The sequence below is a fragment of the Anser cygnoides genome, chromosome 3 (genome assembly GCF_040182565.1).
Source record: "Anser cygnoides isolate HZ-2024a breed goose chromosome 3, Taihu_goose_T2T_genome, whole genome shotgun sequence".
Lineage (NCBI taxonomy): Eukaryota > Metazoa > Chordata > Aves > Anseriformes > Anatidae > Anser > Anser cygnoides.
The window spans coordinates 95975046-96211861 of NC_089875.1; the positions used below are offsets into that span (position 1 = coordinate 95975046).

The window sequence follows — 236816 nt, forward strand, 5'->3', positions numbered from 1 at the left end:
CACGTATGCGCACCATGGCCTTCAGCTGCTTCTAGGGCAGACGCAGCCCCCAGCATCTCCTCACGGTGCTCACAGTCACTCCACTGCCACCTCCCTTTGTACTTTGGCCCTGTCTAAGTTCAGATCCGTGAGGTAGAAAAGGGATAAAAAAAAAGTTATTATGCACGCAAAACATCAACACTTAACACGGAAGATTTGGCAGGCATCTGCATTACATCTCTGCTCATTATACGTCTAGTTTTCCTTCACCCTGGCAACTCCAAGACTGGAATCTTTGTTGTCTGATTTCCGCACTAAGCTTCCATTTCTACAGCAACCAGTGCTCACATACTAATCAAATGCCATTATTCATCAAATACCGCAGAGAGTAACTGTTCTGGGTTGTCAAAAGCAAGTGTTGAGCAATGCCCCATGAAAGATTACTTCACTTAAAGGCCTTCAACATTGTGGAACAGCCAAATAAGTCCACATGGGATGGTTTTCCTGTCTCATAAATAAATAAATAAATAAATAAATAATAATAATAATCAAAAAAAGGAACGTGAGGTCAGGTATTTCTCCAGAATGACTGCTATACCAATCAGAATATGTAACCCAAATGAGGAAGGAGATGGGAATCAAATCCCCCCTACCTCTTTCAGATCAGGAAATTCCCTTCAAAACCCGTTCCCTCAGAGATACGAAGTCCAATTCATAAATAAGGTGTGGCATTGCTTGTGAACGTGGACAGAGAACCCCCAGTGCTTAGCTGACTAACGAAAACCTGTTTACTACACCTGGACACCCTTGTTCATCACAGCTGTAGCAACTCATTTTTCAAGTGCTCCAGAGTTCGGGACTTTGACAGCAAATGGGCAAAGCGGAGAGCAGGGCTGGAAAGTAACTCACTGTCTGAGAAGCTATTTTCTCTTCAGCAGAGCGCACCAATATGTCTTCAGAAGGGAGAAATTCTTCCTCAGCCTCTCCTTCAGCACAGCAGTGTCCAGTGGGAGGAAGCAGCAGAAGAAGCCCCCTGCCCCAGGCATTGCACTGGGAGTAGGGCTTAGCCCCCCTCCACCGGCATCGCTGCTCCCACCAAATGACAGCTCCTGAAATGTGCGCACTACGCTTACAACTCATGGAAAGAACAAAATTACGAACCCTTAGGACCTGGAAAAGTGGGGGAGGAAATTATTAAAAAGTGGTAGGTTTTTTTTCATTTATTAATGTCTTCCAAAGTCTGAAGTAAAGATAACCTATAATTTTTTTTGCAGTTGCTCCAGCCTGCTCACATTCTCTCTTCCAATGTACTCTTAAATTTCTTTGAAATTACAATTTCCGAAACAGCATTTAAAGGCCACACTAGGTTCAGAACTTTTTTTTTTTTTTTAATCATGAGACAGAATAATCTGTGCACCACAACAGATAAGGTGAGAAGGAGCCAAAACCCACTGAGGTTGAAAAATAACTGAAAGCTCCAGCAGGATTCTGTCCAGAGTTTGTCTTGTACTCTCACCATCCTGAATGCTGCTGGCAGCAACATAGTGCAATTTCTCTTTCTTCATAGCATGAGTCACACAAATTGACAAATGCTGCCTCATTTGAAATCCAGGTGTTTAGTCCCTGACTCTAATAACACTCTGCAGACTGATGACTGATTAATTGACAGGCATTTTTGGGATACCTAGTGATGAATATCAACAGCTGAGTGAAATGTCAGCAAGTGAGTAAAATATATTGCAAGGCTTACGTGGATTATGAGAGGTTGTATTATCAAACAAGAGAAGGAAGCCAAGGGATAAGCGAGCGGAGAATCAGAGCAACCAGCAGGCTAGTGATAATTAAGTCCAAGGAGATAATTTTATAAACACAGATTTAACGGCTTTACTCAGATTCTCACCTTTTCTTGTATAACCAGCATAGGTTTATTCAGAGACCACGGTAGCAATCAGCTCGAGTAAAAGTGATAATGAGAATAGGAAAGGGGCTGCACATTGGAATAGTTAGGTTGAAGAAAAGCAAAATTACAATTTCCCTGCTGCCTGCTAATGACTTAATGACCCCAAATGAGATCCATGGGGGGCTCAAAAAGGAAGCTGCCTTTTGAAATTCAGGCAGGAGTTTCGTAACTATTATGCTAATTTCCAGACACCAATGCGGCCAATTTATATATAAACAACAATTTCATCTGTCATTTAGGGCTCATGTTGCAATCCTTTTCAGTAAAATATTATCAGCAAGTAAGTAATAATGTGCCTTGAGCTAGAAGTGTGACCTTGCTGCCATCCAGAAAACAAGCCATGTTAATCGCCCAGCTGCAATGCCACAAAAATAAACACATCGGTTTATGAGCAATTGCCTGTTCTTATGTACCTGTTACTGGGTATGTCATAGACACCATCTTACATTTTTTATGAAAATGGCAAAAAAAAAAACCACCTCTGCTTAACAAAATTGTTCATATCACTGAATTTTGCCTTGATGAGCTGAAAAAACTGGTCATGGATTTGGGAGGGGATCAGAAAAAAAACACAATGGTAAGATAATTACTGTGGACATCCAGTGTTAAGCCACCATTTCTTGAGATACCTGAATTGCCAGCAGTTCCGCAGCCACTATAGTGCACAATCAGTATTGCACCCCGCACCTATAAATGAAATGACCGGCTTCTGCTTTGCACCCTCTAGACCCTTAAGGAGTCCATGGAGTGATTTTAAGTCATACAAGATCACAAGAACAAGTTCTCATATTCTACATTTGGTTGGGTGAAGGAGTTCTTTGTTTGTTTAGTTATCCAAAATTGCTAGACATTGACATTTTCTAGATGAGGTTTTAAACAGGGTGAGGAGAGCAGTAACCACCAAAATCCGAAGGGCTGACCTGCGGTCTCGTAAAATCACCACAAGCACTGCTGCCCTCAAGGGCTCTCAATCTCTTTGCCACACGCACAAATCCAGCACCTGAGGAGTTTCTGTAGCAGATAGATAGCTTCCTGAAATATTTCCCCAAAACTTTTAATTTCAACACATGCAAATTTCCCAACACCAAAGCCTTTCCCATTACCTGTAATAAACACCTGCGTACAGATTGCAGCAAGCACTTCAATCCTTAGGTTTTTTAAGCTTAGAATTAATAACTCAACTGGAAAATTGAAAAAAGCCTCAGTGTAGTGAGAGACTACAACCAAACAGGATGGTCATGTGAGAATGAATTAATTTTATTTTTAAACACTTGAAAGTCTGATTTCAAATCTAAGCAATTGTTTTGTTATAACAACACTTAAATACCTATAATTACACATTGGTTTCTATTCTTCAGGCCATTTTATATGCGCGTGTAAGGCAAATGCTCAGATATAAATCCCAGGCAGTGATTATTTTTAATAGTGCTATTATTTTCTCATCATAATCACTGGGGTACAATTCCTGTTAAACTATTCAGCATTCCTTAGGAAAGTTAAGTAAAAATCAATCTGATTTACTTTAAGGTAAGGGCTTCCCAGCTCTGCTCCCTCCCCCTTCTCTGCTCAAATAAATATAAATGGGTATTAGCTATGGGGAAAATCAATGAAATTATATTAAACTTGTAATTCAGCCAAGTGTCTGCAAATTCCACTAATTATTTATATTTTGAGTTCTGTGTTGACGCTGCTGTTATAGAAAAGCTCTAGAGCCCATCTCTTTAATGTAAGCAATATTTGAGGCTTTTACACCTCCTTTTCATTAAAGTTGAAACATCCTGTGCCCTAGTTACATGGTTTAAATAGTTTGATAATTTTTTACTGGAAATCTTGAAAAAAAGGTTTGGTCTTCTGAAATGCATTTCATGACGTAGTAAATTTCAGTAGGTGCTGGTAGCTTAGTGTACGTGCTGGATAAAAAGATTTGGGTGTTTGAGCCTTTTAAAATCATGAGTGACCACGTGTCCTTACTGCAGGACTTCTCCGAAGAGCTCTTGGCTGAGGTTAGAGAGAAGCAGGTCTCTCCAGCCCCTGTACACCTGGTAAAAAATAAAATTAAAATTAAAAAAATAATAATAAATATTCATTCTCCTTATTTCAGCAATTAGCCTGTGAAAGCAATTAGCCTGTTGTTGGTAAGCCCTGGCAGGGGTGAGGAAAGCCTTCCCATTGACTTCAGGGCAGTGAATTTCAGGCGGTGATATGAAAAACGCCGGTTCCAACACCTCAAAATCAATTTGAATCCACAGGTCTGAGTTCACCCTCCCACGGTTGCTAAACACCCTGTGACATTTATTGGAAGAGTGCGGGTAACGATCTCGCTTCTTCTTGGCAGATTACATTCTGCCTCCATGAGCTACCTGTAAAATTTCAAATGGATTGTACATTATTCATTTCCCATTTCAAAATGTCCATTATTAGTGAAAATGACATTTCTGTAGCAAGAGCAGCGATTTCAATGCAATCTGCAAATCAACTAGTAAGGATTTCTGCAAAGCAGTTAGGGGAATTTCTAGCCTAAAAACACTATATAATGCGAGATTTCATCTTGACTGATAGACCTGTCAGGATTTCCACCCAAAAACACAGCTGCTTTTCCCTCATTTCCACCCAACCCTTTTATGAGTTATATCTGAAAGTTTTATTCTTGTATTTATTATTGGCACTCTGGCTATTTTCCCAATTTTAAACCATTTTAATCCTCCTGTTGTCCCACTCAGCAGAACAGATGCCAAGCAGGGCTGGAAGGAAAAGGACAAATCGATGCTGCGTCTACAGTGCTCAGGAGCCACAGATGAGAAACGCAAACCCAATTAAACCTTTACCTCTGAAATGTACCAAGTGCTTGCTGGGTAGATGAGAGCAAAACTGTCCAAAGCTGAGTTTGGGTACATCACGTTTGGGTCTCAACATTTCCTAACAAGATAGACAAAATGGAAGACCACAAGTCACAAGGTCTGCCAAAAGGCCCCACGGTGGCATCTTAGGAAGCTGTATGGCTCTCTCTTTTTCTGAGCTTTTCTTTCTTTTTTCCCCTCTTCTTTCCTTCTAAGTGCAGTGAATTCATAGTTGTGTTCCAGTTTCTTTTCAACTATGCACCAGAGACACCATAAATAACAACCTTGCTGCCATCTCATTAAGACTCAGAAATTTTCCAGCCATTAAAGAACTGAATTCATTTCACATTTTCAGGTCATGCTGTCTTGCTAGCAGCTCCCTCTGAGAGCTTCCCTGACATCCCAAGCTTACTGCAAATAAAATCAAGACTTTAATTCATCCTCTGTCTTCCCCCTTCCATTCTTTGTTAGAAATGTCACACTGCTGCATTTTTGGCCCCGTACATCTCCAGGGTCAGCTCCAGTCCCCCTTCCCTCTTGTACAGCCTGTGCTACTCAAATCTGCTATGATCTATCATTCTTCTTTTCCTCCTTGGAGGTAGTTATGTCCCGTTTTGATTATTGCACTTTTCCTTCTGTGGCCATTTCCTCACTATTATTTTTCCTAGCCCATAAAAAACAGTCTCCATTTCTGCCTCCAAATCCCCTCCAACCTAGCTGGTAGGTTAGGGTAATTAGTTAGTTAAACTGGGCTTAGTTTAAGTAATTGAATCTTGCATATATATAACGAAATGTCTTATGAACGGCCAGTGTCCTAGCCCTTGTTTTGACCTGCGGCGTCTTATGAAACAAATTCATAAAGTATTTAACCAGCACCCAGAGCCTTTGTGTTGGAAGCAGAAACAAACACAGCTGAGCTGGACAAAGCCACCCAGCTGGGCTCCTCCTCCCCAGGCTCCAGGCACAGTCACCGGCTGCAAGCACGGATAAACAGAGCAGTCAGAATAATTAGATACCCACAGCACTGCAAATAACTTAAATAGGGGTTTTCACACTCTGGAGGAGCGGGATGGAGTTGGCGGTGGCAGGCTTTTCGCAGTGGCATCTGAACTGATGATTAGAGCACACAGCAGAGCAGAAGAGTGAGTGCGAGGTCAGAGCAGCCTGCATCGGCAGCACGGGGGGTGTGAAAGCAACACCAAACAGCGGGTGGAAGTCCAGCAAGCCCCAGAGCAGCACGAACTTCGGAACATTACCGAACTAGCAGCTGGGATTGCCCCAGACATCCAGAGCTTGTAGCGTCAAGACGGTAGAGCAGGCCACCTAGAGTATAGTGGACAGTGCCAACAGCAGCAACCAGGCTGTGCCTGCTATGCCAGCAGGAGCCTGCTGCACTTCTCAAGAAAGGAAAGTGAATGTATTGCACTCACTCTTGTCCCAAAGTTTCCAGCGTGTCCCCACGCAGAGGGTTCTCTGCCCGCTGCTGGCACTTGGATGCTCGCAGCTCCACTGGTCAGATCCCATTCCCTCATCTCACAGGAATGTATTTTCCTTTCCCTTTGAACATCCCTGCAATCAATTCTCCTTATTAATACTAATTTCAAGCTCTTCTTAAAATTTGGCACTTCAGATGAAAACAGGTATATGCAAAAAAAAATGTTACAAAATTAGCAACTCTCCAAACACAACCAAAGCCTCGAGCCTTTCATCCTTACCCTTGGCTCCAGCAAGCCGAGGCCTTCATCGTTCACTTACTTATGCAGAAAATATACCAAGTAATTCAAGTCTGGGAGGGAAGAAGAGTGAAATGCTCTTCTTCCAGCTTGTGCTGGAAGCCTTGCGCTGCCCACACACTGCACCCCTCGGGCAGCCCTGCCTGGCTCCCAGGTCATGCTCATCAAGAAGATTGCTGCATATTTTCTCCAAATATCAGGGAGCAATGAAGAGATTAATGGGGCAGGAAAAGCCAGCATCAAAAGCGAAAGCTGTTACTGCAGCATTATGAAGTTTTGGGCAGCAAAAGGTCCATCTGCATCCTTCCCTACAAACTTTCTGGGGAGAGCACGCCATTTGTGAGATGTGGCTGCAAATCCTAAATACAGACCCAGCCTCACCAAAACTTGACCTTATCTGGCTTTGCAATCAGGTCAAAATTCTGGAAATATTTGGCCTTTGGGTCACACCTGGCATTCAAATTCTGGCAGCTTCTGGCAAGAAGGCAGGATGACATTTTTCTCATCGTACTTCAATGGTTCTGCTACATCACCTCCCAGCTCACCAAGGTAAACCCTATTCCAGTGGCCTCTGAAGGGCTGTAAACCTTCTTTAACTCAGCAGGATTACCTCCCTGGTTCCCATTTACCATTCTGTATTATGCAAGCTTAATGCTGTACCTTCTTCCATGGCCTGAAGGTGCAGCTCTGCTGATCTTCTTTATTCTCTTTGCCATTCGTGATATATCTCTCTGTAATGAGGTAGGCGAAACTGTTTTCCCCCTCCAGACTCCCCACTGCTTAAATATTGAATAAATCAAATAAAAGTCATGTTTAGTGACTGCTTTTACGTATATTTGTGCCTGAGAGAAGCCATTTTGTGGCACATCAATGAGAAATATGCATGTCAGAAGGTAGAAGTCAGTCAGTCGTGACAAAGCATTTCTTTCTGAACTTCTATTCAGCCATTACCTGGGGCTCGCCACACTATCTGAAAGCTGCCAGTGGTGGTGTGACCTCCTGAGCAATCCCTATCACTACAGCTCCTCACCCCATCGTTTAAGAAAAAAGCAAAAGGCTGGGATAGCTCCCAAGTGTGCACCTCTCATAACAACTAAAATTCGAGGGATAGGGCAAAAGACGGAGATGTCAACATATTTTATACGTTAATCTGCTTCAGAGAGCAAATAAAATGCATTCTGGAAAATAGAAAATTGACTTCCAAATCAGGAGAGATTGCAAGAATATATTCATACTCTGGAAAGGAACAGAAAGCGTGTTGCTCTGTATGCAGGAGCAGCCCCAGTGAAAGGCAAGGAAGCTCCTGAGCCTGGATGCTCTTCAGCAGGCAAAGAAAACTCTCAAAGGCTGGGTTTAAGAATAATGGAAAGTGCCTTCCCTCCAGTGTAGGCTTCAGGTGTTACTGAAGGGAGTAAGGTCAAAAAAATACTTTGTCTTTTTAAGTTCCTTGTTTGGTATCTTTTTAGGCTCTTTGATATTGTGTCCTCGGAACTGAATGCTCAAAAAGCAGCTACAGGAAACTCTGAATTCTTGTTTTTCTCCAGCCTTTTGTCAGGAACAAAAGCGTTTGCTTATCGAACTACCTGTGGAGAAACACAAAGCAATATTTCAATCACTCACTGCAAATCAGAAACACGAGGTAAAAGTCATACAACTGGGATCCGCTCAAAGGATCATAAACTTCCTTCTGTGACTCCATTACTCTGACAAGCGCCTGTTCCTCAAAATACTATTAAAAAAAATACATTTCTCCTTTACAGCAATCCTAGAATGGCAAAAAGAAATTAATAAAGTAACTGGAGTACAGTTTTGAACCATTTTTCAGTGCTTATGAAATACATTGAACATATTCAACTCACAGCTTCGTAAAATAAAAACTTATTTTTATTAACAGGAGACAGCACAAGCTTCTCACTTTGCTCCATGCATATGTCTTTAACCTTGACATATTAGGAGGACCATATCTAAAGGAAGGAAGATAATGAATAGCTCAGCTATTATGTCAAAAAGGAATCAAGTATCCTGTTGTTCCTTTTGGATATCCAAGTAGCCAAAGATTATTTGTCATAAACAATCGGGTTGTATTTAAACTGGTAAGCTAACAGGGGAAGTTTTCTTACTCCTTAGTCAACCAAATCTGCCAAGCAAAAGATATTTTTGTTGCTTTGTTTGACTGTATAATAATTTGCATATTAAAAATGTAAATAGTTACTTCTGATTATAAAATAATAATTAAAATATGAAATAGGCCAGTTTTATGGCATCAGTTCAAAATCATTTGCTGCAGTACATAAGCCAGTGCATGAAATTTGCTGAAGCTGGAGTTTCACTGGCTGTAAACTCACAAGACTGGAATACAAAATGCAGCCTTCCAAATTCAAACATATTTATGAAGCTTAAATACCTGTTTTTAGAGACTACAGGATCTGTGATGCTCAGAACAAGAGAAGGCTGGTACAAAGTATAGACAATCTAATTCCTTGGTCGATCAGTAATTATAAGAACAGTTTATATTTGGGGCATTTCATCTCATCTTCAAGATCTCTCGTAAAGGACTATGATGATAAAACATGGGGCTTACTTTAGCTCTTGCAACACTGAAATCAATCAAGTATCTGTATGCAGGCCAAAGGGACAATAAATCGTGTTTGTCACACCCACAACCAATTTTCTGAAAACAATAGACGTAACAATTTACAGACCCTTGGATGCTCTATATTTATCCTTTGCTAGATGTGAAGACAGAATCCACTTTCCCCCCACCACCTTTTTATTTATAAGCATCTTTTTTAATAGACCACACTTTTTTTTAGCAGTAGATTTCTTGCTACATGTGAAGCTTCAGCCGAGGCAGATGATGTTTGAAGCAGAGCGCTCTGGGCTCCATGGAGTGGCCTCGATTATACTTCATACAAATGAAGTTATATTAATCTCAGCATTCATCATGAAGTATGACAAAGTTTAAAATGCCTCAGATTTGTTATGAAAAATGGTATTGTGAAAAATCCTTCCTATTACATCTGTTTAATTTACTATCTCCTGCATGCGTTTTCTAGTTACAAGGCATGCTTGTTTTCTTTATTGGTAAATATTAGAACAATATGAGAGATTAAATTAGAAAAAATGTGTGCTGTTGCAAACTCTTAGTTAGAGAATTACTTGTTTCTGCTGCATTGCCTCAATAACTCACTGATCTATATACCCTGATAAATATTCAGGCACGTCAGTCGCAAATACAGACCCTTACCAGGCAAATGTGTTTGAGGCATCTCAGCTTCTGGAGCCAACAAAACACAAGAGTAGTTTCTGCACATCATGCCCAGCCACCTTTGGATGCCCCCAGCTGAAATTATGGGGTTCCCAATTACAGGTGAGCTAATTGGCAGCAGGTACAACGCGAGATGTGAACCCCCGCCTCTGGACATGCAGCGAGACTCATTGGCTCCTGGATGAGCCTCAGGAGCACCAAGACACCGCCTGGAGTAGAAAAGAACCACATATTAAACCGGCACAGGAAGAAGGAATATCAGAGGCATGGAATAACGACCACATGCAGAAATGCAGGACGGTTCTTCAGTTTATAAAGCAATACCTGAGGAAGGATACAGTTGGGACCCGTGATATTGTGAAGGTGAAAAGAACAATTAGCTGCTGCTTCTCATCATATAACATAATGATATGATCAGGCACAAAGCTTAAAATAACAAAAAAGAATGTGTTTTGTTTTCTCACATGATACCTAATCACACCATGGGAACTATTGTTACTGAAGTGTCTGAAGGTCAAAAATATGAACGACTTCAAAAACTGTTGTAGCAATTAATGGAAGACAGGTCCAGAGATAGCAATCTTTGGCTATCTATGGCATCTGCTAAACCCTATGAACCTGGGTCCCAGGATTTAGCCCAGGAATGGTCGCTGGGAGGCAGGTAGGACTGCCTGGAGCAGGATTGCTGCCCTCTCTTCCTTTTCCTAAGCACCCAGCCAGGTGCAGCTGCCAGGGATGAGATGCTACAGGACTCGCACACAATGGCAAAGCTTAGCTTCATCGGATAGAAAGCACTCATCTCAATTCAAAATGCCCAGGGAGTTCAAAGCAGCAGCAGTAACAATGAAAATTTAAGATTTGTCCATCAGAATAAAAAAAATACTCTGAATAGGCAATAAGTACACATCAAGCTTGTTGTTGCCATTTTATGCTATGAGGCTTACAGCTAGGATTGAGAGGTTTCATGCACCTCCAGTATTTCTTGCATGAAACACGGAGCCTCTTTCAAGGAAGTCTTTCAAAACAGGAGTCATGACTATTTGGTGTGCATAAAATTTACATATTTTTCTTTGGATTGAAACAACCAAAGAAATACAGGCTCTAGATGCTCTTGCTTGGTCATAAATGCAACCCAAGCACACCAAAACCCAACACATTAAAACAATCTTGACAAATAATTAGGAACTGAAAACCTGAGAGCTGACATACCTGAAATGACAAATTAGAAATGTCATCTCTCTATGCACGTTCGCCTAGTGTCACTCAAAGCCAATGTATTTTTACCCACATCAAATTAGAATTGCCAGCTACTGTGGATTTTTCCTTGGACAAGGTACAGCTGAAAGCTCTGCAAACAGAAACCTGACTCTAAAGCATTTATTAGGGAGCAATCCATAAATCATCTGCCTGCGTGATTAATGTTGGACATAGGAGCAGGGTTGTTGTTTGTCACAAGGCTCACCTGGCAGAAGTGTGTCTTCAGAAACCAAAATATAAAGACTAATTCCAAAAAGGGCAACATTGTGAACGAAGGTCTTTTCAGACACCAAAGCATCCTTTTCACATGTGTATGCAGGCTCAGGAGGTAGAGTATGATCCTTGGGGGGGAAAAAATAAAAATAAAAATAAAAGAAGCCTTTCATCTCCTTCTACCTTTTGGTTCATCTGCAATAAGCCCTTTGCTGGCTGAGCCTCCTTCTCAGTTGACCATCTTCAACTCCTCCTTTCCCCTGGCAGATCTCACCAAATCTGCATTGTTTTTTGAGATGTGTATGTTTTCATACAGCTTTCAGGCAGTGATTTTTGAATTGCTATAACTCACGGGCCTCTGCTTTCAACATAATGGATGACCAGAGCAGCAACAGAGACAACAATTATTCTTCTCTAGCCATTGCTAGTTGAAATCAAGTCTATGAAGCAATGCTGTGCACGACAGACCCAAGATGGTGGATGAATTTTCATTTCTATGCACCAGTGAAACCGTAAAATGGCTGTCCTCAAGGTTGTTATCACCAGCTGGAAAGGTGCAAACAGTTTGCAGTACAGCCTGTACAGCTGCCTAAAATTCAGGAATGCCCAGCTAGTTCTGGTTTTGAGGAACAGGTAGCAATTGGTGTCTTTCTGTCTTTTGCCTGATTGATGTGACACTGCAGTGATAACAAATGAAGAGCTGGAACACGAGGGCCCCTGTTCAAACAAGAGCTTCTGCATTGTCAAAGATGCTGCAAAGTTTGTGGGCAGCAAGAGAAGTGAAGGGAGTTCGGTGCCTCCAGTAAGGGAGGCACAGACGTCAGCTCAGGGTTATTTAGCATTTAATTTGATTTCATCTGTTTTCCTGCTTTGTATTCATTGATTTCAAATCCTTCCTCAGTACCCATTTCTGTCACAATAGCTATGGTAAATTGCCAGCTTTTATTGGGTAGGCAAGTGGCCAGCTGAGACTATGGACATAATTAACGTGTCCATTTTAACAATTCACCTCAAACCTTCAATTTATACAATGCATCTATGTAAAAACATCTTCTAGTCACAGTCCTTTCCATTTTTTTTCTCTTCTGCCCCTCATATCTGTTACATTCACTCATCACAACATCGCATAATTTAAAACTGTAAGCTTTGAGGAAAAAAAAAAGGTCTTTCTGTATTCTGCAATGAGACCATGACCAATGAGACACCGTCACAATTGCGCCTCTGGAAATTAATATTCATGGTAATAACACTATATTATTCCAACCATTTCCTTATCATTTCCAAGTATATTTTTCCTTATTATTTTTTAAGCAGAGCGATGGAAGCTGCTTCGATTTGTGTTCAAATGCCAACTTTCAAATGCCAAGCACTGCACCTCTTTGCACTGTGCGCTCCTTACAGCATGCGCTTTTCTATAGAGAAAAGCATGGTGTAGAAGCAGCAGATTAAATGAATCCAGGCAGTTTTTTCCTTCAAGGAAAGATCCTTTGTTTTTGTCATGCTCCAGCCTGTCGGTGCTCTGAAGCCACAGCGAAGCAATTCCCAGCCCTCAGCACCTCAGTATGGCGCTGGAGATTGGAAATGGAAATGCTGCTCTTTGGGAATAACGAGTCTTTCAGGCAGTATCTGTTGACCAAAACACTGCAGCTCTGGTAAGCAGTCATCATTTAAGCAGCCTTTGACTTCCCGCAGACTGATGAAGGAAGCAGATGGGCCTTCATACTTTCCTGGGGCATATTTTCCCTCTTCCAGATTCCCTGAACGCAAAACGCACAAAACTAGACAGGGACAGCATGAAGTAGGAGAGTTTCCATTAAGCCAGACCTATTCTGAAGAGCAAACCTGACATCAAAAACCCATCTGGGGACCTTTTCCGACCGAAACCCCCCTCAGAGAGCATGCACAAATGGAAAGGCTTGCTGCCTGCCAAAGGAAAAAAGCTCTCGGGGCCACATCGCATATCCATTAGTAGCTGTGAGCAGTAACAGCAGCCTGTAATCATTTGGGGTTTTGAAGACTAAACAACCAGGTTGAACGTCACGATCCTTTTGATAGCGTGATTCTGTGAGTTCACAGAAATGAAAACCTGTACACGAAATGTATTTATTTTGAGATATCTGTATGCTAGCAAGTTATAAACAAAGCCCCTAAGAAGTCATCCAGGAGGACTGCTGTTTTCCTAGGGCTGCGACAGCTCTTTTTGATGCATGCAGCTACCAGCCAATGTGCCTCTTAGCTCACTGCTCTACAACTGGTTCTTCCACACATAAAATTAGTATGTTGATGCTTCTAGCCCTTCCCTATTCCAAAGCCATCCCGTGATCCAAAGGCCAGGCCGGGCACCTGTCAATGCTAACGAGTGCTCCAAATCACAAGCAAGAGCTGAAGCGATTACCAGCAGAAACCCTACACACCCCTCTCTCTTTGCCCATGGGAAGTTAAGGCTTTACCAGTCACAGATGTCCAAGAGACTACAGCACATGTATTAGACATTAGTCCTCCACCTGGCAGAACAAACAGGCGCAGGGTAACCCATGGCTTCAGTCATTTTCCCTCCGCAGACACAATCCTGCCAGGCAGCTCGTTTATGCTGGAGGTTCTGCCCAGTGAAGCACGGCAATGTATGCTCACAAGCTAAAAACCATTTCCAGAGAGGAGATTTAGGTTAAGTATCATCCACATATTTGTATGCAAGACTCTCACCACAGTGAACCATGAAGACGTTAACACCACGATACGTGGAAAAGATTTGCTGAATGTATTTACTCATTTGGGGAGCAAAGAGCCAACATCTCACGCATGAAACAATCAGTCTGCAACAGCTGAAAATTAAAACTACAGATACAAGATTCTTCAAAAATACTCGGGAATAGCATGCAGCGGTGATGTTTTTAATTAAAATATGTAGACAGCTGGAATTGGAAGAAATGACAACATCCTTCAACTTACTGGTAGGAAGAAGCGATAAAATATTTCTAGTATATTCCTACTGCTTATGTTTTTATTTGTGTGAAGTAAATTAAGTCCCACAGAAGTCTCCTTGCATAGCTATATATTGAGCATGTGGCTTCCTGTAGTATCTCCGCATTTCCTAAGCGGCTGTCAAGGCAAGCCCACCTGCCCGACCTGGCTGCACAGGGCTCAGCGGAGAAGGATGACGAAGAACAGGCTCTTCAGTCGGCTGCTCAGAATCACAGCTTTAGGACATCAGTTAACACCAACTGCAATATAAACCTGGCTTGGCAAAGTAGAAAGACATCAGTTTAATAACTTTTGTTAAAAATCATCTTTACTGAAACTTGGAATGCATTTAGATATTTTTTCCAGGTTTATGGACTACTTCAGGTCTTAGCAATTAGTCTCTAGTTACAATGGCTGAAGGTGACAACTGAATGAGTAATGTTAGATACAGGAGTACTACTTTTCTTTTTTCTGTTTTTTTTTAAGATACTGTTCTTGCAGGCTACAGAAATATCCCTCGGGTTAATTTTTGTTATAGAAAAGGAATCTTGGAGCCATTATCCGTAAGGAAAATAGTGACTTGGACAGGTGTAGAACTACTAATACATGGGGAAAATAATTAGCTTCTTGGGAACAACCTTCATCACTGGCAACAGGCTCCAAATGGCTTTAAGAAATTCTATGAAACTGTCATTAAGAAATGCAGCGTTCATTAAAGTAATTTATACGTGCTTAAAGGCACTTTTACTAAGGTTTTTGTGTGTGCTTTTTTTTTTTAAATCTTAAAGCATTACCTAGAAATACTGGACCACTGCAGCTAAGGGGTGCGAATAAAATTTTTGAAACAGCACTAAATTCTAATAAAGGAATAAAGCATCTCTGGAGTTTGCTACATGTTCAAAGATGAGAGCGACTACTACCCTTTGAAAACCTGGATGTGAACCAAGAGTACTGGCTGCTGGGTTTACTGCAAAGATTTGAGCAGCAATCCTTGAGAACAGATTTAGCATGCTTTAAATTCTGCACAACAGGGAATTTAATAAGTATTGAACCTAGCACGGAATAAGACAATCACATGGCAAGTACATTGCCTGCAAAAATATCGAAGGTCCATTACCACTACCGCTATTGTTTTTTCAGTCATGAAAACTGTTTATCAGAAGCACGTTAACAGACCCAGTTATAGCTGGCATACATCTATATGATATAGAGAGGGATGATTTTGCCCTCTTGGAGCTCTGTTTAAATCTCACAAGTAAGTGTCGCACGGGTGAAGTGCTTTAGAAAAAAATCAGCTACCTGTAGGAAGCGAGTGGCTCTTCTCTGCTCAGCAAGCTGGCTTCACACTTGCTAGGAGCCCAGGAAGGACCCTAGAGAAATGTCCCATCAAGTCTCCTTGATAACCAGTTTGGATACACCAGCTCCATGCTTCAGGTTAGATTTGGCCTTCAGTTTGGAAGCAATTAAAGCAGCTGAGCATTGTACTATCTGCATGCCTGATGAGGACAGCAAGTTTGGTTTGTTTGGGTTTTTTTTGCTCCAAAATTTTATCTGCATATGCTCAGAAACAAATTGGAGATCAAAAGCAAAACCCTGCATCTAGAACTGGCATAAGCATGTTGTCATGGGCTGCCTGGGTGGAAACTTCTGCAGAAAGTAGATCTAATTTTACTTCGACGCTTTTTTAATGTACATGCACTCATCATTTCACTTGGGGGAGGATGTTAGATAGGCAAAGAAAGGAGTTAATTTCATATGGTCTGTGAACAATTTTGAAGGTCTTCAAATTTTTATTGTGTGAGGGGTTTTTTCTAACTGGTGCTTGGGGAACAAATGAATGAAATGGCATTTTTTAATCCACAGTCACAAAATACTAAGGTTTCAAGGGGGAGGGTGCCTTATATCTCTCATAAAATTCAGTTTAAGCAATAGCATGGAAATGCATAGAAAGTCCACAAAAATAAGTGATTTAATTTAAAAGGACATTTAAATGTATTTTCCAATGAATTCCATTTGAAATGTTTACAGTACAGAAGTCTAATTTTCTTCACCTGAATGTTAAAAAGGTGAGAAATATTTTCTCAAGGATCGCTTCTAAACATGAGTAGAAACAAGCAGAGAGAGGAGTACCATACAACCTCATAGATGCTTACATTGAACAAATTAATATATATGTGCAATACCAACACATTCAACCGTATTACTGTATTATATTATTATTAAACTCGTATTACAAATCCTACAACTGATTTGAAACAGACTTAATACAATTTCCTTTTCCTATTTGTATGTTGATTCAGGTATTTATACGTGTTCTTCTTGATATGTTATAATAATGATGAAATTTTAAGAAGCAAGGTCATAGGTAAGTAAATTGAAATCAAAAGTTCCCTTAACTGTCAAAAAACGTACTTCTGTTAATACCAGATCCTGAAAAACATGGTTTTATAATTACCACTTGGGACATCATAATCAATTACAAAGAAAAATGTAATCAGCTGTAGGTAAACTATTCTACCCAACAGCGCCTCCTGACAAAACAGAGACAGCGTAAGCATCCTCTAACCTCCATTCCGAGACACAGTGACAAGGCTCCTCTTCCCTTCAAAACCCTACAGCAACAGCAAATACAACCATCCCTTACCTACAGGACACAAAGAACTCTTCGTATTTCTATTTACATTCTAATGGCAGAGATCAAAGTAGAACTCAGACCATTCGGCAGGTTTTGTGATATTTTTCCCCAGCCAAACATTTCTCCAAAAACTACAGTTGGGCAAAGCACTGGAACCCCGATGGCCCAAAGACCGAGTGGCTGCATGAAGCTTTCTCCTTCTATTTAGGTTTCCTCTGTACTCTACCCAAGTGCACTAGAGCGGCTGTCTCTGAACCAAGAGTGCTCTACAGCTGTCAGAATTTGATTCTTTTTAAACATAAAAATAAAACCGAGTGTCATGGACTTCAAAGGCCAGAAGGACCAGTTTGATCATCCCCTTTGAAGAGTATAAGACAGACCAGTGCATTTCATAAAGTTGACTCGTTCAAGGTTGAGCAAAGATATTCTTCTGAACTGATCTAACTTGATTTTTACTGGTTCACTTTTTAAGTGCTGCCATTAAGCATGGCACAGACTTGTCTTCCCTTTGTGTAACACCTCCCACAATACAATTCCGATCCCGAATAGAATGTGATGTTCTCTTGAAACATAAATAATTACTAAGGTTATGCTATATCTGACTCTGCTGTATTCATGTCCTTTTCATTATCCCATTTTCATCTTAATTTAGGTGTATAATTATATGACAGAACAGCTTCAGTTTGTCCAAGTCCTTTTGTTTCAGCTAGGAACAGCATCTTGCGATACTTTCATTGTGGCATCCACTTCTGCTTCAAGAGATGTTGAGAGTTCATACACCTTTCTGCTGGCTGCAGCCCAAACACCAAGTCCTGCTCTCCCTCTACAGGTGACAGAGCTCTCAGTAGCACCTTCCTATCTCCAGCTATTGACCTACTTTTCATCTACCCTAAAACCTCTTCTAAAGACTTCTAGTGCTTCCTCTCTGTTGTCAAGTTACAGCTTAAGTATCTATTCCTGTTCATTTCCCAGCTATAATTCACTCGACGTTATTCTAGCCATTTTTGTACCTGTTTCCCAATCAATTTACCTACATAGATGCTTCAGGTTCCTTGGATGATCAGATTGCACCCACCGTTCGTAACCTTTGTCCGATTCGAACGCCCCAGATCCTTCAACATTTAAGGGATTTAAACAAATCTTAGCAAATGAGCACACTAAGGGACAAGCTATGTTCGTTTTGAAGCATCCTCCTCTAAATGTAATTGTTGTATATTTAAGATAACGTAAAAAAAATAAGTACTTTTTACATGAAGATCATGTCTGTGCAGACATGCATCGCTCAGCAGCAGACACAGCTGTGTGCATCCTCTCAGAAATGCAATCAAATATCCTCGCTGCACCTCCTTTACTGACCCAAAATACACAAGTGTCCTGTCCAGAACACTTTCCAACTGCAGAGGTGTGTGTCTCCCATTTTCTTAAAGTTACAAAATACACTGGAAGTTGAAAGAACCACTTAGAAGGAGAGCTGAGACGCTGATGCTTGTAAATAGATCCATCTGTAATACTTCGGAAATAAATTATTTCCGATTTGTAAAAGAGTAGGGTTCATTTCTTTTGTATTTTGGTTGGTGGTGTTTGTTGTTTATTTTGTTTTTGACTACTGCATAACCGTATCAGTCAATGGCTTTCAGAATCCTTATCTTCTGTCTAAATGCAATTTTTAAATAGCGTTACAACAACGCAGGATGAGTTTTTCAAATGACTGATTTGCATATTCTTACTGATTTTGCCTTTCCAGTCTCAAAGAGCTCTGTAATCAAGGAACAAGTGATTCTTATTCAAATTACAAGGCAGTAAGAGTTTAAAGCTCTAGGAGACAAATAACTCTTCAGTGTCCAGCTGCTAAGAAGGAAGATTCTCATTTTGGGTTTTTACAAAGGATCGAATTCAAAATATTCTGCTTTCAAAGTCAAGATGGTCAAAATGTGTGAAATATGAAAATAAATCACCTTCAACTGCCTTCATATAGAGAAAAAACATTAATTACAAACTTTTGCTAGTTACCTGTAACTGTATGTACTCATTTGTATGTTTTGCTATTATGTATTTTTCCTTAGAATCCACCTGACAGGTAATAAAAGGGAAGAAAATACAGTTCAAATAAAAGGGAAGAAAGTACAGTTCAAAGCAATTTCTAGTACCTCCAGAGACGTAAACTGGCGATAATGATGTAAACCAGTGGAGAACAAAGGCTTCGTCAAATCCTGCTGTTTGCTGCAATTCAGATGAAGATTTTTCATTCAACCGAGGATTTGTGAGGTTATATGCTCTTCCCTGTAACAACAGACCTATTTTTAAATTCTATGTTTGAATTCCTAAAAATAATGTTTTTCTGCTAATGTTACAATCAATACAGATAGGTGAGCAAGAAGCCCACGCCCACCATAACAGATTTCAAAGCACACGTAGAGCTCACAAATGAAGCGCTAAGAGTTTTATCACAGAGAAGGTGACAAATGTCATCATTAGCAGGGTTAGGGCAGAACAGAAATGTTTCTACTCAATCATAAATTACAATTTGTGGGCCTTGGCTGGGACAGGATGCCCGCATCCAGTACACCTCGACCTGCTTGATCAGCTCTTTCACCAGGAGCATAAGGAGCACAAAGTCACTTGGGAGGGCTGAAACAGTTTCAGTTCTATTAAAAGGTTCCACGATCCTTTCATTAAGGATCCTGTTCATTAAGGCACTTCCAATTTCAATATTCAGTAATTCAAAGAGGATAGTTAGCACTCACGAGCACACTTCAAAACCTTAAGGTCCGGTTTCTTAACCATCTAATGCAACCAGTGGAGTCCAACACTTCCACACGGAGATTAACTGGAGATTAACATCCACAGGTGTCTGTAACTCCCTGCTGCTCGGGCCCAGAACAACAACTGCCCTTCAGCACCCGGCACGCAGAGCCTTTTCTCAGGATAGGTTTCTGTAACTCCTTTGGATACCATGTATTAAAAGGAGTAAGGCTTTTTGGTAATTTACACAAAGCAGACACTAAATAAAGGAACAATTCAAGGAACCTTGAATCCTGGTTGTGAATGGTCTTCTAACAACAAAAGATGTATTTTCTTTTTAATGCCTTGTGTTGCACCAGCCCTGTGCAAGTTATGTGCCCTCAAAGGAACACATTGCATATGAGAAGCAAAGAGATTGACAGCTAGTACAACATTTAAACAGTAATCAAATAATCATTAGTCCAGCCACACCATTAATAGTCTAAATCAGTCAAATATTGCAGAGAAAATAAAGCCTCTAGCATAAGACAACTACACAGGTTACATACGTATTTCTTTGTACCTCTCCCTTTAAGTGGTGCATGCACCTTGCCATTGCCCCTTGGGGTCCTAAGGTCAGCAGCATCCTCCTGCACGCAGCAAATGGTCAGGGTCCCAAGTTGTTCGTCATGAATAGGAGGATGCTGATGGTGGGCGTTGGTACCTCTCCTCTTCAGCCTTCACTTGGGGGTAACGTTACACATTTCCAAAAATGCTCTTCAGACTTCTTCATTGGTCTAGCAATTCCACATTATATCCAAATACATTCTATATAGTGTAGTTTACTCATGTTGGAGACTTCTATTTTATTTTCTTATCTCTAAAACCTGCTTTGCACCAATCTTTAGGTTGTATTTCTTCAAGTATCAGCACTTGGCTCACCACTGGTGAGTTGTTTATATGCAGCACTTGAGGTCATAGATCAAATCATTCTACAAGCAATAGCTACTTATTACTAGCCATTAGCTGTAGAAACATACCCAAACTGTTACAAACATAGGCAGTACAGTTGTACTGTACAAAGTACAAAGTACTGTACAGACAATTGTACACAGCAAGACTGCCATTAGGCAGTTGCTGTTAAGAGTTAAAACAAAGCTCCAAGTAGGCCAAGACAGGTCTAGAGAAAACAAGCCCGGGAAATCTTGCTACTGAGGGTTTGCAGAGTTTCTAGAAAGCCTGTGGCCTGTCACTAGCAACAACACTGTATTTATTTGCTTACAGGGCCTTACTGGTAGCTAGGTCACTCTCCAGAAAAGGGAGGAAGTCTTTGGCTTCTTCAAGATTAACCAGCTGGTGGTGTCACTTTTTTGGATTACCTTCTTCATACAATTGTCTAAACTCTACTTGGTTCTATTTCAAGTACCAAAACAGGCTCTCAAAATTTAGTGACGAGGTACACAAATAAGGAAGTTGATTTCCCTCAGCTCCTCACGTAGAAAACAGAGACTGGCTCATGCCCTTCAGAGGGCAATTTGAATCACAAGAACTCCTACTGAACTACCACACAAAGACAGCTAAAAAGGACATACCACAACTTTGTATTTTACAATTTATTTATTAACAAGAATCATATAAAAGTGACCAGAAAATGGGTAATAATTAAACATTTTGAACAAAATCAAAAAATACAAGTCAGGCAAAAATCACTTAAGAATTGGGAATGCATTTTCATTTCCCATCCTTCGACACACTTTATACAACAGTATCCTAAACCGGCAATTGTAAGTATCGGATACGATTACAGCCTCAGTAACTTTCTTTTCATCAGCCCATTCAAAGCACTAAATGCCTGCGTCTTCTAGGTAGTGAAGTGCATATTCCTTAGTATAAGGACACATTCAGCTAAAGAAGAAAGACAGAAAGGAAGAAAAAAAAAAAAAACATAGCTGCTTAATCTTCAGTGAAGTATGCCTCCAGTCCCTCCAGTTCTGCATCAGCTGTTGTATTTGAAGAGCTGGGAGTAGAAGTTGAAGTCATGCTTTCCTGACTATTGCTTTTTTGTTGAGAGTTGCCTAAATGACTTTGTTCCTTCTTCAGCTCTCTACCGCCAGTTAATAACTTTTGACTCTCTGCAAAATACTGATTAGGATGATTCAAAGAAAATCCAATGTCGTCAAGCTGCACAAAATGAAAGGAAACGTTATTGTATTTCAGAAAAAAACATTTTTTCATATTTGAGAACAAATTAATTAGCAACTTAATAAGTTTCTATATTGTTGAATAAAAATGCATACATTTGTCAATACTAGTCCAAGAAATATTAGGATAACATAGATTTATTTTCATCACAAAACTTCTTCCCTCGCATGGGGAATAAAATTACTGCTTTGAAATAATCAGACAGTATTTTAGACTGTCTTTCCTGTACTAAAAAAAAAAAAAACAAACCCAAAAAACAATACAGGTAAAACAGTATACCTTTACAAATTTAGGACAACCGAACCCTATACCTAAATCCTTATCTTCCTACCCTAATAAATGGACTTCAGTAAGTCTAGAATGCAAACAGCAGTAGAGAATATAAACAGAACTTGTTACAACTGAACAATATAAATGTAGAGCTTGAGCATCAATGTGAAACTCTCAATAGAAAACAGTAGCTTCGCCTCTTCCCCTTTTTTCCCCGGCAGCCACAAAACCAATATTTATAAGGAAGCAGATTAAGTTTGTTCTTGTATATTAGAGCAGTTGTTGGAGAGGAGCCCATGCAGGAGCAGGGGGTCTGGGGGCAGCTGCCGCCCACATGTGGGGGACCCGTGCTGGAGCAGTTTGCTCCTGGGGGATGGACCCCGTGGTACGGAGCCGTGTGGGAGCAGTTGTTGAAGAGCTGCTGCCTGTGGGCAGCCCCTGCAGGCTCAGTTCGGGAAGGACGGCATCCCGTGGGAGGGACCCCACGGGGAGCAGGGTCAGGGAGCGACCGTGAAGGAGCGGCGGAGACGAAGCGTCAGGGACTGACCGCAGCCCCCATTGCCCCTTCCCCTGAGCCGCTCGGGGGGAGGAGTTGGAAGGGGGTGGATGGGTGGAAGGTGTTTTTAGTTTCTCACTGCTCTACCTTGTTAGTGATAGGTAATAAATTACATTTATCTCCCTACACTGAGTCTGTTTTGCCTGTGATGATAATTGTTGAGTGATCTCCCTGTCCTTATCTCAATCCATGAGATTTTCATTCTATTTTCTCCCCCTGCTCTGTTGCAGACGGGGAGTGAGAGCGTGGTGTGGTGGTGCTGAGCTACCACCACAGTAGTTACCAGTGTCAAACCAATGCAGTCCTTCCAGTGACCAAAGACTCAGGAATTTTGTAAAAATTCCCAAACGTGGGATACAACAAACCAGGAATCTAAAAGGCACAGACTAGGAATCTTCTGCTGCCACAATCTTCCCATTTTCCCAGACAGGTTCCCGTTTTCCCAGAAAGGAGTCAGTTGCAACTTAATGAGCGACTTTGCACGTGCGCACTCACACACATCGCATGAGGATACATACTGGTGGCTGATTTAACATGCAAAACCATCAGCTTAAATTTCAGCCACTTGTGAAAAATCATAAAGCGGAGAATCAGTGTGCGTCCTAAATGGGATCCTGATTAAATGTATTACTGCAGCCTATCTTAGCGCCATCAGAAAATGGCTGCATGTACAACAAAATCTAATTCAGGCATGAAAAAAAGATATTAGCAACTGTACTAAGTGACCTTGCTTGAAAAACCCTAAAAATAAGTGGCAGGCCTAGCACACTAATTTGGAACTCAAAATAAAAGGCACATAGCAAAAAAAGAAACCTAAAACCACTACTGAATTTCATTTCAATCTTATCTGGATGAGTTTCATCCAGCCAGCTTTCATCCATGTCCCAATTTCCATTATCTGGGAACTAAATTACTTCTTTACACCAAAAAGGCTTATTTTTTAAGCCATACAGTGAAAAGCTGGTTTTCTTAGGAAAAGCTCTTAATTATCTTTTTTTCCTTAAAATCTCAGTTTTCTTCAGACCAATTTAAGACTCATTTTGTAGCTCTAATTCTGTTCTATGGCACTTTCCCCAACAAATTAGAACGAGCTGCAGAAGCAGCTCGTTGTATAAATAAAACCCACAGCCACGTGTCCAGAGGTGACTGATGGCATTTGTCTAAAAGCTACTTACAGACTGTTAGTTAAAATTGTCGTATGATCCCATGTACCATTTCTCCTTTTCAAACCTAAATGCTGCTAAAATAAAGCTCTAGTGGATGACGTTTAGACAATGCTATTTTAATTAAAAGAATTCTGCCCAACACCTTTTTTTTTTTCTTGAGTTGGAAAAGAGAAAGTTTTGTTCGTAATCATCATTATCCTTTGTGATAGTGATAAATAATTCTGTTCTGTGAAATTTTCAGTAGGTTTCGGTGAATATTTCTCCAAACAAAAATATTCTGCTCTGACTGGAACTACACAATAAATCTGGACCACAAAAACGCAGGTGAAGCAGACAGAAATTTCCTTGATTTTTTTTACATTACGCTGTTCATGTTACTTCATGCAAGTTTTACAGTGTTTTAGTGCTTTACACCAAAAAAATCACAGCAAGTTGAAAAACCTTCATCGTTAACTTAGTAAATTTCTGGTAACTTAGAGCTACCAGAAGCAGAGAAAGTAGATTTCTCTATCAGTTTATCCATTCACACCTGTAAATCCATCTGGAAGCCACTATGCCCAAAGAAAAATGTATTTTCTGGGCAGTCAGAAATTTAAGCTTGGGGAGTCTGTCGATCCAAGTGAAAAGACCTGTCACTTCAGACAGAACTCTTTATTCCATCCAGTAGCTGATGCTATCACAAGACTGTTCTTGGATTCAACACATTTTGCACATGCTGACCTTCATACAAATTCCGGTTTTACAGTTCTGCTATAGCAAATGTTGTTTTGAAAGAAATTGAAGCAATCGTTTTATAGCTATTGTATCTTTGTTTTCTTAACCAAGAACTTTTAAAACAAAAGCTGACATTACAGAAAAAACGTGGAGCAATCACGGTGTTATCAAGCAACCCAAGCAACCAAATCCTTTTTTTTTTTTTAAATTAAAAAAAAAGTCCAACATTCTTGTGATTTGATCACAAACTAAGAAAAATGTCTTTGACTTAATTCCTCCCCCCTCTTTTTTTTAATAAACTATTCAGCAGTGATTCCTTAGCACCAGAAAGCTTGCTAAGTGTGCCAGATTTCATTTGCTCTTTAAAAATACACAAAGATTGCAAAACATCAGTACTCAGGAATAAAATGCTGAGAGAGGAATGTTAATATATAAATAATCAGCTGTACAGCAAGTAACTGGCACAGCAACACTCATGCAAATGACATTAACAGTAGTTCATTTGGAATACAACTTAGTAACAGAGACACTAACCAGTTAGGTTTTCTTTTTCATAATAGCCAGTCTTCGATCAGTACAACTGTGATCTATTTACAATCAAATCTTGAAGCACTAATTATTTCTACAGGCAAGCCGACACAAGAACATTAATTTAACCTACTGGTAGTTCACAGCTGACTCATATCATCAATCTCTTTTACTTGACTATATGTATGTTGCCCAGATCAAAATTGTTCATTCTGGAAATATTTTCCTCTATTTTGAATTGTTATCCAATTCTATCAACTAAATTAAAATAAAATCTCTCTGTTATTGTAACCGTGCAAGGCATTCCTCATTACTGTGACTATTTACTTTGGGTTACATTTGCACTCCTTTCATTTGCAGGGTGTCTCATTTCCTCTTTACTTAAGCTGCCTTCTGCCCACTCTTCAAAACAAAATAAAAACTTAACCAATCTAAAAAGAATAATCAACATGAAATAGCTTACTATGAACTCACGTACAAATACTAGAACTTCAAACAGTTATGATGCTTTCCATAAGACTTCAAATCCGAATTTGACTAAAAAGACAAGATAGTTCAGTATCTTGGTAGTTTGAATACTTACTCTAGTTTCATGTATAACAAACATATATTGTTTCTTATTAAAATATGATAATTTGAAAATATCTAGCCATTTGGTCATACTTCTATCATATCTTTTCTATCATATTTCTACACAGGCCATTCATTCATAACTCTTATCAAGTCAAAATGGCTTTTCTTCTCACATGGAAAACTGCTTGTCTTGATCAAATTATACTGTTATCATTTAAAAAATAACTTTCCCAAAAAGCAGTGTGCCTTAATATCCCAGAACTTGAAATACACGTTAAAGCCAATCATGCACCATACGCAGTGCTTCCCTTTTCCACACTTTCTGAAAGACTTAGCGAATTTCACGTAGGTACATTTCTTTAACACATTAGTTCCTGCATGAAGACAATGCACTGGACCGCAAAAAATGATGGTCACTTTTGTTTTGTGGTTGTGAGACAGTGAAAAAAAAAAAGGTTTAGGTGAGGTGTAGCACTAAAGTTAATAAGCCCAGTTTACACTGAATCTTCAGATAAGCAGCATTTAGGTATCCTGTAAACCGGGAATACTGAGGTGCAAAGCATCCCCCCCCGATTCTCCCCACATAGTCGTAAACATCCCATTCTAGTTCAGCTGGACTTACTAGGACAGACTTAGTGTCGAGCACTACACTACTGAAGCCAAAAGCAAAGCTGCTGCCAGCATGAAAATAAAATGCAATATAGATTTGATAAATGATGACGGAGAAGAAATGCAGAGAGTTCTTAGGTAGACGTAGTGTAAACTCAGCGAACTCAGAAAAATATCATCATCTTAAGCAAGTCTCTGCTACAAAGCCATTCATGGTAGATCAGAAAGTCTAATCTACATAAGCACTACAAACTCTCAAGAATTATAGGTAACAAGAACTGCTTTGCATAAAATATATCAAAAACTTCCTTGATAAAATTTTGGACAGATTACAAAATTGAAGCTGAGAATTCTCCAGGTGAGCCAGTCCATTTTTTCTGGAAAAGTTTTACTAAAGATTTTTCAGCTATTTGACAAAACAATAATAATCAACATTATACTGCTTGATTTTTCAGGAATTTCTTCCACTGAAAAGCTCTGCTCTTCGCATACAGGAAAGCAAAGGTTATATTGCTTGATTAGCTATCATCAATTACAGAGACTTTTTTTTTTTTTTATCCTCCCCTTGAAAATAAAATTACTAAAACATGTAGTTGCAGGACAGAAAAATTATTCTTAGCACACTGTTGATGAGTTTAGCAGCTAAATTCTCAAAAAAAAAAAGCACCCTCATAACCATGTGACATTCAAACTGTAGAAAGTGACTTTCTGTGTTTTGTGCTTTTGCTGCTGGAACAACGATGACAGGAACTAACAGAGGGAACACCAACAGCGTCTGTCTATGTTCTGCCTCTGTCAGTTTTGCAGCCACTGTGCTGCTTTCTGTTAAGTAAACTTCATAAAAATAACCAGACTTCAGTAAAATTACTTAGTGGACTATAGAAAAAATTACCAGGATAAAAAATCAAAGACCTATCGCCTCAAACCATTCAAGCCACCTAAGAAGCAAACAATAGAAGGGGACCGGAACGCGCCATATTGTTCCACATAAAATTGTTCCATTTACTTTTGTGGACAGCATTCCCAATATCTCCGTTTATAAGCTTTTACATGTCAGAGGATCTTCACAGGGGGATTTAGAAAGCAGTAAGTTACTCCACATGTACTAAACGTGATTTTGTAGAAATGAATAAGGGTTACTATAGTAACCAGATGAACAAAAAAACTTGACAAAATCTTTTTCACTAGTTTGATTACTAGGTCTGAAAACGATGACACGCAGTCTTTGGGACAGCAGGACTTCTGGAAAGCTCTTCATCCAGAGATTCTAGTTCCTTCTTCCCCAAAAACAAAACATGATAAAAACTACAGTTCTTGTTAAAAAATAACTCATATTAAAAGGAAATGTGCTTGTGGCTTGAAACCTGTCCATAGAATGCACTTATTCCCTGGAGGCTACATTTACATCTAACCTATGCAGAAATTCTCAGGGAAGTTGAATGCGTGAAAAAGAACAATCATAATGCTTCCTATTGTTTCTTGGAAGATTTTGATAACCTTCAGGACAGAGCTGTTGTTAGGTGACAGTTTCATTTCTACATGAAATGAATGAAAACAGAACAAGTAAGATGAATCTCTAGCTGAAGTATGAAACAGCAGCAAAGCAGGAAGATGATTTTCTTAGCGCAAGCTGCGAAAACACATATTCATATTACCCAGGACTGAAAGAAAATAAAGCTTTGTGGGAATTTACCATAGGACAACGGAAAGACAGCTTTACTAAAACACAACACACATTCAGCACCATGTTGATTTATTCTTTGGTGAATATTGACCTTGGGTTCATAGTCATCTTGGGAAAATTATTATTTCTACTGACTTAGCCGTACATAGGGTATATATTATCTAAATTTCAAATAATACATAATTTTGAATTTCCTTTCAGATTATTACAGCCATTTTATCATCTTCTTTGACGATAAGACAAAGCGTTCCTCTCAAATTACAGCTGCCAAACTGGCAATACTGAATATGGCTTCAGAGTATACTTTTGCTATACATTCACCCTAATGACTGCTGGGAATTTGAGGAAACAAGCAGTTCCATCTAAATCAAATGTGAAAACCAATAAGAACAAAAGAAGTCAACGGCAAACGTCTCTGGGTGGGTCATCTAATCCTCAACCAGATTTTGAACAAGACCATGTTCTGATATTTGAAAGGGATGTTTCCATTTTTTCAGCTGTGGAGAGGACAAATTTATAAGAAAGACTGCACCCTCTTGTTTTTTCTTGACAACAAGGAACCTCGAGCCAATGAGAAAACTATTTTTTGAATCAAGAAATCATGCAGGAGGTATGCTACTGCCATTCTCTACCTTACAATTTTGTGGATCTTGCTTTAATATTTTATAGAAGCTTATGATTAAGCAAGTGGGAAAGGTCTGTGAATGTTCAGTTTGATTTAAAAAATCATCACACGTGACCAAAGACATGAAAAAATGTCAAACGAAAATAAACAATATTAACTCTGTAAGTGCTGGAAGATTAGAGTTTCAGTTACATTTCTTAGATCTATTCTGTTTATTTTTAAGGTGTATCTCAAAATATCAAACATACATTATGGGTTAAAAATAACAGTGTTTAAAAAGAGGATATTGAAAAAGTTAAAGGGCTTAAAATAGACAAAATTTTACATTATTGACCACTTTTAGGAAGAAATCGTAACTTTTTACTGTATCTAACATTCAGGATAGTAAATAACATCAATATATAAATGTAGGAAATTACAAAAGAATATGAGAAATTATTGAAATGAAAGCTAACAAGGCAAGACAGCTGATGGATGTGAAAGCTGCAAATAGCCTCTGGATTTCATGCACGATTTCCATGGCCTTCCTCGAGACAAAAACGGTGATTATAGTATAACAAAAATTAGTAGCTACTTACATCGTGTGTCAATTCGAAGTACTTCTGACAGGCCAACTGGTAATGCATGCCCTTCACCAAATCCAGGATCTAAACAGAGGAAGAAAAAAATTTAAAGGCTTCAGAGGTAGCACAGACATACAACCAGAGAATTCTGCATCTTGTTGATATTACCATGACAAGGTAAATATCACTTTTCTCAGCAGACATGTATAATACCTTGCAGAATTCTGCAGCACATGACATCTTTGACTCGTGTATTCTATTAATAAGTGACAGCATTTAGACACGCTACAGTTCTTTAAAAACACTCTGGCCACATTAAAAACAAGATAAAACCCCAGGAAGATATATCTGGTCCCTAAAACTTAATTTTAATACCCTTAACTTCAAAAATGAGTTGTATATATATTTTGGTAATACAATTGTGACAGTTATTGCCGAACTATCATATTGCAACATCTCTTCCATAATTGCAGACATAAATCTAGTAATTCAAGTGGTTGAAGCATGAAGCAATCAAGTACACTATTTGTATTTTTATTTTCCACATTACCAGTTTGTACAGATGCAGAATAAAACACTACTGTGCTCCCATCAAGAAAATTTAATGCAAACCCTTTAGACAAGTGTCTGCGAGACAGGAATGCTTCTACCTTCAATCAGATTTGTCCTTTTTGAAATGTAGTTATTTCTAGCCAAGCTCAGCAGAATACGTGAGTGAATAGCCTGTTTTCAACACCTATTAGGAAAATCATGCTATCTTTTGTAAATACAATTTGCTTCCCAATTCTACCGCATGTAATCTCTTCTGTGCTGTATAAAGTTCCATTCTTATCAGCAGAACGCAATGCCGCCTGAATTTTTTATTTATTTATTTAAGTTTCATCACCTCCTCCCTCCTTCATATAATCAAAATGTATGCGCTCTCTGCTTATCAAACAGAGAAGATTGCTGGAATTAAGAGATAACCTCACTGGAAGGAAAAATAGTTTTCAAGAAATGTTAATTTCAAGGCCCTTTCCCAGGTTTGACCTTTGTGTCAAACACAGCAATACACTCCGGCTTAAATCCTTGCTGCATTTGTTATTGGATGCCGCCTTGTATTTACTGACAGATATATAAATAAATTACATTTGCTGAATGGATAAAAATGGCAACACACTGCCAAGAAAGTACTTAACCACATTGTTTCTCTGTTACAGTTCAACTGATTACATTTCTATGCCTCTTGCCACTTCCTGTTAAATCTTCTGTAAAAGATCAAGACCAAGGCCAGCCAGGCAATGAAGTCTGAAATTTGGCACTCTCTCTCAATACACACACACATCTACGCATACATATATATATATATATATATATATATATATATATATAAAAACACACTTTCTTTATCCCCCCCTTTGAAAGTGACTGAAAAAATTACCGTCACATTAAGCAAAGGGTTGAAGAAAGTTCGTCTATTCGAAACACTTCAATTACATTTTGCCTTACATCTTCCTCTGCCTGTTCCTTACCATAAAATCTGTACCGTGCAAAAGAGCTCTCTATTTTCAAGTAAATGCTAACAACATTGTATGTATTCATGGTTTTTTTTTTTAAAAAAAAAAGTTGAATCCCAAATCTTGACATTTATGTGTATTTCAACTGGACAGAATTGTTACAGCAGTTTTCATTATACCAAAAAGCCATTATGCCCCACTATATTTTCCTCATGATTCAGAGTCACGATCAGAAGACCTACGGGTGCACTGGCTAGCTGAAAGAAACATTTGCACTGAGTTATTTCATAGCATTCAGATTTTTCTCAACTAACCCTTCCGGCGGGAATAAGTCAACTAATTCAATCTAGCTCATGAACCCTTAAGGTCTCCTAAGAATTATTCATTTAACCAAGATTACACCTCAATGTAAGTAAACAGTTCAAAACCTCAGGTGGAAATGCATTTTAAGACTCAGAACCGAGTGAGCAAACAGAAGCTTTCTGAAGTATCAGCAACTTCTGAGTATAAAAACCTCAAAGTTTAAAGGCATCGAGGTTCTCTTCTAATTTAAGAGAACTTTTAAGAAAAGTTGATCAGTTAAAAGGCTAGTAGTCATACCGCAGCTTAACTTTTCGATTCCAGACCACACAGTCATAGCTGCTTTTTGCATCAATGCTACCATTATCCAACTCTCCTGAAAAGCAGAAAAGACAAGAATTATCAAAGCTGGCTTTTGATTTACTAACTCGGTGATTCACAGGATGTGAGATCAAGCTGCTGTTGTCGTCTCTGACGGTTCAGTGCAAAAATGGTAACTTCAAGTGACAGACACCAGAAGAGGGATCACTGACACGGTACGGATGACGAGAGAATAAAGCGGCACTTACAAATAAATTCCACTTTTGTAGGAGAGATTATCCAGGACAAACTATTCTTAAACCAGGCCCATTTGAGGCCTGACCCATCCTCAGGAAAATCTTGACCCATCTTTAGAGTGGAGAAGAGTACTCCATCGAATCGATACTGCTGACACGTAACGTTACCAGAGCTGGCCTTGAGGAACCTAAAATTCTTAAGGAACAATTTTGTAATTGTGCAGCGGCTCCATCTTCACTGCCCACCTTCACCACACTTTCACCAAGGACCTGCTGTCCCACTCCCTCAAGACTGCTCAGACCTCCCAGAGGCTGCTATTCTGTAACCACACTTTTTTTTTTTTTGCTGCACTACTATGAAGACACACATAGCTTGGAGAACAGCTGTTAAGAGGAACCCCTACCAGCATTCTCCGCCGAAAATGGTAATCACATCTTCATAGCTCTTCTTTTCCCACCACTGACGGTGCTCCATAGATCAGCATGGCAGCCAGAACAGAGCAGGGACTTTCATCTAATTTCTCAAATCAATGTATGTGGTTGCACCACTAGGCATACTTACATTGAAGCTAGATTGAACGTATTACATTCCTACTCCTTTCCCCTCTCCATCACATCACCTCCTCAGCTTTGGCTGTTTAGCCAAATTTCAGCCAAATTTGACAGGTAGAAGTGACAAAGCTAGACAATTCTTACGTGGTGATTAAAAATTTGGTTGGGTAGAAAAGCCAGACAAACATTTGTGACTCATTCGGGGAAAAGCAGTTGTAATTCAGCTCCCATCCATTCTGAGAGGCACACAGAAGGCAGCCAAAGCATAAATCTGATAACTGGCACATAACTTTAAATCAGCCACATCACATAGAAACAGATTAACTTGAGGAATAAGGATTACAATAAACATACCCAAAGAAGAACAGCTTTAGTAGATCAACTGGGTGTTCTGAGACGAAATAAAGAGTTAATAATGGTAACAGCAGAACCAGCTAGGAAACAGTGCTCTGCAGGAGAGGAACGAGCAATGCTCTATTTAAATAAAACAGAATTATCATTCATAATAAATATTATCATTCCTACTACAGTTGTGCTCATAATGAAAGCAAACTTGCAGCTGCTTTTCGCTGGTGTTACCCAGAAACAGACCTCCACTCAAAACTACCTTAATTACCAGCAGCAATCTTTTGCCTCCACATATATTCAGACATTTACACTAAATTGCTTTATTTTGCAAGTAACTGTACATAGTCAAGGACTCCTTTTGTTAGTTCTTATGTGCCTTTTCTTTCCCTGCCATCTGCAACTTGCTTTTGTGATGGTGCTTTACTGACTACTAATGAGGTTAAGATGATGTTTGGCAGCTGCATGCAGCCACCTGCTTTATGGACCTTCAGCTTTTACAGCTAAGACACTGCATAGCTGGGTAGTTTGAGCTCTGCAATTATCCATTGTTAATTTCACTTATTCAAAGTTAGTTCATTTTATCTGAAAACGGCTGAATTACCTTATATCTTCCAAACCCGAAATCTTTCTGCTGTAGATTCAGTTAAGCGTGACTCATTTCTAACCTTCATTTTATTTCAAAGGTGACTGAAGATATGACAGGGGGCAACTGCTGGAACACATCTGAACACATTCACATTTTCTTCTGTTTCAGGTCAGTTTGTGACCACCTGAGCATAAGTCCTGCCCCAAGACTCCACACTGCACTTCACGGGAAAATCTTTTCTCCATTTTTTAATACTTCCTTTATATTTTAAACTGATCACCAGCAATTTTTGAAGGTTTTCTTTGTATAATGTAGCACAAATTTTCTCACGTTTAAGTTCTGCTTTCCCTCTAGGACTCCCTCACAGGCTGGAGGACCATTGCTACATCCTTGCCACAGCTCCTGTTCCTCTTACACTCTTTCACTTGTCCTTTTGTAGTCAGAATACTTGATCTCATGGCACTCAGCATCGCATATGGTAATACTCAGGGCACCGTAACAGCTCAGCTTCTCCCCTGCAACTTGCATCCCAACCATGAAGTAACAAAACCTAATCCAGTATGCTTTGCAAAGGTAAAAATAAGAGGCAGTCATGACCTTGATGGAGGTATTTTATGAACATCTCTTAAAAAAATACCTGTAGTTTTCCCCCCTCCGTTTTTAATGTATAGACTTTCCAGCCTTAAGTTCTTGTTTTATGTATGACAGTGGGGAACTCATTAAACACTTAAAAATAAACGAATGTCTGAATGAGAAGAAAATGTCAATATGTGACTATAGTTGCTGCAGCAACCCCTGGGCAGCTTATTTAATGAAGACAGACATTAATTTAAACCGAGTTAATCATCTTAAAAGGAAACCTCTCTAATGCTAGTTGTGTTTGTTTGCTTGCTTGCTTTTTCAAAGTTTTACACAGCCTACTGCTGAAAGATAATGGTGTGAACATCAGGTGCATTAGCCCTTCTTGCATTTGAGTATTTCACTTCTCCGATTTCAAAAAGTTTGGAAATAGCACGTTGTAAAACGTACACTTTTAATCAGAAATTTGGGGCTATGTTTCCCCATACATTTTCATTTAACTTGACAAATCCTGTATGAGTTTACAGCCACTTATTTTAAAAGCCAGTGCTGCCCGTTTTTAGATTTGATAGATAACCCACGTTCCCGTGTAGCAAGGAAATGCTCAGTCAAAGCCTGGACTGTTATCAAGTGTGAAAGCAAGCATCTGAAATACTTCAAAATCAAAACACCTTACAAAATAAAATTTTTACTTCATGTACATTTTAAGTTTACAAAACAGCAGTTTCAAGAACAATGACCTAAGACAACTTGCTTCGTATATATTGTTGAGAATACAGGAAAACATGAAAACACATCCTAAACAGTGCGTTTAAACCTTTGATTTCTTCTGTGCTATTCCTTTTTCCTCCTTTCTCTTCTAAATAAAAATGTCACGAGCAGTTTAATACTCCATAAATTGAAGCTGCTGAAGTGTAAAGACAGATCCTAATTCTGCCCCCTCATTCCTGCCATCTCCATTTTAATGACAGGCTGAAAGCGAATCTCAGTCCTCTTCCCTTTTCTCAGGTTCACCTACAGCTGGATAATTTTTTCATCTATTTTACCATTTAGTCGTAAGTCCAGCATGAGGGAAGGAATGGAAACTCAAGAAGCACAGACAAACAGAGGGTAAAACTGCCTTCCATAGCAGCAGGACCAATTTAGGCTAATAAGCACGTGGTACTGAAGTCTAAGATTTGACTAATGAATTTAAATACTTTAAATTGAACTCGCTGAAACTAATGACATTCTTCTCCAACAGTGGGAGAAAGTATGCTTTTTACTCTAATTTTATTATTATTTGCCCTAAACAGCACGTAATTCTATTATTCTAAAAGACAAATTTGATTGTGTGCTAGCGGAAGGTGCCCAGAGAGGCTGCGGAGTCTGCCTGGAGATCTTCAGAAGCCACCTGGACATGGTCCTGGGCACCCTGCTCTGGGTGGCCCTGCTTGGGCAGGGGTTGGAGCAGATGCCTCCGGAGATCCTGACCACCTCAACCATTCTGTGATTCAGTAATGGACACTCTCAATATCAACTGACCATACGTTTTTATTACATTATTCTGGTGGTTAGGATATCAAATCCAAGTTCTTAAAAGTGTATTTTCTAGCCCAACCTTTATTGGTTTCCAGTATAATAAAACATCTGTCTTAAGTACTTAAAACCATGTTCTACATAGAATAAAATCTGTGCATATACTCTGACTATACTGTATTCTTAAAGACTTTTGTTATCAAACAGATTAGCTATGCTCCTCACTGTGTTTCTGTATCTTTCTTGCACTCAAAACAAAACATTCAAAACAAAAAGTTTTCTTTTTGTATGCTGCTTCACCCACACAAGCCAGTTCATCGGTCCATCAGTTCAACAGTTACTTTTTCAGTTACCAGCCCTTCAACCAGATTTTAGAACAACCCACTCTTATTTAATTGCATACACCCTTTTTAACAACAATCTCACCCTCACCTGACAATAGCCATACATACCTTCTCATTCCTAACATTTGTTTCAACTTATCAGGAAAAAAAATGAAGACTGGGAAAACTAAGTCTGAAATACTGTCACTCCGATTTTTAGAATAGCTTTAATCCATGTCATGTTAAGATGTCATGAAACACTTAAGACATCAAATTATATCATCTTAATACTCTCCATTGATGGTGTCAGTAATACTAACACCACAACACCAACAAACATATACTAAAAAAGTCAAAAGAAGTTGATCAAGACACATTATACCTGAATGATAAGAATAGGTGAGAGTATTAATACTGGAAAACAAGACTTGCTTAGTATTGCCTAGATAGACTTGTATTTGTATCTGTTCAGCTTATATGCCAAAGTAGCCCTAGTGAAATCAATAAGCATATTCATGCTTGAAAACTAAAGACAACAAGACACATAGTTTAACTGAGGAATCATAAGCAAAGTACAGTATTAAAATACCGGGTCTATAGAGTAAATCAGAGAAAGTATAAACTCAGATGAAATGGGGGAGACGCACTCCTAACACACAACTATTATTTTCAAAATACTGGAAAGGTTGAATACTGTCTCCTACCAATAAATGGTCCCCATCAATACAAAATACATGGAAATTTACAGCATTTGTAGTTACACAAATCTACACCAGAGTGCCACAAAGATTTATTTTCACTAACGAAATTTCCTTGACATAATCTTATTCTCAAGACACTTGACTGTCCACCTGGAAAGATTTAATCGTTTTAAAACATTTGCAAATTTTGATATAGTAAAGACAATAACCATCTGAGCAATTTTGGAAAGCAAACAAGCAGTCTTAACTCACCATTTGAGAGATGTGAATGATGTACAATTTCTAGATTGAAGGTCTAATGCTTTTTTAAAATTTCTTGGCAAGCAATATGTAAGGGTACTCTATTTTAGGACTTGAATTTTAACTAGTTAATTTACTGGGGAAGAATTCTGCCACAAAAAAAAAAATCTCACAATATCTATGCTCTAAGTAAAAATGTGAATTTTTGAAAAGAGTTAAATTAATAAATATTAAGTCCCATATGGTATCATCATCAATTAAATATTTATCATAGCCACAAGTCAAAAAAAAAGACAAGAATTAAAATTGCAATTGCTAAGAGAGATTTTAAGGAACTTTAATGCACCAAATTTCACTGTGATAGCAAAACCAGTCTCACGTGAGATTTGTCTGTATTAAGAATATCAATGGTTCTTGTGGTTTTGTTCCTGTTTTTATATATCTCCACAATAAATAATAGTTTAATAACTATTAGTAATTCTTACTTGAACAGTATCCTCAAAACTCACAGAAACACTACCAGCACTAACTGCGGTTAGGGCAAAATTCTTCAGCTGCAAAGGAAAACACTTTTACAGCTAGGAATGATCTAAAACTTTTCTAATATTAAATCGTCAGAAGGGGGAGTGTGGTTTGCCCAGCCATGGCTTAGCTAATTTATTTCTCTCCCTTTTAAGACTCCCCTATCCCCCAAAACATCAAACTTGTCAGAAAACATTGTCCAAAGTTCAATGACTCATTTAGAATCTTTCATTTAATCCAATTATGGAAAAAAGCGGCTTTTTAAATTAAGAGAATAATTCTACTAGAAAGAATATTCTTTATTCTAAAGTTATCTATCTTGTGTTCATTTACATTAGCATTTTTTCTTAAAAAAAAAAAAGTAGTAATTGGAGCAAAAGCAATAATGAGTCTAGGTCTCCTGTTTCTCCCTACTGCAGAACCACAAGTTTTTATTACCTTTTGCTATTGTGATAGCAGTGAATTGGGAAAAAAAACTGGGCAATTTCTTCAAAAACCGATATTTTAAAACGAGTCTAAATCAAAGCCTATCACTACTATTTTTCTATTTGAGATATGTCAGCAACATATTATAGTGCATTTAGTAGAGCACCAAAACAGATGCATTTATCTTGCATATGCTTTAATCTTCATATTCTTCAAATTGATTAGCTTTTCTCAGAAGCGCTTTTATAAAGATTTTACCTGATTAGCAGTATACCAAAAGACAGAAATGAAATGTAGTCCAAAATATAATGCAAATACTATGCAATCACACATTAGATTGTCAGCTAACCGTATTACTTCTCCAAGAAGCAATTTTTAAACAAACAAAAAATCTAATTTCACAAATAAAGAAATAGCTTATCCTGAGGAAAATGTGAACTAAATACAAGTCAAATAATTTGGTTCTTGGAATAAACATCAGGATTAATTCTTTCTGCTTCAGGGTATATAATAACTAGGCAAGACCTGTGAGTCAATTCCTCTATTACCAGAAAGATCATTTCAGCAGAGACAATCTCAGAAAACAGCCTCAGAAAATCCAGCCTGAGATAGCTGGCTGGACTGAGGTACTTCACATCAAGCAGATTTACATGTTCAAATGTCTTCATCACTTTTCTCACTACTGGCTCTACTACAAGATGACTGCAACGGAAGCAACGCTCAGACTGACCACCGACTCATGTCAGGTCTGGCAGTATTTACTTTGCACCACAATCCCAAAGCCCAGCTTTCCTGTTTCACACCTTGTCCATGCACACGGAGCCCTTTGGAAAAGCGCTGTGAGGATGGCTTATGTTCCCACCACAGGTCAGTCAAATGCTTTCTTTGTATGAAAAGACTCAGGAATTTCCTGTCTCATGAACCTCAAAGGGAAAAGAGTACTCCTTATCTCAAAAGTATGAAAGACAGCCCTAGAAAGAGAAGACTGAGAACAGCACTCTATATGAGTACTCTAAAAACACCAGATTAAAATCCCAGAACTAAAACTGAGTTGGAGCACAGGTGATTTGGAAAGAACCCATAAAAACAGAAGGCATAAACCAAACACAGGATGGGAAACGCATCCAAACCAATCGGTTGCTGCTTGCAATTATTGCTGAAAAAATAAAACCCACCTGCAGCCATCTCTGATCAACTCGGGATCAACTAAAACAGCAGCCTGACTCATGATTCAAGGACCTCTTCAGATAAGCTGTGAAAGTTCCAGGAGAACTGGGGAAAAAAACTCACTGATGTGGCTGTTGACATACTACAAATCCACATCTGATGGTCTGAAGCACTGTTAACTCACTTTGTGGAAGATAAACCACCACCATTCAGGAGTCTACATCCCCTCGTTGAACACAGCATATTCAGGAATAAATCACAGTTCTTTGTGCTGACAGACAGCACAAAGATTATTGAAGAGAAACACTTAAAACATCAAAAGAGCATTGGATGTAACAACCCCTGGGACTCTAATCAGCAAAAAAAATCCTCAAGATTAGCTTGTCACCAGGACCTTGACGAATATTTAAAAATGTTTGAACAAATGGAAAGGAAGCACCCCAAACAACAACAGTTCTGATCCAGATCACTGTGCATGAACTGGAGATACTAAGGGTTCAACAGACAGCTATGAAAAAATATGAGTCCCCCAACTAAGAACTGCAAGCCTCCATGTGCTGCTGACAAAGATGTCAGCTAAGTCTCCATCAAATTCAAACTTGAATATCTATATTCATACTTGCACAAATTAAAGCTAAGACAGCAGCTCTATTTCATTTTGGGGACAAAGTAGCCACCGATGGAAAATTCTTTGTGCATGGCCTGGGCTGCCACAGCTTCTGTGGCACCTCCTCTTGAGGGAAACTGATACTCAAGGCAAGCCTGATGAGTTTCCAATCAACCTGAGTTTCACAATGAGAAGTTAATCTTAGCAGGGAACAGAAACTCTCGAACTGTCAACCCCTTAAAGCAAGCTTCTGAGTTCGGGAGAGAAGCATCTACTACTGCTCATCTGAAGTACGGAGCGCGATATACTCCTCTCACAAACACCTTTCACCCAGAAGAGGGAGTGCCCCGGAGCATCGAGTTCAGGGAGAACTACAGGACTGTATGTAACAAAATGCTCGGTGGGCACGTGAACAGAACTCTAGGTGGTAAGCTCAGAAGACCTCGTGCCCTTACACACAGAAATGCTTCCTGAGACCTAGCATGGAGATGCCTTTTGAAAATCTCATCTGTTTCCATGACAATGGCTGCATAACAGATTCACACATTGTCAGATAAACATAAGAAACATTTTACAGCACAAACCATCCACCCACGAGGTCTCCTGGGTATAAACAGACACATTCTTGAAAAGGAGCACGTCTTATGGTGATAGCATATAAGGAATCTAGCTCTGGAAACATTTTGTTTAGGTGAAAAATGTATTAACTAAAAAAAAAAAAAAGGTTAATCTCACAGTAGCTTGAACCAACTCTTATTTACTCAAATGTTCTCCCAGCTTACATCTTGACGGTGATACTGAGGGAGTATCACTTGCTGCAGTGGTGATAGTTACTACCTTGCTTTTCAGGTTCGTAGTGATACATCCTTCCATCTACTCCTCAGAGGAGGCTGTAAACAGAAAACCTTTTCTGCATAGGATAACGAGCCCATAGCTGTAGATCCTACTAGCCCTTGTGATAATCCAATTAATTCTCCTCACACACAACACAGTGAAGAATGATTCCTTGACCTCCACAGGGATCCGATAAGCCACTGCATTGCTAACCCCTTCTAGAAATGGTAGAAAGGTGACTTATTAGTTGAACCTATAAAACTCTGAATATGGAAAGAAGGAACTACTTTTGACATTGAGAACATGAAGTACAGGTACGTCTTTTGGGAAACAAAGAAAATCTTCATACTAGACTTGTTTGGGGAAGTGGGGGTCTGCAGGACCTTGGTAATGGAGCGGGTGAATATTATATTTACATTACCCACTTCACCCAAGCAATGAGGCCTTTTGGGCTGAATTCTCATTGATACACTGACTTGCTCTCAATCAACTTTGTCAACACATCCTATTTCTGGGGAAGTCTGTTATGGGATGATCCCATTCCCAAAAACTCTCCAGGAGGTCACTGAATTGGATCTTGGATCACCCATTAGTTGCTGAGAAAGACAATTGTATTAATTTGTCTGCTAAGTAACTAGAGAGTCCTAATAATGAATAGCTGACAGATGGGTCCTACATCCATGTAAAAACAGTAACAGACTTGTATGAAAGTGCAGACACTTTCTAACAAAACAGGTATCGTGTTCTTCCACGTGTGGAGGCAAAAATTAGCTGTAAAACTGTAAAACTGATGGGTGGCATCCAAAACTGAACTTCCAAACTGTCAAGCACAAACCTGCTAGCTAGCTACAACTGGTATGAGCTGGTTGTAAATCTTGATAACATTTAGACTAAACAGAAGTGACATGTTCCAATTTTCCAGGTAATAAAGAGACATAACACAGAACCATCAGTTAGGAAGCTGATTGCATATTTTGCTGGCAGACTATTCAGGTGAAGAAAAATAGGGACTTGGGAACGCAGAAAAAAGAGGGTGAAGATCCTGGGAAGTTGGGGATTATTCTGGAGATCAAAGATGCACGGTGATAAATGCCAAAGAATTCCCTGGGATCACAGCTTGTAGTGCCTGAGACTCTTAAATGCAAGCAGCTACAAAACCGGTATTGATATGACTTTCTGCCCGATCTTCCCAGACCAGCAGTGATTTCCCTGACCTGAGTAAACACAACAGCAGAGTGGGGAGCAAGAGAGGGCTCATGTGAGATAATCAAGCACGGGTATAATTCTGATCTCCTTGACTGTAAAAAGCTTTCGGATCCACTACAGGTTATTTACTGTGTCTCAACTGTGGCACCAGCACACACATCAGCTGATGAGTCAACTACTGCGCATGCTTTCATTAAATGGATGCGAGAGACTTGCATACACTGCAGGCATCTGAGTCCTGGAACACTGATGTCAAACTCTGGCTCCTCTCGAGTTTGCTCTCCTCTGTACGAGGCCACTTTAGTGTCATCTCAGTCCAGAATAATGCATTTAGTACTACCATAAACCATGCAGAGAGAACTGAAAAAGCACTGCAATACATGCATTGATCTGGTTTTGACATCACTGAAGGGAATTTTTCACTTTGTGACAACCTGCTTGTCTAGAACACACAAAGCAACAGAAAAGAATAAATGAAGACACATTTGAAGACAGCAAAGAACTCTGAAACAAAGCAAGGAACAAGTGTAAGAAGCCATGAGCCCCAGGAAAGACACTCTGTTTATTAAAATACATAGCTGAAAGGTCAAGCTTTGAATCATTCATTAAAAACATAAATCTGTTGAGTTTTAAGAAAGCTCTCGCTGATCTGAGCTAGCAGAATGTCTAACAGACTCAAAGGGTACATGCAGTTTGAGTGAATGTCAATCTTGAGGCTGATACACTGGAAAAGCAACTATATCAGAAGTTTCAAAGGATCGACAAACCGTTCACCCCTCCTAACCATTCACTGCACTAAAGGAAAACACATTTCTGACACCACTGGAAGGTCAGCAATTATCACCAGCATTGGAAAAGACACTATAAAGTTGCAGTCTGGACTGAAGGACTCTGAGTTGTTATTGGTCATGTGTAATGGGGAGTGGCAATTATAAGATAGGTAAAAGCTCTTGGAGACAGATGTGAAGCAATCCTCATCTTCCTCCTGAATATCTCAAACTGACTGATGTAAAATATCAATTTCTGAAAACCCAGACAGAGCCAGCTTTATAACTGGACTTTGTTTTGTTTTTATTACTAAGAGTGGCCACTGCAGAGCCCTGTACTCTCAATGCACTTAAACTCACCCCACAGAGTTCCTAGACTGCACTGTGTCCTTTTCCAGCCACTGATAGAGATGGTTTCTCTTACTCAGTTTTGATAAGAAAATTTAAGATTTGTAATGAGTCCCAATCCTACTTTACAAACAAACAAACAAAAAATCCACAAATGAGCTAAGGAACCATGTTAAACAAAGATCCTACCTCATTGTGCAAAAGCACTGAAGAAATAGCCTCAACTGAATCCTACCCACGCACAGCAAGGCAGCTAAAACAGGAAATCCATACCAATCTTTCCAATGATTAGCAGGATAAAAATCTCAGAGCAGCATGACTTTTGATGCATATAAAAAAGAAAAAAGCCAAAGGAAGGTATCTCTAGTGCCTGTCAGATATATGAAAGACAGTTAATATGGTCCAGGAGAGAAAGAAAGGAAAAAAAAAATTCCAAGAAAAAAAGTCTGGGGATTTCTAGAATTTGTGAAGAATGACTTCCAACGAACAATAAAATCTTTTAAACTATTCTCTTTTAATCTACCTCCTAATTACTTCTTCCAAGGGAAATTACTTTAAATGAAACTTATGAAACTTTCACATTTTTTTCTAACTAGTGCAACACTCTGTTGGTGCCTGACCAGCAATGGTGATACTCCACATGAACAAAAGATATTTTTCTACAGACTTAATGTAGACTTCACCCAGTTAATATACCTGACTTTTTCCTGAACTGTCTCAGCTGAGCTCTAACCTGTATGTCTCCCTCCAATGAAGACAACAGCGCTCTTTTATATCCTTAACCTCCTGCAAGAACAATGAATGGGAGGTCAATGTCCTTCAGTATGCACGTGAAAAAGTTCCATTTTCTGCATTGCCCTTTCTATAGATGACAGGTTATCAATTTACTGTTACCTTTTAAAAAGCTGCTAAAATCTGTTAAATTTCACTAGGCATCTCATGAGCTGTTGTTGTCTAGGGGAAGTCAGCACAATGGACATATTTTTTTTCTTTTTTTATAAGTTTATTACCGGAAACAGTGACTAACATCCACTATAGTAATAAACAAACTCATAATATTAAGAAAAAGGTCATGACAACAGTCAACACATCAATGGGAGCACTGAAGCAAGAAAGACAAGATTCTGGCTTAAGCCTTCTCTAAGAAGAGATATTTTACAAACATACCAACAAATTGCATGCAGCATTTCTACACCAATATAAAGTACAATTGAAAAACAGGGCCTCATTAAAGGAAGTTCCAAACAAAATATGCCTTACCTGAGCTATTCCACTGGGAGGGATCTTGTATGACTGCAGCTTCTGCTTCAGTAGCTCAGGCTCACTGTGGCGGAATGGGCACCCTGACAGTAAAAACAAGCAAGCTCACAAACAAGGTTGTTTACCCAGGAGTTAGCAGAGTAACACACTCAAGAGACCAACTAAACCGTTTCTAATTGTCTAACAGCTTATTAATAAAAAAGTTAATTGCCCATATGTGCAATTGCTTTTTTTCTTTTTTTTTTTCCTGTTCTTTTTTTTAAATAATTAGTCCACTGCATGGTTAGTAGGGCACCAGACTCTCAAGAGTTACATAAAATATCTTAACATAACCAGGCCACAGTTCTCATTCATAAACAAGAAAAGAGATTGTTAGCTCCTTACTGACAATGATAGCACTGGTACATTTAAGAGCTGTGAAAAAAATGGAAAAAAGACAATGATAGTCAACCAGTCTTTAAAACATAATCCTTTATAAAATACTGCCTTAGAAAGTTCCACCACCTTGAATAACGGTTTGGATGATGATGTGGTTTTTTTGTCCCAGAATTAGTTCTGAGACACAACTGGAGGAACAACCTAATACTAGAATAACAACAGTGTCACACTGGTGAGGGTTTTCCTTTAGTCACACCAAGATAGGACGTTTTTAAGTACCCCAACAAGCTTAGGAATTTCTGTTCAATTTAATTCGTACCTCAGAACCCCTCCAATTGCTTACCTTTTATAACATCTATATATTTAAAGTCTCCTTGCACTGTGCAACTCAATACATAGAGAGCCAAAAACTATCCAGTGCGATCTAAAGAGAACATTTGAAGACCTGATCTTGAAATTAAATACATAAGAGATTACAAGAATAACAAGACAGACACAATACTCCAATTTGTCAGATACTTTACCAGATAATTTGTTGATAGAAAACTATGTTTATGGAAAAATATGACCTTACTCTGAAGCAAGAGTTTCAAGAAGTAAATTCCAACTGTAAATTCTGTTTGAGTAAGGACACAAGTTCTACAAAACTGATTTTTCAGATTACTTCAGTATAAAAGATAAAGTTTAAACATTATATGTACCCTGTATAATCACTATTATGACCTCGTTTGTAAAAGCATAAACAGTACAGTTTGGCATTACACATCATAGCAAAACAAATTGCTTAAGTATTTATTTCTTCAAAATACTGGAAAACATCATAAATTCTGTCCTTGTTAAGCTTCCTTTTGCAGTATCTATGTTGTCTGGGATGTGTATATAAGCCATGACTTCCACAGTGATAGATTCATTGCCCTAAAGAGTTAAAAATGTCAATACCAGGTCATTTATAAATTTACACTATTCTACAACTATAAATGAAGCATCAAGAAGAGCCCTGAATGTCCTAAACTTCTGAGAAGCAAATGAATTAATATAAGTAGAACAAGGTTGCCAGGCTGAAAGCACAGCTTAAAAGGAATTTAACTTTGGTTTCTGACACACACAGTGGGAAGAAGAGTAGGGAAGGAAAAGGAATTAGAGTTGAGTACAAAACTGAACTTCTCTTGACTGATATTAAGCAAGTAAGGCTAATCACAAGAGTAACAGAGAACAGCAGTGACTATCTTAGTAGTCCAAACTTACTACCAGTGGAAGAAACTGAAATCCATTTGGCTCTCTTCCTGAGCCAAGGAAAAGGCTAAAGATTTCCTTTTCTCTTTTCTCTTTGTTTTGAGAACTCACCATGATAATCGCCTTGACTCGGTGGATTGGACATGATAATCTTCATGCAGCTGTATGGGGTATAATCCGTTCTCCTTCCTTCTTTCCCATAGCTGTGGCGAATGCTGTAAGCATATCCTTTGTCAAACTACAAAAAAAAAAGCATATATACTTATATCCTGTACCAGATTTTTAACTTTGCAAATAGAAATGCTGGATTACGAAGTCAATTCTCCAAACCTACTCAAATTGAGGAAAATGAAAATAGATTTGTTTGCTGCTAGCTTTGATTTTTACATTATATGGACTTGTATATGCACATATACATATTTTACATGCACAAGAGAAATAAGAATTATCATCTTTCAAGCTGATGCAGAAATCATTAAAGACAATTTAAAGATCAAAATTGTGACCCCCAAGATGTTAGTAAATGATGAAGACATGCCAATTTAAAACCTTTCATAAATGTCCATAAAATAATTGTTTTATCATCGAAAAATAATAGAAATTCAGATTTCCTTAGTCAGGTTCATATTTTTGTTCCCCCAAAGCATAATGCTTCACCTATACTTTGTTTCAGCACTAAAGTTCAGTTTGTTAGAGTCTAAAATTGAGTGCTTTGCTTGAGAAAAAAACAAAATTTTTAGCAAATCTCTTTTGTCCAAAAATCAGCTCCCAACTCATACCAACTCCTGCAATAAAACTAAAAGTTCTAAAGAAATATAGGTGTAAACAAACATTTATCTTGGCAGCCAAGTACATTGCTATCAGTGTGTCATTTTAGGTAAGTCCTGTGAAGAAGACTCAGTGACACGAGTTCATGCTATTTCACGTATGGCCATAGCTGACGTAAGATCTGTGGTAGAATCCGAATAATTTCACACCCATATTCCATGAAGCTTTATTAGCTACTGTGAGCCATGAAGGAACATCTGTTCAAATGCATACTCCTAGAGGAACTGAAGTACAAGTTAGAGACTTCTCATTAGCAACTTCTTTTTACAGGATTTTGCCCAAAGTATCACAAAATAGTTCTTAAAAAATAAATAGGATGAAATAATGAAGCTTTGTGTGCAGAATTACACTTCTGTCTCTCTCCTCCTCAAGGAAGCTACAATACATAAAAGAACAACTGTGCTCTTCATGCTCCAGCATTAACTTTACATTTAATTCAGGCACAGAACTTCACAAAAACACTTCCCGTAAGAATTTGTTTTCTTATCAAAAACAACTTAAAAATCATTTTAACTCCAATATTTTACTAACATAGGTCAACACAGACAAAAAATATTGAAGTATATAATGGGTTAACTCTGTTTATTTAACAGATAAGAGCAATTCCCTGCTTGGGCTGCGGATTTCCAATGGTAATTCAGAATACTCAGACATCTGCGAAATTATCTTGACCTGCTAAAACTCATACAAAATAAAACAGAAGAAGAGGTATACTTTTCTTAATATAATATTTGAACGGTTTTGACAAAATCTAACTATATATGATGGAAAACCTGTAACATAATATGGAAATATATAATATGTTGAAACATACAGACAACCTTTGAGAATAAAAACATAAGTTGCACCTGATTCTGGATGGGTGAAAAAAAAGGAACTTCCTTATCAAGACACTGCCGTAGTCAAGTTAGTGTAACAATATTCAGCACTCACTCCAAATCAGACTTAAGGCATCCAAACCACTGAACAAACATTGACTAATTAATCCTTACTATACATTTGACAAAGTGACTTTATTTTAAAAGAACACCAAAAACCACAGATATATCAAATAGACAACGTTGTGTTTTCCAGCACAGCCAAGGCAGGCTGCAGCACATCAGGATATCCTATCTAGTCAACCCTTCTATCCAGGGGAGAAAAGAAATGTTCGGTTGAACAAGCACTATTTTTGCTTACAATGAAGAACTGGGTTTACCTACAGTAATAATTTAGGAAGAAGTGGAAGAGTGTAGGAGGATGTGCTGTAGGCATGTGCATGCCCTCAGGAAGGGCAGGTGCAGGACTCCCCCCTCACCTTAGCAGCGCAAGCAGCAGCTGCTGGCTGAGTGCTGCTGCTCCTGCAGGAGCTGCAAAAGCTAAATACAGCCTTTGCAGCTGCCAGCTTCAGGAAAGCCTAATACAGCAAAAGACAGCATTATAATGGTGAAAATGTGATGTTAGCACTTACATATGTGCATATATACTTGCATATAAATGCACACATGCCAGTACATATGTATCACGGCATGGAACTTAATTGGGAGCTGGGAATTGGTATACTTACTCTTTGAAAACTCCTAGAAAACAGCAAATATCAGACACAAAGATGTGCATATTTTAATTCCCAACCTCTGAGAGAATCTGTTAAGCTAAATGTCAGGTTTGTGATCACATAGCCACATATTCTTCCATCCAGAAGCTCTGGAACCTTTCTGCCTGCTTTGCAAAGATTGGATGAATGCAATTTCATTTGCTTAACACAGGGTATTTGAGTAAGCAAAGCAGATAGGTTTTTGTAAGGCAAAAGCAAACCTTGACTGCTTCCGGATGTATTGCTTAGTTTGCCAGAAAATTAACAACCCTCTAACAGCGCTGTATACTAAAATCTTGAGCTATACTTTTCACATCACTTGTCTTAATGCCCACAGAAACTACTTTTACTACCTAACTCATTATTTTATGCTGAGAAGCAGCTTTTGCAGTAAATAGAAACAACAGCTACATAATAACACAACATGGCCTTAGGACAGGTTGGGGGTTTTCTCATTGCTTTCTTGTAACCCTGTTTGGATCTTTTGAGGCCATTTGACATCAGTTTCATTACACCTATATGTTCTTTGGGCTAGGGTTGCTTTTGTTTTTTAGTAATATTACAGTAGAATATATTTTGAAAAATTAAAATGTATAGAAATAGACATAGCTACCATGTGTGAACTTAAAACTAAGGTATCAGAAGACTGAGTCATTTACTTATTAAGGTAAGAATCCCCTCTGTGCTGAACAGAGTAGCATAAAATGCTTTTTTAAAAAAAGGCAATTTATAAATCTCATTTTATTTCTGCCATTGTAATTGTGCCACGTTTTTAATGGAAACACTAGTGATAAGAAAGACAGAAAGAAATTGTGCAAAGACATTTTTGCTTGCTTTTTTTCAGTAGTGGCCATTCTTCTGAAATTAATACTGTAATGGTAACGGGCAACTGCTGGTAATGTTCAATCTCTTGAATTCATTGCAAAATGCTTGAAATAAGTATTGTTCCAAAATTATTTTTAAATTTCAGACAACACACAGTGTTTTTGTGGCTATTTGGCAGATTTAAAGCTGTCCAACACCACTATCGTACTTCCTGGTCCACATTTACTACCTTACACTTCTGGAATTAACCATAAACACCCCAGTGCTCCTGAACAGTCCCCTTCAAAATCCATCCTCCACGCTACAGAGCCTTCATGTGCAAACCAGTTGTTTCTCTGAAGGAGAAGGAATCTGTCCAATAGCAATGGCTGGCAAATCTAACTTCTCATCTGCAAGAGAAGACAATTGATGGTGACAAACACTTGCCCAACTGTGCACTTGCTCATGCACATTGATAACTGTCACCTGTTCTCAGAGCCTTTGCAGCAGCACAGGGAAGGAAAGACTAACACAGCTAAGCTGGCCCCCATAGTGAGATGCTTCACCAAGACCTCTCCTGTCCTTGTGATTCGGTTTCTGGTCATTATTCAAGGGAACAGAGTTTTAGCAGCGTCAGTATCCAAGGGGCTGTGCGGTGCTCCTCAGTAGGAAGAAGCCATGAATTGTGGCATTTCATTTCAGAAAGCACATCCTGAGGAACAGCCCTCTGTACGCTGGGGGATGAGCTCAGTGATCAGACTAGCTCTTTCCTAATGCTATTACTCTAGGATATGCACAAAGAAAAATCCCCCTCAGAAGCATTCCCTTTCAATTGCCAGTGAAAGTACACATATATATGTATGTAAGTATAATTAGATGTGCTTGAAATTTGCACAAATTAGAAGGCAGAGAAATTGTCCCTTCCTATTTATTCCAAACCCCCAAACAGATGCTGTATGATTCTCCCAGTTCCTTCAACAAAATAGGGCATTTGCAGAACACATCATGCATGTCAGTGTTTGCAGGGTCATTCTAATTGCTTATAGACAACTTGTTTTTAAACTATTTCAGAAAAAAAACATGTCAAAATTGTAAAACTATTACAGTACAGACCAACTATGCAATCTACCAAAAGGTCATTATGACAGAAAACTATGAAAGGTGAAAACTCAAAATGATTTGAAGAACCACTTTTTTAGTGATGGCCCTATAATAAAAACGTTCAAGGTTTTTATTGAAGCCTGAGATGAAGTTGCTCGATAATAATGATGCTGCCCAAGTGGGTACATCACCTCCTACTGTGTGACAGTTTCCACTGAGACAAAAGAAACAATAGAACAGCAGCACTGCAATAACACCATCATATTATTGAGTAACTACATATACTAGACCACCTACTGTTGGGTAATACTTTAGAATGGGGATTCTCTGCAACTTTTTACAGTATGGTCCACAATTCTACTACCTAAACTATTTTTGACTCTATTTAGTTTATTTAGTTCTCTGAGCTTTCCAAAATCTGCAAGGCATTTGTAATTTATTTCCAAGTGCTGGGTCGATGGGTCATGGTTTTAGTGCCAGAGAAAGTGATCGAGAGACACGTCTTATTTAAATAATGAACTGGTTCACCCTAAAGCCAAGAAAATGAAACAAAGACAACCTTCTATCAAATTTGTCACTTTGGTGCTGGCATGCACAAACCTCTGGATTAACAGCTGTGTACATCTGCTTTTTTTTTTTTTTAAATTTTAAAAGAGTACAAGTCAATTGCCTGATCTTTAACTTGTTCCCTAAGATATAAAAATTTCTGGGGACAGCTCTTCTCTCTAGACGTAGCTGTAAGATGCATGTGATGTCTGGTCTGAGATAAAACTGCCCACCTATGTTCTGCAGTGTATGTTTTTATGCATCAGTATTTGTTGGGATGAGCTGTGGTGTCCAGCGTATGGTGCTGAATGTACTAATGATCATCCCAGGCATCCTAACACAAGTGACACTGAAGTGTTCTTAGACTTCTTCCTACAGGAAAGTAAGCTCTTAGCACTGATGGGCAAGGCTAAACCAGTGGTCCATAAGCCAAAATCCAGGAGGCTGGAGGACATTTCACTGGGTATACGCGTGTAAGATAGCAAGGAACTCACCTTTTGCTTTTATCTGATACATTTAAACAGGTATCAGACTAAGGCAGATGAGTTTGCCTTAAAACTGTTAGTTAAGGCACATATGCTGTATTATATTTCCTTCACGAGAAGATGTGTATGTTACAAGTTAAGGTATAAATAAGGTATATGTAAGATAATAAAAACCTGAGATATATATATACACACACACACAAAGTTTGCAACTGGTATAGCCTAACATCAGATTACTATGTTCTAGATAAGAATTTAGGGAAATGTTATTTTCATTAGAGTTTGATCACATAAACATGAGATATTAGGGTATGAAATGGCAATGTCCATCATACAGACCATGTGGCAGGTACACGCTTTCCTTTGAAGAAAAGCTTTGTTAAAACAAAGCAGAGAAGCATGGCTCATGTGTGCCTCAGTTATCAATTAGATACAACTGAAGGCAACTTCAAAAGAACAGAACAATTATATACAACACTTGCAAAGCATTTCAGCCACTGCAGAGTAAGTATCATGTCATAACCGCAAGTTACTTGGCTTATGTCACTTGTCATATTTGCATTAGAGTATCTAGAAATAGCACAAAGTCCTCCATAAATTTTGTCATTTGCAAACTAGGTTACCAATTCAGATATTCAGCGTGCATATTAACACGGGAAATAATTTGCTGACAGGTGTTCCAAGCACTGCATGCTCATGTTCACACTTCAGCAAAACTTTCATGTTTCAGTTTAACTACTTCTATATATTCACGTGAGTTTTTATGCGTTTATTCCTTAAAGTCCTGGGATATTTATTTATTTAAAAATCTCACAACTAAGCAAAATGACTGCAGCAATTTTGTCTAGCTTCTTGGCTGACCACCAGATTAGTTCCAGCTCTGCAAAATTCAAAGTAGTAATGCTGTTAAACCATTTTGTTAAGCAGTCATTGGGTAACTTCTTGTCTAAAATTGTTGAGCCTGTATGGATAACAGCTTCAAATTCATAAATTTATCGCACAAACTTGTGTATCTTGTGAAATAATTGATTCACTTTTCATCCATTCCCTAGGCAGTCACTCAAATCATTACTGTTGACGCTGCTTAGCTGGCACATCTTTGTCCTTTTTTTTTTTTTTCTTTAAGCTCATCCTTAAAATAACCTCAATTTGAGGTTATCTTTTCCCAGGCATGGCTTTCATTTAGGAACATAAATAGGTATTTCGCCATCTGCCAACTACAGAAAGGTTCCATTTATGCTAAATTCTCAACCTGTAGCACAATTTCTATGCTTTAAGGTACAGATCAGAAACCTCAGCTAAAATTGAGCTGGAAATTTTGAATATGCTGTGCGGCAGTCATTACAGATTGATTCACATCAAGTACAAGACCCCTCTTCGCCTTCCATTTCAGGTTTTCCGTATCTGATGAGGCAAGAAGTGCTCTGCCCTGGAGGTGTCTTCATCTGCTACAAGGAAATCAAGAAGTTTACGATCAATTAAATTCCTTGTGTAGTGTCCACACGAGTGTAAGCTGCATGACTCATGAACTAGTTTTTGGGCTACCCCAGGCTACTCAGGCAAAAATACGTCCATGCAGGCTTTTTAGCGGTAATCTAAGTTTGCCTTAAAAACTTAGCTGAACATATGCTACTGAACATAGAGGTGTAAGCTCTTAGTTAATACAAATGAAACAACTACATTAAGAAATAATGTAGTTTGTGAGTTATAATTAAAAAAATAGAAAAATAACAATAATAGAACAAAAATCAAATTTTAAACGGTAATTAACACTAAACAACTTATGATTTTTTTTGCTTTGTTTTTAAATAGAAAACATTAAATAAATTTTATTTTAAACATGAATTAATCTGCTGTATTAAAATGACAGTATTTGATAGCACCACCACAGATAACATGCTTTTCTTAAGTATCTATAAAAATACATTGGTACAATGTATAGTACCAATACATTCAAACAAATGAACGCTCAATAAAACTAATTATTATATTATTTGTTTTAATCGGATTTCTGTAGGCCGTTCCCTATGTTTCTAATGGAACTCTCAAGTCCTTTTAATATAAGAGAACAATCTTGCATTAGTTACCAAATATTTACTCCACAAAAGACTTATTTAAGAAAGCTTAAAATGAGATGAAAAATAATCCCCTTTTTTATGAAAGAATTTTATCTTTCTGTCAGACAGAATTTACCACAGCATTTTGTGTGTACACGTATGTTTTATGTGGCTGTATATTAACCTTGTCTCAAAACACAAAGGTTTTCATTCTTCTCTACCTTAAAAGCAAGACAAAGATGGCAATAGCTAGGAAGGTGATCGCAGCTTTCCAGTAGGGCCTACGTCTGCCAGGGATTGTCCCAGTAACACATCCCGTAGAGAACCACCAACCTACAAAGAGCAATGGCAGGTCTCTCTTTCCTAGGTCCTGTACAAGCTGCAGTCCTGGCCCAAGGCTGAGCTATCTGAAAGGACATGAGAAACTACTAGTCACGATGTAAGAAATATATGAACATAAGTATGTGTTTATAAACATATAGATAAATATAAATACTTCCTGAATATCAGAAAAAATGGGAAGTTAACAAATCTTACGGTGACTTCACTGGTGGTTAAAGCAGAGCTACATAACAGCCAAACTTCACAGCTGACTGAAGTATTGGTGACCTTCTGCGGAGCAGAATGTCTCAAAGCCTGCAGCACCCACGAAGCCACATCCATCGTACCACATGAGGCTGAGATCATCTATGTAGTTCCACCAGAAATTTCACATTTTGGTACAGATGTAGTTAAATGGGGATCAAAGTAATTAGGGATGCTTTGTTTGTGAGGGGTGAAGGTCGTAAAAGGGAGCAGCTGGGAGGTGAAAGAAGAAAATTTTTTATTTCATCTTTTATACAAAAATGAGCTTCTAAATCAAGGGATTCCATTCAGTTAAAGAAAAAAAAAAAAAGACTTTTCCAATACTCCATGATTTACAAGCACACCAATGCCATTCACTGATTTTTCTGCTCATGTTCTTTCAATCAGTGTTTCCTGCATTTCAATGTTCAGAGATGTCAGCTGATGGAATTTCTAAGTGTTTCTTTCAGCAGAAATTAAGCAGTAAACCAAGAGCATTATTAATTTTATCAGAAGTGGTCATCAGAGAATAATCTTCCCCAAAACACTTAATGGCAGAGAACACAGCAAGCATTGTCACTGAAAGAGATGTAAGACTTGAGAGATTGCAAAGCGGACAGAAATGTGGCATGTAGAACAGTAAAAAGGACTAGGAAACTTAAAGTGAAGTAGAATTGTAGCTGACTTGGTGTGCATCTATAGGAATAAGATTCAGCTCCAGACATCTAAATCCAGACATCTCCCATTGCTGTCAATGGAGGTCAATGCAATCAGGAGCCTGGGGAGCAATTCAATTCACCCTACCGTAGGCACCCAGAGGCTCATTAAATGAATCATCTCCAGACACTATTGATGGTATTGGCTAGATCTCTATTGATCATAATGGCAGCTTAGGATCCTAGTGTAAAGAATATGTATACCAAGGAAAAAACAGATTCAGCAAGTTTGTATCAGAACTGGGAGAAATCCATACTTGTATGTATACCGCTGTAGCATGTATTACAGGTTTTAGAAGAAGATAGATGAAGACTGGCCAGGGCCCCTTGCCAAGTCTAAAAACTGAATTCCTACTGCTTATCCAAGCTCTATCAGTACTCTGTAAACAACAGGGTTTTTTTTTTTTTTTTTTTTAGTTTTACTTAAGCACAGTAAACACGTAAAGCATTTAGTCTCATATAGCTCATCATTTCTTATAACATATACTGTGGCCTGGGTGAGCACATACAACAAAAACTTTAACATTTAGAGAAGAAATGGTGAAGAAAACAGATTGTTTTTCATAGAACTGTCAGCACAGTCACGTTGTCATTCTGTGAAGAATCCTGAAAGGTGTCCAAATGGATTCCCTTTTGTACAGATCATAAGACAGACCAGAAGTAAAATGCAGGACTGGGACAGGAGGTTCAGACTGCTCTCTGACAGAGGGAATATTCATAGTAGCCTGTCAGAACATTTTAAAGCTGGGGATGAGAAGGCATTCCTCAGAGCAGATTGCACTATGCCAAAACGGCAGCCAAACAGACTTCAGAAGAGATTCAGAGGAGAGCCACTACTCTCAGCTCCAGCCGGCACCCAAGATACCTGGAATGTCTTCTGCTTCACAGAGAACAGTCCAACATGGATACTAAAAAAAAAAATAGCATTTAACTCAAAATGTGTGGCAAGCTCCTTTGTTCTAATAATAATTTTTGTTCTAATAATAATTTAAGGAAGGAGAAAGAGCATACCAGAAAGCAAAGTTACCCAATCAGCCACACCACAAGCTGGAACTTTAAGAGGTTATGGCGACTCCCAGAGTGTGAGGATAACAAAAAACAACTCACAAATGAGAGAAACTCTGAGGAAAAGCTGTCTCAGCCACTCCAGTCAATCAAAATTGACAGAATAAGATATTATTGAACTACTTCATTAAATTATTACTGCATTTGCTTGCAAGCATCCTCACAGTACAGTAATGAAATCTTTTATATATCTACGCTCTTTATGTCTTATGTTTTAGGAATCCTTTATATATGTATACTCTGATCAGAAAGACATCGGAAGACAACTTCAGAACTGGCTGACAAAGACACACAAGAAGCAATGTAAAATTCAAGTGTGCACTCTTCGTCGATCATGAGATTGAGTGGTACGTTGCTGCTACCATCGAGTAAAAACAAGCCTGCCAGCAAAGCAGTCCTCATTCATTAGAAATCTATGAGTGACCCAATCAAGTGATATGCAAGAAAGTCCAGGAGATTTAATTTTACTGTAAGCCTCAGATATGCCAAAGTGGCAGCAGCAAAGAGATCCAGTGACTTGGGATGGAGAATATCCCTTCAATCAATCCAAGTTAAAGTTATCAAAATGTGCTACAACCTGGGGAAAAAAAAAAAAAAAAACCACAACCCACACCTTCGCAGTTACTGTTATACCTCTCAGACAAGGATGATAGCGTCAGAACAGAAGGACATTATATGCTCAAACACATAACATCCCAAGGTATCAGCAAATCTCTAGTATAAGCACATATTACAAAAATGGGGGAAAAAAAAATCAAATAATTCTTAAAACTATGAGGAAGCTGACTAATGAATGTGTTTCCCTCAGATAGATATGTAAGCCTTATGTCTACCCTTGAAACACGTAGGCTTACCTTTTTTATACAGACATAAAAGACTGAGAAAAACAAGGTGTTCAGAGATCCGCTATTTGTCAGCCCTTTTGAACAGAGTAAAGCAGATATCAGAGCCCTCCAAACAGCATGGTTTGGCTCAAGAATGCAGGCATTTTCCCTGTAAGAACAGATTCCCTCCTTTATTAGCAGGACAACAAAAGACAAAAATCACATTAAGATGATGATCAAAGGAGGCTGAAGTGTTCCAAACCGCCGGTGTTAGTCCTTACTGTCATAAGCAGCACAACTGCTTACATATACAGACCTCTCTAACTTCTTTCTCATGTGCAGAGAGAGTATTGTAACCAAGAGTTGAACTCTAGACTTTGCATGACAACTTTCTGCATTCACTGACAGAAGAAAGCTTGTTTTAAACCACTCGAGACTGTTTTTCCATCTTTTTATTCTGTTAATTCATCATTCATTAAAAGATGACCTGACTACAGAGAAAAATGCAAACAGAAAAATAAAGAAGCTCTACTGACAAACTGCTCTGAAGTGTTTCAGAAGCAATATACGTCCGATTTCTTAGTGCCTGCTGCAAGGTCCTACAAACAGAAGAATACAATTTCTGGGAAATAACTAAAGTACAGGAAAGACAGCCTAACTACTGTAATACAGCTAAAAAAACGCCTTTCTTTTTAAACAAAACTATTTCCTTGCTGTTATTGCCCCAGTTCTCATGCCTCAAGGACTAACTCAAAAAAGATCCATCAGAAAAAAAAAAAATGAAATTTAAATCCAAGGAATCTGGACTTTATAGAAAGACCACTAGCTTCTGCTCCCCTACGTACAGCAGGGTTAAAAAGTACATATATTTGAGGGAAACATTTTGTTTTCCTTGCTGTGTGAGTGGACTTCAGAATGGACACAATGAACAGGAAAAGCCAGAGCATAACACATTATGCAGAACTCAGCTTTTCAGCTAAATGGCGCTGTACATTACAATATAAAATCAGTGTCTTACTTTCAAGAAGTAGTAACCTCTCTCATCTTGAAATACTTAAGCCTGATCCTAGTAATTTAACTTTCTTAGTCCGATATAGTAAATTTCTAAAACATAAATTGTGCACGGCACAAGTCACATAAAAAAAAAACACCTTGTCTTTATTCATGAGATTCATTACGTTTCAGAAGACGTGAGGCACAATTCTTAAATCAATTCTGAAAGTAAAAATACTTTCTTATTTATATCTAAGCTTATGTGGTATATCAGCAGATTGCACATTTGATACGTACAACATGCTGCTTTTCTAGATGACTGAATAGGAAATACAGCCACGATTTGCTGGTTGAATGTAGACGTACGGCATATGACAGTTATGTGATGTTACAGCAATGACATGGACATTATCAAAAGAGACAGTACACAGGATTCTGCCTTTTGTTTTGGAAGTCAATATATACAATTGCAGCAAATCTGAACATCTAATAAAAGGATTTTAGAATAGTTTCAAACAATTATATCAAGATTAATAAAGTATTCTACCAAAACCAGTATTTTTCAGTTCAAAACAAGACAGGAACACAACTGGAAAAGATCTGGTATGTCATTCAGTTTCTCCTGGACATTAATAAGAAGATACAGATGAATATATTTGTATCTCAAAAGACATGAACGTCTGTCTCAGAAACTGGGGTAAACACCCAGAAAGGTTCGATACATTATGGGAACACGCAGCAGGTATTTTTCAGCAGATTGCTCTAAAGATAAAGCCGTATTATTAGGAAGGTATTCAAGACAGCCTGCCAGAGAACTTAGTGATACTCAGATATTTTACAATCGCTGAACTTATGGCAACCAGACAGACAAATCTATCATTTTCCTTGAAATGTCACTGACATACTAACTTGCTGCTGCTGTAATGGCTAATCAGATGGAATCCTCTTCTAACAAGTACACAGTCTTTCTACAACAATAAAGCACAAATCTGACAAGCGGTTCGAGGCTACAAAATCTTCGAAAATTAAAAGTCTGGTTTTAACATCCATTTCTATTCTTGCAATTCAGAAGAGATAATACAGTAGGGAAAGAAATGCCCCGAAACGTTTATTCCCTGGAAACATGTCAAAAAGACTGGATTCTGTTCTAAATTAGTTTTAGTACAGGGAAGATCATTTGTTGCTTTCATTCTTGTCAGTGCAAGAACTGTATCACTAACCTGCTCAGATACTAGATTAGTAAATACAGATTTCAGTGCCTAATAGGTAATAAAGAAAACCAACCCTATCCCTCTTTACAGCAGAGAGACCAATTAAAAAAAAAAACCACTATGCCAGTACCACAATTAATATCCTGAAATTATTCTTCTCTGCCCCTAGGACATGCCACAGGCTGAAAGACAATCTGAAGTTTTCCCTTATAATACAAGTTAAATGATGAAAAATGAAAATCAAAGGTAAGGTAGATATATTTTTAGCAGTTTTTTTTTTTTTTTAAAAAAGTACTTTAAATTGAGCAATCACAGGAAAATGCCACCATAACTTTGGCGTCACTACAAAAATTGGAAAAATTTTAGTTTTAAAAGAATTTAATTAAGATATCTGGTAGCAACTCCAAAAAGGATTTTATGTTTTCTAGTATATCCTCATCAGTCATGGTCTTTTAGAATACCACTCGTGAAACAAAAATATGCTGAAAAATAATGTATTTTTATACCAGCTCCACTTCACTTGAGAGTATTGCTTTAAAATTTTTAATCTATTACACAAATTTATTTATTTCTAAGTTGTTTTTTTAAACAAAGTCTCTGTAAAAAAATATTGCCATAAAAAAGACATGTTAAGTATAAAATGACAAATAACGAAACAGATTCTTGTCAATATTCAGTTAGCTTAGACAACCTTAGGGTACACCAATATGCTGATTAGTAATTTAAGGCCTGAGTAAAGCAAGTTTCAGAGAAAACACGCAGAAGCATGATTGAGTTTAATACGCTTCTACGTTTGGTACAGGGCATAATTAAAACTACATCTCTCTCTCAAATCTACATAATTATGTCCCACAGACACTTTCCCTTTAGTATCCATAACTTTAGTGTTAAACCAGGAAAGGCCTTAGGTTTAAAAGGTCACACAATACTGTTTAAAAGTAAAATACACCCTTACAAGTAAAAGGGTTCAAAACAACCAAAAAAGTCAGGTTTTTGTTTGGATTTGTTCCTTTTTAGTGCTCACAAGTCCAAACACACGGTAGGCAAAACAAAAGTTTAATGCACCTTGAAAAAAACCAATACCAAGTGAGGCTGCAGGTTATTCCCCCATCAAAGGTACGGGGAATTGAAACAACAGCTACCACTGGGAAAAAGGAAATTGAACGTGGCTTATTTTGGAAACATCAGTAACTCCTTTAACTGATACTAAAATGAGCCATTAATTCACCAGGGGGACTGTCCCATTACCAGTGTATATTCCTACAGCAAATTTAATAACATCAACGCTAACTAGTTCAATTTAATAGTACAACATCATGCACCACGTACCATGTATTACTATTCTTACTGGAATCTTAAAAACTTCTGAACATAATTGAATCATGTACCGTTCATATATACAGATGTAGGTATATAAAAGTCATTATATATATATATATACTTGTATATATATGTGTATATATATTGTTAGTTGTAGGTTAACAGTACCATTTCGGTGATGAGTACATACGTTATATACAGGCAGAAATGGTGAAAGATTGATTACTTTCATCTTGCTTTGCTGAAATAAGCGGTAGGACTTTCCTACCATGTATCACAAAAGCTATACAGGGCTTAGACACCTAATTTTATATTCATGTCTCATTTCTCATCAACTGACTTCTTATATGTCAACCGGAGCTATGATGTACTTCGTTTAGTTGCTCAATTTGAAAAAAAAAAAAAAAAAACAAGTAAGAGACAGAGAGAGACAGCCACAGAACCCATCTGTATTACTAGTTTAATAAAAAGGTCAGAGCAGCAATACCTACAAGCTTGCATACATTTGTGTGAGGACTGCGAACAATGTAGATGTTACTGCTAAATTCCTTTACAGCAAAGTCAGGTTTTCTTATATGTCAGAAAAATAGAAACTGTTATCAATGGCTTTGCATTATCTGAATTACTGATCGTGCATTCAGTAAGCAGGTAGTAATGTCCATAAATACAACGAGGCATATTATTTTAAGAATAGCAGTTCTATACTTGTAAACTCCTAAAGTTTTATTAAAAATTGCCATCCAAATCAAACAACCTTAAACTATTTTGATTTGATCTCACAATGCTTAATTAAATGGGAAGCAAAGTGCTACCTCTGGCCCTAACTAGACAAGCCAGTATTCTGGAGTCTTTGCAGAACGACGCTGTCCACAACACTGAAGAGAAATAAATAACAAAGACAACACTGACAGTGACTTCCTTCCAGCCACAGGCCAGTGATTTATGTTTATAGCCACTGCTAATACGCTTTACAACATTTGATACCGTCAGTAAGGAGTCTTTTCCTTCCTATGACTTAGCAGAATTTGCAAGAAGTCATTCACATTTGACCATGCTTCTTAGAAATAATCAAATGCAAGCACCACGAGCATGCTTCCTTGTTCCTCTTACTTCCAGAACCCACAACAGATCTCTTTCTGACTACTTTCTTCAATAGGCGTACAAAACAAACTGAAGAAATCAAACCATGTAGACCAGTCTGTCAGAAATACACAAACAGTACTCATCTGAGTGTTTCAAAATGCTGAACTGCTCCAAAAGAGAACGGACCAGAACGCTAGAAAGTATAAATGAGGGCTCACAAGTCAGGAAGGGCAAAAATCCCCACTGATAAAACACAACTTTAGGTAAAAATAATATGTAATTGCAGGAATCCTGCACAGATTTAACATATTGTGACACACATATTGCCAAAAATAACCGCATTGTAATGGCAAGTGAAACACTTCCATTCAGCTGAAGAAGGATATTATGATTCTTTGGCCTAAACTTCATGGCCAAACAACAGAGGTTCTCCAAGAAATTCCTAGTTTGACTTGAGGATTTTCAATTGTTTGTGTGAAACTGCTCACTGCTTCTTATTAGAAAGTAACCAGAGACAAAGGAAAGAAAACAAAATCCTCTTCCAGCTACAGCCAACAGGGACGTTGTACTAATTCGCCTTGATTCAGATGCAACAACAGCAATCCCTGCATTTGTGGTTTCAAGTCATGCTTTTCATTCTCCTGTCTAGCTGTATAAATTCTGAGTATAAGACAAACTCACAGACAATACCTCTCCTGTTTATTGTTTATTATAAAACAAACTCCAGACTCTCTTCTTCAGCTGAGATCACACCAGCTAATCGATCTCAGCAGCTGCATCTCTCTTTTCACACGGGTATCACCTTCAACACTAGCACGGTCCCATTTGAACGATGCACCTGTTAACCTCCAGGCTTCAATTAATATGCAGAAATTATTAAGTAAGCTATATGAACGGAGATCTTGATTGATTCACTGCCATGAAGCTGTTTTCCAGAAAACAACAGCACTTGAGAATTCAGACTATGGACATCTCTCTCTTGGTGTTCAGTACATCAGAAGCTGAACAGCCTTTGCAGCATTAAGCAGGAATCTTGGTCTGTTCACTCCAGTTTTGCAAAAGTTCTCTGATCTCATAGATCTGGCTGTTCAGAAGAATGCCACAAAAAGATATACTAAAGAAAGAAAAAAAAAGACAAACACACAAAAGAATTCAGGAATAGAGAAACATGAAGGTCCTTTTCTTTATCCTTTGAGGTTGAAATTTAAAATTGGATGTTTATTTATTTATTAAACTTCAAGCCTAAATGCACAAGATGCAATTGGAGCACCTGCTTTCTCAAAACCCCCATAACGGTTGTATGCTACCGTGGGATGTTTCGTTTTCTTTTTTCTTTAAACTTGATTTGAAAGAAAAGACAATGCAATAGTCAAAGACAATTCAATAGTAAATTTGGGAATCAAAATGAGACATTTAACTGAAAACACATTTTCATGTTTCTTCTAGCAATTAAATCATTTAGCCTGCTACTAAAGCAGCTTCAAAAGCTAACTTTGTAGAAAAGAAAAAGCATCTGAAAGCATATAGGAGTATTTTGACTTTCTTTATGCTCAGCTATACCAAGTAAGCATAGCCGTTCATATAATAGTGTTATGACTACAATGTCATTTTTGCCAATACAGAATAAAAATGATTCACCCAAAACCTTTAAAACTCGTATGCTCTATCTCACTACAGCTGGAATATTAAATGATAATTTCTAAATAATGAGAGGAATACAGATAGTACGTGATTATACTGAAGATCATTTTTGCAGTCACTAGTAGAAGTTTGTGGGAGTTTAACCCAAAAATATAGTTTAATCAAGAGCTTGACTATTCACTCCTCCAACAGACAATGAAAGCAAGAGCATCGTGCTTTGCTATATCATCAGTACTTTGTTACCACAATATACTCTTCCATTTTCCACAGATTTCACAGGGATAAGATTTTACAGGTAATATATGCAACAGATATTACATTTCTGGTATCCAAGAAGACAGTAAACATTTCCTTCAAGTTCTATAGTAGCCTTTACTCACCTCCGGGGAATTCAAGCTTAGCCATCTATTTGCACCGGTACTACTGATGTACAAGGAAAAGGCAAAGATCAAATTTTAATCTTTATACAGGAATTTCAATTTGATTTATATTTTTCTCTTAGATGACCAATATTGTGGCTTGCTGTTGAACATGTCACTGGGCTTTGGCAGATTTGTAAAGTTTAAATAACTCAAGAATAAAAGCAAATGGCATCCAATTAGAGAACTATAATTGAACACGACAGAATAGAGATCCTTTTCAGATTTGTGAATCAAAACATGTTCCCAAATTAGTAGGCACCATTACCCAGTATAAAAGGGACAAGTAAAAAAAAGAAAAAGGAATCGAGCTGCAAATCAACCCTCAAATCTCAAACAAATGAGAAAGTAAAATACCAAAATCAAATGCAATCAACTTACTGATAAAGAATATATTCCAGGGGATTTAAGGAGGCAGAGGTTGTTTTAAAGAACCACCACGTCATTCCGTGCATTACAAATTCCACTGTGAAGAGTTGTGCACGCTTAAAAAGCACTGCTCAGCACAGTAACAGATGTCTATTTCTATTTTCATGCAAAAATATGGTTTGTTTTTATTATATAAATGTATAGACCTACAAAGCACCATAGCATATGCACGTTAGATCTCCATGTTTTATTTGCTTATTCCTTATGATCTTGTCTCCCTCTAGTGGCTGGCAATCGCAAAAATTTACTTCTGCCTTTCATCAGACACGTGTGCAGAATTACAGGTTACTTCAGCCTGGAAGGGATCTCGGAAGATCTCTAGTCTGCTCAAAGCAGGGCTAGCCAAGGGATCAGACCAGGCTGCTAAAAGCTTTATCCAGTTGGGTCTTCAAAGCTTCCAAGCATAGGGACTGCATAATGTCTCTGGGTAACTTGCTCCAGTGCTCCGTTGTCCTCATGCTGAGTTTTTCACTATAACCAGTCTGAATAACCTGCTTGAACTTAGGCCTGCTGTCTCCAGCCCTCCCACCATGCACCGCTGTGCAGAGCCTAGCTCTGCTTTCTTACTAACCTGCTGCAGGTCCTGCTAGGTTCCCTCTCTTCTCCAAGCCGAACAAGCCAAGCCTCACAGGGCAGGTGCTCAAGTGGTTCTCTGCTCAGCGTGCTTCTGTACATCAACTGCTTGGCTTTGGGAAGAGGGCAGGAGATGGGCACACCTGGAGCGCTGCTTCTGAGGTGTCATTTAACAAGTGCTGAGCAGATGGGGATAAACCCTGCCCTCCGTCTATCATCTGTGGCCCCTGGTAACACAGCCCCAGAAGTTGCCACAAAAGGCACTTCACAGATCTGTTCAGTGGACACCAGCGTGCTACCACAAACAGTCTTCATTTTGACAGTAACCTTTCAAAATAGGAGTATATGAAAGGTATGTAACAGGCTCTTTAAAGAGGCAAGAGGAGCGAATTCAAAGAGGATCAGAGATCATAATCCACCCTGAGGAACCCCCCCATGGCATTTCTGGTTGGCTCTGGTAGTAACATTCCCCACCAGCTGCCTGCAGTCAAGGTAAAGCCCTCATTCTGGAATCCAGATCCAAGGACCTCCAAGGATCACCTGGAAAAAAAATGGAAGAGCCAGGAAAATCAAATCACTGGAACCAAATGGCATAGCCATTCAGTCAGAAGTAACACAGCTACCACCATTTGACAGCTGATCCTAACATCTGAACAATAATAATTTACCATTTAGGCACTCTTAGCCTAGCAATTTTCAGAATAATTTTAATTACAGTGTCTAAAACAAAAGCATATTTTGTTTTGTGCTCTGCATTTGTCTCTGTTGTGAACATGCTACGACTCGATCAATTTCCCCCACACAGAGGATCACTACCTGTTTGAGCTCATTCCTTGGAGTTTCTACTTCATCTACTTCATCTACATCTACTTCAAAGTTTCACACTTCATTTACAATGTACTTTACAGTTTTCCTCTCAAATGAAAAAAAATGTTTCCCGCAAACTTTTCTAAAGTGTTTCTTTTTATTATTGTTATTTATTTATTTATTTAATCATGGAAAGCTAGGGGATGTCCATACCAGCGATTCAGAGCACCAGAGGGGTTGGGTTCTTTTTGGTGCAAATTTTCCTTGCACCTATGCTTAGTCTGTAGTACGCACTCCAATGCACTGCTGATGTGTTCACGATGATTCCCTTCCTGCTGAAGACTGAAGTTGTGCACAAAGGAAATTCAGGATTGAAAAACAGTGTAAATGTTACTGCCTTTCCAAGATTCATGTGAACACACAATTTTGAAATCATAACCATTTGCAGTGAATCAAACATTCCCCTTTTGCAATACCCCTCCCAGTAATGAATAAATGACTTTAATCTCTAGCAAGATACCATTCATATATCTTCAAAATGCTCCAGTAGGACAAAACAGTGTAATTACCTCTATTCAACAGGAAAGGAAATATACCATGATTCAGAAGATAAAAACGTCAAAAGAAGAGAGTACTGATTAGAATGGCATTCATCTTCATTTTTTTCAGGACATTAAACATAATATAACATTTTACTATGAAAATCACAGACCACTGACTTCAGTTACTTCAGTTATGGGTGTGAAAAGTCAGCTTTTTCTTTCCACCCCAGTCTAAAGTTGGTACCTAGAACATGAGCAGAATTATGAAATAGCAGCCTGCTTATAAAAAATGCAGTAACTATAACCCCTTGCTTCACTCATAATACGCTTTCACACTTCCACAGATAAACACAGGGTCATAAAACTTGACTGAAAACAGGACACAAGATGCATGCATGTCTTCATACATGTGCAGGCATCTAGTGTCAAAGCACAAGCAGGTGGAATCAGACATTCCACAGTTCACACAGTATTTTTTTTTTTTAAAGTCAGAATAAATGTAGGTATTTCCACTGTTTTTGCTTCTGATGGCTTGTTTTTAATCAATTTCCTTTAAACACAGGAAATCACAAATGAGAAGTCTGCATTTTCCTGAATTCAACAAAGAATTAATTAGCATTTAACTGCAAAATTAAAGTTGTTACCTATCTTGAAATCTTTTCTTGAATCCTTTGTAAATGATTGCATCCTGGATTTCTTCTGTTTTAATAAAACACATATTTCCTCTTAAGTCATGTCCAAATAATGGAGCTAGATTTACAGAGATTTAAGTCCTTATTAAAATCCTGTTTTCATATCCCCTCCCATTTCCAAAAAGGATCTTCAGACCAGTGGACATATCTTCCAGGACTTGAAATAAAAGATGCAAATCATAATTCATTATAGCCTGGACTCCTTTTTTGCCCCCATACATTTTTTAAAGAGCCAAGTTCCAAGAACTTAAGCTAACAAAAAAATAATCTGCCAAACACTCCGACGTATGTCAGAGTATTCTGGAAAGCTAAGATCTCACATCAAATGCAAAGTAACATAGTCCAAACAAGACTGGCATAAGGTGTGAAACATCTGGTCTAAAATCACACACAAATCCTGAATGCCACGTGCCACAGGCCAAGCATACAGGTGAGTCAGGACACCTGCTTGGTTTTACCTGTGTAAACTCTAGACTGTGTAAAACAAGGAGCAGATCACAAATCTCCAAAAATTACCATCATTTTTTCATGCTCTCAAAGCACATGTATGTCACACTTTCCTCCCCCATGATAACCTCAAAACTACTGGCAAGGGTTAGGCCACTAATTTGTCAACAACACAGCCTATGGCACTGAACGGTGTTTTCTCACTATTTAAGCATACCTTTCTTTCACCCACAGTTTCTTTTTAGACTATAAATTAATAATGCAATCTTACCTCTCACACAACTGTCCAACTAATTTTATTTTTATTAATCAATAAAGAAGGCTAACCTCTCCTTTCAGACAGTACTGTTTGTGGTCACTTACCTGCATGGTGAAGTGAATCAATTTAGTCACATAGTACTTGTATTTCATGCACAACATTGGTTTCCTAGTGATTAAGTGGTAAAACAAGATTTTCTAGTTCTCATCTAAAAAAGCCTCTGGCTTTGTGACTAGCTTGTTTTTCCCATGCTTCAGGAGAACGACCAAAAAAATTAATGAAATCATAACAAAAAAGGAAGAACAATTTTAAAAGACAATACTGTACCTTTTGTAAAATTATCTTCTTTAATAAGCACCTATCAAGGTATCTAGCAGACATACACATTAACTACATCCACACATTCATATGCCTAGGTATTTTTCATTTGTTGAATTACCTTGTCCGCGTCTACTTTTCCCCTGATGAATTCTTTCTTCCAAAATTCCAGTGCTTGTTCCAGAGTCAAACCGATGCCTTTCAAGAACAGTCCGTATTGCATACGGCCTCCGTGACGGAGATGGTGGTTATCACGCAGGGCTTTGTGCAACTGGCGCATGCAGAGTGGGAATGATTTCACAGAAAGCTGTCGAGAAAAAATGATTTAAGTCATACCGATCATTTTTAGGATATAAGCTTATCACGATGAATCATTAGCTCCACTTGAAAACGCCAATGGTTGGGAAGATATGCATGTGCAGGGTGCCTTGGAACTAATGATAACAAAAAAGTGTCATTAAGCTATCAAATACAACAACCATCACGAGAAGAAAATCCAAAAGACAGCAGCACTGGTGGTAATACCAGAATATCTTCTGTCCAACGTAAGAAAGGGATAACTGCCGTCAGGAAAGATACATTCACAGTTCTACTTCAATGCTTCTTGCTTCTTCCTTATTTTAGTTTCGGGAATGGCAAGGTGACCCGTGTCTGAGGTTTTTGTTTTTTAATTTGTGTAGTTCATTGGTTTGGTTTTTATTTGTTTGTTTTGGTGCTGTGGTTTTTTTTTTTTTGTTTGTTTAAGTATCTTTTAGAAACTACAAGCAAGAGTAAAATCCATTGCAGCTGATCTGCAGATTTTTTACCTGAAGAATGTTATTTCTTATAAAGCAAGACCTCAGAGACGTAAAAATGAAATTCAGTTTTACTGGGGTTTTGCACTACCCTGTCATGTTTAAGACGGATACTGAAAACAAACTATTTTCTAAGGTCCAATAAAAAAGAGTTGGAATAAGTTCAAATTGCAACATTATTATATATGAAAACTTTGTTAAACTCTGTGATTATGTTAGGTATTTGTGAAAGCACATAAAATTAAGCAGCAAATTAAGCAAATTCACTATAGCTCCAGTCTAAATTCTGATTAGATACACTTTCAGTTAATTCTATTCCATTTTAAAATTTGTCTCAACTTCATTCAAGCCATTCTCAACAGCTGCATAACAAATACTGAATCAAAAAAAAAATGTTGTCTGTACATAAGGAGTTTGACCTTAAATCATAATCAACATATAACTCAATAAACACAGAGGACTTACAGCATCGATTTGGTCTAGAGAGATTTTTCCTGTGTTTTTTTGTACACTGTAATCTGGACCAACATAAGAATGGCTGAAAAAAAGCAGACAGAATAGCATCATGTAAAGCTTTCACTGTTCAAAAAAAAAATTGAGTTTACAAATACAGGAAAAGATATTTTATCAATTAAGGGCTACAAATATTATACAGCAGACAAAAACAAGAACAAAGCAGTAAACAGTTACGTAAGTAGTTTAGATTTACAGAACCAGAATTACAGTCAGTATGATAAAGAAACCCTCCCTTCCTCTATCTGAAAGGAGTGGTGGGGGGTCATTAAGAATTTAGATCAGAGAATCACACCATTGTTGAAGTTGAGACTTCCGCGATCATCCAGTCCAACTCCACTGCTCAAATCAGAATTAATTAGAGCAGGCTGCTCAGCATCTCATCCTGCTGAATTTTGTGTGGCTCCAAGGCCAGACTCTACAACCTTTTGGGTAACCTGTTCCAGTGTTTGACAACCCTCTCATTAAAAGTGTTTTCTTCTGGTTAAAGGGAATTTTCCTTTGATTTAGTTTGTGCCTCTTGCCTCCTGGCCTATCAGTGGCTACCACTGAGAAATGTCTGGCTCTGTCTTTACACCTCCATAAAAAGCATCTATTTACACATATCAGCAAGACGCACACACACACACCCTGGACCCTCTGTCATCCATGCTGAACAATCCCAGCTCTCTCAGCCTTTCCTGATGTATATTGGGAAGCCCAGGATTGGACTCAACTCTCCAGAAGCGGCCTGAACAGTGCTGACCAAAAATGAAGGACCTGCTCCCTTGACCTGTTGGCAGTGCTCTGCCTAATGCCACCAGGAGACAGTTTTCCTCACTTCAAGGTACACTGCTGGTTCACAGTCAGCTTGTTGTCTATCACGACCCCAAGGTCCTCTTCTGCAAGCCTGCTTCACAGCAGCCTGTAGTGGTATATGGGGTTATTCCTCCCCAGATGCAGTGCTTGGCATTTCCCTTTGTTGAACTGTTGAACTTCAGGGAATTGCTGTCAGCCCATTTCTCCAGCCTGCCCAAGTTGCTCTGAAATTCTTGTGCCCCGCTACCTTGCTACTTGTGCAGCATTTAAAAAAAAAAAAACCACACCACTTATGTATTGCTACGATCATCTACTGGGATGGAAAAATAAAAACTAAGCATCTGCTTCTTAAGTGTACCAATAAAAAGCTAAGAAGGCTTTTACTGCAGTACTGACATAAAAACACGTTAACTTCTGATAGTAGCTCGCTAGCCAAGATAGCACAGGACTTGGTAAGAGCTGCCTCATCTTTCAATCATATTCTAGCAAAGCTACTTCTGATACCCAAGCTAAGCTCAAGTAACCCTACGTTGTATCAGGCATGTAGACACCATTGCTGAAGTCATTTCAAATCAAACACAAGCACATTAGGTGCCCAGCTTTTGCTTTTAACTATACAGACTTCTTGGACGAGGATCTGCAGCGCTGCAGAATAGGCCAGGAGAGATGGTCACAGCAGAACCCAACAGACATCCCGAGCTGACAATACAGCAGGCAATAAAGCAAGCACAAAGTGTCTCTGGATACAGAATATTGGACCAAAAAACAGTGCACACTCTGGATAAGAACAAATTTCTTCGATTTTGTAAATAATTTGCAAAGATCGTTTCGTAAATCTTCTGGAGGCAGAAAAACATTACCTCCCGAAAAAAGGAATTCAGCTAAGTGATGCTACTAGGTGTTACTGATTATTTTGCAACCCTTCTACATTGTAATGTGTGAAAAACATACAGCTAAGAGTTGATTTTACCACAGTGCAAATCACTTGCTTAATTATATGTGTATTCATTGGTTCTTTAATCTTGTTTTGGTATAAATTGGAGCACTAGACAAGCTTATTGTCCCTAATAGTTGTTTTTCATTACACAACAGTGGATAAATAATTTAAAAAGAATTTGAGCTGTGTATGTCTATTATTACTGATTTTACTGACGCAGCAGCTGAATTTCCTTGTAGAACCACATCTGCACCACTTTACTTAGACAAGCTACAAACAAAACAAAAATCACGGTCCCAAAGATATTACAATCTAAGCACAGAACAACAGAAAACTGCTGTTGCTTTGGCAACCTCATTTTATTTTGTATTACAACCAATTAGGGAAGTGACCATTCCGTCACTTCTCACATCCTCAGATGAGTGCTGGTAACTTCAACTGCTCTACCATTATCGCTTCAGATCATCTCCTTGTACCCACCCTACAGTATTTATTAGGATCATGCCAGTAGAGGCATAAAAATTGCTCAGCTAAAGAAAAACACTTCCTCTTAAGCAAGCTAGAAAGGATCAGCCTGGGGAAGAGAGGCTTCAGAAGTCACTGCTGAAGAGAGCATACTCTTTGAAACTTCCTGACTCAAAGGCCAGCCACGGTAAAAACACCAAGTTTTTACATGGTAAAAACACCTTTTTTTTTCCACTGCAAGGACAGAAAACTCAATGCCGGGGGAAAGGAGGAACAAGTAACACTTTTCAGACCCCAAAAGAATTAAATATTCCCCAACCAGTAAGCAAACAGGGAAAGTTTTTCACTATTTTTAGCTTCCTAACTTTTACGTTAAAAAGAAGCACATGGCCTTTGCAAGGTCAGAGTTTCTCGATTCCTGGCACCACTCACCACAGAGCTGAGCTCTACACGCTGCCTTCCAAGGTGACGCACTGCCAGAACACCTTTATCCATCCCGAGTATGGGGCCATGACGGAAGGAGCTGGGCATAAAGAGGCCAGCACTGGTAACTTCTGCAGGTCCCCTGACTTCACCACAAGAAATCAACACTTTACTGTCTTCATTGATTGCCATTATTTTCTCTACATTCCTACTGAAAACCTCAATGACCTTGCAAAAAAAAATTAAGAATATCCTTTGTCCTATGAATAATGGTCATCATTTTTTCACACCATTAAACATCGCCAAACAGCCTTCCACAACTAGTTTGAAAAAGCAACACAAACTGATCAGGCTTCCAACCACCCCCTCTCCTTTTTTTTTGTTTCTAGCTCTTGTTTTGGACTTTTTTTTTTTTTTTCCTAACTCCACACAGTTTGTGTGTGTACTTCCTGATCAAGTTTTACTCACCTAGAAATATTTATAGTTCTTCATAATTTCTTTTTGTGGCTTGCTGGAACATAAGCAGGCAATGTCTTCTCCTTTCACTTTAAAATAGCTTTATTTTTTCCTCCATAGAGAAATTCCTGCATCTCTCCACTCAGCCTGATTCAATCACTCCAGAACTGAAATCCAAAAACCTAGTAACCAAAAGAATTCTAAACCTATCTTGCAACTAAAGATCAATACCAAGTTCAAATAGCAATGCTAAATATTTTTGTTGTTGTTGTTGTTTTTTAATTCTTTGGTGAAGTTTTGTTGTTCGTTTTGTTGTGGTTTTTTTTTCCTTCTTAATTAACACTTGCAAAGTTTTTAGATGTAATCTATTTTTAGACTTTCTTTCAAAAGTACTCCCAAGACACGTAGAATAAAGACAGGCATTCTTTTCTATGAAATTTGTATAAAATATAAGAATATTAATATAACTGATTCAAAGCCTGCCTTTAGGCAGATTGAAAAAAGGGAAGAAAATGCAAAGTCCAGTACAGGAGCAAAGTACTGCAATTTGGGGTCAAAAAGTGGAAACACTGAGTAGTTACAAAGAACAGAAACACTTCTATTAGCATTTACACATTTCTTCTTTTTAAGTTTATGTTCTTGCACAGGACACAGCTCTAAATACATTCTAAATACACTTTCCACAGGAAAGCGATTACAGATATATATTTTGTAAACATTTTAGAAGGCAAAAAATATTAAGTTTTGTAATGACTTTGGGAAGCGGGTCACATTCTGCAGAATTATTAGAACAGTAGTGATGCTGGTTTGGGCAAACAATGCTAGGAAACATTTAAGCCATTAATGCAACACCATCTGCAAAATAATTTTAAAAATACAAAAGAAGAAAAGCTTATAAATATTTTTTAATTTACACAATTCACACAAAATGGGTCGTATCTGTGTGATCTGTATTATTCTTTCAGTGTCTGCTTTTAGGAATTCAAGAAATAGGGGGGAAATCAAAATTATTCATAATTCATGACTAATATCTGATATGTTTAAAACAGTAAGACACACAAAGCCAAAATGTCATAAAAGAAAGACGGCAATGCTTAATATTCATATAGTTAAAGATGTATTTATGATAAGCAAGCCAAGAAGAATAAAACAGATAACTAATGCTACCATTGTATGGTAAAATTCTCCTGTAATACTGAATTGTATTTCCTGTAATACTGCACGTCAAACAATTTAAAGTTCCACTAAGCCAAATAAAATACGTGGGCATTAAAAAAATTGCAAGATTACCCAATGCCAGTTTTGTAGTGACAAAGTCAAGTGCGGTTCATGGAAGAAACCTACTGAGGGGTTGTGACAACACTAAACACTTCTGAAGGTGCCTGGGAACACTTGAGGAAGGAGGAAGACCCTGAGCTGGCAATGGCTGGAGTTAAGGACGTTGCTGCAGGTGAAGGAAGAGAAGCGCTACATTTGCTTACTTCTTGCTTTATTTCAGGATCTACAGCTGTTCAGAGACAATGGCAGAAACAGAATGTTCAAGTTGGTGTCATTTGGTTTGACCAAGGTAAGTTGCTCTAAATAGTCTACACAGCTGATCACGTGTGAATAGGTTAATATTTCAAAGCTGGATTATAGACTCAGCTGTGACTGAAAATGAAGGAGACGACAGAATTAAAGATAATTATGTCTACTTATCATAAGTATTCCATTTGCTAGGAGTTAAATTCTCAATGACCGCTCAAACGTACATTTGTATTGTTCTTGACCAGGAAGAAATCTCCATCATGTCCACATTTCCAACAGTGGAATTTCTATCTTTCAAATAAACACCTGTAGGACCATTCTGGCAAGTGCAGTGTTTATGACACCACAAGATTTAGTGAGGATATGATGGACACATTGCAGATGTTAATGATAGGAAATGACACCAGTCTATTATGGTGTGCATCCTTCTCTACTTACGAGACGAGCGTAAGCAAGAAGGAGGGTGGACATGGGGACATAAGTACTGCACTATTCTTTAAAAAAAAATAGTCTTGCAAAATAACTGGTTTCTGTACCGCATTTGAAAATTATCATTTGAGAACAGAACTAATAGAATCATGTAAACGTTGCTTGTAAAGGATGTTAGAAGACCACTTAGTTCCACAACCAACTTTAAGTGGGACTATGGCCAACACTGGTCAGGTCACCCTTGGCTTTTTCTAGCTAGGTCCGAAGAATTTTAAAAGACTCCACATCTCTGGGCAATATGCTGCATCATAATGCTAGCGGAGAGATTTTTCCTAATGTCAGATCTGAACCCCCCAAGCTGCTACATGTGACCACTGACATTTGTTATACCGATAACACCATCAAAAATTCCGTACTGTGATGTTTGCCCTTACAACTGTAGGCTGCTATGTGATCATCATTAAGCCTCCCTTCCACCAGATTAAACAAAGCCAATTCAGCCTCTCCTTTTAATTCACGTACAGGCACAGTCCTACAGTAGTTTGATGAGATTATGTATCACAACTTTTGTCTATCTTTGAGACTCTTCCTGCTGAAGGTTTTAAACAGTAACATCATAACCCTGTAATTTTACCACATAAATTCCTTTGAATATAGGAGCTACAAATGTGTTCTTCTCATGCATTTCGTCAAAGTTTCCATTTCTATTAAAATAGCTAGTTTTAGCAATTCAAATCTCCTCGTACAACCGACTGTGAGCACATGAAATCCCTGAACATCAAATAATAGAACTTTTTTTTTTTAACTAAAAGTGTTTTAACTAAAATGTTCTCTTCCCTACCCACCCACCCCAGTCTAGTACAATCAGTATTAAAGAACGCCAGTGAAACAGAAGTGACAAAAACAGCACCTACGTCGCAGATAAAGTATGTATTTAGTCTAAACTAGTCCAATCACAAAACATGTTATGCCCATTTAAAAAAAAAAAAAGCAGCATGGATTAAAGTGTCTATGCAGACTTAATCCTCAGTAAGGTAACCTCTTTTGAGGACTAGCTAATTTAAAAAGTCACAAGCAGATACGAATAGCTGCCAACAAATGCGCAGTGCATTAATAACCAAACAATGCTCTCTAACTTTCAATTGTATGCTTTTTTCATACGTTCCTATCTAAGCTTTTGCTCCCCTGATAAAGCACTACTGGCATATGCACAAAGTAAAATACTGCTCTAAGAATTCACACACTGAAGGAAAATAAAAGCCTACAACTAATATTCTCCTTCTCTATGAGCAAGATAAAGAAAAAATGAATCACAGATTCATGGAAATAAGTAACAGAAAATGCCTATTTGGTCATCTGTTTGTTCACTGCCAAAGCCTATTTTTTAAGTTGTAAGGCTTGATCTACCTTATTTATTTTAGAGGAACTTGCCAGAAGACAATGAGGACACATTTGTGTAGTTTTTTCAGCTGGGGACAAAATGTACTGGGAACAGCTCCTCTGTTTTCATAAAAGTAAAATAAAATTAACTCACCAGGTACGAAACATACACATTAAAGTTATCATTAAAATGTGCAAAAACTGCCTTTTTTGCATAAACATGGGATTTTAGATTCTATGAAACTTCAGATTCCTCAGTAATTACTTCTAGAGAGCATAATTTATCAAAAGTTAGCTTAATAGCTCTTCAGCTTCAAATGGAGAAAGGTATGCCACTGAGGCATGTTTTGGAAAATCCCAGCAAGATGTATAGTAATAAAACCATGAAAGGTTATTAGCATTCAAAAGTAGTCCCTAACCAGTAGACTAACAGTTACACTGCACTTTTTTCACTCGCTGCTCTTGAGCAAAGTTCAGTTATATGTCAATCAGCTATTTTTCCTATTCTCTACACTAAAGCAATAAAATATGAAGCTGTTCTTATGTAATAAAAACGATGAAAAAAATTTTGAATCAAAATAAAATGCTTGTGTTTTTTAGGTACAGATACCTCAAGCAGCAGAGCACCACAGGAAACGAACAGCATACTAACTAGGTCTGCATCCTAATTCAGGTACAGTGCTGGCATGATGGAGCCTCGCTGCTTCCATTTCTAATTCACTTAGCATCATTTCAGTGATCTTAATGCAGAGCTGTATAATGTTAAAAACAGAGCTTTTATTACGGACATTCAATATTCTACCTTAAATTTTGACCCTTAGAGATTATAAAAATTGCACTGCAGAAGTACCTGAGCAACCCAATCTAACTGGATTGGCTTTGAGCAGAGGCTTGATAATATGATCTCCTGAGGTTTGCTCCAAGTGAAATAATTCAATGATTGTAAAACAATGCAGCTCCCTCTCATTTTATGGTCTTTGTCTTCCTCCATACTATCATAGTAAGAGAACTCTCCCAAACAGCATAACGTGGTAAAAAGCAATCACATTTATAAGAAAGATCTACGCTTAACCTGAAAAAGATCTAAAGTATTTTTTCTTACTTTTCCCCAAACACATTCAAAGAAACAAGAATGCTTCTATTCCTTCCATTTTGTTTTTTAGTTTTAGTTGTGTTTTTTTTTTTCCCCAGTCAAAACCAATCACACAGATAAATCATCTGAAAAATCTGTAGGTGACTGTACTGTATGAGTAGAATAAGCCCCAGTGGTACCTGAGATGATTAAGCAGAGGTTGTAGTCTCTCATCAGACTGTATGGAAGGCAGTGATCGTGCTGTCAGCTAGAAGAAAACAGAAGTTCAATTAATAACACATAGCTTTTAAAAGTACAGCACAAAGCAGGAATGATGCAAGAAATCACCCTGTATTGCTACCACTTTAAACATCATTCCTAAGACATACCTTCTCCTACTAAAAATGATTTGGCACAGCTTTCCAGAATCTGAAGTTAGCAGAAATATTTATAAATTAACAAAGTTAAATAGAGAAAAATAGTTTTACTAAAATTACAATGTTATTACAATGTTATTTTAATTAAATAGCAAGACATCACTGAAAGTTGAATACTTTTTCCAAACATATTTGGACTAGAAGTCATACTTTACCTAGACAGCCTTCTAGCAACCATGTAATGTAAATATAGCCCATTAAGCTGTATTATATACAATTTACATACGTGTATAAAGATTTACAAAACATTTAGCACTGTATGACTTTTATATAGATGTGCTTCTCTGTGCACGCAGTTACTGCTTTTTATGGGAATCGTATGTATTTTGCAATTGGCCCACCTTAAACCAAATATGTAGTTTTTTCTTCTAAATATTTCAAGTGACTAGTTAAGACATTTAACTTTTTCTGAATAAAATACATCCAGTAGTATATAGATCAAATACACATTGCAGTATTTGATAATATTAGTTAATTGGCGTATTAAAAAATATATGTATTAAATTTGGCTGATATTACGTACGTATCTACCCTTACGTGTAAAGGCTACAAGCATAACAGTTCTGATAATGCTGATGTCTATCTAACATAATATAATATTAATATAGCATGCCTTTCATGATTCTATTGCTGCCCAGTTAGGTTGTATTTTGAAAACTATCTTCATACAAATTTAAAATGTCAGCTTATTTTACATTATATAAATCACCATCAACGTCTTAAGTATTTCACAGGTAACTTAAAGTAACGTGCATACAATTATATCTTTTAAGTCCTTAAAAACAAAAAACTTTTAGCACCAGCAATGCAGCTCTGTTAGTGTTTGCTGGCTCCAGCACACAAAGCAAAGCACTGAAGTAGGAGCGCTCCAAAACGCAGCTCCTCTAAGCCTCGGGTAACCCCCGCACACCAACCTGGTCCAACTGCTGCAATCAAGGGGGGTCACACAGTCTCAGCAATCCATTCATCTTTAAAACAGGCTGGTACCTTGGCAATTAAAGCATTACCTGCATTCCCTTATCATTCTTAAGCTAGATTGCGATACATATGGCATACTACGAATTCATTAAGCTTTATGTTATTTATTCAGAAGTTTCTTTTGAATAAAAACCTCATTTTCTTACTATTGAGTGCTAGAGGCCCATAAAGTGCTAACTAACATACTAGTTATTCTATATTCATGCCCTCTATAACAACAATCTAGTTTTGGTTTAAATACACTCAGACAACCAGAAATTTCTGAATAAAACTCAGAAGCCCTCTAAAAGCTGGTTGAGTTATGACACTTGGCTAAAAACAGAACAGAGTCTGAATTGCCTGAAACACCAGCTGCTTCTCTTGCTATTAATACTTAGCTGATACACAGAACAAGATTTGTGTGCACACTCACATACACAGATTTTTCCCTAAGACAAGCATGTAGTATTTTTATCAATACAGTACTAGGAGAACAAATTATCTTTGTCTGAAGCATCACCGAATGTATTGGCATGGCTTGCTTATATCCATTTCATATTGCTTAGAAAACTAATCCTTCATATTACATTTAATAAGGAAAAAACAGGGTTTTTGATATAAAAAACAGGTCATGTTTGTTTATATCAAGACAAGACAATGTTTTTGAAAGTCACACTGGACAGTGGTATAAGAAGCAAACACCTTTCAAAGAACGGTGAAATTCAAAAACTGCAAAATATTGATATTGTCAAAGATATATATGCAATCAACTATGTTGTATATAAACATTATCAATGAACAGAGAGCTACTGTCTTAAAATTAATTTGGGAGCCTTGTAGGAACTGAGGTAGAACCAAGGACTGGTGATCTCTGGGTTTAATCAAGTTTTACTTTGATGTTGCAGTGAAAGAATAAAGAAGTGGCCTGTGCAGTCCGTTTCAGGGATCACTGCAAATGGTGTAATCCCTTCATCACTGCAAAGTATAATCCCTTAAAGTCACAGGAGAATCCACATCACACTTGTTTTTTTCCTTGTCTTTTTTTTTTTCTCCTGTGATTATGGAATCTGTAAGTGTTAACAGCAAAATAAATCCTGATTTCCTCCTTTATGTTGCCTGGAAGGACAGTATGAAGATTTCTGCAGAATATGCTCCTGTGAAAACGAGATCATCCATCTTTCCACGATTACAGCACACACTTCGTTAGGTTCGTTCAAGTGTTTATTTTCAGGAAGACGTGGGATCCTCATGACAGTGTTCATTTCCATCTAAAATGAAGCATCTCCTCAACACAGTCACTTGTTCCACAGCCACCAGGAGCCTGTTTTGGTTTGCCAGGTTTGGTTCAGGACAGGAAGGTGCCTCTAGCGCTTTTCCAATATCGCTACACATTCTTCCCTTACAGAGGCACTCAAGAGCTACTAGAAAATCAGGTGTTATACAATTATGCAGAATGCGAAAATAATGAATATGGATACGACCAACTAAACATGATACACTAAATGCTACCTTTAACAGGAACGCTTCTTCAAAAGAAAAAGGGAGGAAAAAAATACACTCAGGAGTGTTTCTACGGATGACTCTGCACGGACAAAAAGAACAGACCCCAAGATATCAAGCCTTCCTCTTATTTGTTATTCTAGTAAATAAAAGAAGATGCACGTGGATCCTGTGTAAGGACAAAAGGTGGGGGGAAAAAAAGCAGAAAAGGAATGAAAAACCACTAGAGGACTCTCATATGAGACACCATTGCAGGCAATGCTGATTTGTTCAGCTGAAACTTAGAAGAGATTACCAGCCTGAAGCGCTGCCATCAGTCCTTTCTGTATCTCTTACAGGAGAGCGAGATATTTCCCTAAACAACTGCTACTCAATCATACAAACGAAGAACAAAAAATGAAAGCATTAAAGTGTTGAGTAAACCATTCTCACACATCTGAGTAATATATTGTGAATGGAAAAGCAGGAGGATTGATGTAGAACAATACATCCTTTGCTTTGAGCAGGTGACTCGGTAATGCCTATATGAAAACATAGAGTATCAGAGAAGGAGCGCTTACAGGTCTGCTTACAGGTGTTTCACCCTTTGCAGAAATGAATCATCTTGTCAGCATCACCTTTTTTGAAACAGTAGTTTAATTTAACCCCAAAAGCATCTTTTACAACTACAGAAGATATATTTTAACTTGTAAAACATTTCCTTCTTGCCAAGGCTTAAGATCTGAGCACTTGCTATCAGGTGTACTTTGCTTTCTCCACCATAACTTTGAAAAACGGCAGGCTTCTAGGTGGTACACTTTGGCAGATGGCCAAGTTAGCTGGCTTCTTCCTGGTCCTTGGTTATGGATGTTTTCGCTTAGTTGTCCTGTCCAATAGGATTTATTTTTTTTTTTTTTCCTGAAGAGCACTGTAATTCATGACAAAGCAGCACAGTCATTTCCTTTTACTGCAGCTGCCAGGAGAACCCACTAAAGTTGTTTTGGTTTGTTCTGATTTGTTGTTTTTTTTTTTTTAAAATAATTTTTATTGAAACAGCACGTTTTCCTTTAACTCACCTGGATTATAAAAATACGAGGTAAAAAATTTTTAATGTGTCTTTCCCCACAAGTGAATTTTTTCTGAGAGACACCGTAAATACAATTAGCTTTTACAAAGGTGGTGGTAAATTAACACCAGTGGTTTTGAACAGCTAGGAATTATCATAGAATCACAGTGTCTTTTAGGTTGGAAAAGATCTCCAAGATCGTCAGGTCCAACCATTAACCTAGCAACAAATAATCAGCTAAAAAATTGTCCTTTTTCAACAGCAATTTGCTATAAGAACATAATCCCAATGACAGAATCCCAACAGATTCTGCAGCCTTTTTTCCATCACTCTGAAACCAAACTTAAACAAATTCTTGCAAGAACAGCCTTGCCTTCACCTACAAAAGGCAGTGAGCACAAAGATCATCCAAACAGTAGAAAAAAACATGCTATTCAATGTTAGATACGTAAAAGACATCAAAACGTTGTCAAGTTAGGAAAATAGCTCCCACTCTAATCATGCGGAAGCAGTTTAATTTCGAGAGAACATAAAAGACTGCAGACTTCAGATATTCCCAGCTGAGAGACCATGGTGATGAGAAGAGCAGGCAGAGCAAGCCTCAGACATGTGGGCATCTCACAGCTGACCCGAGATCATGGAAGCTGTCAGGAGAGACGCAGATCATTAAGGCAAACTAAGCACCACGTTGTCAATGTCACACAACATTTAAAAAGGGGGAATGGAGGAAGGATACTGAACAATGAGGAAAAGGTATGAATAAACTGAAGGCTGAGAAAACCTAGGTCCAGCTTCATGGAAACCTCCCACGATTCTAGCCCCCATCTCTTCAGGGAAGAGGAAACAAACCACAATCTTCAGGCATTTGAAATAACCAGCATTTCCAAGAGCAAGCTTTCCAAAACTTTGACAAAATTCAGTAATCTTTTTATACCATCTTCTCTAAGCACAAGAGTAAGAACCTGGTTTCTATTTTCTGTATTTTCTATATATATTTATTTCCTGTATTTCTATATACACCCTATTCTTTATTTTCTTTATTTAGAGCTCTGTGCAACAGCCACATCTCCAGCGTGCCCAGTGCTGCGTTCATGGCAAATGAACAAAATGGCATTCTCGTGCAGCACAAAGAAGGGAACGATTTGAGAATGTAGGAAGGAGGCGAGGACTGGAAAACTACATAAATATAAGAATTACTTCAGGTTTGGTTGGGGCATTTCAAGCAATAATGAAGGCAAAAGGATGACAACTCATAGGCTGACATCTAAGAAAGAATTTGTATTTTTTTCTTGCCCCCATGAAAACTTGAAACAGCAAGTTATTGAAAACTTAGTACAAACTTAAAAAAAAAACTGACAGAAAGCCTGAAGTTAAGTAGCAGCTCCACATGCTATCAGGAAGGCATTTTTATACACAGCAATTAAGAACAAGATTACCATGACTCAATTAACTTGTCTCCATTTTTATGGGTGTGAATTTCTTGATTTTGAGGTTACGATGTGAGAGCTATTCACTCTCTAAGTGATTTTCTGTGCAAAAAAGATAAGAGAATTTTTATTTTCACAAAGAGTTTGCTCTCTAGGCAAGATGTCCTAATTAGCTGCATTGCGCAAGAAGATTTTAATATGCTGTCAGACCACTTGATGAATACATTTTTTAAATATCACATTAAATTGGATATTATTTTGCAAAATGACATGGAAGACTTACAAGTAAAGCACAGCAAGAAGGGTTTTGACAAAGGTTACTTTCAGCTGAAGCTACTGAATTACTCCAAGCTCCTTCTACAAGTAACCAGAAAAATAAAGTTCCGTTTAGAGGATGCATCAGAGACCCTGAAGTGTACATTATTACCAAGAGTATTTTCTTATCAGCTAGTAAGTATTCCCAGAACAAGTAGGGACATCTTGAGACATGCTGTCGGCATGCACATCCACCGCCTGTGATCTGCCTGCACACAATTAGTCAAGTCTAACTTTCCCCCTTTAACCTGAGAGCTCCCTGTGCTGGTGTTCATGCTGCTTCCTTCATGTTGAAATGAACATTGTATAGGCAGGCTTGGCGTCCTTTTGCCGCCTCAGATGTTTTCAAACCCAGCCAAGCACGACCATAAAGTACAGGACTCCTATTTAAAGGGTAGGCATTAGGAATCTCAAAAAGTGCTCAGTCCCTGGATCATTACCCTACTTTTCTCCCCCGTAAATCATGGAATCATAAAGCTGCTCAGGTTGGAAGGGATCTTAAAGACCACCCAGTTCCAATCCCCCTGCCATGGGCAGGGACACCTTCCACTAGGCCAGGTCGATATTATCTATTGAATGTTTTGTACCATTAGTCTAACAGCTTCTAAACCTAGGTGAAAACCAGTGGAAGATCCCTAAGATTTGTTCTCCATCCACAGAAATTTATACAAAAAAAAAAAACAAGTAGGCTCGAAGTTGATACATCATTAACAACAGCAAGAAGTAACAGCAAGTTGCTGCAAGTGCCAAGCTCAAAAAACAATTAATTACATTGTACATCTACTAGAAAATCTTCCTTCTTACACATTCGACTATCATTTATTAGTTCCAGATGAATACAAGCTTGGAGAACAGTAAAGTGAAGAAGAGAGAGAGAGAGAAAGAAGAGGAAAGATAAATGGTAAAAAAGATGAGTAAAATACAATGCTATGGTAGTACCTGCAGCAGTAACACATGCAACATTGCTGTAGAGAATTAGAAATTATCTTTCAAGAAATCAAACAGTTACATTATAGGCTGGTAATTCAACACCAGTTTACTTATTTATATCTTTCTCTTGAATTTTTCAAAGAGAGATTATGTTTAGAGAGATACCTATTTAACATTACATGGCACGCTAAAGAAATCGCTTGTTCCGGTTAAATTAATACTAGACATGCTTTATTCAAAGATGCATCTCCAAAGAAAAACACAGGAAATGGTTTGATTTGAGTTGTTTTTCAGATGTAATCATTCCTACAGAGTATCAGCTTTTATCTAAAAAAAGCAGACTACACAGTTTGTTACTGACAGCGCGGTAGCCACGGTACAGCAGAGAGGTAGGAACACAGAACCCAGCTCTTCCCACTCACCAGGGATAACCGAAAAACGAGGGAGGCCAGTAAAACGTTTCCTTTGAAAGTCACTTACCTTAGCAATTTTTTCTTTACCCCAACCTACCTCTGGAGTCTTAGCTTGACCAAGAGAAAAAACAGCATGCAGGAGATGCTAAAGAGACTTTTGGGAGCCTTTCCTCCATCCCCTCAATCTTAAGATACAGAATAGCTTCAAAATAATGCTATAGAAAAACCTCAGTTGTTTTTAAAGACTATCATACCATTCGCTGTATTATTACAGATGCATTACACAAGAAAGTACTCTATGCATTTTATAGTATTTAGGATCAACATGAACCATGTACACACCCAGCATGGTTACAGTAAATATCAGGCCTCTAAATCTCAGTTTTCCTTATCCTGATTCCAACTATGTATGTTTCTCAATGCGTGTATTCAAAACCATAGCTTTTAGTTTTAAAAGGGAGAATCTATGATGTATTGACATTTTTCTTCAGACAAAGCTCTCAGATGAAAATCCTTCTCCCTGCAACCCGTCTTCAGATACAAACACTATTTACTTTGTGCCTTTTATTCCAGAATAAACAAGGAAACTAATAGTCAAGAAAAGGCTTGTTAATAAATTTCTCTTTGATTAAAAACATTGTTAATGAATAGAAATTCATAAACATTAAAGTATCTTTGTTTTTAACAGATCTTTATTTTAGCTAGTGATTCCCTTAACAAGTAGTTTTGAAGCTTATGAACTCTCCAACATAGTAGCCTGTTCTTATATCCTGTATTTTAATGCATCAGACATCAAAATACTTGCTTTAAATTACCATATAATTTCTAGAAAAGCTTCAGACTTCTGGGGAAGTTTTGAATTGCCTTTTGAATTGAGATTTCAGAACGACTGCTTCACATGGTCTTCTAAAACCACACAATTTCACCACCACTACGAAATCATGAGATTCTTACGTTGCCAAAACCCAAGAACTCAATTTAATAGCGTTTCCATGTAACATCCAACAAAAGTTACAGGCTCCCTCATATCAACAAAACCTGATTGATTCTGAAACATCAACTATCCTGCTAATGTTGTAACAAAATGTCACAATGCAAATGCTATGCAGCTAGGGAACCTGGAACAGGAGAGCGGTGTTTGCATGCTGGCATACTGCTCTACCTAGACAGTTGACATTTTAGCACTGATCAATTTTCTTCTGAAAAAAAGTTCAGGTCTAACCTTTCACAACACGCTGCAAATCTCAAGTGTTGTACAAAATTAATAAGTAATTTTGCCAAGGCTTTTTCAGCTATTAAAAGTTATTTCAACAGCACTTCCACTGAAATATGCTCAATAAAAACCAAAGCAAACAATTAATACTACATTTATCCCACTGGAAGCAGTAGCACAATCTGCATGGAAGGAGATAACATTTTTCAAAACTAACAAAAAATGTTTTTGACATGAGAAAATGTTTTTGCAATGAGCCAATCGGATTTAGCACATAAAACATTTATTTTCATATAGCACCACCAAATGCATGGAAGAAAGGAAATAAATAATATAGATTGGGGTTACTGGGCTCTTAGCACAAATGTAACAACTCAGTGACATTTTCAAAGGACAGGAAAAAGATTTTCCTCATGAATCTCCAGTGATTGATACATGTATCAATACGAGGCTGAAGTCTGTTTGTTTTTAACTAAATAAAACTCCCAACACCTCTGTCTCACCCCTTCACAACAGCACAAACCAGCCCAAAGCAACTCATAGAGAACATAGAGTGGGCTTTTATATTTTAAGGAAAGCAAAGCAAAGGCAACAGCTAATTCAAGATTTACTTTAAAAAAAGAAATTCAGGTCCTAACCTTAGCATTTTTTATTTATTTATTTTACTCTGAAGTGGAGGGACAATGTTGCCATGAACGGTGCTGAAATGCTGTACCTAAGAATTGAAAAGCTGTATGTAAATAAAAAATATAGTATAAAATTCATGTTTATATACAAATAAAATTAATGTATATTTATTTAGGGAGTCAATTCAAGTTGCCAAAGGACAGGTGCTCCATCGCAGAAGAAACAAATCAGCAGTTGTGAAGAGCTTGATTGCTAGCATGTGCTAGATACTTTAAGAATTTTGAAGAGACCGAACTCGACTAATTTCAGCTCGGTGTCTGCCGAATGCGTTCAGAATAATAATTAATGTTTTCCTGAGGCATTTGCGTCTGAAAGAAATTGATTTCTTTTTTTCCATTTGCAAATGTCTAGCTTTCATATTCACATTGTGGTATAAATAACATCTGGGTTGAAGATTAATATTTAGTCTTTAAAGCAGAGGTTTTCAATAATTAAACCTTGTTTAATTGGTAAGCGAACTGTTGCTAGTTTTTGCATCATTACTTGTGGAAATACTCATTTTGCTTGCATGTCTGGGCACAAGTATGTAAATTAACTCATCTCATGTATTTTTTTGCATTCTAATGTAAAGCTATAGTTGACAGATACCGAGATTCTCATTAGATATTTTTTCCCCTAAAAGAGAATACAATATTGCAGGGAAAATGGAATTAATACAGTGTCTTTAAGGCTTTAATTATATGTAGATTGAAGTAGCCACTCAGAAAGCTACCTTGTCAGCAAATCCCAACCTTCTGGTAATGCTGCTTGCCATAACTGTGACGGCTCCTCGGGAATTTCAGCAACTGCTTCACCGCTGATTTGGCCTTTACCAGTAGCTTTCTGAACTTTTAATTTAGTCCTCGGTCTTTCTGCTATCTAGTTCCAGACATCTAGTGGTTTTAAAACTAAGCCAAGTGTACTAGAGCACTGGTCTTCACAGCAAGACTGGAAAATAACATCATTTGCTTTAGGTCACCACCAGCTTGATACAAGGAAGTATTTCACTCGTCTTCAGTATTGCTTACTGCTCTTTGGCTGCATGCAGATTTTGTTTCTTTTCCTAGCAGTATTTATGAGCAGAAGCTTCTGATTGTTTGCTGTCTTGATCCCAGTTCCACAGACTGAATATCCCAGTGCTCCCAGTACTGGGATCTGTTCTTCGGTTCAGCTGTACATTGCTGCTGTAATTAACCTGCTTCAGAGAGCATTAGTGGCAGTGGGGAGGAGGGTGGTTTCACTCAGAAGGCAGTGATTTCCTCAAGGTCTTAACATTATCATTTTGACTATTTGCCTTCTTCCCATCATTCAAGAGAAGAAAATTAAGAAAACTAACATCCCTGCATAACCCAGTAAAAAAAATTACTAACCAATATCACAGAGGAAACAATTAGCCAGAAAGCATGAAAGACTCATTATTGCTTCATTAAACACCCTCATAAAGTCACATCAGAAATCACAACAGGTTTTCCAACCAAACACTGCATTAATCTAGCACTAATTCTACGCTCAGCAGTACTAAAACTGTTTTAAGAACAACCCTAAACCATGCCAGCAAAGCTTCTGCAAAGGTGAAGACCAAGAGAAGAAACTAGCATCTATAGCCCCACCCAATCCACTCCACTAAAATCTCATTTTCCGTAGTCATTATCACTACGACGTGGCTTCATCTACTGTTCTGCAAAGGAAGCCATCCCCAAAAAATTGAGTTGAAAAGGTATTACGTATTTATCATTAATCTTGACAAACTGTTACTAAAGCCCTATGTGGCTTGGAAGGCAGTGCAGGAAATAAATGGGTCAGGCACTGTATAAAAGTCACAGTTTTATTATCCTCAGAGATTTCATTTTCTTAATAGGATTTTACTGCTAGGAACCAATTACTCCGTCCTTGTGTCTTATTACTGCACTCAAAGAAAGTTTTCCTTAAGTGTCGAAATTTGGTCCTGTTTATCTCATACCAGAGCTGACCTGAATTCTCGGCGATTTGCTCTACGACACTACGTGAACTTATTATAGCTACAGCCTGTAAAGAAAACTGTCATTTTGGAAGCAGCCTCAGAACCAAAAGCTGGGTCCAGTATTTTTCTACAACAAAAAGCACAGATCAGACAAGTTCTGCTGATCCTCTGATCTCAGCTGTCCACGTATCAAAGACGGTCAAACAGAATCCCAGTTGTTTAAACCAAATACCCGATATGTAATAAATTAGTCCAGCACCAACTATTTCTGAACAGCTAGCAGCATTCCTACTTTCCTTACGAGATCTTAGACTCTCTGAGCATCCTCAGAAGTCTGCATTTTCATCTGTGATGCAGAGGAATTTTCACAGGTACCAGTGTTTAGCAATTCCAGCAAGACTGTTAAACGCTTACTCAGGAGTTATAAACACAAAATAAAACCGGTTTTTAGAAACGAGAGAGCATCTTCCTCTTAGATTGGTTTCTGAGAAAAATAATTAACTAAAATCTCAAAAATAGTTGTTGGTAGAGACCAGGATTACTTACCAATCTACATTGCCTGAGGCTATGTTCCTATTCTGTCTTTAAGCTATGGTAAAGACCCTAATATCTAAGGAAAAAGGATTCCACCGCCAACCTTTTTCCCTGTCTAATAAGCTGGTCAAATCTTCGTAAATTACTTTTCCTTGAGAAAGTTACTACACCACTTCAGATAAATGAAAGTAGTCTTTAAGAAAAAGTTTGTGTTACAACAGTCTGTGCAATGCCAGCCTCTTACTTCCAAACCTCAAAAGACGACATCTGAATTTCAGTGTTTTATCCTCTCAACATGTGGGTACTGCTTGGAAATAACTGCTGCGTTGCTAAGATTTAGAAAATATCCCTCTTCTAAAAGTAAAAAGGCATTTGGAATACTTTTGCTTAGTTATGCATATTTTTCAATATTGACTTTTTTTTAAGGTAGAATCAAATGTTGCCAACCCTTCAAAAAGTTTTAAGCCCTAGCTCCCCATATGTTCAAGTATCAGCGACTATATTCTGATCTGTAGTGAATACAGCTAAAAACATGACAGGCACTCCCATCTCATGCTCCAAAAAAAAAAAAAAAAAGAAAAAAACAGCATAAATCTGAGCCTACTTACCAGCATTTTTAAATATTTTACTTAATCTCAACTCTCAATTGCCAGCCATGACATTTCCCAAATATGAGTAAGACTTAATGTTTAAATATTTTCTCTTCAAATCAAAGAAGGACATTCACACTACAGAAAATTACTAGCAAAACATGTATTTTTAAAAAAAATCCTTTTTAAAATGTTAATTATCCAAGTTTACAAACACTGCATATACTTTCCTTCTGCATAAAAACAGGCTGACATAAGAACCACTACCCCCAGGACTCAAGTGCATGAAGGAGAAAAGTAAGACTTCATAAAAACTAATTAACTGGTATTATGGAACACACTAACATTGCCTGAGAACTTAAGTATGGTAGTAGGACCTCCATTTCATAGAATCATACAATGGCCTGGGTTGGAAGGGACTCAAAGACCACCTAGTTCCAAGCCCCTGCCCTGGTCAGGGATGCCACCCACTAGATCAGGCTGCTCAGGGCCCCATCCAGCCTGGCCTTGAACACCCCCAGGGATGGGGCAGCCACAGCTTCTCTGGGCAGCCTGTGCCAGTGCCTCACCACCCTCTGAGGGAAGAATTTCCTCCTAACCTCTAATCTAGATCTCCCCTCTTTTAGTTCAACCCCCCCACTTTTGTCCTATCACTATCTGCAAAAAGGTTGCTCTCCATCTCTTTTATAAGCCCCCTTTAAATACTGAAAAGCTGCAGTAAGGTCACCTCAGAGCCTTCTCCAGGCTGAACAGCCCCAGCTCTCTCAGCCTTTCTTCCCAGGAGAGGTGCTCCAGCCCTCTGAACGGGTCCTCTCCCCTGGACCCGCTCCAACAGCCCCACATCCTTCTTGTGCTGGGGGCCCCAGACGTGGACGCAGCACTCCAGGTGGGGCCTCACAAGGGCAGAGCAGAGGGGCACGATCACCTCCCTCCCCTGCTGGCCACTCCTCTGTTGATGCAGCCCAGGACGCAGTTGGCCTTCTGGGCTGCGAGCACACACGGCTGGCTCATGTCCAGCTTTTTGTCCACCAGAACCCCCAAGTCCTTCTCTGCAGGGCTGCTCTCATCAGGGAGTTCTTCTCCCAGTCTGTCCTCATGTCTGGGATTGCCCCGATCCAGGTGCAGCACCTTGCACTTGGAATTATTGAAAGCTGTAATGTTCACGTGGGCCCACTTCTCCAGCTTGTCCAGATCCCTTTGGCATCACTTTCTTCTGTTGTATCATTTGACCTCCCTGTAAGGCCTGGGGCTTGGTGCTGCTATGTAAAAGAAGAGCACACAGCAAGCTGCTCAGCCAAAGCCCAGGGAATTCTTCCCAGCCCACCAGAGCCAGGCTGCTGCCAGCACCTGACCCCAGACCAGGCAGCAGCAAGGCTGAAGAACACCACAGACCCCACAGCAGGCACCACGCACAGACAGCACGCACACAAAAACGAACAGCCTGATCCATCGGCACGTGGTGGCTGACCTCTGTGGCCTCCTGGAGCTGGCCACACAGTGTGGTGACCCCAGAAGATGCCTCTCAAAGCCCTGGAAGCTGGCTTGGTTGCCAGCTTTGCCCTCTTTGCCACAAGCACACATTGCTAATAGTCAAGTAAGTCAAGAAAAATCAAAAAGTAAATGCCACGACAACTATTTTGCACATTTTTCCCAGAGAAATGAGGCTAGAGTGATCTTGCTATTTACACTCACAGATGAGTGTTAGAATTAATAACTTTTGACCATTTTAGCCAATCCCACCAGATTTGAGAGAGAAAAGAACCCAAAAGACACTACCTCCTGACAAGTTTCATGAGGAAAATACTAGGTGAGAGGCACTGGCATGTCTCAGAAACAAACACAAGCTGTACAGAACAGCAGAGACTCCAAAAGGAAAACACATCCTATGTCAAACACACGAGAATTTCTGAGCTGACAGTTTGGTTTTGTGCTGATACGGAGTTTAACAATCCCAGGAAACAGCCTTCTGCCCAGATAACATGTAATTGCAAAGAACACCAGACCGAAATAGGACACTTAACCAGTACCTGAGGTGCACCTAGCACTTTTCAAGGACAAACTTCGAGAACCGGACCCCAGCAAAGTATCAGAGGGCACTATAAACAAAGTGTAGGACCCTGACCCTCACCAGCCTTTATTTTTTGCAACTCTTAGCTATCTGGAAGAAAGCCTGAAATCTCATCTTTAATGTATCAGACTTACCGTAAGATGACTGACGAAATAATTAGACCTCAAAAGAATACAGGTACATCATGACTACAGCACAAGGGCCGTAAAAAGACTATCAAGCCTGTAAACCAACAACGCATAGGAAAGATACAAGAGACTGAAGCGAAAGAGTACACAGCTCAAAGAAGTGCCAAACCAAGTGTTATCACTGTGCTTTGAGACAGAAGCTACTTCTTCCAACTTTTGTTTTCTGTTCCACCATCCCTATGAACATAAAAAACTGGACTCCACATCAACACTGTTCTTGGACTTAAATTTCACTTTTTACATTTTCTCCGAGAGTTACTGAAAATCATGTGAAAAACCCTACTCTCCATCCTGCATAACAGAAGTAGCTTCTTTTCACACTAACTTATGACCTCCTCAAGGCTAAGCCTGTACAGAATATGTAAGAAGGAGAAAAATCATCTGCAACAAGAGCAATAAGGTTACTGAGGTTGGGAAAATAAAATTGTTTTCAAATATGTACAAGAGAGAATTGAAGAGATTAGGAGAAAACAGAAAATAGCTCTGACAAAATGTCAATCACAGTCACACCACAGTCCATATATGACGCTGTTTAAGGAAGCAAGGATTAATGGGAAATTATTTGTCTAAAAGCTTATCTCCGCTCTTAGAGGGCAACTCAATAAGTCAAAATGGAAGGGCACACGCAACAAAACACTAACTGCATTTTTTTTTATTATTATTTCAAAGCTTCTGCACCTCATGCCTTTAATAGGTGACAGATGCAAGTAGCTGTATATTGCCTGAGCCTGCTTGGAAGCATCACTGAGCAGCTGAGACCTTGCCTAACATCTGCCCAGCTCTAACTTATCAGATGATTCGAGTACACACTGGGAAAATGAGGAGAGCACTGATGACTGTTATGGGGTATGCTTGGAAAAATAAACTCTGGACTACATTGCCTTGCTCTAATGGTTTAGGTACTCACGCAACAAGAACAAAGAAATATGGATGAACTCTTAACAGTTTTACATTCTTACATATATAACACAATTGGGTCAGAAAGCCAAAAGATGACAGCACCTCAGGTAACGGCAAGTGGGCTTTACCTATGGAGAAGGTCAAAGAGGTAACATCCCAACCAGGCCACTGACAACTTAGGCCAAGCATCTAAATTATAAAACAACAAATTAAGTGAAAAATAACAGCCCCTGGAGGTGATAACCATCAGCTACAACACCACAAATGGCTGAGCCCAGGGGGAAAGCAGTATGCACAGAAGCCAGGCCACCTGCCAAAACCTGGATCCCTTGGACCAGCTACAGTGCCCCGTTTGGAGACCACAGTGCCAGACACAGCTTGACTTGAGGAGAAGCCGCCTTGTTTGATACAAGTCTGTATTGTTCAAAGAATGTGAGAATAGGCCACAAAATAGAAATCCTAAAGCAATATGATGGGTTGACCTCAGCTAATGCTCAACTCCCATACAACTTCTGGCTGTGGTAGGGCCGTTGGAGCTGGCTGGAACCACCCATGTCTGGCATGGGACAGCCCCGGGCCCTTCTCGCAGGGAAGCGGCTCCCCCACTACCAAAACCTTGCCACCTACACCCAGGAGGAACAGAAATCATTATTTGCCTGCTATAACCTTCCCACATTGTAAATACAATTTATTATTTATGTAATTGAATTGGTATGGCTCTGCATTTGCAACTACCTCAATCCTATGATACATATTTTCCTCAATTAAGGGGAAAAGCGCTTTGCAAAGTGGGAAGAGATTCACTTACTTTAGGGTGCAGAGGTGATTTGTGTTCAATTTCTCCTAACTAGAAGCCTAAACACCAATGGAGGCCCTCCCGGGGTCCCAGATCACCCTCCCATTTCTCTAACTATACGAGGGGACCCTGAGGCCTCTAATTCATGTACGTAAGAGACATCTCAGCTTACTTCAGCTGAACATTTCTCTGCACACATTAAATAGTTTGAACAAATACCGTCCACAGAAAACCCAGTGAAGAAAATAAAAGTCAGCATGCAGTATAAATAATTTAACAAACTGCAATGTTTTTAATTATGTGTTCGAAAAGGCATGTTATTGTTATGCTACTTTGCAGGGTTTTGATTTGTACTTTTTCGTGATTTTATCAACTGATCTTTTAGCACTAACTTCAATGAAATAAACTATATATAAGTGCAAAGTACAAAAACTGTCCTATTGGCAAACTAGTATTATTTAAGATGGGCAGCTCTTTCGTACCATCTAACATGAGGTAGGTTTTTGGCACAGTGGTGTTGTAGGACCATTCGCCTTGCTCTCGAGCTGGCAGTCTCTGAAGCACTTACCAACAGAGCAAACTAACCTTCTGCTGGACTGCAAGAACAATGCTTCCGTGCAAACACAACCGGAGAGTAAGACATTGCAGTCTTGCACCAAACAATGGAGACATCAAAAGCAACAGAAAGTGCGGGAAGGGTCATAGAACTCAACTGTCCCACCAGGGATTTAGGCTGGAAACAGACTGCTAATAGAAATTACACAAGCTTGACTACTTAGTCAAGCCTCAGACGACAAAGTACAAATTTCTGGCCAGCTGAATAACAGGTTCATTCAATTTTTTTAAAATGCATTCCTACCTCATCCACAATAAGAGTCTGATCCAGCAGTGACACATACCCTCAAATTTAAATTAATAGTAAATCCAGTGGTTATACTGAGAGGTGTTTCATTTTCCTAAATTAGCATTTCCTTTTGATTGAAGTTTTAAATACTAAAAAAAACTTAGCATACAAATTAAGACATCTCCAACTGATATTACAAGCATTTAAACGCACTGTGAGGTGTATCAGAAATGATGATTGATTCTTTCTGTAAGCAGAAACAGTATTTCACCAGGACTAGCTTGCAAGTTGGCTTCAGCTCATACAGTGCAGTTGTGTGGTTGGTTTAGAATCACTCAGTATGCTGAAGACATTTCACTTCATCCTGCAGCTGAAGAAAATTTCTCTTTTGAATAACAATTAAGTAATCACACCTGACACCGCTCTTCAAGAACAAAAGCTTTCAGTTTAATGGGTCTGTAGTCAGCAATGGTCATAAAAAAGCCTTTTCAAGTGCTTGAAGTATCTCCAGACACCATGTTTTTTGGAACCCATCTGGGTCCTTCTAATCTAATGCTTCTTAACTGAATCATAACAGGCTTGATTGTATTTTCAGTTCAATGCAGAACACAAGTATAGGCAGCACAGAGCTAATATCTGACTCAAGGGTCACAAATATGGTTTATAAATGCAAGATACTAACTGAAAAACAAAGGAAAGCCAACTTCTATCACTAAGATCTTATGGTTATGATTTATAAAGTCATATTCTGTTCCTGAGGAAGTACTATTTCTCTCATTACTTCCACTGCTTTGAGAAAGACCATGGCAAACTGCAGGAGGAAACTTCATTACTGGAGGAAAACTGCAGAACTGAACTATATCAGAAGTGCTTCTTACAGACAAATTATGCCAACAGATATGTCAAATATGTTTTCAAGTCTATTTCATTGCTTTATCTTGCCACAAGGGCAGACAACTGAAAAATCAGATAAAGATATATAAACCCAAACGGATGAACACATTCCAAACAGATGTATTTTTGTTACTCAAACTTCTGCCGCTTCCTGGGTTTACCAGCTAGAACATCAGCAGTACCAGGCTTTCAACCCACTCCTGATGTGCAAGGCAACCAAAACGTATATTGCCTTTTGAATCCGGTGGACCTGAGCTGAATTGAAAGCAAATCTGAGATATGTTTGCACTATATTCAACTTACATGTAGTAAAGCCATTATATATGGAATCACGCTTAAATCACAGCTGCCTCCATCCATGCTAGACAAGCACAGCCCTCACTAGAAATACTATCACAGATCCTAAGGATAAAATTATGTTAGCATGGAACTGTATCTGCCGCTGCTTTCCTTCACTGTTCAAAGTCATCAGCCAGACCATGACATAACACAGATGTGGCTCTATTACTTTCAGCTCCCTATGTAGCTAATTCTAATTATTTTATTTTTTTAAAGCTTACAACAGAATTGGATTTATTGCCAGGTGAGAAACACACAACACAATGTAAGACAGACCTGACGAACTATTTCAAACAGGATATGAGTGTGTGGGAAATTCGATTCTAATATTAACACTTTATTTGTCAACTGCCTTAGTAAGCTGATCTGAAATCTTTTTCTTGGCCTAGCAAAAAAAAAAAAAAAAAAAGATCTGCTTTCACTGACAGATCAAGAGAAAGTGATAAAGCACATGGAACAACAGATGCAGGACTGCAGCACTGGCTTGCAAAACTGAGCATGAGGAAGGCCACTAAAACACATCATCTGGCATCTCAGGTTCTCCTATGCCTACTGCTGAGGAAGCTACATGATGCGATTGTATAAGGAAAGGTTAATAGAAGAGGCAAAAAAAATTAAATGAACTCATGTAAAACTTGAGTCATATTCTTGCATGAGTGTCAAGGTATCAGAACAAGGAACAGTGACTGTACAAGTACGCAGTCATACTGAACGTGGAAACATATGGTTGCATACAGGTATGCACATACATATTGAATACTGAAACACACAAACATATCGGTTTTAATACTAAACTTTTTTAAAAGGCTATCCCAAACTCTAATAAACCTCCCCAGCTGCCAGTAGGACCCAGTATGACAGAGTTGAAATTGAAGGCCTTTTGCAAACTCTGCCTGCAAGGCCCCTGCCCATCATGGGTTGAAGACAGGGGACCTGCGGAGGTCAGGTCACGGAAAAAACAGAACAGCTCAGGACTGGGGATATGAATGTTACATCCTCTCCTTGAGAAGTCTTAGACACAACCTTGTGATTCCAGCTAAAACCTGTAATATATCTGCCTTTTCTACATGAAACTTAACATGCAATTTCATAACTGTGCTGACAAGAATAAAAAGATACAACACTGACAGGAGAACCACCATGATGCTAGAGCATCTGCACTAGTCTGAGTTCTTCGGGCAATATCAAATGCAGTAGATCTCTGAATATCCAACTGGTGAAATGCTATCTGTAGAGATCCAATATGCTACATTTGCAGGAGTATCTCACACACACACACACACACACACACACCCTTCAACCATTTACAGAAGATTGTCTAGGTTATGAGTTAGATTAAGCTTAGGTGTGATGACTGGAACAACATCAAGACCAAGAACAAAGCTCTAAAGGACGTCCCTTACAGCCAGACATCCAGATGATGATGCATCAGCAATAATAATGCTGCAACACAAAGTATCTCAGGTTGTAGAAGCCTTGAAGGAACCCAGAAGGACGCTGAAGGAAAATGTCCAAGTAATAACCTTTAAAAGTCCAACAGACAACACGACAAACGACCAGAGTTTTCAGAATGGATGAATTGCTAGTTGATTAAGTAACACAGTTTCCTGTTTTACGGATAAAGAAATTAATGCTATTTGGAAAGGATCGTTATTAGCTGGTTTGAAAAAAAATCTGAGAGAAAGAATCACTGATCTTTTAAAGATAATACAACACTTTTCATGTAAACAATTAAAAAAGGAACAAGAAATGCCTATTTAGCAGGAGTGCAACAACACTAGGAACAAAGTTAATTAAGACACTAAGGAGAACAAACAAGAACGGGAATTGCCCACATAAAATCAATGCTAAGCAGCCCAGATAATAAATAAGAGAAAAACATAATTGCTCATTTACGGTCAGATTTTAGTTGATGTTAAACCTCATAGAAAGAAATCTCATGACTCCAGGATTAACGTCCGTAGTCATAACATCAACTGGACAAAATCAGTGGTACCTAACTGACACGGAAAACTTCAAATGCACCAGCTGTTATCTAATATAACAGATTAAAAAATGGCTACACATTACAAATACATAAAGCCTGATAACTGTGAATGACATAGGCAAGCAGATTCATGAAGATACAGTTAAGACATTCAGATTTAAAAAACTTTTTACTTAACCTTTTACTTATTAGCTCACACTGACAGATGCACAGAAATGAATCACAGAACAACAAATCAATGACATTTCAGGGAATGTTTATTTGCATTTGGTGTATATAAAGAATAAGATCAACCTCATTTGCACACATTCTGCATTACACCAAATACAACACATTTTTCTTCAGAATTAGGAACTTAGTCCCACGCCTTCCCTCCTCCCTTTGTGTAGCAATGCAGTTGCAACACAGAAAGGCTACATTTCAGCACAAGTTTTCTGCATTACCTCGTTCATCACTCTCACAGAGCCCTCTGATGGCCAAGGTACAAGATGCAGCTCTAACCTCTCGGCAGTTAGACGTCTGGACACATATAATAACCATCATGGAAGGGGTGAAAACCGTGAGAAGAACGCGTTGGCAGTTTGATTGTGAGACCGGATGCAGTAGCAAGACAGAATCTTCTGCCAGACCTCACGCATCCACTCTGTGCTGACTGGAACTAAAACTGCCAGCACAGCTTATAAAGACAGTCAGTTTGTAAAGCATAAAACCAATAAAGTTGTTCGAAACTCCGCACTCAGCAAGCAGAACATCTGATTAGACTGCAAGAGATAAGATGCAGAGCTGCAGTGACCTCAAGAGAAAGCTGGTGCGTAGCTAGCGTTAACTTTCAGGTCTTTGTCTCAGTTTGCATCTGCTTTTCTGAAAGGTTCCTTGAATTCAAGCCTAACGCAGAAAGTGATGCTTTCACAGAGCTCACTTCAAAGAAATGAATAAAGACTGCAGACAAAACATTAATAAAAAAGTAAAGCTAACTGAAAATTTGACAGAATTACCTATAAGTAGTTTGCAGTTTCCACCTTTTGGCACTTTGGATCCTGCAAATTTAGAAAAGCTTTTAGTTTAGTCCAATCATGCAAAGGATTATAATTACTGTACCATTTCCAAGTAATACTAAAACTGCATAATTATTTGCTAAGTGACAGGATACAGGAAACTCTACCCCTACTACTCAATAGGATTCCTGCCTAAGGAACAGGAAAAGCCGCCCTCTGAAGGAAGTGCTCACAGAGACCCTCACCCAGCTTTCTGCACAGGTTTGCTACCAACGCTGACAGAGAATCCTGCACAGAGCAGGACGGGAGCTTTCATCTCCACTACTCCTCAGCTCCCTCTGCACAGAGCACAGGGTTATGCTCAGGCTTCGTGGGACATATTCTTCTTTGCATCAACTGAACTGAGGAATCTCCCCATGAAACCATCCAGCTCTTTAAAGAGGTGGGTAGTAGGCTGTGGACCATACTTCCCAGGAATGACTATCACCTTTGAGCTGGAAGTTGTTACCCAAAATCGCTGATGTAACCACAGTGCTGACTTCAAGCACTGCAGCTTGGACGAATTACTCATGATTAATTGCCCCCCAAATTATTACTTCAAGCATCTCTGCTCTTCTGACAATAGGGTAATGCTGGTAAAGCCTGCAATAAGAAAAAGATGTATAAGAAAAAGATGTAGATGAACAGAAGTGCTATCCTCTAGCTTTCCACTAGCAAGTGGATGACAAGAATTACACCTTACACCCAATTCTAAATTTAAGCAACTGCCCATCAGCAGATAATCCACAATACTTCCTTTTCTTCCTCCCAAAATAGCTTCAGATCAAACATTCTGATCAGTTTTTATTGTATTTTTACTGTCTACACATTGAAAGACTGAAGTAAAAAGAAACCCAAACCTCTGGGATTAACAAAGCTGGTAACAAAACAACCTTCACTTCATTTTGGCAGCATAAGTAGAAAAAAAAAAGGAAAAATCATGTGTTTTTTTCTATTACTTACGAAGCTTTAAACACTATATCCACATTTATTCCCTTTCTTTCACATGTACCTTTATAAACAAAGGCTGTAGTCATTAACAACCCATGTCATTTTGCTTAACTCATGACAGATGATAATAAAAAAAAGCCTTTGCCTTCTGATATTTGTTCAAGACAACAGAGTATTTAAATTAAACATCAATCCTTAGAGTAATGCTACTATTTAAATACACTGGAATTTTTTTTACATAAATAGAGAAAATTGTAATAAAAAAGATATTTCACAAGCTACAATGTAAAATTGAAGCCGTATATCTGCATTCATCCATTTCCCTGATATTTCACCGTATTTTCTGCTATTCCATAACTCAGACACTGAACAGCTAATTCAGTGTCCTTCCAAAATCTACAGAGCACATTTTTCACTTCTGTCTGGAAACTTTCTTGTAACCCTGGATACAGAACAATCCTTCATTACCTTTCAAAATCCATTTGTACTATAGAACATGTATATTACAATTTTTATTTTTTTTTACCTCTTTACTCAGAACAATGAGGCATCACCAGACGGATGAGATGGATACAAAACAGGGAGATGGCACACCACGATTCCCACGACAGCCTGTACAGGCTGCTTGTAAGGCATTGGGGTGTGTTTTTACACAGCATGCTCAATTTTTAAAACTACTCTTGGGGCAAAAAACTCTGGTTAAGTGTTATATATCAATAGGTTTGTGTTGGCTTTGTTTTGAAGCAGCAGCAGCAAGCTTTGCCTTTTTATTGTAAAACTTCTGTTTAATTATACTGCCTTTGAAACACCCTACTTCCCTAATACCAGCAAAAATTATTCTGACAAATATTCATTTACAAGAACTACAAAAAAGGTCCATTTCCTCTCAAGCCTAAATATGCAGATTAGCAATTATTTGCAGAAGAAATCCATTAACAGATGAACCTCCCTGTGGGAAACTGCAGTAAAATGGAAAGCCACACAATGAGCCCACCCAGAAATCTGCCGCAGCAGCACTGACAGCGACCAGCATTTCTAAAAACTAGTCACTTCACCTATATTTAGAAGTTTAAAAAAAAATATATAAAAGAAGTTTGAAAAGCTATCGTTTTTCTTAAAAGTTCAAAACACTTGAACCGTGCAATCAGTAAAATTAGTATTTCTCTTGAAAGTCTTACAGCAGAATTTCTTTTTGACAAGTCTTGGTATAGGAATTTCTGAGATAAGACTCGTGCATACTTTATTTTTTTCTTTCATTTGCTGCTTAAAGAAGTGCTCCAACCTCTGGAAAGCGTACATACTTTAATCATACTTTAAGTGTCATCTGATACAACAACCAGCTGTTCAATTTATTTCATATCTAACTTTGAGCTGCTGACGTTAGTTTCCCATTCTTCCTGTGGATTAAAAAGGAAGGGTTTAAGCTATAGTCCTTCCTCCCCAGTCATACGATCTTTAGCATTAGGAGGAATGGCAAAAAACACGTTAACATCTCATATACAGTGTACATTCACTGGTTGAGGATATCAGACAACATTACATACGGAAACAGCCCCTCTCCATAATACAAGGAGAAATGCATGCAAAAAATTTATTTAATTGAAAGGTAGTTACCACAATTTGTAGAGATTTAGAGTATTTCTCTTTGCCTGATCCACAGACTTAAACACTTCAGAACATTCCCTCTTCCTGTCCTTCTCCAGTCTACGTTCATTGCAGCCTTTTTTGCTTTTAACCCAAGAAAATTTGGCTTCACACAAACACAACTGCAACCGAAACTGCAGACACTACAGCTGCATTTAGGTCTCAAAATAATTCGCATGTTAAATCTGGTAACTTCCTGGACTCCAACTCTTTCTTCAATGCCCAGTCTGACGCTCACTGCTGTACACGTTGATTTCTACAGCTACAAGACTTAGTCATTTCACTGTGACTATTTGCAACAGCCAGTCTTATGAGCATCTGCATCTGGTGTGATATTAAAAACTGTTTATAACCAAGGTGCAACTTTGGGGATACCTGTATGGCAGGCTTATAAAAATGCGTGATATGCTACCCCGAATGTAACAGCTAACCAAGGAACGTGAAAAACATGGGTTAGACAATAGAGGCAATGAATAATGAATGAATACAGGTGCATCTACTCTTTGTGATTTTTCCATGATTACAGATTTTTTGAGGATTGCACTGCAAAGCTTTCAAAAATTTTTTTCAGAATAGCTTTTAGCAAGTAAGCAAAACAGGAAAAGAATTGCTATGGAAAGCGAACACAAGGTGGGCACTTCAAAACATCATGAAGAAAAACAGAAGCAAAAAACAAATTCTTGTGAACTACTGGGATTAGCAGAACAGAAAGGATGATGAGCTGAAGCAGGAGGAAAATGTCCAGTTTTGAGAAATAGGCAAGTGATGAGATGAGTTGGTAGAACAACTAGACAAAGACGCAAGCAAGAATAAGAGCATTACTTACATTCTTTTGGAATGGGAAAGCTAGCGTAAGTACTTGTAAGGTTTAAGCCATAAACAATTTGAAAGTTTAGGACAAAAGTGGCACATACTTCAGAAATGTCATAAAAAGTAACTGTCAGGATTTGACCACGTTTGTTCAAATGTTTCAGTGAGGTAGCGCTATTGCTTTTCAACAATCATCAATTCAAGAATCCATTCTTTAAGCCCGGTGAGTAACTGTTCTCTTCTAAAAGCAGCCTATCAACTACATCACTTGAAAGAATTGGTTTAGACAAAGAGTATCTAAGATTTATGCTCCTTTGCAGAATTCTGCAGAGTTGTATGCAAAGATTCAATATATTCGAGAGAATTTTATGATTAATTGCACACGGTAATAGTAGCTAAATTGAGCCTCTTGAATCATATACAAAACTAGTAAGTGGTTGAAATTTGGATCTCAATAATGGGATCTCTCATCTCTATTAATGTATAGGCTGATAGGCAATTCAAAGCTCAACTAGAGTGGAAGGGATTCAATTAGCATTATTGAGACATATGAATCAAGTTTTCCTGTGGAAACAACTGCGTACACAAATCAGTCTCAGTCCACAGTGAAACGCTGGGATGCTGAGGAAAACGAGGTACATCTTCTCTGGCAATTTAGATGCCTCTCTTGGTCACTGGAGTCCTGCTCCATTCGTGGTCCAAAGCAAACATCAGATAGATCACTTACCAGCTCCCTTCTAAAAAGTTAAGCAGTTTTCTCCAAGACAAAGGCAGTTCACAAGGTAACTTGTCATTAACTCTGGTGTAAACAAACTCCAGACAAACACTATTTCCGCTATCACTCAGACACTCTCTATGGGTCACAGGCAGCCATAAGAAAAAAAAAATCAGAAGAAAACTTAAATTTCAAACACAATCATACTAAAAACAGACACTTTGGTTTACTTACTGACCTCATATGCCTCTACAGTTCGTTCTTACTGACTATAGTGCATCATTCTCAAATTACTGTTACCAGCATGTTAATAAATTGTTAGATAATTGTTGTCCTGTGACATTAAACAAGTATTATATTAACTGAGGTATTTCCTGGTTATCATCTCTATTGCACAAAATAGACATAAATTGTATTTCCTGTTTGTATATTCTATTCCAAAAATATTTTTCTGAAATTTAAGGAATATCTAAGAGTTAAGCAAACCTTCCACGTATTTCAATTCCTGTACATCTTGATTTGTTATTTTACTACCACAAAACACTTCAGTTCATTTGAGGATGGGATTAGTTCCATCTGAATCAAACCAAACAAGACCCATGCAAAGAGACCACAGCAATGGTCTAGACAGCACAGGCACATTTAGTATTTACCAAAAATCTTATACTTTGTAGTAGATGCAAGCAGCAGATAGGACAATTAGGAAGCCAAAACACAGAATGAAGTCAATTTCATTTACCCTCCTAATGTTTTTAATAGTTACTTTATGCTAGCAACCACTAAGTTGGTAAAAGAAACACGTCCTTCAATTAGTAAAAGGGAGAAAACAGCACATAATGATTTCAGAAAAAGTCAACAATGGAACAATTAAGGGGACACAGTAAAAAGCCAGTCCACAAGGAAAAGTGCAATGATTTTCACTACCTTGCTGGTATCTATTCTGCATAGGAGAATGAGGTCTCTGACACAGAATCACACAGGCAAAGTTGCTTCCCTTGATTTTCTTTCTCTCAGTCCAAATGCCACTATTTTCTTTAGTAGAACTGTTGCTTAGACAACTGTACAACAAAATATTAAGAAATGAAGACCAGCTTCTTCTCTGCAAAACTCTCACAGCAAAACTTTCATGTGGGAGATTCAGAGGACAAAGTCACTGTAATCATGTTTTACATTATGGTGCCAAAGTTATTACCTTACTAACCTTGTATGTGCATATTATAAAAATCATCCATTTATGTTACAGTGAATTACTTTAAGTTAACACTGGGAACACAATACCTGAAATGAATTTCAAGTGACAAGACCATCATTAATCATACCTTTTCAACATTAATGCCACTACATAAAGCCTTCTGCTTCACTGCCTGAAAACGTACGTGTTTTAGGAAGAAAATGTTTTGCAGGTGGTGTTACGGTGGCGTAAAGAACCTGCTAAGTCCCAGATTAGCAGGTTCTTTGAACATACTGCATACATCAAACAAAACTGTGTATTTGACTGATGTTTAATTTTAAAGGACAAATCACCAGAATTATTAGTAAAACTAAAAGCAACTTACTTGCTCAATATTTCTAACAATTTTGAAGATTACATCCTAAGCAGGGAAATGAATAAACAAAAAAAATAGATAAAGATTAGAAAAAGCCAGTGATGTCTTCCTTTTGCACTAAGCAAAAAGGAAAAATTGATTTGTAGACATTTGATCAGATTAACAAGGTCACACTGCAAGGTAAAAAGAGCGTGCTCTTATCAAGTTAGGAGGAAAACATGCTATCAAGATTATACGTATCACAACTGGAATCTTGAATTCTCACAGTTTATTTTTAGTCAATAGTTTAATCTGCATAAAGTTAGATCATATGTGATGTTCTGTCAAAGTATTTTCACAAAAGCAACTTATTGCAGCAGACTTATAATACAAATACCACCCAAGCTATACCTTCAACTGATACACTCAAGATGGAGGAAAAGGGCCTCGGTTTAAACACAAGTATGGCATTCCACTGAAAAACTGCTATCAGGCAATGTTTGTAAAGCTCAGTTATTGCTACCAAAGATAATTACAAGTCTTTGCAAAGTAAATTCTTCAAACCCACAATGAAATCATTCATGTTAAAACAGGAATATTTACATTTTCAAGCATTTGCTTATAGCTTAACAACGTAACATTTAACAAGCACTAAAACTTAAAGACAAAACATTCTCTGAGCTGTAACGCTCATTATGATAAAAATCACATTATGATTCACTCTAGTTCAGGCAAACATCTGCCATGAGCAGAAGCATCCCAGTCAAAATCAGATTTTACAGTATCTATTATCCCCATCTTTGAAATTTACCAAAGAACTGCTTCAGTAGAAGAGTCAACAAAACAAGGAAGCTAAACTAACACTACTGTGTGTGCTGGAACCAGAGTGCCGAGCCTCCTTTCCTCTAGTAGCCAACCTCAGCAGGCCTACAAGGCCAGGGACTGAAACCTTCAGTTGTGGTGGGCTCTCCTCAGCTATGGTCCAGCCGCCCACCCAGCCACTCCTCACTCCCCCTCCTCACCAGGACAGGGGAGACAGTAGGATGAGAGGGCGCTTCTTTGCTGTGAGGGTGACAGAGCACTGGAACAGGTTGCCCACAGAGGCTGTGGAGTCTCCTTCTCTGGAGATATTCAAAACCCTCCTGGATGCCATCCTGCGCAATGTGCTCTAAGTGATCCTGCTCGGCAGGGGGGTTGGACTAGATGATCTTCAGAGGAACCTTTCAACCTCGGCTGTTCTGTGATTCTGTGAAAAGGCTCGTGGGTTAGGACAAAGACAGGGAAATCGCTTAGCGATAAGCAATACAGGCGAAACAGACTTGACTTGGGGAAAATTATTTTACTGCTAATTAAAAATGACTCACGTAGAAAAACAAAGACAGGCCTTAAACCTTTTCTCCCCTCTCTTTTGAGACGGGCTTCACTCCTTCAGTCCAGACTCCTGCACAGGCAGTGCTGGGAAGGCTATGGTCAGTACAGACCAGCTCCTCTCTGCTGCTCCCACCCTGTCACATTTTAACCTTGCTCTGGCATGGGTTCTCTCCCACCAGCCACAGTTGCTTCAGGAATAATATTTTTAAAAAGTAATCATTACAGCATGGGCTCTCTCCACCAGCTGTAGTTCCTTCAGGGAATATTCCCGTGCTCCAGAGCGTGGTCCTCCGTAGGTGCCACGAGTATCTGCTGCAGTGTCACAAAGCTCATCCTCTGACCTTGGTATTCCCTCTCTCTGCTGTTCTCGTGCCTTTTGGTTCCCTTTTACCCTTCCTTAAATACATTCCCCAGAGATGCTGCCATTTTGGCTGCTGTGCCCTGTGGTGGGGCCATTGGAGCCGGCTGGAACCGGCTGGGGCCAGCACGGGGCAGCCCCGGCCTCTCCTCACGGAGGCGGCCCCGCAGCTCCCCGCTGCCAGCACCATGACACACACACCCAACTCACAGCTTTAGTCAAGACTACTTGTGTTCTTTTCAAAGAAAAGAGCATTTTACATGCTCAATCTAACACCATAATCTATATAAAGGATCCTGTTCAATCACATAGGTAGACAGTCTATACCTGACACTAAGTGGTACTATTAAAAAGGTAGTTCAAAAAAACTAAATGCATCTTTAAGGATTATGTCAGTCCTGGGGATGAGACATGACAAGGACGAGGGAGCTCACATTGAACACTGCAACGCTTTCATCAGATGGGAGACACGTGTCCACCCGTACAGCCATTTTGGTTAATCACACGAGACTGCAGTTGTGGAGGCAAACTTGTCCAATATAAACTCCAGTACAAACAAGTCAGACGACTGCTAAAGCAGTATTAAGTCAAATTCTAATTTGTTTGATTCAAGAAAGCAGAATTTAAAACAGCTATCCTCAAAAACGATCCAGCACTGCTAATAATTTCAGAGCCTAAGTTCTCTGCATCACTATAACTGAAATTAAAATCAAAACACAACATAGTATTATTACTGCAGAAACATTTGTGTATCAGCATAAACCCAGTGAAATCTTCATGAATAAAACATAATGCAATCTGAATTAATAAAAGTTTGCTCTAAGTTATAAAACAAATGTAGAGCTAATATTACAACTTAGAGGAACAACAAAATATTTAGGCTTTCTACTGTTTAATCATCATTAATGGGACAAAGGCAATCATTTACCAACGAATGGGTCAGAAAAAAAAAAAACAGAAAGAAGGGCCTTGCAGTATTGATTTTGCACATATAATGAACTTCAGTTGCATTTGCAACCATCAAGAAGGCTTGAATAGTATTAATTCCCCCTATTAATGAGCCTCAAAGAACAGAGGCATACTCAAGATGTTAAACTTATTTTTAACAGGATGAAACAACACATGGCTGCTTCGTGGAGTTGACTAGTAAGCAACTGAAGCACAACTCTAACCAAAATGAATTTGTGCCAATATAAAACCTTTTTGAAAGTACGTATTGTGAGTTATTTACTATTCTCTCAAACATCAGTACCGACACAATCCATTCCTTCTGTTCACCGAGATGATACTCCGCTTCCTTGAGAAGCCTGGCTAGAACCACTCCGTAACACACAGGTAGGCAGTGGCATCAGCCTGCACCGCAGTGGGCAACATAGTAAGGCTAGGCCACCACTCCAACCATTCAGTGCTTTGGTGAGCTATGAATAGTAGCTTCAGCACTCGAAGGCCTTGGAGTATAACAGCTTCAGAGCACCTTAGAGAAGGCAGGGCAGGACTTCATCATCAAATAATTGCTGTATGTACCTCCTTCCAAAAATGTATGCGTGTAACTCCTTGGGGGTAGCACCAGAGAACCTCCTGGTTCCAAAACATGCATCACAGTACATATAATTAGTAACACCTTTCGAACAACCAAAACTTAGAAAACCATGCTTCTTTAGCATTTAAGAACTGAATGGCTAATGAGAACCATAAGCACAAAAAGATTCCTCAAAACTACATACCTGAAAGACCATCTTTCCACTACCTATATTGAGGGCATTTTCTCCCTTAGAAGCTTGTAACAGACAGTCCAAAAGCCTAGGAGGCAAACTACCACATAGAAGATAGGCTAAATATTCTAATTTTTTGATGTTACCCAGTGAAGGCAAATCCCGTCTTTAGAAATAGCATCTGAGTCTAATTTGGATTATCGCATCATTAAGGTCTTTAATTATCAAATTCTAATAAAACTGGGATTGTCTGTAAGAAAGTTCTGAGAACAAAGCATAAATAACCAGATCATGCAAAAAATACTAAAACAGACTCCTAAATGCATAAATAATTATGCTCACCACAGTACTATTATCAAATCCATTCATTAACAGACAGATTAAATGACAAATCAGTGATGCCATTTAGGACTACCACTTCTTAGCTAAGTCTAGCCTTTATGCACAACTTCTGTACAAAGTCATGAAGAGCTCCATACAATCACAGAGCCTGAATGCAGCATGTTTCTTGATTTTCTTTGCAGCAGCAGACATACAAACACCCATGTGCTACAAAAGCATTGCTATGCAATACTAAACCAGCTATATACGCAGAACTTAAGCCCAGACCAAATAATACTTCAACAACTACTTTTCACAAATGGTACCAAAAATTTGTGACTGTCATAACTTCAATAGAAATGCATCTCCTCACTTCAGGTAATGCTGAACAAGAAAGGTGCTTTACTAAAGATTATCCTCTTAATTCCTTTGTTGTCGAACAGCAACTACTATCACCTTTATATAAAAAAGACCCTTTATGCACACTTTTCTTTAATGGTATATTCTTATATTTTCACTGAAATGTGTTTTTTTTTTTAAACCATAGCATTGCACAAAGCATATAATATTGAAGAAAACAACTTCCAATTGCAAGTTAGAGAGAAACGTATGCTTACATGAAAATAGTGTAGGCTCAAAATCTGAAACAGTAATACTTAGAATTTTATGTGGGTGTAATTGATCTGTTATAGTTTTGTTCCATTGAAAACGACACTAATTCTCCAGCTACCAAATTTATACTCCAGTTGTATATCAAACACTCCTGTTTAATATGACAGAATAACATTAGATTGACACCTGTAGAACATGTTGGATATTTGGCCTTCATTTCCGTAAGACTCAAATAATATCCCTAGCATCCCTCACCAGTGCACTATGCAGGATAAAATTTGCTGGAACAGTTTATTCAATGTGCTTTCACAAACTCAGTTAACAATCAGAAGCCCATAACTTCAATCAGTTTTGGAATAGGACAGGAATCACTAATCTATTGTTTCTTACTCTGAAAATATGGGGAATGGTAATAAATAAAAGCCTTACATCATAAAACAAAAAATTAATACAAGCCTGAAATAATGCAATAACTTAAAACGTACCAGTTCTATAGAAGATAATTTTCCAGACCCATGAGAATGTTAATATTTCTAAACTATGATTATGGGGGATAAGAAAGTAGTAGTTCTTTACTATAAAGCAGCTATTGTCTCTAATGAGTTAATCTGGATTAAATGAATCCCATATAAAACACCCTGGAAAATCAAAGGCTCATGGGGAAATCTCATCAATGAGATGATAAATACCTGAAGGGAAAAAAATGTCCTATTTTGTTTCAACAAAAAAATGTTGCAAAATCTCATGGAAAACACTGATACAAAGAGAAAGTTGTTACTGGGCTAACATTTTGAGTGAAAAGTCACGTTACTCTTATGTAGGAAATAATTTTTAAATCCTCTATTTGAAAATTCTTTACAATTAACATTGTAGGTATGATAAATTCCATTTAAAATTAAGAAACTCTCAGCTTATTCTCTCAGTTTATTAATGAAGGGCTTTTTTGTTTTGATCTGTAAGCACTTATATAGAGTTCGGTAAAACCAAATTGATATGTTTTAAATCCAAATGGCTACTGTTCAAGAGTGTCATTAAACAATGCAACAAAATTTGTAAAATCAGACTTACCGCCAGTGCTTTAGATAACTTTTGTCTGTAGTTATTCAAAACAATAGCATCAATGTCCTTAAGAGGCACAAACGCAAAGCCATCTTTAATAAACACTCTTCTGGCTCTGAATAGATCAACAGCATCTGAAAGTCCAACCTGAGAAAGTGAAAAAAAAAAACAAAACTGTAGAATAGCAAAAATAGTGCAGTAACAATTATTACAACCCCAGGATTCAAGACGGACCAGTACAGCTTTAAGTCATTCTGTGTCTTTAACAAAGCTCTAGGCAAAACACAAAGATTTTGAAAACAAATGTTGATTTTTGGTGGAAAAATATTATTTGCTTACAGAAAGTCATACAACTAGGCAATACAAGCTACCTTAAAATTTGTATCTACAACTAGCAGCCTGAGATGAAGTTCAGCAAAGCCAAACGCAAGTTCCCGCATCTGGGAAATCCCACAATGTCAGCACAGGCTAGGTGTAGATGTGTAGATGTGGTGCTTAGGGACATGGTTTAGCGGTTGACTTGGTAGTGCTAGGATTACAGTTGGACTTGATTATTTGAGGTCTTTTCCAACCTAAACAATTCTATTATCATTTAACTTTCCATCACTTCTTTCTTCTCGCTCACTTCCATAAAGTATTTCACATTAATAACAGATTAAACCTAGTTTCAGTAATGGATATTTGAGAATGTCTCCATCCTGACAGTCCGTCAGCCAGTTAAGTCAAGTGATTTGTCTGGGACACGATAAAACAGAAGACCTTTTTTGTGGAAAAAGACAGGGGATGACAGAAGATGTTAATGGTAGTCTGAAGCTCCCTTCATTCTCCCTCTACCCTCATGCTGACGTGAGAAAGAACTCTCATTAGTCTCAGTTAATTTAGACATTTTGATTTACTGTTCATAACAATACCGTATAACCTTAGAATAAGTAACTCCAAGTTTTAAAGAGAAAGAATGAATGTAAGTTAGTGGCACTTAGAAATGTCTACTTACCTTATAGAACATTTGTTCTTTTACTTTAGTCATAGTGAAGCCAGGGGTTGATGTAGACAGTTCATTTGCCAATTCATTTTTCAGATCTTCACTAATCTAAAATAAAAAGCTTCTTTTAAAACCGCTGAAATACTTCAAAAATACTTTTTTTTTAAATGAGCTAAAAGATGACTTGATCTGTAAATATATCATCTTTTCAGTTGACAAAAGAACAATTACGTATTCAACAAGTGATCTCTAATGATTAAGTATAAACCAGCAAAACACTAGTGATCAATTGTGTGAAATACATTCCTTCTAAAGTAGTAATGCAGACTTCAAAATATAATACTATCATAATATTTTACACATTAACACAAGTATAAAAAACATGCTTTTCAAAAATTGGCCTCTTCAGAATCAGCCTCCGTGAGGATCCCTGCTTATATCTAGATTTACTGCATTCACCAAAACAAAGCATGGTAACCAAATGGCAACTGGAAAGACAAAGTTGTTGTTTTACAATCCCAAACAATTTTGTTAGATTTTTTAAAATATTAATATCAGGTCATTTTCAAAAACATTTTTAAAAGATCATCTTATGCGTATGGATTTTTTTCTTCAAGATGAGAACAATGGGACATTTATTGTTCACCATGTGTTAGTGCTTTCACAATTTTAGAGAATTAAGCAGCAATACTCTGATTTAACTTCTTTAAGTACTTAGACAAAATTTCTAACTTGAAAAGAAAAATCATGAAAAATATTACATTTCCTGACATAGTAATTTATTGAATATGAATATGCAAATACATACATATACAAATACATATATATTATGCTCTTCAACTACTTAATAACGTGGGTTTTGAATAGCACCAAATACAGGAGAAAAGCCACACTTAAAATTAGAATATTTTAACAATTCTACTATTCCATCCAACCATAATGCGGTCAGCAAGACAGAAGAATGTAACTTGGAATGCAGAGGAAATACACAGTAGCATTATATTTCTGCATAGGAAAGTCTAATAGTCAGGGGAAAAAAAAGCCTGCAAGTAAAACACTTTTCTTTAACAAAGTAGCTGTACCAAAACAACTGTTTGAGTTTCTAGAAACGATAACGGAAAACAGTCTACAAAAATACTCTCATTAATGATCTGATTTTTGTTAAGTCTTTGAGAAGAACAATTCCAGCTTTTGAAGCACAACACCCTGAAAACATACACAAACATCACTTAGTACTACCAAAACATTTCTTCTACTTTTAAACGATGTATTTCTTGGGTAAATCTAATTATCTTTGTCAGTCTAAGTCACCATATCGGCCTGCAAGCTTTCACCCATTATAGACTGAAGTTCCAGAGTAGTGATTTCCATTTTTCAAACCTAACAGTTCTGTGATTTCTAAATATATGGTACACTTGAAGATAGAAATTGCTTGAGAGCCCAGTCTACCATGTCATTCCAACCCCAGAGTAAAACAGTCTTTGAAAAAAAGCAGGACAACACATGACATCTTCCAGGGTAGTCCCATGGGAGAGGAGGGGCAGCCAAGCCAATAAAGTTTTGTTTGGCTGGTTGGGGTTTCTTTGCTGTTGGTGATTTGGTTTTGTTTGTTTGTTTAAATAGAAAGCCATTAAAACACAGCCCAGTGACTGTTTTTATAGACAGGATTGCAAGTTCGGGGAAGACTGAAAACAGGGAAAGGCAAGGACTGCTTTCTTTTGCTTTTCGAAACAATCAATTAGTTGATTTTAATCCACAAAACCATCTTACTCCATATTACCTTAAAATTTAATTTTTAATATGCTCCTAAAATAATTATACTGACTCCAAACTTCATGAGTTGTCCCAATCCCTCTTTATTTGTAATCAACTGTCTAAAATTTGTGCAGATGTAAATCCCAGTGATTGCACATTTTCTTGCATCTCACCATTAAAAAACTAATTAACACTGTTGGGTAAAAGTGATCCTGGCGAAAACTCCAGCAGAAAACTGGTTAATAGGCCACGACTAAAGTCTTGGATAAGTTTGTGGACAGGGCTGTCAATAAATACAACTAGTTTTTTATAGTTCTTTAAACACTAATAGGTATTATTATAAAACAAATATTTATTTTAACAGTAAATAATATTTACGAAGCTGTTAAATAATTCACTTCTCACAGCCTCAAGTATCTTGTAGGTAAGGAAAACCATTTCAGCATTCTACAGCAACCCTACAAACACTCTACCTCCCTTTTTGACCAAATTCCCATTGCTCTCCTTTTTTTCAGCTAATGGAGAGCAGAAGAGGAAACAAGGATATCCTTAGCCCTTAACTAAAGCTGGGTGAAAACTCCAGAACACATTAATGGCAGTTAAAGCATTAAAAACTTGCTTCCCTAAAGAGTGGAACATTAAAAATAACCTTGCATAGCCATTAAGGACTTCACTTTTTTAAAAAACATAAAACTATTTAAAATTGATTGAAGTTGTAATGCAATAAAAATAACTACCATATTATAGTCTAAAATGTAGATAATACATACACATCCATACATTCAGCATCATGAAACATGTATCCCATTTTTTCTTGGTTTATGCAGGCTGGAAAAGCTTTTCTTTCTTTTAAAGCAACACTACGCTTTGTACATTCAGTAATTCTGTAGCTAAAATGCCACCTGCATTAATACATTCCAGTAATCATTAAAAAATTAAGACGGTTAAATAAAGCTTTTAGGATTCTAATCAAGATCAGAAAGATAAACAGACTGCTTAACTTTCGACAGCACTCAAAGATGTTTACAGACAGATACTGTGATGTTCCAGAGATAAAAGAAGGTAGGTCAACAGAAGTCTTCTGAGGGTGGCACAAAAAAAAAAAAGAAAAAGGCATTAGCAAGCAGAACTGGGCAGACTTTACCGAGCAATTCTGAATTTTAAGCTACACAAAGCACCCAAACTGACCCAAGAGCAAAGCACAAAGGGCTTGTTCTCTTCCCCACAGCCGCGCAGCTCTGCCCTCTCCTCGCTCTGCCTCTGGCACCCAGCTCGCCCTCAGCACGGACCTGATGCAACCTGTGTACCCACAGAAAACACCTCACGAGCTTTGCCTGCCTAGCTCACGGCCAGTTTCTTAACCTGAAACTGCTTATTACCAAGACTGCCCAAGGCAAAAGCAAGAACAGTAACGCTAGGAGAAGGCTTTTCCCTTTTCAGTGACAGCAGGTCACATACCGTAGCTTGAAACAGTCCAGCAATTCATCGCAAGTCTTTGAGACTTAGAAAAATGAGAAAAGTCAAAACATAAAACAAAAAAAGGCAGTGAAGGAAGGAAGGAAGGAAGGAAGAGATGATGATGGACAAGTTGCATTGCTTCCAGTTTTCTTGTTTACTATATACAGTTTATTCTTTGATTTTGATCACAGAATTATCCTGGAAACACAGACATAGAAACTCAGATCGAAAGATGAATTATTTAAGATGTAGAACTTGGTTAGACAAACTTTAGCAGTGAGGTTATCAAAAAAAAACAACCCTGAAACAAATCTGATATCCCTGCTATTTTAATGAAGGGATAAAGATGCATTCACCATTATACTACTGTACATACACTTCTTATCTCTGCTGTTACTACATCTCCCAGGAGAGAACAAAAACTTCTCTTCCTTTTCCAGGACTCAGCCCCAGGTATTTACAGGCACATGTCACTGGTGTCCATAGAGAGGGCAACTTTTAAAGCTTGCTTTTAGTTACTGAGCAGGTAGTACTTACATAGTGTAATACCCTTCTCAAAAAGTGATGGTGTCAGTCTCTCAGTATTACTATACTGCAATTTTAAGTGTCAAAAAGACAAAACAATCTTTCTTAGTCAATCTTTTCCATTAGCACACAGCACTGTACAAAGTAAGCTACAACTAGAATACAACGAAATTAGCTCAGATACTGTTAAATTTAAGTTTAAAGTGTATTCAACTAGTTAATTAATAATAACTTGACTATGGAAGGAAATCAAGCCCAGATGTCCTACCAATGAAGAGCATGAAAAGCCTGCAATAAAACATTCCAGAGGCTCCCAAATCTGTTGACCAATCTCAAAACAAGGTTTCTTAAGAGACAAAGTCCATTTTGGCCAGACACAGATGAAGTCAGAAGAAATTTCTATTTCCTATGGTACTCAAGCTTACTATTTTAGCTCCAGTTCGGTTGACGGCATCTCTATAAACATAAAGGGCTGCACTTGGCATTATGTACTCTTATACATGCACGCAGTTTTATTTATTTTAAAAACAAGAGTGAGCATGGAAAGACATTTTATGGATCCTTCTCAACTATGAAGATCCTTCTACAGATCCTTCTCCTTGTTCAATCCATCGTTATTCATGGTTACCATGATCAGAAAAACCCAGTGACACAGGTCCAGCTTCCCACATTCCTGACAAATATTTGACTGCCTCCCTGAAAATGAAAGCTAAATAAAACAATTACTTGAGGTTGCACATGACTGAAGAGCTAAGGGAAGATCCTTACAGAATCATAGAATGGCCTGGGTTGGAAGGGACCTCAAAGATCACCTAGTTCCAAGCCCCCTGCCATGGGCAGGGACACCACCCACCAGACCAGGTTGCTCAGGGCCCCATCCAGCCTGGCCTTGAACACCTCCAGGGATGTGGCAGCCACAGCTTCTCTGGGCAACCTGTGCAGGTACCTCACCACCCTCTGAGTGACGAATTTCCTTCTAACCTCTAATGTAAATCTCCCCTCTTTTAGTTAAAAACTTACATTTAAAACTTAAGTTTAGTTTAAAACTTTTAAGAAATATGGCAACAGGTTTTCCTCCATTTACAAATGAGAAAGCTAACGTCAGACTAATTTTACAGAAACTTGTTAAATGTTTATCTAGATTTAATCATTGGATTAGCAGGGAAGGGTATTTCCATGTTTGAAGAGCGTTTTATGAAGCTTTTATCCAAAACACCAGTGAGTAAGTCATACTTGCAGCTTAATTACATACTGCCCAAATTATCCTATCAGCTTTCACACGGCCGTATCAAGAAACAAAATAAACATTTCCGAATTTACTGCATTCACTGCTATGTGATGAATAAATTCATTTTGGAATTATTCTTAACCTCAACCACTGCAAAAAAAAAATGACAGCTTGACACCCCAAAACCTTTACTTTCTTCTTAAGTAACATATGGATACCATTTGGGGAGGGGGGAGACCACCCACCATTGATTTCCCTATTTTCTCTTCCTTTATGGCAAAACAGAATGATCAAAATATTTATAGGAAGAGAGAGGACACTTTATGAGATCCTCCTCCTTGTCTACAGTAAGTTCCTTCCAGTAAAATCCAAAATTGCCAGTTGCTAAGAACTGAGGATCTACAAGGATCAGGTCAGGACTTGCTATTTTTTCATTTCCAAGCCATTAGATAATGGCAGTCTAGTGTCACCTGGTCAACCACAGAGTGCTGGAGCACATTAGCACACAACTGGTGCCCGTTCCCCTGCCACCTCTTCTGCCATAAGCCGAAGAACATCGTGTAGAAGACACCTATTCTGCCCTGCATTTCTGGCACAGCTGCCATTTCACATCACTTCAGGAAGCCAGGCTCGCAGCAGAACACAAGGCAGCTCAGGATTCAAACTGTACTCCGAACGCTGTCTAGTTGTTTTCAGCTAGATTAAGTGGAAGAATGCTTTTATTCATTATCTCATTTTTATAGCAGCCTTTTTTGCTATTTTTATTTCCAAGCACATAACTATTTCAAAGCAGGAAAAGACCGTATTTCAAAGCAAAAAGTGTGCACCGTATCCAGTACAGAAGAACTCAACCTTAGGTAAGATCTTAGGAGTCTACTGTAATTGAAATGATGAACTGCACAAAGCTATTTAATAAGAATCACAGTCCACTAAAAGAGGCATAAGTAACTTAGCTGTATAGTTTGTGTTTTAGCTTGACTTTAATTAGTTTCATGAGTCAATTTTAAGCAGTAAAAGCTAACTTGTAAGGGTCCGTTTAGATTTCGGCAGATAATCAGCATCTGTTTCTAATCAAACTTAGATGATTACCAAATTAAAATTTTTAATTAGCATTTTGCATAATTTACGTAAACTGTTGTTCGTATGTTTACGAAGGTGAAAAGGGACGTCCCCAGCAGCTATATATTCTTCAATCACATTTATTCCTTATTTAATTCCACAATTTTATAGTACATCACCAACACCATATGTGCAAATAAATACATGCAACTAGAATTGCTGCAGCAAAATGCTTGTTTAGTTGTGGAGAAGCTAAGCCATGCTTATAGTTCAAGGGATCATTAAAGAAGCGTAAAGACCTCTCCTCATCCATCCTGTTAATACAAAAATAGTGGCAAGTGCATGTTCTGCCCTCCTTCCATTCAAGAATCCTGCCTCTTAGATTTACGAGATGTGCTTATATTCACCTGTGAATTAAGCTTTATTAAAAATGTCTATAAGAGAATACTACAACTAGCTTTAAGTCTAAACATGACAATTTTTTACCAATGTTTACCCCATCTCCCCAACCCTTATAACGTTAACTTACTAAAAAACTCAAGTTGCTTTGCAGTCAACCCAATTATTTTAAGATGAGCTGGGAATAAGGCATACAGCCAGTCAGTAAGACTGCTTTGGAAAAACCACTGCTTCGCTGTTACTTTGTGAACAGAGCTGCCAGTGGGACTTCCAAACCTGGGACTGCAGTAGAGCAGACAAAGAGTACCACCTGCTGGTTGAACTGGCTCGATTCCCCCGCTGCTAACAGCGCTGAGGAAGGAGGGAGGGAGGGCTCCTGGGGATTTTCTTCCCCTAAAACATGTCTACAGTCAATTACAGGAGGTAGCCATTGGCTTAGAGATCAGTGCATTTTTCTCTCTATCAGGGCCAAGAACCAATTTTTGTCTGTGACAGAGAAGCCGTTGGTTTTCACTTGATTTAAGTCGAATCCATCTTCTGAACCTCAAATGATTAAACAGAGATATTACTTCATTTGAAAGGAGGTACTTGAGGATGAAAAGTAACCTGTTACATTTTTTGAAGTGCACATAGTGTATGTTTCACTGCCTTAGCAAACTCCAGCACTTCAACCATCCTTAAGCTTTTCCACATACAATTTTGTTTCTATTACATTAAGCATGGCAGAGCACATATACTTTTAGCTTACAATGACAATAAGGCACTGTTCCCCACTCGGCCATGCATTTTTTCTGACCTTTACTATCACCTGTATGACAAGTAGTGTTGGTTTCCACAAAAATGGAAAAATGCAAGATCCAAGTAGCAGGAAACGAAGACAAAATTCAGGACCATTTCCTTCACAAGCACAAACTGCAGCCTACTTGAACACGGTTACAGTTTTAGCTTGACATGTTTCCATACCATAAATATAGGCTTTAGACAGTTTCTACTTTTAAGCAATCCTCCCCATTCTGTTTGGGAACAGAAGAAATGTTATTTGAAGCCTCTGAAATGCAAAGCTATAAACCCAAAGAGCAGAACATTACGGTTTATACACCTGGCACCAAAATGACTAATTACAGCCATGACCTTTCAGTGGACAGACACAATATTGAGTATTTTCTTTCACCTGTATCTGTACTTGAGGACACAAACTAGTCCCATTCTCATTAATCCGAATCTGACTTCAGGATCTTCTGTACCTTCTAAAAAGGCGGCCATTAAACATTTTTCCAAGAAGCTACACTCCAAATATTTATCCATCTGCCCCACTACTGAGATAAATGCTTTTTGAAGAAAGCATAACAGTAATAATCAGAAAGTCTGTCACAGGAATGCTGTGATCATAAAAATGGAAATTAAAGAAGTTTAATTTCTACCGATTAAAGCTGCTAAAAAAAGCACTTTAACTGCAATATCAAAGAAGTGCAATGGCAAAAAAAAATTAGCTCCACTAATGCATTTTGCTCTTTCCTTTTATTTTGCAGTTCTTATTCTTTCCTCTCAAATGCTAGCGGATGCACTACAGAGCATGGGCTCCCCCAACTGACTGTTCCCACCTGCTGTTCCTTCCCCATTGTTATGATACAAAGCATTTTGTTAAAACAATGTATTTCATAACAGCAATAAAAAAAAATAGTTATTTCTGGGAAACTGCCAGTTGTGGTAAAATTAAAGCATCTATCCTAGAAGTTATAAAAAAAAGACATAACACTTTTTTAGATTTCAAGAGGCTTTTCAGAGGTAAAGGAGTTCTCAGATGATTTAAACAGGATCTTTCATGCTCTATGGAGAGGCAACAGCAACAGAGAAAAATGTATCTGAGAAGAAAGCACGCTTTGAAGTTTATCTTTCTGCACTGTGCAGAACAAATAATACAAAACAAAAACATTATAGGGAATCTAAATTCAATTACACATCATCCTTATACAGCAGATATACATGATTATAATTCTTAATTTTCATTTCTTGTGGAAGCGACAACAAGGAACTATGTCTGTTTCAGGGAGCTAACAGTCTGAAGACAAGATGAAAGAAGGGTCAAAGGAGATCAGAATAATCAAGACAATCACCAGAACGTCAGTGAAATACAATCTGAGATCAAACTTTACATTTTATTCTGCATTCCAGCATATCAAGTTCAATTCTTGGAAAGATACATCAATAAATCAAAGTATCTGATAGCACTTAGGAAAAAAAACACAGCTGACAATTAAAGGCCCATGTGGATGTGTCAAAACCAAACTGTGCTAAGCCAACCTCACTGCCTTTATGACAGTGCAGCAGATCCTCCAGGACGGGAAAAATACAAACATTATATTGTGTCAAGAGCCCTTAAAGTCACTATAATATGACGCTTTTCACAAGCAAATAAAGCAGATGAAATGAACCTCCTATAGCCTGGGCACAAAACCAATTGGAAAAACCATGCACGGAAAAATTGAGCTCAAAAATAGAAAAGTGGATTAAGCCAAATTCTGCAAGCATCCATCCCAGTACTCGATACATGAATTTTGTCTCTGTATCATCTTAGCATTAGTAATGGTTCAGCTGGAATATTGTGATCAGCTGATGCTACACTAATAAAAAAAAAAAAAATGTTCCCCCCATTAAAAAAAATTGGAAGGAACAACCACAAAAATGAAAATCCAGCATAAAGAAAGCCTAAAAGAAGAAACAATGAAATATAATTAGAGTCCTCTTATATGTAGAAGGCAAATACAAAAAGAAAGAAACTTTCTTAGTAGACAGAACAAGTAGAAAAAGACTTAAATTACTGGAAGTTAAACTTAGGTCTGACATTAACGAAAAAAATTATAGGGAAAGTAGACCAATAAAATGACTAAGAAGGTGTATACTGTTTATAGGGCAAGCTTTTGGTAGCAGGGGGCTGCAGGGGTGGCCTCTGTGAGCAGAGCCCAGCAGCTGCCCCATGTCAGATCAGAGCCAGCTCCAGCCGGCTCCAAAAGGGACCTGCTGCTGGCCAGAGCTGCGCCAGGGAGCGACAACGGGTGGGCCTCTGGGAGATTCAAGAAAGGGAAAAAAAAAAAATGCTGTGCAACAGTAGCAGGGAGAGAAGAGTTAGAAATGAGAGAACCAGCTCCACAGCCAACAAGGTCAGTGCAGCAGGAGGGCAGGAGGTGCTCCAGGCAGGCAGCAGCAGTTCCCCTGTGGCCTGTGGAGAGGCCCCTGGTGGAGCAGGCTGTCCCCCTGCAGCCCATGGGTCCCACATGGAGCAGATCTCCACGCTGCAGCCCATGGAGCCCATGCAGGAGCAGGAGAATCTCCCAGCGTTCAAGAGCAAAATTAGGCACTGCTGCTACAGAGATTTGCACACAGGAAGGATGAATGCAAAAAACTGAGCTGGCTCAGTTACAGAGGGTTACTTTATGATAGGAGTTGTGAGAAATAGAAGCGAATGGTAAAATGAGTATGGCAGCGCCATTCCAGGAACTCGAAGTTAAAAGCCCCAGAACACGGCAGTTGTCTAAAGGTGAATTAGACAGTTAAGTGACAGTCCCTGCAGTGACACTTCCATGAAGAGGGCTACAAAGAGGAAGGTTCTGTTTGCTGTCACTTTAGCAAACAGAAGGACTGAGCAACAGCTGAGGACAAAGTCAAATGCATGGAAGGAAAGAAGTGTTAATGATTGTAGGAATTAACATATAAATTAAATGGACAAGGAATGAAGAGAAAGCCGATTTAGACTTCTGCTAGTGACATTTCCTTCTAAGGCAGTATTACTCGAATACTAATTCACAGTAACTGACATGTCAGTTACCAAGCCAGGGGACTCCTAACTACCGAGCAAACCTAAAACACCAGTATGGCTAGATAAATTTTGACCCAATTTCTCTTTTAATGCTATAAATGACAAATTGGCATATATAAAAAGAGTAAAGAATACTCTAAAAGAGTATTCTCATCACTTACAAAACACCTTAAAATGGCTGAAAGAAGTGAAACGTATTAGAGGTCTACTTTTATTTCAGAAGCATGCAAACACCCAGCCTAAGATCTAGGAGTTACCGTCCAATGTGACGTGCACAGACGCAGCTTTGAAGGGAAAGAAAAAGACCAACAGCAGAGAGTGAAGGAAAGAATGAATTTACAGCCTGGAGAAGAGGAGGCTGAGGGGGGACCTCATCACGGCCTACAGCTTCCTCACGAGGGGGAGTGGAGAGGCAGGTGACCTATTCTCCATTATCACCAGTGATAGGACCCACGGGAACAGTTAAGCTGAGGCAGGGGAAGTTTAGGCTGGACATCAGGAAGAGGTTTTTCACCGAGAGGGTGGTCACACACTGGAACAGGCTTCCCAGTGAAGTAGTGACTGCACCAAGCCTGTCTGAGTTTAAGAAGCGATTGGACTGTGCGCTTCGTCACAAGGTCTAAAATTTTGGGTAGACCTGTGCAGTGCCAGGAGTTGGACTCGATCCTTATGGGTCCCTTCCAACTCGGGATATTCTATGATACTCCATTTTTATGGCTTCGGGTTGTTATCAAAGTGATTAATTAATTCCCTAGTGCTGGGTCCCATAGGAGCAAATACATGAACAATAGCAAGCTCAACACCTTAATTCAGGAATTTCTAGGAACACCACTGATCCTGTGGCTTTCCTTAAACTTACAGACATGCAGAAAACTCTTCAATAACAACTTGGTATACCAACAGTTGCCATAAATATTCTGCTGACATCAAAAAGCCAGTCAGAAATTCAAATCAATAAACTAGGATTTAGCTCACACTATGAAGGTCCAAAAGCAGTATTACAATAAAAAAAAGTCTAATGGTCACTTCTCAAGGGCTTTTGATATGGGTACACATAACCATCTACAAGAAGAATATGAAAAAGTTGAGGCAGGTGCAGGGGGAAGAACGAGGGGCACAGAGAGAGCAGGGCATTGAAAAAGCAGAGACAGCAAACCTCAGTGAAAAAGGTACATGACAAAGCAGGGCCTGGGCATAATGCCATCAACTGGCTCCAAACTGGTCATATAGGATAATCTGGCAGAAACATAATCGGGTACCCCTAAATTAAATAAAGGAAAATATCAGATGTCACAAGAAATTAAAAAAAAAATTACACTTAACAACCAAGCGTCATTTACCTGCAAAATTGTATACTTTATATAGTTTTTTCATATACTGAAAAACTTTGAGATTAAAATACTTCCTTCCATAGTTATAATATTTAAAATATTCACTACACTTCGCTTTAAATATCTTTAAAATATATTAATAGCTTTTACTGCCTGAAACTGTCAGGCATCGTAGCTGTAATTATTCATTTCTAGTAAGATTCTAATGGTTTAATCTCCTAAATTAATATAAGTCTTAACTGCACACCTGTGTTTGTGTATTCTCTTTGATGGGCTCTGTCACCTTAAATGTCAGCCTTTAGATCTCCTGAGCACTGCTTAAGGGTTTCCCATGCTCCCTATGGGACTGACTTTGCACACAGACTAACGTGCCTTGAGAGCTGAAAATTACCTGCTATAGGTAAAAAGCTCCTGTATTTATCTAAATAGTGGTAACAGCACTACCCCTTCAAAACCCTTTCTCTTTCTTTTAATTATGAAATATATGTACGTTATGCGTCTACAGAATAGACTCAAAGCTCACTGAAATACCTCCAGAATCATTCCGTGATTCTTCTGCTATTGTGGTAACTATTCAACTCGTCAGGCAAAAATAGCCTTAAAGAGTACAGGCTAAAAATAAGCAAGCTTTAGAAACACGGAACTGGTTAGCAGGTATTTCTTGTACACTGGGGGAGGATGAGGGAAGAAAACTATATTGCAGAATCCTCTTCTCTCATTGAATGTCCCCTACTAACGTGTCAAGAAATGCAGTAGACAAAACCACAAGCAAGAAACTCTCACATCTCAACATACTCAAACGCTGAGTGTATATTCATGTGTTTTCCACTCTCAGGAAAACAAGTGAACGAAATGTCTACCAAACAACATCTCACAGAGTGAGTATGTGCGTATAAAATCATTTATGTTTGCTCCCAAAAGTTCTAAGTACTTTCAAAAGTTCAAAAGCTGTATTTCCTCCCTGTCTTTCTCTTCACTGGAAAGAAGGATGTGTTGTAAACATTGCTTTTGACACCATGGTTCAACTAAAACTTGCTTCCTGAGAAAACACAGGCTAAACTCTCAATTGTTCAAGTTGATAGTTGTCAAGACAACAATTTTCAGGGTGAAACTATTTATGAAAGGCATGCCAATGATTTTCAGATAGAAATCTTCCTCAAAATTTAATCAGTTTTAATTTTTAAAAGGCAATCAAAAATGCAAAGAGATATAGCTATCAAAGCTTGTGTGTCTGAACAACACAAATCTGAAGCCATTTATTTTCTAAAAGCTGTCGGTATTACATTAGACAGTAAATAATGGAAATGAACCAATTAAGACAGCTGCTCCCAGATACTACAAAAAACACTAGTTGCTATTATTTTTGAATCATTTGCAGTCAAAACAGGACTTTATTAAAGCCAGCTTTCTTTTTTTCTGCTGAAGAAGCTGTTTTATATTCTGATTAAGAGCCAAAAGCTTGTTATACTACACAAAATAGCACCAAGTGAGGGGAAACGGCCTCAAGTTGCACCAGGGGAGGTTTGCGTTGGGTATTAGGAAAGATTTCTACACTGAAAGGGTTGCAAGGTATTGGAACAGGCCGCCCAGGGAAGTGATTGAGTCATCATCCCTGGAGGTATTCAAAAAACACGTAGATGTAGAGCTTAGTGACATGGTTTAATGGGGGACTTGGCAGTGCTAGGTTAAAGGCTGGGCGTTGATCTTAGAGGGCTTTTCCAACTTAAGTGATTCTATGGTTCTATGAAAGCTTTAACCAAAACGGAACAAGAAAGTAATTTCATCGCTGTCCCAAACCAGTGCCAAGAACTAAAAGCTGAAGCCCGTTATTGTCAGAGACATAGAATACAGCCTCTCAGAAGTTGAAACTACTGAGTTCTTCAAACAAAAATTTTAACAACAGTAAAGTTTCAAATGCTCCTCATTGGTCTCTGTTCTTGAGCACAACGTCAGTCCTTGTCACCACAGTCCTAACAATCTCTTTACCTAACAAACTCTTTCTCAAAGAAAAATAAACCCCTGCTGCCATCTATGTAATGCTTTCCCCCTCTACCATTTAAAACCAACTGGAACCATGTCAGTTGTTAAAGGCTCCAGGAGGGTCTCGATCACAGTAAAAGCCTACAAATGTTTACGGAGTTTAAAATAAAAGTGTAAGAATTAACAACACGCAAAGGCTGTAATAAGGAACTAAATGAGGCCATCATTTCACATGATGGTTCAACTCCAGTTAACAGCTCACCTCTAACCAAAAAAAAAAAAAAAGCAAGAATGAGGTCTATCAACCCTGCTCACCCACTTTTACTCTTGCCTTCCTTTTAGCCTTCTCCTTTCTTGCCGTTTTATTCAAGACCACACACACTACCTCTCGCCAATGCTGGCATCAGTAGGTAGGATTATATCTAGTGCTCCAAAATATTACGTGCTTAAAGTGTTGAGCACTGAAAGCTCAGTTCCAGTTGCCTGAGCAGCAAGTCCAGGCATCTTGTACACCTACTTGCCAGAAAACATTGGTCAAAGCTATTTCCAACAAGTGATTAAAATGCAATCTACCTTTTAGTCGTTCACAAAGAGTGTCTCAAAGATACGCTCAAAGCAAGCTTAGAGTTTTTGAGAAAGCCCAGAGGTTTCAGAGGTTTCTCACAGAATTACTGAAGATGAATGGACTAACTCAATCCAGTGACAGCTTTGTAAAAACATCTCAAGAATATACTTAAGTTCCAAATTTCCGTAACACACTAACTGTTAAAGTTTGTATTTTGGTTTTGTGTGTGTTTTTTTGTTTGTTTTACACAAATACGGTATAAATTTTGAATGATCATAATCCTACACATGTTCAAACACAAATTCATTATGCCAATGTCATTATATTTCATCTGAATACTTTGAACAGTTTATAGTCTCCCATTTATAACTAATAGGCTTTTTTATAGTCAGGTAAAACTCCACAGAGCAAATATTTACTTACTGAAATAAACCTTTTCCCATTTATTTTGCTCCATTAGCAATATAAGTGTCAATCAAACTGCACAAAAAACCTTATTACAGTGAAGACATTTGTTTTCATTAGATTTCATTTCCATTTTTATTTTCAGAAAGTTCTTGCTCTTTGATTAAAATTCTCTTTAATCGTGAAATCAGTCCTATCATTTCAAACTCTTCACAGCTGTCATAAAAAATTCAGAAAGTCTGGCATTTTTTCTTCTAGCTAATAACAGCCATTTTTCAAAAAAAAGAAAGCTAGAGAATATCTGTCTTCAAAGAAGATCTTAACAGCTGCTTAAATATTATTCCTGACTGAGACTGAAGACTTCTTGATTCTGTAAAGCAGTAATTCCCAATCCAAAATTCGCAAAACCTCAGGAAGCAGTCTGCAAAACCTCTGCTGGAAGTTCTAAGAATACACATCTTGCTTTCTCATGCACGTAAGCAAACATGAAAAGGAGAGGAGTGACACTTACTGAGTTCTTTACATTTAGCTTCACTTTGTGCTGTAAATGAAGACAACTGTGACCAAACTGTACGAGACAATCCACTCATTCCCACTCCACCACAAAAAAAAAAAAAAACAACAGTTGACTGGTTCTTTAATTAAATACTGAGGAACCGCTTCTTACAACGGTTCTTAGGAGTTTAACTAGAGACACTGCGATGCCAGACTAAATCAAGGTCTAGAACTTCAGGAGCTCCGGCTTATCCAAGATTACAATTCTGAAATGCAGAGCCATTACCTAGAAGTTGCAAGGTGCTGTCTTCTCTTTGTAAAAGTTTAACTAGCTTTCATAGGATATCTTAGGCAATTAAAATCCAACAGGAGAATTTCCATCTGTTTACCAAGACAGAAACTGAGTATTAATTTCAGAATTTCCTTTCCCTGGAGAGGACCCCTATTTCTAACAGGTGGAATACAAAGCTTTATCTTGCTCTGTGCACAGTAAGGCATGAAAGCATTGTAACTTCCAACAGAAAAATTGGAACAGGACAGTTCATCTTTTATTCCGTTTTAAAGCTTTTTACAAGTACAACACAAAGAGAATATTGTTTCTACAGTGGCTTTATTTTTAATTGCTCCTACATACCATCACTGAGGTTAGACGTCTTTCAGAAACATATGGAAATCTTTCACACATGACAGAAGAGGATTTTCAACAAAATGATGCTTTGTTGCCTCACTAGGCGTAAGAAAGCAATACCTCCTTAATCATTTCAATAAAGTGAAGGCACATTCAATAGCATAGAATCAAGCCATACTCCTAGCTATTTCCAGCAGCCTGCAAACGTTAATTTATTCTCACAAACCTGAGTGCTGAAACTGTGACAGGACAATATGAGACCGGGGAATAAGTAGCAGAAATACAGCTCCACAAACACAGCATTTGCTGAAATGTCTGTTCAACCAAAGAATGACATTTATAATACTCTCAGAAAGACCCAGGAAAGCCCATGAGCCACTCTTTAGCTAGACAAATTCATTCTCGGTATTACACAAGTCATCTTTTATCATCAATATGTACTGGTGCCAGATCTTTCAATTCAGCAACACAATTACACATAAAGTCAGCTACATCTTAGAATATTTAAGGGTGTTGTTGTTTTTGTCTTTTTGATTAAGTAGTATTTTAAGAGAATTTTTGTTCAGTGTAGCAATGATGATACATCTTTTTTACTAATTTTATTCTGAGAACTACAGGCAAACCTGGAGCTTTGTAACAAAATAGTTTGTGGCTGCCATGCAAAATTCTATTGAAATCATTAATCCAGAAACTGCAATATCCATTTTCCATTTCAGAGTAGGAATAAAAAGAACAGGAGACAGCAAAAGATTAATTTCATCCCATAACAAGATATCAGGTGACCAAGTATCTAATACCAAGAGGAATAACTATACACAAGTCAGATTTCCAAGGTTCCCCACTTGCTAAAATATTTAAAATATCTGTATGTTCATACCCTGTAATTCACATTTATGCCTGGGTATAAAGTCTATATAAAACTTATTTACTTGTACATTAATACCATTTGTTTTAAAACTGTATATAAATTCTTCAACAACTGTATCTAATAGCTTAAAAAAAAGGTAAACAGTAGTTTTGGTTACACATCTACATTCCAGCAACTTGCAGTAACTAGTACAAATAAGCAGAATCAAACTGATTTTAGCACATACAAATGCGCAACCATGTGTTAAAAACACACTTGCACAACAGAAACCTATTTTTTTCACCTACATGGACAATTATGCAGTAAGTTGCATTCTTGAGCAATCCATACAGGATTTTCATAATTTCATTATAGTATTCTAATGATGGCTCAACAGCTATCTTAAGTATTCCTTGAAAGCATTTCTTTTTAGTTTTCAGTTTTCCAGATTTCAGTATTCATGACATGGCAAGGTTTACAAAGTCTCCAGATCAGTGTAATTTGTTTTGGTTACTAAGGCAAGAAGCCAACATCTTAAAATTAGTGGACTGCAGAGGTTCTAGAACAAAGTTTATTAACAAAAGACATACGCTGACCAAGACTATTTTCTGAATTAAGTAATCTGATGAGAATGGGTTGCACAGTATGTATACTTTTGGTTAGAATAAAGCACAGCCACTGAAACCTTTAATAAGAGGTAAGCATATTTCACACAATTCATCACTAACACGCCAAAAAAAAGCAAGGTGATTCCAACCTGAGTGTTAGTTGCTCTGATTGACAGTTGAAACATACAAATAAATGCCTTATCTGAAGAACACAGTAACCCATCTAGAATCTTGATTCAAAGATACCTCCTATAAACTTTAGTAAAAAATGTTTAACTTGTTTTCATAATTACACAGTTTGCAGTTAAATGTTGTTTGACAAAGCAGACAGAGCTTCTTCGGTTGCAGCACACAGTTACATCACTTAATCCTCATTTCTGTGCCAAGACTATTCTCCAAGTTTAGGAGGAGTTCTGAGTGTTTGTTTTTTTTAAAGCCTCAAGTTCACATTTATTTTTTAAACAGAAGTACAGAAACTACCTTAAAGAAAATTTTTAAAAACATCAGGCACACACTACATAACACAAATCCAGAAAGTAACATACTTACGGCTTCAAATTGTAAGTTAACATGCTCCAGGAACTTCTGCCTTAAACCTTCAGTCAGTTCATTGAAGCGGTATCGAAAGAGATCCATTTCTTGTTGAAGAAACCAACGCCTGAGATCCTCACTGCAGAGAAATGACCAAAACCAGCATATGTTTTCTGATTATGCATTCTCTCTTTCAACATAAAGCAGATGTCAGGCCTAGTGAACACAACATTAAATGCAAGGCTGACTTTGTCATAGGACCCACAAACTGGGGAGCTTGTAAGAGAAGGCAAGAAACCTTCAGGAAGGAGCACTTAATCAGAAAAGACTTTTGAAGACACAATACCTAAAGAAGCATGACTGTGCACGTTTCGGAAGAATGGAGGTAGTCAATCTCAATACTAAAAACTGCTCTGCAGGTATTGAAGTTGTTAGCCTCTTTTAAATGGTATTAACCATTTCTTACCTATTTTAGTTTCATCATTTCTTAGTTGTTCTAGATAAGGATAGCCACCCACAGATAATATTCTCCTTAAAGGACAGCTTTTCTTCTTCAACATGGCACAATATTTTTTAGTAGCACTATTGGATGCATTACAAAGCCTACTTATTTTAAATATTACTTCTGGAGTATCCCCTAGCTGGGGGAACATGCACACCTATCAGGAAAAGCTGATGAAAACTTGTACCCCTGGGTGGCAGTGTTAGACTACTAGAAACTTAGAAAGGGGCTGCAGCAAGAAAACACGTCTGGCAACACACCCTCTGCCAGGCCCCAGGGAATTGAATCAAGCTAGTTTGCAGTTATGCCTATTTAAGCACACTTTTCAGACACCACTTGCTATATTAGTAGCTTTCACCACCTAACCTAATGATTTGTGCCAAGCTCATTTTTTCTGACCTAGTACAGTAAAATCCTATAGAGTAAGGTATTCTATTTGGCTCCCAAATTTATCTTTTGGAGAACATGACAGTTTTAGAGCATAGAAATATTTCACTCCTGCAATACCCGCTTTTCAAGACAGAATATACAGGATGCAGTGTCACCTCAGTGCTCATGATACCATTTTCCACTATCTGAGTAAGCACTAAGTCCACCTTTTCAAGAAAAATAAAAAAGCTATTTAAAGCAGAAACTGTTTCCCCAGCTTCTTTACTGCAGCACTATATCAAAGCTACCTGTATACAAAGATATGAAAATACATTTGCAAATAGTTTAAAGAGTGCCTTGGACCCCAGCCGAGTCTTCCCCTTCCCAGGGTTTTTTTTCCCCCCTAGACTACCAAGCCAAGCTCTGTCCTGCTGATTCTGCAGCCCACCAAAACAGGTATTCATTTCTGCACCACATTTCACCCTCAACAAGCTGCTCACCTCTGACCTGCGTATAGCCTAGCTCTTAGGATACTTCCTTGAAACACCGGGTTTGAACCAGGTCTCCCATTTCCCAAGGAAACACCCCAATCAAATGAGCCCTCTCTGAGGCAGGCTCATGAGCCTGCCACAGCACAGGCATCTCCTGTTATGCAGAAGACGGAGGTTCCCTCCTCCTGCCAGGCAGCAGGAGGAGACCTAGATCAAGGGGGGGAATGGAGGCAGGTGCCTATTCGGGGTGGTAGGCGAGCCCTCTCTCCGCCCACCTCACCTTCTCATCTACCCTTAAATAATCGATATGAAGGACTAGAACAAGACAATCCGAATGACAAAGTAGATAAAAACCCGTCCCAGCTGGAGGGGGCGCCTAAGACAAGGCGACCTACACATCGCATTGCCACATCATCCTTCAAAAAAGAAAGAAGGGCTATTGTTATGGGGGGCTCCCTTCTGAAAGGGACAGAGGGACCGATATGCCGACCGGACCCAACCCGCAGAGAAGTCTGTTGCCTCCCTGGGGCTCGGGTGAGAGACTTCGCCAAGAAAGTCCAGCGCCTGGTACGGCCCACTGACTACTACCCGCTACTGGTCTTTCAGGCTGGTAGCGATGAAGTAGCAACGAGAAGTCCGAAGGTGATCAAGAGAGACTTTAGGGATTTGGGGCGACTACTTAGAGGATCAGGGGCGCAGGTTGTGTTTGCCTCTGTCCTTCCGATAGGGGGGATCGAAGCTGAAAGGCGTGCTGTTCACATAAACTCGTGGCTTCGAGACTGGTGTGACCGGCAGAACTTTGGGTTCTTTGATCACGGGAAGGTCTATGCTACACAGGGCCTGATGGCACCTGATGGGATGTGCCTCTCTCGGAGAGGGGTAAGGATCTTTGGTCAGGAGTTGGCAGGGCTGATAGATAGGGCTTTAAACTAGAGTCGAAGGGGGAAGGGGCTAAAACCAGGCACGCCGGTGAAGACCTAAGGGAAGGTACGCTAGAATCAGAGGGGCTGGGTGCCAGTGAGGTCCTTCGGGCAGATCCACAAGGTGCTGAGTGTAAGGAGACGCACCTGAAGTGCTTCTACACGAACGCACGCAGTATGAGGAATAAAATGGATGAGCTAGAAGTCCTGGCCCAGTCCTGCAACTACGATATCATCGGCATAAGCGAAACCTGGTGGGATGAGTCCTGTGACTGGGGTGTTGCGATAGATGGTTACAGGCTCTTCAGGAGGGACAGGCAGGGTAGGCGAGGTGGTGGGGTGGCGATGTATGTGAAGCAGGGGCTGGACTGTGTGGAACTTCAGGTCGGCGATGGCAAAGTTGAGAGCCTCTGGGTAAGGATCAAGGGACGAATGAATAAAGGGGATGTCGTTGTGGGAGTCTATTACAGACCGCCTGGCCAGGACGATAGCGCCGATAAATTATTCTTTACAGAACTAAGAGAGGCCTCGAGATTAACTCCCCTTGTCCTTATGGGGGACTTCAACTTGCCAGACGTTAACTGGGAGTGCCACACGGCTGACACGAGCAAGTCCAGGAGGTTCATGAAGCACCTAGATGATAACTTCTTGGTGCAGGTGCTAACGGAGCCAACTAGGAAAGGTGCCCTCCTAGACCTGTTGCTAGAAAACAGAGAGGGTCTGGTGGGAGATGTGGTGATTGGTGGCCGCCTTGGTCAAAGCGACCATGAAGTGGTTGAGTTCAAAATTTACGGTGACAGAAGGAAAAGTGCCACCAAAACCTCATCCCTAGATATGGGGAAAGCGGACTTCAGGCTGCTCAGGGAACTAGTCAGCAAGGTCCCCTGGGAAACTGCTCTTGAAGGCCTCGATGTCCACCAGTGCTGGTCATTCTTTAAACGATGCCTCCTAGAAGCACAAGATCAGGCAATTCCTAAATATCGCAAGTCAGGCAGGCGGGGCAGGAGGCCGGCGTGGCTGACCAGGAACATTCTAATGGAGATTAGGCGGAAACAGAGAGTGTTTCGCTACTGGAAGGAGGGCCAGGTGTCATGGAAAGAATACTGGGATGCTGTTCGTGTTTGTAGGCAGAAAATTCGTGTGGCCAAAGCACACCTAGAGTTGAAGCTGGCTGTGTCTGTGAGAGAAAATAAAAAGGGCTTTTTCAGATATGTGAATGGAAAAAGGAGAACTAAAGAATACATAGGGCCACTCCTTGATAGGGAAGGTCTCCTCACAGACAATGACATAGGCAAAGCAGAGACGCTTAACGCCTTCTTTGCCTCTGTCTTCAATGCCGATGATGGGCTTCGGGACCCAGGGTGCCCTGAGCTAGAGGACCGGGACGGTGGGGATGACAAACTCCCAACCGACCCTGAACGTGTGCGGGATTTGCTACTCCACCTGGATCCCTACAAGTCCATGGGTCCGGATGGGATTCATCCCCGGGTGCTGAAAGAGCTGGCGGACGTCATCGCGGAACCTCTCTCAATTATTTTTCAACAATCCTGGGAATTTGGAGAGGTCCCGGTAGACTGGAAGCTGGCAAATGTTGTGCCGATTTACAAGAAGGGTCAGAAAGAAGACCCTAGCAATTACAGGCCTGTCAGTCTCACGTCAGTGCCTGGTAAAATCATGGAGAAGATGGTTCTCGAACTTATTGAGGCTCACCTGGGGGACAAAGCAGTTATTGGTCCCAGCCAGCATGGGTTTGTGAAGGGCAGGTCCTGCCTAACTAACCTGATTTCCTTTTATGATAAGATCACCCGTATGATGGACCAAGGGAAACCAGCTGATGTGATTTTTTTGGACTTCAGCAAGGCTTTTGACACGGTTTCCCATAGGATCCTACTGGACAAAATGTCCACCATACAGCTAAATAAAAACATCATACGATGGGTGAGCAATTGGCTAACGGGCAGGGCCCAAAGGGTTATGGTAAATGGGGCTGCGTCAGGCTGGCGGGCGGTCACCAGTGGGGTCCCTCAAGGCTCCATTTTAGGGCCGGTACTTTTCAATATTTTTATAAACGATCTGGATGTAGGAATAGAAGGTATTTTGAGCAAGTTTGCTGATGACACCAAACTTGGAGGAGTTGTGGACTCGAATGAGGGTGGAAAGGCCTTGCAGAGGGATCTGGATAGGTTGGAGAGCTGGGCGATCACCAACCGCATGAAGTTCAATAAGAGCAAGTGCCGGGTCCTGCACCTGGGACGGGGAAACCCTGGCTGCACGTACAGACTGGGCGATGAGACGATAGAGGGCAGCCTAGAAGAGAGGGATCTGGGGGTTGTGGTAGACAGCAAGTTGAATATGAGCCAGCAGTGTGCCCTGGCGGCCAGGAGGGCCAACCGTGTCCTGGGGTGCATCAAGCACGGCATCGCTAGTAGGTCAAGGGAGGTGATTGTCCCGCTCTACTCTGCGCTGGTGCGGCCTCACCTCGAGTACTGTGTGCAGTTCTGGGCACCACAGTATAAAAAGGACATGAAACTGTTGGAGAGTGTACAGAGGAGGGCTACGAAGATGGTGAAAGGCCTGGAGGGGAAGACGTACAAGGAACGGCTGAGGTCACTGGGCCTGTTCAGCCTGGAGAAGAGGAGGCTGAGGGGAGACCTCATCGCAGTCTACAACTTCCTCGTAAGGGGGTGTCGAGAGGCAGGAGACCTTTTCTCCATTAACACCAGTGACAGGACCCGCGGGAACGGGGTTAAGCTGAGGCAGGGGAAATTTAGGCTCGACATCAGGAGGGGGTTCTTCACAGAGAGGGTGGTTGCACACTGGAACAGGCTCCCCAGGGAAGTGGTCACTGCACCGAGCCTGTCTGAATTTAAGAAGAGATTGGACTGTGCACTTAGTCACATGGTCTGAACTTTTGGGTAGACCTGTGCGGTATCAAGAGTTGGACTTGATGATCCTTAAGGGTCCCTTCCAACTCAGGATATTCTATGATTCTATGATTATATAACAGATGAGGACCTTCTTTTAAAAAGATAAGTCACAGAGAAAAAGAAAACAGTCCAAATATCTGCATCTGTCATTAATTCCGAGAGATTCCAGAGCAATTTTTAAGAGATGAAGGGAAAAACAAAAAGAACATAAACACCAGAAATGAACAACTAATTATTCATAATCCCACACATGTGTAATAAAGAACAGTAGAAGGAATTTTACTTGTAATCGTGTTATTCACGTCATTTCCTTCTTTCAGGATTATAAACTATGCCAGAGAAGGGCCTCAACAAGGGCCATGGTGAGGTTTCCTCCATCTGGAGGCTTCTGAGGCCTCTGCTACACCCCATTCTGCTCAGGCAGTCTGTAGCCAAACTACATGCAACGTGCCTGGTCTGCTCTGGTCTGTTCTCCACCACTCTGCACCAAAACTCTCACCTGTCCCAGGACCTATTCCAAGGAAAATCTCCATCCATTTCAGCTCCATCTCTTTGCCTAGAGCACAGTCCATCCTCACTTTCCTGGCCTGGTCTTCCCCTTAGAGCCTGTATGCATCCATAGCAGCAGTTCAGTCACCTCAGCTATCACAGTAACACAGTACTCATTCTACCACTCTCGCCAAATTTAAACAAATGATACTGCATTAGAGTGCAATTGAACTAGTAATTCAAGCCAAACGCACTTTGTATTTGCTGGTTTTAATTAGAAAACAGGACAGCAATGGCAAGGCGTTAGGAGTTCATACTGATGCATAACAAAGCTGCTAATAGACATAAAGCACTGACAACCTCTACCATCCAAAGACTGCAGCTGAGACAAAACAAAAGCACTTGACAGGACCAACTACATACCTCAGATTACGCGTGGAAAAAAAATGGTATGCAAGCACCCAAAAAAAAGCATCTTTCTTTTAGACAGAACGAACAGTCAGTGGAGAAAACCTCAAACTCAAGCAGTATTTTTAGTTTCCCAGAAATAAGGCTCTCTTTTGACAATATTATAAAGCCTATTTACATAGGTCTTTGGTCACTAAGAAACAGCTGAAGTATATGCAGCAGTTAAATTTAATTGTCCATAACTGAAACAATGACTGATAAACTGCTGTACTTTATTCTCAAAAGGAGATGACAAAAAGAATAGGCTTAAATCAATGCTCAGTGTGTAAAACCCAGAAGTTTATATATTACAAAGCTAAAAAATAAAACTTACTTCAAAAGCTGGACATTTATCTTAATTCTGAATATGCATTTTCATCACAGTTGAAATCATGCTTCTAGAAGAAAAGGTCTCTACTTGAACCTACCGCCTCTCTGTTTAGTAGCCACTCAGCTCTGTAGTATCTATAAAACCTATGATAAAGTAACGTAATGTAACATCTACATCTAAAGTTATTAATAAGACTATAGAGTAATCCAAAAAGTACTTACGACTGACAATAAGCAAGGCGTAGTATGAAATGAGAGATATGGTCCTTTCTTCTTGCATCATAATCATCCTCAGCCAAAGCCTACAAAAAATGTATTATTTCAGAGAACTGATCTCTTCCAGATTAAAAATCCACAATTAATTTATCACGGCTGTTTAACATCATATTTATACTCACATTTAAGACAACAAACACAAGACTATTAAAGAAGGGGATCGACGAAAAAAAACAAACAGTACCCTAGAAGACAAACTAGAACTCTGACAGAATACCAGAATTTAAGTTTTAGGAACAGTATTTCATCACCTGTATCTTTATTCAGAATTTCTGAATGGTGTACAGAAAATAGCGCAAAAAGAAAGTTCCTCTTTTATACTTACTTTGTAGGGAAACTTAAGTCTGCGGAACTCGGCCTCCAGCTTCATTTTGTATGAATCGCTACTTCTTACATAGCTCACACCAAGGTTTTCAACTACTTTAAGCACTGGGGGGAAAGAAAAGAAAAATAAAGTTCATATTAGAGACAACACCTTGAAATGAAATCTTACTGTATCATGACTCGAGAAATGAACAGAACAGGTAAGGTCACATAAATTGCTTCTTGTGGTAAGGCGAGCAAAAGGGTACGAAATATGGAGGATAGAGCACGGCCCACCTTATCTGTAGCCCACAAGACCTGAGCAGCTCCCCCAACTCTGAGACCCAGACAGTCAGTACAGAAGGGGAGACACCCGACTGATGGATCCGCCTCAGAGCATCAGTTTTCATGGTACTGGCTAAAAAAAACTTGGCTTCAACTGTTTGGGGGAGTTCAGGGGAACCCTGGCTCACAACAGTTTCAGTCGCTGTACTGAAAGACATCCAGTAAAGATATCCAGAAACTGAAATATTCTCATAAAACACAACCCTACAGTCCAAACCCATAAAACCCTGACTGCTTACACACCGAGCTTTCACTGTGAAATCAGCTGTAGTTCTTCGAAATATCTACAGCAGCACGTTCTCCATTAACAGGGGTGTACTTTAGCGCGAGTGGGCTGCTAATTTCTATCAGTAACAGACAGACAGGGTATGTCAGGCTTGTCAAGAGCACAAATTATGCCAGAAAGAACCCAAAACCCCACCGTGACGCTTACACCCAAAAAACCCCGAGTGAGGCAGGTTTGGGCCGGCACCCCCGGGGCTGACAGACTTTGCCCGGGGACCCTACTCACGCCTCAGGCGGTCGACGGCGAAGCTCTCAAACTCGGCGAGGGAGATGTTCTCGGTGGGGGGCTCCTGGTAGAACTGCAGGCTGTGGGGGTACGGGTCCCGCCTGTCCCCGGCCAGCCTCGTGTGCCGCTGCCGAGCTCTGCTGCTGAACTCCATCCCCGCCGCCGGCAAGCCTGCGGGACAGACACGGCCGCTCAGGGACGGGGCGTGGGGGAAAATGGAGACCGGGGAAGGGGCCCCCGGCCCTCAGGGGGACAGGGGAGAGGGTCGTGGGTCCATCCCCCCCTCGGCGGTCCCGTCCCCGCCGCCATTTCGCGGCCCCCCCCCCCCACCTGCTCCCGCTCCGGCCCCGCGCTCCGGCTTCCCGCGCACCGCCCGCCCCGCCCGCTTCCGTCCCGCCCCGTCCGGCTGTGCCCGCACTCAACATGGCGGCCTCGGCTACGGGCGCCTGCGGCCGCTCTAGGCGCTGAGGGAGCTCTATGGTAGCTGCCTCAGCAGCCGTGGCGGGGAGGCTGGTACCTACAGGGGTTGCTTCAACTGCGGTGACCTCGGATTTTTTCGCAGTCACGACAGGATTTTTGGTCGAGCAGGGTGTGTGTGTCCTGCACGGCGGCTTCGCCTTGTCTCCTGTGCAGCTGCCCCCGGTGGTGATGGTGGCAGGAGGTGAACGCCCCTTGGTGGCACCCTCCACCCCATCCTCACCCGGAGCAATGCCCTTTCCTGAGGAAAATAAATACATAAATACATAAATAAATAAATAAATTGTAAAATGTTCATCCCCTTTTTTAATATTCTTTTATTAAAAAACTCTGAATTTTTGGGAAATCTCATGGAGGACTTTGAATGTCTGTCATGGCAGTAATTTCCACTACTTGTCTGTCTTGAGACATTTTCAATATTAGGTATGCTGAATATCAGTATAATAAAGTGATTCCCCACAAGCCAAACTGGATTCATGAGTAGTTCCTGTAATTTCAGCTAACAACAGCTGAGCCAGGTACAGTTGTTCAGTAGTACCAGACCACAGCCAGCACTAGATATCCATTCAGGGGGACCTGGCCATAAAAGCCAGGTGCATAAATTCATCATCTCTCAGGTATCTGAGATGTTATCTCTGAAAGTTAAAGCATCCACCCGAAGGGTCCTCTGGTGCACTTAAAATGGTCAATGCTCTTCATAGTAGAAAGTGAGCATGATTCCCAACCTCTTTGTTTTATTGCCAGGATTGCCCCGGCCCAGATGCAGGACCTTGCACTTGGCCTCATGAGGTTCACACAGCCCCACCTCTCAAGCCCGTCTAGGTCCCTCTGAATGGCATCTCTTCCCTCCAGCGTGTCAACCACACCACGCAGCTTGGTGTCATCATCAAACTTGCTGAGGGTGCACTCGATCCCACTCTCCATGCCACCAACAAAGATGTTAAATAGATCTGGTTCCAGTAGTGACCCCTGAGGGATGCCACTCATCACTGATCTCCACCTGCACGCTCAGCCATTGATCACAACTGTTTGAATGCCACCATCCAGACAGTTCCAAACAAGAGATGTTGGTTGATCATCTTGCAACAAAGTCAGAGTATAAAGGGATGGAAAATCAGAACTACCGTGCGGCTTATACCGACAAAGTGAATAAATAAATAAATAAATAAATAAAATCAGTAGCTTAGGCTGGCAACTTGTTTTTAAGAACAGTGAAGCTGCCTACCATGGACCAGGACACGTACTGTTCTCATGTTCATGGGCAACACCTAAGATATTGCAGAGTAACTGGATAGCAACTTTAACAAGCGGGCCCCCTAGAAGCAAGCCTGAAAATGTAGACTGTCTCTATATTAGCCAATTAAAGATGGTGTTGAGTTCACCCGATATGGGATAACCCGCTCCAGTTAATCTTTGAAACAAGGCAGCGCCATCCAAATTGCCTACTGAGAATAGTCCTGTGCCCATGCTACTTCTCAGACTGTGAAGTGTGCCGTTTGGTCCAGGCCAAACCTCTGGCAGGGACCATTTGAATAGTTTGAACAGATAAAATGACCTTCGCTCTTTAGGTCTGCTCTGTAGTTTTCCAGGGGAAAAATTAATAAACAAACAAACAAATAAATAAATAAATAAAAATACTAACAATATTATATATATACATAACCCAAAGCATCTTTCTTATCTTTCCTCAAATAGCCAGTGCTCATATCTGCATGATTTCTTTCGCTTTTCCAGGTGGGTGCCACAAAAGTTTCTCTGGAGTAGGAGTGAACCTGCCAAAATCCATCTTCGTTGCACGGGGGCAGAAGTTTTGCTTTTGGCAGTGTGATGTTTGATTCCCAAGAGTCATTTAATACCCAAGAGATCTTATTCAGACTGGCAGTGCATGGCCCAGGGCAGGTAAAGGAGAAAGGTAAGAGCCTGCACATTTGGTTTGAGTGCTGTACATGACCTGGACAGGAGGGGGAGAAGTTTGACAATGCCGAGGGGCCCTCTGCAGAAACCAGCAATGTTTTTAATTTTTATTTAAAGTAATGTTTTAGGGTTTGGCATGTAAGCAGTGGTACCACACATTTAGAACCCATGCCATGCAGTTTGTTGGCTATCACCATTTCTTCTGTTGAACCGCATCCTGCTGATTTTTCACGAGTCAGCAGCTATGTCAGTGCCTGCCATTTTCTTTCTTTGTTGCTCTGCTTGCTTTTTTCCATCTAATGCTGAGTACTGATACTCAAATTGTCTGCAATTAGGTGAAGACCTAATCTGTTTCTTTTTAAAAAATTAAATTAACTGTTTACACAGACATAACTGCAAAAAAATTCATATGATTTAGAAGCAAAATTAACAACTATGTTACTAGACTTAAATCTTACAGTATAAAAACCTTATGAGGGGGTTGCCAGCCCTTTCAAACAAAAATACTATTATTGGGAAAAGAAAACAGACGAAGTGAAAAGAGATCATCTTGGAGCAAAGTTCCCAAACCACAATTCAATGTCATAACCCAAACTTTCTTACTGACCTATTTATCAAAATCTGTAGATGGTGATAGTTCTCACGATAGTGTTTTGCTTACTTTTTTTCATTTATATTTTCATCATTTCCACAGCAACATGACCAGTAGGGTCTGGTTTAGAAGATATTTTATTACAGAATCATTGATGTTCCCAACAACCCACCTCACAAATGTTTTGCAACAATATCCATATGGCCAGCTGTCAAACTGTCCCCATCACCCCATCCACAGTCCCATCTACATACCCCAAACTCCTACTGTTGTGCTACCTAATTAAAAAATAAAAAAATAAAAAAAATACCTTATTTTGCATTAGATATGTATGATTGCGCATTTTCTACTCCCACTGTTGTTATGCTAACCAGCAGTGTCCAGTGCAAATCTTTTGGAGCCCAGTTCTTTTCTACTTGCATACCTACAGCTCCTAAAAAGAAAGTAAACAGGGTGATGCCAGCATCTTGTCTCTCCTTCAAACTGCCCCATTCATCCTTCAAGTCTAGGGTGCTTGGACCTCGGCAGATAGCAGGGATCAGCACAAAATGTCCCTTCTCTGCTCCCAGCTCTTACTGTTAATTTATCCATAATCTTATTTACTGCTTGCATCACCAGTCTGATTGAATCCTCATATAACGTAGTCTTTATATATATTCATAGCTTGTTTTCTTGATGTTTCAATTTCTTAAAAAAACCTACTTGAATATTTTTTAAAACTTTAATTTACACAGTTTTTAGATTTCTCCATCGCTTAACTCAGTTCCTTTACTGACCTGCATTTCCCAGAAGTCTTGACTGGTTTACACTTCTGTTGTAGTGTATTTGTGTCATTGCATCCACCTTCTCTTTGGATGACTGTTTTGCAGTAGCTTTCTCTGCTCCATGCTTTATATTAGCTCATTAAATATTTTCCAGCAGGGTTATACTTTTTTCTGACTGTGATGCACGGATACCTCTGTATTTACTATAAATAGCAAGGTAAATGTTCTGTGCTAGCCTTTAAATTCCTTCAGGCTCCACAGTGAGTAAAGCATGACTCATGCACTGAAGAGAGGTTCAGGGGGCTATTTTGGAATACATTCTCTGTCTCTCGATGTTAATTTATTTAAATAGCGAGGTTACATCCCTTGTGATATCCTAAGTCACTCTGGCTCCACTTGTGCTTTTGGATACTGGATTTAGTTCTCAACCTCCCTGCACAAATCTCTAGTACACAAGAGATACAACTTCACAGTCATCTTTAATTTATCTCGACAGGTCTGCCTCTCACTGCATGCATCTTCTTCAGTACGTTTAGGATGCCATAATGAACATGCTCACTACTTCCTTTTTCCATTTTATATCTTATTTTCAGTCCCTGAGCATCCATCATTTCTCAGGCTACATATCAAGGAAGGATCTGCTCTGTCCCTGTGCTAGACTTCTCTGAAAGGATGCCACACTTAATACTCTGTTAGAAGATGTTCCAGGTGCTCTAAAAATTTTTGCCTGACATTCTGAGGCTCTGGAGTTTTCTGACCTTTTTTTTTTTTTTTTTTAGCACTAATAATTTTTGAGTATTTGACCAGTGTTAGACAGAGGAGCCGTGGATGCCCCATCCCTGGAGGTGTTCAAGGCCACGCTGGATGGGGCTTTGAGCAACCTGGTCTGGAGGGAGGTGTCCCTGTCCGTGGCAGAGGGGTGGAACAAGATGGTCTTTAAGGTCCTTTCCAACCCAAACCATTCTGTGAGTCTGTGAGTCTATATTAACAAGTTCTCATAGATTTGAGAAATTAGAGCCTGGAAAAAAAAAGGAGAGACTGGAATTTCTACCATGGGAAAGAAAAGCAGAACTCAGCCAGTTTTGTGTGCAGAGCAGCAGCAACCAAGCAGTTAACACAAACATCCTGGCTGATCAGCATAAACATAGCTTCAGCTCAGCCACTGAATGATTGTTTCTAAACAAAGAGACAGGAAGATTTGAAAAATTGAGCATCAGGGCTTAAAAAGTAGAATCAATCTGTAGGCTGAGTATATTCTGCTGCACAAGGAACCCTTCTTTTGTTTTCCTACTGTAATGTCTATCTTTACCATATTTAAATTGTGAGCTTCTGAAACACCTAAACCAGTTTATCAGTCTGTCTACATGTATAGATACTGATGTTCTCTTTTCTTGGAAATTATTACCACTAAATTAATTTACAAGAAGAAAATTTGTTACATATTTGCTGCATTTCTTATACTCTTTTGAGATTAATCCATTTCGTACCCGCATAGCGGTAAAGAATAGCATCCTTTCTTATCAAGTGATCTGTAGGTAACTGAAAATCTTCATTAACCCCCAAAATATTGCTATGCAAAATAAAATGAAACTGCATAAAACCTCATCAAATCTATGTATCTAGGATTTTTATCTATTTTTGAACCACATAAAGAATTAATTATCAGATTCAGAGTAATGCAAAGAAGGTTTAAAATATTTTTTATAAGGAGTATCTCTTATTATCAGAAAGTTTAAAAATATGATTCTGTCTGCATTAAAGGAAACCCACCACAGCATGAGGATTTTCTTCAGCCTTTTCAGTGTTTATTTAGGGATACTGAATAATACAGACTTGGCCAGGCAGATTTCCCATGTTTAGCCTATGACTTGATGATGAAAAAATGTCCTATTCAGTACTGACACACACTGAGGTTTCAAATACCCAGCCATTGTGTAAAACAGTCTGTAAGATTCCAACCTAAAAGTAATTGGCAGCTGTGTTAGGGTTACCCAGAGCACTTCCACTGTTACAAGTGGAAACCCCAAAAACAAGTGCTTGGGATTATCCAGTGTGCCCAATCTAGCCACTAAACCTGCACCTATCTTTTAAGCTCTTCTTTCAAAAGGAATAGTTTCCTATGGGATTATTGGAAAGAGGCAGGTATCCTGCTGGCCTCCAAAAGGACATCCAGTCTGTGTAAATTTAGGTGCCTGCATAGCTGATTTATTTTCCATTTGTTTACCTCAAGATTGTTTGTTTTTCTGTTTTGTTTTGTTTTCAAATGCAGATGGTGCATGGAAGTGAAAACTTAAACATCTTTGCAAGTCAGGGGAAAAGAGTGTCCCTTGTATGTAATACCAGGTCCTGTTCCCTGTTATGAATTAACACCAACATAAGGAGTTAGAGGTAAATCCCACATTCCTTATGCAAGCAAAACTCCAAATTAATTGGAAGCTGCTTAAGTAAGACATACAAAATCAAGACTATTAACATACTATCTAATTCTTTAGCCGCCTTCCTACTGGAAACTAAATACTTGGATTACTTTGTCTTATTCCTTAGTATTTTGTCTTTCTATTACTTTCATTTTGTTATAGCATCGCCTTTGACTGAGGGTAGAAGCAGAAACTGTGTTAAAGAGGCCACACGAACTAGTTTATTAAAAAGCAACAGTGAAAAGTTCAAATAAAGACCCCTCTTCCCGTTAAGTCTTCTCTAAAACTGCGTTGGTTTCACTGGAAGCAAAATATAGCCTCAGAACTTAAGCCTCAAAGCCCATCCTCCAGCACTGTTGACATCAGTTCCTAGTGTAGCTCTCCTTAAAATTCAGCCTTGCTGATAAAGCTGTTGATTTAGTTTCAGACTGCAGAACTAGAATAACTATTGCCACCAGCATCTTGGTAATCTTTCTTCAGACCACCTACATGAATATGTAGAGATCTTATACACCCATTATTGTTTGGAAAACTACGGGGTACTTTTGCAGAAAAAATAATAATAAGCAGCAGCTTTTAAATAACCAGTAAATCTGCCTGCAATATAGACATATGGGGTAGAGGAGATTACTACGTTTGCACTTGGAAGTAAGAAACCAAGTATATTAGTTACACAATTGACTACACAGAACTTTCACAACAACAAAGTTATTAGACGAGGTTGCAGACCTAACATTTTTATAACAAATGCAGTAACACCATAGTGAATCTAAATGGATCCACTTGGTATACCTTACTCTTATATTTTAGGTGGTATTAATGCATTCACCAAAAAAAAAATAGAACACAGTGTCCCAAATACTTTCAAAAGTAAATGTGTTCTTTTTATATATATTTATTATACTTATTTTTTATGAGCCCGCTGCTTACATGGATATCTGAATGGTATCACATGCTTTGGTGCATGTAGTTTTGCCTTTTCAATAAAATAAATGTATACTGTTAAACATGGGCACAAATGATGGCAGATATGTAATTACATATCGAGTGTTGAGTACCTGTGCAGGTATTGAGCACCTCACCAATTTATGATGAATACGATGATCTCCATGATAACCTGACACTCCATGCCAGTGTTCTTCCAAGGTCTTCTAGTCCAAACTTAGGCAAAAGTAGACTTTGAAAGCAGCACAAAGCAAAGCTCCGGCAGGCAGGTACAATGGTTGTAATGACAGTCATCATGGGTAAAATCACTGCTAGTATTTCTCTTTGCTCTTTGTCCTTGCCGTTTGTTCTCTGGCAGCCTGAATATTCTTGTTTCCTTCTTCCCTCAACTGCATAGCACAGGGTGCACACACTGCAGCCTTCACCTTGCAAGGAAAGCTACCAAGCAACAGGCATCTATAGGCAGATTCTAGAGGACAGGGAAATAAAACAAAATTAGCATAGTTTAACTGCAGAAAATTGGTCAGTTGCACAACAAAAATACTGAATTTTCCATTTCAGAGAGCCAGCCAAGTCCTATTTTAGAATAGCAGAAAAATCCCATGTGTTACAGCTGTCGCAGCCTACAATCACCTACCATTTCAAAGATCTTTTTCAACAATCCTAAAGAGTGGAAGTCTCAAAGCAACAGAGGACTTTTTTTCTACAAATTCCACAGCTGAGGGGTCACATCATACAAAGAACTCTCAAAGTGAATTAGTTTGTGTGCCTAGTTTGAAGTGCTTATTATATTCCAACAGATTTATTTGATATTTTATTATTTTTTTAAAAAAAATCTGTCTTTTCTCTGTTCCCTGTGCAAGGTCTCTATTTGAATGCAAAGTCTTTCCCTTACTCTTGAGGACAAACAAACTTCTATGCTCAAAGGATCACTTAAATTCCAAGTTTAAGGTTGATATTTCTGTTCCTCAGGATTAAAGCATCTTTCTAAAAAGGTAGAGGAAGATAGGAGTTTGGGGAGGCTGTTTTCCATACATTCCGTCATGCACAAAATTTCTTTGCCTTCCTGTATTTTAAATATATATATTTTTTAAATAAATAGAAATACTTTTTTAAAAATAAAACAATAGCATGTAGCAACAAAGCTACAACTTCACATACAGTTCTCTCTCTGGTAAGAGTAGGAGAGAAAGAACCAAGCACGTGGAACAAATTCATAATATTGGATGAATCACTTGAAGTTGTTTACACATTAGAGAAGTGAGGCTAGTACAAGAAACTACATAGAACAAAACTATATAGAGTGGCAGTGATAGTAGAACAAAGTAAATACACCAGAAGAGTAATAAATGAAAAAATACATTTGTTGTTGATTAAAATGTCTAGTTGGTTGATGTGATTAGAAAGACAATGGAAAAAATCAAGCAATTTTAAATGTGCTTTTCCGTGACAGTAAATCATGCTTAGGGTTTAAAACTTCACAGTATCATCACTCAAGGACCTCTTGCAGAGAGGTGAACAGAGTATTTTCTGCAAGAAAATACAGTTTCATGGTAGTGGCAGAGCCTCCAGCAGCCCTTTGGTGGCAAGCAGTGAGCAGGCAGCACCCTCTGTGGTACGCCTCCTTATCCAGCTCGGCTGAACCCAACTCACTCCCCTGCAGGAGGGAGCAGGTGATGCTCTCAGGGAACAGAGCCAAGAGCATGAATTTATTTACACGTCTGGGAACTTCTCATTTCTGCTTTGTATGTCTACAACAGCCTGCAAATTGTACACGGGGAGCTGAGAAAGCAGAAGCTGTAGCAGAGCAGTACACAGCAGGTAGTCTGAAAAAGCCCCAGCAGTCCTCAGAAATACGCTGCGTAGGCTGCCATCCCCACCTCCTCAGTCTCCTCGTCTGCTTTCCCAGTTCACCTACAACATTTCTAGTCCACTTGGACAGTTTCTGGGTCCAAGGAACCACTTACTGATGCACATTTTCCCTTTCCCACTACTATATCCTCCCCCTGTTCTGTCTCCTCCATAGGCATTGATTGCGTTACCACCTGCAGAGATTCCCCAGCTCCAGATATGTGGGCATCCCTCACTTGTAGGTAGCAGTAATTCAATCATAAGAGTAAGAGCAGTAACCCGGGGCTACAGACAGCTAATGTCCTGCTAATGCCACCACAGTTCACTTCTTCCCCTCTCTTGTATCCTACACAGCTAGCCCCATTACTTTCCACACTACTTTTCACCCATGTCATATTTACTGACCTGCTTATTCTGCATCTCTGACATTTTAGATGATTACAAATACATCTGTTCCTACAGATTATTGGCTTCAGAGGGAAAAGACTTGCCCTTTCATTTACCCTTAATGAAATTTACCCCTAAAACCCTTAATTTACCCTTACCATGACTTCCCATTTCATTTACCATTCTTCACAGTGTTTTCCTTCTGTGATTTTTATTGAGCATTTTCCTCCTGGTCAGGTAGAAAAATACCTGCTTTCAGTTATAAGGTTTCTGTCACCCACAATAAGATAAAGTCGGACTCATTCACCTTTTTTTTTTAAGGTTGCTATGACAGACTCTTCAAAGTTCAAGTGTAATAGCCTGAATATACATGAGTTTTCGTTAGCAGCCAAAGCAAATGTCAGAAACTCATTCCGTGAGACATTTTTGAACTTCAAAAAAGACCAAAAAACTGCCTGGCAGAGATTCTGCAAAACCAACCAAATTTTAATATCAATTTGGTTTTGCTGTTAGGACTCTACTAGCCATTTTGCAACCACATTTACTTCAGGATCTTATCTTTCTCTATCATGCTGCATAGGACTAACAAGTCAGTTGGCTAGAATCTCTGGATACCTGTATGAAAACTCCTCAGCAAATGAGATAGCTCTGGAAATTCAACAGCGCAATTTCTGTACTGCTTCTATGACTGGAAATCATTTTTCGTCAGTGGCAATTTGCTATTTTTAATTGTGGTCTACCAATCGATAATGGGTTGACTGTAAGAAGCTTACTGGTAGCCTACAAAATAGACTGGTCCCACAATTACAAAAAAATAAAATATGCTCTACGATATACTTTTTCTGCATTGTTTTTCTTTTATTTTACCAGGTTTTAGAGCCAAAAGGAACCTGATTTAAACTGCCTGCGTAAGAGAGGCCACAGAATTTCATCCACTGTATGGATGAAACTAAGCTAAAGTTGGGATAAGATATCTGTTTTAGAAAAAAGTTGATCTTACGATGTTTCAGTTAAACCCAAATTCAAGTTTTCTGGAGTATACTGGAAGTAAAAGAGAGATCTGGTTGTGCTAAAACTTAGTAAAGCCCACACACCGTGGCCACAAGAACATGGAACATGTTACCTACCTGAAATTTGCAGCAAGACTTTGCAAACAGTCCTTCAGGTCAATGTTTATTTATTTACATATTACAGTGAAACTGGGGCTGGCAAAGACCACTGTTTACTCTGTTAGATTTACCACACAGCAAAATTTAGTCCTTTTCCCTTATAGTTTGGGTGTAACAACTTACAAAGTCCAATTTTGTTGTCTTTTTGCTTTTAACTAAGAGTATCTTAGCTAAATGCAACAGAAATACAAAAGAGTTGCAGAGGGTGGCCTGCTAAAGAAAGTTGCAGAATATTTCACTGTGGTCTGTACAAAGAAGTTCTAAAATTGTCTGTATGCTTTCCAGTTGTTTTTGTTGGTTTTCTTTTTCTTTTATTAGTGCTAGTTAGTTCCAAGTTTCTTGCCTTGTTTTCCTCTTTACGGGTGTGGACATATATTTAGTTTTTATGTCTACATTGACATGACCTCAGCCTGACAGTACGTTATGGGAAGTTGGAAGATTTATTGGCAGAATAGAGCCTGTTGGAAAAAAAAGCTGGGTAGTGGTAATTGGAGAATGAGTCAGTGTCTGGAGTCCAGCTGTGCTTGCTGCACAAGCCTGACTGGAGCTGTTACTCAGATCTGTTCAACTATCTGAAACTGGCTTTTTAAAAAAAAGGATAGGCTTTATGTATGCTGGCTACATTTTTGGCTAAGAACACTGGTACAAAGGCAGCAAATTGTCTTTCTTCCTTCTCACTGTTATTAATACTGCAGTGGATTGCAGGAGCCATGCTCTCGGAGAAGCAAATCATTCTACACACCAGCACGTCTGAAGGATGCCATGGCATCAACATCTTAAAATGCTGCAATGGTAGTTGGATATGTAATAAGTTCTGTGACTAATAGTATAGAAACACCTACATCCTGACCCTGGGAGGGAAAGTAGTGTTACTTCTTACCGCGCTCGTTTACAGTGGTAGGAGCTTAAGAAGCACAGCATCAGTTCCCAGCTGGCATTATTTTAACTAGCAGGTTGAATTATGAGGCTTGCTGCATCGGCATGCCAACAACTGAAGTTCTAACCTTTGAACGACACAGTATGTTAAGGAAAGAAATCATTTAAATGTCTTTAGAGAATGTTGTCAAATTAAATATTGAATTTGAACCAAATTTTATAAAACTAAGTTCTTACAAATCTTTTAATCTCTTTCACCATACAGATAGAAACAGTTGCTTCTAAAGGAAACATTTCTCACAGATCACAGCAAGAACCTTAGAGTGATACAGTGGATATATTGTACCTGATTTTATCGTCAAGACTGAAAGAAAAAAAAATATTAACTGTGAATCATTTACATCTTTCCATTTCTTTTTAATAATCCGTGAAAGTTTTAAAAACATGGTTAAGGATCCTTCCCTTCCCTTCCCTTCCCTTCCCTTCCCTTCCCTTCCCTTCCCTTCCCTTCCCTTCCCTTCCCTTCCCTTCCCTTCCCTTCCCTTCCCTTCCCTTCCCTTCCCTTCCCTTCCCTTCCCTTCCCTTCCCTTCCCTTCCCCCTTCCCTTCCCTTCCCTTCCCTTCCCTTCCCTTCCCTTCCCTTCCCTTCCCTTCCCTTCCCTTCCCTTCCCTTCCCTTCCCTTCCCTTCCCTTCCCTTCCCTTCCCTTCCCTTCCCTTCCCTTCCCTTCCCTTCCCTTCCCCCTTAAAGCATCTAGGACCTGGAGTAATTCCTGAGCTCTGTGTGGCATCAGAAATAAATCACTTAGTCTGTGATAAGGACTCACAACTTGGCTTCATATGGGTCATTGTCTTTTTTGTCCCCAGTGTGCCTACAACCCTCTGCCCAGGGCTCCATTTCACACACAATAACCTCACACTTTCCCCACTCTTTTTTCCCAGGTCTTTCTTTTCTTCCTTCCAGAAAAAAAGTAGTACATGTGCTGAGCATTGCCTGAAGGCTGATCAGCTGTGCAGTGGTGATCAAATGTGACAGAGCTTTCTGCTGTCTCGCCCCTGGTGAGATCATTATCTAAGTGTTCTTAATGATCTAAGTGTTATTATCTAAGTGTTATTATCTAATTATCTGACTGTTCTTAATATCTAATCATTATCTTTCTTCTACTGTCTTCTACTGTCTTACTTCTACTGAGTTGCCAATTTTCAGACAACATGTTGAATGTTGCCGCCTTTGAGAAGTTTATCCATCCATATTATTTGGTTTAATTAGGCCAGTGGTTTCCAAAGTTACTGGGGAAAGGACATCGGGAAAGAGAAGGGCTAAGTGGTTTAAAGATGCATAGATACCAAACCAACATAGCCACAAAAGTGATGGAAAAAAGAGATCATCAGTTCACATCCACAAAAATCCGGAATCGAGAGTCTTTACTATCCAGAGCCCTTAAGCACAGTAAAGAATTAATAAGAGCAGCACAATGCAACTCTCATGAGAGTCCCTTTATAAATTTCAAGGGGATCAGGCTAGACTTACAGGGCAGTTCTCAGTTAACAGAAGATCATCAGATGATCACTCTCACGCAGGGTGACCCCGAGCAGTCTTCTCATGGGCATAATTTCTGCATCACCGTAATTATTCTACCTTGAAGGTAGCATTAGCTTTAGTTACCACAAATTCGCACATAAAGGGAAACACTTAGTGATTGAACTCTTTTTCTGAGTGACAAATACGTGTCCTCTTGCCATGTCTTTCAAAAAAAAAAGTTTGAGCTACATGATGACTTAGGAGAAAAATCATTTACGTCTACTTTTCAAATGCGAGAGACAAGCCCTAAAGGGAAAGTCAACATAAGAAATGGGAAAGATAACAATTAACTGCTACCAATGTCAAGGTGACTAATAACCTAGGCAAAGAGGCTTGGTACTTAAGGACATCTAAAGCTTTCAAAGCAGAAAATCTAAATCTAAAGCAAGAGGGCCACTGTGCGCTAGCCCTGTAAGAGGGACACTGGATTAAAGTGACAATATCCTTTCATAGCAACCATCACCAAGGACATCGGTTATAAAAAACGTGATGTGAAAATGTGAACAGACAGATACACTGCTAAAAATGAAGCAGAACCGGCTTGTTTTCCATCTGTAACGTTGACAAATGAAACGTTGAACTATTTGGTGAAAAAGATCAGTAACAACCGATGTCTCATTTCCAGTCACTTTCTACAACTCTCAGGAATATTCTGCACCAAACTTACCATGCTATATGCTAGCACTAATGCTTTGCCTGATGAATTATCAGTAAGCAAAAGCAATCAACTGATTTTTCTTTCTACTCACTAACATCAGGACAATATGGAAGATAGTATGTTTTGCATGCGTACGTAATACATCCATAGAAAATGCAGGAGCTGCAAATACAGGAGCAGCCCAAGCATCTATTTACAACAGCGTTTCTGACGGTGATCAGTACCAGATGCTGCAGAGGAAATTTCCACAGAATCCACAAGGTAAGCAGCCATGGACGACCTGACCTATAACAACAGTTTCTTCCTAACTTTGCCATTTAGCTGGCATACGCCCTGAAAGTTGGCATCTCACAGCCTTTCCAAATTCACTCTGCCCTTAATAATATGCATTCTGTTTAGCGAACCCCCTCTTTTTCTTTCTGTAGCCCTTCTGCAAGCTTCCCCCACTAGCAGGGTTTTAGCATTCTGTGTGCCAAGGGGTCAGGGGCCAGCTCAGACACCACGTAACAACCTTTGCTCAGGCTGCTGAATAAGCAGCTATGAGTCTGTACAGAGGCAAGAAGAATAAAAATTCCAGGCAGAGCTAGAACTGTTGAGACAGGACCGTAAGTAGCTCAAGAGCAAAAACACCGGCATGGAAAGCTGTAAAATCCTTAGTTAATAAAAGAGAAGGAGGCTCATCAGCCCAGTCAGAAATTACAGGGTCAAGTGACCAGTTGTGAGTGTTGGGGCTGGTGGCAGGCTGGTGGCAGCCTGCCCTTCCCCTCGTGACCATTGCCTGGCTGGGGAGCAAAGACACTCAGTGCCGTATCTGGAGCAGTGAGTTTATTAATCCTTAACCAAAGAGGCCATTAAATACAAGCTATTTTTTGTGTGAGTCAATAGGCACTTGCTTGGTACTTGTAAATTGTGCATATCCTGCTTGTAGAATATCAGGCATGGCTACCTATGCCCCACCCCCCCAAAACAAAACAAAACAAAACAAAAAATCAAATTAAGGACCTTAAGAATTGAAGAATTAATGTACACTTGTTCCTGAAATCTAATGGACTCTTAATCTCAATAATTCTTTGAACAATCCAATCCATGGATTACGTGTTGCGTAAAACATTGGACGTTGTATAAATTGAGACTGACTGCACATTTCTGAGTCTGTGCTGCAGATTCCACTTTGAAGCAAATCTTTTTCAACATGTTGTTTTTATAATACTATTTTTCAACCTCTGCAAAATCAGCCAATTCCTACCACCAGATGTACTCATACTGCAGTGATTCAACCCTTGGCATTTTTAGCAGATTCACCACAGGTCATTAGCTGCACCATGTATGTGCAGTTTATTGAGTAGATAGCCCACAACTTTGTCTAGGTTGTTTTTACAAGCATTTTTGTTCAGTTACACTGGACAAAGCAGTCAGATGGATAATATTTCATGAGATCATATTTTGCAGTAATAAAAATGAAGATTTCTGAAACATAATACTGTTGTTAACTACTTTCACTCACCTAATTTAGCTATCTAAAGGTTGTGTCTAATTTAAGCTATTTGATTTGGCTGCCTCAGTGGTTACTGCAGAGAGAGATCTCAGAGACCCAAAGATCTCCAATGTATTTTTCATACTTACATTATCACGAGATGAATCACATAGTATTTTAGAGATGTAGGACTCGAGCTTAATATTTCTACTCAAAACCAAATAAAAAGAACAGGTGTTTGTCTTTTGCAGTGTTATGATTAAAACTGGATGAAGTTTCACTGAATTTGGTGAATGTGTCTTTTGCGTGACTGCTCAGCTCAACATAGTTCAGATTCTTTTCTGGAGGTGGACAGGGAGCTGAATTTCAGTAGGCAACATCACCAAAAACCCAGAGCACAAGTCCACAGGTGAGGGCGGTCAAATGCTGAACTTTACAGGGGGGGAGATATCACTGGGAGATGATCATATGTATCATCATATCTAAACATTTAAGGTGCCTATGTACAGAGAAGTCACATACCATGAAGACAACGAAAGTCAAGCCGAAAAAAGGAAAAAGGATGAGACCTGGGAGTTGTCAGGATGAGTGCTGGGACTTCAAGAAAACAAGCTGTTTCATGCTGGCTTATTCTGACTGTCTTTAAAATGGGATGTGGTCTTTGTAAATTATCAGGATTTAACTTAACTGCCCCATCAGTTTCCCTCTGAACTAAAGAATTTGCAAGACAACCTGCATAAAATAATACTTTTCTTTTTTTTTTGACCAGAAGACTGGTCAGGAGAGGGCTGTCTTGGGGAATGATTTTATTAAGATATAAAGAAAGTTGGTGAAAAAATGTGAAGGGCATCCTTTATCTCTTCCTTATTTATCCAGACTAAATAAATGCATCACTTAGCCATAAATCACAACAAAATATAACACATGTCCGTACAGGGAGCTGTTATTGTTTTCTTCCAGTCCCACAGCACCCTCTATTAACTCTTAATTTACCATTCTCCCATTTCCTTTAAACATGCACGTGCCCTGCTCCCTTTCTTTAACAAAGTGAGCATAACTGAAAAACTCCTTCAGCCCTTCCGGATGCTCCAGCACAACTTCGCTAGCTCTGCTTTGTCTCCTTTTCACAACCAACTACAGTGAAACCACAGAAGAGAAGCTGTTCTCCTTTTGCCACCTTTTTTTCTAAATCTTCGGTTAGCAGATGCTGCCAAGGCCAGAAAACTCCTTTGCAGATCCTCTGTCCCCTACATGGGAAGCAGTCAAGTCGATCAGCTGCAAAGAAACCAGACTGCATTTTGTGCACGTCTTCCATTTTACGCAATCCCCTCAAGGAATGGAGGTTTTGTAGTAACAGTCAAGGGGATTTGCTCCAGCCACTCACATAGGAAGCCCAAAATCACTCCCACAGACATACGATACCTGTATTTGTGCCTCCTTTATTTACTGTGTGTAATGAGTGCTTTCAGCTCCCAAATTTCTGGCTTGTGGCGTTGGTGGAGCTTCCTGAACAGATTCCTTTAGCCATCTTTTAGCCCTGCTGCAGTTTAGCACTAATGAAGGCTGTGCCCAGTACCAGTCCTTTCTGATGTGTAGTACTCAGTGTTGTCAAAACTTCTTTTACACAAGTATCTGTGCTATCAGTTTTTTCACATATGAACACAATTACTCAAATTCAAAGTGAAAATAACAGATGGAATGGAAAAAAAAAGTTAAAAATCAAAATCTTGACAGATTGATATATGATCGCAGTGTTTGAAGTGATCCAAGACTTCTAATATCTAAAGAAAAAAGGAAAGGACCAGTCCACAAAGCAAGGATGTCCACATAAATGACAGTATTAAATATTTTAAAGGCAAGATCACACAGTGTGGCTGGCTGGATCAGACTGTTATCTCCACACAGAAAGAAGAACAAGATAATCATGATAAGCAATATATATGAGTTCCCTCTGTTCACTTTCCCATTTGAAAACTGGCCATATGAGTGCTTACTCTTTGCAAAAGGCAGATCAGATTATCTCAACCCAGAAATTCCAGTGATTTAACATCAAATGAGAACCATTACAAGCCATTTTAAGGAATGAACCATTTCAATAAATTGTTATTGCATCAAACTGGTAGTTTAAAATGCTCTTTGCTACTTTTCAGCTCTTAATACTTTTCAGCAATTTATAAGTTTTTCATAATATACTTCCTGCATCATAAGTAATCAAAACCAGTTTAAGAATAACTTAATCAAATTGGTAAGTTTGTTGAAATTGGGATTTTATTGCCAGAAGCAAGAGTCAATGTAAAATATATATATATATTATTATTATTATTATTATTTTAACATTCCATATTTTCCTTCTGTCTTTTGACACTGAAAACAAACTTTCCCAGTTGACTTGAACCTTTCCATCCAAATTAAGCTTACTGACACTGTCTTCCTAATCCTACTTCTTGCAGAATAACACCTTCATTTTAATCTATCATATAGAAGCAACTTATTGATTTATTTCTTTACAGACATGCCACAGCCTACCCTAACTTCTTTAAACTATTTCTAGTGTACTGTTACTGATTGTGTTTAGTGGGTAGTGTCCAAATGATGAGCAAAAATACAGCCCCATTGTGGCTGGCACTCTGCAAACACAAGAAAGCTACCAAGGAGGTTTGATGTTTACCTGAAGTTGTCAAGTATCAGTAACCTAGGAATGAAAACAAGCAGCACAAAATTAGTGTGATTGCAGGATAAAATGACAAAGTTCTAAGTCTAAAGTAGCCAGCAAAAATAATCTTTTCAGTTTTCTGCACCTGAAATTCCAGTATTATCAATCCTCTTTATGCCACAGCCTCTCCCCACAGAACACAGAGGTGCAGTATTTCCTTTATTCTCTTTTTAAAAGACTTACTATTGCCATTGGCTGTAAAAGCCAGACAGATGAAATGCTTCGTCATACCTCTCTTAATTAAGCTAGTGAGAACATTGAATAGAGCCATTTTTTCATTTTCTGCTGCCACTCTACCATAAAAATGCACTCCCTACTCTCCCAGTCACCTTTTAAAAAATCATATAATGAGATATATTGGGCTCTTTGTCATTGCCATTTGGCTAGTACATTCTGCTTTTATTCTTCTTTCAGGGGGGCAGAGATATTCAGTATAACATTGTTAAGGTTGTCTATTTAAGTCTTTTCCTCAAGAACATTTTACTGATTTTTAAAAAGATTTTGTTTAAGGAGTTTAATATATCTTTCCTTTTATTACTGAAATGTACTGCAGCAAATTTATAAAAGACAAACCTGTAAGTAAATTAGTTGTCCCAACTGTTCAGTCTAGCCAGACCCATACTGGCACTTACTGAGCTTCATCAGCCTTTCGAGGGGGAGGGCAGCCTAAAAATAAGTCAGTAATAAAAACAAAACTTCAGTACACTCCAGGAGCATCTGGGTGTGGAACAGAGATGGAAAAAAATACAAAACCCTTATTTTATCGCTGGACCCACATGGGACAGACACCTCATGTAATGGATGCCATGTCAGAAGGAAGGTGGTTAGTATAGTGCTGAGGCCTCAAAAATACAACTGGGGCTCCAAGAACAGGTTCTTGCAATTTTCTAAGAATTTATTTTTCAAGGTGAATTTCTCAGTAGTGCACAATATGATCTGGGTGCTCTGTTCCTGTGCTCATATGAAAAGTTAAGAAGTGCAATGTGTCCCCAAGATAAGAAGTGCAAGTGCAACGTAGTGCTAAGAGGTATGTTTGGAATTTGAATGTGGTGGTACCCTAGCGTACAAAACTTCACACTTCCAAGACAAAGAAATTTCATCTATAGACTAACAAAGATTAGTCTAATAAGACCTGGGTCTGTTCAGCCTTGAGAAGAAGAGACTGAGAGGGGATCTTATTAATGTTTACAAACACCTGAAGTGTGGGGACACAGAGGGATTTGGCCAACCTCTTTTCAGTGGTTTGTGGGGACAGGACAAGGTGGTAATGGCCACAAAATGGAGCACAGAAATTTCCGCACCAACATGCAAAAGAACTTCTTCACAGTAAGGGTGACGGAGCGCTGGAACAGGCTGCTCAGGGAGGTTGTGGAGTCTCCTTCCATGGAGATATTCAAGGCCCATCTGGACGCCCACCTGAGGAGCCTGCCCTAGGCAACCTGCTTTGGCAGGGGGGTTGGACCCGATGATCTCTTGAGGTCCCTTCCAACCCCTACAGTTCTGTAATTCTTTAAAAAAAAAAATAACCACGTAGTTATGCCTGGCTAAACACAATATTTTTCTAACCCAACTGGTATCAGAGGAGGGATAGTTTTATCAGCCGGAATTATTTTGACATGTCAGCCAGTGGTGGATTTTCACACATTCGTTCCTTACAGCTCCCACTGAGGGTACGGTCTATTCATTTAGCAGAAGTTCAGAGGCTCATTGTGTCTCTAGGAAGTTAAGCGTGAGCAGTATTCATTTCCACAAAGCCAGCTGCAAAGAAAGTCAATCCCTTTGTTGACAGGTGCCACAGAAACCCTACTCCTGTAAGACAACCCGCAGCACTGTACCAGGTTACCGCATCTCTCAGTAAAAAGCCAGGCAGTAATTTTCTTCCATTTTCAGTGACATTTTAGTTGACATAAATTTTATCAATGTATATTTTGCATTGAAATGTAAGTTATAAAACTGACTCCCACAAGCATTTGGTGAAAATACTTGCGAGTTTTCCTGAAATTTGTAGTAAACTGGCAATGCACATGAACATCTGAAACGAACACCGAGGTAAGACCTCTCACCCAGTCTTAGCTGTAACCAGCCACACCGTATAAATAATCAATGCATGAATGTGAAAGAGAACACAGGAGAAGTCAGTCCTCAATCTGATACTCAGGAGTAACTTACGGTGTCATGGGTTTCAGGCTGTTTTTTCCTCCACTGTGATTTATTGCACAGATATTTCCAAAAGCACTAAAATCTGCTTACAGACCACAAACTTTCTTCATCATTCTACTTTATGAATTACTGTGATTATTTTCCTGAAACCAGACTTACCACAAAACTGACTTCAGTATCTGCCTAATCTTACATACGAAATGGTTGAGAGTTAGACAGAAAGTAACCCTTCCAGGTCAGGATTTACAGCAACCAGCACAGTGAGATGACCGACCCAGGTAATAACAGACGTCCAAGAAGTGTGCCTAAACATTTTCTCCTCTGTGGTCCTATTTTGGTGGTTTCAGACACCTAAACTAATTGCCATTTCAAAGTGTCTTCTTTTATTCGGGCTTCAAAAAAACAGCTTTCTTTGGAAGATGGTCTTCCACATAAAGGTTTAATTTTTGAGCACTCGCCCAGGCCCTGGGAATCCCTGGGCCATATTGCAACTGCACCTAAATCTCATAACTACATCCGCATGAGTTCTTAATATCCCCTTTTGAATATCCATGACCAAGAATGGGCTGGGAAAGGAGCAGACAAAAAAGCCTGCGTCCAAGGTCAGCGAAACAAGAACAGTATGCACCATTTGCCCTAGGAGTCATCATCTGGTGAGCTTCCAACCTCACAAAAAGCATGAGGCAGCATTCTGGCAGTTCTTTACACTTCCTCGCCTGGTGCTAAGTGTTATAATTTGGAAAACTGAAATCTAGTTCACATTCCTCTTCTGCTTGGTTGAACTCAAATCTTTTATGCCTACAGCATGCCCCTCCAGCACGCATCGTTAAGTTACTTGGTCAGAGAGGGAAGGTTTGACCGAATGACATTTTTTTCTCAGTTAATACATTCCCACACAAATTATTCATTTATGAAAATTCATTTTTGATGAAACACATACACCAACTTTAACATGCATAAATTTCCCTCCAAACTCAACATGTTGTGTAATCACAAAGGTTGCCCAAGAACAGTCAGTTCCACCTAAACACAAAAAATCCTCGGAAATCTACAGTTACTTGATGGCAAATGTACAAGAAAAAAAAAAACACGTTACGTAAAGGGCACAAAAGAGAGGTCAGCTGGGATCCAGGATGTAGTAATCAACTTTTTCACCAAGTAAAATATTTGTTGCTCTTTTCAGCAGTTCTTTGAAACAAGCCTATAGCATTTTAAGGTTTCAGATACAGTATGTTGAAAACAATTGAAATAACTATGTAGGCATAGAAAGAATCGTAACTACTCTCAAGACTGTATATTTATATTTCATGCCATTTCTATTATAATATATTTGAACATAATTTTGTTTTAATATCTCACTCCTGCCCAGAGAATAGGCAAATCTTAGCCATTCTTGGTTAAAATACTAAATAAAATCTCAGAAAACAAGTTGTTATGCTATGTTATTTTTATAGTACAATTAATGACTTTAAACATTTTTGTATTTTTCAGTTCTTATAATTTGTAGTTCTAGTCCCAAACAATTTAGTTTAATAAAAATACATATATATAAAAATCCTAAACTTGGAGCACATGGGTAATAATTCTGATGAAATTAACGTTTGCATTTTTCAGACATGCTTTCTAATATAATTGTAATATTATTCAAAATACAAAGTTTAGATTAATATGGAATTTTCTATTTAATTTGAAATGCTGTCATCACTCGCCTTTATTTCATTTGAACTTAATTAGGTATTCACAACAAATTTTGGTTGAGATGAGAAAAAAAGATTCACCTGATAGTCAATGTCTCAAGAAATGTGTAGAATTAAAGAGGTTCAAAGGACCTACTAAGATAACACTTGTTCTATTCATATATTTTCTTCTAACATGTCATTGATGAAAAACATATTATTTCTATTGCTGGTAAACACAAATTGTTTGGCTGTGTGAGTCTGAAAAAAAAATCTGACTTTTTTTGTATGGATCCACAGAAAAAACAAGGACTACATTATGCTGCGATTCCATTGGTGGCTATTTCAGTAGTGGATAGATCCAGTCTGCAGCAGAATCACAGACTCACAGGATGGTTTGGGCTGGAAGGGACCTTTAAAGATCACCTAGCCCAACACCCCCACCATAAGTGGGGACATATTTTACTAGATTAGGTTGCTCAAAGCCTCTTCCAACCCGACTTCTAAATACTTCCAGTGATGGAGCATCTACAGCTTCTTCGGGCAACCCGTTCCAGTTTCTCACCACATTTATCATAAAAAAAATCTTCCTTATCTCCAGTCTAAATCTATCCTCCTTCAACTCAAAGCCCTAACCCCTGTCTTGTCACTACAGGCTCTGCCAAAAAGTATTTCTCTTTCTTTCGTCTGAGCCCCCTTGAGGTATTGAAAAGATGCAAGGAGGTCTCAAGTAAAAACACTTGGCACTCATTTGTATGTACACTTAATCAAATACAAGGTTTCATTTCATTTGCAGCAGACATATTCAGTTTAGGCCAGTAAATATGAATTAAAGTAAAATTATATAAATTTCATATCAAGTTGGCCTATAATCCTTGCACCAGTTGTCCCAGAAATTCTGCCTGAGAGTTTTCTGAGTGCTCTAATGGAAAATATCCCATTTCACTCTGTAGAGTGTCCTTTTTAGCATCTTCATTTTTATTTAACAGTCTCCTTTGTGTTTATGAAAAGAAAAGGGCTCTAAGTGGAATTCAGTATTTTTAAACATATTTTTTAAATTTTTGTAAATATACATACAAAAGTATCTAAAAAACAATCTAAACTCAGTCCTGAAAGACTTCAGCAAACAACTTCCTGGAGTTCCCATTACTAAAACCGTTACACAACTGCAATTCCTTTGGCTTAGCCATGGGAAAAAGTAAATCCACGTTTCTGTAAGATTGTAAATAGAGTATTTTTGTCTCTGCCGAAAGTGTCCTATTGGAAAACATTCCCGTCTATAAAACTGGATGATAGGACACCTTTATCTCAAAACATTATGAAGTTTAATTCATAACTAGAGATGGAATACCTGATTAGATACCAGCCGCCCACAAACCTACCCGTAGCTGGTCACAGCATCAGGAGTATCTCACAGGTCTCCTGTAACTGTAAATATTAGAAGGGTAACATATTAATAATTTTTACTTCCATTTTGTTCTGCTAAAAGAACTGTACGTCTATACAACTAAATAAAGCTAATAATATAAAATACCTTCAGATCTGCACTAATCTCAAAAAATATACATCCATAATCTCATAGTTACAGAGTTCAGCAGTCACTCTTCCATAGGACTTGAGTACAAAACAGATGGCATTTCACAGTAGAAACAAGATGAGATATCATGTCACCAAATTTGTAACATATGGTAAATATATACACTCTTCCTGACTGTGGTAGATCATAGCAACTTTTTCCTCAAATACTTGGTTGTGTTGGATAGCAGTAGTGAAATATTTCAAAGATTTATTCAGATGGTGATTATCTGCATGTTGATTTCAAAAAAGTTTGCATACATATGACTCGTAGACAAAGCTGAATTTTTCTGCTTGTGCTAATGTGACAACTGTGAATTACTCCAGTCCTTGAAAATTTTCTCATGTAATAAAACTCTGGCAACCTGGCAAGAGCATTACAAGCCTAGCTACAGGGATCTGCATGTGTAATTTCTTTTTTCTAACCTTCTCCATGCAAGTTTCAAATGCTATTGCACTGGTAAGTACATCTTCCTGACTGCCAAGATCAGGCCATAAAAGAGACAAAAGGTCACACAAGCCATTTCTCAAATCCAGGATTTTTTACGGAGCCTTCAGGGACTCAAAGGAGAACTCAGAAAAAAAAAAATTGGAAGCAACTAAATGTTGACAAATGACAAAGTTTCTACGAAGAAAAGCATCCTACCACCTCTGTAAAACCCTTAATTACCTGTGAGAACTGCCTCACCTACCCGCACGTTGCTACGTTCCGGTGACTGCAGCCCTTGGTGTTGGTCTGTCGCTAGGAAGGTCTCACACTTCACAGGAACATTTTCCTATAAATTCAGGAGGATTAAAATACAGCACTACAGAAAGTCTGAATAACACAAGTGAACTGACAAATGACAGTGACTAACAAGAAAAAATCTTTACAGCTCAGGACTCTGGGTAGGTTTCTCTTAATTAACTGTACTTATTTTCATAACAAGCTCTCAGGACTAGAGCAATGGAAGTGTCTGCTTTCCCCTGACCTTCTTAGCCCTCTGACTTTATCCTGTTGAATAGCAAGCTAATTTCCCCACAGAAATGATTGCTGCCAATATTTCAAATGACTTCTATTAGACATTTCACAGAGTTAAAAGACTAGTTAATTGGATTTTATTTTTAGTTTCCCAGGATCATTATCACCTTCCTCTCATTTTTGTTCTACTTGCTTAATTCTCCCCAGAAATGCTGTCAAAATGTTTCTTCACAAAATACACAAAAGCTAAAAAATGCATTTTCACAAGATATTTCAGTCAACATTTGCATACGTGCTGTAAGGTATTGTCTATGTATGGAATTATTATTGTCTATGTATGGATGTACACAGACAGCAGTTTTCCAGGTTACTTGGAATCCAGCTCCACTGATTTCCAGGCCAGCTGTGAGTCTTCAGTATATCTCAGCAGTAAATACAAATCAGAAAGATGTTTAGTTTGTTTTTTTATTCCCATACGATTTCTACCTCTAGTGCTCCTCCTTTTGCTACCTGGACATTGAATTTTTTAGTTGGAGATCCATCATTTATGAAAGATTGATAGCAGTATTCAGAGCCCGCTTTTCCATGGGAATATGGTTAATGCCATAACAAATATTTAATTTCAAGCTCTTTATTGCTAATTCTGACTCAGCCTCTTCCTCCTTTGCTATCTATGCCTTCATATCTCTGTTGTTTGTCAACTGTTTAGTAAACATTTTCCATGCTACTGGGAAATATTTTCAAATTATTACCCTATTAAGGAATGTCTTAATTTCCTTCTTGTTTAGTGGCAAATCCTTCTTCCTCAGACAGCCATTACATTTCATTCCCTAAATACATGCTTACAGGAACAAGAGCTGAAAAGAGAAGCAAGTCCTTTAGCGCAAACTGCTAATAGTGATCTATCAGAAACTCTGGATATATGCAACTTTAAACACTTCCAGCATTTTCTTCAGGCAAATTAACTTCCAGATGAAGTAAGCTAGAGAAAATATTCAAACTACATGACTGTTCAATGCAAATAACTGAATTAACTAACATTTAGTGTTTCGATCCTGATGTTGTCCCCATTTATTTCCACTTTTTCTCTTCTTCACATACAGCACACAGATCAAGCATTTTTATTTTTATCAGGCTTTGATGTTAACAGAAATTAGAAATAGACATAGAAAATAGAAATAGAAATAGACAATGTATTTATAAATTTTGCCTTCTCATCATATGACACGCTGCCTGCAGCCGATAATTCAGCTGCACATCTGATTGTACTGCCTTCAGCAACTTGTTTTGTTTAACCTATTTACAGTCCAGTAACTAAGCATAGAAACGATTGCCTTTAGCATGAAAAATGTTTTCAGCACTGTGGACATCTCAACACTCATTAACTTCCACTCATATATCATGTTTGGTTTTGATGGGCATATTTAATATTTACATAACAATGCGTTAATACCTGCAGTTTTTAAAAAAGGATGTTTAGAATTACAAAAAATGCCATAAAAAATGATGAAACACATCTAAATTGATCTGATCTTGTTGATTAGTGGAAATATACTCATCACATTAACAAAAATATAATGCTTAAAGTACAGCTTGCGTTACATTTTCACAGAAAACAAGTTATATCAAGTTGCTGTGTGTTGTTTTTTCAGGAGTGCATTGGCTGGAATGCATACATTCTGTTGGAAAAACAGCACACAGCAGATGCATTGAACTGGCTCACTAAGAGATTTCAAAACATAGTTGTAATGACAGAGATATAAGCAACTAAAGACTCTCATGGGACTCCCAAGGATTCTTAGTGAAAGATTATTTAACATTTTTATTGTGAATCCAGGCAGTGACAGTCATGTAAACCTTGCTATTAACAAACAGATGACTTTATTAAAGGATGGCATTATTTTTTTGTTGTAGATTGATCTGATGTGCCTTGCAAACAAAATAATTTCATTGTAGCTAAGTACAACATAATACATCTGGAAAAAATGTTTATGGGTTATATGCTCATGTAAAAACTGCCTTGGAAAGCAGTAATCACAGGAGGACGTGGAGAAAACTGTCTGAAGAGGTGACCTTGGTGAAAGGGTATGGCAACGTGACCTTTCGGAGGTCTGTAAAGGGGAATACAAGGTAGAAGGTAGGAAGCTGTCTTAACCTAATGTGGCATAGCTGTGTACCACATATTACTTTAGTATTAGGCATGCAACAGATTTCTCTAAGAGTTAACGGGAGGGTTCTCCGATTCAAGGCCTTTTGGCACACAAAAGCTCTGGCATCAGACAAGACTCTGAGACTAGCAGCCTGGACCCGCATGAACAAAACAAAAGCATAAATTTCACAAAAAAGTACAAGGCATACAACTTAGCTGTTCTGAAGTGCAGCTGCAAAATGTGCTAACCCAAAAGGTATGTACTCAAGCATACGCAACATCAACTCACTCTAGAACGAAGATGTAGCCTCGGGAAGGGATAAAGAGACCTCAGTTGTGCAAGGAGCTTTTAAACTGGTAATACCTGAGTGTTATTTGGAAATACTTGAAAAGTGGAGGTGCTGACTGGGCATTGAGAGCAGCCTCTGCAGTCAACACAATGGGCTTTGCAGTACAAAAAAAAAAGGATTTTAGGTCAGGGAACTTCAGCAGTCTAGCTGAAACAACGGAACATTTTCAGATCTTAAGACTATCAGGTAAATAATTCTGCTAAAGCATATTGTATTTATTTATATAATGTTTTGAAAACAAGAATTCAACATACAGTCAGTTACAAAATGAGTTTATCTTATGCTTACTAGCACGTTTCCCCACTTTATTTCCAACTAAGCTCAATTCATGTCTGAATTACAGGCACTGGGCTTGGTGAATATACCAAATATTAAAGAAATGGCCACTACCAAAATATAAACAAGGTGTTAGGCAGAAATTCTTCCCTCAGAGGGTTGTGAGGCACTGGCACAGGTTGCCCAGAGAAGCTGTGGATGCCCCATCCCTGGAAGTGCTCAAGGCCAGGCTGGATGGGGCTTTGGGCAACCTGGTCTGGTGGGAGGTGTCCCTGCCCATGGCAGCGAGGTGGAATTAGGTGGTCTTTAAGGTCCCCTCCAATCCAAGCCATTCCCCAGTCCCCAGGTCTCACACATTTGGCCAAAATTCTGGGTGATACCCAGCGCACCACTCACAGGAGCGCCAGCTGCCTCCCATGAGGACTACCCAAAACTCTGAAAGCCTGAGGGAGGCCGGTGATGTCCAAGGACATCTTATGCACAGAGGCGAAGCAGAGAGGGGACGGAAACTGGGGAGCCCCGCGGGTCCCCCTCAGCCTTCTCCTCAGGGCCCCCCTGGCTCCCCACCCTGCCGGTCGCGCCCCAGCCTCGGCGGCGGGCGGCCAGCGGGGCCGTGCCCCGACCCCAAACCCCAGCGAGGGGGCTGCAGCCCCGACCCCAAAGCCGGGTGAAGGACCTCCAGCCCCGACCCCACACCCCGGCGAAGGGTCTCCAGCCCCTGCCGGGCGCCGGGGGAGCGGAGGAGGCGGCAGCAGCGGGCGGGCACCTCCCTGAGCGGCCCCCGCGGCCCTGACGGCGTTTCCGGGCGGGGGAGCGGGGATGTGCGTCCGGGTTGGGCCGGCCCCAACGAGCGGCTTCCTCCCTCCTTCCATCCTTCCCTCCCTCCTCTATCCCTCCTTCCTTCCCTCCCTCCCTCGCTGTCTCTGAGGCGGAGCCGCCGCCGTGCCCTCCGAGGGAGCGCCGCCCGCGGGGGGTCGGTGAGAGGGGAGCGGGAGCCGGGGGCGACCCGAGGCGGGAGGCGGCGGGGAAGAAGGGACCCGGGGGGGCAGCGGGGAAAGGGGCCGGGGGGCGGCCGGGAGAGGCTCCCCCGCCTCCCTCGTCCCTCCTCGGCGGGGCCCCGAGCCCTGCCCGCCTGCCCCGGGGCTGTCTCCGCGCCCCGAGGCGGCGGCGCCGTGAGGCGAGCTCCTGGCGGGCAGCCCCGCGGGGCCGGGCGCCGAGCAGCGCGGAAAGCCTGAGGGAAAAACCTGCGGCTGACAGTGGGTTGCGGGTGGTTTTGGTTTTTTTCCACCCCGGATTTTTGGGGTAAAAGTCTCGCCTGGGTACGGCCGCAGAGAGAGCAGGGCGGCTGCTGCCTCTGCCGAGCCCCGGCGGGCACCGCTCACACACCTCGCTCCTGGGGTGCAGGCTTTCCTAGCTTACCTTGCTCATTAAACATTTATAAGGAAGCTATCTAACGGTTTAAACGTTAAAAATAACGTTTTAAGGCAGTTGGGTTATCCAGTTTCTTAATTTTTAAAAAAAGACTCCTGAAAAATGCAACATCTCCTGAATTACCCAGTGATACTTAGTACCTTTCATGTTCTGATTCACGTGCCAAAACCTAAATTAGTCATAATAGCGCACAAACTTATTTGATGATGATTCTTTGTCCACTTCTTCAGACAAATTTAGGCAAATTCTCAAGAAGTGGAGCAAGGGATGTGGTCACTGGGTTAGGCAGCATCACTGCTGCTGTGAGGTGACGGCACCTGAGGCAGGTATGGGAGCGGGGGCTGAAGTGAACCTTGTATGCCTCAGACCCATGGAATGCGTTGGACTGGTCACTTGGGCATTTTGCACATCAAAGGTAGAGCATCAGGCATACAACTGACATACCATACGTTCATAGAGTGAAAGGACAATGTTATGAACAGTTTTGTTTGTGTCCAGTTAGTAAGTGGCAAATTGAAGTGCTGACTGATGAAATAACTTGCCCGAGGTCACCTAAGCAGTCTGTAGAAGAGCTGGAAATAAGTGGTACAGTCTTTGTGAATCCTAACGTGAAATCGTCTTTCCTCTTGCTTTCTGTTCACAGTGTTTTTATGAACATAGCCGTTTACTTTATTTACAGAATTGGTCGTGAATAAGCTAGTCACCTGAGCTGCAGAGATGCTGGAAGAAGATATGGAGGTGGCCATCAAGGTGGTAGTAGTAGGAAATGGAGCTGTTGGGAAGTCCAGTATGATTCAGCGATATTGCAAGGGGATTTTTACAAAAGACTACAAGAAAACTATTGGTGTAGATTTCCTGGAAAGACAAATCCAGTATGTATTAAACAGATGTCGTGCTATCCATTTTTACCTTTCCTTCTGTTTCTTTGTTCTGTCGAAATCTAAAGATATGCAAAGACTTGAAACACAAGGCTTGCAGTCTCTGAATCTAAGTAAAGGGAGCTGTTTTCTCTTTTGGACTGAGGGCTAAAATTATACTACTCCATTTTCTAATCAAGATTTAGAATTATAAATCAAAAGCAAAATAAAAGTTGGAACCTCTGTCATTCTAAGTTTTCTTAACAAGTTTCCTATGTATTCTACCACCTGCTGATATTCTTTGTGATTTCTTGTTTAAAGTAAAAGTGCTTATGATTAAACAATTGCACAAGTTTAAGAGCTAATATAGATTAAATAACTGGGAAAAATAGTTAAATACACTATAGACTTAGTCTATAGACTTAGTCTCTATGTAATATAAGCAGGTAATACCCAATAATGTTTGATAAAATGGAAAATACGATGGTAATAATAAAGAAAAATCTATACATTCTGTAAGCTGATTAAAAAGACAAAAAGACCATTATTCAGCCGCCTAAGTTTTGTTTTGATTTCTTGTTATTTCTCTTCATGGAGAGAATATAGAGGAAGAAGAGGAAAGGAAAAAGAAAATACGGGTTGTCAAGAAGGAGCACTAATGTAATTGAGGCTCTATTGCCATAGTATGGTACGGGGGTGAACCATTATCAATACTAAGTTCCATTATGTTTACATCAAGTTAAATTTGAATTGAATTACTCTTATATTGTAGAGATGGAAATGTTTTTATGTTGGTTGTTCTGTATTAATCGCAGAACGGTGTCGTTTATTTCAGAGTTAACGATGAAGACGTCAGGCTAATGTTATGGGACACTGCAGGTCAAGAAGAATTTGATGCCATAACTAAGGCCTACTACAGAGGTGAAAATACCATGTTTATTATTTGGTGGCTGGGTGGTTTTGGTCTGCACATCTTTAAGATATTTTTCTATCTATTAAGAATTTTAATTATTTCATGTGTGTGCAAAGCATGTATAGCTCGTTTTTTTTCAGTTCTTGAATGTTTTCCCCTTCATGTAAGATCCTTGTCTTAGTTAAGTGCCACTTTATGCATTATGCTCAGTAGCGCCCTTTGAAAAAACAGAACATAAGGCAAATATCTGCACAGAAACTCTTATGGAGCTGTTCAAACAGTCTAACTCAAAATCAAACTTAATTTGTTTTTAATGTCAGTGATGTATTTATAATCCAATATACACTATTAATATATTTTAAGGCAGTTCTGAAGTTTCAGGTGGGAACTCTGATCATGATACTGCATAATAACTGTCAATAATAGAAATAAGGAAAAGGTCTGGGAAAACTAGAATCAGAGTTCAGAAATTTGTTTCTTCATTTTGATTTGTATTTGCTAGCTTTTCTGTAGTTGTGTTTTCCCCCTAAAAGTATTGCCTTAATTCTGTAAGAAGTGCCTTTGTAAATGTTCCAAAAACTATGTCTGAGGCACTTACAAGTTAATGCAAGGGAGAAAAAATCCACCAGTTATCCTGGAAAGATAGTTTATTAAGCACAGTAATTCTCATGCTGGTACTGACTGCTTTGAACACGTTAACATAAGAGAGTAATAAGGAAAGTGTATTTACTTCATAGAATAGAAACTGTATTATTCAGCCATGTAAAGGCAGCCTATCTATTTAGCCAGTTACAAATTGCATGCTTTCTTTGCATATAATTTAACAGTGGTTGTGAATATTTCCCCTCCCTTTTTTTTTTTTTTTTTAACAAGAGATACAAATGACTTAAGAAATTATGTCATTTGCTTCTTGTCAAAATTACCTGATGGCTGGGAAAAATATGTTGCTATGATGTAAAATCTTAGAAATATTATCTCATTTAGAGACAAATTGAGTTATGCCTTGATGTTTCAGGGTGTTTCAGTTCTCTGAGCTTTTTATATTTCATGATAGTTCTGATAACTAGTATTTTTTTAGTAATATTTCTGGTTGTCCCTTGTAATTGATGGCTGCCATTTCTTTGGCAAAAGATACTTCTTTTCCTATTTCTTCTTACCCTCATGTGGAAATAGATCATTCTGTTATTTTACAGCTAACAAGTTGAGCACATGAATTTTAGAAGGTAGCTCTTGATTATCTCTGAGCTCTTTTACTCTTCCTGCCCTTAGTTCTCTTGTGTGCCTTGCAGTCCCTAGGTGTTTCAAACCAAAGCCTTTTTCTCCTCATTACTGGGACTGTTATGCCAAAGCACAGAGCGTCCAGAACTTTGCAGTACACTTACTGTCCTCACTTACCATCAAACCTGGTGGTTTGAAAAATAATCACCACGAGAATCTTGGTATCTTGCTCATGACCCATGCCCCGCGTAGCACAGTTAGAGCTCTGCCCTCAGGATCTTTATACTGAAGGTGTTGCTGTGGAGCAGAACGGCAGGATCCTGTGGACAATGTGATCGTTCTCCTAACAGCACGAGCTGTTAGACACAGTGACTGTTCTGCACTGGACTTTGAAGGATGAGGGATATTTTAGGAGGCTGGAATGCAGTTTTGGTTTAGCATCAGGTCTGCAAGCACATTTATATAGAGCAAAAGGTCAAGGTTACTTTATAAATGCAAGGATTTCAATGTGAATTAGTGCTGATAAGGGAAAGATGCCTCCAAGGGAGGGGCTGTTTCTTCCAGTCCTGCACCTCCCGCAGATCACTGTCACGCTGACCACTGTCATTACACCAGGGATTGCGTGCTGTCCTGGAACACTGTGCATTGTCAGTTCTTCAGGGATCAGTTGCTCATCCGTGATGGCACAGTGAATGCTTCAGAGTCTGTTTCTGAGCCTTTGTCTGGGGACCAAATTCATTCAGCCTTGCAGAGAAACAAAATCGGAGCTGTCAGTGGACTTGTCATGTATTTTTCTCTGCACAGTTGAATATGTGCAGCCAGTGTAGCTGCGTTCCCATCATCATACAACACGATGAGTCAAACTGTCCAGCAGCCTAAATTCAAATAATTGAAGGAAGCTTTATATGTATTGGTTTCTTTTTTTATATCGTATCATGCATCTCCTTTTCTATCCTGTAAGCCATGCATTCTCTATGCAGCTGGGTACTTCATTTGTAAGCTAAGCAAATACAAGAGTGGCTGTCATTAGCAGCCCCATGCCTTCTGTTCACGTTACAGGTCTTGCAACGCAGTGTTTGATCGCTTCTTAGTGCTTGCATCTCCCTCCAAACCCTACCACTGTTGTCTTGAGTTAGTTTTTTGAAGGAAAAGACACCTCCTGCTCATTAGTCTGTTGTTCAGTCACTGATGCATCAAATTACCAGGCTCCTCGTTTTGTAGCCCAGTAGCCAGATGTCCTGTTTGTCAAGTTAGAAACGTACTCAAGGTAGCGAGGATCCACAGCAGGTAGACCGTCAACATTAACAAGAACTTCTGGATGATGATATCATTGACCTCGGATTTTGATCTCAGTTTAAGGTCGAATAGGCCACCGTCAATTTTGTAGTGAATGTGGTTTTGTCATAGCCTGAAAAAGCTGAGGGCAAGAACAGAAGAATGAATAGGTGTGAGGTATAAAGCCCTGTGAGAGTCGACCCGTGGCAAGGAATTTCTTTACCTGATTTCTATTATACAGGCATTGTGTCCCTATGAAAGGAGAAGATACAGTTACACAGCCTCTGAGGATGGGACAGCTTGCTGAGGGTCTTTGAGACCTACTCAGCTGCCAAGCTCATGCTCTGCTTGAATCAACTAGAGATGCCAGCACTACTGTTAATTTTTTTCTGAATTAGTCTAGGTGTGGATATCAGTTCAGTGATTCTGTAGTCAGTCGGGACAGTATAGGGATTATCAAAGCAGTAATCACACCCAGAAAAATCCAGTATCCTTTTCCTTAATACCTTAGAGTCACTTTGCAAAACATCTTACAAAAGAAGTCTCATTTCAAACATTCATAGAGGGCCTGTTGGCTTTAGTTGTTGTGTTCGTGTCTGGTGTTGCCCTGTGCCTTTGCTGCTGGTGCCTGTTGTACACAATCAGTTGTGTGACAGAGGTAGTGCAGGACTCCATCAGGATTGGGTGAGTGAGGTACTGATGTTACTGACTCTCTTAAATACTGTCATTCACTACAGAGAGGTGTTTCTGTGCCTAAATCCTGGGTTTTGTCTTTTTTTTTTTTTTTTTTTGGAACTCCTCCAGGGATATTATGGTTTCTTAAACTTGTCTATACTATCAATAAAAATATTGAGTATTTAGCAGTATTCTTAGAAGATGAAAATAATCTGCCTTGTAAGATACCTGTCCTGCAGCATCTTTTAGCGCACTCTGATGCCACATTAACTTTTGCACTGTAATGAAGCATCCTTTCAGAAAGATTGTATTTGATGTTTTGAATCGAGCTTGAGAAGAATACTCCTTTTGTGCTCTCTGGTATTTCTTACAAGCCAGTGGTCAAAACCTTCAGCAGAAGCTTGGAAGCACACAGTCACATAAGTGTGTATAATTTGTCATTGTTGATAGGCATTGTTGATGATGAAAGACACTTCCATTTACTGTTGTTTGTTTTAATAACTTCCTGGTAGGAACCTTCAAATACCAGAATCTGGAAGGCCCTCAAAAATATCTCACTTTGATTAGAGACTGTTATATAATTCCTTTAAAAGCAGTATTGCCAAGCTGACCGTTATTTTTATTGTCCCTGTCCACCGTGTTACAGAAGTATTGCATCTAAATTGAATAAATAAATCTGCTCTTGTAAGCCACCCTCTTGACTTACTAACATGCTAGAACTTTTCCCTCTACGCTTACTGTTGCCAACTTATCTCTGTTTTAGCATTCAGAAGGAATGGGTGGAAAGAGAGATGAAGTGAAAGTTCCTTAGAGTGGAAATTTCGCGATGGATTCCTTAGTCTTAAAACCGAGCGAGATGATGTTAGCAGATGGTGAGAGCCTTGTACACGTTCCCACTCCAGCAGATCAAAGAACTTAAGAGAGGCTTTATTAGGCTAGATGGCAAGATGATGGGTTAAAGTCAGCGTTGACAGATGCAAGGTAACCTGCCTTAGAAAGAATAATTAGATTTATACATACCTCATCGGATGTTAAGTACATCAGGTTAGAACATGATGTGGACATTAGGGAAAACAAACAGAATTTTAGAACACAGGTAATAAGATAGGGAGGATTATGAAAGGCTACATTGCTACTACTTTATTGGTAGAGCTTAATTTCTGAGGGCAGTTCTTATTACTCTGTATAAAACCATATCAGAGGAGTCATAAAGGCAGGTGAAAGAATGCTTAAAGAGCATAGGAAAACTTTGGTAAAGGTAGACTGAACTTGGCTTTGAAAAGATAAATAAAAGGAAATTTAATAAAAGTACTTGAGGGTTTTGTGTCAGAGAAGTATAAGGGCAAACAATACAGGAACGGGGGATACTTGATGAAACTCATGGATAAAAGAAAAATCACACTGATGAAATATTTTTTTTCATGCTATATGTAAGTAGGTTGGGATGTGTGCCACAAGATACCGCTAGGCTCTCCAAAACATTAGCTATCTAATCCTTTTACAAGCAGGCAAAATCCTACTATTAAATATCAAATATATTTCAGGCATATAAGTAACAGCCATGTGTTTATGTGCAAAGACAAGTAGGTTTTGGAGGATAACAAAGGGCCACTGGACAGTCAAAAGACTACTCACTAATATTTTAACTACTGAAGTACTTTTTGAATCCATGGGTTTTCACTATTTATTATGGGTTTACTGTTACTTCCTAAGGCTGTTATAAAACCATAACAAAAATATTACAAAACATTTTCTGTGTGCGCGTGGATATCAAAGTGCTGAGACCAAATGAGCATGAAATTTCTCTAAAGAGCTACTAAACAATTTACTTACAATTTTTAGAAAAAGTTGTGGTTATTTCTCTGCTTTTCAAAATCCCAATTACTGTACTTTAAAGAAAATGTGAATTATGCTTTTCAGATACTGAATCATGAAAAATAGTTGCCTTTTGGCTTCCAGTTAAGCCGTCTGAAAAGCAGTGAGCAATAAGCAAACTTCACTTTCCCTTTTTCCAGTCTTTTCCACGGCCCTTCCTATTCCTTCCTTTGCAAATGTACGCCTTGCTGGAGATGATTTGAAAAGTACCAGACTCAGCCATCAGGAAGAATTGGTATAATGGTTGAAATAATATGCCAATCTATTCCTTTGCATTTGGGGAATTTTCTAACATTCGTTTGTCACAAGCTGGTGGTAAAAGTGTGCTTTTATGGAAGAAACCAGGAAAAACCCCTCACGCTTGAAATATATTCAATATTATTGTTTTTTATTATTATTATATTGGTTTGATGGTTGATTTGTATGCATTTGTAATTGTTTTTTTTTTTTGTATTTTTAGGAGCCCAGGCTTGTGTTCTTGTGTTTTCTACAACTGACAGAGAGTCCTTCAAAGCAATCCCTACCTGGAAGGAAAAAGTGGTGACTGAAGTTGGAGACATTCCCACAGTTCTGGTGCAGAATAAGATTGATCTTCTTGATGACTCTTGTATAAAGAAGTAAGAGTTTTATCTTAATGTTTCCAAAGAACAATTAATGTCCCCTTTATACACATGCTAAAAAAAAAAAAAAAGGCAAACAAACAAAAATAGGAGGTTTTGGTGAAGAATTCTGATATCTAGGTTATCGAACTTAAGCTCTGCATCAAAACCTGCCCTAGAAGCACAGATTTCTGGCATTACTGCAGGAGCGTAGCTGCTTGGGCAGATGTGTTTGCCAGGCTAAAAACTCTGTTAGCTTCATGCCGCCTTCTGAAGTATCGGCCTAAAAAATGGAGGAATAGCATCAAGAGTTTGGTTCTGCCATGGTGTGATATTTATTTTTTAATCAGAGATTGTAAAACTGTAAATTTGCCCTCCTGTTACAAATTTACAGTTACTGTTAAACTGCTGGGCATTGCCCAGTTTAGTTACCAAAGGCTTGCTAGAGTGGCCAGGACATATTAAACTGGTTGTTTGAAAAAGTATCTTCATATTCTTTGCTTCCCTTTTCTTCAGTTTGTTTTTATTGCTCATTTTTATCAAAACATTGTAACTATAGAAACCTACATCTGCACATTGCTGATCCTTCTTTATTATATTTTACTTCATAGATTTTACTGTCAGTTTATTCTGCCTTTGTGTATATGCCTGTTTTCATTCCTGCTATAAAATCAGTTTAACAAATGTTAACTCCTGTTTACCATAGTGTGGAAAGTGATGCATGATTAGTTTGATCATTCTCCGCTACTTTATTTCTACCACCTTCCTGGGAGATTGGAGTTTTCGTCTTTTTGTTGTTTCCTACACTGGCTTTCTTTTTTCTGTGTTTGCTCTCCTTGATGGCATAAATCAGCTTGTATTCTCTCTGCCAAGAATACTGAGTATTCTTCAAAGGAAAAGCAAAATTGCATTTGAACTCCCCCTTTATTTATGGTATGTCACTTAGGTTTGTTCTCTGAATACTCCATCTGCCACAGTAATTTCATCTTTCTAATGACATGATTTCTCTTGGTGAAATTCTCATGTTTTCTCAGCTTTTCCTTAACATTTAGCACAAATTCTCTTTCACCAAAAAGAAAATAATTCTTGAACTCATCTGATTGCATCATCTACTGCTTTATTAAAATAGAGTTAAGAAATACGTTTTTTGGTTGTTTCGACTTTATGGTGGTAACTGTTCTGATTCTGAAGCTCCATTAATTACAACCTCCTTCCTTTTGGTTTCACTGACACCAGTGAAATTGGGAAATTGGGAAATTTTAGTTAATGAAGTCAATAAATATTGAAAAGGAATTTTTTTTGTTCATAAAGAAACTGCATGTGAAATACTTTGTTGCCATAGTAGAGATACTGTAAAGAAATGAAGGATCGGGTGGTTTTTGACTGTCTGCCCACCTTGCTATGTTTAACTTACCGCAAAGCGTTTTGCCTATAAGAATTGATAAATGCTGACAAATTATAGAAATTAGTGTTTAAAAGTCTTTTTCTACTGTGCAGTGAAGAGGCAGAAGCACTGGCAAAAAAGCTAAAACTACGGTTCTACCGAGCATCGGTGAAGGAAGACCTAAACGTAAGTGAAGGTACGAGATACAACACAGTAGGTGTCCGTCCTGCCCTCTGCTGTATATCATATACATACCATGGCTGTATATCGTATGTATATAACATTGCTTTTGCATTCTCTTGGCAATCCTTCTTATATTTCTTAGCAGCACGCTTTAAACATAGCTATTATGGCTTGGTATCAGCGTGTTACGCCTGTTTTTTATTTGTGTACATCTTTCCTTTCTTTTCCACGAGTGGTGTGTAGCTTCAGGATTTAGAAGTGCCAGCATTTTGGGGGCTTCTTCGTCCTATTGACTGTCAGTAAGCACTGGGCTTTTAAAGTGTATACGTAGAAGTTCAATTATTACAATATAGAAATTGTTGAACAGTTTAATTCACAATTGTTAATAGTTAAGAAATAATTGGTATAAATTATTTCGTAGTTTAGTTAAATAAAGTACATTTAAAAATTACATCTGTTGCAGCCTTTTGTCTGCTGGTGATACCTTAGTAGTTCCCAAGTTCACCTTTAATGTATGTATTTAATACGAATATCATTATACAATTCAGTCACTGTCTTTTCAGGGCTAAGTTTGAATAAACAGGAATTATAGTCTCTGCTAACTTTCATTTGTTTAATCAGGCAAACTTAAAAGTAAACTAATTGCTTCTCCTCCATTAGCAACTTTCCAAACTTTCACCTTGGAACATAAAATTTGTACCATAAAAACTGTAAAAATTTTCTGTATCATCTTTAAATGAGTTATTAATTGCAAATGAAAATTTGCCTATAGTTGTAGGGTTTTCAGTGTCTTAGATAGACATTTTATACCCTTATACAAATGAGGGTGGCATTACTTAATTAGAAAAGTGTTCTTTCCGAGTTATATTAATAGCCTTGATTTATATGACTGTTATTATTCTAAAACTTCTTGGAAAAAAAAATAATATAGTTATAATAATTCCTACATAACTTTACAAATTTCAAGTTGCATGAATTGGAACATTCAGCAATATTTATATGCCAGCTTTCTTACAGGAGTATTGAGATGTTTTTGTATGCCATGCAAGACCAAGACCGTAGTACTGCAGCCTGTAAGATTTGGTTGGCACGGGACTAATTTGGATTCTGGTCAGGTACACAGCCAGGCCTGCCAAGGGAGAATCACTTGCTAGACTGTGTTAAACCTATCGTGTCAAATGTGCTTTTGTCACCAACCAAAACTGGATATGAAGGTTTTATTATTGATCTGAATATTATCTTTAAGCATACCCTGATGTGCCTTTTCTCTTTTTAACATTCCAGTTTTCAAGTATTTGGCTGATAAATACCTTCAAAGGCTCAAGCAACAAACAGCTGAAGAACCAGAGCTAGTACATACAAGCAGTAACAAGATTGGTATGTATGCTGTAATAAACAATAATAATAATAAAAACAGAAGAGAGTATTTTGTGCCATCAAAGCTTCTGGTCCCATCTGTTGCCTTACGGAGTTAATAGCTGGTGAACGGGGTGTAATTTTTACCTTGCTATGGTAGGATGTTGTGTCCTTTCCTTCTGTAAAATAACTTGGTGACTATCTAAAGTTACAAGATTGTCAAATTGATGTACTGAAGTTTCTGGCTAATGTTTGCCAAGTGCCCTTTTATTAAATTCTTTAAAACATTGTGTAAGGGCTTGAGAAGGGATGCTTGGTGGTGGTTTTAATGTAATTAGTATTAGCGTTACTCATCTTAGTGCAGATGTACAAGAGACTCACTGTGAAAGAATCTGGCACGCAATAAAGTCTTTGTAAACTTTGCCTTTTGTGAGGGAACATTGAACTTTCGGAGCCCTTCTTTAAAGCAATCCCGAGTCTGTTTTTTTAATTTTCCTTAAAGCACTTGGGTTGTGTTCGCTCTTCTTCCATACCTTTCTCTCTGCAAAGTTTCTAACTTTAAAATTTTCGTGTTTTTCTTTTACTGCATTACTCAACAAACCATAATTTTGTTACTGTGCAATTAGTAGCATACACATACTCGGAGGAGTGAATCTGCTACCCTTCAATTACGTAGCTGTTGTATACTGGCTTTAAATACTGCCTGCCTAGTAATTCCAGCTGGCTCTGCATCAAATTTAGCTGCAATATTGTCCCTAAAGTAGATAAAAGGTGGTTTTGTTGTTGTTGTTGTTGTTTTTTTTCCAGTACTGTGAGTTAGTAACTGTTGCATCTTCAGTGTTAATGTATTATACTGCAGGAAGTGAAGAAATATAAATATTTTTTTGTCTTTAAATTCTGTAGGTGTTTTTAACACAGCTGCTGGAAGTCACCCCAACCAAAATTCTAGCACTCTCAACGGGGGAGATGTCATCAACCTTAAACCAAACAAACAGAGGACCAAGAAGAGCAGAAGTCCTTTCAGCAACTGCAGCATACCTTAGACCACTTCTGGAGGAAAAAAGAGTAACAGTGAATTGGATGAAGTTGTGCAACTGAATACAGAATAAAAAGTCAGCTTTAGAGGTATTTTACCAGTGCTTTAGCGAATCTTGTGCCTATGGGATCCTTGATAGATGATGGGTTTGTCTAAAATTGCTGATGCAGTGGGTTTTGGTATGTAGAGTGAGACACCTGGTGGCAAAACACAGAACCATGCCTGTCCCTGTGCACTCTTTTAAAAAAAAATAAGCATCTTTTTGAAGGAATTATTTACAGAGCTCTGAACTAGGTGTTGCTGAATTGTGAAGCACATAATGTAGGGATAATACTTACAAGTATAGGTACGGACCGTAACCTTATGGCCCAAGGTACAGTAGCAACCTCGCAACTCAAAGGAAATGTTAGACTTGATTAGCCAGGACACTAAGAAATTAAATGAAGAGCAGAATGAAGATGTGACGTTTTATGCCTGACTGTGTTAACGTGTATTCTGGCAGTTCTGTTGGTGCAATATACTTGTGTTCTATATATGGTTGTTACGGCATATATGTAAACATTTGGTATGAATATTTAGGCTAAATTCCAGTGTATACATTACTTGGAGATCAGCTAATGATTATGAAATAGCATCTTCAGAAAAGGTTTTCCTTTAAAAATGTTACATTTCTGATGAGGCTTTCCCAGCTGCTGCTGTGTATGTTTAACTTGCTATACTTGGGCCTAAAAGCTTAGATTTAAAAATGGATGGTGCCAAAAACGTTCCTCTTTTACCTAATGCTGTGCTACAGATGTTTTTGTAAGTTTGTTTTTCCTCAGTCTTAACAGGTTGAACAAGTAAGTCTTTAACACTAATAGATATCCAGATGGAACACATAACGTAATCATATTCCTGTCCCAAGTTTGATTGCTGTGTTCTGTGTTATCTATGAAAAAGGAACTTGCAAAGTGGCGTCACAAAATATTTATCTTCTTTGGAGAAATTTTTCGTAGGTACTGTAAGCTAGGTTATGGAGGATCCAAAAACCGCAGCTAATAACTGAATTACATTAATGAGGCATTCCTTAATGTTGTCACCGACTCAAAATTAGCTGACAGTTACAGAAAATCTAATTCTGCAAGATCAGAGACATGGCAAAAAAAAATCAAGTACGTAAATAATTTTACAGAACTGATTTAGACATTTGGGAGCCCAAATCTAAATTAAAGGTATTTGGGTTTAGGCTCCTAAATCACTAAGGTGCTTTTAAAACTGCTAAGCAAGATATCTAATTTACCAAAAATAAACACTTTTTAATCCTCTTCAAGAGCATGCATGCCTTTTAAAAATATCCATTTTGTTTACATGTTTTTGTATAGTATGATATAATTTTAACTTTCTAGGATTTCTACAACAAACCTGCCAGTGACAAATGCAAAATATGCTGCTTGAAAAAAATGTAGAATTTTAATAGTTTTTTAAACAGTGTATGAGAGTGAAAGCGACTCGACTGATCCTGTATATTTTTGGAGGAAGGACTTTTCACTGTGTGAATTCCTATAGGAAGCCTGACTTACTTTGTTTCTAAGTCAATGAGTATGGAAACTGAAATGTCCTCTTGTCCCACTGTCTGCAGGGAGAGAAGTGGGTGGCAAGTTATGCACAAGCAGTGTAGATCTCTGAACTCTGCGTTTGATGTTTACTGTGTTAGACTTTCTACTGAGTACCGTTGTTTCTTTGACAAGCTGTCACAGCATCGCCCGGTGGTGGCAAGAAGCCGCTCGGGCCCCTTTGCCGTTGCAGCAAAACTGTGTCCTTCGCTGTCGTGTTTCCTGTATCCTCTCTTGGATAGATGCCTTTATTTTTTAACAAGTGCATTTAATCACGTATGTATGTATGTCTAAACGGAGTCGAGTCCCACCTGTCTTTAACGATTTAAGAAGTAAGGTACGTAGGATTTGGTAACAGAGACCTATGATTGTACACAATGGGGCCATCTTACAGTGTCACGATGTAGGATAGAGGGTACGCCTGAAGAATTTCGACAACTGTTTTTAACATGGAAACTTTTACATTTCATTGTCTGTCTGCCAGTTTAACATTTTTTTATTAATTTTTCTTGAAAAAGCCCGCAAAGTGTCTGAAACATCTTTCTTGCCTTGTTCAACTTTGTACAGAGTACCGAAAAATCCTTCTGATGTGTAACAACCATTTGTACTGTTACGTATTTTACAGCAGACATCATTGTGTTATTACAAGAAGCCATTTGCGTTTGAGGTCTTGTCACTATAAACAACTATGTTAAGGTGGTTAAGGACTGAAAACGATAGAAATTTTCATAGGTGGAGACTTGACAGACCTGCTAAATTTAGGATACATTGAAATGTTGTATGTAAGTGCTTTAATCTAGGAACATATATTTGCAGGACCAGGCAACAGTGAGTTTTAATTTCATTCCCATCTTAAATCTTAAGTGGCTCTTTCTTTGTTGTGACTTTGCAATGCTTAATCGCCAGTACGATCAAGATGGAGACTGTCCAAATTAGCATTTTTCTGAGGAGCACTCTGCATGTGCTCTGCTTGAAAACGTAATTTTTATCCCCCTGGTTTTAGTTTACAGATGTGAACCAGACGAGTTGCATACTGCAGGAATCCTTAGGTATTCGTATCACTGCTCTGTGGGAATAACTCCTGACTTTTGGATGAAGAGAGGTGCCTGCACTTCCAGCACTCACATTGTCCTTTCTATATTTTTTTTTACTGTTATAAACATCGCCCCCATTCTTCACTCCATGTTCTCACTAAAATACCACGGTGCAGTCACTTCTCGTGCTCCTGCTGACTGCGTGGTGGCAGAGGGTGCAGTTCTGCACCTACCGCAGTTTCCTTCCGTGAGACTGAGCGAGCTGCGCTCCTCTGATATCTGCTAATGTCTCTTGAGTAGCTCATTGGATACACGATCTAAATTTTGCCAGAATTCTTTGCTTTCAGCTGATAAAGCTGATAAAGGTAGTAGAAAACTTCAGTAACTTAATGCCTCAGTGAAGTAAGCATTCACTCAAGAGTACAGCTCTCAAGCATCTGTTGCTGCCGTGTCGTATCCATTCAGTGAATGGGTGTTCTCCCAGCAAGTGGGGCATCGTTTGGTGCGGAGCAGTAGTGCTAAGGACATGTTTCCAACTGGAAATAACAGACCTCAAGGTTGTAAGACTGGTCACAGTAAGATTTTTGTGCTTGTGTCTGTGGTTGATTAAAAAAAACCAGGGTATTCCACATAAGACAATTTTGGAGCTTTCTTATTTTCAGCGTTTCTTAAGGCAACCTTTTTTGGTCAAAATGCACAAATTACCATACCGTCAGTTTATTTCCTGATGAATTTTTTTATACTTCAGTAAAAATTGTCTTTTTTTTTCATTGTTGGGCTATAGCACATCTGATGTAGTTTTTCTTTGCATCACTTCTGTAGCTGTACGTTGTACTGGAGGGAATTGAGTAGCTGGACACGCACTGCTTTGAGGTTATGCCTGGGTATACGCACATACCTGGTGAACGTGCACTTTGATGCTGATAATTCATTAGTCAAGTGTATAGCTACCAGTTAACAGACTAATGCAATTAATTATTTGCACTGCTGGACCCTCTTGGGAGAACTCAGTCACACACCAAACTGACAAACATGCTTTGGATTCCAGCGGCGGTACCTAAGCCGCTCCTGTTTTTTTCTAAATCTAATCATAAACCTCTGGCTGAAGTTGTAGTTCCTGAGCACGAGGTGTCCATCAAACAGAGCAACCACGGCCCAAGAGGTGTGATTTCATCAAAACCCCCGCACTGTACTTCTGTAGAAAGTAACAGTTGTGCAAATCTTTCTTTTTTCATGCTCAAGTGGCATTTAACAGCAGAAAATACTTTTCACTTAAATATGGCATCCTAAAAGGTAATCAAAGTCATAAAAGAAAAAATGCAGGAATTATTAAATTTAAGATGAAAGGTGCTATGGTAAACTAAGAGAAACTTTGAAGCAGTTCCATGTCAAAGAGGGGTTCTGGACGAGTCACCTCAAAGCCAGGCGAGTCCTAGTGCTGCGTGAGCCTCATCCTCAGGTTTGCAGCCAAAGGGGAATGCTGATAACTAACTTGTGGAGTGAGCGTTCTTGTTTCCTCTTCCTGACACAGATGTGGTTCAGCAGAACCACTAAAGTTGCTCAAAAAAATAAAAATAGGACCAGGAGAAAAACCGTTGTCATTGCAAAGCTAAAGATGTGTTGTTACTAAGAAGTGACTTACTCTTATTGGCAAGTTCCCATGACTCTAAATGGTTAAAACATTATATATATACACATAACTGTTTTTATCACCTTCATGAACTCAAGTAAATGTATTATATTTTTAGAAAAAGTCAATATAACTTACAGTAAATCCTCAAGTGGACAAATAAATGTTTAAAAACAAATATCGTGTGTATGGTGTTCCTGTAAAATTCCCACAAGTCAGTTCTGCTGGTCTCTTGTCAGTGACATTAGTTGTATCATGCGACTTAAGCGCGTTTCTTTGATTACTGTTTGGTCTGATTGCAGGTCACTATTTTTGTGGTTATATTAAATTGTCACCGTGTTAAATAGCAAGAAATTGCTGTAACCCTGTAGCTGTGCGACCTGACTCTGCCCAGGAGCGTGTGCGTGCCGGACTCCAGTTCGTGTGCTGCCAACAGTGGGATTCGAGGCAGCGCCCGCTGAGGTACCCTCCACGGAGTAAGTGTGGGCATCCCAATCCAACTAATGCATTCTTCTGAGCTCTTGCCTCTCAGTTTCTTCACCACAGAGAAAATACGGATTCTGTTCTGCTCCTTGTGGTCATTTAATCAAAAATAATCACAATTAATGTGGCTCGTATGGTGACAGGGCTTAAATCAACAGCCCATGCATGGGCCTGATGCATTTCTGAAAAGAAACAGGCAACCAGTCTGCTGATTTCTCTTTTATTTTTCTAATTTTTTCTTTAAACTAAAATAGAACTCACAGCATCTGGGTTTTCCTCTTACCCAGGCATCTCAGGAATCTGGAAAGTAGTGCACTGCTTCTTCCTCTTCCATGCAATTTAGCACACAGACAAACAATTTGCTTCCTTAACACCCAAATAGGAATTAATTAGCGATGTTTTAGGGAAGCGAGAACTTGAAATGTGAGAAAACTCACATTTTTATGGTCAGAATTTTTAGGTCAGGTAAGTGGCTACCTACAGCTCAGTGTCTTGTCCCAGCTGCCTTATGCCCACAGAACCATGTCTGCTGTGTTCCGATTTTTTTTTTATTTATTTTTTTTACAACAGACAGCGCTTGGAAGTCTTTCACTTTTTTTATAACCTGTTCTTGATTTGATCATCTGTGGGATGCCAACTATGGTTAGCTATTTTACTTTAACAGTGGGGTTTTAAAGAGTCAGTATGAAACTGCAGCAAAATGCTCAGTAGTCTAGTTGTCTTTTTTTTCTTTTTTTCCTGTGTCTTACAGTTGTATGTATGAAAGAAACTATCACTGGTTTTAAAACTAGATTGTTTTGATCTAGGGGATCCTTAATGGATGCAGCGTGTCTTCTTACCCAGCACTGAAGACGGTAACAATGGATGCATTGCAGCCCTCCTGTGGGTCAGATGATGCAGGATTTAGGGAAGTGGCAAACAAATAATTTCAAAAATTAACCGGTAACAGGCCAATATGAGCCTACACTAATACCTCATCTGTTGATCTGCAGATCGTGATGGCTTACTTCACTCTGTCCTTGAGAGCAAAATCACAGTTGTGCTAGTGAGTGCTATAAAAATACTTCTAGCTCTTGATACAGTGAAGAGGATTACAGAAACAGGAAAAGAAGAAAAAAAAAATCCCTCCTGGCCTAACCTTGTAATGGACTCTAAAAAAAAATAATTGAAGAACTATTTTAAGCATCCAAACTCTATTTTCAACTTAACTATTCCAGTGTGGTTTCTGAGAGCCTTACATGTGCATTAAGGGCTTTAATGCTGTTAACTAGTCAACAGCTTTACTCTCTTGGTAAAGTTTGCAAGCATCGAAACCAAAAGTAATTTCTGAAATATGATTATAAAATTAATTACTCTCAGGAACTAGCATGGTTGTTTTGGAAGCACCCACCTGGAGGAGCACCATTTCTGCAGATGAGCTGCAGGAACACCGCCCGTGTAGCGGCAGAAGCTCCACACACTGGGGGAGCCGCGCTTGTGGGCACGGCTCTGGCCCTCAGCATCCTCCCGGAGGCCGTGTCTCCGAGCAGCAGCCCAGAAGCCCGGGGTCAGGGGCAAGCAGCAGAGCCCCCACATTCCCCAGGGGAATGGTGCCCCTTGGTGAACTAGTGGGAGAGCAGGAGGCAAAAACAAACACAGAAACAGCACCATTTCCTGAAGGAGTAAGCTATGTTAAACGTTACATCTTCCTGCACGTAACAACATCTGCCAGCTGAGAAATGAAACGCTTGGCTCTGTTGATCCACAGACGATGATGAGCAGCAGCTGACAAAATACAGGTCCCCTTTCTATTAGCTTTAAAACAAAGCCACAAACTACCACAAATCGTGGGAGGCAGGACGGTTCGCTAGGCAGGCGCGGAGTGGCACAGCGCCAGAGCTGGAGCCTGGTCCTAGTCCCGCCTGTAACCCCCAGATAGGTTTGTTGCTCTGAACTTCCTCAGGGTAAGGAGCAGGACAACTGGTAAGGAGCAGGACATTGCACTGTCTATGAAAATACAATATACAGTTTATTCATTTTTTTTGGTTTATTTCCATAATTTGTCTTTTTTCCCCCCGAAGTCCATTGCACACGCTATGTATACAGCAGAGAAAAGCTGAAATCTCAGTATATGACAAAACAAATTTAGTTTTTTTTTTTTAAAAAAAAAGAGGAGAGCGAAGGAAAGGCGAGACTTCGATGGTTTCTGACAGTTCAGCAGAAGCACGTTACAATTTGCAATAGAGCAACGTCAACTCTACAGAAGAAATCCTGACAGCGTTCTTTATTGCCGAACTAAAATGCCAAATACCATACTAAAATACCAGAACCCATTAAATGCCTGCACCTCACAACCAAGGATACGTCGGTGCGCGTGCGCGGCGTCTATATGCGCGTGTACTCGTAAACAGAATCGGTCTCAGCTTCCGTGGGCTTTTCACGGGGACCCCGCCACGCTGTGGTTTGCCAGAAGCGGCCCCGAGGACAGCTTAATCCTGTTTGTTGTTGCACGACTGCCGAACGGACGACTTCTGGTGCTCCAGCAACGTGATGGACTTCTCAGAATTCTCCAGGTTTCGGAGCAGAGTCTCTAGCCTTCGCTTGATTTTCTTCTGATCCTCGATCGCACACCCAATCACAACGGACTGGAATTTCTGATCGATGGGTCCTGCCGGCACGTCAGACGTGCACGCGCCGTAAAGCGACATTAGTCGGATTTTGGCGTCTTCCAAATCATCCAGAAGTTTATTGACAATTTCGTCGATCATCTTGGTGGCGTGCAGCAGGGATTCCTGCTGCTGCGCGTTCCGGATGGTTTCCACAGACACCTCCACAGTGAGGGTTCGGCCCATCAGGCGATTGGCGGTCAAATTCAGTTCTTCTCTCTCACCTCAAGTGGAAAAAAGAAAGCGGTCTGCATTACAGGCTGGTACTTCCCAGGGCAAATTACGTCGAGACAATCAAACTAGTACAGTTTTGCAACAAAAAAGTGTTTTTTTTAATAACAAGTGACAGTCTGTGAGATTACCAGGAGCCAGAGGTTAGATTCTGTGAAGTAAATAGGATTTAGGCAGATAAATTAAAAAAAACCAACATCTTATGATTAGAAGTGAGGCAGTAAGCTTCACTAGAAATGTAAGCAATCCTTTTGCACTGCTGCTAGAATGCTTGCCCTGTCACACTGAAGTAAGCATGTGATACCATCAGGAAACTTTATCCAGTAACAAACCAGGCAAATTAAGGATCTAAGCCACAAGAGATTTACACGGCACCCTGAAAGGCCACAAAGAGGAAACTGGTTCCTGACTACGAGGTGCAATTAGGGGTTAGTAAAAAATGGATTTCTATTTTGTGATTTTTTTTTCCTCCTAAACTACAGATTACAACAACCTATTTTACATGTAAGCCCTTGCAGAACCAACAAACTTCCAATCTGAGGCACCGAATATAAAAGATATAGAGTTAGGGACTATATTTAAAGCCGTCTATCACACACCCATGACAAATACCTCAATCATCAGGTTCTTGGAGGCCACACAAACCGTGTCACGCTCCTGCCTGTCCAGCAATCAAAGCCATCAAAACGCTTTGATTCGGAAGGGCGCCCCAGGTACGGGCAGGCCCCTCAGGAACCTCAGCTGGTGCCGGTGCCACGGCACTGAAGGCACGGGCTGTTTCCACCTGGGGTCAGTCCGGAGAGGACGGCAAAGCAGCTGCTCACCTTCGCTGATGTGCCTCATGTCCTGGCTGTTCTGTATGTTGTGGATCATTTCCAGCAGGGTTTCCTTCTCTTGTTCCATAGCAGACGCCGCGTCACGGAAAGCCTCTACCCTGAACGTGGTTAAAGCAAATAAAATCTTAGGTGAACATCTATTTTATTATTCAAAGTCCTTTTTAAAAATAAAATATAAAAAAATAAACGCACAAAATAAACCCCAAACCAACCTTCAGTTCAAGAAGTACAGTCTGATTTCACGACCTTCTCCATATCTTTGGTTTTCAAGACACAATATAATTTAAAAAAAAATGAAGCAAGCAAAAAATAAAACTAAAAAGAAAGCACCACACTAATTTGCTCCGACTTAAATCTTTTATTTTCCTGACAGCGCGGCTCTGTCCCCCTCCACGGTGAGCCTGGACATGCAGAGCCTTGGGGATCGCTGCCACCCGCCTGCAAAGCGCCAAGAGCTATGGGACTTGTGACCCAGCGACCCCTTTGTATGGCGAGGAGAATGGGAGAGACCGAAAGGCTGCCACGTCTCGTTAACTTTATAAGGCCTTCCCTGCTCAGCAGCACGCCTTTTTTGTTAAGGGAACACGCGGGACCGCCTGCCCGCGCAGACACGGGGGTTTTCTTTCCATGAAGTGATGCAGCGAACTGGCAGGAGGAGGCTCGGTGATTCACACGGGATGAAGCTCTCGGCTGATCAGCTCCTATTTCTGGGCTGGCAGGAAAGCACCACCATGGACGTCCCTCCCGACATCGGGCTCTTTCCTCAGCCCAAGTCCAAGCCAAATCCTCTTCGGTTCCTCCCTCCCGCGTGCTTTCACAGAGCTGCTGCACCGACCAAAGCTCCTGGTTCATCCGAATGCTTGGGAACACAACGGAGCACCGGCGCGCGGCGTCTCGCTCCTCCCGGCCCCGCGCTTCCCGGGCACCGTGGGATGGAGACGGCCCATCCACGGCCACCAGCAGATCCACCGGGATCAGGATGGGGCCAGCGCGACCTCCTCAAAGACAGGCTGGAGTCGCACGCCACAGGCCCCACCTTCATGGCTCTGTTTTACCAAACACTTGCTCTGCTTCGCTCAGTGAAAGCACACGCTCCGGGCCTCTCCTCTAACGTTAACTCTACGGAGGAGTGGGAAAAGTTAATGCGAAGCGAGCCCTTGCCAAGAAGAAATACTTGTAATTATTATTTTGGACGGGTTAGTAAGAGCAATGAGGCAGGTGGAGTCACCCCGTGCCTCAGACGTCTGCACTTTATAATTTAAGGAGCCTAGCGATATTTTCATAAAGGCCTTGCCGTGCCCTTAAAAAAACCACTGTATTTTCACAACTTGGAAAATCCATTTTGGTCCCCAGAAAGCTTAAAATTTGAAAGTGCAGAATTTCAATTTTAACAGAGTTTTTACATCAGCTCAGGTATGTCACTGCCCTGACTGAAAAACTAAAGGTCTGCCGTCGGGGAACGGATCGAGCTGTGATTTCCGCAGGCTTTAATGGGTCCTATAAAGAATGTGAAAAGCTGCACAGTCAAATGTACTATGGAAAAAAAAAAACACAGCAGTTCGAGCTTTGATTGACATTACTTTATAAAGCTCATACAAGCAGATTTTGAGAACTACTTTATTTGTAACAATTACTTCTTGGGAATTATTTTAACCACTTTAACTGCAGTACAGAGTGCCCCTGGGATTTCTATTATTTTTTTTTTTTTCTGGTGCATTTGCTTCCATAAACAGCGGCCAAAATGAATGCTTACCCTGGCAAGGGATGCACCAGCTCCTGCCAGAGGAAATGGACATGAAAGCAGCTCCTCACGGCTCCCCCAATCCTACATTATCCCTTCCAAACATGTCCAGTTTGGCCAGTTGTTAGCAGCGTGCCAGGCTTAAAAAAAAACCTTAAAAAATAAACTCAACTTTGGCAGACCCCTGGAGGGCAAGATGGAGGCACCGTGTGGCAGCAGGGCACACCCTGGCTCGTGGGTTTTCTGGCTAAGAGGAGGATTTTGGTTCCCACAGCAGCTAACAGGGGCCTCACCCTCAAGGCTCTGTGCGACTTGGATCCTCGCTTGGTTTCCAGCACTACTGCTGATGGAATTACCATCCAGCGTTACCGCAGGGGCGTCAAAACCTGTGAAAATTCATTCAGAAACAGGGAGGGATGACTCCTTGAGCGCGGCAGCGTCCCAGTGCTGTGCTCTGACAGAAGATGGAGGGAAACGGGCTGAGAAAGGCAAGACTGGAGGAAGTGAGCAGCTGTAGCTACTGGGGACCTTGGTCTTGGGCAGGGCAGGATGGTTTCAGAAACCTGTGCTCCAGGACAAAAGAGAAAACCAAAGCCTAGGCAGTCAGGAAGACAGTGCTACACGCAGAGAAGATGCTGGGCAGGCTTGAATCAAGGTAAGATTTTGAATTCCTACTGCTAGTTATCTCAGTGAACAGCTTTCTTTAAAAAAAAAAAAAGGAAGAACCCACCATACGTCAATATAACCTAAACCGGCAACGTATAACCTTTAGCCACGCCGAATGGAACCCAGAAAAGGTCACGAGAAGGTATCAAGTTGAGGGATCGCAGCTCGCTCCGGCTCCCGCGCCACATCCGAGGAAGACCCCGGCGCAGGCAGCCTTCCTCCCCTTACGCACTGCAGGACCATCAGGTCCGCGCCGTCTTCTTCCTACCAGAGGGAAACACCCAGTCGCATTTTCACTTGGAGCGCATTTGTTGCTTTGAACATCAACTCAGTGTTCCATCGATCGCCTAAGACTGAAAAAAAAAAACCCACTCCGGACTTCTGATTTGCCTTGGTCTGCGAGCAATTAGACGTGCAGGGCCTTTTTTCCCTACATACCATTTACATGAGGAGAGCATTCCCCTGAGGAACAGGTGGACCAGCCTGTGCTTTTGTTTCCAGGCAAGAAATCCGATACCCGCTTTCTTGAGACAGCTGCAATAACGCGGCGTGGTAAGCTACGGGCTTACTTAAATAGCTTATTAAGGCTGGTGTGCTGGAGGTGAAGGTAAATTTTCAAAGGAAATGAGAAACGCCTAAAGACGGTGCAGCTTTTTTTTCCCCCGAAACAGAGCTAAACACATTGTGCTAAGACAAAGCAGGATTTTTCACCCTGCCATCCTCAGCTGCTTGAACTGAGCTGTCCCATAAACACGGGAACGAATGAGGGGGGAAAAGGGTTGTCCTGATGGGGAACAGAAGGGGAAAAATAAAGTTAAGAAGGGGATAAAAGGAAAAGAAAAGCAGGAGTCTGCGTATCTACCTTATGTGTCACTATACCTAGAACTCCATGTTCATAACACAGCCACCGGGGCACGGTGACTCATGAACAGAAACTCTGGTCCCGCTTCCAACTGCTGCTGAGATTTCTTGGCAATGCAGGGCAAATACGGGCAGAAGGTCTGAGCCTTCGCAACCAACAGACCGGCCCCGCTGCTGGGCTCCTGCTGCCCGGCAGCCCCAGAGCTTCACCCAGCAGCACCTCTCCTGCTCCTGCTCCTGCTCCCACCGCTGGGAAGCCCGTCCCTGTGGTGGAGAAACCCACCTGGGGATTAAGAACAAGACTGTGAAACTGCACTTCTGCCCCAGAGCAAATGAAGCGAGCACTGATCTACGGAGAAGGGGTGTTCGAGGGGCTGCAGTCCCTCTCCAGCCGCGGTTTCTGGCTTTCATGGTGGGAGGGAGGGGAGGAAAGGGAAGGCTGCTCAAAGCAGAGTGCTTCCCGAAGGGGTGAGGGCTGCCGAGGGGTTCAGCCGACCTCAAGCAACTCGATGGCTGAGTCTTTAATTAAACCCCTCGATGATCCTGTAGTACACTTTGAAAAAAAATAAATCACTTATTGTATTTACAAGTCACATCTCAAGGGATTATAGCCAAACTAAACCAGCTGGAGAAGGAAGAAGCATGGAAGCTCTTCCTCCTAGCATCCAAATTAGCTTTCAGATTAGGCATCTTGATTAGATACACGCAGAAAGAAATAAAACCTGAGTGACTTTAATCAAAGCGGCTTGACTCTTTTTTGCCATCATTCCGCATTTAGAAATACGCCTGTTTGAAAGACCCACAGCAAACTGGAAAGTTGAATTTCGGGCTTAATTTCTGGTTAACCCATCTGTCTGCTTTGTTTCAGAGCTGCTCGGCAAATTTAAAACACGTTTTTGCATAGTCTACTGCTTATTTGGCTCAGTGTTTTGTAATCATACGTTCACGCACCAGGTCTGGATGCGAGCGGCGAGGCTTGTTTGCAGACAGTCACTTTGTTTAGGCAAATTCGGAGAAGTCAGTGAAGGACTTCAAGGAGATTTAATCAAGCTAAGTGAAAGGGTAATAGACTACTACACGGAGTCCGCTCTTGAATAATGCAAAGCGATGCAGGCAGAAAGGGGAAAACACAGCTCCTAGATCTCCCAGAGCTCCTTTAATTATAGGAAAGGCCTAGAAACGTCCTGGCTGGGTGGCTCTGTGAAAGCCACTGATCAATATGCAGCTGTAATGAAGAAAGGGTGTGTTGAAACAGCAACGCCACGAGGTGAATCAGGGGTGCACTCACATTACCGAGGCAGCAATCCACCTCAAAAGGGACACGGTGTAATTAGGGAGAGCTGGGAGGACGAGGAAGATGATTAAAGGCACCGAATCATCTCTCACGCAGCCAAACCAGGGATGGGGAAAGAAAAATAAAATGAAATGGGTCGCTTGGGGAACGTCCTGCAAGAAGGGGAGACGAGGCATGGTGCGGTGATGGAATGCTGCCCCTATTTGTCCGCACTGAGGAAACCGTAACTAAAAACCATAGGAAAAACCATAACTAAGCCGCAGAGGGCAGCGCTGTCAGCATCGTAGCCCACAGATTTCTCGGTTTCTGAGGTGGGAGCCCTCACAGTGCTCCTCACACCTGCGTCCACGGCTGGAGCCGGGCAGGTCTGTGAGGCTGGTCACCTACCCCCGGCACCCAGCGCCACCCCAAAGCGCCTGGGCGCCGTCAGGTCCCCCTCCTGACCCTTCCTGACTGGAAAAACCCCATCCAGGCGGCGGGGCTTTCCCTGAAAAAAGCCCGTTTTTAGGCGGGCGCGCCCCCCGGCCTCCCCGCCGCGCCGCTCCCCTCAGCTCCCCGCCATGTCCCCCCCTCGGCACACCTGAGCTCCAGCTGGTCCAGGTTCTCCAGCAGGCGGCTGGAGCGGTCCGCCATGGAGGTGGAGCGGTAGAAGCGGCCCCGGAGCTGCCCTGCCGACTGCTGCTGCTGCTGCTGTTGCTGCTGCTGCTGCCCTTCGCTCGCCTTGGCGCTGATCTTGGCCTGGGCCATGGCAGTCGCCGGCGGCGGGCGGGCGGCGGCTCCCTCCCCGCGTCCCGCAGGCGGCGGCGGCAGCCGACTGCCGGCGCCCCGCTCATGGCCAAAGATGGAGCCCGCCCGCCGCCTGCCCCCGCGGCCACCCCGCCTCCTCCGCGCCCCGCCTCACGGAGCGGGGCCGCCGGGGGGGTTCGGGGCGCTGGGCTGCCGCTCGAGCCACGCCGAGGTGCGCTTGTCCCGTAGCGGGAGCCCAAAGGGTGGTCCCGGGGCGGCCGGCAGCCGCGCGCCGCCATGGCGGTGCCTCAGGGACAGCCCCTCAGGGACAACCCCTCCTGGGCGCGGGGCGGCCCTGTTACACCGCCTCTGTCCAAGCTAATAACCCCCCAAATAAAAGGCTTAATGGAGAGAAAAGTGTTTAAACACAGAATCATACAGTATCCCCAGTTGGAAGGGACCCACAAGGATCATCAAGTCCAGCTCCTGGCTTCTCACAGGACCACCAAAAAAATCAGACCATGTGTCTGAGAGCATTGTCCAAATGCTTCTTGAGCTCCAGCAGGCTCAGTGCTGTGATGACTGGCCTGGGGAGCCTGTCCCAGTGCCCGACCACCCTCTGGGTGCAGAACCTTTCCCTAACACCCAGCCTGACCCTCCCCTGTCCCAGCTCCATGCCGTTCCCTCGGGTCCTGTCGCTGTCCCCAAAGAGCAGAGCTCAGCTCCCCTCACTCCCCTCCGCTCCCCTCATGAGGAAAAGATGCTTACTCTGTATTGCTGAGTGAACAAAGGGCTGGTCAAGCAATTTGCTAAAACTTATGAGTCTTGGTGGCATCTATGACTGCCTAATGCCATCCATCAGTTAAACGATAGATGGAGTGGGGATGATCTCCGAAGATGAAAGCTTTTTGCACTTCTGCCACACCTATGGTACCAAAAGCAGATGTTAAACCAGGGGAACACCCTAGCAGGCCAGCCCGTGCTAGTTAAAATGCCTCAAGGGTCAGAAGCGAGGGAAACCACAGCTGGCAGCGCTGTGTTCAGAGCCCTCCTTTCACTTTCCTGCCCGGGCCAGCGGTGCCCATCCCATGGGGGCCCATCGGGCCGAGGCAGCGGCTCCTGCAGAAACCTGCGTCGCTTCCAGCAACTCAAGTTGTACTTGGGCTTTACTTGCCATTTCTGTGACTGTTTGAAAAGGAATTTGCTTATCCCTAATTCCAGGTTTGGGCAAATACTGCACGGCTCCAGCAGACCGATTTCTGGCACCCAGTTGAGAGGGATTTTGTTGCATGGGATATTGTTTTGTACGCTTCCCCGGCCATGATTCAAAATAGCTGTTTTCTCAGGCTTGTCCATTCAGAATGATATCATGTCCCAAGCCCTCTTGTTAAATTAATTGCCTGAGTTTCCTTTGTTTTACGTAGATGGATAAGTAAGGCTCATTGCCTGTGAGCTCATGGAAATAACTTCATTTGAACAACTGTTCCATCCATCTCGCTACAGTCTTTGTAGAAGGTGATTAAATACCACTTCCCACCCCAAACATATACAAACAGAAAGCCTTTGTAGCCATGGCACACTCTGTAACCATTTTTTCCTAGGATCCTGCCATTGTTTCCATGCCAATTTATTACATATCAGTCAGGTTGTGTTTAAAAAGCAGAAATCAAATAGCTAGTAGCTGAATTATAATGGACTTTTTTTTTTTTCCTTGCATAGGGGTTTAAGACTATGCAGGTATGGAACAGTTGTTAGTCGTGTACAAATGAAACCTATATGACTTTATCCTCTGATGGCAAAATGTTCTTCTACCCTAGAAGTGAGAGTAACACAACCAATGGAACCAAAATGCATGTTAAAAGCAAAATTGGTCTTTTGGACTGACTGCATCATTACCATCTGGGCAGCCTAGAGTGTTTTCCCATTTAGAAACCTGGAAGGACCATGGAAACTTCTCTTCCTGCTCTCTAGAGGGATAGATGGCCCCTTTTCGCCTCAGGTGCTCTATTTCTTGGTGAGATCAGCCCAGAAGGCCAGCTGCATCATGGGCTGCATCAAATGAAGCATGGCCAGCAGGTTGAGGGAGGTGATGGCCCCCCTCTGCTCTGCCCTTGGGAGGCCCCACCTGCAGTACTGTGTCCAGGTCTGGGGCCAAGCACAAGAAGGATGTGGGGCTGTTAGAACAGGTCCAGAGGAGGGCCACAAAGACAATCAGAGGGCTGGAGCACCCCTCCTGTGAAGAAAGGCTGAGAGATGGCTGGGGCTGTTCAGCCTGGAGAAGAGAAGGCTCCAGGGAGACCTCATCGCAGCTTTTCAGTACTTAAAGGGGACTTAAAAAAAGATAGAGAGCAAATTTTTACTCAGGCAGATAGTGATAAGATAAGGGTGAATGGTTTTAAACTAAAAGAGAGGAGATTTAGATTAGATGTCAGGAGGAAATTCTTCACTCAGAGGGTGGTGAGGCACTGGCACAGGTTGCCCAGAGAAGCTGTGGAAGCTTCTGTGGAAGCTTCTGAGAAGTTCTGTGGAAGCTTCTGTGGAAGCTTCTGTGGAAGCTTGTGAGAAGCTGCCCCACCCCTGGAAGTGTTCAAGGCCAGGTCAGATGGGGCCCTGGGCAACCTGGTCTGGTGGGAGGTGTCCCTGCCCGTGGCAGGGGGGTTGGAACTAGGTGATCTTTAAGGTCCCTTCCAACCCAATCCGTTCTATGCTTCTATGAAATATATAAAGGGAATGTTGTCACCACTTTTCCAAAATAATAGGTGGCTGGGCTGAAGAGGTAGGGGCCAGTCTCTGGAGGAAGGGAAGTGGCTCACGGCTGAACTGGGACAAGAAGTCAGGGCACAAGGAAGGAAGCAATTAGGTCCCTCAGGGCCCCAGACAATGGGTTGAGGAAGGTTCCTCATGTCTGAAACAAAGCACAGATTTCACACTCCTTATGGCCTGTGGTGAAGAAAGGTGATGGCTGGGTCAAGACTGCTGCCATGCAGTCCTCTCACTGTCCCTCTCTCCTTATCTCGTCCACAGCTATGTTTGTGTGACTGGACCACACGGCTCTATTCAGGCTGCAGGCACCGGGGAGAAGCCTGTAAGAAGGTGCATATCTGAATGTGAAGTAGCCAGCCATCTTTTGTGTAAACTACAGCATCATAAAAAATGCATGCCACTTGTAAACCAGAGCAACATGCAGAGGATTCTCATTCATGCGCACAAGATCTGTTCAGGCAGCAGAAAGCAGCTTTCCCAGGACTCAGGCACCTGACGTTATCTATAGGAGTTCAGAGCCAGAGAGATGATCCACCCCAAAAGCAGCACAAAGTGTCCCATTCCAACATTGCCTTATTCCAAACCCTGATATATACCTTGTCACATACCCTAACGCTTACCTATGAGCTGTCATGGAAGAGGATCAAAGAGCAAGTCCACACCCATGGAAATGCCATGCCAGATTCTTCTCCTCCCTTCTCCTACAGGCCCTTCATCCGAAGAAGCTTCTTTATCCGCAGGTGTAATGGAAACACACCGCTTCCCATACGTTCCATAAGGCTTCGGCCAGCCAACCAAAGGCAGCGTTGAGCACAGTAACAGCAGCAGCAAAGATGGGCCAACTTTTAGGGTTTTTTAGGGTATGTTTTCAATCAGAATACATGCTGGCTATTACAGGAGGCTGGCCCCTCACTTAGCACCGGCTGAACCTGTGCTACCGTGTCTACTGCTATTGTTGCCGATGCTAATTAAAACTAGCCCCGTGTTTGCCTACACACGTCGCAGTCATTTCACTGTGTAGGCAAGCCCTGAGGTCCCAAGGCTGTCAGAAGTCTGAGCGAGGTCCTCTATCTGAGGATCGATCTCCAAGCTGGTATGACCATTTCAGGGCATGCAGCACTTCATTCTCATGGAGAGGAACAATACTTAGCAAAATGCTTAGCAAATGAGCCAGCAAATTCTGCACAGCCACAGATACTGAGGAAGTTTTCAATGGAGCTCTGAGCAAAAAAACAAACTGAAGGACTCCCAGAAAACAGGATTCTGCAGTCAGCGAAAATAAACCACCGCAGATTTACAAAGGGAATTTAGTATCTAAATTTCCATGCATACATAGCTTTGCCATCTGAATGCACACTTGGTGTATACTCACTGCTTACCATAAATTTCCTGGCTTGTTTACACCCACTTTTGTAACGACTTGGACCATATCATTTGACCCACGACATTGCAACTGAACTCTAACCTTTTGACTTAAAATTCCTAGAGAAAATTTGAAGAAGTTTAGAAGTGTCAAAGAAACATGCATCTGCAGACTTTATTAAGGCTACTTAGCTGGAAAGAATTGTCAGAATGTATCTTGCTGTTATTGTCAACCATTTCTTCTAAATTAATTTTGAAGCAGTTCATCATCCGTCCTCTTCACCTCTTCCCAGTTTACAGCAGTCACTGTAAACATGGCTTGGACAGCATAAACGGGTAGAGCACTTTCCTTTTAAGAAAGAGGACGGCGTAACTTCATACCTCCGTGAACTTCACCTTATTTGGTAAGGATTCTGTAAAGGTTTGCAATCCACTACTCCTACAGGAACAGCAGTGGTCATGCCTGCACATCTCAAAGAGCTAAGAAAATCAAGCCATCACCCAAATCCATGCCCCTGCTATCTATACAAAGCAAGAAGTTTATAGTAAGCTAATCTCATTCCTTCTTATTCTTGTTCTTGTTATTGAACTCTACAGAAGCAACCAGGCAGGCACGAAGTTCAAGGCTACAGTGTCTTTCATAACAGTTGCACCAACTTATCTGGTATCTCATCTGGTCTCTGAACATGACCAAAACAGAAGGTTTCTTTGATCTGAAAGAATATGGCACACAAAGCACCAAAGACTCAAAAACCTTGTGCTAATCTTGACTTACCACAATGTAAGTTTTGTTCAACTTGGGCATGCACCATATTGAAACTAAGAGCATTAAAATAAACTGCTGGTGGAAAGCCGGGTAGAGATAAGACTTTCCTCATTATAGATAAATGCAAGAAAGCACCATTTGGTTAGTTTATAGTTACAAACGGTGAACTCAAAGATCACCACAGAAGCAAGCTACCTTTAAAACAGAAAAGACAAACAAAGGGATGCTTGGCAAACTTCTTTTAGCAGGTGAGTTGTGCTTGTAAATGCAGACAAATCTCAGAATATCCAGGGCAAACCTCAAAGATTTCAGCCAGTTAAACAAGATTCTCCAGCCAGAAACATTAGATTCTGAAACACGGCCGTTTACAAGACATCTTTTTCAGCTGAAGAACAAAGTGCAGTACCATGAGAAGCTGGTGAGTAACAAGTCACTTGTCTGTACATGCAGAGTTTTAAGAATCCACATTTTCTCTGCTCTTCTAGAAACAAAGGGATTAGAGGCCTGTGTCAGCAGAAAACTTCATGAAGAAAAATTTCAGAGAGTGTAAGAACATCAAAGAGACTAAAAAAAAAAAAGGACAAATTTCAAGACATTGGTAATTCTGTAGAGCACTTTTACTGCAAGAATACAGAGACTAGAACTCTAGCTGGTTTTATAACAGCCACAGATGTAGTAGTTGGGATTTGCTACTTATTTTGGTAAGCAGATGAGGAGGCCAACACAACATGCCTAGCTTTAATAACTAGAGCTCCAAGGACAGAGAATCTATGTGCACACATGGCTTTTTCTTTTTTTAATGCATATGATTAAGTCAAGGCCTATCAGGTACAATCAACCTTAAATTTTATGGCAGAATAAAATATTACGAGGAATAAAGTTTATGCTCAAAACCGAATGTAGTAGACTCAGGAGAAGACTGTCCACCAAGGTTTGAAACATTTGTTGAGTTAAGCAAAGAACTTTCTCAAGCTGAAGCATCTCTTTCTGTGAAAAGAATTTGCAACTTTACTGCCAGTGCTGAAAAAAAACCAAACTTCCACAAACCTCTAATTTGGGCAAAGAAGATTTCAAGGATGAAAGTTTTCTGCCTCATTCCACCTTATATTAGAAGAACTTTGCGTGAAAAATTCCGAAATCGATTTAGGTTGAGTCATTAGCTAAAGGCAACTCAAAGTCTTCTAGAATAGTGCTTCCTCAGCAGCAGTATGGTACTACACTCCCAAATTTGAACAGGCATGCTAGTAACCCAACATTTATAGTAGAAAAGCAAGCAGCAGACACAGTGGAAAAACTTCACAAGGTTCTGTTCAATCTGTAGCACTTTGGTGTCAGAGCCAACGAACTGGAAGCATTCAAACAATTTTCTGGGGTTTGAATGGTTTCTTCAAGTTGTATGATTGCTAACAAGTTCTGAGATAAAATTAATGAATCTGGTGAGTTATTTGCCTGAGAGACAGCAAGCAGCAGAAATAAAAGAGCATCAGTTTCCAACTTTTCTAACCATGATGGCACACAGCTGTAGTTAGTTTGACTCTTTGGAGCTGGCAGCGAGTAAAATCCAGCTTTCCCCTTTTTTCACTCTCCAAAAATAAGTATTCCTTTGCATAGTAAGTATTTAGATTTATAGCAGTTGCAAGCAAACTCACAAGCTAATGATTAAAAAAAAGCCGGCATTTTATTACATCAAGGTTTCTTACTGATTGACAACAATCATTCATTGGAGTAGAATAAGCTCATAAAGCTGGACAGCTTGCATAGGTATTTTTAAAGAAGGAGATGAGAAAGGTGGCACAGACAGCTTAATTTTAGACATGGAAAGAATTATTCACCTAAAAATAAGGACAGTACAAAAATAATGAACACAATTACTTCATCCAAGGCCACCTCTTCATGAACAGAAAGGAGCAAAGACAACCAGTGTATAGGATTGATTCGTCTTAAATTCTTTCACATCTATTTCAAACAGGAACTGGAAATTTTATTTAGCTTCTGTCCACTTAGATCTGTTCCTTCCTTAAACCAGGGAGAGGTATCAAACCTGTCAAACTTTAAGCCATCAAATCCAGTACTCTACCATGCCATCACTGAAAAATACACACATTTAAAAAAATAAAGCTAACAGAGACTAACTGTACAGTCCGTGGTCCTGATTTTGCCATTTACAGCGAACAGTCCATAGACAAAATTGTGATCAGGCAAGACTGTCCACAGACAAGAGTCAGACCATATGTTCAATTCATAAAGCTGGGGACTAAGCTTCTCTTTATAACAAGATCAGCTAGGCAAGTCAGTCTGAGATAATTGGAGTTTACTACTTGTATCTGTTGCAAAGACCACATGGAAAAGTAAATGAAGACGATGACATTTTGTGACAGAAGAATTAAATACCAGAACCCATTAACAATTAAAAAACAAACAAAACAAAAACAAAACACATAGTAAGACCAGCCTACTAATTAGGCAACAACTTATACAACTAGACTGGTGAGACTTAGTCATCACCCGCCAGAAACAGAAAATGAAAAGACTTTAAAATTTATTCTTATCATACACAATATATTGCAGCAGATATCCATAAACTCCAGCTGTTCATCAGCACGACAGAGAATGTAAGATTATAAATCTAACAATTCAAGATACAGACATGTTTTTGAAGCAGTATTTCTAAACCTTTGTAAATAGATGAACAAGCTTCCATTTTTGTGAGCAGCTTTGATGACACGGTGTTAGTGTATGGAAGTATCTTCATTTACATCTCCTCGAGGCTTCTCTTGATAGCTTCTTCTAATTCTGCATCTTCCTCTGTATGAATACAAAAAAAATTATAATCTCAAACTATGGTTGATAACTAGTCATAGACACAATTGCATTATTATTACCGCATAAAGCAACAAATTACTTCTGTGGGCAATGCCAGTAGACTGAAAATAAGTTACAAAACCAAAAAGGAAGTTATTTCCCTTCTTACATCTTACACCACCTTTTAAACACTCCAAAACAGAAACAACCTCTACAACCCTTCACTGTGTTAACTAGGGGCAGCCTGGTGATTCGTGTAAGATTGTAATGCAACTGCATATTTATCAGTCAAACGAATAACCACGATTAGCACTATGCATCAAGAAAAATAAGTAAAACCTTAACACAAAAAGACAGACACACAAAACAAGCAGTGTTTTTGCTCCAGTTCCTTGTCAATAGATATTCCTGTACCTAAATTGTGACTTGGCACCATTGTTGTCACTCCACTGGGAAGACATGAAGCACAGATAAAGTCATGATAAAGTCATATTAACCATAAGAGCAGCCCGCTTCAGGGCTGTAATATTTTTGATGGTGGGAGCAAGGCTGCACCGTGCTCATCTGATTTGTTAACGACGTCTCAAACACCCCCCGTAATTCTCAGAACAGCAGCTCTGCTCCGGCCTTACCTTTAGGTTGTCTTAGGCACTAATTGTTTGGGGTTAGTGAATTAAACATCCTGAAGATAAACAAGGTCAGTATTAATACTATTGGCATAGTTAGAAAAATTATAAAAGCCTTCAGGCACACTATAATTCCTAAGCAGTTCATCTTCTGCTTTAGGAGGACAGGAGCACAGTCTACAACAAAAGCTGACTGGTTTAGGTCTACTCTTATGACAAAGGAAAGTGAATAGCTACATATACGCACACACTAACATAACAGATTTTGAAACTTTGATTACTGTTGGGCTATTGCTGTATCTGAAGTTCACATCTGAGATTTCTGCAAGGCCTAGCTTTGTAAAGAAATGACACCAATGAATGTTCTCTGGTGTCTGCTAAGCCATTTTCATTCAGCTGGACTTTCTTGCAGCAGCCGATACTAATGACAAAGAGGTAAGTTAGTTTCTGAAAGGAAAACATTACATGGTCACAGAAACAAAGATGGATTTCTGAAGCTAAAACAAAGCAGAAAGGCACACTTACAGACAACTGCTTGCACTAATGTAAGTTGTCAGTAATCCACTAAGTCTGCGTAGCTACCAAGACTAAGCTCCAAACCATGACTGTGCTGCTCGTGGCACACAGCTTCCCAAAGTGATGCCCGGATTGGCTTGTATTCCCTGGAGCTGCTGAAGCAACCTTTTCTGCCTCCAACATTTGCTTTTGCTTTGTCCTCTTTTAGCAGCTGCTGGTACTTTTTCATTTTTATCCATTTCTGGAGTTGATTTTGCCTCCTCATTCCCTCTTACCCCCTTCGAGGGCTATTGTTAGCCACGCACACAGCTAGCTCGAGGCAGCTGAAGCCAGGCTGCTTCATAAGGCTGGTCCTGATGCCTCAAGTACAGAAGACATCTGGACCCAGGACATCTTGCACGCATCAAATGCCACCGCTATCATTAATGGCAACATCCAGTGCTTAGCAGCACCTGAGCATGGCAAACTTTCAGGACTGTAGATGAATGTATTTTTAATAGCTATTTAGCAACAGTTGTTAAATTTATCACTGAATACATTCTGGGAAGATCGTTACCTTAGTTTTATCACTGCATTTGTACAAAGTATTTATCAATATTTTTGTTCTTTTTAGAAGTGGGAAGGGGAAGAGTCAAGTTTTTAAACAGAACATTATTTCAAATGCATTGCAGTCTGTCCCTAAAATTAAGTAACTACATTGTACGAACATCACCCCTAAGCACAGCAGCAACAGGTTGAAAACAATTTCAAATAAGGTAAGATATGATGCGAGCAGATACTTGTACTGCTGATTCAAACTTATGCATAAATCTACAGCTTACTTTTAGGAGACGAGAGGGCTTGGTTGAGATATAGTACCTAATTCTGAACCATTTATTCAGAAGTTCAACTATTTATTGAGCAGTTCTACTCGCAGTCAGAGTCATATTAAACTGGTATGAAGTGAGCTCAGTCACATCTTAAATAGCACAATGCCCAGTGGTGCACCAATAAAAATAGATTTCAAGTCTGCTGGCATACTTTTCGGCCTAGGACGTTCTTTTTTCTTTTTAACTCACAGTATTCTTGACTACTCATTATTCCCCAGAATATTTTAGAGTATTCTTAAGAGGTCACTTGCCAGAAAAATGATTTTGAGTTTCTGTATCTTCTGTAACTAATAGCAATCCTGAAAATAGAGAAGTAAAAATTAAAACGGACCTTCCTGTTTCTTTTTTTCTTCTAAGCTCCTTTTCACTGTAAGTTCCATATCTTCATCCTCTTCACTATCTGAAAAATAATTGCATAGATTAAATGTAAATTACACATTGCTTCTAAGAAATAAGTCAGTCACCTCTTACACTTATCTTACTATAATAACATTGTAGTTTGGATTTTAAGAACTACACGTGAACTTAGCTATGTTTTCTTGCCTAAATACTCCATCTGAGCAACAGAGTGCTACAGCTAAACTCAGCAGTGCAATGCGTCAATTGAACAATACAATTCAGCAGATGTTGTTCAAATCTCACAGAAACCAGCAGAAATGCTTAGTTTGATCTGTTAATTTGTCATAGCCAAGCCCAGCCAAAATCCTACCACCACTTCCTTTCTAAGTAATGCTCTTCACAAGGCTGGTTTCCAGCTCCAGAATGACAGCTGTATTTTGAAATGTCTAGTAGGGATTGGTGTACCTAAACTTTTTTTCCCCCCACTTGTTTTAAATGGAGACTCAGAAAATTACAGGTTAAACACCCAAAGAAGTCCATTAGTCACATCATGTATTCGCTCTCCCGCTAGAGGCTGGTGCTGTTTTGGGAGATGGTCTCTGTAATGAGGTTGTATAATATTCACAGTGAACTAGGTCTCCGACGGTCACAGCAACAGAAGCACTTCCCTTCAAAACCAGTTCATTTATTAGTACATAAATGAAATTCTGGTTATGTTTAGAGGCAAGGAAGATTCTGATATGGACATCTAAATTACTAACTGTGTGACTTTAGGCATTTTAAATGATTTAAGTATTTGAAGTGACAAATACACATTATCCACACACATTGTCCTCAAGCCTCTGACACACACACCTTGTTTGAATAGCAGCATTACTGACTCTCCTGACTCCAGGAATACAAACACCAACAGCTCCTATCAAGCAGAACTCAGGAGCCCACAAAGATGCCAGAGACTTCTGAACACGTACTAAAGTTAGAAAGGTCTTTCTCCAGCCGCTTAGCTGATTGCCTGTGCATCCTTTTTGGAGCTGCCTACTATCTCTGGGTAGAAGATACACCTCCCTGTATATCACCATCCAAAGCAAACAAAATATAAGAAACAAAAACCCAGACAAACCCCAAACAAATGTCATTTAAATCACTTATGAGAGAAAAAGTGCAAAGAAAAGGCTTTGCACAAGTGGCCTCCCCCTTGTCAATGACCATTTTAATCTTCCAGCCTGGAAGATATATCTGACTGCTCTACAGTGTTGTACCTGTTAGAGATGTAACAGCTGAAGCAATCACTCCCTAACTCATTTCTTGGCATAAGTATAATGGAAGAATTGAGATCTCGAGACCAGTAAGTAGCAAGGCAAAGTACAAGAGATTCTCTGGTTTGCTGCCATTTCAAATAAAAGTGCATCGAGAGCACTTTCCTGGAGGTGTTTTTTTTTTTCCAGGCAACTTGACAGAAGATGTTGGCAAATGGGAAAGGCAAAATTCTTCATATTGCAACCCTGCATAGACAGCTAAACAGCAGAGGACAGGAGCAGTCAGAAGTTCAGCAGCTTCTTTCAGATATTAGCTAAAGAAGTCAGCTTTCCTGGAACTGGTTGTACAATCAGTCAGTATTTACCACAGAAAGAACCACGATGGCAACCCACTTGTATGATGTGCACAGCACTTTTCTGCTTACTCCTGGCTTCTCTGGCCCAGGCAATTGGCTTGCCTGAGATTCAGTTTTTCAGAATACAGATCCTTAGCTAAAGTGGATTTTACTGTCAACTAGGATAGTTATGAATATTTGAAAAGAATCTGTAGGTGAGAAAATAAAGGATTCATCTTACATATTAATTCAGGCCTCATCTTACCAAAATGTTTTACCAGTCACACCACTTTAATTACCCCCCTGTAATAACATGGGATACACGTCCATATTGGAACAGAGGTATGTGCAAACTGGCATGCAAAACATTTAAATGTTTTAAAAACAAGTTGCCTGTCTCATGATTTATCATGCTACTTATATGCAATAGCAGAACACTGCTCAATAGTTACAGCACAGAGAGCAGGTTTGCCTAAAGCACAGTTGAAGAAACACCATTCCACTACCTACACCTGTAAGCAAGCCTATTTTATTAGGGCACATAGTTTGCAAGCCTCTGGAAATGAAAGCACAGTTCATACACAGTAAGTGGTAGGTATCCAGTTGTGTCCTACAGACTGGGCATTCCACATACTGTATCTCAATTAATATAATACACTGATACCAAGTCAGCTATGGCTAAGATAAATTGAGCCAGAAGAGCTCAGAGAAACTATGAAACTTGAAAACAATTAGTACAGATCATATTCTGCCTAGTTAGAGAGGAAAACATCACCTCAGAGTCAAATGTCATTCCAAAGCGCACGAGAAGTCTCAAGAGCTACACTCTGCCTCCACTGATCTCAAGTTTGGTCATTACTTGCAAGACTTCTCCCCCCTCTACCTAACTATATCAATGCATGTTCAACTTCCCACACGGGCAGTTGCTGGATTCTTGTAAATCTTTGAGTTGGTAAAAGCTAACCTATTAAGAAGCCACAAAATCTAATCTAGAACTTTTTTTTACCTTTTTTTTTTCTGGGGCAAAGGCTTGTCAGTATCTCAAACTGTACTGACTTTCCCCATGCAAAACCAAAAGCATGATAACACTTGTCCCCAATACCGCCCTCTGCCCCTAAACGTACACAAAGCAAAGATTAAAGGTATCACGTTGAGTGTCTGGTGAGGCAGGCACAAAAGTAGTGAAGTTTCTGGATCAGAAAATTGTAAGATATTCTGATACGGCTCTGTGGGAATCAGGAATAAGACTAACAATCAGAATAAACACTGTCTGTAGGCAAAAATCTTAATATAAATGTTTCAACAAATAAAGGGATGAGGAGCAGGAACTCAGCTTGCCTTACGGGCTAGGCAGCAATAATTAAGCATGGAAGTCATCACTTATCAACAAAGAAGGAAGGGCCAATGGATTGAACAGATGCATTTTTAAGTCAGAAGAGACCAGGCTGACTTCCCACGCTGGACAGGTCATTGTGCTTGACCTAACGTTGCTTGTGGTGTGCCTGTATCCTGTGGCTGAACTCCGCTTTGAAGAAGATCTTGGATTCTAGTTAACGTGCCCAACGCCAGTATCACAGAACTACAAAATGGCTGAGGTTGGGAGAGACCTCTGGAGGTCATCTCGTCCACCCCCCTGCTCAAGCAGGGTCACCTAGAGCCACAGCTGCCCAGGCCCATGTCCAGATGGCTCTGGAGTATCTCCAGGTATTGTACCGGGGAGCCCAGAACTGGACGGGTGTAGCCTCACCAGCGTTGAGTAAAGAGGATGGATCTCCTCCCTCAGCCTGCTGGCAGTCCTCAGCCCACAGGTCGCAGCCCAGGAGACTGGTGGCCTTCTTTGCTTCAGGAGGACATTGCTGGCTCACGGTCAATTGGTTGTCCACGAGGACCTCTAGGTCCTCTTCTGGAAAGCTGCTTTCCAGCTGGTTGACCCTCAGCTTTTACTGGTGCCTGGGGTCGCTCCTCCCCAAGTGCAGGACTTCACACTTCTTGGCTGAATTTCACGAAGTTCCTGTCAGCCCATTTCTCCAGCCTGCCCAGGAGGTGGATGTTCCTCTGGATGGCAGCGTGACCCTCTGGTGTAACAGCCACTCCTCCTAGGTTTGTGGTATCAGCACACTCTGCCTCCTCATCACAACCACTAATGAAGATGTTAAACAGCATTGGGCCCAGCGCTGACCCATGGGGTACACCCATAGTTACTGGCCTTCACGCCACCGATCACCTGGGTTTGGCCATTCAGATGGTTTTTAATCCAGCCCGCGGTCCACTCATCCAGCCCACACTTCCTCAGCCTGTACTTCATCAGCATATACTTTTGGTGCTGCTGGCACCTTCTGAAGACGTAGGGTAAATGAAAACACATGACTTGGAGAAATCAGGCATGTCCTGTTTTTCTTGTTAAAAACGCTTAGCACACTCTGTAGCTCCCAGCTCCTCTGGGGTCACAGAGAAGCAGCAATTGCCCTATTTCTCAGCCAGAGCATCTTAAGATATAGCTTCTTCTCCAGTACATTTTGTTAGATAAACAACAGCTAAGAAACTCTGTTTGTACCTATTCTCTCACAGAAATCCTGCTGCTCTCTGTTGTCCTCACATATTGCCAAGTTCCTGCTGGAAGGAATAAAACAGGAATGCAAATTCTGTATGAGAACAGAGCTCAGTGATTAGGAAGGTTAACCCTAGAGACGGGAGTAAATGCAGTAACTTTCCTTGAGAGACATTGTACAGCAATATTTCCCCGGTCTCAGAAACCTACTCTGGAAACTGTTAAGCTTGCACAGAATGCAAGCGCCACCCACTGTCCTGACATCCAAGTGTCAGATGGAATTTGGATCAGTGACCCACACATCTCAGAGTAATTAAATCCCCTCTTCTACCTGACACTATTCTTCTTCTGCAACCTCCCCAGTTACTACTATCACCTTAATAGCTCCCATCAGGTGTCTGGCTGCTCAGTCACACTGAAGACTTGATGATTGCCCTCTCTTGGCCTTTGTCGTTCTCTCCCTTGCCTTGTCATAAAACTTGTTAACGCACCTCCGGACTGCTTCACACGTTGAGCAGTCTTGCACCCTACCTTCGCTTCCCTCTCCTATGACACTCTTAGTCTCAGTGACTCCCAGTTTCATCTGCCTCTTTACCGTCCCGATGCACAGTCACAGAACTATCACACTTAGCTCTCTCTCCAGCCACTTTCCCTTCTTACAGTTGACATCTGAAGTTTTAGTGCTACATTCCCTTGAGGGTACTGTTGAAATTACCTCATTCAGGATCCTAATGACTACTTAGCCAAAAACATAAGATCGGCACCCCACCCTTATCAATCCTCTTCACTGTGTGTGATCATGCTGCCTTTAAAATACTGTTCCTTGGCTTCCACAATCCCTTCCTTGATTCCTTCTTCACTAAGTCCCTGGAGGTTCTTCCCCATACACTCCTCCCCAGTACTTACTGCTCTGCTGTCTATTTCTTCATTAGGCAATATCATCTGTAAATGCACGTGCAGCTACTCCCTGTCGAGGTTTCACAAATACAGAAGACCATCTCTCCCTCCATGCAAACCAAAGCCTCATTCTATATTATCTCTCCCTGCAGATGTTCCCTCATCTGTGCATTCAAGTGTAGCATGAACACAAATAAAGCTCTTAATCCCCGACCCTGCTCCAACTGCATTTTTTTGGAAAGTGGATAACATGGATAATACCATGACGTTCACTCAGACTTTCATTTAACCTTCATCTTAGATATCTCTCTAAAAAAATTCAAAAAAATCACAACCAGGTTAAATTAAACCTTGAAGATATTTTTTTTTTTGGCATGACCTGGGTGGTGAGGTCTTCCCAGTTCATCCACTTGGCTAGAATTTTTGTTAAGGCTCATTATCTGAGGTCTTAATATACCTAAGGGCTTTCTGCGTAGGGCATACATACATATATTCAAATGTACACACAGATGTCACCGACATACCAAAGCTAATAACTTCCTGTTGTAGCTAAACACAAGGCTACAACCCAAGGCTGACTTTCTTCTTACTCCCTCCTGCAGTTGACTGTGGCCATTGTAAGAGCTGTGTACATAAAGGAATAAATGCTTCCCGTAGTTCATTTGTGGTGCAGGCAGTGTGCATCACACTGCAGATGCTTATGCCCTTCGTGTTCAATCTCTTTGGACGTGAGGGGCTGGAGGTTGTGACCTGTCTTTAGTCGCTTGCAGTCTGACACTTGCGTTAGCTGAAAGTTCAAAAAAAGCATCGTGCATCACTGTGCCATTGATTTTGACAGTCTCATGAGGCAGCCTGGCTCTTTAAAGAAAGGAGAAGAAAGTCTCCTTGTGGTTGTCTTCTTATCAAAAAACTCTTTTACTTAAGAGCTGAGTCAATTAAGGATCTCATTACAACATGAGTTTCTGAGAAATACAGTTAAGCTAAAGCCCTCATTTTATACAAGAATCACTTTTGTCAACTGAGAAGTGCTGGCATTCATACTGGTGTCAGCATGCCCTCAACATTGTCCAGCGTTCATTAGAACTGTAATTTGTAGCAGTGCTGGCATTCTGAGATATCAGGTGTCGAGATACAGACAAGAGATTGTGCTGTTTTTCTGCATGCAACAAACCCTTCTTTGTAAAGGAAAAATTTGTTTTACCCTTTTCAAACCACTCTATCAACATGCATGAATCTCCCATGATGTGTTGTGCCTTCAGCATGAAATTAAAACTCTTGTATTTATGAACTCAGGTTTAAAAGCAGCAGAAGAAATAAGTAATAAACGTCTTGCCTACTCTTTTCATACCTCAGAGGAAATTCATGGTCTCCTAATGTAACATATAGTTGATAGCCTGCTCCAATATACGCAATAACTTCTTTTTTTCCCTTTTTTTTAAAAATACATATAGTACAATTGCCACAGCAGATCTGCTGAAATGGTAAAACAGTTCACAAGATGCAACAGTCAGAGATTGCCACCACATGCTCACAAGCTAATGATAGCTTTGTGAAGATGATTCAGAGACACTGCTTCTTCGTTTTGAAGCTCATTCAGTCCCAAAAACTGTCTTATATTTTTCAACACAACTTTTTTTGTTGTTGTTTTTCACCTATTTTTCCCTCTAGAATACTGCCCCCAGGTTTGAGACTGTTGGAAATCAAGAAAATCTCATTTCTATTTCCTTATATTCAACTGTGTTTCTGTAACAGGACAACAGGTTTTACCAGCCTACAATACATAGCACAACTTTCCACCTCAGCCCTCCGATACTGGCCTTGCTACAGTAAGATTTGTGAATGCTTGCTGATGCTGCTGACCAGTGAAGCACGTATTCTGAGATGGCTACGTCTTTTTTAAAAGACCTTGATAGACCTTTGGCAGTGACATCAACCCACTACCCACAGAACATAGTCCTGTCATCAAAACCGAGTTTTCAAGTTGATTCTGTTCATTATGAGCTTGCCTGAGAACAGGACACAAGCATGATTCCAGCAACTTCCTGCTTAAAACATATATATGCACACATATTTTCGGTAATGACCACATGCATAACTTTAGTGGGATGCACAATGACCAAACAGCCAGCAAATTAAGGTTTCGGTTAGCTCAAACTCATCATTCTTAGCCAGAATACCCAGGTGAATGAAGCTATACCAGTAAAAGCACTCAAAAGGGAGCTAGAATACCCTTATGGAGCAACACAGTCATTCCCCTCTTCTCACCATCTGGTACTGGTAAGTCACACAACAAACCACACGTGAAAGAAGTCTCTACATATAAGACAACTTAAACTGAATGCGTGGAAGCTACAGTTCTCTTCCAGTATTTCCTTCTCTGAAATTAAAGCAAAACCATCTTCCCAATTAATATATGCAGTTATAATTACATTAGAACAGCTCTATCAAACTAGGGGTTTCAGTATGCTCTAAAAAGAAAACATTAATAGTGGTAATGTAATGACACAATGTGTAGCTTTATGGATAACTGAGGAGAAAAGTCATCTTCCTCCTTAAGCAAAGGGGACTACGCTAGTGAAAATCATGGCTCTCTAACCAGCTACAAGAAGAAATTTTACTGGTGTGGCTACTTCTGGATGGAAATGACATCTCCATAATCTAGTTGACAAACCTAGTCCAGCATGGCCAGAAAAATCTATAAGCACCTCTTCTGTGTCAGAAACACACAGATCAATTCCAGCTGACCACAGATCCAACCATTTCATTATCCCATCTGTTTTTCCCTACTTTAATCGATCAGTGCCAATTTACTATTCAGTGCTAGCACACCACTTCGATCTTCCTGATAGTACAGGAGAAACATAGGACAGTTCTCCTATACCTGCATACTAGTAGGGTATTTTTCTCAAAATAGTTACTTATTAATAATAATTAATTATAGTTAATAATAGTTAAATAGGCTACTTCAGAAAGAGCTTTCTGTAACATCCACTCAACTTACACGCCCAAAAGCCACAACAAAACAACTGGAAATGCATTGTCTTCTACGAAAACTTTACGTCAAGTTGTTTTAAAATACTGAGAAGTATTTAAACTCATCTCAGCTCCAATATCCTTTGCATGAAAATGAGGCTGCTCAAACCTCTGATTATTCTATATAAAAAAGTGTGATCATTTCAGCATGCCATTAACTAGAAGATGGCATTAAAAGTTCCATTGACATTTTTCCTCCTAACAGAGGTGTGAGTCATGTGTCAGTAAAGACAAATATCAAGTGACTGGAAGCGGCCAGGACAACTGAAGTTAAAATAGACAGAGATATTTTGGGAAATAACAACGAATTTAGCAAGGTCATATCTGTTTCAGACCCAGCACAGATCAGACAAAGCAGATTGGAACACAAGTCAATAAATATGCATGCTAGAGTGCTCTAAACAGCTTTTCTTTAACCAGAAAGGACTGAAATAACCGTTTGTTGCATGCTGTAACATAAAACATAGGACAGATTTGTTAGGTAGAACAGAAATGTGCAGTTAAGTCTGGTTTCAAAACTTGTCCCAAGCAAACTGATCTTCTGAGCTGTATATCATTAAAATGCAAGTACACTACAAGAAGCACCAAGTACCAACTTGTTTTATCAGCAAAAGTGGTCGGTTCTTTTATTGAGAAGACTACTAGTCTACTGGAAAGATTGTGCTTAATGCTGACTTTCTACCTTTTGTGGTATCTGAAATGCTGTTTAGCAAGGCACACATCATGTCTCCTTCAATGTGGTGGGGATTTAGGATGCGAGCTGACCGCTGAGTCATCTTAAACTGAGTTTCCAGTTCCAGGAAGCTTTTGTCTCCGGAAAGTATAGTGAAAGGAATTTGCTTGGGCAGGTGCTCATCCAGACGACCAGCCTGCACGGAAACAAAGGACAGGTGTTGAACTGAGATCGTAGTTTTACCTTGTGGAGTTTGGCTAGCTTTCTGTAAGGCAGCTCTTCATAGGAAAGCCTTCTACAGCAGCTTACCTCCACTTTTATCATCAGATGCAAGTTATACGACTGCAAAAGGTGTTATTTTGACACTGCATTTATTCTATAAATATGGTAATAGATATAGGGAACGGCTACCAGAACAGCACAGATACAGTATGGAAAAATTCTTAAAAACCAGCATTTCAGAATCATCTCCACTACAAACAAGCTGTATGTGCAGAGCATTTTAAGAACCATTAAAAAAAAAAGTAAGGCAACATATAAACACTGTTGCAAAACACATTTATAAAACTTACAATTACAACCTCAGGTAGGTTTTATCTAAATGATAAGACACTGTATTAATAAGCTGAGTCCCCAGAAGACCCCAGATTCCTGTCCTTCTCCTGCACTTCTCCCAGCCCAAAGCCCTAGGTCTACTCAACATGGTACTGAACATGGGCACTGCTCTTTGCCAGCTCAGCAGGGTCTCTGAAACTGACACACATCCAACTCCCTCTTATAGTTAGCTCCAGATTTGGGCCACTTGAAGGGAGAGGCAAAAGTTACACTTCATTCTGAAGCAGAAACTCTAAGAACTCTTTAAAAAAAAAAAAAAAAGTTTTCATTCCCTAACCAGCCTCCCATCCCTTCATAACAGACTGATGTCCTACTTGGGATAACATTTTCATTCCGAAAAAAAGATGAAAAAGAAGCAAAGCATAGGGCAAAGTGATAATGATACCTAAGTGTACTATATTTGCCAAGTTATGCTGTATGATCTTCATGCAATCCACAATTCAATTCACACGGAAAAAAAGTAAATGTGTAATTTTTCAGGTTTATCCAAACGTGTAGGGGGAGTGCTTCAAAAATCACTTCTCAACAGGCTGTCTCTACCCAATTCAATGACAGGTTTTATTGTTCTTTTTAGTGGACACAGAAGTTGTGTGAAGAGAATCTAAGAATCTCACATGCGATTAGTACTTAACACCAATGTCAGACATCACCTGGCCACCCTTCTCTAGGTGCAGAAACAACAACAAAGACATTGTGCACTAACTTACATGAACACAGAGAGCAAAGTCTGCTGCCTCTCTTCTGGTACCGCAACGTGGATGAAGGAAGAAGCATCCAATCCTCTTAAGATAATTATAAATTCTGCACTGCACTGGAGGTCTCCAGTTGCTGTGTCCTCCTAAGCAGTCAAAGAAAAGAAATGCATAGCACTGTCACCATGAGTTAAGAATGAAAGGCAAAAGTAAAGGTACAACTGGCTTTAAAGATGAAATTTATTCTGACCAATGTAAAAGCTAAAAAAAATAAAAATAATAAAACATTACTCTAAAACCCCCATAGGCCTTGTTTGTGGGTTAGAAAACAAAAAAATGGAAAGGAGCTAGCCTGATCCTGCACAAAGCCTCTCATTCTATTTTGTATGCATTTTTCTACTAATTCTGAAAAAAAAAAATATTTTCCAGAAATTACATGTGTTTGGATATAGTAACATATCTTTTCCAGCTTTATACACAGTTAGTGGCCAATCTACAGAAACAGAGGTGCTCTGGGAAAGCAGTACAATAACAGAAATGCTTTTCTTAGGGAACTCTACACTAATGCAGTGCCAGAGATTGTTTCCAGCAGAATCTGTAGTTTCCTGACACGTTGCATGTCAGAACTCTTTAAAGAGAAGATCCAAGAACTGGAGCAGCAGCTGGAGTCCTGACAAAAACTTGGATGCAGTCAAGGATAAGTAAAATGAGGCTACATTTAAAAACAAAAACAACAAAAAAACCACCAGCACACAACATGCAGGAATTTTCTCAACAATGGTAACCTGAAACATGTAGTTACTAGCTGAGAACACAGCTGGATAACAGGGAAGAGCTGAGTAAATGGCTTGCTACGGATAAAAAGAAAGGCTGAAACAGGTTGCAAGGGAAAGGAAAGGAGTAGCAACTGTCTCAAGAAAAAAAGGGAAAACCAGAGGAGGTTGCAGTTACTATGACAACATAAAAAGAAAAACAAATGGAAGGACAATGTGAAGGGAGTGAATAAGAATTTCACGACATTTCCAATTGCTAAGAAATAATGGGTCTGCAACAGGGAGGAGAAAAAACGCTGCTTGATCTGCCAGGTGATATAATGGTTGGGTATAAGAAAGGATTTTGACTGGAAAGTGAAACCAGTCGTTGATTGCACTTCATATGAGGACTTGTGAAACTAAGACTCGCATGAACAGCCCATGGAGAACTCCGCATTCTCCCTGAATCTGACAAAGAAGTAGAAGCAGTCTTCAGCAGATTTCTCCTGGTTTTGTTTTCTTTTCACCCTAATGGCTATAAAAGACTACCAAAAATGATCAGAAAACTCAAGGATACAGTAACAAACTATACAGAAAAGATCTAGAGGTACCTGTCCATGAGCAAAATGATCTTTGAGTTGTTCTCATCTGCTGTGACAGCCTTGGCCACTGCCATTTAGAGAAGACTTGTAATCGTCAACCCTGCTTTTTGGTAGCATAAACGTACAACATCAATTTTTGACTTAACAGCTGGCAGAGCTGTATTTACTCTAGTGGAGCTAGACTACAGAACAGGTGAAGGAAAACTGAAAATCTGAAAACAGAAACAATATAGAACCTGAGCAACACAATGGAGGAACCTCAAAGAAAAGCTAGGGCTGTATTAACAACAGGAATAGTAGACATAATGCAATAGGTATCACTAAAAAATAGTCAGAGATGCTGTTTGGAAGTGCAAAAAAAAACCAAGAGACAGGGATGTTGGTATTTTTAAAGGCTAAACAAACACAAGAATAGCATGCACTATGTAACTCTGCAAACCACTTCTATGAGAGCATCTACAATATCTCCACGTGTTATTGATGTCTCCCACATCTCCTAGAGCCTTACTGTTCCCAGGCTCTGTAACAATCCTTCTGACACTGAGAAACTGTTAAAATGTTCTCTGATACAGATTTGGCCCATTTTAATGACCACTAACTCTTCAGCAAGGTTTTTCAGTTCAAATCCTCCAGTAACCATTCCCACCAGGCAGCCTGGATGCAGCAACCCCATTTGGAAAACAAGAAATTTAGCAGCACTGGCACGGACTGTTCAGGGCCAGCACGCCTGAGGATTCAAAGCATCCCTGGGCACGTTGTCTTAACTAGCTTACCCTACCAACAGAGGATCCTAACAACAGATCAGTAGCACTAAGACTGTACTATGGATTATTTCTCAGGTATGAGAAGAAACGTTTCTGACAAGAATACAGTTCAGACAGGCTCAATCAATCCTTTCCTTACTGAATCGAAACAGGGCATTTAACCTTGGAAAGAAGTAACACACAGAAGACCTTCCCATAAGAAACAAGCTTGGGTCAATCAATGACAAGCCAGTTTAAGCAGAGTAGCAAGCAAAGTATGACTGAAAGCAAAGGTCAGAATTCAAGCGGGTAAAGTTTCAGTTAACTGTGAAAAAAATATTTACTAAGGAATTTTTTATAAAACCTAGACAGAGTAACCCTGATTTTAGATGTGAGCCAGGCCGGACATTTCTTCAAGTCAGATTCCTAATAATTTCTTATTTTAATCTGTAGAAAAATAAAATGTTGTTCCAAGGCCAAGCCTATTGAATAACTAGAAATCAACAAACAACCTTCTGCAACTGCATCAAGGCCCTGCCACCCCCATTCAGAGCAGCCTTAGAAATCAAGGGGTGTGGAAGTAAAGGGAAATTTGACCAGAAGTCAATGAGGGCAAAGCCTTACAACAGAGAGGAGTTGGACTCAATGATCCTTAGGGGTCTCTTCCAACTCGGGATATTCTATGATTCTATGATAATGAGAAGAAAAATAGGTTGTTCAGCCATATAGAAAAGAGACTATATATGGAAAAACAATGCAGCAGCAAGGCAGTGAGAATGAAACAGAAACCAAGGATAATTTGGCATAATCTAAAACCCCCCAAAGTCAATATTTTCTGTGGTTCTGTGGCATATGCACACACATGCAAGAAGACTTTTGCTGTACACGGAGACCTGTTACCACACAGGGAGACCAAGTGCTAAATAATGACAAGAGAGAGAATGACAGAGAAGCAATGGCTGAGCAGAACACAAAAGTGAGGAGCATAACCTGCTCTGATCACGAAGACCAGAGGTTTTCTCCCCAGAATTCCTAAGCTACAAGACATTAGACCATAGGTCCAGGAGCACTGTTGACTGTTTGAAGAACTCACGCTAACAGACATACCTGCTGCAAGGGAAATAATTGAAGGCAGATACTAAGAAAATCAGTAGAAAAGCCACAAGCTGGACAAGAAAGTATTGAGTTAATGGTATTGGTAGACTTCCCAAGAAGTTTTCTTACAAACCAGTAACAATGTGAGTTCTGCCAATCACCTGGTACTACTGCTAATGTCTTCCGGATGTGAGACACCTAGTGATGTGCAGGATGACCAGGAACCTCCCCAAGAGGCAAGCCAGAGACTGAACAAAATTCGAGTATAAGCATGTAAAATCACGTCTTCTGGAACTAAAACCAAAAAACATTATGACAAGGACTTGGCAGCTAGAAACTAGCTAGAAAGAAAATAATTTGTGAGTATTATGGATGTCCTGATACCTACGAAAAACTAGTATGATACTGCCTAAGCAGCTTGAGCAGGGAAGCTAAAAAGACGTCTAAACCATTTAGTGACTCTGTCTACAGGACAGTCTACAAGGAACAGTAGGAGCAGCAGACCTGAGTTAGAAAAGGTCAAGAACATTTCTGCTCATGGTGCCTGTGATATTGTGACTTGAGACCCTAGTGGCTGCTTGTTCTCTCAAAGAATTGCTGCTTGAGTACTTGTGTGGACTCATTAAACTTCTCTTCCTGTTTCCCTCGACCACTTCTTACCTTGAAAGCCCCAGATAAACGTCCCTTGGTTCAGGTTAGCTGGCAGCTGTGTGAATAAGCTTCCCCAGTTGTCCAGATCCACCAACACAATGTGAGTCATGGTACTCAGGTAGTCAAGATCAGGAAGTTCACTGTCTTCAAGGGGATAAAAAGGAAGCATTTTAAGTTCACCTGACTTTCTGGTCAACCAACACACATCAACTCAGACACGCTTTTAAAATTCAAGTATTAAAGAATTCCATAAGCTGACAGTAACAAAACATGATGCTATTTGGGGGCTGCGTTGTTTCAGCAGTGTTTTTACATCAACTAAAGTAGCATTTAGTAATGCAAAAATTAGATTAAAGACAGCAGAATCTAGCGGTATGACGGTGAAGAGCTGGATAGATGTGGTAGGCACAGAGCCGTTGTCATTCACTGAGACACTGATGCTTTTAACAGCACATTCAGCTATACACCCCCCTACTATGGGGAGGCTGTGACATTTAATTACATGCATAAAAGCACATAAAATGTTTAGAAACATACTTTTTGCTGTATATCTAACAGAAATGTCAACCTTTAAATCAAAAAATGACATCACGAGTAATTAAAAAATACTTCCAAGAACTCGTAAGACACACCTTTGGCATTCTTTACGTCATTCTTAGAAGTAACAAGAATTAAAAAAAAAACACAATTGGAGTTTTTAGGCAAAGCCAACCCAACACATATTGAGAACAGAAATTCTCAGCCACAGTTTTTTTGGCAAGCTAAGCAAAACTGAGAAGCTGGTGTTATAATAGAACTGCCCACACAGAAAGCACTATCAGCCTCACAAATATGTATACATACAAAGGAGGAAAAGTTTCCTTTGAGTGTGTGTGTATATTTCCAGTCCATTTTGCATTTCTAGGCATTTGATCTCCACCTGGAGTCATTAATTGTCCTCCTCCTTTTATCACCAAATTAGGCTCCCAAGCAATTTGAAAAATTAAATGAGAGAGTGGACTCTCTCTTTGGACTGAAGCATTTGTCTGCCTTTTTGTTTTTCAAGACTTCATGCATGAGGTATATGTCAATAAAATGTAGAGTTCAAGTTCTGGCAACTTAAATCTCAAGAATTCAATGTGCAACTTTGAGAAATAACAAATTCAATTATTTGTGAATAATTATTTGTGTTATTTGTGAACTGATTTGTAGACTGGATATAGGCAAATGATATGTTACATACTTATACTGACATTCAAACAGAGTGTGTTAAAGATAGCAATATTCTTCTAATGTAAAAACCTCTCGATTTCTACATACCTTCACCAGGCTCTTCACAGGGTGCAGAGTTTTCTTTTTTTTCTTTCTTTACATGGAATGGTCCCTGCAGAGGAGGAGACTGTGGTTTTTCCTGAGTCTTGGATGGATATGCATGCAATTTTGCTTCGTGGGGCTTTTTGTCCACGCAAGCCCCACTTGCTGTGAACTTGAATACTGTATTTTCCAATTCCGGTGTTAGACCTGATATATCAGGTTTCTGCAAGAAGCAGTGTTTCATGTGATAGTGTTGATGTGCGCTGTGAAGATCGTCAAAGTTTTTGTTGCACGCAGCACATCTAACAACATAGATCTCTTGCTTACTTTTCACTGACGCGTGGCAGTTGAGATGACTGTTCAGATCGGCAACGTTCTGTGCAGTTTTGGAACAGAAGCAACAGCGAAACCATAAGTTTCCTTTTTGCAGCATGGCTTTCTGACAATTCACATAGTCGTTCCTCCTGTTTATTTTGGAGACGTAACTGGTCCGGCAGCCACAGGTTAAACGGTCTCCTTTTTCTACTGGCAGGAAGTCATCATCTTCTTTTATTGATATTTCCATCTGTTCAGGCACAAACGCATAGTCCATGCTATGAAGCTCTTTATAATGGATTAGAAATTCTTCCTCTTTGTCAAAGAAGAGATTACCACAAAGGCCACAGAAAAATTTAATTTGTATTTCTTCCTTATGATGCTCTTGGAAGTGTCGCTGCAGCGTTCCTACTTTCCGAAAGTGGCTTTTGCATAACCCACAGCAATACCTGTGAAACGCGTGGCTTTCTAGCGACATGCAATGCTGTTTAACGCTGTCTTCAGATTCAAACATCTCCTCGCAAATGCGGCATTGCCATTTTCCCAGAATAGGACTTTTTTCAGGGGAGAGCTCAATAGGACTAGGAGTGCAGTCTTTCCTTTCACCTGTGTAAATGCATGCGGTGTCAGAAACTGATGGCATAGGTTCATCTGCTAGAGCTTCTTGCTCGTAATAGTAACTATGTCCACCATGACGTTCAGTCACATGCCTCATAATATCCTTTTCTTTGAGGAGATCTACAGAGCATGCTCTGCACCAGAAAAGAAAGTTAGTCAAGTGTGCTCCCCCATGGAATCGGCTCATATGCAGGTGGATAATGCTTGAATTTTCAGCAAGCTTTCCGCACACGGCACACTTGTAACAGATTCTATTTGCTGACAAAATGTGGTTTTCTACTGCCTCTTCTGTAAAAAACTTTTGAAGGCATTCACAAAACCAGGCTTTTACCTTGCTAGCATTGCCTTGACTTTGGTTTCCTACGTGATCTTCGTTCTTATCTTGTAGTTCACTCTTCCGTTTTGAAGGAGAACCACTTTCATTGGTTGATTCATTCGATGTCAAATGTCTCTTGAGCAACATTCTTGATCGATCCATGGTATGGCTCAAATGAGATGAGTCTTTATTTTTTTCACTGACGTGACAGAACATCAAGATGGACTCTTCCATTGTAGTATGAACTTTAACGTTATGCTGAGTGCTCTGCTTATGCTGGGCGATCTGCTTCTCATCAGCAAGCAGCTTATCACAGCTCTCACAGTGACCTTTTGTCTTAAATACCTCTGCAATCTGGGAGATGCTCTTCTTGGACAGTGTCACAGGGCCAGAATTACGACAACGTGTTCTAGATTGGATTAAAAAAGCACAATTAAGGTGTTGTATCACAACCTCAAACTTTTTTTTTTAAACCTTCAGATGTACTTTGAAATTTTTCCTAGTAGCTAAGCAATTAGCGTGTTGAAGTAGTGTCCTCTGTCTACTTCTACTGACTTACTAGTTTGTCAACAGGACTATGCAATGCTTAGCTAGTCTCTGCACCTTGAACAGAATTAGATGTTAATTTCTAACACTAGCACTTATGTTTTTGAGAAAGTACATTTTAGAAATCAAATGTCGCCAACTTAGAAATAGTGGAACTGAGACCAATAAAGTTCTGTTGTTCTCTGTTACAAGAAGAATATAAACAAAAAGGATAGGGTCAGCATTCTGCAGTGGATTGCATAGAGTAAGGGAGGGTAAAAGACATGGAAATTAAGTATTTTTTGGGATAGTTTACCCATTAAGTCAACATTCAGATGGTCCTAGATGCCGTGAAATCCACTAGCACCTGTACAAGATACATCTGTGTAGGTTATACAAGCACAACCGTTATCAATACATGGATATTCGCGTTACAAAGACAGCCGCTCCTCACACACCTGAAGTGAGCTGTTAATTCCATATGTGAGCGTAGTATCTGGGAGCAGGATATACACTTCACTTGGAAGGGGACCTCTTTGCAGAGAGATATCAGCAGTTTCTTTGCATATGACGGGAAAGGTAGAGGAAGGCCATCCTTCGTTTCTTCTGTAATGCAGAATGGCAGAAAATGCAACCATACATTAAGGAGTTCTTTCATAATATTTCAGCTTTCTGACAAGGTTTCTACAGTTGTGTTCGTTTGTCACAGGGTTCAGAAATTGAGTTACCATGTGTCAGCTGATCCCCAGTATTTGTGCAATAAAAGTTTTAAAAGTTAAAACTGCATTAATATGTTAAACTTCTGTAACAATCTCATATCTGCATCTTTAGCATCTTTTTTCATATTCAGTGACTGACTGTTTCCCTTTTTGTCCTTCTACAAGTTCAGGTCAGCTATCTCTCCCAGGAAGGTTCTTACTGACTTGCTTCACCTTAATCTATCACCACCTGTCTGCTCTTACTACATACACTTTTACCTAAAGCCACGGTGCATTTAAAAAAGAAAAAAAATAATGCAACTCATTAACAAGTTTGATCATCTCTCTTTCCCATTCTTACTGTCACTTTTCCTTGTATTCTTAGAATTTTTTGCTGTTCTGAGCATGGTCCATGGATAACTCCAGGTACTAGCCGAATACAAAAAATATTCTGTCGAAAAGAGAATGGTAAATGGCTTATGAACTGCACAGTGCTGTCAATGTTCTGGATCTTAGGAGGCAAACTCTAGTTTAATTTTCTGCTTAGTAAGATGTAATGAACAGTAGGAAGTCATTTGAGTTTGGGCCTTTCAACTAAACAGATCTCACAGACCATGTTGACAATAATAATCAAAGACGTACCAATGCAAAGGAAAAAAAAAAGGAGCATTTTTGTTCTGAGCTAAGTGCTATCCATCTCTCTATTCTGTGCTATTAATCTTTCCAAAGCAACAGGTTACCAGTAAATTTTATTTTAAACCTACAACCTGGTTTTCAACACAAGTCAGCATGTTCATGATTAATAACTTATTTGAGAATACAAGTACGTTAGATTTACAAAATGCAAGAGAACTCCGAAGAGTGCAGCTGACAGACACTTCCATGCAGATGGAAGAACCGATGCAGCCTGCAGGAAGATTCCTTCAAAGCCTCTCTTTACTGTGTAAATCCTGCAGCCACACTAGGGGAGGCCACAAAGGGTAGATATGTTTACAAGGATGAGAAATTATATTGGTCCTTTTGACCATGTAGACTTACCCTGAAAGCTACACTACCTAAAACAGGGCAGCTTCTTGAATAAGAAGTCAACTCCATCTACGTGTCATCTACCTCAGCCACTTACCTAATGTTAGAGTAAATGCTTTAATGCCTATTGCATATGTCAAAGCTGAGAAGTCAGTACAGATCTGATGGCTGGTAACCCAGTCTCACAGGTCACCGACCCTGTTCCCAAGAGCATGATTATTCAGACATCTGTGGAATCTGGAAAGCATGGCCCAGGATGTTATCAGCTCACAACATAACCAGTAGCTTAGCCTTCAGTAGCAACACTGCCAGTGCAAGGCACCAGCCCTGCTGCACTGTTCCAGCTAAGGTGATGAAATCTGCAGTTATATGGAGAAGGAACTTTCAGAATTTTTTTTTTTTAGCTCATCAGGTGTGCCAAGGACACAGACAAGAAAAAATAATCTCCAGCAGATTTCAGACAGCACAGTAGGGGGCAGGAACATCACAGCCTGACTGGACTGAAACAGACATGTATGTGTTTTGGTCCAGGTTTCTATCAATACTTTAAATGTAAACCTATTTAAGACAGTGTCAATTTAATACAGGGTCACTGGAGGATTAGAAGCGTGTATGACAGGACTGAGGAATCACTTCTACAGAAATAATGTAAACTTCAAAGCGTCTCCTCTTACAGAACTTGTAACACCTTACAGAATATGTAATGCCTTAAAAGAAAAATAAGAATTAATTAAAAACAAACTTAAAAGCCTTAGATTTTTCTGCTGTGTAAAAAGCTTAAATCATTTCACATTGTAAGGAGAAATTATCACAAGGAATGAAAAGCACACAAAGTACGCTTAGTAGCAACGTACCGAGCAATTTATAAACCTGGAGGAAGTGCTTCTTTCCTGACATATGCTGCAAGCATTCGTCTCTTTTGGTGAAGAGGAAGAAACATTGTGGGCACGCAAAACACTGAATATGCTGTGGAGGGAGATCTTTTTTATGTCCGTCATTTTCATTTAGCTGGAAAATAAAATCATCCGATGAGGAAAAACACTCAGCCAACAAAGCAGTTCCATTTCTCCTCATGTCCTTTCATTCCCCCCATGCCCTGCCTCCCCCCCCACCCAGCAATATTTTTATTTTTAGGTTTTCAGATGCCACATGTATGTATAGGCTATGTGCTTCAGCTTGTGAGATACAAGGGAATGGCCAAACTGCCATTGTAGTAAACTCATCCTTACTGCACCGGCAACTTTTCCATTCCCTTCTTGCACCACTGGTAGCAACTCCCCTCCATCAATTCTTAACAAGTCCTTTATCAGGCTCTCACAAAAAAGCTCCTGACCAACCTGCGACTCTTAAAATCAACTCTTTCCACACTCTTTGCCTTCTACACAACTTCACATCTCTGCTTTCAGGGCAAAGATCCTTTAATTCTGCTTATGATGTTTTTGCTTACTCTTTTCTTCCATCTCGTCAAAGAATCTGCATGACATGTTTATGCTTTCTTCCAAAACTTTGTTTAGAAAGTGATAACTCACTTTGCTATCTCCCCTTCCTTTCACACCAAAATAATCCTATCCTCACACCTGCTGCAAGAGTCACTTCCTTTCACCAAACTTGTCTCTAACTCCTGCTAATGTTCCTGGACATAACCGTATTTGTTATTAAAGCATCTTTGAAGTTGCTATCTGGTATCCAATTCAACACCAGATTGCTTAAATACAACCAGGCACCCTGAACGTAATAGCTGAGCATCTGTCACTGAACTGAAGGAAAAGTCAGAGGACATCAGGAAAGAAAGAAGGGAAAAGAAAGGAGGCAAGGAACAACAACATAAAAAGCAAGTACTATTAGCTCATATTCGAATTAAAGCTCAAATGCTAGATTATCCTGTTCTCTTCCATAAGTTAACTACTAAGTAATGGTAAACACATTTATCAATGGAGAGACTAAAGACAGGGAAGAAACCATTGCACCTGAGTCACTCACGTTTCTTTTCTCCTCCTGTTGCCTTTATTTCTGAGCTCTTCTCTGCTGCTTCTCTTTACCTCCCTTTACTTCACCCTAACCTCGTGCCTTCATCTTTTGTAGTTTTGGAGACACCAAAAACGGGAATACCTTTCGACAGTATCAACAAGGACAAAAGGTTCAAGACAGATCTACAGTCCTCTTGGAAGTACACCACAGAGCACAACGTAATGGTCAGATTTAATGGCAGTGCTGTCAGGATACACCACGTGTTTGAAACACAGCAGAATAAGAAAAACTATTTGGAAGACTAAATCAATGGAGGTGGGGTGGAAGAGGGTTTAAAGGACAAAAAAAACAATGCATAATTATGTATCTTGATAACCCTCTATTATGTTCAGTCGGGTGAGTTACTTATCCTTATGATCTTGCCTTAGATAAAAGATGATCAGTGTACTGCTGTAAGGTTGAAAATCTTTTGCAGCATATCACACAGGCAACAGCATTATTTGGGGGTCCATGCAATGTGACTGTTGGGTCACAAGGAGAGTGATCAAACCTAGAGAGGAAGAAATAATTAACAAACTAGGCCCCTCTCAACAGCAAAAAAATGTTTTTTTTTTTTTTAAATAGGAAAATTTAGGTCTTTTGAAGCTACTGGACAACAACTTATCAAATCAACCTAATCTGCAAAATTCCTCACCTGTCATTAGCTGTATCAGCTGACATATCCCATGCAGAGCCAATTCTCTCTGCAGCTTATCAGTTATAATGATCTATTGGTAGAGGAATTATACTGTTTTTGAGAGTGAGAGAACTAATCAAATCTACATTTCCTGAAGATTTTTTTTTAACCTCCCTGTATTGTTTTTGGCTGGGATAGAGTTAATTTTCCATACAGTAACTTGCATGGTGCCGTGTTTTGGACCCGTGACCAAAACAGTGGTGATAACACACTGATGTTTTAGTTGTTGCAGAGCAGTGCTCACACAGAGCCAAGGACTTTTCAGCTCCTGGTGCTGCCCTGCCAGCAAGGAGGCTGGGGGTGCACCAGGAGCTGGGAGGGGACACAGCCAGGACAGCTGGCCAGAGGGATGTCCCACACCATGTGGTGTCATGCTCAGCAATAACAGCTGGGGGAAAGAAGAAATAAGGCAGGGGGGATGCTCAGAGTTATGGTATTTGTGTTCCTAAGTAACCATTACATGTGATGGAGCCCTGCTCTCCTGGAAAGGCTGAACATCTGCCTGCTGATGGGAAGTAGTGAATGAATTCTTTGTTTTGCTTTGTGTGTGGGTACAGCTTTTGCTTTACCTACTAAGCTGCTTTTATCTGCATCTATGAGGTCTCTTCCACCTTTCCGACTTTCTTCCCCTTCCCAGTGTAGGGAGGAGGGTAAGCAAGTGGCTGTGTGGTGCTTAGCTGCCTACTGGGGTTAACCCACAACACTCCCCCTTAGTTTTTCCCCTTACCAGCTTCCCCATGACACTACCTTTAGCTGAAACACAGCATATGCTGGAATTGACCAGAAATATAGCGAGTGGTGACTAGCAACAATCAGCTACGAACAGACATCTATAGCTACTCTTTGCTTATCTTTATTTTCATTAAGAGCATCTTTTTTTATCCTACCATCAAGTTTGTTACAACCTGCACTTTGGCCACAACAACCCCATGCAGCGCTACAGGCTTGGGGCAGAGTGGCAGGAAAGCTGTGCAGAGGAAAAGGATCTGGGGGTGCTCACTGATGCTTGCCTGAACATGAGCCGGCAGTGTGCCCAGGTGGCTAAGAAGGACAAGAGCATCCTGGCTTGTTTCAGAAATTGTGTAGCCAGCAGGACCAGGGAGGTGATCGTCCCCCTGTACTCTGCTCTGGTGAGGCTGCACCTTGAGTGCTGTGTTCAGCTTTGGGCCCCTCAGTACAAGAAGGACATCGAGGTGCTCGAGCGTGTCCAGGGAAGGGCTACAAAGCTGGTAAGGGGTCTGGACCACAGGTCTTATGAGGAGCAGCTGAGGGAACTGGGGTTGTTTAGTCTGGGGAAGAGGAGGCTCAGGGGAGACCTTAGTGCTCTCTGCATCTGCCTGAAAGGAAGGTGTGGGGAGCTGGGGGTGGGCCTCTTCTCACAGATAACCAGTGACAGGACTAGAGGGAATGGCCTCAAGTTGCGCCACGGGTGGTTCAGGCTGGAAATGAGCAGACATTTCTTTTCAGAAAGAGCAGTCAGGCATTGGGACGGGTTGCCCAGGGAGGTGGTGGAGTCACTCTCCCTGGGGGTGTTCAAGGAAAGGTTGGATGTGGTGCTTAGGGGCATGGTTTAGTGGGTGATACTGGTAGGGGGATGGTTGGACCAGATGATCTTGGAAGTCCTTTTCAACCTTAATGATTCTACAGTTCTAACTTGTATGTTTTTAATGTGTTAACCTTTTGCTCTTTTTCAAGTATGGATGAAGAAGTAATATAACTAGAGCACAGAAATATTGTTTCTCAGAAAACCAGCTATTAAAAATGCTTAGCAAGCGGAAGAAATAAATTTTGAATGAAAAACAAAACAAAAACAACTACAAAAGAACAACCAACCAGGAAGTTTCTCACAACATCTGTATAAAATCTGCAACACATTAACCTACCCTCCAAATGAGTTTTTGTCACTATAGGCAGTTTAAAGTAGATTTGATGTATATGTCTTAAGTTTGAACATAGTTTCACTACTATTTCTAGCATTATGTCCTTACCTTTTCAGGTGACCTAGGAGAAGATGCCCATTATCAAAATTTCTGTTGCAATGCATCACAGGACAAGAAATGGGACTGCTGTTGACTTGTGTCTGACCTCCTCTCTGATAAGCACCCTTTCTTCCACTGTTAACGGTGCCTGGTTTGAGACCTGTGTTAGAAAACAAAACACTTAACCACAATCTCAACTATAGAGGCTTTTTTTTTTAAAAAAAGAAAAGGAACACAAAAAAAAAACAAAACAAAACCAACATAACCAAAACCACAAAACCTAAAGCATTTAGGTTACATCAATTCTAGAAGCATGCTAGCAATGCACTGTAATGCAATCCTACTACAAAAAGTCTCCTGTTTCAGTTGAAGAATCTGTCTCTTCAATCCCCAGTTAGATTACTTCTCTAACACTTCGACATACTTCCTCCAGGTCTTGCAGGAAATATTTTAAAATTGCAATCTAAAAAAATATTTTAAACTGAAGTTATACTTACTTATGTAGGTATACTTTCCTGAGCAACAGTTCAATAAATGTTTTCCTTCCAACAACTTTGTGGTAAAAGTTGTTAGCGCTGCCTTAATGGCTTTTATACTTATTTTTCTAAGCAATAAAACATTAGAAGAATAGTTTTTGTGGAAACTATTACAAAGTTCAGATTCTAAGATCTGGTTATGCATAAGAGGCACCTGCAAGCTCACTGTCAGTACTGCTTAATGCAATTATCAGATTTCTATTCTGCAATGCAGCACTTAGAAATAATCACTACTAAGTGAATAAGCAGTGACTTAGAAAACATATCACCAAAACCTAGCTTCAAGGTACCCGAATAAATGCTGATTACTCCTATTACATATTCACTATTAATCTTTGCTACCTTATTAAGTATTTGAAGCCCCATCATTCCTATTCTTACCTGGCATTTTTAACCACTGGTCCACGCATAGTCTTGCGGCTTCTGTGTCACTGTGTTCCCGAATAAATTCTAGTTCCTGCAACCCGTGAGCATACTGGGAATCGACTTTCTCCTGAAGGTGAAAATATGTAAGGCAAGGTAGTAAATATATATATTTTTTAATTCAAAATTAAATATATATATCAAGTTAGACTTTCAAAACTTACATGTGGCTCTCTACATTTCAAAAAAAAAGTAAAGAAAAAACTTAGAATGATTTGACTGATTTCTATATAACACAAAGGTGGAATATAACAGCAATAAAGTAACACCAGAAGAGTGTTAATTTTTGTGCCCCAAATAAAGGCTACAGCTCTTGAAATATGCTTGCTGAAAATAACTAAGTGAAAAAGTTTAAATATTGATCTTTTCCCTGTTCATTATTAGTATTAATTCTGACAATACAGAAAAGAAAATCTCCACTAATATCACAATCAATTAAAACATATTCCTGTACTGAGTATCTTCCAAGAAATACAGCTAATAAAACTTGACCAGACTGGCCAAATTGGAATTTAAAGAAATAGTTTTCTTTTCATATAAATTCAAGAATGATAACAAGAGCAGCTCATGTTTTCATATGGCCCACAGGAATACCACCTTCTAACTAAAAAAAAGCAACTAATAGTTGCTTTTATATAGCAACTATTCACAAAATATAATTCCTTTGTAGGAGAAAAAAGTCAATTAACTTACTTCTCCCACACTTACTTAAGTTTGTGAAGTATATCTATAACCAAGAAGATTGTACAAACAAATAATAGAATGAAAAATAAATAAGAAAAAGCTTTTCCTAGCACCCTTGATGACATAAGATTTTATGTATTTGCTTGAAAAAAGGAAACTGCACTGAAAACCACAAACAGAAAACTTTCTCAAGTTCTATGAGTTACTAAAACTTCTTTAGTTTCTTAGATGGGTTAAAGCTAACTATGACAGCTTATTATCCTAAGGTAATTCCAGATACCGAACGAAACATGTCAACCTGACTCAGCTACATCCCATTTTACCCACTGGTCTTTTTTCTACAGAGGCATGCGTGTGTTTTCCAGATACCAGTTATCTGATGGCATACCATTATAGGACCATCGGGCTGTGGTACGGTACAGAGCCATGATCCGTGTGCAGCACCAACACAGTTTAGCCCAGCCAGTGTTTTCCTTGCTCCCTGTCACTCATGCTACACATATACACACACTGAGATTCTGTAATGTCTTGACTCTGCACTCCTTATGCTTCTTATTCTCTGTGTCAAATATCACATGTCAAAAAGTCAAAGAGTGGAAAAATCACAGAATCGTCTAGGTTGGAAGAGACCTCCAAGATCACCTAGTCCAACCTCTGACCTAACACTAACAAGTACTCCACTAAACCGTATCACTAAGTTCAACATCTAAACATCTCTTACAGACCCCCAGGGATGGTGACTCAACCACTTCCCTGGGCAGCCCATTCCAATGCCTAACAACCCTTTCGGTAAAGAAGTTCTTCCTAATATCCAACCTAAACCTCCCCTGGCGCAACTTTAGCCCATTCCCCCTCGTCCTGCCACCAGGCACGTGGGAGAATAGACCAACCCCTACCTCACTACAGCGTGAGGTTGGCAGGAAATGGCAGGAAAAAATGTGTCTCACTTGAAAAAATACTTACTGCTATAGCAAAAACACAGTATGCTATCTGTTAGTGGCCAGGGCTGTTAAGCTACAGTCCAACCACTGCCTTAACAATCACAGAATTATAGGGCTTATTACACTGTTGTTCCTGAGAAGACATCAGAAAGAACACCTGAAAGTACACAGCAGCAACATTTGTAAATATCTCAAATTTCAAGCACTGCACTTACAAATATTTGGGTGTTGCACAGGGCTCCACTGCCAGCAGCCTCCTGTATCTGAGGTGAAAACTTATGGTGCGTTTGCAAATGGCAGCTAATACGTCCAGTGTTCAGCCTGGCTTGCAGGCTGCAGCATATTAAGTCCTTTCCCAAAGCAATGTGCACATCACATTATTCATCCTCTGCTCTAGTCATCTCCTGGCTGGTACCATACTGGATTAACAGCAAATCATCGGACTGAGGAGAGCACTTTGTGCTTTTTGGGCAATTTGTATCAGTACAACATCTTCCAGAATTTGATTACTAGTAATGGTAACCAGTGATCACTTGTTCCTTTGCAAAGATGGTGTTTATACCTCAAATTCTAACCTTCACACCTTCTTCAACATCAGTATAAATGAAGACAACGTTACCTCAGTACAGCAATTGACTGAAAAATCTACTTCTTATATTACACAGAGACTAAGAGACACATTTCAAAATGTAGGAAAAGAGGGCTTTATGTGCTGAAAAAAAAATGAGAAGTTGCCTCTGCCATACGTCCACAACACAAACACATCAACTTCTGTATTCTAAGGGCTTTACTTGCTGGCTCCAGGTAAGGTGCTGAACACCTGGCTGCTCTGGAAGTAAAAGGAGATTGGCGGAAATTCTTATAGAGAATGCGGTCATTCAGGAAAGGAGAGATGGATGAAAATGTTGTTTGGAGGGCACAAGAGGATGAGGAGTAGTCCATCCAGTACTCCTCAGTAGATGTTATTGTGAAGGACCACTTTCCCAATAAATCACAAAAAGTATAGATTTTTAAAGACAAGAATTAAATGCCACAGGTAATGAAGAGGGTGTTACGTACAATCTTTCACTCTGAAAAACAAGAGATAAACCCTACTACGTTTTAGCAAGCAAGAGCACAACTTCCTTTTCTCCTCACCGATTTTAGGCAACAGCCACATGACAGAGTAGACAGTCCTGTTTCCTCACATATATTTTAAGAACAGGCCTCCCCTGATGTGACACCAGTTTTGATTCTTTTTTCAAGAAGAAACAATGTTTGTGCCAAATATTACAAGACACGACAGTTTCTTTACAAAGAGCCATCTTATATTTGAAAAAATTAGAGGCATGCAGCCCGAGCAGTCTCATACAAAAGCATCTCAAGGCAATGACTACATTTCTCCACTTAACAGCGTGCTGCCTTTTCAGCTTGTTCATTTTGACAAGTTGGCTGCTCACAGCTCCCCAGGTTCTGCTACCCTTCAGCTCTTTCAAAAAGGCACGGCATGGCACAAAGACAAGGATTTGCAGATCATGTAAGATTTTTCTATCATCACTTCCAATCCCAGATTGCAAGAATTCTTCAAAATGACAGTAAAGATCCCCCAAGCATATTATAAGAAACTCTGAAAATATCCAATGCTCTGCAGCACCTTCAAATATTTACTGTTTAGGTATCTCCTACACAAAAAGAATGCTTCAAAGTAGTGTCAGCTTAGTTCTGTCAGTATATACTCACTCTAGCAGTACATTTTCTCAAGTTACTTAGTAAAGCCAGGACCCATTGCAAACCTCACCTAGACCAGACAGAACATTTTAAAGTAACAGTTTGGAGTAATTTATCTTACAATGGAAAATCTATCCTAATGATTAAAATTCTTATTCAACACTATCTTCTGTTAACAGCATCTCTCCCTGTTCAATGACCACGGTGTGCACTTTCAAGGTGAGTTCAGCTATGTTCCTGGTCAGATCAAGAATAAATTTTGCCCACCCAGCACATCCCTCAAAAATGGTTTTTCAATCCCTTCAACAACTACACCCCTCTAGCAATTGATTGTCAGTGTTAAGGTCAACTTCTCTTACTACTAACTTCAGTCAAATTTGCTTTCACAAAAACAAATATATAAATCTCTCTTAGTCAATTTAAAAAGCCATTACAGATATTACATTAATAGCTTGAACAAACTACATTGCTTTACAGCATACCATTAGCACCTAATGCACGTGTTCCCCTCAAAGCAAAACTATTCTTCGTCTTTAGAAAAACTGCTAGCTTGCTTTGAGGTTCTTAGGAAGAGTTCTAGAGCAAACAAAACCCAAAGCAAACAAGAACCAAAAAACATGTACGTGCAAGGTGGCTAAAGGCAACCTACCTCAAGAGATAGCTTTTGTTATTTCTGGTTTGGACTGTGGTTTTTCTGTGGTAAGCACAGAATACCTCTCTTACAGACAGAATCAAAGTTACCAAGACTGGGATGGAAACCTTTCCACAGAAAATGTTCTGGTATATGTAGGGAAGAACCTACTCCATGGCTCCAGGAGCGCAAATGGACTCCCTTCTTTCCCCTACAGCATGCAGGTATTTGCACAGTGATCAAATCAAACGATCAAATTTGATCATTTGATCAAATTTGATCATTTGATCAAATTTGATCAGTGATCAAATACCGTATCAGCTGTGAGCATGAAAAGGATGCCTTATCTCCCACAAACCACACACTGGTGTATCTGTGAGGGCCATACAGTTCGCTCTTTGAAGAAGACAGATACGTGGTTATACACACATAATTCCCCTCATCTCCTAAAGCTAGATAACTTTAGCTCCACAGTTAAACCTGGCTCACAAGCTCGCAAAGAGGTAATTCCCATTACAGTGCAGCCTGACACAGAATTAAATGAATGCCAGACTGGGACTGCAACAGCGTTTCCCATTTTGTAGTATATTTCATGACTAATAAAAAGCAATTTTTAAAATATCCTGAAAATGTTTTAAGGAAGCAGTGCTTCCGGTAAATAAAAGTATTTTGTTTTGATAAAAAAATTTTAGATTTATTCTTGTTTCCTATATTTTGTTTCTTCATATATAAAAATATATGCAAAATGAAAAAAAAATGTTCTGACATTTCTGATGATTCTGAAGATTTCTTCCTTATATGCATCTTGACAGTAAGATGTTCTGCTTCAGTGGCCAGATTTAGCAACAGATATGCTTTCAAGAGAAGGGACAGAGAAGGAAAAGAATCCTCTACTAGAGCTCAGTAATACAAACGACTGCGTTTTCCAACGCCTGAAGATACAAATGTCTGTTGGAGAGCCAAAGTCAGCACACGTCTGGCAGAATCATTGGCAGATGGCTACAAGGGGTTCTTCTTTCTGTGGAAAAACCCCACAACCTCAGCTCAGTCTCCCTGCCAGAGGTAAGAGGCACGGTGATGCTAACACAGCTCTGGGGCGGTGGGAACGCCCTTAGCTCAGACTCAAGGCTCAGCTCAAAGGTGCCCGAAGATTTATGCACAGCCCTTTCTGCAGCTTTGACCATGATGCAGAGGAGGGTCACACAAGACGTTCTGTGCTAGAAACAGCAGATTAACAGAGACTCAGAATCCTGGTAATTCCTCATGTCACCAAAGCAGCCAGAAAGTTTGATTAAAAAAAAAAAAAGAATTAAAATAAAATAAAAATGGAACAGAAAATGGTCCCTGAAACCAAACAGTCAGCTTGCTCCACTGCCAGGCCAAAAAAAGAAAAAAAAGGGCAAGTTTCACTGTGAAAAGTAATTGTAACTCTGCAAACTGCATTACCTGTTGTCACCCAGCAGGAAAACATTCATCATCATGAAAGGGTTTCCTATCCTTCGCTCTCAGACTATTTCAAAAGCTACACAGCTATCGCTGACTCCACTTTATAGCTCAAAAACTGTATGTGGAGACGTTAACAAATTGCCAAATTCTACGTGGAGGAGGCAGGAGAGGGATGTAGGCCTCTGCTCATCAAAGCTACCTTAGACTACATCCAGCAGACTTTTACTCTGTTGCATTACAGTTGCAGAGTCTGTAGTGGACTATAATAGCCCTTGTAGTATAATTGGGTGGCTTTAAAAGTCATTAACAGTGGTTCAGAAAACTGAGCTAGAGAGCCAGCACCTTTACGGAAAGCAATTTAAAAAACTTTTGGTTCATGAAATTATTCCATAATACTTCATAAAGTTATCGACTCCTTCAGGTTGGTAAGGGTATCAAGAGGAATTAGTCCAACCTGGTGCTGAAATCGCGGGTCAGCTATGGGCAGGCCAGGTTGCTCAGGGCTTTATCCACTTGGGTCTTTAACACCAAGCACTGTCTGCACAACCCCTCTGGGAAACCTATTCCAATACTTCATTATCCTCACATTCAGTTCTTTTCCTCTCTACCAGATACCCAGACAGAACTCTTCCTTTTTCAATTTATGACCGCTGTCTTATGTTCCTCTGCCACACACGTAAATAAAAAGCCTGGCTTTGTGTCCTTGATAATCTGCCTGTAGGCACCGGGTGTTGCTGTTAGGTCCCCCTGAAGCTGCCTCTTCTCCTTGCTGACCAAGTCCAGCCCCCTCAGCCTCTCCTCACAGGGAAGCGCTCCAGCCTCTGACCATCTGATAGACTTGCCCTATTTATCAATGTTTTTCTTGTACCACAGGGCCCAAATCCAGTTATAGCATTCCACCCACATGTGGTCAAATGAATGCCAAGGGCAATAATCAATCCCTTCTCCTCCATCCACGCACTGTGCTCCTGATCATACTGCCCACGATCCTGTTGTAACCCTTTGCTACCAGGGCATGCTGTCTGCATTTTGAGCCTACCACCCACAAGGACACTTGGGTACTTGTCCACAAGCTGCTCCTCAGGCAGTCAGTCCTCAGCCTGTATCAGTGGAGGGAGTTACTCTGTCCCAAGTGCAGGACTTTTGCGCTTATCCTTGTTGAATTTCATGAGGTTCTTGTCAGTCCATTCCTTCCAGTTGTCCAGGTCTGTCTGCGAGCAGCCCTGCCACTGAGCCTACTGACTGCACTTCCTAGCTGGTACTACAAACACAAAAAGTCCATGTCTTCCATATGACTGCACTATACAATTAATAAGATTTGGCTCTGCAGTTGTGCCTTTAATTTACAAAGTGTTGTCTCATTACAAAATAATACCTGATACACACATTTAATGTAGCAAATTACATTCTAAAAATCTCAGACAAAAGCAAATATTTCACTAGATTTGTCAAATTTTTGTGGTAACTGGTATTCTTTGCTTATTTAACCAGAATAATCGATACAAAGGTCCCTCTGCTACACACACTAACAAGTGAACCAGTTTTTGCCATTTGCATGAAGTTACTGTCTTTTCCTCTTAAGAATTGCAATAAGACAATCAAAATCATCAGCTAAAGGCCACTGAAGAGAGAAAGTCCATATTGTATTTCAAACAATGCCCCAGAAACAAAAATCTAGGTGTCAGTTCCAGGTCAGGCTCACCAATTGTTTATTTACTTAGTAATGAAAACACAGCTGTGACTACTGTACTATGCACTTCTACTGAAACAAGAACACATCCAATACCTTAAAGGCTTTGTTTTTCTCTTCCTTTTGCTGTTTCTCTACTTCAACGTGGCGTGCCAGACGATCCAGTGTTGATGCAACTCTTTCTTTCTGATAGTCAACGTGATCTTTACGCCTAGCATTTCTCTACAATTAAAAAGTTAAAACTTTTATCTGGTAATTATTACGTTAGTAACAGATCTTAATACAGTAAAAAGCAATGCCAAGCAATCAGGACATAATTCAGTACGGATAGTTTGATCTTAAGTTCCACAATCATCACAAGGGAGTGAGCCAGTGCACGTACAGAAGATCTGCCTTTCCTTATGACCCAGGTTTATTGCACACATCCTCTACTGCAACAGTGGTTATCAGAAGTCAAGAGACGGGCACTGCTGACAAAAATTACTCCAGTAGCTCGTTCTCAGTCACTGTCCCTCTCAAAGGTCCCACAGGGTGGACACAAGAAGCTTAGGGGATACATGAATTGACCAGCTTGCTTCTGACTCAAATCCAAACATTCTTTACAAAGCATGAAGCTGAGTTAGGACCAGGCTGACAACAGAGTAAGATCCTACAGCCTCAACACTCCTCTTAAAAAGTCCTTGTAGAAGGAAAAGGTCTCAGAGTAGGCAGATACATTTGCAGGCTCCAGACTGCAAACTGACTTCTGAAGTCACTTTTAAAGTGACGTTTTCCTTCCCTTTTCTTCACTACACTTGTCAAAAACACTGAAAGACAAATAAAGGCTCTAAATTCATTACAAGAAGGCAGAAAATGTCTCTGGAAAAAATGAAGTGTTAGCATACTTCTCCTAATTATTCAACATTAGGTAAAAAAAAATAGAAGACTTAAATAGTAGCTTATTCATTAATTACTTGTTAAATTACCTCTAACAAGTTTTCCATGAAGAGTAGATGATGGGAAAAAATACAAGAGACTAATTTTTTAAATTATTTTTTCTTTTAACTGAGAAGTCCCAAGATACGTTACAACATACTCACATGATCGTAAGAACTGCTGTTAGGTTCTTCATCTTCACTACTGACCAGATCAATGCATTCAAGTACAGGTCTTAAGGGTCCTTCCTGAAAAAGTGTTAAAAACACACACATACAAAAGCATTAAATTGTTTTCCCTGAAGGTAAAATATTGCTCGCATCAGAGAACATTGGTAGCACTAAGGATATTTTAAGGGGAATTTCACCAAGGTTCCAAGAGAGTATATGAACAAAATTCCTGAAGGACAACTTAACAGACTTACGCACAAAATTGGTAAAACATGCACATATATGAAATATTCACAAATAATTCAAGTATCAACTTAACATATAAATATCAACTACCAAAAATAAAATGAACAATCTTGGCCTGCTTAATAGCCTTATACTCTTCACCTCCTCAATCAACTTAAAATCTACATTTCTAGTTGGAAATGCTCAGCTTGTGCTGTTACTTCAGTGGTACTAGGGTATCAGACTATCACCAAGAAAGGAATAGTTCTAGATTTTACTAAACACAACTAAATGGTGGTAGGTTTTTCACAGACTCACTTTTGTTTTTTTTTTTTTTTTTTTTGGTTTGTTTTTAAGAAGACACAAATTAAACTCTGACTCCAAAGGAAATTAAACTCCTAAGGAACTTCAGATATTATGAAAGTGAGAAATAGTTTCATACACATTTATATCCTGAAGTCTACTACTTTCTAAGGATGTTGTCCTTGAATGTTTCCTGATATAAGCATCTTGAGAAACTTCACACTGATTGTCTGTGAGCTCAATGACCTGCTGGTCTAGATATGATCAACACCTGATGATTTACAGGCCCTCAAATCCCTCCATGTTTACATTCTGTCTGGCGCTACTGGGCAGATAGCAGAACATCGTCACAAACATGAAAAAGCAAATAAAAAAGAAATCATACTTTTATGCTTTAACTAATGAGATTCTAACAAGCAACCAGGTCCTGTATTTTTGGAGAAGACACACAATACGTCTCGAGCTCCCTGCACACCCATTGTGATGAGTCTTTCAATTATAAAGGCAAAAAGAAGCACTACGTCCACAGTCTGATGTCACACACACACAAAAACAAACAAACCAACAGCAACAAACAAGGTATCATGCTATAACATCACCACATCTCAACTAGCTAATCAGTACAGTGAATTTGCAATAGGAAAAGTAAGCCTACATACACCAAACAGAAGTATGCCTAGCTACTCTAACTCACACCCTAGTCACTGCCTGGGTACATACACATCTTCCCTGGTATTTACGTTGGCCTCATTTTTATGACAATTATGCACAGAAGAGAGGCAAAGTTAACTAAAAATCTCCACACACTGTAAAAAGCTTCCCATCCAAATTTATTACACCCTATTCCCAATCCTGCTAGATTCTGAAAGCTATTATCTAACCTCAAAGACAAGAAACAAAATTAAAGATAGTTTAAGCTTCTGTTGTTTTTTTTTTTTTCTTTTAAGTCTGTACATACAATTCCATCTACGCCATGCGACAGGGTCTTTGACTGAGCTGTAGTATTACCCATTTGTCTCTCAATGCTGCTGGCAGGTGCCACACAACTGTTATTAACTCCAAAGACATTCCTTATTGTTAGACACTAAACTTTCTAGGCAGAAAAAGGAATTCAGACAGTCAACAAGTTAGTGATTTCTTGAAGAGGCACAGTACCATACCCACTACCTCTGTCATGTATTTGGCAGTGACCTGAATGTCTTAAAAATCAACCAAGTAGGGCAGGCTACGCAGATTTACTGCCTCATGAGAAGTAGCAGAGAAAACTGCAGCAGCATGCAGTTCTCTCCACTGTGTTTACTGCATCTCATTCCTTCCATTCTTCCACCTTTCAAGGCCGTAAAGCTGCTGAGCTGGGCAGGCATAAACAGCCCTCACTGTCTCTCACTGGGAAGGAACAGGGATGAGACCTTGGACAAAGGACAAAATTTATACGAATTCAGCTGCAGGACTCACATTACCCCTAAAGAGTGCTTAAATTCTAACAATTAAATAAGGAGAATATGATTTTCTAAACTAAATCTGAAAAACCCACAATGGATCATCTTTTGTAAAAAAATGACAGCCCCTATAAATCTGTAAGAAATTAAATCCTCAGAAGAAACAACAGGTGCTAGCATGTTACAGTTCAAAGATGCAATCAGACCATCTGACCGTCTCATCAGTTCAGCAGGGTGTTTTGAAATGTTCAAGTCTGATTCTGACAGCTGTGGCTTCCTCAAACGCAAAGATTTTCCTTATTTCTCTTTATCTGATTCCCTTGGTTCAGCTCCGCAACCAACTACTCAAAAGTTAGGGAACTGACAACTGAAAAGCAGAATAACAACCTGCTTTCAAGCCTAACAATCAGAATAGTAAATTCAATTACATACCAGTAGTATTTCACTTTTTTAGTGTTGTTTGCATGAACAAAACATTATTTTTCCTTCTGCATTTTGTACCTTTTACTAAACAATTTTTATGTATTTGTTAGTTTGCATTCCGACTTGAATACAAATGTGATACGACATTTTTTTTAATACTTCTCAAAGATATACATCCTTATTTCCTCCCCCCCTTTTTTTGTGGAAAAGGGAAAAATAAGAAAAAAAAAAAAAAAAAAATCTATCTGCCTGTATACACTCTTGAATAATAATGCAAATCTCAAATGTAGCACTTAGGCTAGTTTGTGTTGCATTCACCTAAAGGTTAAGCCACCAACTAGGATAAAAAACAAATACTGAAAAGAACTACCGTCCTGGGCCAGATCAACAACTCAACAGGACTAAAACAGATACCTTGAGAAAGTGTGAAAATCAGGGAAATTCTGTCCCGAGCACATCTACCTGGCAGCTGCTGAGGTTGACATATGAGAACCCTTGATGAAAGCTGTCATCAAACGTCAGAGCCTGGGTTAGATCCATCCTCTCTCACAGAAGTGACTCCAACACTTCTCCGAGAGCGCCAGTGGCTGCAGCCCAGGCTCATCCCTACAGCCTTGCTCCTCTCCACCAAGAGGATGCTGACACCACAACGGAAAGTGAAGGTCAAAGCCTCTTAATTCAGTGGCCCTGGACTGAAATCGTCCTCGTGGAGGGAGACTGACTCTAGGACGACTCCTTCCTTAAATGTTCACAGAGGCCTTCCGAGAATTTCATGCACGCAATAGCTTCACATGGACTTTTTCCTTTTATTATCCTGCTTGGAGAGGCGGTGCCAGGTGCAACATGGCCTTTTTACAGGGACAGAGCAGGCACCACCAGTAAACATGCCCAATTAATACTCCAGGAGTATTAATTATGGAGGGAGAGGTCTGAACAGCAGGAATTTAGCTTTTGCTCTGTTGGCTCACCTCAGCAGCTATCTAGTCCCATATTTAACATTATCATTATGAAAATTACTTCCTTTTTTTTCCCCAACTGGTTAAACTAAATAGTAGCACAGTGCAAAGACAGCACCAACCCCGAGGACTCCATCACTGCAAGAGATTCATGGGCTCCTTAAAACCTCCGTAGGGATTCAAAGAATTCCAATTGTTTTTGATGTATCAGTTTTTCTAGTATCGCTGGTTCCTCGCAGTTCCTGCTCACTTCCCATGTTTCATGTCATGCCTTCCCAACCCTTTCGCTCCATAGGACACTCTTCTGTGTCTATACCACTTGAATTATGACTAATAATGACTTTGAATTAAGTTCAAGCAGTAACTGGAAATATGTAGGTCGCCCCCAAGTGTTTTAGGCAAGAAAGTTTTATGCAGTTATACCACACCCCTTCTCTAGATCTCCACAAAAAAAAAAAATTGTATTAGTTTTCCTAAAACACAGAATCAGACAGGTTGAGGTTGGCAGGGACCTGTGGAGGTCATCTGGTCCAAGCCCCTGCTCAAGCAGGGCCACCCAGAGCAGGCTGCCCAGGACCATGTCCAGGCAGCTTCCTATAGGTTTATGGAATGAAAATAAATATATGAAATATACCACACATGTACACAAAAACACAACTTTCAAGAAAAAGGAAGAAAAAGAGAGACCAGGTGACCTACAACTACTTGTTTTTAACCGGAATATGAACATGTTGAGATATTCAGTGGGCTTCTCCAACCCAATTTATGAAGTACCACTTGGTGCACTGTCTCCTTGAGACATGCAGTACTTAAAAGATCAGATAGCATTCATACACAATGTTTACGAAGCCCCTACACATCTAGCCATACACATTATTATATGGAAACACTGATCTAAAAGCTAGGCAAATAAATTAGAAATCCTTCTGAAAGGTGCACGTTTACTACAGGGACGTGTGGTAGTGACCTGAGAAGAGGAAGCACGGCTGACATGAGGATGCAGCCAGTGTCAGACACCCTTCCTTGTATTCATCACTGACCACAGCAACCTCCTCACCCCAGGACACCAACCCTGCACAAACAAGCCTAAGCAGTCCTCCTCCCATACAGGCCAGACTGCCTCAAATCAGTCATCACTGGACCACAAAGTGTCTGTGCACATGCAAAAACAAGAAATAAAAGGTAGCAGAACCACTGTTTTTATAGGTTTCTTTTCTATCAGTTGGTGTTCTCGGTTCTACACCAGCCCTTCAATCATTGCACGCCCAAAGCTATATTAACTTCCTCATTCTTTGCCCAGCGTTTTAAGAAAGTGAAGCTTATACAACCATGCTACACATGAATGCTTGCCCGTTTATTTAAAGAACTCTGAACTCATTAGTCAATTCTGCTAAAATTCAACTAAAAGATCAAGACATCTCAGAGATGATCAACTACTTATAGGTTTAGCAAAAATATGTATATGCCCCTTATACCTCTGCACCTACATACCTGTGCAGAAAGGTGTACACTGAATCTAGACTTTATCAAACATCATGAAAAACAGGAAGAAAGCTACTGCCAGTTACTTTTTAGCATTAAAAATAAGACAAATCCATAGGAAGCCATCCTTTTTCAGTCCTAGCATCAATTAACAGCTTCTTTCTTATTTGTGTGACTTCTGCTTTAGGAGAAATCATCTTTCTGTTCTTGCACATGCGCCTGCCATCCAGCACCATTTGACTGATGATGGATTGAGGCTAGAGCACTGGCAGCATGAAAAACGTCCTGTTTGGTTGGGTACTTAACAGATATAAGTATCTTAAGGTTACTCGCACATGAGCCACACGTCAGGTGCTGTACTGTAGCTATGACACACTGCTTCACCATTTGAGAAGGCTGCTTAAGGCCTTCCAGTTTTAGACAGCGTATAATGGTTTGGACGGCGTTCTGCAGAGCGAGCAGTGCTTTACTTCATTACCTTCAACGAGGCTACTCATTAAGCAAAACGCCATGCAACTGACAACGAATGACCTTGTCGTGTACCTCCCCGACCACTTCGCATCCCCCACTCACCTGCTGGGATGCTCGGCTCTAGGTTCCCTCTGTAGGACCAACTGGCATCACCTACCGCCCTCCCAGTGAACGTCCCTTTAAGATAAGCTTGTTATCTGTTTAAGATAAACTTGTTATCTTAAAGCCAACAGCTTCCAGATGAAGCAATTTTTGACGATCGTGGTTACGTTTGAAAGGCACACGTTAAGTTTTCTGACCCAACGCAGAACCCAAAGCCCCTGTTTCACTGCGAGCACGCCGCGAGCCCGCTTCCAGGCGCGGGATCTACTTACTCCAACAAACTCAATCTCATCCTCGCTTTCGGAAACCGACGACTTGCTCTCGGAAACGGTGGCAGAGTCGTAAGACTCCATTACCTAGGGAGAAACAAACCCAAAACACGCTTCATCATCCACGCTTGCGGCGCTTTCGGTTTGATCGGGAATTCACCTTTCCAGCCCCCCCGTTCCCAAACCGCGGCCTAACCCAGGCAGCGCCCCAGTGCCAGCCTCCCGCGGGGGCAGAGCACCCCCGGGGGCTCGGCATCACCCCGAGGGGCTCGGCATGGCCCCGGGGGCCGCCCCAAGGGGCTGCCCGGCCCCGCTGCCCCCCGCACCCACCCTCGGGCCGCTGCCCGCCGCAGCGCCGCTTCCTCTTCCCCCGGGGGCGGCGGGGAAGGGGGAGAGGCGGAGCGGCAGCGCGGCTTGCCGGGACTTGTAGTCGCCGCCCGGCTTCGCCCCGTTCCCCTTCTCCATCCCCTCCCTGCTGGCGGTGCACGAAGCCGGGGGACCCACGCGGTGGTGCTGGAGCCGGGGCCGGGACCAGGGCCGGGGCCGGCCATGGCGGCGGGCGGCGGCCAGGGCGCGGAGGCGGGAGCAGCAGCAGCAGCAGGAGGCCGCGGGGCCGGGCGGTGGCGCCGCGCTGAGGCGGCGGGGCTGGGCTGGGCTCCGCGGTGCCTCCCGTGCCCTGCTCGGCCCCGGGGACGCCGTTGGCCCGGCACTGGTAGCCGGGCGGGGAACGTTGTTACCGCCCTGCTTGAAAGAGGCTTCGGTTCTGAGGGAGGGGTGGGGGGCAAGACGTGTGACCCCCCCCCCCCCCCCCGGGGGGCTCCCTCCTCAAGCCCCCTTCTTTCCCTGCCCCGCTTGCTCCACGTCTCAGTCAGGTGGTGGCAGGGGGTTGGAGCTGTGTGGTAACCTGCAGGCCTCGCCTTTGGTGGCTTCTTGTAGGGCTGGCATGCTTGGGGCATGGCCCTTGCTCCCTGTGCTCCTGGTGTTGCTTGTCCGAAGAGCATCTGTGGTGAAAGCTCATGCACCAGGCTAGTTAGAGCATGTGGGAAGACTTAAAAGGAGCATTAATCTGGGGATCTGCGGCCCCCTTTCCCTTAAAATTTGAGTTTCCTGGCCGGGGAACGCACTGCAGCAACCAGGCTCTGTGGTGGGGCAGGGTGGGCGATGAGGACATCTGTGGTGGGCTCTGCTGCTAAAAAATGCTCAGAGGGAAAATAAATGGTCTTGTGAACGTTAATGAATAAAATGTTAACGTGTTGGACACCTGTAACTTTAAAATGATGAGATCCTGAAATAAAATGACACAGATAAGATAAATCATTGTGTTTTTTTTTTTTTTCAACCTGTTTTCTTGCTGTTTATAT

General features: G+C 39.9%; 4 protein-coding genes and 1 long non-coding RNA gene across 19 annotated transcripts; 1 reads left to right on the forward strand and 4 right to left on the reverse strand.

The window, feature by feature from the left end:
• Window positions 1–21172: 21172 nt before the first annotated feature.
• On the reverse strand, window positions 21173–134267 carry PRIM2 (DNA primase subunit 2). 7 transcript variants are annotated; one of them, XM_066994747.1, is made up of 14 exons: window positions 134251–134267; window positions 133730–133900; window positions 132896–132999; window positions 132517–132596; window positions 125838–125958; window positions 108204–108299; window positions 107219–107356; window positions 75294–75361; window positions 67559–67631; window positions 66421–66606; window positions 45114–45240; window positions 43392–43474; window positions 29070–29138; window positions 21173–21745 (listed from the first exon to the last, which is right to left on the reverse strand). In XM_066994747.1, exons 2-14 carry the CDS (start codon window positions 133881–133883, stop codon window positions 21518–21520), a joined length of 1527 nt encoding a protein of 508 aa, XP_066850848.1. In that variant the 5' UTR covers window positions 133884–133900; window positions 134251–134267; the 3' UTR covers window positions 21173–21517. The 7 variants fall into 7 exon arrangements, 6 of the variants coding, with proteins under 6 accessions (XP_066850848.1, XP_047934783.2, XP_066850847.1 ...); XM_048078826.2 differs by lacking the exon at window positions 134251–134267 and adding an exon at window positions 134060–134143; XM_066994748.1 differs by lacking the exon at window positions 134251–134267 and adding an exon at window positions 31151–31226 and having other exon boundaries at window positions 21604–21745; window positions 133730–134053.
• Window positions 134268–145846: 11579 nt separating this feature from the next.
• LOC106030411 (uncharacterized) lies at window positions 145847–161371 on the reverse strand. Of its 4 annotated transcripts, none has more exons than XR_010830545.1 (7): window positions 160356–161371; window positions 158670–158774; window positions 157649–157732; window positions 156764–156809; window positions 152119–152211; window positions 151501–151524; window positions 145847–150613 (listed from the first exon to the last, which is right to left on the reverse strand). It is a non-coding gene; the product is annotated as an uncharacterized lncRNA (long non-coding RNA). The 4 variants fall into 4 exon arrangements; XR_010830543.1 differs by having other exon boundaries at window positions 145847–150107; window positions 150255–150613; window positions 158670–161371; XR_010830544.1 differs by adding an exon at window positions 152962–153053 and having other exon boundaries at window positions 158670–161371.
• Window positions 161372–161528: 157 nt separating this feature from the next.
• On the forward strand, window positions 161529–177924 carry RAB23 (RAB23, member RAS oncogene family). 3 transcript variants are annotated; one of them, XM_048078863.2, is made up of 7 exons: window positions 161529–161669; window positions 162803–162995; window positions 163816–163901; window positions 169397–169553; window positions 171033–171115; window positions 172387–172479; window positions 173362–177924. In XM_048078863.2, the coding sequence occupies exons 2-7, from the start codon at window positions 162841–162843 to the stop codon at window positions 173499–173501; spliced, it is 714 nt and encodes a 237-aa protein (XP_047934820.2). In that variant the 5' UTR covers window positions 161529–161669; window positions 162803–162840; the 3' UTR covers window positions 173502–177924. The 3 variants fall into 3 exon arrangements, with proteins under 3 accessions (XP_047934820.2, XP_047934821.2, XP_047934819.2); XM_048078864.2 differs by having other exon boundaries at window positions 161529–161665; window positions 162767–162995; XM_048078862.2 differs by having other exon boundaries at window positions 161529–161665.
• A 1958-nt stretch (window positions 177925–179882) lies between these two features.
• Window positions 179883–187365, reverse strand: BAG2 (BAG cochaperone 2). Its single transcript, XM_048078822.2, has 3 exons — window positions 187088–187365; window positions 181934–182043; window positions 179883–181102 (listed from the first exon to the last, which is right to left on the reverse strand). Exons 1-3 carry the CDS (start codon window positions 187252–187254, stop codon window positions 180702–180704), a joined length of 678 nt encoding a protein of 225 aa, XP_047934779.1. The 5' UTR covers window positions 187255–187365; the 3' UTR covers window positions 179883–180701.
• Window positions 187366–192723: 5358 nt separating this feature from the next.
• On the reverse strand, window positions 192724–236111 carry ZNF451 (zinc finger protein 451). Of its 4 annotated transcripts, XM_066994776.1 has the most exons (16): window positions 235786–235951; window positions 235459–235542; window positions 229780–229863; window positions 228797–228922; window positions 221560–221671; window positions 220652–220802; window positions 218351–218477; window positions 216814–216967; window positions 214694–214841; window positions 212468–214119; window positions 211178–211312; window positions 207341–207471; window positions 206028–206214; window positions 197269–197337; window positions 195559–195608; window positions 192724–194929 (listed from the first exon to the last, which is right to left on the reverse strand). In XM_066994776.1, the coding sequence occupies exons 1-15, from the start codon at window positions 235918–235920 to the stop codon at window positions 195592–195594; spliced, it is 3312 nt and encodes a 1103-aa protein (XP_066850877.1). In that variant the 5' UTR covers window positions 235921–235951; the 3' UTR covers window positions 192724–194929; window positions 195559–195591. The 4 variants fall into 4 exon arrangements, with proteins under 4 accessions (XP_066850877.1, XP_047934772.2, XP_047934774.2 ...); XM_048078815.2 differs by lacking the exons at window positions 195559–195608; window positions 235786–235951 and adding an exon at window positions 235960–236111; XM_048078817.2 differs by lacking the exon at window positions 195559–195608.
• Between the last annotated feature and the right edge of the window lie 705 nt (window positions 236112–236816).

Bases quoted from the DNA above. Each gene is read 5' to 3' on its own strand.
- PRIM2 (XM_066994747.1), bottom strand. From the start codon at position 133,883: ATGGAGTTCAGCAGCAGAGCTCGGCAGCGGCACACGAGGCTGGCCGGG. The intron at 133,000-133,729 runs GTGAGTAGGGTC...CTTTCCCCCCAG, and splicing joins CGCCGTCGACCGCCTGAGGC to TGCTTAAAGTAGTTGAAAAC. The intron at 43,475-45,113 runs GTGAGTTCTCAA...TTTTACTGTCAG, and splicing joins GAGTCAAGGCGATTATCATG to GGTGCCCATTCCGCCACAGT.
- RAB23 (XM_048078863.2), top strand. From the start codon at position 162,841: ATGCTGGAAGAAGATATGGAGGTGGCCATCAAGGTGGTAGTAGTAGGA. The intron at 163,902-169,396 runs GTGAAAATACCA...TTGTATTTTTAG, and splicing joins AACTAAGGCCTACTACAGAG to GAGCCCAGGCTTGTGTTCTT. The intron at 172,480-173,361 runs GTATGTATGCTG...TAAATTCTGTAG, and splicing joins TACAAGCAGTAACAAGATTG to GTGTTTTTAACACAGCTGCT.
- BAG2 (XM_048078822.2), bottom strand. From the start codon at position 187,254: ATGGCCCAGGCCAAGATCAGCGCCAAGGCGAGCGAAGGGCAGCAGCAG. The intron at 182,044-187,087 runs GTGTGCCGAGGG...AACCACGTTCAG, and splicing joins CTGGACCAGCTGGAGCTCAG to GGTAGAGGCTTTCCGTGACG. The intron at 181,103-181,933 runs GTGAGCAGCTGC...TTTCCACTTGAG, and splicing joins CATGAGGCACATCAGCGAAG to GTGAGAGAGAAGAACTGAAT.
- ZNF451 (XM_048078817.2), bottom strand. From the start codon at position 235,920: ATGGAGAAGGGGAACGGGGCGAAGCCGGGCGGCGACTACAAGTCCCGG. The intron at 197,338-206,027 runs GTAGAAAGTCAG...ATTATTTTTCAG, and splicing joins CATTTCAGATACCACAAAAG to ATAGTGAAGAGGATGAAGAT. The intron at 194,930-197,268 runs GTCCGTTTTAAT...GTATTCATACAG, and splicing joins AGAAAAAAAGAAACAGGAAG to AGGAAGATGCAGAATTAGAA.